General features: G+C 44.2%; 2 protein-coding genes and 1 long non-coding RNA gene across 12 annotated transcripts; 2 read left to right on the top strand and 1 right to left on the bottom strand.

Annotated features, from left to right (window-relative positions):
- The first annotated feature begins 16384 nt into the window (after nt 1–16384).
- Nucleotides 16385–82079, top strand: AMN (amnion associated transmembrane protein). 3 transcript variants are annotated; one of them, XM_006119973.5, is made up of 12 exons: nt 16385–16481; nt 25846–25964; nt 26063–26107; nt 59199–59286; nt 61331–61566; nt 65055–65192; nt 65441–65549; nt 67648–67730; nt 69263–69449; nt 71431–71599; nt 80463–80580; nt 81743–82079. In XM_006119973.5, the coding sequence occupies exons 1-12, from the start codon at nt 16439–16441 to the stop codon at nt 81851–81853; spliced, it is 1446 nt and encodes a 481-aa protein (XP_006120035.3). In that variant the 5' UTR covers nt 16385–16438; the 3' UTR covers nt 81854–82079. The 3 variants fall into 3 exon arrangements, with proteins under 3 accessions (XP_006120035.3, XP_075782633.2, XP_075782634.2); XM_075926518.2 differs by lacking the exon at nt 80463–80580; XM_075926519.2 differs by lacking the exons at nt 67648–67730; nt 69263–69449.
- Nucleotides 82080–94971: 12892 nt separating this feature from the next.
- CDC42BPB (CDC42 binding protein kinase beta) lies at nt 94972–233323 on the bottom strand. 8 transcript variants are annotated; one of them, XM_075926513.2, is made up of 38 exons: nt 232626–233323; nt 196634–196725; nt 181436–181519; nt 177229–177324; nt 172318–172466; nt 157249–157342; nt 155073–155273; nt 148653–148901; nt 147693–147772; nt 143882–144045; nt 143665–143784; nt 142063–142196; nt 139555–139797; nt 137265–137375; nt 136700–136944; nt 136437–136542; nt 135682–135806; nt 134442–134547; nt 131439–131587; nt 130711–130805; nt 130548–130627; nt 127674–127763; nt 127177–127242; nt 126656–126761; nt 125155–125291; nt 124416–124555; nt 122258–122339; nt 113814–114030; nt 113286–113348; nt 103965–104561; nt 101239–101336; nt 101041–101125; nt 100699–100816; nt 100483–100600; nt 100002–100187; nt 99138–99234; nt 98984–99054; nt 94972–96730 (listed from the first exon to the last, which is right to left on the bottom strand). In XM_075926513.2, exons 1-38 carry the CDS (start codon nt 232801–232803, stop codon nt 96599–96601), a joined length of 5304 nt encoding a protein of 1767 aa, XP_075782628.2. In that variant the 5' UTR covers nt 232804–233323; the 3' UTR covers nt 94972–96598. The 8 variants fall into 8 exon arrangements, 6 of the variants coding, with proteins under 6 accessions (XP_075782628.2, XP_075782627.2, XP_075782629.2 ...); XM_075926512.2 differs by having other exon boundaries at nt 100699–100819; nt 232626–233322; XM_075926514.2 differs by lacking the exon at nt 127177–127242 and having other exon boundaries at nt 100699–100819.
- A 44-nt stretch (nt 233324–233367) lies between these two features.
- LOC142829073 (uncharacterized) lies at nt 233368–242047 on the top strand. The gene is made up of 2 exons (XR_012903288.2): nt 233368–233800; nt 241088–242047. It is a non-coding gene; the product is annotated as an uncharacterized LOC142829073 (long non-coding RNA).
- The last annotated feature ends 35016 nt before the right edge of the window (nt 242048–277063 follow it).

Raw genomic sequence — 277063 nt, 5'->3', positions numbered from 1 at the left:
ACAGTCCCAGAGGAAAGCCAGAGTGTCTGAGAGGTGGAGGCAGAACCAGACAGCCCAGAGGGAGAAAGAAATGCATCTCACCCAGGAGCTTGTGGAAGTGGCCAAGAGCAGCATTGCTATGGTCAAGGAGAGGTAACCCATGGATGCTATCCTGAACCAGAATGCTCTCCTCCTCCAATGTCAGGGTTTTTCCTGCTATTTCCGACCTGTTCCATAAGCAGTGCCATCTGTCTTCCAAACACAAGCTTGACTACTAATACTATTGCTCCTAGTAGTTAAAATGTTCCTTCCATCTGTCCAAGAAGCCTGTACATGTCTTCCTTAATCAGCACATCAGAAGATGAGATGGGTCTCCCAGAACAGATGGGCCAGCTTCCACAATGTTAATATTCACTGTGATCCTGAGGCAAAAAGTCCTTTCTCCATTAATTTAAATACAGCTGAGTTCTGAAAGATCCTAGCATAATCGATACCTCCAGACTTCCCTGCACTTATAATGGTAAACCTGCTGCAGTGGACAACCAGTCTTAGAAGCACCAGCAAGAAATACCCCATTTCTGTTAATAAATTCTACACCTTGATAAGGGGGCGCCAATGATAGGCATGTGTATTCCACCAGTTGTATCTCTACTGTTTGGGAACATGTGGTGTGCAAAACCATCAATTACCTCCTGAGCATTCCACAGCGGCAGTATCTGGTTGGCCACAGACTGGTAATGTGCCAGGATGGCCAGCTTCCAGATGGCAATGGTGACCCTTTTCTCCATGGATATGACACTGCATGTTGGTATATTGGGGCCTATTCTCTGGGGTCACTTCTGCACAGATCTCAAAAAAGGTAACCTTCGCCATCCTGAAGTCCTCCTTGCTACAGCAGTCATCCCATATCTGCAGAACAATCCTCTTCCACCAATCCATGCTAGTTTCCCAGGCCTAGAAATGGCCCTGGATGCTATTATACTAATCCAGGAGCTGGTTTTCTAGTTCCAACAGCTTGGCATCATCTTCTGCCTCTGACTGCCACTTCTTCCAAGTGTTCTCCTGTTGCTGAAGTGAGAGCTGCTGTAGACTATTCTTCTGTTCTCACCTTATCTGCTTCGTAGTTCAGTGGGCAAAGTCCAATGCTAAATTCGTCCAGCTTTGATTGTGGTAGAATCATAGAATTGTAGGACCAGAAGAGCCCTTCAGAGGTCTTCTAGTCCAGACTCCTGCACTCATGGCAGGAGTAAGTATTATCTAGACCATCCTCGATAGATGTTTGTCTAACCTGCTCTTAAAAATCTCCAATGACGGAGATGCCACTGCCTCCATAGGCAATTTATTCTAGTGCTTAACCTCCTGACACAAAGCTTTCCCTAATGTCCAACCTAAACCTCCCTTGCTGCAATTTAAGCCCATTGCTTCTTGTCGTATCAGAGGTTAAGGCAAATATTTTTTCTCCTTCTTGTAACAGACCATTTCGATACTTGAAAATGGTTGTGCTGCCTCTCAGGCTTCTCTTCTCCAGACTAAACAAACCCATGTTTTTACTCTTCATAAGTCATGTTTCCTAGACCTTTAATCATTATTGTTGCTCTTTTTTGGCATCCAGAACTGGACACACTACTCCAGTTGAGACCTAATAAGTGCAGAGTAGGAATGAAGAATTACTTCACATCTGTCTTATAACATTCCTGTTAATACATCCCAGAATTATGCTTTTTTTTGCAACAGTGTTACACTGTTGTCTAATATTTAGCTTGTGATCATTATGACCCCCTGTTCATACAATCCAAGCAGCATGGGTGTATTAATGCATGTCACAATAGTAGTGCAGAGTAATGTTGGGTCTATGTTGTCTGACAGCAGTTTGAACATGGCATAGTCCCGCTCAGAAAGAAGAATGCAGTGGAAACATAGGATTTAAAAAAAAATCGAATCAACTTGGCTTCTCATCCTCACAGTGAAAATAATCCCAGGATGATGATAATCAATAGCCAAGCAAAAGACCATAGAATACCCCCAAGAATACTTCTCCATCATATTGCAGCAAACTGGTGCCATGTGTTTACACAATGCAATATGAAAATGGAACAGATGTAACCTATGCATGATATTGGTATGAAGTGCCTCATGCAAGATTCCTGACATGCTTCAAACAGCTTCAGATGCCCCCTTCTTGCCCCCCATGTAAACATACCTTTAGCTTTCAAATCACTAAAGTCTTTCTGAAAAATTCAAGACCGTTCCCTTTACCCCTTGCTTACCTTTATAACTGCACTGAGACTTCATCATAGGTAATCTCTGGTAGTCAAAAGAAAGCAAGAAGCAATACACCAATGTTTCTTCATAAAAAGTTCATTTTCAACTTGACTCAATGGTGCATTTCATTTCTACCCCACTGGGTGGTGCTCTGAAGGCTGTCATTGAAAATCGCTGTGTCCAGTTCATTCTTGATATGTGAAACTTTGTCTGTTTGACTGACTAAACCTAGACAACCAACAGGCTCCCCCACATCCTCAACTTTTTCCCTTTTCCTAACTTCCGCTCTTTGAAAAGTGTGCTTTGATTGCAATATCAGAAATGTATTGACTCCTTTTGTACAATTTTCTGTTTTCCATAATACCCTGCCAGTTACCTTTTTAAAACTGTGCAAGGAAAAAAATCAGAATAAATCTGCACGTGCTGTTCAGTGTGTGGGTGGACAATGGATTTATAAAGAGTCAATATGATATTTTCTGTCTCATTATCTATCCCACTCCTCATGAGTCTCAATATTCTGTTAGCTGTTTTGATTGCCACTAGACATGGAGCAGATGTTTTCAGACAACTATCCACAATGACTGCAAGATTTCTTTATTCGTGGGTTCAGCTAATTTAAACCCCATCATTTTGTATGTATACTTGGAATTACATTTTGCCGTGTGCATTACTTCGGGTTTATCAACATGAAATTTCATGTTGCCCAGTCACCTAGTTTTGTGAAATCCCTTTGTTGCTCTTTGCAGTCAGCTTTGGACATACACAATTGATTCAAGATATTTATCTGCAAATTTTGCCAATCTTACTGTTCATCCTTTTTTCCTGTCTGAGGGGTAGCCATGTTTAGTCTGTAACTTTAAAAAAAAAAAAAACTTAAATAAGTGGTCCTGTAACACCTTGGGGACTAACTAAATATATATAGATATATAGTTACATGAGCTTTTGTGAAGAAGGTGGTTGTGCCCATCTTTTTTCCAGATCATTTATGAATATGCTGAACAGCACTGGTCCTAGTACAGACTGCTGGGGGATACCACCACTATCTACCTCTCTCCATTGTTGCCTGTTATTCCAACCCTTTTATTCCTATCTTTTTACTGGAGTACCTGACAATGCTTTCAGGATCAACGAATGATCCTTAGTTTACTTTATGGACAAGTCTTTTGTTATCGTAATCACCCTGCCTCTGTTTATAAACAAATTTCCTGCCACAAAGGCTACTGCCATCTTCTAAATTCATCACATATCACACTCAGGCAGTGTTGCAGTTGAGAGCTCTGTATGGGGGAAATGTTCCCGCTAATTTTTTCCATCCACATGCAGAATAAATTTTATGTGCATTGAGGCATGTGTGGATGTGCACCTCCAGTGGAAACACACGGCCAACTGTGGGTGCTCTGCTAATCAGCTGGGCACCATTTAAATCTCTCCTGGGTGGTCACCCAAGTGCTCAGCTGACAGGGAACACCTGTCTGTCTGTGAGTAGTAGCTGTTACAGAACTGTGCCCCAGAGTGAGTGGCCAGGGGGGCTGCTGGTGAAGAGGCGTGGCAAGAATAGTGAGCAGGCAGACAGCAGGGCAACAGCAGTGACACATAATGAGGGGCCAGCAGGACTGCTGGTGGAGAAGTGTAGCAAGAGCAGTGAACAGGCAGCTGGCAGGAGCAGTGAGCAGATATGGCCAGCAGGAACAAGCAGCCAGCAGAGTGGTTGATAGAGGGGGGTGGTGAGCAAGTGCCCAACCAGCAGAGTAAGGTGCCTCTTTATGCCCCTCCCCAGCTGCTTAATGTTATTAAAGGAAGCTATGAACACACAAACCCTTCCTTGACATTACTCCCCCACGTACGTGACTGCTGAGTTGCCATAGGCACCTTTTTTAATACAGTTTCCGAGGAAGCAGGTTTATAGAACAGCCTGGAGGAAAACCCCTTCTGCTTGGCTGCTTTTCCCCCTTCGCCTGCCACCTGGCATAGAGCAGCCAATCAGAGCAGGAAGCAGGCAGAGCTCTCTCTGGGAACTAGTACAATTCTAATGGGAAAGAGTAGAAAGTGCCCAGCAGCTCATGGCATCTCTGCTCCCTCTCCTCACCTGTGAGGAAGGGGGCAGCTCCTCTTCCCTCCCTCCCTGCAACTCCAGACTGGGAAAAAGGACCCCACTGCAGGCCCCCATCAGCCTGGGAAAGGGTGAAGAGCCTCTGGAGCTACAAAGAAGCAGAGATGGGGCTGTAGTGTGGGGATGGAGGTAAAATTTGGCTGCCGGGGAGTGACTGTGACTGGTTGGATCACAGTGGTCCCCGTGGGGCTGCTAGCCACTGTGCTGATCATTTCTCAGCCCATCTACCTGCCCTTTGAGACTCCCGATCCTCTTGTCCTGCTGCTCTAAAAACTCTGGTCTCCACCAGCCAATGCACAGAATTGGGGTAACTGCCCCCTCCCCCCACAGAGCAATACAGACACTGAACCACTGTAGGTCTGGGAGGGCTCAGCTATCAAACCATTGACAGCACCCAGGAACACAACCTCGCAAAGGGACCCAAATCCATCTTACTCTGTATAAAAGTTTTACATAGAGAAAGCTCACAAGACACATTCAGCAGATACATTTTAAAATGCCACATGGGCTGTGTCTACACTGGGCCACTTATTCCGGAAAATCAGCCACTTTTCCGGAATAAGCTGCGAGCTGTCTACACTGGCCCTTGAATTTCCGGAAAAGCAACGACGCTCTACTGTACAAAATCAGCCGCTATTCCGGAAAAACTATTCTGCTCCCGCTCGGGCATAAGTCCTTATTCCGGAACACTGTTCTGGAAAAGGGCCAGTGTAGACAGCCCAGTAGTCTTTTCTGGAAAAAAGCCCCGATCGCGAAAATGATGCTCGGGGCTCTTTTCCGGAAAAGCGCGTCTACATTGGCCACAGACGCCTTTCCGGAAAACGGCTTTTCCGGAAAAGCAGCCTGCCAATGTAGACGCTCCTTTTCCAGAAAAACTTAAAACAGAATACTATTCTGTTTTAAGCAGTTCCGGAAATTCATGCCAGTGTAGACGTAGCCATGATGTTTTTTGCCCAAAGCCTCTTTGAATTATGCATATTCATACTGATAAGCCAATTTTCATGAAGCACAGGATGACGTGTAAAATGGTCAGATACAGAGGATACAAAGCCCTCATGCACTTAGGCTATTTTTCAGGTCACTTTAAGCACAGGGGTCCCTTTAGTAGGAGCTGGAGGAGAAGATCTTCGCCGGAGACCGGGAAACCTCCCCTCTTTGTCTCTCCATTAGGTTGGTTATCGATAGTGTGGAATGTGAATCATAGAATACCAGAACTGAAAGGGACCTCGAGAGATCAAGTCCAGTCCCCTGCCCTTACAGCAGGACCAAGCACCATTTAGATCATCCCTGACAGATGTCTGTCTTTCTAACCTGCTCTTCAATATCTTCAGTGATGGAGATTCCGCAACCTCCCTAGGAAATTTATTCCAGTGTTTAACCACCCTGACAGGAAGTTTTCCCTAATGTCCAACTTAAACCTCCCTTGCTGCCGTTTAAGCCCATTGCTTCTTGTCCTATCATCAAAAGCCAAGGAGAACAATTTTCCCCCTCCTTCCTGTGTCACCCTTTTAGATACCTGAAAACCACTATCATGTCCCTTCTAAGTCTACTCTTTTCCAAACTAAACAAGCCCAGTTCCTTCAGCCTTCCCTCATACCTTGTGTTTTCCAGACCCTTAATCATATTTGTTCTTCTTCTCTAGACTTTCTCCAATTTCTCCACATCTTTCTTGAATGTGGTGCCCAGAACTGGATACAATACTCCAATTGAGGCCTAATCAGCACAGAGTAGAGCAGAAGAATGACTTCTCGTGTCTTGCTCACAACACGCCTGTTAATGCAGCCCAGAATCATGTTTGCGCCTTTTTTTTTTTTTTTGCTACAGTGTCACACTGTTGACTCATATTTAGCTTGTGGTCCACTATGACTCCTAGATCCCTTTCTGCAATACTTCTTCCTAGACAGTCACTTCCCATTCTGTATGGGTACGTCTAGACTACATGCCTCTGGCGACAGAGGCATGTAGATTAAACTACCCGACACAGGAAAATGAAGCGGCGATTTAAATAATCGCCGCTTCATTTAAATTTACATGGCTGCCGCGCTGAGCTGATCAGCTGTTTGTCGGCTCAGCGCGGTAGTCTGGACACTCCGCAGTCGACATCAAAGGCATTTGTCAACCACCCAGGTATATCTCCTGGGATGAGGCATACCTGGGTGGTCGACAAATGCCTTTGATGTCGACCCCTGTGCGTCCAGACTACTGCGCTGAGCTGACAAACAGCTGATCGGCTCAGCGCGGCAGCCATGTAAATTTAAATGAAGCGGCGATTATTTAAATCGCTGCTTCATTTTCCTATGCCTGGTAGTCCAATCTACATGCTTCTGTCACCAGAGGCATGTAGTCTAGACGTACCCTATGAGTGGATGGTGTACTTTGCATTTGTCCTTGTTGAACATTATCCTATTTACCTCATCCCATTTCTCCAGATTGTCCAGAACATTTTCAGTTTTGACCCTATCCAAATGAGGCAGAGACTTAATCCAGCTCTATGCTGCAGACCTATAATCGGATAGTTTTATCAGTCAGGGGTGTTAACAATCCACACCCTCAGCATCCACTCCTCACCCCCAATGTAAACAGCACTCTGTGGACGGACAGCATCTCTCACTGATATAGCTACTGCTTCTTAAAGAGGTGAATTAACTCTGCTGTAGCCCCTATACTTTTTTCAGTTTTGGTTGCGTTTGAGAGATCAGGGCTGGAACTCCCCAGTAATACCTGTTATCTATCATTGCTAACCAGGGAAAAAGCAGAATCTTAAATCCCTGAAAGTGCAGGTCAGACTGGTGTTTGCTTCCAAGAAGAATGTAAAGCTTTCAAAACACAACTTTGGGGCAAGCCGGGGGCTTCACAGCAGCCTGAGCTGAACAAATACTTCCCAGAGAATAGTTTACTCAATGAGCTTAGCTGCATTTTTCACATATGGAACCTCAGGGAGCAGAAGGGCGAGTCCTTCAAATGGACTCATTGTTAGATGAGTCTCTTAGAATCTTTTATGCCATAGATCGATGGCAAATGCTTGAAGTGCATGCTGTGTTTCTTAGCTATGATTGGCCAGAGGAATTCCATAGTATTGTCCCTTACTGCATGAGAGCATAGAAGTTTCCATCATCAAGGCTTGAACATGTAAATTAAAATTCGCAATTATACCCAGGGCTTCAAAATTGATTTAAGCATAGAATTTCCCTGCTGGATCACATCAAGGGATTATCCAGTCCAGGATTCTACCATTGTGCTAGTGGCCAGTATCAGCTGTTTCAGAAGAAGGTGCAAGAAACATTGGGCAGGCCTGCCAACAGAGGTGGGAGGGAAGGAAAGTAGGCAATTGTCCCAGGACCTAATGATTCAAAGAGGCTCAGGGCACCAGCCACTGTTGCTGCTGTAGTAACAGCAGCAGTGGCTAGAATTCCAGACTCCTTTGAACTGCCACCGAAGAACTGCTCTGCATGGCTCTGAAGCCGGGGGAAATCCAGCACTGGAGCCCAGGAAGCTCTGAGGGCTGGCTGTCCCCGGTCCTGCCCCTTCTGGGGTGTGGAGCTGGTCACCTTCCCCCTCCCCCACACCTTTCCCCAGTGCCTGCCAACCCTGCTGACTCTGGGGGGAGGCATTTACTGGATATATGCCCCAAAACTTTATCAATTGGGGAATGCGTTCCACAGGTTAATTGTGCATTGTCAGGGAGAGAATAGTTTTACTAACTTTGGACTTGCTATCTATGAATGTTGCTGACTTTTTTGGATTTCTGAGAAAAGCAATCTTGTGTATGCCTTTACTGTGACCCCCTCTGATTTGTCTCTGCTCTTGGGTAAGCTGCCCCAATTTTCGGACCAGCTCAATCTACAAATTTTTCTGTGCCCTTAGCCGCTCTCCACCAATATCCTTCATAGAGAAACTCATTTGCTTGAATGTTCCCTCACCACAAAATGACATGAACATTTCTGAAATGAATTTGAGGTGGTAACCAATAGTCACAGCCTTGTTTTCGTAACTGACCCAGCACTAGTCGGAAGCACTCTGTGCTGTGGGCCAGGAGACCTGGGGTTATTCCCACTCAGGTGATGCCAGGCTGCTAGGAGGGCTGTGGAAGCAGCTTCAAACCTGAGGGCATGATATGGAAAAAGGGACCTTTTGTGCTGCTCAACAGTGATTCTTGGGATGAGCTCTGAAGGGAGCTCCAGGCATGCGCTGAGAGAAGGACCTAGTTTTGATCCTGTAGGGTCTCTGAGAGGGAAACTGAGGAAACCTTTTTGGCAGTTTTGAGATGATTTCCAGCTCTAGTCATCCTACGGCAAATACTTCAATTCAGTCACTTTAATTACCACCTTCCAGGACAATTCTTGCAGTTGCTACATTTCCATGTTGAACATTCCCTCTGCAGAGATGGCCGTCTCTCGCGCAGGTAGAACTTACACTCACCAGAGACAGAAGTGCCTCCATCTGGTAGCATCAAGCTAACAAATTTCTCATCATTATATGTGGCATTTAAATTCATGCTATACCCTCTGATGACCAATGCCAGGTCAGCAAGTAATTTCTGGGTGTGTCGTGTGTGATTGTTTAAAATAGATAGAATAGACACACGTATGGACAGAAGACCAGTCAGACATTGGATTCCCTTGCTGACCTTTCTGAGAGACAGCTGCATCTAATAGCTGAAAGACAATGGTATTTTTGGTTCTGCCACTGATTTTTAACATGCCCTTTAGCATGTCCTGTCTATGTTCCTCCCACCCCAAGTCTATATGCCTGCTCTTAGCCACAGGGCAGTATGGCCTAGAGGACAGAATCCTTTTGTTTGACCTGGTCAGCCAGGCTGCAAGGCCCAATGGCCAGAGTTAGAAAATCTGCCCCTTCTTGCAAGGCTGTAATGCCCAATGGCCAGCGTCAAGAAATGAGGTGGGAGTGGGAGTTGTACCTCAGCAGGGGTTCCAGGCCCTCCCACTCCACTGGACTCCACTCCAGGGTCCTGTTTGGGTGCGCCTACACTGCACCACAACTCAAAACCAGATATGCAATTTAAGCTACGGAAATTGCGTATTTTATTTTGATGTTATATCAAAATAGTCTACACAGTGCCAAATTTTGAAGTAAAGCACTATTCCGAAATGTTCCGTACTTCTTGTAGAATGAGGGTTTCAGAATAGTGAGCCCCCCCCAAAAAAGGACTTGCTGTGAAGACACAGGATAGCTATTTTGGGATACTCCAGTATCCCGAAATAGCACTGCAGTGTAGATGTAGCCTTAATGGCCATAACTCGGGTCACTGAATCAGCAGGGAAAGGCTCTGCCTGAAACATGAGAAAAGTGAATTGGATAGACAGATACATGGGTCAGGCTAGAACACAGCACAGAAAAAGAAATTAAGGAAATGAAAATCAATGCACAGAAATGAAAGCCAGTCACTAGCATGGCGCCTTTCACATCTTCAACACTCAGTATGAATTTTGACTAACTAATTTTCACAATATCCTAGGAAGGCAGCAAAGGGGAGTAATCCCCCTTTTACAGATGGGACACTCTCTCACACACATACACACAGATGTACAATACATATGCTCACTCCTATTCCCCAAGAGAGACAGGTGCTCTAGCTCTGCACTGGATGGGGTTTCCCCCAACCCCAGTCACAGCATCACACACCTGGCCTTCTGTGTTGATCAGATAGGGCTGATAAAACACCACCTGCTTGTGTTGAGTGCTCAAACCTGTCATTGTCTCTGAACCAGGAGGGAAGAAGCCATCCTGAGCTACAGTGTGGATTAGTGAGCACTGGGCTGGTTGTTACATTTGAGATCTCCTGCTTTGTCTGTTCTGCTGCAGAGACTCCCTGAGATCATGAGCACCAGGGACACATGCAGCATAATCACCTCCTCCCCTTTGACAAAGCTGTTGTAATGCATGAAAGTGATTTGAATGACCATGGCACTGAGCAGGCGACACCTTGTGAAATCAGTGGCAGATACCCCACCAGTGATGCAGATGCCAAAACATTGATTTAAAAGTCTAACATGGGACATCTGTTTGAAAATGTTGGCCACAGAGTAGAGAGAACAAAAAAACCCCAGCCATACCAAGTCAGCGCAATAGCTCATTTAGCCCACTGTCCTGACTTTCAGCTATGGCCAGTGCCAGGTGTTTCAGAAAGAATTAATAGAACAGATAATCATCAAGTGATTGGGCCCCTGTTACTCATTCCAGCTTCTGGCAAAGAGAGGCTGGGGACACTTTAGCACATGGTTTTGCATCCCTGCCCATCCTGGCTAATAGCCATTGATGGATCTATCCTCCATGAACTTATCACGTTCTTTCTTGAACCCTGTTAGCCTCTGGAAAAAAAGTTTCACAGGGCTGATGGTGTGTTATATGAAGAAATACTTCCTTTTGTTTGTTTTAAACCTGCTACCAATTAATTTCATTTAGTGACCCCAGTTCTTGTGTTATGAGAGAGTAAATAACACTTCCTTATTTACTTTCTCTATACTAGTCATGATTTTATAGACCTCTATCATATCCTTTCTTGGGCATTTCTTTTCCAAGCTGAAAAGTCCCAGTTTATTAATCGCTCTTCATGTAAAAGCTGTTTCATACCCCCAATCACTTTTGTTGCCCTTTTCTGAACCTTTTCCAATCCCAATTTATTTTTTTTTGAGATGAGGTGACTACATCTGCACACAGTATTCAAGATGTGGGTGTACCATGGATTTATACAGAGACGATAGAAAATATCATATCTTATTATCTATCCCTTTCCTAATGATTCCCAACATTGTTGGCTTTTTGTTCTTTTTTTCTTTTTTTGACTGTTGCTGCACTCTGAACAGATTTTTTTTCAGAGAGTTAGCCGTAATGACATTAAGATGTCTTTCTTGAGTGGTAATAGTTAATTTAGACTCCATCAATTTATTTGTATAGTTGGGATTATGTTTTTCAATTTACATTACTTTGCATTTATCAGCATTGAATTTCATCTGCCATTTGGTTGCCCAGTTATCCAGGTTTGTGAGATCCCTTTGGAACTCTTCCCAGACTGCTTTGGATTTATCTTGAATCCTTTTTACAGATCATTATGAATATGTTGAACAGAACTGGACCAATACAGACTCCTGGGGGAGTTGCGGAGGGAAGGCAACACTACTCGCCTCTCTCAACGTTCTGAAAATTGACCATTTATTTCTACTCCTTGGTTTCTATCTTGCAACCATTTACTGATCCATGTGAGTACTTTCCCTCCTATCCCATTACAGGTTATTTTGCTTAAGAGCCTTTGGTGAGGGACATTGTCAAAGGCTTTCTGAAAATCTAAGTACACTGTATCCACTGGATTCCCCTTGTCCACATGCATGTTGATATACTCAGAAAATTCTAGTAGATAGGTAGGCATGATTTCCCTTTACAGAAGCCATGTTAACTCTTCCCCCAGCAAATCATGTTAATCTGTCTGATAGTTCTGGACTTTATTACAATGTCAACCAATTTACTGGATACTGAAATTAGAACTACAGGCCTATAATTCTTTCTCAGAAAGCCTTCTGTCTGGACTCATCTTGTGTGGATAAAGTAAGTAGAAACCTTGAATATCATACGGACATGTAAGCTCTGAAGTTCCTTTTTCCCCACTCTAGCACTGGGAGGGGCCAGGAAACAAATAGATGAAATGGTCTGTTTGCCTTCCTTAGATCCATTGAGTTCAAGGTCAGAAGAGACCACTGTGATTATCTTGTCTGACCGTCTATATAACGCAGGCCACAGAACTTACTTAGCTTAATTCCAGTTTGAACTAGAGGAGAATTATTAGCAAAATATCCAATCTTGATTTAAAATTCCCAGGGTTAAATCACTTCAATGGTTAATCACTTTCATGGTTAGAAATTAGCACCTAGTTTCTGGTCTGAATTTGTCTAGCTTCACCTTCTTTGGATCACATTATACCTTTCTCTGCTAGGATGAAGAGAACTCTGTTAACACATTTCTGTTCCAGTCTAGGTGCTCCCAGCTGGGCCAAATAAGAGGCATGGGCAACATCAGAGGGCCGTAGAACCTCAATCAGGAGTCAGAGTGGCCTGAATCAAGAGATGAGAACTGCTGCACGCAGAAGGTAGCTCCTGGGAGAGGGCTAAGGTGAGAGAGGTTTGCTGGCTGGAATTTTTGAGCCAGAGCTGGAGAGGGCTGAAGACAGGAGGGGCGGCAAAGGGAGATGTCAGCAGGTTCTAAGTCAAAGGCTAAAACTGAGAGACAGAAAGGGCTGGTGGAAGAAGGAGGCTTACCCGTTGACTTCTACTTGCTGGAGAGCTAGTGAGAGGGCCAGGGGAAGTGAGTATTCCCTTTGGCAAAGCTGCTGCGAGTGCTGAGTCCCAATGGAGAAGCTGTGGGTATTTCCGCTGCAAAGGCAGGGTTGCACCCGAGAAAGGAAGGCTGGGATGGGTGTCCAACAGAGGGCAGAATAGGACAGACAAGGAACTTGTCTGTGATGGAAGACACTAAGGCAGGTGTGGCCAAACAGTGGCCCATGGGCTGAATCTGATGCTCGGTCTCCCACAGATAGAGGTGTTGGCAGCTTGCTTTGCCTCACTCTGCATGGCTCCCAGTAATGAAGGCACCCAGAGGGCTCCACATGCTGCCCCTGCCCCAAGCTCCAGCTCTGCAGCTCCCATTGATCAGGCACTATGGCCAGTGGAAGCTGCAAGTGTGGTGCCTGTGACCATTGAGCCATGTGGCCACACCTCTGCATAGGAGTGAGAGTGAGAACAGGCCACTGCTTCCATGAGATGCTTCAGGTAAGTGCTGCCTGAATCCTGCGTCCCTCCTACCCTCTAAACAATTTGATTCCTGTCCAGAGCACCCTCCTGCACCCTTTACCCCTTGTCCCAGCCAGATCCTCATCTTCCCTGGTGCCCTAACCCCCTGCCTGAATCCTGAGCCCCCTTCTGCCCTCTGAATCCCTCGATCCCAGCCCAGAACATCCTCCCCCACTCTGAACTCCTCATATCTGGCCCCACCCCAGGGCCTACACACCCAGCCTGAGCCCCCATCCCCACAATCCCAGCCTCAACCCCAAATCCCAATTTTGTGAGCACTCCTGGCCCTCCATACAATTTCCATACCAAGATGTGGCCCTCAAGCTAAAAATTTGCCCACCCCTGCACTAAAGTATGGAGAGAACAAGGATGTTTATGCACTGTGGACTACTGGGCTATATTTTGGCACTTTTGTTATGGGATGACTTGCACTATGTTGCAGGAGTAGAGGACAAGCTTGCATGGAGTTATTAGTAGGGATGTAAGCGAGTAGTCAAGTACTTGACTACCCAATAAGGCGAAGCTTATCAGGTAGTTGAATCAAGTACCTGACTACTTGCTTCCCACCCCCAAGGGGGGAAAAGGAGCTGGTGCTGGGCGGAGCCATCTTAAAAGCTGGTTCCCCCCAGCAGTGTATCCATAGTGCCACCTCCCCCGCCTCCTGCTGCCTCTATCAGAGGTGGGAGGGGTAGGAGAGGTTACTGTGAAGCAGCCTCTGCCTATGGCAGGCTGAGGCCCACTGCGGGCATAGGCTGCTCCAGCAGCAGCCCTGTCTGCGTGGGGGTCCCAGCAGGGAGCTGTGTCCCCTTGCAGACGGGCTGCTGCTTTAGATAAGGGCAGCTGCTGCGAAGCAGCCTCTGTCCACAGTGGCCTGGGCTGGCCAAGGGCAGAGGCTGCTCTGGCAGCAGCCCTTGTCCATAGCCAGCCCCAGCCGCCACAAACTGGGACTGCTCGACTACATGATTAGCCGAATAGCCACTCCTTAACATCCTTAGTTACCAGGGCCCCACGAAGGCCACTTGCAGGGCTGCCCCATGGCCACAAGGGGGCACCAGGGAGGAGGCCTCTCCTTTACATCTGCTATGAATCCTGGTGGGTATTTTTTCAGTCACTGTTCCCCAATTTCCTATGTTTTTACTTGGAAAGAGGCATGTGTCATGCGTCACTTTTGAGTGGCTAGGAAAAGGTTTGTCAAGGATCAGGGAGATGCTGTCCAGAACTGCCAGGAAGTAGTACCCATGGATTTGCTTCCCCAATATAGTGGAGCAGGAATGTGTCTCTAATTAGCTGCTCTTAGCTGTCAAAGCTGCAGGCCCACATCCCCTGGGCTGCCAGAGTGGGTGCTTGTGATAGGGATCAGTGAATGCTGCTGTTTGAGCACAGCAGTTAGATGAAGTCCTCAGAAATGTTCCTCGTACTTGTGAGTCTAAATCAGGGATGGGCATAACTTTCACAGGGGGACACTTCATGAATTTTGGTATGTGGTCACGGGGCTGTCTTTGCCCCCTCCCCCACAATGGATGGGGCCTCAGGTGGAAGGATGGGGTTGGGGGGCTACAGAGAGAGAAAGGGTGTATGTGTGTGTGAGAGAGACTCTGTGTCAGAGATAGATGTGACACGGTTTGAGTCTGTGTGGCACAGACTGGGAGAGTGTGTGTGGAAGTGTGTGTTTGACAGTGACTTGTGTGTGGCACAGAGTAGGTATGTGACAGTGACACAAAGTGTGTGTGTGTAACCAACACCAGGCAGATTTTAACCTGGGATCTCTGAAGCGGAGTATAGGAGCCTGTACCCTCTGAGCTAGAAGCCAGCTGGCGCCCAGCCCATGCTGTAGAGGTCTCTTGATCTTAACTGTTGCTGTGGTCTACGTACTACTTGCATTGCTCAGTAACCACACCAGGTGTGTGGGTTACATGTGCTCTCTGCTGCTGGGTAAGTTTCTGAAAGAAGCCACACCATATCTCTTTAAGATAGGGAACACTGTCCTGCCCTTTGTCTCTCTCCTCTCCCCAGCTCTGCAGAGATGAGGTTGAGCGGGGTGTGTGTGTGTGTGTGTGTGTGTGTGTGTGTGAGAGAGAGAGAGAGAATCAGCACTGAAATCTTAGAAACAATACACCTCTTAAGCTATTAAACCATCTTGTTAGTCTTTAAAGTGCTACATAGTTTTTCCTCTTAAGACAAGCATTCCTTTGACCCCTCTATCCATAACCTACTACAGTCCCACAGTCATATGCATATCAACAGTTCAATGCAGACACACAGAGCAGCCAATACAGAGCCAGCCTCCTTGTGCACCCCCTTAACACAGGTACCTAGATATATAGACCCTCCTGAAATTCCACACATACCTCTCTCTTGATGCAAACTCACTGACCCTAAGCAGCAGAGTGTCCTCAAGCCAAAGGCCGTGTGGGTGGAGGTCTGTTGGGAAGTAGCTGGTGAGTGGAAACCTGGGAGTATAGGTGGCGAATAGGTGAAGCAGGCAATGTGCCCAGAATTCTCCTTCTGCCTCTCTGGAACTGTGTGTGCTCTAAGGACATTCGGAGAGTGACAAATTGTTGTGAGGTAACACGTTTGTCTTCCTGCATTTGCTCATATTACTGCCTGTTACTCCCTTTGACCCCTAATTGCCTGCCCAAGACTGTGCTGGGATAGAAAAGGAGCCATAACTGTTCAGATAATGAGAAAATCAGTTGGGGTCCAAAGTACAATTACAAGCCGTGTCTGTGAGCTGCTTTCTTCCCAGAACGCTAATTGAAAACACATTGACACTACTATTAGGAATTATAAGATAAGAGGCATTTTGGAGTGGAGAATGACATACAATAATAGCACTTAGTACTTGTACTGTGCTTTACCTCTTCAAAGTGCTGTACAGACAGTAAATCTAAGAATCTTCAACCACAGTAAGGTGGGCAAGTCCAGGTGGGGAAACTGAGGCATGGAAAGACAACTTGCCAAAGATCCTACAACGAGCATTGCATAGCTGAGACTGGAGCTCTGACTCTCCAACCCCTGCTTTCATTATTACATCACACTCCAGGCAAGACCAAGCAGTGCTCTTAAAAAATTGGTGAGCTCTGAGAAGGTGTTAGCAATAGCCTGGCATCTGAGACTTGACAAATCTCCATGTAAATGAGGTTCATCCTAAAGCTTAATAGTTCACCAGTCTTCTCCCAATGCTTGTGCTCCCCTCCGGACTCCCAAGTGTATAAAGCATCATGTGACCCCGGCTAGTCCAAAGATCATTCGAGGGCTGGGAAGGAATGTGCTAGTAGTGGACTGCAAAATGAAGGGTCTGCTTTTCCTCCTCTGTTTTGTGCAGCTCCTTGGTGAGTAATGTGACAGGAATGGTCTGAGAATGGAGAATGAGGGCACAAAAGCTTTTTCTATTTCAAGCTTTAGGTAATAATGTGCCATGGATTCTGTAGTTGGTGATGTATTTCTAATGCAAGTGGAAAAATTCATTTCCAAATGGACAAAGAGAAAGCGAGTGGGCTGTGATTTGCATCTCTTGTTCACTATACCTCTGCTGCTTGGGGTTTCTCCACTCTTTTATTTTTTTAAGCCTGTAGCTATGCTCTGAAGAGCCATCTTCTGTTGAATATGCATATGTATTTAACATTCAGGAACCATGATTCCTCAGCGAAAGGACTGATTAAACAGTCAAGGAATGTTGATATAGAGGCAAAAGGTGCATTAATGCAATGCTGCGGTGCACAGTTAAAATTAGGAATTGTATCAGCTGAGGCTGCAATAGTTGGATTAACTTGGCTGCATTGCACCACTTGGGGCCAGATCCTCAGATGGTGTAATCCAGCCTTACTTTATTGAAAGCAAGGAAACAATGTCGCTTTACCCCAGCTGATGGTGCAGGGAATTGTACATTTCATAAGGTAAGCTACATATTCCCAGCCAAATCAGGATAGAACTTACTACATATGTGCAATGGAATCAATTTATACATTCAATTGGAACTGTAACCTTTCCTGTCTCTGGGGATTATAATTATGTTGTTGCTACTTTGGTATAACAGGATTTTTGCAGGCCTGCTGATGGGGAAGGAGGCAACTGCCTCAGGGCTTGGTGATTCAAAAGGGCCAGGGCTCCCAGTCACCACTGCTGCTACTTACAGCAGTGGGGTGGCCAGAATCTGGGCCCTTCAAATCACCGCTGGAGCCCCTGCACAGTGCGCTCCAGGCAGCTCTGAGGGCTGCCACGGGGAAGGGAGTCCCATCCTCAGCTCTTTGAGGAGTGCAAAGCCAGCTCCCCACCCCAAAGGCTCAGTGAGGCTGTTGGCCCCATTGGTTTTTTTGTTTGTTTGTTTGTTTGTTTTTTAAATATCTTCTCATAAAGGAAAGGTAAAACCAAAAGTTGCCTACATTTAGGTTTCAGTTCAGTAAGGTTCTCGTGCATGTGTTCACTTTTAAACTTAGAATCTTAGAATCATAGGGTGGGAAGAGACCTCAGGATATCATTGAAACGTGTGGGTTTGTTCTATTGGGTCTGATTCTCATTACATTGCCAGAGCAGGGTAAAGAGGCCTTACATTGGATATACATTTTTGCCTAATTTAAGGCACCTTCATGGCCTTAAATCAGACTCAGGCTTATTGACTTCAGTTAGATTACTCGCGTGCTCTAAGTTAGGAATGTGTGTATGCACCTTGCTGAACCTGGGCCTTCATAACGATAGCCCTGGATGTCCCAGGTTGGCTTTGGAAGTCATACTACATTGACAAGAGTGAATTTTCTGCATTACTGCCACTGTGGTGTGGCTGGGTGACCCCCACACCTACCAGGTGTAGTTCACTGTCCTATGTAATGGCACTTACACCCCTCACAAAGAATGAGTTTTCTCTACCGCCTTGGATGAGAACCTTCTGGCTTTTAGTTCAAGCAATAGAGGCTCATGATCTAAACTCCAGAGGTCCTAGGTTTGGTTCTGCCTGTTGGCCTTACAGCTGCCAACAAACACTTCACTTGAAGGCCGGGTTTGCAGGGCAGCTACATATCTGTTTGTGGTGCAGCCTCACCGTATAAAGAACAGAAACATTTTCATTTTAATGAAGGTGAGACAGTTCTAGGGGTACCTGGGACTATGAGTCACCTTGTTACCCTTTCTCCCTAGCATGAGGGAGTCATGTTTGTGCAAGCTCCTCAACACACCTAGCATGCCAGCCATGAAAGCTCACTCCTTGGGAATGTGCCAGCCCTGTCTTTGTGTTACAGGTTAACAAGAGGTACACCCAGTGCCCGAGTCCCTGTGAAGCATTGCCCAGTGATATTCAGTCCTTGACACTGGCTACTCACAAATCCCAGATTCTTTGCACTCACTCATGAAAAAATTAAAGATTATTTCAGAAAGAATAGAGGTTCCACTAGGAATAAGAGAGAGAGAAAGAAAGATGGAAACAAATGGTTACTCTTAGAGGGTTTATCCCTTCATCCTCCCCCTTCTCTGGTCCTTCTTGCATGAACAGAGAATAGCAATACCCAAAGTTCAGAGATGTAAACAATTCAATGTTTATTGGAGTTAGCTTTCAGCAAGCATGAATCCAGTTTCCTTTCCTTTTTTTCCTTGTTCCTCCTTCCTTCCTGTTTGTCTCCATGTATATAATAACATTTTCAGCTATACTTTAACCAATCATTCTTCTGAAATTTAGCTAAACACTCCTAACATATTGTAACATGATTATCTAACCACTTATATCCCACCACCTTCATTGGTTCACACCCAGCAATTTATTATAAACCAGACAGAAACAATCAAAGAACCAAACAGAAGCCATACAGATAAACAATAAAGAGATGGGGACTATAATGACAAAAAATAAAGAAATGAGGATTTCACAATCCCAAGTATTGATAAGTGGGTCCTTGCCAGACTGAGCACTATCCACCTACATTTTCTTTAAATCTTCTAGGCTCTTCCCTTTATCTGAAGGTGATAGATTGGATCGCCTTTCTAATTGCCCCAAATTGCCTTGTTTCAGTGTCACTGGTTTGGAATATGTCAGGACCTAACTGTACGTTTCCCAGCTAATGGAGGCCCTTGCTGCTTAGCCAAGTGTCTTAGCTTAAGAACAAGGCCTCAGTGTCATGTACAGACAGACTGTGATTTTGATTCTTTGCTTTTATACTCCTGCAATTAGCAAAATGGTAAGAATACAGTTCTTAAGAGTGTAGGCCTTTACAGGCAGTCCTGAATAACTGTATCCTAATAGTTACAATATAAAACATAAAATGTGAAGTAGGGCCTCCATTTGTTACCAGTTACATTCCCTGTCTAATAAAGCAGGTTCCTCCAGAAGTTCAGTCTGTCAGGCAGCTGGCTGGCTTCCTGGGGACCTGAAGCCAAACATTCATGAAACATTCCTGCTCAACAAGATGTCTCCTCAGTGACTGGACACCATTTCTTCCCCCCTCTCTGTGGCTATGTCTACACTGCCCCTCTCTTGCAGAAAAACATATGCAAATGAGGCTAAGCGTAGAATATCACCACACCTCATTTGCATAATTAATGAAGCTCCATTTTTGTGCAAGAGGCATTTGTGTAAAAAACCCCTCTTGTGCAAGAGCCGTCCATATGTGAAAGAACGGCTCTTGCACAAGAGGGGATTTTTGCACAGAAAGGAGCTGTGTAGACAGCTCCTTTTTGCGCAAAAGCCTCTTGTGCAAAAATGGAGCCTCATTAATTATGCAAATAAGGCATAGCGATATTCCACACTTAGCCTCATTTGCATATGTTTTTCCGCAGGAGAGATGCAGTGTAGATATAGCCTCTGATAGGCTGAATCAATCTGTTGTCTCCATTCACAGGCTGAATCAATCTGTTGTCTCCATTCACAGGCTCTTACATTCCTTTTTAATCTGCAAATTCTTTTGATTATTGGCCCCATCTTGAGCAATTGGCTTTCCAGTGGCTGTTGTGGACTGGAGCAAGGGTAGACAACTGAACTTTGCATTATATTACTGGCTGATGAGAGAGGGGTGACAACTCTCTTCTGCTTGAATGGCCCATCACCAAGACACATGATTGCCTGGTGACTCATTTGTATTCCAGAACTATAGAGAAAACATAATTTGCAATATAGTTATGTAATTCCTTTAAAGTTACCCATGCGCATGCACCTCACAATGATTATGAGAATTGGAAGTTACAAGTTGTCAGCAGATCTCTTACATGCTACTACTCTTACTGGATAGAAACTATGAGAGTGAAATATTAGGTGTAGTGAGTTTCTTGGGGCTGAGATAGCAGTAGCTTGTAAAGAACAAGTGAACTTTTTGCCAGTTGGTACTAGTGGACCTCTGGGTCTCCAAAGCATAAGAATGTGCAGAATGTAGTAGATATTTTTGAAAGAGCTTTCTATGGTATTCAGGCATAATGTTAAAAGAGAAATGTGTTGCTTGTTCTCTTGTGCTGTCTGTTTCAGTAAGACCAGCAGAACCTCGTTGGAAGGTCTTGTCTTCATTAGTCAACAGATTGTCTAAACGTACGTAGGTATTGAAGGCACAGTCTAGGACCTCCTCCTCCTCGAGTTTGCCTTTTGAGGTTCCCTGCTAAGATTTCAAACTCTACCAGTTAAACAATGTTAAAACGACAAATGCCCTGTCTACACTATGCTGCTATTTTTATGTGCACATTTTAAAAATGCCCCCCCTGACCCCGCACCTCGAGTTTGTGTATGGCCATATGCAGTGATATTCATAGCATATGCATAGCAGCTCAGTCAGGCCACGCAAATAGAATTTACAATTACAAAGGAATCAGTACGAGCTACTTAAATATCAGCAGATCCCCACTAGCATGCATAGTCTCTTCTCCATCATTCATAACTTTCATTTTAACACTCCTCCATCACCATATAAGAACATAAGACTGGCCATACTGAGTCAGACCAAAGGTCCATCTAGCCTAGTATCCTGTCTTCTGACAGTGGCCAATGCCAGATGCTCCAGAGATCCCTCTCCTGTCATCCATTTCCAGCCTCTGACAAACAGAGGCTAAGGACACCACTCCTACTTGTCCTGGCCAGAGTGGCTAATTGGGCATTGTGGGAAACATGCTAGAGGTCAATAAACTCAACAAAAAACCTTCTGTATACACACTACATGATTGTCAACAGTAAAAGGAGGGGGAGAGACAAAAGTCCCTTGTAGAGGTAAAAGTTTTTTGTCGAAATTGGGCATTTGTCATGATTTTTGTTGTGTTGCAATGTGAACACTCCTGGGGTTTTGTCACCAAAACCTTTTTTAGGCAACAACACTTGCCAGTGTAGACAAGGCCAGAGTGCGACACCCATATTGTTGCACTAGTGACTTTTGCTGGCCAACTGAAGGGTTCATCAGAGCAAATGTTTGTGCCTGTGTCTATAGCAGAGACGGTGTGTTTAAAAATATAGAGTGGGGAGGGTTGAGAAAAGGGTCGTACAAATGTCAGGAATACACTAAGGATGTAAAGACGCGTTTAAACATGCAATCGTGTAACTGCTAAAAATCAGAGCGGTTACCCACGCTGCAGGCTCTGCAGTATAAAGCTTAAATTAGCTTTATACTGCAGAGACCACTGTGAAGCCTCCCTGGGAGCAGGGCCAGCAGAAGTTGCAGGGCCAGCAGAAGTTGCTGCTGGCCCTGCTCCCAGGGAGGTGGCTTCTCCGCAGCAGCAAAGCCACCTTCCTAGGAGCATTCGCTGCAAGCTCTGCAGTTGCCTCCCTGGGAGCGGGGCCGGTAACCCCTGCTGGCCCCACTCCTGGGGAGCTAGTGTATAAGCTGTAGGGGAGGTGGGGGAGCAGCTGGACCCACCATAGACAGGAGCTGCTCCCGCAGGCCCCACGGGTCTGGAGTAGGGTTGCCAGATGTCTAGTATTGACCTGGACAGCCTGGTATTTTCGCCTCCTGTCTGCTTTAAAAAAAATAAATCAGAAAATACTGGACACCTAAAATGTCTGGTATTTTCAATTTTTTTTCCTTGTTAGGAGGCAAAAATACCAGACACCTGGCAACCCTACCACACTTAGCAACCGGGCCCAGCCCCTGGGCACCTCCTGGGACACACCGCCCCGCCCAGCCCTGCCGGACCTCCCTCCACCCCGCTTACTGGTTCCACAGGGGAGCTCTCTTCTGGCACAGAGTAAGAAAACAAGATGGCCACCAGCAAAAAAAGCCCCAAAAGTTTTAAAGGGGCCATGCTGGTTTTTTTTTTTTTTTTTTTTTTGGCGGGGGGCGGGGGAGGGGGTTTTTTTTTTTGGCTTAATAACTGTCGGGGTCCTTTTTTTCCCTCTCAACAACTTTGGTCTCCACCTTTTTTTCCTCAACAGTTTTTTTTTTTGAGGGGGGGAGGCTTCGGTATTTTTGGTTAAACCATCTGGCAACCCTAGTCTGGAGCAACCCCCTGCCCGGAGTGGGCAGAGAACTGCTCCAGCCCTTACTGGTTAACCAGAACTGGTAAGCCTCTCCCTTAATGGGTGAGGTTTACTAGCTAACTGGTTAATCTTTTACATCTCTAGAATTCACATTTTTGGAGGATCAGACAATGTGAGACAACCCACCCACCACAAAGGATGAAATCTGATCTGTACTCTGTGACACAAAGGCTGTATGGTGGGTCAGATAGAATCTGACAGTAGAGATACCAAAGAGCGGGCCCATCTGATTATGTGAACCCCATTTACATACACAGCTGATAAGATAAGCTTCATTTTCAACTGGTGTGCCTGGTGCAGTGGTGGGCAAAAGGGCTTCTGCAGGCTGGATCTAACCCGCTAATCAGGATCTGGGTTCAGGGAATTGGGCAAAGTCTCCTTCCCCACCAGGGGTGTGCGGCGCTTTGCGTCAACCACCTTGGTGGTTGATGCTAAGTGCCCCATGCACCTTGCAGGGCTGGGGAGGAAGCAAAAGAACACAAGAATGGCCATACTGGGTCAGACCAATGGTCCATCTAGGCCATTATCCTGTCTGCCAACAGTGGCCAATACCAGATGCCCCAGAAGGAGGAAACACAACAGGTAATCCTCACATGATCCCCTGTCACCCATTTCCATACAAAAGAGAGACTTTGCATGCTCTCCTCACCCCAGGCCAATCAGGGCCTGGCTGTGGGGGGAAGCACACAAAGTTTCCTCTGACCTTGCCCCCTCCCTGCAAGGGGCACACAGCGCTTAGAGTCAACCGCCATCTCCCTCTTCTGTTTCCCTTAGCCTCAACCGCCCCCCCCCCCTTTGCTTGTCTATTTATTCACTCACCCCTTCTCTGTTGTTTAAATCGCACCTGATGGGACAGGGACTGTCCTTGTGTTTGTACAGTGCTTACTACAATGAGGCCCTAATCCCAAAAGAAAGAAATAATAAGTAATTTTAATACTGGTATTTGGTAATACAACATTCTGGTTTTCCACTTGGAGATCTTGTACATGCACAGACAGTGTTTCTCGCTCAGCCATCGGTGTTCCGCAACTACGTGTTAATCGCAGCGTTGAAAATGTCCCCTGTGCTAACTGCACCCAGGGAGGGGAGCGTTTTGACATTGCTTAATTTAAGATACACACGCAGGCTATAATGCTTTTTTTTTTTTTTTTTTTGCTCCGATGCAGAAAATTCCATCTCTGGCATATAGAGGCAGAATGATGATCTCAGTCTCAGAGAAGTCTCTTTAAATCTACCCACACAGAATGAAGCAGCTGAGTGTAGATCAGTCAGAGCTCAGGAAGGCTGGTTGAATACTGCAGAACTGGGGTTTATAAACATTGGCTCAAAGTCCCAACAGCTGCCCGGTACAACCATAGTGATGCTCTTTTGAATTTGTGATGCACTATCAGTAATGCAAAAAGGTTTGTGTTTGTACGTGTGTTTAGGGACTGGCTAGTCTTCCTACAATTCTCATAATCATTTGCAAGTCTGGGGACTTGTGGAGAGACAAGCCTGTTCGTTTTTCTTGTGTATTAGAAGTTTCATTTATCCAGTCAAGGAGTAAAAACAATATCATGTGACTTAACTGACTACATGTCTTGAGTAATGAACAGGAGTGAAGAGCCCAAATGAGCAGTTTTCAAACAAACCATAAACTGAGGCTGGTTTGGTGGCATTACTTGTCAAATACTTAGAAATCACCACTTCACGCCCCTCTCAGCAAACAGAAGTCAGTCCAATAAAAGCTATTACTTCATGACTCTTGTCTCGCTAATATCTTGGGACCAACCAACTACAACACTGCATCGGATTCACAAAAGCGTCTGCAGAAGAGTCAGTTCATAAAAGAAAGGAAAGAGCTACATTTGTCAGGTAGTTTATCCACAGTGAATAATTGGGCCAACTTCCTCATTTTTTATGATGGCATTTTGACAACCACTCTGGATGGTATTGATTGTTCACAAGTCCTTGAGTCACCGTGAGATCCAGTTGCTAAATTAGGCTTTGACTACAAAGAAAGGTTGTACCGTGTTAGCTATACTACTGCCCCTCCTGCTGGTTTGTATTCTCCAGTCTGTCTGCATCTCTCTGTTGTCTCCAGCCTTATAAATAAAAAATACAGATATAAAGGTGTTCTGATTGTAACACAATAGCATTTTCTGTATGAGGCAAATGGCTTGTCTATACACTGCAGTGGCACTGAAGCAGCTCCGCTGCTGTACTGCTTCAGTGTAGATATTAGCTATGCTGACAGAAAGGATCTCAGTTGGCATAGGCACTCCATCTCCTGAGAAGTGGTAGCTAGGTTGACAGAAGAAGTCTCCTGTTAACCTAACACCATCTACACAGGAACTTAGGTTGGCTTAAAAAACTCTACTCAGTGGTGTGGATTTTTCATAGCCCAAGGCCCTCCTTCTTGTTTAAGGGCATCTGCATTTTTTTTCATGTGCTTTTGCACTTACTCTACACCCAGTTGCAGCCTGTTTAACCGTCACTTAGCCCTGATCCAATTAAACTCCTGTCTCCTTCAGTGAATGGTAATAACACAACTACAGAGATAAAGGAGAGGAATAGGCCTGGTTGACCAGTGAGGTGAAAGGAAATTGTTCAACATGGCAGGTGCCAGTGTGGTCAACTTCCATGATTTCATCACGAGTAGGACATTCTGAGATGTTTCTCTTAAGCTCCTGGAGTCATGTTATTTCTTGAGAATCTCTGCTTTTGTTAATTTTTTTTAAAAAGTGCCCACTCCTCCTGGCTGCGAATGCAAGCTTGCAAAAATGGACTGCAGAGGCTTAGAAACTAGGAGGGATATAAAAAGAATCCAACATATGGTATTATTCAAATCTGATTATTTTATAGCCAAACTCTTGGGGGTTTGAGACAGGAAAGGGCTAGAAGCATGGTGTTTTGAATGCTTTGGGTTGGCAGTCCTGAGGCACTACCCAGATGAAGGCTCTCACACCAGCTCTGAGCAGGTTTCAAATCAATGGCAAAATCAGTAAGTTGTTGAGCATTTTGCCTGGATAAGATCTGAGGAACAGCTTATACAATTGGGTCCTCTGGTTCCAATCTGAGACACTGGCAGTTCATTTCTTTGCAGTTGTTGTTTGTCATTGTGTCGCTGTATTAACTAATTCTGGGAGGATTTGGGGGCTATACAGGGCCAGATCCTCAATTGGTGTCTTGTAGCTCTATTGACTCACCATTTGGCCCCAGAGTGTTTGGAAATGTCTGTGTAGAAATAGAAGTGTATTGCATTCCATTTCTTTCTTTGCTTCTCCTAGCTGCTTCAGTTGCTGTGTACAAACAATGGATCCCAAACACCAATTTTGAAAATGCTTCCAACTGGGATAAAGGCAGAATTCCATGTGCTAACGAGGTGGTGCTTTTCAAGAGTAATGAGGTATTTGATTTTCAAATTAGCATTCATTTTGGCTGGTCTCTACCTGCTCAAGGGAAATGCGCTCAGCCTTCCCCCCTTTTTTTGTCATTTTTTTGCAGGTGATCTCTGTCTTTGTCCAGACAACTCACTCTCTGATGGACATGGTAAGGACACCTATGGCAGCACCAAATATGGTGGGGACAAACACTGTCAAGAATATGGGGCAAAGTCAGCCAAGTGATACAAAGACTGCTGCAATGCAGGCACTTGGGTTCCCGAGCCACTTCTGGTGTCTCATTCGATATCCTGGGTAGTGCAGGTGTGCTTGCACAGGCAATCAGAGTTTTGCTGTGAAGGCAGGGGTGAGCAGAACATTGAAGAACAGTCCTGTAGTGGTGGTTTTATGGAACTCCATTGAAGCTCTCCTCTTAGGGTATGTCTACACTGCCACCCGAATTTGAACTAGGGTGGCTAATGTAGGCATTCAAACTTGCAAATGAAGCCCGGGACTTAAATATCCCGGGCTTCATTTGCATGTTCCCAGGCGCCAGCATTTTTAAATGCCCCATAGTTTGAACTACCTGCCCATGGCTACACGCGGCATGGATTAGGTAGTTCGAATTAAAGCTCCTAATTTAACTACCGTTATTCCTCCTGCAAGGAGGTTTAATGGTAGTTCGAATTAGGAGCTTTAATTTGAACTACCTAGTCCGTGCTGCGTGTAGCTGCGGGCAGTCAGTTTGAACTAAGGGGATTTAAAAATGGCTGCGCCCGGGACCATGCAAATGAAGCCTGAGATATTTAAATCCCGGGCTTCATTTGCAAGTTCGAATGCCTACGTTAGCCACCCTAGTTCGAGCTAGGGTGGTAGTGTAGACATACCCATAGGAAGCCATTTGTTGTCCAGGCTGAGCAAAAGGCAGTCTTGTTTCTAGGGGGAGCAAAGTGGTGGCTCTTGTTCTGTCCCACAGAAAGGAGTGTTACCACAGGATAATCAGACAAATTAGTGTAGGTCATGGGAGGCGGGCGGTATTGGGGCTGATGGGAGGGGAGGGATTTGTAAAGAAATCCCTCCAGAGCAACACTGTGGTGTCATATGTAGGAGAGATCAAGCCAAGGTTCTGGGGCCAAGAGCTCCTTTGGGGTGAGGTCGTACCTTGAAGTTCTAGACAGCCACATCCCAGAGAGAGAGAGAGCGAACTAATTTGGAGGAAGTGCAGAAAAAAGCATAATAAATGGCTCTTGGGGTAAAGGGAGGAACCAGCCCAGAACTAGATATCTGTGCAGCAGTTGGTAAGTGAATACATAAAGTACAGGGTTAAGAGGCGCTGAGCTCCTTCATCTTCCACTCACTGCTCAGCACCATGCAGGATTAAGTCTGATAGGAGGATATTTGAAGGGTAAGAGATTGTAACGGATTGTCACAGGACCAAGTGAAACAAAGGGAAAGTCAAGATGCCCACAAAAGAAAAAATCCTATTGGCCAAATAATATTACCAATAATAAATTAAGGCTCATATGCTGTAGTATTCTAGCTCATAACAAAAGCCACCAACTGAAAACAGCATAAAGTCCTCAAACTGATCGGAGTGTTGCTATCTGGTGCCAAAAGTATCAATTAGCCCGTTGAATAGCCTCCTTGAAGGAAGCCCTATTGTCAATTCAGTCAATGGTCTCTCTGTCTGTCTGGCCACTGAGTTCCATGGGTCTACCTGCGTGCATAGTGCGAAACAGGTTCTGTAGTTCTTGACTGGATCAGGGCCATAGTGAGGACTGGAGTGTGGTATAAGAACTGTATCACCAGTGTGTCTTTCCTGTCCTGGCTCTCTGCCCAATCTATGGTAGTTCCACGTTTCCCCATCATCTCTGAGCACCATTTAAAAACTGACAGAAGAGAGGGAGATGGGACAGAAGCTGCAGGGAGCAATCTAGCATAGACAGAAGCAAGGAATAGGTAGCTGAATGGGTCTTTCTCATTTCTTGTCAATGAGAGGCTCCTCAGGATGTCAGAGGTTCTCCCTGCACAAGGCAGGGTGTAAGCTCTCAGTTGACAATTTCATCATTCAAAAACATTCCACTTCATTCATGTTCCAAGCCACCTTCTCTTACTTCACTAAGCTCTTGTTGAAGAGTGGCCAGTTCTAGAGAGTTTTGAACATTAATCTTTGTGAGGGGAGGAGGAGCAGTTTAAAATAAATTGTGTGATGTGTGCACCACCCTGGCAGGCAGGCAGATGTTCCTGTTAACCTCAATCATGTCACACCAAAGTCAGCCCGTCTTGATTTCTGTGCAAAGAACATTTGCTCATGGAAATGGCAGCTGAGGTTTCCATGGTGACCTGATTTTTCTAGCTATCCTTATATTTATTATAACGGGATCTGGTTTTGGCAATTCTAATGTACCCATCATCTGAAAATCCAGGCTCTAGGATTTTCATCCAGATGTGATCTATTTGTGACACAATTGTCCTGGTCATTTTTAGCTGCTATAAGTTTGTTTGTTTGCTTTTTGTCACTATATCCAAATGGACCTGGCGTTTAAATGTATGGACTATAATTTGCACAAGCTGCTTACTACTGATAGTTTTGGTGCTTTAATAACAGAGTGCCACATGTAATTCTTCTACGTGTGCTTGGAGAAATTATTACCTTTTAATCTAAACTATAAAATATGGAATTTTTAAATAAAGTGAATGTTAGCAGAAAGAAATGTCTATGAAATACGTTGCAAATATAATTGTCAAATGATGTGACATTTACTAAAGAAAAAGTAAGTGCCATATAGTTCAGTAGATTTTATTTTGTTTACCGATTAATGTACTCTGCAGTCTATTGTGAAAGTTCATAACTGCAAAGTATTTATTATTATTCATTATAGGATTAGCCTTTCAAAAACAAGCTAAACAGCTGAGATTAAAAAAAGCTAAGACCATATCTTCTGAAGAAAAAATAGACCTCATAAAAGCTTAATACAAATAAGAACTTCATCTGCAAAAGAACACAAAATTCTGATCTTACCTGAAAGGTTATGGGGTTCACTGACGTATAGGGATTCTACAGCCATGAAGAAAGAGGACAAGTTATTAAAGCAGGCTGAAGAAACTGTTACTTTGCTTGGGTACTGATCTAAAGCACCACATTGAACTGTGGTTTTTAAGCAGAACTTGCCATTTGAAATCAATGCTGTAGTTGTGCTTTAAAATAGGCTGGTGTGGTCCTCAGGAACTAGTTCATGTCAAAGAGACAGGTTTGTGCCTTGCCATACGTAGGTGGTGAGGATTTAGAGTGGTAAATACACCTCATCTCGCCAGCAGAGCAGCTTATCCCTCATGTCTATTACATCTTTATCAATATAAATGATAGAGGGTTTGATCCTGCAAAATGCTGAGCGCTTTCATAGGCCCATGGAAGCTAATGGGAGCTTAGCATACTGCACCCTCAGGCCTTTTACTAGCTGTTAGCTCTGCTGCTGTGATGTCGGAGTCCCAGCCTGACCCTCAAACCTGCCCCTTCCCCTCGGTTGCACACCAGAGGATGTGCCTGCTGTCAGCTGACGGGCGCGCTGATATTAGATTCTCAGCTGAAGATTTCATTCTTGCCATGCTCCAGGGGATTTTATGTCTAATTATTGTGCTGAGCTACCTCAGATTTAGACAATTATTTTGCAGCATATTAGACAGGCTTCTAATGAATGGGAATGTGCTGAAGTCATTTAGCCTCAGAATTTATGTTTTATAGGCTTTTTGTGAGATATGAACCCAAAAGAAATACCCTCAATCTTCGGGCTCCTCAGCTAAATCCAACGTACTCTGCTTAGGGCCTTTTCTGTGAAATGGATCCAAATTGGAACAGCTGGCTCTGAATTCTACCCATTTGGGCCTGATGTCAATAAAGTGGGTCAGACTTGCTACAGCTCAAGCCCCATCAAGACTTAAAATAAGTCATGGAGAATAGGAGTGCCAAATTATTACTTTTTAACATTAACGTGGCATCACAAATGAACGTGGTACTTTACGAGATGAGGAACAAGGCGCCAACCTTGCCCAGAAGAATTTACGGTCAAACACCACTACAAAACAGATGGGGTCAGATCCTGAGCAAGTGTAAATTGTCTCCATGCCTTTGATTTCAACAATTTATAACAGCTAAAGGTTCAGTTCAGGGCTCTTTGCATACTGACCCAACTCCTGCTGCTGTAAAATAGGGTATCTCTAAGGACTGAGACTGGCACCAAGCCCCCAAACAGCCACCATCTATAGTGCAGACCATTCATTTTGTCAAAGTATTACAGACATAAGGATTTATCCTGTATTGACCTGACCGAGGTCTCTAGGGCTCTGATTCAGCTCAGCTCTCTCTATGTACGGGGTGGGGATCTGTTCTCTGGTCTTTGTCACCAGATGATAAAGATGATGCCAAAGTTCAGGATTTTTTTAAAAATCAAAGAATTGATCTGCCCCTCCCTCCGGAGGATGGCATGAAATTTGGTGACTGGCTCATCAGGAAAATGGATTTTCAGGATTGGAGAGAAAAGCAGAAATGCGCCTTTTTAGTCTGCAGCTTCAATATTTCAGTGAAATTGATCACATAAATCAACAAGACTATGTTCAGCTTCTGAGTCTTCATGGAGATGCTACCCAGCCTTTGGCCAAAGAACGGGCCATCACAGCCCATTCCATCAAAGGGCAAAATTCAGATTAGGGACTTCATCTTCTATTGACTTGAGAGATTTCAGTGGGAGCAAGGCACCTAAATACCAGGCTCTAAAAATCTGGATCTTATAGAACTCCTTTCTGCAAGTTTTCCACATCTTCACTTTCCTTTTCTTACTTCCATCCTATCAATTCTACTTGCACCCACCTCAAATAATCTCCCTTTCTCCTTGGCCCTACCCCCTTTTTAGATGTTTTGAATACAGTTATCCTGACATGCCCAGAGTTGCATACAGGGGAAGCTAATTCTTGATATTTAACTCTGTTTCTCTCTCCTCGTAAATCAGCCTCTTCACCCTCCGATCATTTTTGCTGTTCTTCTCTGAATTCCCCTCAGTTTCTCTACGTCATTTTGACATTGGGGCACTCTGAACTGACTGCAGTGTTGCAGATGTGCTGTGGCTATTGGCTACGTACTGTCTATTCACAGCGCGGCAGACCTTAGGTACTGTGTGTGTAGGGTCATGATGAAGGTATAAATGGGATAAGGAGATGGCATTTTTTGTTAGAGAATTCTGGATTTAGTAAGGAATCAATGTAACTCAATATTTTAGCAAGCTCTGCAATGACATTTAGCTGTGATGCAGGGAGAGGAATTGTGCTCTCCATATTCAGCTAGAATCTTTAAAAAACAGGAACTTATTTTATGCTCTTGGGGGGTTAAAAAAGTCAATGCACAAAAGTCTGCTGCATCTCTTTGGAAGTGTCCTCAGTGCTGTCACTCAGAGAAGCTACCTGTCAAAATCTCCTCCACACATTAATCTGCCCTGGATCCAGCCCAGGTTTAACAAACCCCATCAATGGGCTGTGGGTGGCAAACTAACAGGAGCTAAGCAGGAACTGGCTGTTGCAATTTGTCTCAGAGAATACAGGGTTCATTCTCTCTGAGTTGGCAGCCAGTACATCAATATATGCGAAGCGTGGGCTCCTCTGGGCTGTTCTTGCCTTCAGCTTCCAATAGCCAGCTGCTGAGCTGGTCCCCAGAGATCAGGATGGGATTAAGACAGGCTGAAGCCTTAAACTATGTCACGTTTCAGAGGCCCCATGTCATTACCAAACAATCTATATTATTCTAACAGAAAGGACAATGAAAATAGAAATACAAAAGTTTGATATTTGCATATCTATGGGTATATATATATATATAGGCAAGCATGCAAATAAAAACTAGTAATTTCTTTGTATTTAGAGACCCCGCATAATCTCAGACCCTAAATTTAGCTTGTGCCTAAATCTGGCACTGCTGGGAGTTGGAAGCCCTCTCTGCACCTGGCGGAACAGGGCCCTTTCTTTGACAGTTCAATAATTTGAACAAACCCCCAAATTTGGGTTATTAGTGGATCAAAACCTGGCTCTAGGTCACCACTTCAAATCCAGACTAAGGCTATGTCTATACTGCACACCTTTCGCGCAAGAAATATGCAAATGAGGCTAAGCATGGAATATTGCCGAGCCTCATTGCATAATTAATGAGCACCCGCTTTTTGTACAAGAGGCTTTTGAGCAAAAAGGAGCCATCTACACGGCACCTTTTGCACAAAACCCCCCTCTTGCACAAGAGCCATTATTCCTCATTTTTTCCCGAAGAACGGCTCTTGTCCAAGAGGGGGTTTCTGCGCAAAAAGGAGCCATGTAGACGGCTCCTTTTTGCTCAAAAGCCTCTTGCGCAAAAAGTGGGCGCTCATGAATTATGCAAATGAGGCTCAGTGATATTCCACAGTTAGCCCCATTTACATATTTCTTGTGCAAAACGGGTGCAGTATAGACATAGCCTGAGGGTAACATTTTCAAAAGTAGCCAAGTGATTTAGGAGCCATCTTACAAAAGAATGTGAGCACTTAGGACAGATTTTCAAAATTCTTATGGCACCTATACCTGGAGTAAGTACTTGGGGCATTTTCCAGCAGTGCCAAGGTATCCAGCTTCTATGGGAATCAATGGAAATTAGGCACCCACATATTTCTGCATCTCTCACTAGCTACCTATTGCACTGGTAAGGGCCTAAATACCATTGAAAATGTGGCCCTCGGGTGCCTACAACTCACTGAATGTCAATGGGATTTAGTTTTCAAAGTTCACTTAGGTGCTTTCATCTATTTGACCTAGGTTTGTCGTGGCTAGAAGTTGTTTCTATCTGGTGGCTGCCAGTTGCCTGTTGAGCTCTGTAGTCTCTGCTGAATTCCCAGTGGATAGAAAAATCACTGCCTCAGCTGGAGGGAAATGGCTTGGAGGGTGATGCTCCCCACACTGTGACTAAGAACTGGCTTGAGGATGGAGACTAAACTGTGGACTCCCTTCAGCAATAGGCCTTTTAGGAGAGGGCTAAGGAGGCTTTGCAATGCAGCTGCCCACACCAGCCCTGTTCCCTGGGTAGCGAAGTTTGATGTCCAGGGCCAGCAGCTTTCGTGTGCACCACACTCACAATGGAACATGAAATCCAGTGACCTCAGCATTGTAGTTTAAGGCCCACTTTGGGGACAAGTCATGATTCATTCATTCTAATATCAGGCGAACAGGTCCAATATTCCAATATTCAGGACAGTGCTTAGGGCAAGTTGCTTGGCTGCACTCTGCAAAGGGGGAAAGGAGGGAGACAGCCATCCAGATTGGCAAAGCAGCTGTGCAGCCATTCCACTGACATGGCTGGAGTAGCCTGATGTGGCCCTAATTGTAACCCTCCTGTGGGGAGAGGGCACAAGCCATAGGCATGACAGCTCTTCTGGCTCCACACCCGTCCTTAACCATGTTCCACCCCCTGTCCTGCAACAAGCTCCCCATCTGCCTGCTCTGCCCCATGCATCGGGGCAGCTCCTTGGAAAACTTCCCCTTCCTTTGTGTGGTGGCACATGTTGTGCCTGTGGATCCCTTGTGGGTGTGTGACTGTTTTTGTAACCGTCCGCCCCCACAGTGCGTGAAATGGGACAGAGTCTCTCTGCGGCTGGTGGAACGTGAGCTGCTGAACGTGGGTATTGATGAAAGAGCTCTGCAGATGTAAACAAGGGGGTTATTGCAGCACCAGCCAATTTATGCAGGTCGCCTCTCTCCTCGCTCTGTTCTGAAAGGAGAAGAGTGGCCATAGCAACCTCCGCATTGGTAGCTTACTGAGGCAGCTGCTGAGCGCCTGGTTCTCTTCTGTGAAACACACATTCCCTGGTTAATGTGCCTTGCACATATACTCTTCAATAATGTGCTAAAGGACAAGATGTGCATTATGCCCGTGCGGGTGTTCCACTCTTCACTCGCTGATGCGCCTTAGAAGAGCAGGAATGAATGTTGATCCTCATGTGCCGCACAGCCCTGCAGAGAGAGGGGAAAGAAATATGTATAAAAACCAGGGGTGCTGCCGGCATGCATTTGGGAATGAGCATTCTAACCCCAGAATCAATCTCTGACATCTGTCCCGTCGCTGTCTGTCAGATGTCAGTGTTGCAAATGTTTTCTTGCTCTGCCAACCTCAAGCTGCCTCTGCTGTTCAGGCTGGCTGGGTGAAACAAGCACACAAACACACAGAATTGCAGGTGTGCACGGTGCCCTGGGATTCCTTTCCCCAGATTATATTTTTAGCCACCTAATTGTAAGAGCAGAATGTACTAAGCTTTGCAGCATGACACTTCTCCTCTGTTTCTGGTAGAGGTTGATCTTGAAATGCCAATTGCTCTCCTGGGGCCTGGTTCGAATGAATGGCAATGTTTCATGCTAATCCTAAGCACTTTAAGTCCCTGCTTCTGAAACAGCAGAAGTGCTGGCTGAATGTAAAGAGAGGAAAGGAGTGATTTTCCCTGTGATGGAGGTGGAAATCTGTGTTTGTCAAAGGGTATCTTAGGAACCTGTGTATTATATATCTACATGTGCATAAAATTACAGGGATAAATCAAGCACAATGCAAGAAAGGATTGCAATCAAGCAGAGATGAAAAAGGCTGTGAGATCATACAGCCTGACTCCGCCTGGAGTGTGACCGGTCCCTACAAAAGAGTTTTGAGGGTGGAATCTTTTCAGATACCATCATTTGTTTTTATTCCTGGGATCAGCAACAGAGCAGAGCAAAATAAAACTGCTTTTCGATTTCTTACACTGTATTGGAGAAGCCTTCTCAAGGGCAACATAGCATGTTGACGCTACAGCTGTTACAAAGCAGCACCTGTGTCTGTGCAGCAGCTGTCACATCCAGACTTTCTGTTTCCATGGAATGGGGTTTTCTCGTGATGTTGTTAATCCACTTCTGTGATAGGAAAGCCAATAGAAGATTGGGATGGGTTGACCTAATGACAGCACTCAAGATGCAAACTTTTTCACAGCTGTGAGTAACATAGCTAGGGCAATGCGATTTTTAAGTGTCAGTGAATGTTCAATGTGTGTTAATATAACAAAAAAACTTTTAGGGAACAAGGACAGTCTTTCTGTTCTGTGTTTGTTCAGTGCCCAGCTTGACCATGATTCCTAGACCCTCTGATAATGTAAATAATAAAGGGTAAAAATTAATGCTTTTTACCTGCTGATCTTAAAGTGTTTTATGGAAGTGGTTGATCTTAAATAGCCCATTTTACAGATGGGAAGCTACCTGTCCAGTCCCATTGTCTACCTCTTCTGCCCTCACTGACTCCTGGGGCAAGCATGGAACTGTGCTGCTAGCAAACCTTTGCAGCTGCCAGCACAACCACCTCATTGCTTGTCACAGGACTAAAATTATCCATCAGCCCACAGGGGTCTCAGAAAAGAACAGGAGGCTGGCACATAAGAATCATACGGGTGAGGGAAGGCCTGGCAGCCACTAGCAATCAGTATCCTCATTTTTTCAGGGAGAACAGCTCTTGCGCAAGAGGGGGCTTTTGCACAAAAAAGAGTCATCTACACAGCTCCTTTTTGCGCAAAAGCCTCTTGAGCAAAAATGGACCCTAATTAATTATGCAAATCATAGAATCATAGGACTGGAAGGGACCTTGAGAGGTCATTGAGTCCAGCCCCCCACCCTCAAGGCAGGACCAAGCTCCGTCTACACCATCCCTGACAGATGTCTATCTAACCTGTTCTTAAATATCTCCAGAGAGGGAGATTCCACCACCTCCCTTGGCAATTTATTCCAATATTTGACCACCCTGACAGTTAGGAATTTTTTCCTAATGTCCAATCTAAACCTCCCTTGCTGCACTTTAAGCCCATTACTCCTTGTCCTGTCCTCAGAAACCAAGAGGAACAAATCCTCTCCTTCCTCCTTGTGACACCCTTTTAGATATTTGAAAACCGCTATCATGTCCCCCCTTAATCTTCTTTTTTCCAAACTAAACAAGCCCAGTTCATGGAGCCTGGCTTCATAGGTCATGTTCTCTAGACCTTTAATCATTCTTGTCACTCTTCTCTGTACCCTTTCCAATTTCTCCACATCTTTCTTGAAATGTGGCGCCCGGAACTGGACACAGTACTCCAGCTGAGGCCTAACTAGTGCAGAGTAGAGCGGCAGAATAACTTCACGAGTTTTGCTTACAACACACCTGTTGATACAACCTAGAATCATATTTGCTTTTTTTGCAACAGCATCACACTGTTGACTCATATTCAACTTGTGGTCCACTATGACCCCTAGATCCCTTTCCGCCATGCTCCTTCCTAGACAGTCGCTTCCCATCTTGTATGTATGGAACTGATTGTTCCTTCCTAAGTGGAGCACTTTGCATTTCTCTTTATTAAACTTCATCCTGTTTACCTCTGACCATTTCTCTAACTTGCTAAGGTCATTTTGAATTATGTCCCTATCCTCCAAAGAAGTCGCAACCCCACCCAGTTTGGTATCATCTGCAAACTTAATAAGCGTACTCTCTATCCCAATATCTACATCATTGATGAAGATATTGAACAGTATGGGTCCCAAAACAGACCCTTGCGGAACTCCACTTGTTATCCCTTTCCAGCAGGATTTAGCACCGTTAACAACAACTCTCTGACTACGGTTATCCAGCCAATTATGCACAAATGAAGCGCAGTAATATGCTAATCCATGCTTCGTTTGCATAAGCTTTTGCAGAAGACAGGTGCAGTATAGACATAGCCTAGAGGTTATCCTCAGAACTTATTTTGTTCGTATTGGTACACTGGTATAGTTTGGGCCTTTTCAACATCCCCTGGCAAAGAGTTCCACAGGTTGACTGTGAAGAATTAATTACTTTTGTTTGTTTAAAATCTGCTGTCTATACATTTAATTGAGTGACCTTCTTATGGTATGTTAGTGAAGTAGTAAATAAAATTTCCTTATTCAATTTTTCCATACTATTCATGTTTTTTAGATCTTTAATATATCCCCCGCCTGACTCTTTAGTAATTTCTTTTCTGAAAAGGCTGAAAAGTCCCTGTCTTTTTAATCTCTCTTCATATGAAAGCTGTTCCTTACTGCCTAATAATTTCTGTTGTCCTTCTCTCTACGTTTTCCAAAGCCAGTATAACTTTTTTTAATGGTGTGACCAGATATGCATGCAGTATTCAAGATGTGAAAATACCAGGACTTTATTATAGAGGCAATATGGATTTTTCTGTCTTATCTCTTCTTTTTCCTAATATTCCCAATATTCTGCTAGCTTTTTAGATTGCTACTGCACTTTATTGAGCAGATATTTTCAGGGAACTATCCACAATGATTCCAAGATCTCTTTCTTGAGTGGGAATAGCTAATTTTAAACTCCATCATTTTTTGTATGCATAGTTGGAATTATATTTTTTCCATGTGCATTACTTTGCATTTATCAGCACTGAAGTCCATCTGCCATTGTGTTGCCCAAACACCATGTTTTGGGAGATCCTTTGGTAACTCTTTGCAGTCAGCTTTGGACTTAACTATTTTGAGTAATTTTGTATCATCTGCAAATTTTGCCACTTCATTGTTTACCCCTTTATCAAGATAATTTATGAATAAGTTCAACAGCACTGGTCCCTATACAGATCCATGGAGCACACCCTATTTTTAAGTGGAATACTTGGCAGTAATTTCATGATGATCTAATGATCCTTCTGTTACTTGAATGACAAGCCTTTTGTTACCTGGGGTATGTCTACACTACAGAGTTTTGTCGGAAAAATAGCTGTTTTCCCGACAAAACCTGAGTTACATCCACACTGCAATTGCGTTCTTCCAAAAGTAAATCGAAAGAACAGAGGGTTTTTCCAGCATTGGTAATCCTCTTTCTACGAGGAAGAGGCCTTTTTCTGAAAGAGCTCTTTCGGAAAAAAGCGTGTGCGGACAGGGAAGAGGGAGTTCTTTCGAAAGAAGAGGAAAAAGGAAAAAGCACAGGTGCCCTGGTGGCCACTCCGTCCATAGCAATCACAGCTGAAATGTGAGAGAGCTTCCATTCAATGTGGACGCTATCTGTCAAAAAAGCAGATTGCTTTTTCGATGTGCTTTTGTGTGTGGACATTCTTTCGGAAGAAGATTTTTCGGAAGATCTCGTCTGAAAAAAGGTTCTTCCGAAAGACGCCTGCAGGCTAGACATAGCCTTAGTCACTCTGCCTTCCTCTGTGTATAAACAAACTCCCTGCCCCAAACACAAAGCTGGGAGCAGCACAAGCTCAGTCGTAGTTAAAAGCATGCCTCTGAAGTCATGGGCTTTAAACAGACCTCAAGTATGAAATTCAGGGGTTCAGATTTTGGGGGGGAGCTACAGCCCCCAGGCATCCCCCCATGGCACCCCTGAGTGGCAAGAAAAAGAAGAGATTGAGCAGAAAGGGAAAGGAATCAAGTGACAATGGGGGTGGAGAGCACTCACTGGGTTAGATCAGTACAGGACTTTGACTGGTGGGTTGTGATTTTGCCTGTAGCAGCCCACAAAATTGGTGGAGACATTACAAATGTCAGTACAAATGACAGTCTAGAGAGGGATTTCTCGGGGGAACCCTATACATTTGCAGGTGGGCTCCTCCGGGGGCAGGAAAGCTGCACAATCTATTGATACAGCTCAGTGCACTAGGCATCCAGGACAAAGCAGGCAACAGAGACCCTCACATTTACTTATTCTAGGGTCCTTCCATCCACAGTGAACAAGGGGCTCTGGTCTTATGAGAACAAGGGTGCCGCTTCCGCTGACAGGCTCTGGGGCCACTAAGCTTTTCTGTGCCTCATGAAAACCAACAAAGGGCTTAGTTAGGAACCGCTGAATTGATCTTTTTATTTTAACTTAAAATCACTGAGTGAAGTGCTGGCCCTAGTGAGGCCGATGGGGAAATTCCCATTTACCTCTGCGAAGCCAGGATTTCACCCATTTTGCCTGGCTATTTGCACCTTGATTTCTAGCATCCTGAAACAGCCTTTTGCCACTGGGGTGCCTCCTAGTGGCCCATCTGGGGATTTGAATCATAGAATCATAGAACTGGAAGAGACCTCAGAAGGTCATCAAGTCCAGCCCCCTGCTCTAGGCAGGACCAATTCCAACTAAATCAACCCGGCCAGGGCTTTGTCAAGCCGAGACTTAAACACCTCTAGGGATGGAGACTCCACTACTTCTCTAGGTAACCAATTCCAGTGCTTCACCACCCTCCTAGTGAAATAGTTTTTCCTAATATCCAACCTGGACCTCTCCCACCACAACTTAAGACCATTGCTCCTTGTTCTGCCATCTGTCACTACTGAGAACAGCCTCTCTCCATCCTCTTTGGAACCTCCCTTCAGGAAGTTGAAGGCTGCTATCAAATCCCCCCTCACTCTTAGCTTCTGCAGACTAAACAGACCCAAATCCCTCAGCCTCTCCTCATAAGTCATATGCTCCAGCCCCCTAATCATTTTGGTTGCCCTCCGCTGGACCCTCTCCAATGCGTCCACATCCTTTTTGTAGTGGGGGGCCCAGAACTGGACACAATACTCCAGATGCGGCCTCACCAAAGCCGAATAAAGGGGAATGATGACATCTCTGGATCTGCTGGCAATGCTCCTCTTAATGCAACCTAATATGCCATTAGCCTTCTTGGCTACAAGGGCACACTGTTGACTCATATCTAGCTTCTCATCCACTGTAACCCCAGGTCCTTTTCTGCAGAACTACTACTTAACCGGTTGGTCCCCAGCTTGTAACTATGCTTGGGATTCTTCCGTCCCAAGTGCAGGACTCTACACTTGTCCTTGTTGAACCTCATCAGATTTCTTGTGGCCCAATCCTCCAATTTGTCTAAGTCATTCTGTACCCTATCTCTGCCCTTAAGCGTATCTACCTCTCCCCCCAGCTTAGTGTCATCCGCAAACTTGCTGAGGGTGCAATCCATACCCTCATCCAGATCATTAATAAAGATATTGAACAAAACCAGTCCTAGAACCGAACCTTGGGGCACTCCGCTAGAAACCGACCGCCATCCTGACATCGAGCCATTGATCAGTACCCGCTGGGCCTGGCCTTCTAGCCATCTTTCTATCCATCTTACCGTCCATTTATCCAATCCACAATCCCTTAACTTGCTGGCAAGAATATTGTGGGAGACCGTATCAAAAGCCTTGCTAAAGTCAAGGTATATAACATCAACTGACTTCCCCATGTCCACCGAGCCAGTTACCTCATCATAGAAGCTAATCAGACTGGTCAGGCACGACTTGCCCTTTGTGAATCCATGCTGACTATTCCTAATCACTTTCCTCTCATCCAAGTGCCTCAATACACTCATCACATGGTCTGACACCCCTTCCTGTGGTTGTTCAGTCTGTCCTGTCGCCTCTCATGGGGTTGCCACCTTCCTAAAGGCACAAAACTGAACACTGTTTGCCCCACCCCACTCCCCACACTTCTCCTTGCCTAGGGCCCACCCCATTCTGCCCTTTCCCCAAGGCCCTGGCCCCTCTTTTCATTTCCCTCTCCCATTTTTGCTGAGGTGGGGAAAGGGGTTGGGGCCCAGGGAGATGAGGGCTGTGGCTGGGGGTGTGGGCACTAAGATGGGGCCAGGGATGAGGGGATAGGGAGGGCTGGGGGCTAGGGCCAACGAGTTCAGAGAGTGGGAAGGGATGCAGGCTCTGGGAGGGTGTTTGCGTGAGGGAGTGGGCTCAGGGCTGGAGCAGAGTTGATGGGGGAGTATGAGCTGTGGGGTAAGGCTTGGGATGAGGAGTTTGGGGTGCAGGTGGGGCTGGGGCTCCAAGTTGGGGCTGAGGGATTTGGGTGTGGGTTTGGGACAGGGGGTTGGGGCATGGGAGAGGGTACAGAGTCCGGGTGGCACTTACCTAAGACGGCTCCCGAGAAACATCCAGCAAGTCCCTGAAGCTCCTAGCTGAGCGGCCAGGGAGGCTGTGCATGCTATCAGTGCCCAAAGGCACTACCGCAACTCCCACTGATTGCAGTTCCCACCAATGGGAGCTGCAGAGCTGGTGCTCAGGGTGGGGGCAGAGCCTCTCTGGCCCCACCTGCACAAATGTCTGAGCCACAGGGACCTGCCAGCCACTTCCTGGAGATATGCAGAGACAGGAGCCGCACAGAGACTGCCTTAGCCCCACTGTGCCACAGCTCCCGGGGGTATGTCTACACTACAAAGTTAATTTGAACTAACAGACGTTAGTTCGAATTAACTTTGATAGGCGCTACACTAGCGCTCTGCTAGTTCGAACTTAATTCGAACTAGCAGAGCACTTAGTTTGAACTAGGTAAACCTCATTTTACGAGGACTAAGCCTAGTTTGAACTTACGGGTGTGTAGCCCCTTAATTCGAACTAGTGGAAGGCTAGCCCTCCCCAGGTTTCCCTGGTGGCCACTCTGGCCAACACCAGGGAAACTCGTATGCCCCCCTCCCGGCCCTGGACCCCTTAAAAGGGCACGGGCTGGCTATGGTGCCCGTGCCAGGTGCAAGCCTTCCAGCACCCAGCCAGCAGACCCTGCACCTGGCATGGCTCGAGCCAGCCACCCGATGCCCCCCAGCCCTCCCCCTCTTCCCAGGACCAGGCTGGGGGCTCCCGGGAGCTTGCCCAGGACCGCAAGAGGCGGGCATCCGCCTGGTCTAGTGCGGACATCGTGGACCCCGTCCATGACCTCCACACTAGGCACAGGAAAGTGGCCGTCTAGGGCAGGAGAGCTGCCAGCCTGGCCACCCAGGAGCAGGTGTGCATGAAAATCAAGGTGGTCCACTGAGACCCCCGACCCTGAGCCCTGAGCTTAGAATGGCCGTACTGGGTCAGACCAAAGATCCATCTAGCCCAGTAGCCTGTCTGCCGACAGCGGCCAACCCTAGGGACCCTGGAGGGGATGGTCTGAAGACAGTGACCAAGCCATTTGTCTCGTGCCATCCCTCTCCAGCCTTCCACAAACTTTGGGTAGGGACACCACTCCTACCCCCTGGCTAATACCACTCCATGGACCCAACCTCTATCACTTTATCTCACTTCTCTTTAAACTCTGTTCTAGTTGTAGCCTTCACAGCCTCCCGCAGCAAGGAGTTCCACATGTTGACTCTTTGCTTTGTGAAGAACAACTTTCTGTTACTAGTTTGAAGACTGCTACCCATTCCTTTCCTTTGGTGTCCTCTAGTCCTTCTATTATGGGAACTAATGAAGAACTTTTCTGTATGCACCCTCTCCACCCCACTCATGCTTTTATAGACCTCTATCCTATCCCCCCTCAGTCTCCTCTTTTCTAAACTGAAAAGTCCCAGTCTCTTTAGCCTCTCTTCATATGGGACTGCTTTGCAAGCGGGGCACCCCTGAGAACTGTCTGTCCGGGCTGGGGGTCGGGTCCCTTTAAGCACAGCCCTCGGCTAGCCTGAGACAGCAGCTCCACGCTCTAAGTCCTACTCTGATGCCCTGCCAGCACTGCTTCCGGACATTCTTTACCCCAGTTCACGGTCCACTCAATGTGGACATGCTAGTTCGAATTAGCAAAACGCTAATTCGAACTAGTTTTTTAGTCTGGATGTGTTAGTTCGAATTAGCTTAGTTAGTTCGAATTAGCGCTGTAGTGTAGACATACCCAGGGTGTTTTGAGGACCAAGATGGGAGCTGAATGAGTACCACAGAGATCTGAGGCCATGAGCTTTTTGAGGGAAGTTACTACTAGAAGCCTTGCTTCTCGATGGGAGGGGGGGGGGGGGTATCTCAGGCAGAGTCTCAGGGTATTAATTTAGCTGAAGTTTGCACAGGTTGGGCTGAATTGTTGTTGAAAATCTTGGTACAGTAAAACTCCAATAGTCCGGCAGCCAATTGTCCAGCACCCCCAATAGTCTGGTATCAAAATGGCAAGTGTTCCTGATGGAACCAGGACTAAGCCCGGAACCGCTCAGGTCAGCCGCTCTCACGTGGGTTACAGCAGGAAGCGGAAGTGTTTTGCTAAGGGAAGAGGGAGGAGATTGGGTTGGGAGTATGCAGTACCTCCTGCTACTCCGGCATATCCGATAATCCGGCACCACCTAGGTCCCAAAAGTGCCAGATTATCGGAAGTCTACTGTAGTTTCTGTTTCTTGCATCCTGACACAAATGTGATTCCCATCTGAACCCTGTCAAACCGTTCTGACACGGGGTGAGAATCAAAGTGCCTCTGCAGGGCAGAGTGGAGGAGTTTGCATAGCACCTGCTCACTCTTAGTGCTGGCTGCAAACAGCCTGGTCCAGCCCGGCTCTGAAACACGCAGCCTTCCATTGTTAAAGTGCTAACTAGTTAGGCTTGGGAACCCTAGTTCATTGGCTGTCCTGACCATTATTATTTAGGAGCCAGAATGAACGAGTTTAGGCTTGATCCTGCCCAGAGCAGGTGCAGCAGCAGCAGACTGAGCGTATAAACTCAAGGAAAAGAATGATGAGCAAACAGAGCAGGGGAACTGATCCTGCATTAATGAGAGAGCTGCTGCCAAGTTACTCCAGCTTTGCTGCATGAATGAGGCTTACGAGGAAACACGAAGCAGCTAAGCATCTCGATAGTATGTGGAGGATTATGCTTATTCCAAGGTGTCCTTGCCCAATCCTCACCTTTTATATCCTGCTCTCTTGCAAGTTGGGAAGCAAGGACACACGGGTTGTGTTCCTTAGTGTAGCAGACTTGGCCTAGCCTTTACTCTTACTGGTGCCCACTGGGGGCATGCCTAGATTAGGACATTATTTTGAAACAAGTAAAATTGACATCATAACTGCTAATTTAACAAAATTGAAAGAGTGTCTCCACTACAGGGAAGCATCGAAATTAGTCAGAATTATTCCAAAATAGCATGTCCACACCGATTGGAGCCTGCCTGACTTAGAGCTCCTGGAAGACCACTGGGGAGGGCACCAGGAGGGCAGATACTACCTGTGGCTGCTTGGTCAGGCAAGCTGCGACACGTGCTTTCAGGGGCACCTCTCTACAGCCGCGTCTCACACGCCATTCTTCCACTGCCTTCCACCCCGGGACACAAAAGGGACACAGTGCGCTCTGGTTGCCCTTGCAGATGCCACAGCACTTACGACATGGAGCCGGCGCTGCTGAGAAGCGGTGCCAGGCTCACGGGCCTCGTGCTGTGCCTCATGGTGCAGTTTGTCCAGATTGCCCACATGTTGCTCAAGCAGCAGGATTACCAGGACGTGCAGAATGAACCCCAGCCCGGACCGCAGGCCCTGATCACCCAGGTCCTGGCACTCCTGCTGCTGTGCATGCCCCTTCATCCCCTGGATACTGTGGAACAGCGCTTCTGGCGACAGGAGACGAGCTTGGACTGGTGGGACAACATTGTTCTGGAGCTATGGGATGACCAGCAGTGGCTGCAGAGCTTCTGCATACAGGCCGCCTTCCTTGAGCTCTGTGAGTGGCTTGCCCCTATCTTCAGGTAACAGGACACCTGCATGCGACCTGCCATCCCCTTGCAGAAGAGCGTGGCCATCGCCCTGTGGAAGCTCAACACGCCGAACACCGACTGCTCAGCCAGGAACCAGTTCAGTGTGGGGAAATCCACAGTCAGGGCCGTGCACCTACAGGTAGGCAAGGCCATCAACCGGGTGCTGCTATGGCAGGTCATCACTGTGAGGAATGTGGAGAGCATTGTGGATGACTTTGCCACCATGCACTTCCCCAACTGCAGGGGCGGGGCATAGATGGCACTCACGTCTGCACTCTGACCCTCACCCACTGTGCCTTGCACTACATCAACAGGAAAGGGTACTTTTCCATGGTGCTGCAGGTCCTCGTGGATCACAAGAGACACTTCACTGAGATCAGCGTCGGATTGTCGAGGAAGGCACACGATGCCTGCATCTTCAGAAACTCCTGCCTGTGCCAAAAGATGCACACCGGCATTTTTTTCCCTCCCCTTTGCTTCCCTGGCTCGTGAAGCCCTACACAGGCTTCCTGGACCCCACCAAGGAGCACTTCAACGCTAGGCTGAGCAGGTGCCACATGTGCATTCGGCCGTTTAAAGGGGAGGTTCAGGACTCTCGTCCATCTGGACCTCAGCGAGCACAACATCCCCTTCGTGGTGGCGGCCTGTTCTGTGCTCCACAACCTATGTGAGAGCAATGGGGAGACTTTCCTGCCAGAGTGGGGGGCAGAAGCTGAACAGCTGGCCAAGGAATTCAAGCAGCTGGATACCAGTGCCGTCAAGAGAACACATCAAGGGGCTGTGCTCATCGTGAGGTCTTGAGTGCCAGTTGTGAGTATCTCCCCCATGACTCTCTTCAAAGGGCCCCTGCATTCCCTCTGTGTGCCTTCCACCACCCCCACCCTTCCCTTCCGCTGCCCTCCTTTCCCACCTTCCGCCCTCTCTCCTGCAGAGCAAATAATAAAGCCTTCTATTTTGAAACAGGACTCTTTGTTGAGTGGTCATAGAAGGGGAGGGACTGGGTAAAGAACCTGAAATGGAGAGGGTGGGGGCTCAGGTATGGGGCTGGCACTGGCATCTGCCTCCAGGTGATTGGGAGGCTTCGGCTGCCCAAGAGGTCCCACCGCCCCCATGTTCTGGAGCCCTGGTGGCCCCTAGGGGGGCTAGTAGAAGAAGCCATGGGGGGGGGGGGAGGTGAAGAGACGGCTGGTGGCCCACTCCATGCACGACACCATGCGCTCCATCATCAAGGTGAGGGAGGAGCACATGGTGTTGTGCTGGCTTGCCAGCTGGTCTCAGGTGGCCTTCCATTGTTCCTGGTCAGCCCAGCGCTCCTCCCGTTCGGTGGCCCACTCCTGGCACTCCTCCTCGAGCCCCCAGATGAGGGACTGCAGGAAAGGCCATCTGCTCTCTTATCTAATCCTCACGGCTTCTTTTCCTCCTGTGAATCCTGCAGAGTTTTGCAGATGGCAAGGGAGGTGAGGAATGCACCAACCTCTCAGCTGGACCAGCTGCGGAGAAAAGTTACAGGCGCAGTCATCTCAGGAGACACTGTGTATGAAGCCTAGCCCTAATCTCTGAGCCGACATCCCAGGTCTTGGTTCAGACAGTGGCAATGTGCTTTGAGCAAGGCCATCTGTTGCCTAGACAGCAGGCATTTTCCAGCAGGGTCACAGACATCACAACACCCATGACCTGAAGTCAAATAGGCATGGGAAAGTGCCATCCAGGCCAGGAACCTGCGGACAGGCAGGAGAGGAGTGGGGGGGACAGGGCGGGTTGGCTTCCTTCTGTGTCCTGTACACTCCAGGTCTGGCACTGGTGGTGTCCCTCAGTGAGAGAACTTCTATCTGCCAGTTCGAGGAGGGGAGAGGTTGGGGGAGGTGTGTATAAGTGGCAGACACCACTTGCTGGAGACCATGCAACTGGTTTCCCCTCCTCCTCCTTCCACCAGCAGGTTCCCATGCATGGGAACAGTCTCCTGCACACCACCACACTTGACCAGGAGTGGATGCTGACTGAGTGAGGGTGTGACCTCATGCCACGTGCAGCATTGCTGTGTGGTTTCATGACCCCAGACTCATTAGTGGTGGCTTGTCATGGGAAGGTATCTTGCCACAGAGGCCAATGTAAGGCAGGCCTCTCCAGGAACCTTGTGAGAAGGAGTAAGGGGTTCACGTGTGAGAGCATCATGGGGCTGAGTGCTCCGGACTGGTGCTCCCTATGTATGCACGTGCACAGACTGTTGTGTGGCACCCCAGGCCGAGTAGGCCAAGAGAGGAGCACGCAGCACCTTGCAGCCCATCTCCCGCCCCCGCATGTATATAGGGAAAGTTAAAGAACTCACCTGAAGTGCCTTCCCTGAAGCTTGGGAGACATCCTGGGATGGGGGCCTGGCTCCAGGGTGAGGAGCAGCTCCCGGCTGGTGGGCCTGGTTGCCTGGGCAGCCTCCTCCTTTTCCTTTTAATCTTGCGCCTCCTCTTCCACCCCACCTTCCTGGTGGCTGAACTCCATATTTCCTGGCTGGCCTTCACAACAATGGGGAGGGTGACCAGGCCCTCTCTCAGGATGGCATCCAGCTGGTCAAAGTACCAGCGGGTTTGCAGTGCCACCCCAGAGCATCTGCTTCCTGGCCTTGTGATATGCCTGCTGGAGCTATTTGATCTTCATGCAGATCTGGTACAGTATCTGGGTGTGGCCTTTGTCAGCAAGGCAGGTGGTGATCTGACTGTAGACCTCTGCATTCCTCTTTCTGATGCTGTGATCCATACCAGTCCAGGCCGGCGTTTTCCTGCATCTCCGGCGTCCCTGGCTAGTCGCAGCTGAGGGACCAGCAGGAGTGCTGGCAACCGTGGGAGGCTCTGAGGGAACATTGGGGTCTCTTATGGCTCCCTCGCTGACTGCTGTCATGCACAGGGCTTGCAAAGCTGGCCATGTGCAAGAAGCCCTTCTGCTGCTGCCTGGAGTTTTAAGCACAGCAGGAGAAGAGGAGCAGTAGAAATGCCAGGAGTGGCCAGAGCAGAGCTGGAGCTGTGAGAGGCCTCCAGAGGCCAATTAGTTTGAATTAGCAGCACTGGAGCATCTTCACTAATGCTATTTCGAAATAACTATTTTGAAATTAGTGCTATACGCCAAGGAAAGCAGGAGTGCAGATTTTGAAATAACCAGCCTGTTATTTTGAAATAACGGACTTGGTAGTGTGGATGCTCCGCTTATAAATTCAACCTCAGGGAAGTTATTTCAAAATAACTCCCTTGTGTAGACCAGGGCTACTAGACTGGGCTCACTTGGATGGTGGAATCTGCTCCTCTGCCCTCCTCTCCCACGTTGCACCAGAACCAATGACCCAGGTGAACACTTCACCATGCGAGAGCTCAGACTTCCTGCTTAAATCCTTGGGGCCCTGCCCTGCTGGTGTTGTTCTAGGGGTGAATATCCATGCCTCTGGGGTGCTCTCTCTGCACTGAACAGCCCTGAGCAGTGATGCAGTCCAGGGAAGAGGCTTTGTTCCTAGCTTGCCTGTCGATCTGAAACAGGGCACGCAGCTGATCCTCAATGCTGGCAGTTACTGCTGCATCATCTTTACGTGATCTGACAGGCTGTGTCCATTCCTCTCATTCAGTCAAGGTCATTAAGCCTTATTAGCAGGATTTCTGTTCATTCATTATTGCCTTTGGCACGCTTGGCTTAATCTGCCCATTTGGGGCTGGCCTGGGCATGGCATAGTGATGTGATTCTACAGGGAGGTCTCTCCTCTCTGGGGACTAGCCGCTAAAGCCATTATAGCCTCAGAACTGAGCAGTATGCTAGTAACTGTACCGACGTTAGTCTGGGGAGCAGGCAGGGGTATGTTGCAGTGCCAGTCTCTGTGCTGTGGGCATTCAGTAGTTACTAGGCATGATGTCATAGCTCCACTGAAGTCCATGGGAGTTTTGCCATTGACTTCAGTGGGGTCAGTGTGTCACTCTGGGTTCGCACCCTACTATAGTGCCACAGATTCCAGTACTGGCTCAGTACCAGCATTGTTCTGGCAGAATGAATCCTGTCTTTCTGAGGCAGGGAGGCAGTCCCAAAGGCTGGACCAGTCTACAGCCCTCCTGTCCCCTCCCGCCCAACAGAGAGATACATGCACAGATGTCTCCTCATCCATCAGAACAACCTGCCTTCTTCCTCCTTCTAAAGGGCTTCTACAAGCCTTTGGCTCTGGCTGTCCATGCCTAGCCTGAGCATAGGGCAATGATCCATGAGCAAGGGCTGAGGAGAAAGGGGCCAACAGTTTCCTTTCACAACCAGCTCCCTATCCCCATATAACTTGTGCCTGACTGTTCCTGGTCCTTCCTCCTCTCACTCCCCAGATGGTCTTCTTTTATCTCCAGGTGTAACAGTGTAACCCTGCAAAGATTAAAGTTTTCCAGCTTTTCTTCCATAGCTCAGTGATTTATTCATTGCCCTGTGCTGGACCTGAGTTCCAGTCCTGAGTTCCCTCTGCTGGCAGAATGGGGAACCAGCATGGGCCAGATCCAGAGCGGGTGTTAAGCAGAACAGTTCAGCTCTGCTGATTTACAGCATCTGAGACTCAGGCTATGTCTAGACTGCTGCTTTTTGTCTGCAATTTGCATGCATTTTCCAATTGTTTTTTTGGGTTTTTTTGGAAGCGGCTTTTCTGAAATTTGGCCTATCTACATTGGGCCAAATTTTGGAAAAAACCTCCTTTTTCGGAAAAGCCCTTCTTCCTCGTGAAATGAGGAAGACAAGGCTTCTGAAAGAGCACATTTGCTCTTCCGCAAAAAAATGCAAGGTGGGTGAAAGGAGCTAGTGATGGAGTACAGATTTCTGAAGATGAGCCGTGCAATATATTTGCAAAAGTATTATTAGAAAGCAAAGCAAAGAAAAGAAAAAGGAAGGAAAGCCCTAGAGCAGTGTTTCCCAGTTGGTGCTTCGCGGAACCCTGGGGTTCCGCAGAGCAAAACGAGGGGTTCCGCGAGGAGCCAGCACTCCCCCGCCCCCTCTGAAAAAGAGAGAGAGAGAGAGCCGGATAGCCAGCAGAGGCATGGGTGGCGAGTTGTGTGGGCTTGTTGTGCCCACGCTCCAGCAATATTTGGAGCTGGAGCGGGTCCCGACCCCCCCCCCCGCGCGCGCGTCCTCCCACCCGGCGTCTCTCCCCGTCCCTGCCGTGTGCAACCTTCTCTGAGCTCCCCCTTGCTGGCTGCTGCTGCCCTGCACAGCATGCTCAAATCAGTGGGTGGAGAGACGCCCGGAAGTGACGTAACGTCACGACCCGGGATTTTAAACTTGCTGGGTGCTGTGATGCGCCGCATGGCTGAGTTGCGGGTTCGGAGTCCGGGGACAGAGCGCAGACTCCGGTCCCACAAAGTGGAAGGCAGAAGGTACGGTAGAGGGAGAGGGAGGGAAGGGGCTTGTGCCGAGGGAAAGGGGAAGGGCTGGGAGAGGAAGGTGCTTATGCAGAGGCGGAGGGGAAGGCACCAAAGGGACAGGGGTGGAGGAGAGACAAATGGCAGGGGGCCAAGCACAGACAATGAGGAAAAAGGCAGGAGGGAAGAGGTGTCAGTGGGAGGGGGACAGGGTGATGCTGGGAGGGGAGAAGGTAAGGGCATTGGGGGCTGGAGGAGGGAGGGGAGGTGCTGGGAGAAGGCTTGAAAGAAGGGGTGGGCATGAGGAAGGCCGGGATAGAGCAAGTCATGTGAGAGGGCACAGGGGAATGGGGGCAGAGGGTGGTTAGGGGTGGGCATCAGGGAAAAATGAGGGCAGGGGAAGTGAGGGAAGGGGGAGGCACCAGGAGGGGGTAAGAGAAGTTGCAGGTGCCAGGGGATTCTGGGGGTGAAGCAGAAGGGCAGACCCCTGCAGTGGAGGGACCACCATCAGAGGAGAGACGCAGGGCAGGTTTGTAGAGGGAGGCGTTAGAAGAGGGGATGAGGAGGGGTAGCTCACATGATCAGAGTGGGGCTACTGGAGAAGTGGGCACAGGGAGGCAAGAAGGGCTGGTGGAGGGGGGCAGGTTGCAGGAGGACTGAGGACAGTGAAAAGAGCAGGAGTCAGGACAGCAGAGGAGGGTGAGGAGTTGGGGGGCAGCAGGCAGCAGGGGAGCTGACATGGCAGCTGAGGGAAAAGGTAGAGGTTTAAAAATATTTATTAATAACTTGGGTGGCACATCCAAACAAGCCACATGAACTCAATACTGGTGTACAACACAATTCATTTTGCTCATGCGAGGAAACTCTTAGGCTATGTCTACACTGGTTGCTTCTTGCGCAAGAACATCTTGCGCAAGTGTTCTTGTGCAAGAACACATCAATTCTTCCATGTGCGAGCTATGCTTTTGCACAAGAGCATCTATGGCAGTGTGGACACTCTCTTGCCCAAGAAAGTGCCGATGGCCATTTTAGCCATAGGGCTTTCTTGCTCAAGAAATTCATGTTGCCTGTCCACACTGGCCTCTTGTGCAAGAATAGTTGCGCAAAAGGGCTTATTCCTGAGTGGAAGAATCGTAGTTGTTGCGGAAGAAGCCCTGATTTCATACATGAGAACGTTAGTGTACTTGCGCAAGAACACACGGCCAGTGTAGACAGGCAGCAAATTTTTGCACAAGAGCAGCCGCTTTGGCGCAAGATCGTGCCAGTGTAGACACAGCCAAGGGGAGGGAGGAAGGCAGGGGCAGGGAATCAGCACTGGCTCAGCATGTCTACATGGTTTGGGGGAAGGTGCAGGGAAATTGAGCTCAGCTGGGTTGCAGAGTGGGGAGGTCTGGGGAACTGGGGTGGGGTGGGGTGTGTGTGTGTGGAGCTCAGAGCTCAGTTTGACTGCAGGAGGAGGGAGGTGCCGGGAACCAGGGCTAGACTCAAGGGGAGGGAGGGACAGGGAATTGGCTCTTGGCTCAGCAGTTTTGTGGGGCTTGGAGGCGGTGCAGGGAAATGGGGCTCAGCTGTGCTGTGGGGGTGGCATGCAGGGAACCAATGCAGGGCTCAGCTGGGCTGAGGTGGATGGGGGAGGGCATACAGAACAGACGGGCAGCTCAGCTGGGCTGTGAGGGGCTGCAGGGAACTGGTGCTGCACTCCCTTGGATTGTGAGGGATGGTTTTGGGGGAAGTGCAGGGAACCAGCAGGGGTGGGCAGCTTAGATCGGTTGCAGGGGATAGAGGTGCAAAGAAGCCTAGTGGGGAAGGGGGGGGGGGGAACCAGGAGCCCTGAAATGACCTCCCTTGGTCCAAAAATTCCTCACCTGGGACCAGTCAGATCTAGAGGGTGCCAGATCAGGGAGGTCCAACTCTTACCCAAGTCCCTTCCTCGCACCCTCCCTCGTAGCCAGACACCCTACATCCAGCCTGCTTCTGCACCCTACCTACCACCCGGACCTTGTCCCCTTCCAGCCCCCAGCTCCTGCACCCCATCCCTATCCTGCTCCTTAGCAGCCCTGCCACCCACCCTAGCACTGCCCTGGCCCCAGCACCTTGCCTCACACCCCAGGACTCAGCACCACCCTGGCCCTGGCCCCAGCACCCTGCCATCCACCCTAGCACCCAGCAGGACCATGTCCCTGACCCCAGCACCCTGCCACCTGCCTGTCCCAGCACCTTGCCCCAGCACCCTGCCACCTGAGCCAGCATCCTTCCACCCAGCAGCACCCTCTCCCCAGCCCCAGCACCCACTAGCACTCTGTCCCCTACCCCCACCAGCACCACATTTGCGACCACATTAGTGAGGCTTGGGGGTTTTTGGAGGAGCTTTTTTTGGGTTTTTTTTGCATCTCACTTGTGTGGCCCCAACTGACTTTTCTGTGGGTCAGTGACCTTTGACTCAAAACAGGTTCCTCACCCCTCTCATATATAAAGACAATGCTCAAACTCAATGCTCAAACTCAAACCTTTTGAGTTTGACATAATATTTTATTTAAAAATGAAGCCAGGCCAACAAGCCCCCAATTGGGATCAAACCCCCATTTCACTGCAGCATGATAACACTCCTGCACCACCTGACCCCAAATCTGAGCCTATCATACACTGGAACCCCCTGTCTTGAGCCTCTTACATCCCCAAACTCCTGCATCCCCACATCCTCAGTCTTCTGCCACAACTCTCCTGTTCCATCCACACATCACAAATCTGTGTCCTGAGCCCATCATACTCACAAACTTCTTGCCCTGAGTCCCTCAGATATCCAGCCCAAACTCCTGCACCCTCACATCCACAAGCCCTGGCTTGCTCAGCACCCCAACCTTCCCCCTGAACCCAACACTCCCCAGCCTAGAGCCCCCTCCCTGAGTCAACAGCCCCTTCTCCTGCATCCAAATTCCCTCCCAGAGCTTGTACTTCTCACCCCTTCCCACACCCAAATCCCTCATTCCCACCCCACACCTCACTCTCACTAGGTTGAGACTGGAATAAGGGCTGGGGATAGCAAGTGATGGAGAGGAGGGGAACAGAGCGGATGAGGCCTCACAGAAGGGAGATGGGGGGGGGGTCTTGCGGAAGGAATGTGATTTTCATGAATTGGTGGATCCCTCTCTCCCCCCCCCCCCCCCCTTTTTTTTTTTTGCTTGACAAACCTAGGGGTTCCCTGAAATTCTGAAATGGGTTCCTCGGCCAAATAAAATTGGGAAACACTGCCCTAGAGGCATGGTCGGTAAGGATCTGGAGCAGGTCTGAGTGTGACTTTGGACTGACAGAGGACACATGTCCTGGGTGGGCTCCTGAAAGAGAGAGCACCGAGGACCCTGTTTCTAAGAAGTGCTCAGCTCTCATGAGTCCAGCTTTTCCAGAGCTCACTATGCTAGGGTACTGCAGGGGCCAATATCCTTGGTAATCTGGCTCATATTCACATGTCTAAGTGGCAGCTGAACGCTTCTGCAAACCAGATCCCTGTTGCGGGCGCTGAGCACTTAACAAGCTGTCCCATTAGTAGGCAGCAGGCACTAAGCCAGTGGCCCTTATGGGAAAGGTGCCACAGTGTAAGGAAAGTGGCTTAGGGGTAAGTAGCAGGCCCAAGAATGGAGGTACAGACTTCACCCAAGCAGAAAATCTTTTGCAGCAAATGGGGAGCTGGTGGGGGAGAGGGACATAGTATGGATTAGGCCTAAGACAAAGCCCTGAATATTGGGACATCTGGCCATCCCATTCCACTGCCAGCAACCCAATCAGACCTAACTGGCCCTATGACTCCTTTTATATTATCGCTTGTTCTCCGAACACCCTGCACTGCATCAAAAGGATGTTAGCACACTCCCTTGTACTCCTACATTTCCCACCCATCCCCAGTGCAAGAGGGAATGAGCTGCCTCTGGGCCACCCTGGGATGCCTGCCCTGGTGTAAGCTAGTGCTCTGGCACATTGCTGCCACCTGCAGGCAGGAACTGCCAAGCACACAAGGACAGAATTTGTAATAGAGGTGAAGGAATGAGGCGGGTGGGAGTGAAATCCATTTTTTTCAAACTTTAATTACTGTGGTGGCTTAACTTAAACACTCATTCAATGATACCGTAGTGCTGCTTTTCAGACGCAGCCCCAGCAATGTCAACTAAGGACTTGATGCAGGGACGAAGCAATCTAGGCACAGTATATCACAAATCAGCACATACCCTTGACTGCTAACTAGCTGCTTGCAGAGCTCACACGTGCTTGTAGCACTGCAGAGCCCAATGTTCTGGTGCAGTCACTGAGTTACAAACAGGGGAATCAGGCACAAACGAGACAAGGCAAAAAATGATCATAGTTTGGCTCAGTGAATGAAAATAAAGATAATGGAATGGACGACTGTAATTATGAGATTTGCTCTTTTGGGTGAGAAAAGGAAATTTAACATTTTTCCTGCATTGATGATTATGACACATCGGTCATGCTGCCGTTGCTGATCAACATGCTGTAACTCTCGTTAATCAGCTGGATCTTTAAAGTGACTCCATCTGGTTCAAAGTCAGGCATTTTAAAAGATACATTTCCATGTCTGTGCCATTAGTAGAACCTTAGATGACTAAAATGGAGCAAATTCTAAAAGTAGAATTAGCTTCTCATCATTTCAGTTGCTTGTTTCTCAGCCCCTCCCCAAACACCCCCATTCTAATAACAGTGTTGTTTTTGCTTATGAACAATTTCTAGTGGTTTGACTTCCTGGTTCTCAGGCATTAACACTGTGCTGCAATGCTTAGGGTATGTCTACACTGGGAAGTTTTGGTGACAAAAGTGCTATAAACATGCAAAAGTTGCCAAAAGTGAAAATTGGTCAAACCAGTTTTTCTGCCTCCCATTGTCGACATTTCACAGACACACTGCTAGCACCCTGTTGACAGAACAAAGCGATGTAGGTAAGCATCCCACAGAGTGCAGTATTGTAGGAAGGCAGAGCTTCTCTGTGAGCTCTCCCTGCTGAGGAATGTCAAAGTAGCACAGCAGTCTTTCCACCTCTTCCCCTGCAGCAGCAGTCTGCCTGCCACTGTGTTCCTAGCAGGGCAGACAGGGAAGGAACATTCCAATTATTTGTTCTTTGTTTGTTCTCCAAATGCTGTGTTTCTAGTACAGGACAGAACAGGAGCAGTCCTTTTATTTGCTCTTTGTTCCCCAAATGGAGCTATTCACTTAGATGTCAGATAGTTACCGGAGCTTTGAGAGGCGAAGGGTGCATGCTTGCAGGGCAGCAGAGATCACAAAACATTGAGTACAGCAGGCATTGTGGGCAGGCATTGTGGGATACAGGCAGATGCCAGTTCTCTTAACTAAACAAACAGCAGAGTCCACACTGGCTTTTTGTCAACAATAAAGGGAGGGGAAAAGATAAAAGTCTCTTGCGGGGCTAGAAGTTTTTTGTCACCAAAGCTGGGTGTTTTTCCCAACAAAAGTTGTGTTGTAGTGCCAAAAGGCAGATTGTGATGACTACACATGCCAGTGTATTGGCATGATCTTGCGCAAATACTCTTTAACGTAAGAGTTCTTGCATTAAATTATTTGCGCAAGAGAGTGTCTACACTGGCATGTGCCTTTGTTCAAGAGATGTGCTTTTGTGCAAGAGCATCCATGCCAGTGTAGATGCTCTCTTGCACAAGAAAGCTCCGATTGGCATTTTAGCCATCAGGCTTTCTTGCGCTAGAAATTCATGTTGCCTGTCTACACTGGCCTCTTGCGCAAGAACAGTTGCGCAAGAGGGCTTATTCCTGAGCGGGAGCATCATAGTTCTTGCGCAAGAAGCACTGATTTCACACATGAGAACGTCAGTGTTCTTGCGCAAGACCTCCCCATCGGTGTAGACAGGCAGCATGTTTTTGCGCAAAAGCGGCCGTGTTGGTGCAAGATCGCGCCAATGTAGACACAGCTTTGGGTTATGGAGTTGTCCTGAAAACAGGTCAGTGGTCATTACATTTCATAATAGAGACTGAAAAAATAAGTTCTTGGACAAAAGCCGAGGAGAAAAAATGCCAATACTATAAATACTACTGCTCTCTTCATAGTGCTGGCCTCCACACACTCTTTGGCAGGAACAGAGGGCAGCTGACATAACTGATTTATTGGAGCCAGTCCTTTGGCACACATGACATTGCTCAGTTCAAAGTGAATCTTGGAAGTAGCCTGGTCTATATGCAATTTCTGTACCAAATGCCACCATCAGACAAAATAGTTTCCAAATGGAAATGCCAGTTCTGTTCTCTGCAGTAAGCTCTGACATTGTGTCTGACGTGTAGCTGAGCTGCCTTCTGAGTGGCCACGTAAGTGATACCTTGCTTAAGCCCCAGTCCTGAAAACACTTATGCATATGCTTTGTTAAGTCTGTGAGTGGTTCTAGTGACTTCAGCGGGTCACCTTATGATTAACGTTAAACACGTGTGTGTTTTCAGGATCGAGAATAGCTATCATCAGAAATTGCTGCTATCATGCTAATGGGCTGATACGAGGAAGAAAAGATTCCCTTTGTGTTTCCCTCTGGGTTTTGCAGAGCACATGTCTCCTTACACCAGTGCTTCCCTTTCCATGTTACGTCAGGTCTAGGGTTTGTAGAGCTGCCAGCACTGAGCCTGTCCAGACTGTGAGTATCGTAGGGAGGTGGTGAAAGATTGTACACTGCGTCATACTTCTCTGGTTTCCCTATCAGTTTCTGCACAACCCCAACTGCCCTGGATGAGTATGCGTCCCCTGGCTTTGAATATTCCAGCCTTTATTTTTAGCCTGTATGTGCAGGGGTGTTGGTAGAGGTCTATAAAGTGCTACAGTCCCTCTAGGGAGCATGGGACAAGCCACATATGTAACGTCAGCAGGTTCTCCTGCCCAGGTGCTAAAGACCCCCATCTGGAATTCCCCATGCGAAAAAGAGGTTGTGTGGTCCCAATAGGTCTCTAGGCCAAGCTTGGCACACACTCCCCCTCCCCCTCCCCCATGGACAACATACATTTCCCAGTCTATTTATGATAGCCAGGGATCTGAACCCTGATCTTTCCAAACTCTGTTTGCAACATGGATGCAGCTGACTGGTGATTTCAACATGGAGGGGTCACTTCTTGTAGGCCTTCCCTTCAAGGTAATAACTGTGCAAGCTGCTCACATGTTTCAGTGACGTTTCCTGGAGCAGGAGTAATACTACAAAGTCCAAACCTTAGTAAGTGTTTATTTCAATGTTGTGTTAATGCCAGTTTTGCCCTGATCTTATGAACGTTCCGTGGCGCATGAGATTTTGGGCAGGAAAGTTCCGTACAACCATGGATTCTAAGTGAATATTTCAGAATATTCAGGCCCTTCACGTTCCAATTCAGGAGCAGGAGCATGGGAAAGTAACCACTTCTTAGAACATCAGATACACGGGGAAATTCCAGCCTGTTCATGGGCAATTTGTGAATGGAAAATGAGGTGACTTGTTTGAATAAATTATGTTAGGAATGAGTCACTTGGCTATTATTTACTAATCCCTCACACCTTGTTTGCACTAAGGAGTATCCTGGACTCAGCCATTGTGGGCTGGTTGTGAAAGTAGTTGCACCAGTCCTTTGAGGAAGGATTATAGTGGTGCCTAGGCTCCCTAGGTGGTGGTGGGGGGGAGATAGGGATTTAGCAAAGGGATTCTTAAAGTTGGATGGGGAGCTGCCCAAGCTAGGCAGGTGTGAGATGCAAAGGAAAGAGGCAGGGCCATCCTTATCTGTACGCAGAATATGCAGCAACGTAGGGCATCTGAAAATTTGGGGCACCACTGAGTCTTAATGTCTATCCACCCCCTCCCCTTCCTATCCCTGCTCTGTGGCTCTGCTGCCTCCAGGCAGAGAGGACCCAGTTAACTTAAAAATGAAAAAGCCTGCCAGAGCTGTTAGCAGAACACTCAGCCTGTGAAAGAGCCTTTCACGTGATAACGAAGCCATTTGCCAACCCCAGGTATGTAGGGTTACTTTCTGAATTTAGTGTTCGTGTTAGAGTTCTCTGTGTTCATCAATGGGATCTTGGTATAAAATTTGCTTTTAAAATATTTCATTACTGCGTTGGTGAAGGTTATGCAATCACATATTTTAAAAAACCATCCCTCCCAGCTGCCATGAGGCACAGGGACACCGGTTCAATAGTACTGCGCACATAAAGCCTAAGGACGTCCCTGGAGAGGGGTGGGGCTTAGGGCTTTGATTTGTAAAGGAGTTAATGCCTGACTCCCAGTGATATGGACCTTGGTCATCGGACTGACAAGCTGGAGGAAGGTGCCTCATACCTCCGCTTGGTGTCTCTGGGTCTCTTCTCTTGGAACTATTTCACGCTGCATAAAGAGTAAAATAGTCCGGGGGTGAGGAGAAACACACCCACAGTGAGAGCCTGACTCTGTCACCCAGCGCTCAAGACACTCAGCTGGCATGGGGGGAGAGTTGGGGTCAAGTTGCTGCACTAAGGAACTTTTCGTTATTGCTACAAAGGGGAACAGGCTCAATAGAAGTGATTGCAAGAGCCCCAGTCCCAGAGCTTGGTGTTAGATCACTTACATGAGAGTCATGGGGTCTAATCCCTGCTCTGTATGAGGCAAACAGAGATGCAAATGTGTCTCCACATCCTCTGTACGCACCCTCTCCTCTCCCCGCCTTCTAATTCCACTTCCATCCTGGCTACCTTTTGTGGAGCACAGGCATGAGCAGAGCATCGGTGGGGCTGTATCAGGATGCTGATGTGTTTGCACGTTCCCAAGAGCAGCCAGTTGCAACCAGTGCAAGGAGGGGTAAGCCTTGCACAGCTCAGTCAGTGCAAATGCTGCTATTCTAACGACTAGCCAGCGAGGTCTGTGCTAGGGCTCCTTCTGGGGATAGGCAAAGCGTGAGCTGAGGAAGGGAAGGAATGATATACCCTAGTGCCAAATGGGGAGGCATTGTATGGGCTAATGCCAAAGCCAGAATAATAAGCACACAATGGCCCAACCAAGCCCCCTCAAACTCCGTGGTGTCCAGTGAGAGATGAGGCTGCCTAGGCCTTTGGAAGATCAGGCCCAGGGTGGGGCAGTTATTGGCTAGGAATGCTGGTAGGCCAGCCCCTCTCCTCATGAAGGGCTCAGCTGCGGAGTGGCCATACAGCCAAGGGCTGTTCCTGTGAAGTAGCTAACCCAGCATTCTCCATACCCAGAGACAAAGGGGGGAAGGTAGTGGCACCAGGTAGAGGCAATGTATTCAGTTAGGAGGGCTTTTTTGCTTGCTTCACTTCTGAACTCACTGGGACTTCCCAGCGGGGTGCTCAGATGTGGACTGCAACTACTTTATGTTTGTATCACACATTGGCAAGGGCAAGTGGCATAGAGCTTGGAAGGATTGGTGTCATGAATTGGTCATAAGCATGTCTGGCTGAGTGTAGGTCCAAACTGTAACCCTTTGAATCCCTTTGTTTAGTACCTTCCATTGACTGGAGAGTTCATTATGGCACCTGGTGCAGGATTTGCAGCTTTTGACGGCAGCTGGGATCCAGGCTGTGACACAGGTACCATGTGCCCAATCTGTTGTTGATTAGCCATGTAAATTCAACACAAAGATGCCAGTGTGGGCTTTAATTATGGGACATACAATGGAATAAAGAATTCTTGTGTTGCATCTGCCTTCCCCTGGTGCCCTTCTCCATGGGCTAGTCGTCTGCATTAGAAGTGCTATCGGGTGCAGCTGCCCCGCTGTAGTACTCCTAGTGCAAACGCTCTGTGTGGATGGGAGACTCTCCAGTCGGCATAATAATGCCGCTGCCATGAGAAGTGGTAGCTTTGTTGACGGAGAAGCTGTCCTGCTAACATAGCGCTGCTGTCTACACTGGCACTTAGTAGTGTAGCTTATTCACACCCACGTGTGACGTAAGTTATACCAAAGTAAGTGGTCGGGTAGCCAAGGGCCACATCAGAACTTTTTCATTAGATCACCTGCCTTCCATCAAAGGCCCAGAAAAGACATCGAAAGAAAAGCTTTAAATAAGGGAAAAGGGGATGTTGTACTTTCCTCATATTCATTAAACCTGGGACCCAAATCAAAGTCCCCATTCTCAACATGCTCAGACTATTGGAGGAGAAGGGGGAGCTTGGTTGTGAATTTACACCTGATCCTCCTTGTTATATTGAGCTGCACCACACACACTGGGAGGAGATAGCTATCTGGCCCATCTAGTATTTATGCAAGTGCATTTCAATAATAAAGTATCATCTACCTCCTGTTAATCTAAATTTACATTTCAAGTGTCTGTAGGCTTTTGAGCAGGTTTTGTTTTAGGAGTGGCTATTAATATGTGACAGGATCCTAAGAGTCTTTCAGTTTGCACTGAAGCCAAGTCCCATGTGAGTTTTTTTCATACTTAACAGCCAAAAAACCACTTTCAGAATAAAGTGACTTTTAATTTAGAATCAGGAAAACAAGAAAAGAACCAGTGGGCCATCATGATACAGCGCAGTGTGTGTCTCCACTGTGATTGGCTGTAGCTGCCCTGAGACCAAAATAGACAGAGCCTCTGCACACTGGGAAAGTTTCTAATGACTTACAGGTGCAGTGCACAGAGAACAAAGGCAAACAGATTATGCTCATTAACTTCATTGAGATTTTTTTCTATGGAAAAATGAAGGAGGGATTTCAGCTTCTGGCCCATACAGATTCAATACCAGTGGTATCAAGGGCAATCTTAACAGGGCAAGTGCAGCTGCAGTTTTTCAGCTTCTTGCTGCCTAACAGGTATTATGGATTATATCCAAGACCATTTCCATTTTGAGCTCACCCTAAAATTTGCAGCATGGTCTTTGGAGGCTGTGGCATACCATTGAATCCATCTGGCAATTCTGTGGCAGCTTCACTTAAAATAAAATTTGATTTTAATAAAAAATAAATACAAATATCAAAACAAGACAGTAGTAACTCCCGTGTAATTTGCTTGGCTATTAAATTCAGCTAGGGAAATGTGTGAGGAAGTTTGGGATTGTGTGATTAAACACACTTGCCTGATGGTCCCACTAAAATGATCCACCATGCAAAATTTCATTTAATTTCTATTACCATCTTTAGGTTTCAGAAATAACACACTGAACTTAATGGAGCAGGGCGCATCTCTCAGAGCTCTTGTTTCCAGCTGCCTGCAGACTCAGACAGACATTATTGCACTCGTTGCAATCAATTAATCTTGTCAAGGTTTTTGTCATAACCACGAAAGCTGGAAACACAACTTAAAAAGAAAGGTGAGATTCAGAAGCATCTGTCTGATGCCAGAGGGGGATTCCATGCTTCCTTAGCATACTGGCACACAGGCATCCTGACTATAGAAGCCACCTGTCTGGCTCTGCAAAGCATTGGCCAGTGTTCAGGTAGTGACTGCTGCTGTTATCCTGGTGGGGGTGAACAGAGAGTAGCTCTTAGTTCCTCCTACATGCTGTTAATGCTTTCACTCTGGACATTCACACTTTTTAGATCTATGAGAGAACTGAAAGAAATGTCTCAGGGCAGGGAGACTGGCTCCAAGTCTGGCTCTCACCTTACCCTTCCTTACCCTTTGTCTTTCTTCCCAGGTTCAGCTGTCTCCTTCACTGATGCTGAGAGGTATAGGTGGTATGACCCCTCAGTATGGCATGCTGCAACTTCCTTGGAGGACCTAGAACAGGGCAACTACATCTTTGCAGTGGATGAAGAACGTGTGCCATGCCAGTACGACGATGTCATCTTTCAGCCTGAAACCTCCTTCCGAGTAAACGTTGATTCATCTGAGCGAATGATTCATCTCCGAAGCATCTCGATCATGGGACAGGTAAAGTGGAACATCTGAGAAACAATTCAGAATGCTATCACACTTCTCTCCACCCCTCACAGTGCCCACAAAATAGGTCATGAGAACAGAAAGTGAAGCGACATTGGCTGTGTGTGTTAGTTCAGTTCAGTTACAGCCGTTTGCTCAACACTAGGCATGAGCTTGACTGTAGTTTGCACCATGGGGCCAGATTTCCAGAAGGCCTTCAACCGTGGGTACCTCAGTCATAAGAGGCTTGTGCATGTGCAAACAATCTGAATTGCACATGCAAACTGCATAGGACCCAGAGCCAAGGGAGCCCAGCACCGACTGCCCCCATCTGAGGCATGCAAAATCCATTTTCAACCATAGTGAGTTTAATGACAACTAGTAGTCCTAACAGATATAGATATAGATATATTATCATGAGCTTTTGTGGGCACAACCTACTTCTTCAGATGAGATGATCTTGAGTGGAAAAAAAAAGGGGGACCCTAACAATAAGAAGGGAGAAGGGGAGAAAAAAACATTACTTGTCAATTGTAGTCCGGGTGCTAATGAGGCTAATTGAGTAGGCTGGAAGTGTCCCATACTTAGCTTTTGATGTTGATACCATGCTGAATGTGATTATTGACATCAAAAGCTAAGTATAGAACATGTCCAACCCACTCAGGATGTGTCTACACAGCACCCTTACCTCAAAATAAGTTATGCAATTTGCACTACGCAAATTGCGTAACTTGTTTCAAGGTAATTTCAAAATAGCTTATTTTGAAATAAAGCGTTATTCCGAAATGTCCCTTAACCCATGAGCAATGAGGTTTACAAGGATGTTGGAATAGCGAGCCTGTTATATTTCAATATAACAGACTTGCTCTTAAGACATACAATAGCTATTTTGGGATACCAATGGAATCCCAAAATAGCTCCATAGTGTAGACATAGCCTCAGTTAGCCTCATTAACACCAGGACTACAATTGACAGGTAATGTTTTTCTCCCTCTTCCTTCTTATTCTGAGGGTCCTCCTTTTTTCTCCACTCAAGAATGAATATATATATAGTTTGTCTCTAAAGTGCCGCAGGACTACTTGTTGTTTTTAAAGTTACAGAGAAACACGGCAACCTCTCTGAGCCTACTGAATTCAGAGAGACTTTCTTGACTTGACAAGCCATTCAAGCATGGTTGAGGTGTAAATAAGAGACAAACCCTCTCAGGAATCTCTCAAAAGAAAGTAAATGGTCATCCAGGGAAGGGAAGGGAAGGGAAGGAAAGGGAAGGGGGGGGCTTCAGACTATTTAGGGGGTTTGATCACCTCTGTCCATTTGTCTTGTGACAAATTGCTATCACCCCCTACCATCTCCTGCTTATGTCAGAGCTCTTATGTGATTCAAATGTAGGCATGTAAAACTTCACGTCCAATTTTGAGGCCGCTTTGGTAACGTAGCACCTGAGTGTCTAAATCAGGCATGGGGAATCTTTTTTGGGCCAGGGGCCTGAAATTTGCACCTGGCTTCCAACTTGACAGTGGGGTAAACTGAAATCCAGGTGATTCTGATAATTGGGAATGCTTATATTGGGAGCCAGAGTTTGTACCTCTTGGCCCACTCTACTGCAGCTAATCTACATGTCTGGCTCCACAGTAAGCAAGTGTGTCACAACACCCTGGGAATGTGTCTTAGCAGACAGCCTCCTGTGCCTCAGGTCCTCAAATGACATGTCCAGGAAGCCTGTGGCAGAGCAGAGAATTGAACCTGGGTCTCCAGATTTGTGCCTTAATCACTGCCCATCCTTCCTCTGTGTATGAGTTAAATGGATGGAATTTGCATTGCAAATGGATGAACTGGCCTGGGAAATATGATCTGTGTTGCCGTGGCTTGCAGTAGCCTGACTAATGTGACTATGAGGGCCAGGCTATTGGGGGTAGGGAAAGATGTAGCTAGAGGGGCATTCATACTCATTTCCTCTTGGCTGCTGCTGCCTATTGTGTTCTTGCTGCTCTTTCTCTATTGGGTCATTTTCAGCTAGCTCCTCGGGGCTGTGGAGCTCAGGAGGCCCCTTCTTGTGATTTGTAGGAGCCCAGGGAAAGCCATGAATAAATAGTGCCCGGCCCTACGTACGTGGCTGCTCCATTCCGAGCCTCACGTCCTGTCCTTGCTGGGCTCTGTGGCTGTGCTGTGTATTGTGGCTCAGGCAGGCAGGACCTCTAGCTTGGCTGGAAATGAGGATTTTAATAAGACCCTCAGAGGATAATGGTGCTGCCAGAGGGACCCTACGGAGGCTCCATGCAGTAAAGAAACAGCCATGAAGTTCCTTTTTCCTCTTGAGAACCCTCCTCAGCCCTGAGCTGGATATCCTGTGTCATGGCTGTCACCTAGGGGCACTGGCTCAGTGCCCCTCTTGTGTCAGTTGAGGGGAATTGCTGAGACACTCACAACCTGTCCTGTGCCTCTGCCCAGGAACTAATCATATGGCTGCTCCAGGCAGCACTCCTAGACGGCAGCTGCCTGCTGCTCAGGCAGGCAGGGATGAGTTGGAGGAGGCGCGGGGCAGTAGGTGGGGCCGGGGGAGAGACCTGGCCCCAAATATTGGTGAAGCTGGACCTCTGGGCCAGGAATAATCCTGGAGTCTGGACATCACGGGCCCATAGAACTCGCCACCCCTGCTCCTAGCCCGAAGGGTCGGAGGAGTTAACGGCGGTCTCTGGAGCAGTGGGCTCTGCTTTTGAAAGGTGGCATGCAAAGGCTACTCTGTGCACCCACTTCCAAACCCCATTTAGGTATGGTGTCTTAAGAAGGCCTGATTATTTCCCTCTTGCTTTTACCTTAGGGTTTGTCTGCCCTGTTTTTCCAGGGAGTGTCAGGGCGTCATAAATCTTTCTTTGGAGGCCTGAGTGGAGGCATGGGAAACTAACAGGAGTAAAAGCAGAGGAGCACCGTGGGGCACGGATTTTTGTCAGTCAGGCTGTTTACACACTTGTTCACTGCTGACTATGAGTGAACTGAAAGGCCTGGCCGACAAGTTTTGGTTGAAGATTCCACCTCCTTAGCCCTGCTGTTGCAGACTGACAGAGCTTCAGTCTGGTTTTCTGTGCCTCAAAGCAGCAAGACGGAAGAGAAGCCCAGAACCCTGGTAATTCTAAACTTAAAGAAATTCTAAGCTTAAGTCTAAAAAGAAAGCAACAAATAAAACCTACAGCCCATATAAGTTGGGGTTGTGCGGGTTTTTTTTTTTTTTTGTTTGTTTTAAATTTGGAAAAGTCTTTCAGGCCTTCTGTAGGCTCCAGAGAAAAGGGAAGATAGGCATGACCCCATTATTTCTCCTTGCCAGCTCCCATCACGGGGGGAAGGGGTCCCAAGTCCTAGTGCTTCCACCTTTGAGAGCAGGTAGGCGAAATGACCACTCTGTCCACGTTTGCTGCTTGCCTGCTGAGCTGACAGATCTTACACTCCATCTTACGCTGCCAAGAAATGTTGATCCATTTTTTACTCTTTCTGGGTTGGGAACTAGAAGTTCACCAGTGACATGGCCTTAGCTGATTACATGCGGAGCAGCTCAGCCCAGCGGCAGTTCCACGGCAACAGCACCTTCCAGGTGACAAATGCCAGGTGTCCGGACAAATCAGGCTGCGAGTGTGGAAATGCTGGGGTGAGTCCTTCCATTGAAATTTAACAAACCGTTCTCCGGGATGTTTTAGTGCCGATATATCACAACTCTTGGCTGGGCTATCTAGGGCCTCAGGGTGTGGATAGGAAGTCAGGGAACATCCCAGCATTGTGCTCCGACAGAACAGCGCAATCTCAGGGGTGTTTGCGAAACAGAACAGAAAAGCAGAGCAGGAGCAGCTCTGTAGCCAGCCGAGGGTCAGGGGACTTTACCCTGTGTTTTCATTTAAGGAACATGGACAGATCTGCGCTGCCTTGTTTGGGGATCCTGGGACTCAGTGCCCAGCACTTGTGTGCAAGGACCCCTTCCAGCCAATCGGACACTGCTGTGAAATATGTGGTGAGTGCAGAATGGGGATTAATTCCGGTAAGCAGGCATGGACAGCATGCCTGGCCTTCTGGCATTGTATCTATTTCCTTGGCACGGGGCCTTGAATGCACTTCTGGAGCTGAATCTTGCGGCTGCCATCTATACTTCAGGAATGCCAAGAACTGGCTGGCTGCTGTTTTACGGGGTGATGGCAAAGTCAGAGCTTTTGGATGCAACATTGGAGGCTTGAGTTTGTATAAATGCTGGTAACTGCAAGAATTAAGCCATGGACTTAATAATCACCATATCAACATGATGGCATCTAGGGAAAGGGCATCTACACGCTAGTCTGTACTTCTGCCCTGCTCCTCCCCCAGTACTAAAAGTGTTTTATAGTGATACTCTTCAAACATGACAGCTTCCAATAGCACATAGGTTGGGGTAGAATTTGGTTCCTGTGAGGCTTAGACAGTCCAAATTCCTGCCAGAATTTAAGCCATGTATGTTTTTTGCATGGTTCTAGTTTCACCAGCTCTGGGTGGGCTCAAGTGGTGATGTATGATGAACAAATACAAAGGATTCATTGATTGAACAAACCCTGAATTGTCCCTGGTTCTGCAACTTTTTCCTGCTCTAGGGGACGCCCCTACGTCCTTATGAAATGAGATTAAAAGACACAGGGAAAAGATTTTAGCGTTAAAGTTCTGACCCCATCCAGACTGAGCTCCTCGGTGGAGCTTCATATGGGGTTCACCTTGCAGGATGGGGACCCAAGCTCACAGAATGATTATAGGAAACGGTGCTCTATGCTTCCTTTAGTGCCATCAGATCTTAAATGCATGACACCAATATTAACAATTTGTCAAACATCTCCTCTGCAGTTGGCAGCTATTACCCCCATTTTACAGATGGGAAAACTGAGATTCGGGGGCTGACTTCAGAGGGAGCTTCAGGGAGGGGGGTCAGCGCCTCTGAAAATTAGGCTGCTTTTGCTTAGATGCTTAAACATTTGTATTAGGGATTTGTTCAAGTAAGTCAGTGTTACGAACCTCTATCAACTGGTTCGAATCAATCTCACTGCCTCTTCCTACCCCCGTATTATTCCTCCAATGCCTGTCTCCAGAGCCTGAGTTATTCAGAGCACTGAGTTATATTAATTCCTTTCTGCATTGTTGTTATTGCTTTCTGGGGTTATTCTTGGATTGCAGCCCTTTGTCCCTGATTTTTACGAACCCTACCCCTGGGTTAGCCTCTCAGGGTGTCATCCAGCTAGTTCAGTCCATTACTGTTAGCACAGGCCACTAGGATGCATTCAGTGCTGGCATCAGAAATGCCACTAATGAAAAATATCCAAGGAAAAGAGCTTTCTTCTTCCAATAAATGTCTTTATCAGCTACGGTAAATTTCAGTTAAAATGAAATATACCCAACAGATTGGCGGAATTCCCTGTACATATGGGTGCTTGTCTGCTTATCTACATGGAAGGTGAACAGGAATTTTCCATACACAGACATAATTACTACTCTGCCAAACTCATTGGGGCTGTAGCATATGGTTTTCAAACCTGTTCATACCAGCAAAACAATTAATGGAACTTCATATTTCCAGAAACGTTGACTCCTGCTTTTCAAGAAAAATATTTAGCTCAGCTAATGTGGAGCCAATTGCTTCAGTGAATGTAATTGTGCCTTTTTCTGGTGCTTTCTATCAAATGAGCTCACTATGTTTTATGGGCATTGATGAATGCTCATCATTTCCTCTTTAAAAACTAGGTAAGTGTCAGTAGTGGATGTGGCTTTCCCAGGAGTGTTCTGAAAAAAGCTTCCCTGGGTTTTAAACCTGTAAAAAGACCAGCAATAGAGGAGGTGTTTCCTTCCAAAAGCTTTGTTCAGAAAGCACTAGCCGATAGAATTATTCTCCTTTGTGAGCTCTAGAATGAGACCCGATTACACAGTGGGACTGGAGAATTGTTTGTGAATCATGTACTGATTCAGATCTTGATAGACTCTGAAAACGAAATTGATCCACATTGCCAGCCCCACAATAGCCCACTTGCAATGAGAGGTGTGCTTGCAAATGCAAAATCAATGAAGCTGTTTGTGTTCTTTCATGTCTTTCTGCACTACAGGAGCTACGATTTCACTGGAATACACTTCTGGTTTCGACATTAGACAGTATCAGAACAGACTTCAGCACACTTTCCTGAGCCTGGTATGCTAGTCTGTTTGGAAAGACTTATTTAAGACATCACTCAGATAGAAGCCAGGAAACCCCACCAATAAGACACTCAGCATTATTATATAATATAAATATTTTATAATAGACTGATATGTACTTTTTCCCAGTGATGTCATGCTGGGTGATGGCTGTTTGCAGAGCTCTATCTGATACTCTTGTAACTTGGAAGTCAGGGTGGGGAACAGCTGTTTGCAGCCCTGGCAAATGACCTCAAACAGGAACTCGGCTGCTGGAGTGCACAGACACATGTTTTCAAAGTTCAGCTAGTAGGAAGTCTCCATTTAACATTGGACCCATCACCCAGGAGGGTTTCCCTTGTTTCCACCCACATCTGACCTCCCCCTCTCAGGGAAGGCTATGAACTAAATCATTACAAACAGCCAGAGCTTCTAAGGTGTATTCATTCACTGCCCGTGGCCCTTCTCACACCAGTATCCAGGCAGTGCACAATCATTCCTAAGGCAGCATGACCTAGTGAATAGTACACTGGAATGGGACCCAGGAGACCTGGGTTCTATTTCTGCTTCATGGTGACCTTAAGTAAGTCTCTTTCCTGACCAGTGCTTCAGTTTCCCTATTTTACAAAGGGGGCTAACGATACTGACCCCTTCCTGAACCCCCCAGGAGCCAGCTGAAACCTTGGTCCTTGAGCTTTAGGATCTAGGGGCACAAAGGTGGCTGGACCAGAGAACCCGACTCAAAGTTTTCCTTAGCAATGCTGCAGGAGAAGGCAGAGCTTGGGGTCCCTCCCTGCATGACAGGCAGACTGTCTCTGGTGTCACGGCACTCTTCACAGTTGCCATGCCAAACGCCTGGCTCTACTCCTCCGTGCTGCGTTCTCTCACCCAACTGGCCAGTCAAGGATGCCAGGGTCACAGCAGCATCTCGGCCTGGTGCTCGAGAGCTCAGTGCCCTGTGCTGCCCCCTGAGGGAGGTGGTTTCAAAGATTCCCCACAACCGATCTCTTGGGCCAAATTCTGCTCTGGGGCAGGTAGTGCTTCCAGAGAAACTTCTCAGGAGTTATTCTGGATCTGCTCTGCTATAGTCAAGATCAGAATATAGCCCCATATAGCAAGAGAGGTGAATCTGATTTTTCCCTCCTTACAAACCTATTTTATGGGTGTGTTACATTCACTGCCTCTTTATAAGGGGGGTCACATGGAGAACACTGACTGACACTGTCAGAAAGCATTGAAGTTCGGATCCAGCCCCAAAGGGAGCAGGATTCCTACAGGCCAAACCTGCGCTGAGTATTTTCAAGTAACACTGGGCACCAGTGCCTGTTGTTTAGAGCCCTTCATGGAAAGAAGACATAAATGTGTCATTGTGAAAACATCGGGGTGAGGGGATTCACAGCAACCCTAGCTCTCTGGTGGTTTCTACATGGCGAGTTATAGCCAGCACACTTTTATGTTGCTGTGCATCACAGCTCCAGATAAAGACATGCCCTATATTCTCTGCCTGCTGACCTAGTGTGTTTTGTGTGTCTTGCTTTCTTTGAAAAGCCAAAATATGCAGGGGTTCAGATGGCTATATCCAAGGTGCGTAAACCTCAGACTTTCCTGGGAATTGTACCGCGGGCCTCAGTTCCTGTCGTCCAGATCGTGCTACTTGATGATAAGACTGGGTCACAGACAGGGACTCATGCAGAACAGTTGGCTGAGGACATCATGCATGACATAGCAGAGCATGGTAACTGTTCCCATTCCCCTATCAACGCTTCTTTCTCATTCACCAGGAGGTTAATAGGAATCACAGAAAATCAAGTGCCAGTTTATTTGATAAACAATTTACTGAAAACTCTTGTTTGCTTGAACATGGCACTTTGGCCATGTCCTCCCCACAAGGACCACACAGCAGCATATCTTTGGTGGTGTAGCTATGCCGGCACAACCTTGTAGGGTAGACGCAGCCTAGAGCAAAGGAAGGGGGTTTCTGTCATTGTAGAAATTTCACCGCCCCAACCAATAGTACCTACAAGGAAGGGAATTAGGTGCCTGAACTTAGGGACTGGGCCATTCTCCATGCAGCCTGTTCACTCTTCTGTCAGCCTAGCTGGTCTGAATAGCTATCATGCTCTGGGAGCTGGATTTTTCGCACTCCAGAGCACCGTAGCTATGCCCATGCACATGTTAAATGTAGATTAGCACACTTCAGCCTCTAAGGATATGTTTAGACTGCAGAGTTTTAGGTATCCCGGGAAAAACTCTGCTGCATCCAGGGAACTTGTCCGCTTTTTCGGAACAGTTTCTGAAAAAGTGGGCGTGTTCTTTCGGCATCCCTGTATTCCTCATTTTATGAGGAATAAGGTATGTTCCGAAAGAGCAGGTTTTTCCAACATTTGACCATGTGTAGACGCAATTTACGTATCTTTTTCCAAAAAAATCCAGCAGTGTAGACATAGCCTAAGTGTTTCACAGCCTCCCTGAATGAATCAATGCTAGGTCAGCACAACTCTTGCCAATCCCTAAGAGCTTTTCCGCATACAGGTTCAATATTCACTGGTGCAACTTTGTACGTGGACATTTAAAGCTGGTTATATCCATTTACTTTGTGTTCGTGAATTTACATCAGTATCCAGCTACAGCGTGGTACCAGTTTAACCAACTGACTTTTAAAATCGCACCTTTAGTTTTTCATCTTGTCTACACACAAAAGTTGTGCCAGTATATGGCCCAGTGATACTACCCCTAGTGTGGATGCAATTATATTGGTGCTTATACTTGAGCAGCTTATTCCCATATAGAAAGAGGACTATGTTGGTACATGGCAGCTTTACACCAGTATAACTCTGTTTCATCCTAGGGCAGTGGTCTCCAACCTTTTTATACCCAAGATCACTTTTTAAATGACAGACCAAGCCAAGATCTACTGCCCCGCCCCTCCCTTGAAGCTCCGCCCCTTCCTTGAAGCCCTGCCCCTCCCTTGAAGCCCCGCCCTCTCTATTCTCCATCACTTGCTATCCCCAATCCTTATACTGCTGCTTTTTTAAAAGGTTTTTCCACATTTGGAAGTGGTGCTCAGCTAGGGTGCACCACGCTCCACGTGGGCTGGTGCAGTGAAGAAGCTGCCTGGACTGCTGTCTGTGGCCTTCAGCCCGGAGGAGGCTGAACCGCGCTCCAGCTGATCGGGCGGCTTCCCCTCTGCGCCTGCCCACGTGGAGCTTGGTGCAAGTTTTCATATGAAGTATTTCCCTCTTGCAAAATGCATTTTCTATAGGTGGGCTCCTGTTCCCTCAAGATCAGCACCTCTTGCCACCCCTGCTCTAGCACATAAATAAATGACCTGATCTGCAAAAGGGCCCAGCAGCACCTTGGAGGGTCTTGGCCTCTGTGAAAGGTGGAGGTGCTGACCAAGTTTCATTTGGATTTATTTTTTTTAAACTGAATTGCCGAGTGAATCTTGTGCGCACAAGAACTGTGCTCGCCAGATCGCAAGAGCTGCTTCTCACAAACCCCTGGTCACTGAAACCACTGACTGCACACTGCTCCACCCCTGCTAGCTAGCCCAACCTGTGTTTGGGGAAAAGTTAATACCATGGCAAGCTGCAGAGTCTGTTTGACTAGACACCCTACTTTCTATGTTCATTCCAGTTCGGTACAAGGATTGCAGGTGGGTAGGTTTATATTGTATCTGACCCTGTCCTGAAAAAACCTTCTTACTTACTTTGCAGGTGACACCTTTGGCATTGTGACAGGCACGATGCAAGTCGCCACTGGCAGTAATTCTAGTGGACAAAGAGGCACTGCTGCTGGCGGCACCATTGCTGGGCTTATTGGTCTACTTCTCGGTCTGCTGCTGCTTGGCATAATGCTGTTTCTCTATAGGAAGGGAATGTTAAGGTAGGAACAGGGGTGTTCACATCCATTATATTGATAACCATTGAAGTGTCCCATTTGACAGCTGGGACCGAAAAAATGAACTCTTAGGTCTTCTGTCATTCACAGATGCATGAAATAAAGAATCTAGGGATTGGCCCAGGCCTGACCCACCATTAAAGCAATTTCATGCTGCTCCATCATTGCTAAGCTGCACTAACACTGGCAGAGCCACCCCCCCCCCCAAATATCATCACAGCATGGGGAGGTCCTCAGGTGACAAAGAACTGCCAGAGCAGCTTGTATGCCATGCCCCATCGCTGCAGCCAGGGATAGGTCATGGCTAGGCATCCTGGCATTTCACCAATCCATGGCTGTGTGTGTTATTGGATGCTAGAGTAAATGAAGGCAGCTTGAGGTTTGCTCTAACTTGCACCAGGGACTGGTAGGTGCACAGTGGCCCCAAAGTCAAGGAAGGTCTTTGGTGGCTTTATAGGCATGTTAGTGCTTCCTCCAGATGCAGCTCACAAGCCCTCAGCTGCTGTGCTGTTCTCCAGTTTGGGTTCAGTGTGATTTTAATTTTGTGGCTTCATGGAAACTCCCTGTTGCTCCTGTCATTTTGCAGTCCCTCATCTGCATACAGGACTGACATTGCTTGCTGCAGCTCATTCGGAAAGATGAATACAGCAAAACTAGGGTTGTCGACTAATCACATTTAATGCATGTGATTAACTCAAAAAATTAAGCTTGATTAATTGCCATTTTAATTACACTGTTAAACAATAGAATATCAGTTGAAATATATTAAAAATTGTTGGATGTTTTTCTGTATTTTCAGATATGTTGATTTTCAGAGTACAGTGTTCACTTCCTATTATTTTATTAAATATTTAAACTGTAAACACAAATAAAATAAATAGTCTTTTTCGGTTCATCTCATATAAGATCTGCAGTGCATCTCTTTATTGTGAAAGTGCAATTTACAAATGTAGATTTTTGTTACAAAACTGCACTCCAAAACAAAACAGTGTAACATTTTAGACCCTACGAGTTCACTCAGTCCTACTTCTGATTCAGCCAGTTGCTCAGACAAACAAGGTTGTTTATATTTAATACTGCTGCCTGCATCTTGTTTACACTGTCACCTGAAAGTGAAAACAGGTGTTCACGTGGCACTTTTGTAGGCCACATTGCAAGATATTTATGTGCCAGGTATGTTAAACACTCATATGCCATTTCATGCTTCAGCCCCCATTCCAGAGTACATGCTTCCTTGTTGATGATGCTCGTTTTTTTAAAAAGTGTTAGTTAAATTTGTGAATGAACTCCTTGTGTGGGACTTGTAAGTCTCCTGCTTTGTTTTATCCGCATTCTGTCATCTATTTTATGTTATACCAGTTTTTGGATGATGACCAGCATGTATTCATTTTAAGAACACTTTCACAGCAGATTTGACACAAAGAAGGTTCCAATGTGAGATTTCCAAAGATAGCTACAGCACTCAGCCCAAGGTTTAAGAATCTGAAGTGCCTGCCAAAATCTGAGCGGGACGAGGTGTGGAGCTTGCTTTCAAAAGTCTTAAAAGAGCAACACTCCAATGTGGAAACTACAGAACCCAAAGCACCAAAAAAGAAAATCAACCTTCTGCTGGTGGCATCTGATGCAGATAATGAAAATGAGCTTGTATCAGTCCATGCTGCTTTGGACACCAGCTACAGCATTGCCACATGAATGCCCGGTCTCACTTTCAGGTGACATTGTAAACAAGTAGCAGGCAACATTATCTCTTGCAAAAGTAAACAAATGTGTTTGTCTGTATTGCTGGCAGAGCATGAAGTAGGTCTAAGTGACTCACAGGGTCTAAAGTTTTCCATTATTTTATTTTTGAATGCAGTTATTTTTGATAACTACATTTAATTCTATATTTGGAGGTTCAACTTTCATGAGTAAGAGCTGGCTTTATAGTACCTGTATTAGGTGAATTGAAAAATAACATTTATTTTGTTTTCCACAGTACAAATATTCGTAATAAAAATAAATATAAAGTGAGCACTACACACTTTGTATTCTGTGTTGTAATTAAAATCAATATATTTGAAAATGTAGAAAACATCCAAAATATTTAAATTAAATAGTATTCTATTCTTGTTCAACAGTGCAATTAATTGCAATTAATTTTAATGGCTTGACAGCCACAATCAAGACAATTCTAAACATTTGTTCAACAACTTCATGTGTTTCTAAGTGAATTGCACAGTGGAGTTGCCCCATATCAGTCCATTGGATCTTATTACTTTATTTATTAATTATCATGCAATTAGTACAGCCCATGTACTCAGGCAACACAAATGGAGACTAGGCCAGGGCTCCGCCTTGAATTGTTTTTGAATCCCAAATTGGCCTGAGTAAGGTGTATAGGTCACTTCTTTTCGGGCGACAGCAGCTATAGGACCTGTTGCAATACCTTGGGGCTTATCTGACTTATGCATTGACCAGCACTTAATTGAAATCACTCATGTTTTATCAAGGGTTTCAGACTGTCTTGCAAAATAAGCAGAGCCAAACAGTCAAGATTTTATCTTTGAAATGGGAGCAGCGAGTGTGTGTGTGTCTATGTGTGTGCATGAGCACACACTCATCTGCCCAGAGCCCTGGAAGGATATAGAGCATGGGTTCCCAAACTGGGGGCATGAAGAAATTCCAGGGGGGGAGGTGCGATGCAACCCAGCCCCCCCTTTCAAGTTTTGCTGCCCAGTCAGTTCCTCCTCCCCTTTTTTTTTGCTCAATAAGTTTTGCTGTTGAGGAAGGGGGAGGGTGGCGTGAGGGTTTTTCAAAAATCAACAAGGGGGCATGATGCCGAAAAGTTTGGGAACCACTGATATAGAGCCATCAGGGTGTAGCTGTTCTGGGAGGTGTCTGGATTGGTTGTATTTGACACAATAGTGAGATGACAGAAGGATAAATAGTGGGGATAAAAATGTGTGTGGTGGGGGAAGGGCCCATTCCAAGATGCCACTGTAATCAGATGGCTGTACGAGCCCATTCTGCACATATTTATCCCCTGTCGTAGAATCCTAGGGCTGGAAGAGACCTCAAGAGGTCATTGAGTCCAACCTCTTCCCCAAAGTAGGACCAGCCCCAACTAAATCATCCCAGCCAGGGTTTTGTCAAGCCAGGACTTAAAAACCTCTAAGGATGGAGATTCTGTCATCTCCCTACGTAACCTATTCCAGTGCTTCACCACCCTCCTAGTAAAATAGTTTTTCCTAATATCCAACCTAGACCTCCCCCACTGCAAACTTGAGACCATTGCTCCTCGTACTGCCATCCGTCACTACTGAGAACAGCTTTTCTCCATCCCTTTTGGAAAACTCCTTCAGGTAGTGGAAGGCTGCTATCAAATCCCCCCTTCTTCTCTGTTGTAGACTAAAGCTCAAATCCCTCAGCCTCTCCTCATAAGTCAAGTACTCCAGTACCCTAATCATGTTGGTTGCTCTCTGCTGGACTTTCTCCAGTGCGTCCACATCCTTTCTGTAATGAGAGGAGGCCCAGAATTAGACACAATACTCCAGGTGTGGCCTCACCAGTGCCAAACAAAGGGGAATAATAACTTCTCTAGATCTGCTGGCAATGCTCCTCCTAATGCAACCTAACATGCCATTAGCCTTCTTGGCTACAAGGGCACACTGCTGACTGTTACCCAACTTCTCATCCACTGTAATCCCCAGGTTTTTTTCTGCAGAACTGCTGCTTAGCCAGTCACTTCCCAGACAGTATCAATATTGGGATTCTTCTTTCTCAATTGCAGGACTCTGCACTTATCCTTGTTGAACCTCATCAGATTTCTTTTGTCCTGATCCTACAATTTGTTTTGGTCACTCTGGACCCTATCCCTGCCCTCCAGTGTATCTAGTTCTCCCCCTATCTTGGTGTCATCCACAAACTTGCTGAGGGTGCAATCCATCCCCTCATCCAAGTCATTAATAAAGATGTTGGACAAAATTGGCCCCAGAACCAATCCTGTGGCACTCTGCTTGATATCGATCGCCAACCAGACATTGGGTATGTCTACACTACAAAGTTAATTCGAACTAGCGGAGCGCTTAGTTCGAACTAGGTAAACCTCATTCTACGAGGACTAAGCCTAGTTCGAACTTACTAGTTCGAATTAAGGGGTGTGTAGCCCCTTAATTCGAACTAGTGGGAGGCTAGCCCTCCCCAGCTTTCCCTGGTGGCCACTCTGGCCAACGCCAGGGAAACTCTATTGCCCCCCTCCCGGCCCCGGCCCCCTTAAAGGTGCAAGCCTGCCAGCACCCAGCCAGCAGACCCTGCACCTGGCACGGCTCGAGCCAGCCACCCGATTCCCCCCAGCCCTCCCCCTCTTCCCGGGACCAGGCTGGCGGCTCTCGGGAGCTTGCCCAGGACCGCAAGAGGCGGGCACCCGCCTGGTCTAGTGCAGACATGGTGGACCTTGTCCACGACCTCCGCACTAGGCACAGGAAAGTGGCTGTCTAGGGCAGGAGAGCTGCCAGCCTGGCCACCCAGGAGCAGGTTTGCATGAAAATCAAGGTGGTCCAGTGAGACCCCCGACCCTGAGCCCTGAGCTTACAATGGCCGTACTGGGTCAGACCAAAGGTCCATCTAGCCCAGTAGCCTGTCTGCCAACGGCGGCCAACCCTAGGGACCCAGGAGGGGATGGACCAAAGACAGTGACCAAGCCATTTGTCTCGTGCCATCCCTCTCCAGCCTTCCACAAACTTCGGGCAGGGACACCACTCCGACCCCCTGGCTAATACCTCTCCATGGACCCAACCTCCATGAATTGATCTCACTTCTCTTTAAACTGTGTTCTAGTTCTAGCCTTCACAGCCTCCTGCAGCAAGGAGTTCCACAGGTTGACTATTTGCTTTGTGAAGAACAACTTTCTGTTATTAGTTTGAAGCCTGCTACCCATTTCTTTCCTTTGGTGTCCTCTAGTCCTTCTATTATGGGAACTAATGAAGAACTTTTCTATATGCACCCTCTCCACCCCACTCATGCTTTTATAGACCTCTAGCATATCCCCCCTCCATCTCCTCTTTTCTAAGCTGAAAAGTCCCAGTCTCTTTAGCCTCTCTTTATATGGGACCAGTTCCAAACGCCTCATCATTGTAGTTGCCCTCCCCTCTCCCACCCTCTCTCTTCCCCTCTCCCACCTCCTTTTCCCAGTCTCCCCCAGTTTTGTTCAATAAAGAGTGATTCTATTTTTGAACACAATTGTCCTTTATTTTGTACATCAGGAAGGGGGGCTAGGAAGGGGTAAGTGGAAGGAGGTGAGGGAGGAATGGTGTATGAGCCCCCGATGGGGAGGACTGAGGTGGCTCTGCGGGCTTCTGGGTGTGGAAGCTCTCGTGCAGCCCCCCAGTTGCCCCGTCTCCCTAGATGGCAGCCTGCAGCAAGTGCAGCCGGTCTGATGGCCGAGTGCTGTGATGTGCCCAGTGTGGGTACTCCGGGCTATCCAAGCCAGGACTGCTTTGCAAGCGGGGCGCCCCTGAGAACTGTCTGTCCGGGGTGGGGGTCGGGTCCCTTTAAGCACAGCCCTCGGCTATCCTGAGACAGCAGCTCCACGCTCTAAGTCCTCATCTGATGCCCTGCCGGCACTGCTTCCGGCCATCCTTAGGGTCCACTCTGTGTGGACATGCTAGTTCAAATTAGCAAAACGCTAATTCGAACTAGTTTTTTAGTCTGGATGTATTAGTTCAAATTAGCTTAGTTCGAATTAACTAATTTGAACTAAGTTAGTTCGAATTAGCGCTGTAGTGTAGACATACCCCTTGAGCCATTGATCACTACCCATTGAGCCTGACAAGCTAGCCAGCTTTCTAGCCACCTTACAGTCAATGTATCCAATCCATATTTCTTTAACTTGCTGGCAAGAATACTATGGGAGATCATATCAAAAGCTTTGCTAAAATCAAGGTAGATCCTGTTTACCAGCTTCCCCATAGCCATAGAGCCAGTTACCTCATCACAGAAGGCAATCAGGTTGATCAGACATGACTTGCCGTTGGTGAATCCATGTTGACTATTTCTGATCCCTTTCCTCTCTTCCAAGTGCTTTAAAATTGATTATTTGAGGATCCTCTCCATGATTTTTCTGAGGCCTGAGGTGAAGCTGACCAATCTGTAGTTCCCTGGATTGTCCTTCTTCTCTTTTTTAAAGATGGGCTCTACATTTGCCTTTCTCCAATCATCTGGGACCTCACCTGATTGCCACAAGTTTTCAAAGATAATGGCTCTGCAATTACATTGGCCAACTCTGTCAACACCCTTGGATACATTAGATCCGGCCCCATGAATTTGTATATGTCCCACATTTCAAAATAGTTCTTAACCTGTTCTTTCTTCAATGAGGGCTGCCCACCTCCTTCCCTAGTGCAGCAGTCTCAGAGCTGACCTTGTCTGTGAAGACAGGGTAAAAAAAGCATTGAGCACTTCAGCTTTTCCCACATCATCTGTCACTAGGTTACCACCCTCATCTACTAAAGGCCCCACACTTCTCTGGCCACCCTCTTATTGCTAACATGTCTATAGAAACCTTTCTTGTTACCCATCACAGCCCATGCTAGCTGCAATTCCAATTGAGCTTTGGCCTTTCTGATTACACCCCTGCATGCTTGAGCAATATATTCATCATATATTTCCGTTTCTCGTAAGCTTCCTTTTTCTTTTTAAGCTCACCAGGGATTTCACTGTTAAGCCAAGCTGGTCACCTATCATATTTGCTTTTCTTACTGTGGGATGGTTTGTTCCTGTGCCTTCAATAAGGCTTCTTTAAAATACAACCAGCTGTCCTGGATTCCTTTCCCCTTCATGTTAGCATCCCAGAGGATCCTGCCCCTCAATTCCCTGAGGGAGTCAAAGTCTGCTTTTCTAAAGTCCAGAGTGCGTATTTTGCTGCTTGCATTTCCTTTGGTCAGGATCCTGAACTCAGCCATCTCATGATCACCTTGCCCCAGCAAAGGACCACAAAACAGCCTGGTCTGCCTTAAGAGCTTTGCCAGCAGAACTACGTAAAGGGTGCAGCTGCTAAAAGCCCCAGTGCAGACCCAATTAGAATGATACAAAGCACCTTGAATCATTACAACTTGGGCCACATCTACTGTCCAGACCCTGCCAGCATTGCTCCCTGGTCGAGGGGGCAAAGAGGTGTGATTTTTGTCCCAGCAAAAGGCCAAGATGTAGGCTCAGCCAGGTGGGGGGAAGGGCAAAGGAATAACTGCCCAGAGCCTGGTGATTCAAAAGGCTCCCGGTTGCCAGTGACCAGAGCCCCAGGCCCTTTGTGTCACCGAATCCCCTCACAGCATGCTCTGGCACTGCTGAGGGCTGCCTGCGGTGCACCCAGGTAGTGCTGAGGCTACTGGAGGGTGGAGGTGGGTTGGCCCCAGCTGTCCCTTCCACCTGAAACCCCACTCCTTCAAGGGGCATGAGTCAGGCCTCCTCTCATCTTGCCCAGGGGCCTGGTGAGTCTGTCAGCCTCATTGGAGGCAGCTACACTAGCAAAACTGCAGCTTTTACTGGTATAACTTGTTTCAGTCCTGGGGGGGGGTAGGGTAGGGTGTATTTTGACGTCACTGGAACAGTTCACAGCTTTGCTAGCTTCACAGGGTATGTCTAGACTACATTATGAGGTATTCATATCAAATTATGATGTAATCATATCAAATGTATTTATTTGATTTAAATAAATTGCCGCTTCATTTTCCTATGTCTAGTAAACTCATCTACATGGCTCCGTTAACGGAGCCATGTAGTCTAGACATACCCACAGTGTCCACACTAGGCATGCTTTGCTGGTATCGTCTACCCGGGTTCCTAACCCTGATCATGCAAACAATACTCTGGTAAAACACTCCTAAGTGCAGACATAGCCTTATTTTGCCTCGTTGAATCAGCATGAGCTATACCAGTATAGCGGCTTCTGTGCTAGGGGGATGTTCTTGCTCTAAATACAATGGCATGGTTAAAGCAACAAAACTAATAAGTGTAGACAAGGCCAGATTTTCCGGGTGAAATCCCAAATCCAGGCAGGAGGCTGCTCTTGCATACCAAGAGACTCTGTCATAGCTGGCTGGCTGCGGCAGGGTATGAATCCAAGACCTGATAGTCAGGCTGATGCTACTTTTTCCAGTGCATTACTGTTGCGTTTTTCATCACCTCGCACAGTTCTCAGGCATCATTTGTTTTTCTTGCCTCTTGACGAGCACAGAGATGATTAGCGTTTCCTAGCAATAAATAGCAGTTTTCTTTCAGTTCTAAATAAAACTCTGAAGCCCATAATTGTCACTAGATTATTCATTTCCCAGTGACGTTTGTTTGGAAGCTGGACAGTTGTTTGACATCAGTGTTCTCTGCTTTGGGAGGAAAGTTTATGAAACAATTAGGAGTGGAAGGAACCCAAGACCCAAGCCTTTGGCTTGGCTCTTCCTGCCCAGCTGCAGGCTCTGAATTCCAGCACAGGCAGGAATACCATTTTGGCCTTTGCATCACTGCCATTGAGCACCGGTTGTTTTATATAATGGAAGGTGCTGTAGAAAATGGGGGAAGTGATAGGTCCAGCCAGATTGCATGAGAGCCTCCAAACACACCGAAGCACTGAAGCAGAGGATGCCAATCATCCCAAATGCCACTGAAACAGTCCTTCTTTGGAGACGAAGCTTTTTAAATTGAAACTGCAGAATGGTCAAGGTCCCATTTTTTATAGAGGGGTCTGACACTTCCCTGAAATATCCCCACACCTGTAGCATGCCATGAAGGAAAACCATCTCACTGGGGGAGATTGGCTTAGCAGTTGCCTTCAGCTTTGGAAGGATGAACATCGGTGAACCTAAAATGTCTTTCCTCTCAGATTACACCCCGTACACTTGGCAGGCCTGTGGACAAGGATGGAGGACCTGGATGTTGTGTCAGGACCAAGTGACAAAGGGTTTGACAATCCTATATTTGACAAGCCAAGCAATGGAGCTGTAAGTGCCCTCACTTTGTAACCCTGCAAGCGCTTTGCATGTGGAACTGCCATTGCAGGCACTGGGCTGTAGGGATTTGGTTGGAATGTCTACTAAATGGAGCATCTAGTCAATGAGGCTATGCAGACTAGAGCAGATGTAAGTCCTACGTATTTAGTGGTGATTCCTGTTGAGCTCCAGAGAGAGAGCTCTGTGCTCTTGGATTGTCCCCTCGCTCCTGGGTGCTACCTCATTGCTGTAGATGTGCTGTGCAGCTGGTGACTGTGCTGGCCATAGTACGTGGCCGGGGGGCTTTTACAATGTAGGTGTCTAGAAGTTCTCCAGTTTCACACACCCACTATGAGCGAGGCTTTCAATGGAGCAGTAGGCCTGCATCCCGAGTGCTCTGCAAGGATGTGTGGAGGGCCAGTCCTCTGAGCTAGCAGCTGTAGTGAGGTGCCTGACCACTAAGTACAAAGGATAGCCGAGGCGTTTCATTTTCTGGCTGTGGAGTGGCAAAAATGAGCTTTGCTGTTCCTGAATCCATAGTGCCTTAGACTGACATTTGTTCCTTATTCCCACACATGCCCCACTCTCCTCTTCATAAGTCTGTGACCAAAAAAAACCAAACCACTCCCTCTGGTTTAGCAGGGCTGTGACGAGCATGGGCAGCAGGAGGGGAGAATCGCTCCTGGAGGAAGGACACTTGCCCCAGAAAGAGCCATTAATTACCTAGTGTGTGGAATTTGCTGTCATAAGGAACTAGCCAAAAGCTTGGCAGGTTCCACAGGAAGCTTGTCCTTTCTAGGGATGAGAACAACCCATGTTACGTTTTGTAATTACCAAGATCGGAAGCCTCACACCTGGGGGCAGAAGCCAGGGCCTGGCTGGATGGGCTAAGGAGGAATGTCCTGTGTGGGCAGCTCAGTCCATAATGATCAGCTGAGGGATTTCTTGCGCCCTCTCACAAAGGATCTGCTGCCAGTCACTGTTGAAACAGGATATTGAGCTAGATGACTCACTGGTCTGAGCCCGTCTGATTGTTCTCATGTGAACTATGCAACTTGGTGACCTATAGTGCACAGTTCCACAATGCCACATTGGATTTGCTTCCTCTGGTAAGTCTCCGAGCTCCACTTTTTTTCAGCACTCTCCTTACGCATTTTCTCTCTTTCTGTTGTAGGAGTCGCACGGTCCATGCCCAGGAGAGGAGGCACTGAAGGGGATGGCTAGTAAAGACAGTGGGGTTTATTTTATTAACCCATTATATGATGAAACTGAACTTGTTGCTTAACAGCAGAGACCTGAATGGTCCCAGCCAAGTGTACGATTGGAATATAATTTCATGGAGGCTAATAATTTACCAGCTATAGTTATCCCAGGATAAGTCTTTATAAACTATCTGTTTGATCTGTGACATGCTGAGTACCTTTCCTAGACTGAAGAAGAGCTTTTTGTGGCTCTGTAGCATGTCTCATTCACCTGCAGAAGTTTGGCCAATAAAGATATTACCTCTCCCACCTCGTCTCTAATGCAGTGGTTCCCAACATATTTTATACCACGGACCAGCAAACCCATTCACAAACTTTTGGCAGACCGGTAACATTGTATTTGCATATTTGCATATTCATTAAAGATGCAAAAGCCCCAGCCCCCAGAGCCATTGCGAGCAGCCAGAGGCAGCTCTGCCAGCCCCCTGCTCTTTAAGACTTAGAGCACCCCACCAGACCCCCAGTGCCAGCCTCCTTTTTCCAGAGTCCCACTGCACCCCCTCCCAGTGCCAGCCCTCAGTCCCCAACATTACCCCATCCCCAGAACCCCCCAGTGCCAGTTCCTCACCGCAGATGCCCCATTTTCCCCCAGGTCGCCCCCCCCTTAGAGCCCCCTACCCTTTAAGACAACCCACAATTCATCAGTCCCAGGGCTGGGCACAGAGAGCTGGGAGAGGGGAAGGCAGCTGCTTGGAGTGACCCACGCGGGGACTTGGGCGGAAAGTGGCAGGTCCCAGTGCATGGGGGCAGTTGCACAGGGATTAACAGTTCAGAGCTTGCGCACCTGCGGCCCCTGGCAGTGGCACTGTGTGCTGGAATTGTGCCACCAGTCGTAGGCTGCTCCCACCAGCCCGCGCAGACTCCGGGCCTGGATAGAACCCAGCGGCTTTTGTGGCTCCCTGCTGGCCAGGCAGAGCACAGGCGGGGCAGCCAGTGGATGGGGAACCCCTGTAACCCCATCATGGTGCAGCCTGGCAGGGCTGGTATCTGCACTCGGTGTGTGTGGGGCCAGCGATGTGGCTGTGGCCTCCGCCTCAGCACTGGCGGTTTGTCCCGTGGCAGCTTCCCCTGCACATGGGCCTTGGGCTGCCCGCTCTCTACCTGCTATCAACACGAGCCCCTAGCCCCTTACCTCACTTCCCCCCATGCCATGCCTGGCTGCCACATGACCTCTCCCCAAGCTGCTCCACGGGAAGGGCCTTGCCAACCCCTCCCGCCACACTGCGAACCACCTTTGGGAGGAGACCCCAGCGCTGGTTGGCTGAGAGGCAGGGCAGGACATGCCTCTCCCAACCACCATGGCAGGAAAGGAAGCACTGGGCGATGTTCCCCAGCCATGGGCCCCAGAGCAACCACGGCCCAACAGCTAGCGGTTCACAGGCTGGCACCAGTCTGCAGACCGGTGGTTGGGAGCCGCGGCTCTAATATCCTGGGAAAGACACCACGGCACCATTATTACTTTCCACATGACATTTTGGGGCCTAGTTAAGTGCCAAATGAAGAGTCAGACTAAGAGGCACAACTCTTCCACAGCTCCTTTGGACATGGTCTCAGGAACAGTATGGGAAGTTTGTATCTTCATTGATTTTAAGTCCAGAAGAGATCATTATGATCATCTAGTCTAAACCCCTGCATAACACAGGCCAGAGAACGTTCCACCTGCATGGTGACTTCTTATCACTGGATTTTGAGCTCTGGTACCGCTCAAATCCTCTGAGCACTCCATGAAGCAATCCATGTTGTGAAATCATTACAGAATAGCTTAGAAATAGGCCGGTGTTGGATTCTGCATTTACAGATGCATGAAAATGTCTGCACAGTTGCAATCTACTGGGATGGCACTAGGGATGGTTGGCAGGTACTACTGGGATGGCACTAGAGATGGTTGGCAGATGGAAGTCACTTTGCTAAGTTTGTTTTAGGCTTGAGATGGCCTCATCGTGATCCAAAGGCGTTGGAACGTGGTTGTGTGTCTGTCACCGGTGCTGACACAACAGGTGTGTCTAGACTACAGGGTTTTTTCGAAAAACCTTCCCCTGTATCTAGACTGCTGCTGCGTTCTTTCAAAAGTAAATCGAAAGAATGTGGCAGTTTTTTGACTGCGGGAAACCTCATTTTACGAGGAATAACGCCTTTTTTTGAAAGTGCTCTTTCGAAAAAAGCACTATGTAATGCAAATTGTACTTTTTCTAAAGAGAGCATCCAGACTGCCTGGATGCTCACTTTTGAAAAAGTGACTTGCTTTTTCGAAACTACTGGTTGTAGTCTAGACGCTCTTTTTCTAGGTACGTCTATGCTGCAATTAAACACCCATTGACTTGGACTTGGGCCCAGGGGCTGTTTAACTGTGTTGTAGACATTCAGGCTGGAGCTGCAGCCCAAGCTCTGTGATCTTCCCACCTCACAAGATCCTAGCTTGAATGGCTACACGGCAGGTAAACAGCCCCTTATCCTGATCTCCAGTCATCTGGCATGGGCCAGCTGCAGGTGTCTAATTACCATGTAGACACACCCTGAAAGCTCAAGATGACAGAGAGCAAAAAAGCCTGCACCACCTATCTATCTATAGAGGAAATGAAGCATGGTGTATCAGACTCAGGGGTATTCTAGGCCTGACTGTTCCTGGGACAAGTCACTTTCTCTCCTGGCCTAATTCAAATGGTAGGAGCTGCCGAGCAGTGACTCCCTGGACAGGAGAGTTGATTCATCGATTTAAACAAACAAATTACCTTTAAAAAATTTCCAACACGGATAATGTTTGTAACAAATGAGAACTGAAAGATAAAAAATAAAGAGACAGCAGAATGCTTCACCTGCGCTGGGGGCCCCGGCAGGACTGTGTGAGAACACCACTAACAAGCCAACGAGCCTTCTGGGTACCAAAAAGGAAGGAGCTTGGGGGGGGGGGGGGGGGGAAGAGCACGAGACAACGACTGAACACTGCCAAGCATCAGCCTCGTCCCAGCACAGAGTTGGGGGCAGCAAGGCCAGCGATCTGATGGAACCGTTGTTGCCAGTGCTGTATTTCACATAATGCTAGATGCCATGGTAACAGGATGCTGCTGCTTGCCAAGCTATTAATCTACCAGCACAGAATTTCACATTTGTACTGGCCTTCTGCATCAGTGAGCAACAGCTCGTTGTTGGCCAGTGCGCAGCACAACACACACAATAAAACCTGCTCCTATGCAGCTGTGTGGTGCCTAGGTCAGCTGCCACAAGCAAGAAAAGCCCATGTACTCACCTCGCCCCCATCACAGACATGCACACCCATGTGGGCAGAGGGATGGCAAAGGGGGTTAGGCTGCTAGGTGGAGCCTTGAGACACCCCCCCCACCCGGTTCAATTCACTGCTGTGCCACAGGTGGGGGTGGGTAGGGGTGCCTGATGGTTTAACCAAAAATACCAAACCCTCCCCTTCAAAAAACAAAACAAAACACCAAACAAAAACACCGGGGAAAAATTCTGTTGAGGGAAAAAAAGGGGGAGAGTTGTTAAGCAAAACAAAAAGGACCCTGAGAGTTATTAAGCAGAAAAAATTAAAAGAAACATTTTTGAGGCGTTTTGGACCTAACAGGCTGATGGCGTCTGTCTGCCATCTTGCTTCCCTGCGCCGGGCTGGACAGCTCCCTTGCAGCACCTGGTAAGCACCTGGGATTTTTGCCTCCTGGCTGGGAAAAAAATCAGAAAATACCGGACATTTTAGGTGTCTGGTATTTTTTTTTTTTAACCAGACAGGAAGCAAAAATACCAGACTGTGTGGTTCAATACTGGACACCTGGCAACCCTATGAGTGGGAAAACTACAGCTTGGTGATTCACGCCCTTAGATTCTCAAGTTCAAAATACTGTTTGCCTGAGTCAGACCAGGGAATTGAATTTACAGCCGAGGCATGTGCCCAACCCCGCTGTAGAACGGGGTGGGAAAGAGCGCCTCTGCTGGCTGGATGCAGCCATCCAAGCTGGTTGAGCTGGCTTGTGGCCAGCCTGCTGCTCTCCTGCCCCCAGGGCAGTTGAGTCAGTCAGTGAAGTCTCCTGCCCCGTTTTGAACAGTTGGCAGTTCACTCTAGGTACCATGCGCCCCTTGTGGGGGAGGGCAGCACAAAGATTTCATGTACACCCATGCCCCCCCAGGCCCTGACTCTGTTGTGTGCAGCCTGTTGGCCAGCAGGGCCCTGTCCTCTGGCCCATTCCCAGGCAGTTCTGGTTGTCAGTTGCGGTGGCTGTTGAGTGTGGGCAGGTGGCAGCTGGTTATGTGTTGACGCTGCTGTCCACCCATCAGCTTTTTATGTTCCCCCCCCCCCCCCGCCCCCTGTTCCTCCAGATCCCTGCTGGTGGGGAGCATCCCAGTGCTGTGTGAAAAACCAGCCCCTGGTCAGAGTGCTCAGCTGAGCAACAGCCTGTACAGCAGACTCCTCCCCTCCCGTCTGTCTCTGGCTGGGCCAGCTCAAGCCAGAAGGAGCCAAACCCTGCACTGGCCAAAGCCCCACAGAGTCCTGGCACGGGGAAGCCTCTCAGTTCAGCGCTGGCGTGGCGGTGGGGAAGTAGACTTGCAGACTCCATAGCAACCCTCGGGGCAGGGGCTTAGCACCCTCTTCACACCCAATGCCCTGGGTTCTGTTCTCAAGGAGCCCAGCTGGCTAGTCTGGGGGGAGGGGCACGGCACAGTCCTGAAAGGCGCGTTCCAGGCCCAGGGCCTCAGGCGGGCCCGTGAGTCTGTGATGTAGTGGGGCCAGGGTAGTGTGGCCACAGCTGTCAGCTCACAAGCCAGAGTGCTCAGTGGCAGCGTACGGCAGAGGGAACCATCGACCTTGCCACAGGAGCCCCCGACCTGGGCGCACAACTACTGCAAAGCCCCCCCCCCCCATGAGCATTGGGGGCACCCCTGAGCTCTCAGTCCTCACAAGGTGCCCCTGGAGGGCTCAGCAGCTACGGCACCAGGGGGCCCTGAATGTCCCAGGTGTCGGCCTTGGAACGTCTAGTCTCAGCGGGGGGGAGGCAGGCTTGGAGCTGCAAAGGTTGTGGTGGGGCCCTGGGGCTGACAGCTTCCATGCTGGTACTTGCTGGACCCCTACCCCTTACAATGGGCTCAGGTTATCATTCCACACCCCCCCTTCCCGGGCTGTGTCTTCAGTTGCCCCCATCAGGCCTCTCTCTACTGCCATGGGACCCTACCCACATTTGTCTGACCCCACCAACCTCCACCTGCCCCCTGATCCCATCAACCTTCAGCTGCCCACATCACCCCCTGCTTGGTACCATCAACCTCCCCCTTGCCCCAGTAACAGCCAGAGCCTAGCAGCGGGCCCGGCAATGTAGGTGCAAAGAGAGCATGGTGCCCACTTGCACAGAGCCTGGGTTGGGAGAGGCGAAGTGCACTGTGGGGGAGAGCACACATTCCTGTTCTGTAGGCCAACAGCTCCCCACTAGAGACAGCAGTACCATGGATCCATTGGGGTGGGGGGCGTTCTCCATTGCTGCTGGGCAAGCTTGGTGTTGCCTACAGCTGTACTGGCTTATGTGCCAGACATGGGATGAGCAGGCTTTATACTGCACAGCCAGCTTACCCCATGTCAGCTCGAGCAGCCAGGCGACACCTGTAGTGCTCCCCCCAGGGACATGTGGCTGTTAGGTGTATGGCTACCGCCACCTGTGGCCATGGGAACGGCTCATATCAGGCCTGCTGGACCTCGTGCTTGCGCCAGCCCTGCCTGAGTTGTGGATCCATGTCTTCCAAAACAAGAGGCGGACACTTCCCAGCCATTGCTCGCGGCCCCTGCTCCCTACGGCACGAGGCTGTTGCCTGTAGCTGGAACCCTGCACCCCCACCCGCATGTGAGGCTGGTGCCTGTTGCTGGACCCTGGTGAGGCCTCCTCAGGAGGCTGTTGTGCTTGGCTGGACCCTTGCTGCCCTCCCTACCCCCATGTTGGCACATTGTCACCTCAGCCCAGCTCTGCCTCCCCCCGCACATCTCTGCATTGCTCCCCACTTTCTTGGCATACGTGAGCCTTTGTCCTGTTGGCGCTTCCCGAGGGATGGAGTTTGGCAAGTGGAAACGAGACAAATGCAGCCTTTTGAAAAAAACAGCAGGGCCAAGTGAGACAAGCTTAAAAAAGGGCCTGTCAGGGTCAAAGCAGGCCATATGGTCTCCCTATGCCTGAGCAGGGGCAGAGCAGGCTGATAGACTTGCTGAGCTCCAGGTGTGTGTGGGGGCTGCTCCTTGCTCCTGGAAAGGGCAGGGTCTTGGGCAGAAGGGGCAAGCCAGCCCTCAGTGCTCCCAGAGCCCCCTCATGCTGTCCCCTCAACCCCCTGCCCATGGTGCATTGGGCGTGTCATTAAGTGCTTTGATGGCAAGTTAAAGGATCCAGCTGCCATGGCCCCTTTGCCTCCTCCCATCCTGCCCCTGCCCAGTCCTGTTGGCAAGCCTTGCCGGAGCAGATTCTTTGGTGCCCAATGCCTCAGTGTGGATAACTGGCCTCACTTGGTTTGAACCCTTAGCCAATTCTGAGGCAGGAGATACAACCCAGTACCTGAGTGAGTGGGCTTGGGACTAGGCCTGGGTTGACCAAGAGGGGTAGGCCAGTCAGTGATTTTTTTGTAGCCTGGGAGAGGCCTAACACATAGAGGGTGGCAGTCAGGGGCTAGGGGTACAGCCTAGAGGGCCAGAATTAGCTCTAGGGGGATCAAACTGCCACAGGAGAGGTGTGGGGGTTATTGCTCCAGTCAGCCTGCATGTAATGGAAGCACTTCAGTCTCCTTCACACCACAGACACCCTGTTTCCAATTTGACTAGGCATTTTGGAGGGGAGCTGTGGGAGGGTGGAGGAAGAGCCAGGCAGACTTTGCTTTTGTAACCACCTGGATTTGAACCTAGGATCTCTGGAGCTTAGTATAGGAGCCTCTACCCTTTGAGCTAAAAGGCAGCTGGCTCTCAACCCATGCTGTAGAAGTTTCTGGTCTTATCTGGTGCTGTGGTCTAGCTGCCACTGCATGGGACAGTGAACCACACTAGATGTGGGTTACACTTTCATGAGTCCAACTATTGCTTTATGCCTCCTCCCCTTTAAAGGTGCTGCCCTTTGCGGGCTTGCTCTATCATTGGTAACAAGCTCCGTGGCTGCCCACTGTCTGGCACCGAAGGGAGAAACTGCAACCTGTGACCGCGTGCCAGGACAGGCAACCAGTCACCAGAGGTATCTCTGCCGAACCGGCCAGACTGACACTGCTCAGCTGCAGTTGGCTGAAAGCCTCTTGTACATCCTGCCGCCTGCCACTGTGATTTTACTGTGTGCCGGGAAGGACATTGGTCTCCGAGGCATTATGGCTACACAACACACACAGCAGAATGCAAAGCAGGCAAGAGGGGAAGACTTTTCCTCTTGCCACAACTCTGGACTGGTTAACCACTCCGTATTCAGCTGCCTGCCTTTTCTGCTGCGGAGGATTAATAAAAATGCTTTAGAAGCTCTAGGTCACTTGCAGGAGAGGCTTTAATTAAAGCAGAGATCAATTCTGTCAGCATGCTAACAGAGCACAGGCTGTACTCTTCCTGCGGGAGCCATGCTCTCTCGGCCAGGGAGAAAAGTTGCAGGGACTCTAGTTTTCACAGCAATGACCTGAGGGGAAAAAACAGTCTCCGGGTGCCTTGCCAGGCGCAGGTTGTTGCGTTAGTACTCGAGTGCTTCCATGCTTCCATATCCTACTCCCCACTGTACACTCCTAGCCCATGGCACAGCAAGGGTAATGGAAAGGGTGGGGCTCATTAAGCGAGTGGGATTTTGCAGAAGCAGCACAAAAAGGGATGTAATTAGATTTGCAGAGTTGCTTTGATAATCAATTCATTAATTAGGTTCTTGGACAGGGTTTGCTAGGCTTGCTCAGGCAACATTGGAGGATCGGATGGCTTTGCTAAACTCTGGGGCTAGGAGCTGGGATTTCCCACTGTGCTAGACTAATGCAAAATACATTACTGTTAAACAGTAGACATGCTGGAGTCATTGGTTCCCAGGGGTTAACAAAGCAGTTACAATATTAATGGACATCCACTGGCACATCTTCATCTAGCATGAGCAGGGCTGAAATGACTCCTAGAAGCTTTACATAATTCAGATTAAAATCATTTAAATTCAGCTGCTAAGTCAACTTGCACGCAACAGCTCTTCTAGCATTGAAGCACTAGGGTTCTGGCTTTATTTGCAGCTCTAGCAGGAGATGGCAGTAGCTGAAAAGGTTTGCTTCCTCAATGCAGAACAGCACAACGGAGATGAAACAGATGGCCAGGCTGTTTCAAAGTGGTCAGCAGAATAGTGGATGGCTAATCCCATAAGAATTCACCACTCATCTCTGTGGCATCTGACTTCCCTTTCTACAAATCAGTTTGTCTGGTTTTTCCAGCTGCTTTGGAACACGGTCAGAGATGAACTGGAGGCACATGCCCCAGGGAACACATTTGCACTAATTGAAAAGGAGGACGGTGTGATCTGGTAGAAGGGGAGAGAGCTCAGATCCACTCTCAGCCTGTCTTGTTATGGTTCAATAATAAGTTGAATCTGGCAGGGAAGAAATGGTGTCTGCGGTCTGATTTCTGAGTCTGTAGTCCTCCTCTGGCTGAACTGGTGAATTGCAGCTCTGATTGCCTATTATTATTGCCTCTCAGAAAATTATATTCATACCCCAACTAGGGTAACGAAAGAGGTGCTGAGGCTCAAGCAATTTTTTTAGATTCATAATTTATGCAGAGCTATGAACTGCAAAGCCTACAGGCACCAGGCAGTGCTATCCCTAGGGAGGTGCAGGGCCCTGGACAATCCCTCCCCCCCATACCCCAGGCTCCATGCCTGCCACGCACACCCCTGCAGAAATTGGCCCAATAAAAGGTATTACCTCACCCACCTTGTCCCCTTAAAATGGTATTTAGCATTATTCTGGCCTAATGCATCAAAACTCCTCCTTTCACTAAGACCCTCATTTTCAAAGGGATGGCCTAGAAATGCCAATAGGCACCTAAGTCCGTGTAAGTATCAATGACATGTTCAGTGGTATAGCTCAGACGCCACCTCAACTGCTCCTGTGCCAGGTACCTAAATTTGCTTCTGATGCTCAGAGCCCTGTAGGGCCCGAGCCAGGACCAGAAGTCTTCTCACACAAGGCAGGAGAAATGTTTCTCTCAGCAGAGGTGGCTGGTATCTGTCAGGAGAAGGGCCTGAAATAGACCGACAGATGGAGGGGCAGTACAGCATCTGCACAAGAGAAGGCTGGAGGCTTAAGCACAGGGGTGCTGGAATAAGTGAGGTGGGAGACACAGTCCTCCCAGCAATAAGAGCAAGCAATGGAGGCAAAGGGGCTGGAACTAGGGGTGCTGCTGCATGCCTTGGCATAGTTGCCATCAGGTACAAGGGTTACAGTTTGGTTCAATGGCTCTCAGCATCTCCCCATACAAATTGTTGCAGCATCTCTAGGCAGAGTGGAGCCTCTGAGGAGCACAGGGCCATGGCTCAGTTAGGGTGACCAGGTGTCTGGTTTTTACCCAAAAACCCATTCGAAAAGGGATCCTGGATGCTCCAGTCAGCATTGCTGATCGGGCTGTTGCCTGGTTCCCTGCTAGCCTCCATGTTGTGCAGCTCCTGGGAACTTCAAAAGTGACTGGCGATGCTGAGAGCATACATTTAAACATCTCATAGGCTATGTCTACACGTTTTTTCGGCAGAAAATATGCTAATGAGTCACGACATCATTAGCATATTTTCTGCTGTTTCTTTTTGTGCAAGGGGTTTTTGCACAAAAAGAAGCAATGTAGCTGCTTCCGTTTTGCGCAAGATCCTTATGCACAGTTCTTGCAGGCTCATTGTAGTTTATAGCCTAACTGACGAAAAGTGAGTCAAGGTGAACCAGGAGCTGTCATAATCACCTGGTATATAAAACTATTTAAGAAAAGATGTTCGGAGACAGGACTGACTTAATTTATACACAAAGCTTTTTACTGATGCCACTCAAAGAGAGTGTTAAGATAACTAGAAGGTAAGAGGCACAGAAAACCGGAAATAATGGACCAGCATCAGTGCTTTGGAAATGAAGCCTCGTTGGCAAACTAATGAGAAGCGGGACCATTTCATCCATCGCCCTTTGTAGGGAGAAAAATCGAACTTTTAAAATGTCTGCAGCTGAGGTGCAAGGACTGCTGCCATGACAACAGGCTTTGACATTCCACTATGGATGCTTGACCACTATTGCTGCACCAGTGAGGACCAGCCTGATACATGTTAGATTCTGCTCTGTCTTCCCTTCCCCACTTCTCTTCCTTCAGTTGTGCCTTTTACCTGATGCTGACTTGCGCTACAAGTCACCAGCATGCCGAGCGAGAGGAGACAGCCCATCCACCTCTGCCAGAGAAGGACCAGGAAAGAGGGATGTAATCAGACCAACCAGATGATATCCCTGACCAGGGAAGACAAACCAAAGTTCAGAACTACAGCTGTTGTGGCTAGCCCGCCATCTGTCTGTGACTAACCAGTTGTCCTGTATCCTGAGAACAGGAACAGAAACTATATCTCCCCCCCAATACGTACTACTCTCGCTCTTCAGACAAAACATTTTCCTGAAGCAGGAAAATGACTATCAGTTCTGACTCAGAAATGCACAAACCTAACCCTTTCTTCCCTACCAAGGACTGTTAGACAGAATAAGAGACTAACCAAAATTCACATGCTTTAAAGAGAGACTGAAAGTTTTTGAATAATTGTCCAATTCCTTTTGCCTTGCTTTTGATTTTGTTCCCTTGTCTGTGTTTCAATCAATACAATTCTAACCTTTGGCATTAATGTTAATGTTTGCGCCACAGTACTAAGCAGGCTGAAGTCTCTATATGCCCACCTCTTCTCCTCGTTTAATACTGCTTAGTGTTGAACAATGACATGGTCACGTTAATTCTCTGGTCACATATACTCAATCTAAACTAATAGAACAGTGCACAGAGAATTCTCATTCCTTGGAGGGTCAAAGTGCCCACCCAGCCTGTACCTTTTCCTCACCATTAAACACAAGCAGTTTGGGGTGTTGTCAAGCTAACCTTTCATGAGACTGAAGAGGAGACCTCATAGCCACCAGTAAGGTTAGCATGAGATCTCATATTTGTGATGTCCAAGACAGCCAATGTCTCCCTGTAAATCCAGCTGGTGGAGGGGATTCAAATGGAGAGGGCAAATAGTTCTAATTAATCCTTAATAAAATTGATTCCTGACATGATTGGGTACTGATATCAAAAGATTGGTTTGCACATCTGTCATCTTCACATTGATATAATACACCAATGCAACCCAGAGTTTTCTGTGCATGGCTCTCTCCTAGAAGAGTCTCCATCTGCTACTACTAGAGTATTGTAAGACATGACATCAAAAGTAGTTTAAGAAATCAAAAATCCTTTGTCTTGAGGACTTACCCTGAACACCACTGCCTACCACCAGAACCTTCACGTTGTGTACTCCCAATATTGGCAGTTACCAGTCACCTCTGCTTACCCATGTACTAACATTATATCCAAATCCCCATTACTGAGTTTGAGTGCTGCAATTTAGCACTGTTATAATGAAGAGAGCCACTGTTTCTATGCTAAGTCCTTGGAATGCAAAGTACAATCAGCCCAAGAGCAGTACAAGCATTTAACTTTTTTAGAGGATGGATTAGTGGCTGAATACTTTACTGAATTTAGAGTTTTTTGCTCCTTCTTGCCAGCAATCCTACCTGCTGCACCTTTAGAGAGATCCCTGGTACATCCTCCCCAAACTGGAGAGCCAGCACACACTGCTTTCCATTATCACATAAGAGACCTATGGAACCCTTCTGACTGATTAGGGAGCAGCATTCTGAACTCTACTAAGGCTAGGTTAAACTAAAGGGGAAGGTCAATTCAAGATTAGTTATGTAGCTGGAGTTGACATACCTTGATTTGAGTTTCCCTGCTGTCCCCACAGTGGGAGGCTGCCAGGAGTAAATGCTCCCATCGGCTTCCCTTATTCTTCACAGGAGCAGGAGTACTGGCCACCGAGAGGGTTGCCCTTGAGTTCGATTTAGTGAGTCTTAATTAGACCCCGCTAAATCAAACTCTGGAAGATCAATCACAGCAGTGTCAATCCTCCGCTAAGCAAAGATGTGGCTTAAGAGTCCATCCAGGCCTGTATGGTTAGAATGACAGTTAATATACTGCCTGGGAGAATTTCCATCTAGAAGGGATAAAGTAGAAACTAGGTCTCTTCTAAAACTTTATTTGTAACCTGTCCCATTGTGGCCAAGTACTGCAATACATGTTTAATTCTAAACCAAAGCACTGTTCAAAATTCCTCAGTACACTAGGCACAGTAGGATGGACTAAAACAATGGAATTTCAATCTAGGCATGCAAATTCCCGTCCTTTAACATTTTTATAACAGTGTGCTTCAATATCTTTGGAACCACTTCTTCCTGACTTTAATGCATCTGCTACACCATTTAGAGCAGGGGTGGGGGCCAGATGTGGTCCCTAGCTTGCCTGGATCTGGTCCCCAAGGCTCAGGAGCCTGCATTAATGCTCTAGCACCCTCCCTGCCCCCCACCGAGGGGCTGGAGCGCACAAAATCTACTAGCCTTCGCCCTCCAATGCTCTGGTGTGCTAGAGGAGTGTCCTTCTCCTTCTCTGTCAGAGGCCATGTCAGTGAGGGTTGGTTGGTTTGCTTCTCACATATGTGCGATGCCTGACTGATTTTTCCGTAGGCCAGTGGTCCCCGACCCAAAAAAGGTGCCCCACCATTGATTTAAAGGATGCCTGATTAAATACTGAGGTCTCTTCACCTACACCTCAATCCCCAAGAAATAGTGATTCTCAGTTATTTTAAATAAGCTAACATGAATCAGGGACTCCATGAAAATCACAATCTTTTCTCAAAGGAAGAAAAGGTGCTGCAATTCCAATACCACAACTAAGAGGTTTTTTCTTTGTCATTAAACAAGTGCACAGAAATACACTTCTCTTTTGTAATGCTCATGAATGGCATTTCAAAATATCTCTCATTCATTTTATATTTTAAATTTTATCTGAACACAGTGAATTTTTAATGGAACTAAATTAATCACCTTCAGTAAATATTTTCACACAACAAGACAGACCACAATGAACTTTAAAACCTCCCTCTTCTGCTTTATTGACAGGTAAATTGTTCAAAAATGTTCTCACAATTCAATAATTACAAAGACTTAGACTTACATTAAAAAAGTAAAAACCAGAAAACCCCAAAAGCAGTAGTGTCCAGCTCTAACAGAGCCCCCTTTATCAATAATCTGAGAAAAAGAGCAAGTACTGTCAAACACTTAATGTAACTGGATTAAATGTTGACTAGAACACTCAATTTAAACTAAAGATAAGTGCACGTCCTATACAGTGTTTCAGAAAAGAACATTAGCCATTGGTATATCATCATTAGCCCATTGAAACCAAATTTTAAATAAGTGACATCCAACTGTCATAAAATTGGCACAGAAGGCACACTAGTGTGACAATGACAAACTGGATATGCCAGCCACTAAATTAAGTACAAGCTTTTCATGAAACATGGTCACAAATCTTTGATTACTAAATGTAATACATGGAAGCATGAGATTAAATATACACGTAAAACATCACCGCTGCACGTGGGCCATAGCAAAATATACAGGAGTGTGTTGTGCATCATTCTCCATGACCAATACTTGATTAAGAATCATGGGGTGTCCATGCATGTGAGGATACAAGTAATGAAAAAGCAGCACCCTTGCTTACACATCCTTCACATTCCACTTTGGTTACCAATAAAATACACTGATGTTTTAATAGGATACAGTCCATTAGTTCAAGCAGTCTTCAAGGGTAGTGTTCCTGCAAGAATGCTTGTTAACTAAAAAATGTAGTGTATTTTTACACTGAAAAACCAAGAGAAACTACATCTCAGAGAGGATAGCAGGAACAAAGAGTAAAATTCATTTTCACAGCATTATTTACTGATGTCTTAAAAGCCCTGACTAATGATCATGAATGATAAGGACTAAAAAGCAGGGTAAAAGTAAAACCTTACTGGTAATAGTCCTACATACAAGAATAAAAAGTTGGTAGAAAGATAGTTATGCAGCTGAACTGTAATGGCTAAATGAGTTAAAAGGCCACAAAACTATCACCAACTTTCATTTGACTTCCTGATTATTCTGTTGATGCTGGGAACAACCTATAGCTTCCTATCATTCTCCTAAAGACTTAGGAAACAGCTACAGGAAAAAAAGAAAAGAATATTTATCTGAGGATGTAACTCAACCTGCTTGTATTTCCTATTCAGAGGTCCAAATTCTGTCTAAAAGGATTTCCTGCTAACGAGACATTACATCATTCTGTAGAAAAATATTTCTGATACGGTTTAGTTGTCACTATCAGTACCACTTCTCTATTTCTTTTTCAGCATAAGAATAAGACTTTTATTGGTGGCCTTTTATCCTTCTATACAATGAAACTGTCATAGATGTGCAGAAATAAAACAAATGAATCAACTGTAACTTAACAGTAATCATTTTTGCATAAAAAGCTTGATCACTATTGTAGTAAAGGATTTTTTTTTCCATTTCAATATTTTGTATCTACAGTCTGGATATATAATTATTTTTGTGCAACACTAGAGATTTAGCAGTCTTGGCACGAGCATCTGAGACAGCATTGCCTTGCTCTCGAATACTCCATGGAGTAGTGAATGATCAAAGCTGGAATGGTGGGAACTGTAGTGTTACGCGTCACAGGTTGACTGATCCAGTCCATCTAGTGTAAGCTGATTCCTATGTGGAGAATTGGGACTTGGGGGACCACTTGGATTTGAGCTGTTAGAGGGAGTAGAGTGTTTGGTTGAATCTGAATCAGGCTGTTAAAGAGAAACAAAAAGGATTCAACTTCTTATTTAAAATACTTTGCACTCAGTAGCTTTCAAAGCACTTTACAAATACAATTAAAGTGCTACATTCACTTTTACATTCATTTGCATTACATTCACAAAATGAGGCAAAGGTAGAAGTGTAGAGCAAAAGTTCACTGAAGTTAATGTGAATATTTCCATTAGTGCTAATAGGCTTTGGCTCAGTCTTCTAAGTGACTTACCAATACCACACAAGTAGTGGTCAAGTCAGGAAAAGAACTCAGGTGTTCCTACAACTACTTTCCTCTCCTCTAGCCACTATAAAGGTTTTCCTGTTGGAAAGTAAAGTTTATATCTAGTCAATGTAATTTAGGATTTTCAGCAAATTTTTCCCAAGAGATTTAAGCGGGAACAAAATAGGATTTATTTGCACACATGGTAAATAAATAATTTCATTCAAATACTTTATCAACACACTGAAGAATAGAAATTATAAAATAGCATATACGCTGTCTGCCAACAGCTCATGCAACAGCCCTGGCAGTGTGAGAAGTGTTTTGACTGCATGACAAAATCAGGGAGTTGCCAAATATCAGGCTGGAATTGCACTGAAGAAATAACAAGCATTTACAGGAGACTCCATCCAGTCAATAACTCAGTTAAGACCGCTCTCATCCATGGTCATTTTCCAGACACCCTACTGATTGTTGGAACTCCACCTACAAATTTTGGCTCGCCCTCAGCTGGCTGGCTGGCTAGTTTCCACTATTTTAGTGAGTTGTAACCCTTAACGGTATACAAATCTCATGGCTTATGAAACGTTTCATAGAAAACTGCTACCATCATAGTCAGTTACTGCAGAAAAAAGAATTTAAATTTAGCTCATTGTCTGAAAGGTGACATCCAGGAAGACTGCCATTCACAACCACCAATAATGAGATTATTCTAACAAGATACATGATTGAGTTAACACTGTTGTAAGTCAGCAAGCTATGGGTAAACAATGATATAAAAATGAAGGGTAGTGTTAATATCCTGATTTTGCATGTGTAATAACCTATTACATTGTAAATTTAAATTCCAAGTTAGTAACCAATGTAAGATTTAAGTGAAAATTAAACACTTTTAAAAGCTAAATATATTCAGTATATGCATCTACATGTAACAGCAAACAACTAGAATATGGAATGTGAGGAAGCTCTACAAAGACTACTGCAATATTATAATGAAGTCAAGAAATGTAGGTGGTCAGCACCATTGAAAAATCAGGCCACTTATTAGGATGCCTAAAGTTGAGCCGTCCAAATAAGACTTGTTTTAGAGCAAGTCTCCCAAGGCAACACAAATGAGGAAGATTTGGGATTGGAACGCAGAGTCAAGAACTTTAAAAGTGACTGGGGATTCCGAGTGCATACACTGAAACATCTTAGAGTGTGCTGATTTCAGACAGACATGAGCACCTGCACTCTGAAAATCAAGTCTTTAAAGATTTCTTAAATCAGACACCCAAAATCACAAGTAACTTTGGTTCTGGAGTTTATTTTACAGTCACATTTTCTACTTCACTTGCATAGGGAACATGAAAGTATCTGTACAAAGCTTATAAAAAACCACACTGATGACAATAAAGGAGAAAAATCCTCTTTCACTAGCCTGATGAAAGACACTTGAATTTTATGCTGTTTATACTCAGTCTTCATAGCTGTTGTCACCTTTCAGACAATGAGCTAAATTTACATTCTCTTTTCTGAAGTAACTGACTGTGATGATATCCACTTAAAATCTCTTTCACCTGTAGATGAAAATGGTCACAAACTGCAAAACCTGCAAAAGACAGCATTGCATATTTCAATGAGCCAATTTATCACTCATTTAAAAGGCTGTTCGCAACATTCTCCTCGATCAGTGTGGAAAACTTCAGTGAGGGTGAGACCCAATTGTGTTCAACACTGTTAGCGTGATTGAGTGGCTTCAGGAACACTTCAATGATAGGTCAGCTTCTGACTATAAACGAGACTTAACCATAAGCACTCGCACATCCTTGAATTTGTCTGTCAGAAACATCCCTTCAGTCTTCATAGCTGATGCTGGCTTCACCAATCTGTTATTCAAGGCCTGGTGTGCTAGGTAGAATCCTTGCAGAAGGAAATGCAGAATTCAATCTTCATTAGAATGTTTCCTCACAAGTACCTAAACTTGTGTGGTGAGGAAAGAGACTATATAGCAACAGAACAGTGCCAGCATCATTTAACAATACTTTACCTCCTTGTCTAACTCCTGGTCAGTGTCAGACATACTTCTCAGAGGCATGGCTACTCCCAAATCACCACCACCTGCAGAACAAAGGCATTTTACACCTCATGTTAAAGCAATCTAAGCTTTAAGTTAGAATAGATCTCCTTATTTTCAGTCCTACCTGATGAGGGCCATGAAATGTAGGTTTTGCTTCTCTGCTGCTGCCGTGAAGCTGTGGGGGGACATGCTTTTTCATCTTGGGTGGAAGGCAAGACACTCTGCAGCACAAACCAAACATACCCTTATTCAGTAATGAGTTCTTTCCAATTAAAGCTCCTGTCACATGTAAATTCTAGTATAATTCAACACCCATGTGTTTGGAAACAGTACACAGCACGGTTTGACGACACAAACTCACTGCCCCTACTTGATTAAATCCATAAAGTATCAGAAATATACTCCTTTCAAACAACCTCAATAAAACAGAAGGAAAGGACTGAGCCCCAAAGCAGCCAGCAGAAATTCCTTCCACCTGCTGGAGCCAGGAGTCAGTGGAAGTTGGCAGGCAGCAAACCCTTTTACCAAGGTAGTGACATCACCAATTGCTGTTTTCCTGTCTCCTCCTGCTGGAAGAAAGGGTCCGTTATCCTTGTCTGGGCTAGCAGAGAAGGACGAGAGAGGAAAGCTGGGAATTTCAAAACAGAAGGTATGAAAGATAAAGATGTATCTTTACATCTCACTCTCTTACCTTTGTTTTTTTTTTAAGAAGTTGACATCACAGTATATTTGCTTGCCTTAGTACAAAAATGAAGTACAAAAATAAAGCCATGAACACTGATTGACAAATGTTAGAAAGTCTCACAGGGGTAACCCTATTAGTCTGTCACTTGAAAAACAAGGAGTAGTCCTGTGGCACCTTAGAGACCAACAAAAATACCCATGTTAGCAATTATCTTCCAATGGCGTTAGTTTTTGCTCTAGTATTGATAAAGCACCACAGCACACCATTCCAGTTCCTAAAGGTTTATTTGATAGCTACTCCTACCCTTGCTAAGGAGGCAGAGGAGGGACAGGAAGAGGAAGAAAGCAGAGGAGAGCCTTGCAGTGAGGAATGGCCATTCTGAAGAAAGGTTTCTGCAGAGATAGGGCTCATGTGATAGACGTGCTCAAAACTTGTTGGAGGTGATATCAGAGCAGAGTGACGAGAGGATGAGGGGGAAGGAAATTCATTCTGTTATTTTAACAAAACAAACAAGAAAGAGGAAGGGGGGGAGACTGATTATTTACAAAATATTATCAAACTGCTGGCACTGACATTTTCTTTCTTTCTCTCAGCTTCCCATTTTAAAGATAGTTAACACTTCCTTGTATAAGACTCAAACACTATGCATTTCAGGAGCTTGAAAGTGACTAACAGCTCTGAAAGATTTTAAATGTAATGCTAAAACCTTACACAGTCCAGCTGCATAGATTTTTCAGTGCTAAACTGAACACACATGTATCCTTCCTCATTATATTTATTTTACCAGTGGGAGATCCATGAGAACTTGCATTCCATCTCCTGGTCCCATATGAGCCACATGGTTGAAATTTGTTGGGTTAGAAATCATTTTTGATCGTAGTTCAGGGTCTCTCAGCATCTCTCTGAAAGAGGAACACTTCATGATTAGCACTGTTTCACATTCATAGCTTCTCCACTTCAATATGTACAAATCGCTAGGTAGCAATATTAAAACCCTTACCGCCTTTGTTGCAATCTCTCTTCTTCAGGAACCTTGAAGACAAATCTTCTTTTACTTCTGGTTCGAAGCATTTGCTTTTTGCTGTTATCAGATGTTTCTGGCACACTGAGAACGGCTCCTACTGTAACACAAAGCAATTATACTTGTACACACCTTCAAATAGTAAAATTTATTTTCCAAGGCGTGTTGACTTTGTAAAACATGTACTACATTTTTTAAACAAAATGGATTCTTAGAATCTAAAATTTTATCTTGCTCATGACTTAGTTACTATTTAAAGCTGATTGGTCATCCCATCCCAATGTCATTATACCATTCCTACCCTCCTTCATGAAGACTAACCTGAAAATTTGTTCTTGAAATATATAAGTCGTGGAGGTTCACAATTAAGGAGATTCAGTGTGCCCTCCATATTTAATGGTCTGATCTGTTTTGGAGGTAAAGAGGGAGAAAATTAACCTAGCTGTAGTGCACACTGTAAAGGAGCCTCTATTCCAAATCATAGTTAATTCAACTGTGCAACAGAAGTAAATTACTCACCCTTCGTAGGCCAATTGTCTGAACCCATTCCATAGTGTTAACATCAAAGACATCAACGCCATATTCACTGTACACTGTAACATAGGAAGAATTGCAACCTGGTACAGAACAAACAAAAGTCAAGGAGTGTTCAACAAATCTGGAGTTTACATATATTTGAGCATTGCTTTACCAGTGTTTTGTTTCCCAAGTATGTATGTTTAAGAGGAGATTAAAATATCAAGTTTTTCAAGCCACCTCTTAAAAGACACACACACACACACACACACACCCCCCCCCCTATCAAATTGAACTTACTTTTGTGAAAAATAAAGGTCTGTTATGGCACAGAGCCATGAATCTGCAAATTAATTAATTTTGGATACATTTACTAATTTTGACTTCAAGTCTTGGTTTAATATTCTCAAGATGTTGTCTACAGTCTGGACAGCAAGTGTCAAGAATGTAAATAAGTTGTTATATAGGAAATGAACTGCCTTTAACATACTGTTTAAGGCTACCATGTCTGAGGATGCAGCTTAGTGCATTTTGAAAGTGATGCATGATCTATATCTATACACCAAGCACACACAGTAGAGTCCCCCATCTGTGAAATAAGTCATCACATTATGCTTCACATCTAATGTTCATTTCCTTCCTCCATCCAAACAAACGGCTTACATGTGCATGTTGCTCTACCCAGGTAAATGGAACATACTTCAAGAGCTTCAAACTTCACCACTTGTTTTCTCTTTTTTGAGTCATCTAGATTAAGTGTGTCATAGAACTTTAATCGAGCTCAGAAAAGAAAAAAGGGATGATCAGGACATCTTAACAAGCATGTGCCTGCTCCTGACAGAAGTTCCTCAGAAGGAACAACCATTATAATTCACATGGTATTAAGGAGAGGAAAAAGATGTACTCAGCTGTCAGGACTGCCTCAATAAATCAAATGGTAACACTCCTATTAGGGACATAGATTTCAACACACGAGTACATTCCTGCAAGGAAGCAATGTATGCTAACGTAGCTAAAACATGATTTCTCTCAGAGGAAGCCTGGTGTAGCTGGCTATTGTGAATCATGTTTTCAAAAGAAAACCTCATCCAAAATGACTTATTTAGATAAACATCCACTCCACTCAAAGTTAGTGTCCATGTTCCAGTCAATGAACTTGGGATGATAAAGATACTCCAACACAAGACTTATCTTTTTCAGTGAGAAATCCCTTAGGATTGAGCACATTGTTAAGGGAGAAAGAATCTTTTCTAGTTTTATGATCACATGATGGAGTAACTATCAGGAAGGAACAGAAAGACTTCACTAGTAACACACCAAGGCAGGGGTAGTAGGCTAGTAAAAGTAACCAGATTTCCTTAGGTAGTTGAGCTTGAGGTCTTTTCCCCACAACAATCTGTGTCAATGCTAAACAGAATCTAACATGCAAAAGTTATTCTAAAAATGTGTGGAATACTAAACAAACAAAAGGACTCCAACAAAACCAGTGTATCTGTCTGTGAAACAGAATTTTAAAGTAAATTTGCTGATTACATCCCATCCCTGCACTCTGCTCCAAGACCTTAATTGCTAAATCAAGGCAAGCAAATAATTTCTATTCAGAACGATTAAAATAAACAAACTGCTAAGGTCTTGCCATTTGTGGAATTTTACTATCAGCTGTAGCAGCTTGTTGACTGAGTTGTTTAATTCATTATTTAAACAAAAGTTTTTTCTTGGTTTTCAATCCTTTGGAACATACAGTCATTGCTATTGAAGTGCCAAATAATTTTAGGGCTTATAATAAACAATCAATGCTATAAAGAAAGAGTTCTAAGCCACTATGGTAATTCACCAATCATTTGTGCCTCTTTCAAATCAACACACCTCAATATTACAGCTGGCTGGAAAACATGATACAATTTTGCATATTTTTGTAAGCTTCCTTTGGTTTAAAAAACAACTGATACAAGTTTTATTACCAGCTCTGCAAACAAGCAGTGTTCTTTTTTGAACCCTGCCATCTTCTGAGTAGTAGATGAAAAACTTTGACTTATAGCTTTCGATTCCCTGGATGTGAAATATTATAGAAAGTGGCCTGAAGACAAAAGTTCTTTTAAACCCACTAGCAGAGCAAAAGAATTTAGTAAATAATTGTATAGTTTATGTTGTCTTTAGCCCTCTTTTATCCAGGTTACTCTCTACGGATTCATCTACACAGCAACATTATTTGGAAATAACAATCTGCATCTACACAGCAGGCAGTTATTTTGAAATACTGTCAAGCTGGAGGATTTCTTACTCTGACTCCTGTAATTTTCATTGTATGAGGAGTAAGGGAAGTTGGAGGAAGAAATAACTGCTGTGTAGATGCTTCTGATTTCAAAATAAGCTATGCAACTGACGTAACTCAATTTGTGTAGCTTATTTCGAGTTAAGCCCTGCTGTGTAGATGCACCATAAAACATGAACTTATTTAAAAGAAAATCATCAACTTGCTTTATATATTTTTGTTAATTTTTTTGTGTCTCCTGTGACAAGTAAAAGCTGCCTCCCCCTATAGTAGCCAGGAGTTTTCCATACAATGGTTCTTAATGCTATATGTAGAAGAATTATTATTCTGCTAACCCATCAAAACTGAAAGCTATAGAAATTGAAAGACAAACCAAAGCAAAATAGAATACATGCTGATTATTTTTAGACAAGTAAAGCGGAAACAGGGATATGGCAACAGAAAAACATATACATACTACAGGCAACAGGAGTTGCAGGCCACATTAGTTCCTGCATGCGTGACCTTCGACCTTGTGAATCGACGTATACTCCCATATGGCTGAAGCAAAGCAGGTATTCCTCATTACTGAGCTCCACAGCACAAAGGGCATCAAAAGACTGCTGTGAGAGGAACATAAGCGAGGGGTCATTAGGATTTACCAGGTTTATAGATTGTCCATCTCCCTGGATGTTCAACAGAGAGAACCCAGATTGGTAGCCAACACAGAGCTTGTCCTTGAAAACTGCCATCCACTGTACATTTCCTGGAGCCTGAATTTCAGTGAATTTTTTATGAAAAGGCTTAGTTCTATGAACTTCATAACAAAGAACCTGTCTTTTGACTGCCACAAACAAACAAGTCAAAGAGCTTTTCTTCAGTGTTCCTGTTATAATCAACTGGCAGCCTTTAGTTTCTGGAAGTTTCACATCAAAGTTGCTTTCTGATCCATCCAGGGAGGCCATGGGGTACAGGTGAACATGATGGTTCCTGCCACAGATGAGGATAATAATTTTCTCTTTGGGAGCAAGCTCAATCTGGTACACTTTCTTATAGTCAGCAACTCGTACTATCACTGCAATGAGAACACAATGAGTAAATTATAGTAGTATATGTAGACCTGGAAATATTACATGGCAATGTATACATTAAAAATTCAGAATTATGCACACAGAGCAGAAAGACATATGGCCCTGGCTCCAGACTCTACTTGCCAATTCTTAAATACACAATCAAGAAACAATTCACTTGAGTAGTGCTCCCCATTTTTCAACCATGAAGTCACATTACTCCAGCAACACCGAACAGCAAAACACATACATAAATTCTTTATGATCTCCCTTCAGAGCTTTCACACTCCCCCAAAGCTAGGGAAAAAACAAATATGCCTTGTGTGTGACCATGTGGACCCATTAACAACTCCATCTCCAGAGGGGAAAAAATGGCACCATTAATAACCGAGAGAGATAGGAAAGGGGGAGGGAGGCTGGACAAAAAAAAAAAAAAAAAAAAAAGTTACAAAAAATGCCAAAGATGGGAAAAATCAGAGTACTGTGATGTTAGACAGTAGTTCTTTGACCAAAGTGCAGAAGTAGAATGGTGGAGAAAACCAAAGAATATAAGAGTGAAAAATAAGCCCCCACATAGTAGTGACTGGCTTTAGAAAAACAGTAGTATTTCAAGGTTTAAAGTGTCAAGATCAAGCAATTATGAACTATGAAGCATTAATATATTAATATTTCATGTACATGTTATTTTATAAAACTTGGACTTTTACTTTATTACTCATGAGATATTTAGCTAAATAATATTTAGAAATAGTAAATACTGGTTAAAATAAAAAAATTGATAAAGATATTGAACAGAACTGATCCCAAAACACCCCTGCAGAATCCCACTTGTTATGCCTTTCCAGCAGTATTGTGAACTGTTAATAACTACTCTCTGAGAACCGTTATCCAGCCAGTTATGCAGTCACTTTATAGTATTTCCATCTAAGTTGTATTTGCCTAGTTTATTGATAAGATTATGCAAGACTGTATCAAATGCCTTACTAAAGTGTAGATATACAACATCCACCACTTCTCCCTTTTCCACAAGGCTTGATATCCTATCAAAGAAAGCTATCAGATTGGTTTGACATGATTTGTTCTTTACAAATCCATGCTGACTGTTATCTATCAACTTATTATCTTCCAGGTATTTGCAGATGAATTCCTTAATTACCTGCTCCAATATCTTTTCTGGCACAGAAGTGAAACTAACTGGTCTGTAGTTTCCTGGATTGTTCTTATTTCCCTGTTTATGGATGGGCACTAAATTTGCCCTTTTCCAGTCTTCTGGAATCTTTCCCGTCTTCCATGATTTTTCAAAGGTGATAGCTAAAGGCTCAGATACCTCCTCTATCAGCTCCTTGAGTATTCTAATCATAGCTTGCCACATACGAAATAAAAACTTTTGCTTGTTGTCTATATATTTTAATTTTAATGTACATGTAAGCTGTTTACATAGATCCTGGCTAGAGTCATTAGATGTAAGACAATTGTTCTTAAACTTTTTGGCCTGTGGACCACTTGGCTCAATGCAAACCTTTCAAGGGACCACCAGTTGCTAATGGTAACTCACCCTTAATTACATAATTACACCCAAGCCATTTTGCTAGTGCTGTAGCTAGGGAGAATGGCTTAATTTAAATTATTAAACAGATTAAGTGTTTTAACTTTCTTGTGTTAGTTTACCAAACTTCATTTTAAGTAAAGTAAAATATTTAATTTGTGTCCAACAAAATGTTTCAATATTTTCTTTATGGCAGTGGTGGGGAACCTTTATTGAGCTGGGGGCCACTGACCCACAGAAAAATTAGTTGGGGACCACACAAAGCAGCAAAAAAAAAAACTCCTCCAAAAACCTCCAGCCCTCACTGATGTGGCCCCCAACTGAGACACCTCACTCCTCTGGTACTCTAGCCCCATGGGGCGAGGGGAAGGGATAAGGAGGACTTAGGTTCAGAGCTTCCCATACGCCAGATTTACTTTTCTGGGGTTCCAGAGTTAATGGATTTTGTGGACCCTCACAGGCTCTGGGGTTGGGACAAAAACGAGGGTTTCAGTGTGCAGGACAAGGCTGCAAGCAAGTGGATAGGGATGGCTGAGAAGCCTTAATTGCTTGATTTACAATGCCTCTTTGCTCTGCCCGTTGCAGATCTGTGTATCTGCGGAACCTCAAGAATCCTTGTAACTTTGCTTATGTGTGTGTGAAAGGGAATGAATGTATCGAGATAAGGTGCAAAAGTTATATTGCTCAGAACCAGATGGCCAAAGAAAGAGGGTGAGCAAGCGTGGGTGAAGACTAGATGACCTGGCGGCAGAGAAGCCATCTATAACCGTCGATGCGTACTCCTACTCATAAGATGATTGGATACTGGCAGACTGACGAGCCTTGAAGCAAGCGGGCGCCCCCAAAAGACAACTGATTAAGGATGAGCCTTGGAAAATGTTTTGGGAACACTGACATAAAAAAGATAACGTTCCAGTCACAGAATGACACAGAGGAATACATTGATTTCAACAGAGAAAAGGATTATAAAAGCAGGGTGCTCTGCTATGGAACTTTGGGTTTGCCTTGCCACTCCAGGAGCAATGGCTCGATCGACCGACAGAGCCCAGCTCCCCTTTGTGTTCGATCTAGCTGGCCACTAGATTGATACAGACTCTGGACTGGAACTATAACATCGTCTGGCAGGACTGTGTATGAATGGTGTTTGTGTGTGTGACTGACTGAAAAGCATATGGAACTGTTGTATTCTCAATAAATGTGGCGTACTGCCTTTTCCCCTATAAAAGATCTCCTGTGCTTCATTTAAGCAGATAACACAGAAGCAGGATGGGAGCAGGGTGTCTGGCCAGGAGGGAGGGAGCAAGGGCAGGTACAGCGTGTGGCCAAGCAGGGTGCAAGAGAAACGGTGGATGCAGAAGCAGAGTGGGGATAGGAGTCCAACGAGGGGAGAGGTGCAGGAGCAAGAGAGGGTGCAGGAGGGGGTTTGGGGTAGGGTGTCTGGCCAAGGTGGAGGATGCAGGAGCAAGGGAGGGTGCAGGAGAAGGCTGGAGGTAGTATGTCTGGCCAGGAGGGAGGGTGCACAGCAGAGGTGGGCAATAATTTTTGATGGGGGCCTCTCTAAGAATTTGGAAAGTGATCAAGAGCTGCACACTTCCATTATTAATGGAGGAGGTGCGGGTGTCTGGAATAGAGGTTGGGTGCAGAAGGGAACTTGAGAAAGTGACTGGGGTGTGGGATCTGGGAGGGAGTTTGGGTGAAGGAAGGGATTGTGCCCTGCGGAAACAGAGTGCGATCAGAAGGGGGTCCAGGGACTGGGAAGGGAGTGTAACCTGGGGTACGGGTGTAGGAGTTTGGGTTGTGACTTGGGACAGAGGATTAGGGTACAGAGTCTGGGAGAGGTATAGGTGCAGGAGAGGATTCAGGCCTGGGGGAGGGGTGTAGGACAGGTACAGGGTCTGGGAAGAGGTTGTAACCTGGAGCAGGAGTGTAGGAGGGGGTTCAGGGATTTGGGCTATAACCAGGGACAGTGGATTGGGGTGCAAGGTCTGGGAGGGAATTGGGGCATAGAGGAAATGCAGTGTATGGGAAGGTCTATGGCAGCGTTTCCCAAACTATGGAAAAAAATACCAGGCCTCCGTGTGGCTGGTAGCTGCCAGAAGGGGAGCAGAGTGGAGCAGGTTGGGAGGCGGTGGGGGGGAGGGGGGGGGGGGGGAGAGGAACCAGCCACCAGGAAGCAGGGTTGGGGGCAGCAGGGCTGTCCTGTGGAGATCTGGGCAGGCGGGTGGGCAGCGGAAGCAGGGTTAGGAGTAGCGGGGCTGTCCGGTGGAGCTCCGGGCAGGCGGGTGGCGGAAGCAAGGTTAGGGGTAGCAGAGCTGTCCCATGGAGATCTGGGCAGGAGGGTAGGCGGCAGAAGCAGGGCTGGAGGCATCACAGCTGTCCCGCGGAGATCGGGGTGGGTGGCGGAAGCAGGGTTGAAGGCAGCGGGGCTGTCTAGCGGAGATTGGGGAGGGCAGGTGGCGGAACCAGGACTGGACGGGGGGTTGGACAGTGGAGATCAGGAGGAGGACCACGGGAGAACCAGCTGCTGGAAGCAGGGCTGGACAGGGGCAGTGGGGCTGGTCGGGAGGTGGGGGGTCTGTCGGGGGAGCAGGGCTGACCGGGGGAGATTGGTAGGGGTAGGGGGAACCAGCTGCCGGAAGCAGGGCTGGACAGGGGCAGCAGGGCTGGACTGGGGAGATCGGGAGAAGGGGGGGAGCGGGACTGACACAGGCACATGCCCTACAGACGAGTGAGTCTGGCTGGGGATTCCATTTTGCCCCTTGCCGCCCCCCCCCCCCCCCCCACCATATCCTCCCTCGAGTAGTTGCGAACTGTCTCGCAGGTAGACACACTCAGGCAGTGTGAGCACATCTACCAGCCAGGCAGTTCCCAGCTAAGGACTGATACACCTAATTATAATAAAACTTACCTAATTAGAAAATACCAGGCATTTTATATGTGATAATTTCTCAATTTGTTTCCCGGACAAAACCCTCAAATATTAGACTGTACAAAACCGGACACCTGGCAACCCTACCCTTTCTTGCACCCTCCCTCGTAGCCAGGTACCCTACCCCCAATCTACTCCTGCTTCTGCCTCCTGGAGTGCCCATGTGGCGCTGGGTCCCCCAAGCACTGGCCCAGGCTGGGTGGAGGATGCAGCCAGGTGAAACACTGAAAATGTATGATTTTTTCATTCTTTTTTTATATGCGTTTATATTTTTAGGCTGCAAAAGACAGTACTGGAAAAAAAAACGGGTTCCAACTAAAGTAAAAAGTTTGGGAAACCCTGGTCTAGCCAGCTTTCTATCCATCTTACAGTCCATTTATCCAATTCATATTCCCTTAACTTGCTGGCAAGAATATTGTGGGTGACACTGTCAAAAGCTTTGCTAATGCGGCACTGGGGGCTTTGGGAGGACCACAAACAACTTATTTGAATATTCATCATTTGCTTAATGAATATGCAAATATGCAAATATGCAAATGAATGTTACTGGTCCTCCAAAAGATCGTGAATGGATTTACTGGTCCCGTGTCAAAAAGTTTGGGAATCCCCAGTCTATGGGGGCTGGAGCAAGGGTGCAGAAGACTTGGATTACATGAAGTTGGGGGGGAGGGGGGCTTAGAGGTTTGAGGAAGGGAGGGGCTTACTCTGGCTGGGAGACCTTGCCTGGCAGCCCAGCAGGTTCCTTTGCTAGTGTGTCTGCCTTCCAGCCTGTGTATGTGCTCAGGGGAGCTGCAGGAGCCATGTTTACCGCTTTGACTTGAATGCTGTAAAGCGGGGGGGAAATGAGATGAGGGGCACTTTTCACATTGCCTATCCTGCAAACAGGCAGCTGCTATTGGCCAAAACCGATCAATGGAAGATACTGGGGGCGAGGGCAGCATGAGAAGCCTGTCATCCCTCCTTCCAGGCTCTCAGCATTCACAAACACAAACGACTCTGCAGCCAGCTTTCCTGAGTGCTGAGCGAGGGACCACCTGAGGTTCTTGCAGGCTGTACTGCCCACAGAGTATCTTTTGCCCAGCCCTGCTGTAGGAGCAAGCTGGGCGTGTGTGTGTGTGTGTGGGGGGGGGGGGGGGGGAGTAAGAGGGATTGGGGTGCAGGGTCTGGGCATGAGGGGAGCTGCTTACCTGGCTCCACGCCCTCATGGGTCCCAATATGGTCTCCTGCTGAGCCCATTGGCTGCAACTCTAGCCAATGAGCGTGACAGAGAAAGCATGTTATTACGCTGGTGTTCCCCCAGCAATCTGGGTGGGAGGGAGGTGAGAAACACAGTGTAGAGTCGCTTGTTCGGCTCTCTCTTCACACTCCCTCCCCTGCGGAAAAAGCCCTTAATTATATAGCTGTGCTGGGTCTGAGCTTTCTTCACACTCTCCCCCGTAGGGAAAGCCTTTGATTATGCTGCCATTCCCCGAGCTGAGCCAGGCAGGAGGGAGGCAAGGAAGACAGTGTGGCTCTGCTCTGTCTCTTTTGAGCCAGTCTGGTGGGGTTGGGACTTGGCAGACACGAGGCTAGAGTGCCAGCATGCTCCCTGCTGCAGGGATTCTCTCTCGAGCTGTGGACCACCTGGGAGGCGGCTGCAGATCACTAGTGGTCCGCGGACCACACTTTGAGAACCACTCATATAAGCAGATGTCAATCAACTCATATTAAAAGTAACAGCTGCCGGGGGGAGGGGAAAAGATGAGAAGATTACTACTTATGAAAACACTTCAGTAAAATCCAGGAATTTGCCATAGCATGCATACCTAATCTTTTTTTTCCCCCCTCTCTCTATATATAAATAAAAATTTCCTGGGGATGACAGAGTGATATCATCATGTCATCTGTGTTCTCATGCTGCCACCACCGCCCACCTCTGCTGCTTGCTGTGGCCGAGCTTGGCGCTATGCACTCCGAGAATGGGCTGCTCCAGCTCACGCTTCACGCCTTTGGGGGTTGGACCACTGGACAGGAGCTGCTGGGGCTGAGTCCCCTCCACCATCTGAGCCCAATCCCTCCCCCAGCCTGTACTGGGTCCCCACCGCTCCCCTCCGGGCCACGCCGATTCCCCTCCGCCATCTGAGCCTGATCTCCCCCCTCCCTCCCACACACACACAACCTCCATCTGAGCCTGACCTACCTCCACCCCAGGTCCCCTCTGCCTCGGAGCCCAGTTCTGTCATTATGAATATATAAAATTGCAAAGGAACAAAGAATGCTCAGGCATTTCTTTTTACAAGTAGAACCACCATGTTCTGGAGATAGAGCTAGAATAAACAGTATATTTTCCCCTTTTCCTTTTAAAAACAAACATTTTACACAATTCCACAGTTTATGTAGTATGCTGGTACTTCCCTATAATACATCTCTGGCAGTTGATTTTATTCAATGCCTTTCTATTCAATTAGTTTAAGCCAAATAAAAATAAATGAATCAAGAAATAATATACTTTATATTTTGTATTTATCACTATATTTTTTGTTACAGCATAATTTTTCCAATACTCCAAACTGAGTATTAAATAATTTACAGATTATGTTATATTAAAAGGAGGAAATTAGATTATGGATTGCCAGAGGGATTTAAGAAGTTCACTTAATGTATGACATTAACATTGGTGACCTACATCTTGACACTGGAATTAAAGTAGTATAAAATTAAAGACCTTTGTCTCTGGGAGTGTCAGGACACTACTCTGGCAAATCCCAGCATTTACATTTTTCAAAACATATTGTGTGCCCATGAATCTTAAATCCGCCTAACTGCATATTATGGTTTCCAACTTCACTTTATTCCTCCATAGTTTTTAACCAACAGGCTTTAAGAGGTGGTGAGTTACTTTTGTGAAATTACATATAAAGACCTATGATATAGTTAAGGCTGTAAGATTTTACTGGGCTACAAACAACAGATGTTATACTTGCCTACTAGAAAGGTAGGTGATATCAGTCTTGTACCAGATGTAATGCCACAGAAAATAAAAGGGTCTAAAAATTGCTTGGTGTTGTATAAAATGCTAGTGGCAGTAAACTACTTGTTAGCAGGTATCCCTCACCAGAAGCATATTTTGTTTTAAACACATATAATTCAATCAATTAATCTGTTCTGAGCAAAGACATCACTTGCAATGCCTTACAGAATAATGAGGTAAATTAATCCTGCCATGAACTATTTGTGTTTTGCAGTTTTACTGAAAAGGGGTCAGCTATTAGGATTGCTTACCATTGAGAAGTCACCACATTCATTTCCATTAATAACTCTTTCAATTCATTTGCCTTCCTAGCTATACGAAGGTACAGTTTCCCCCTTTACATTTGACTATTGAAAAATCAGGTTGCAGGGAGAAACTCCTCCACTTCCTTGATATACTAGATGTGATAGCTGGTAATTAAGGGCTAAATCCCAACAATGCATGGAGTAAGACTGTGCAGTTTTTCACTGAAGGAGGCAAATGGAGACCAGCCCTTAGAATGAGAAGCAGAAGGAGTAGCAGAGAGGGGCTTGGAGTAGGAATCTTAGGGGAACCTTAGGGCAGGGAAGGAGAGGAAGACAAGAACAGTAGGCAAGGAAGATCCAACAACTATAAATTCAACACCAGCCACCATCATAGACTGGAATGTTAAAATCAATGGCAGCAGCAATCAAATTTCTTTTATTGAGAGTCAGAAAAAAAATGGAAGAAAATGCAAAGGACATTAAGAACAGGAAGCCTTGCAAATATAATAACTGTACTCAAAATGCTAGCAAAAATATAGACAACAGCCTCCTAACATCGTGTTATATGCCAGTCTGAATTATATGACAGTGCAGGTTGGAACAAATCAGTTTCTAGGTTAATTTACTGAACTTACTGTTTTTGTGTCTCAGTTCATTCTAAATAAATCCTGTATTTTTCTTCAATAAGTGCCTGGCTATTCAATGCACAAAGTGCAGGTGCTGTGTGCTCTGAATCCTGGAGCACTGAGATGAGATTTGTGTTACTTGCAACACCCTGTGGGTAGGCCCCTTAATTTCAGGCAGCCAGCTAAGTATAATGGTAATGACTCAATTAATGTTTACACCTCACATCTAAATTTGCAGTTAACTGATGATAAATGTATGTTGGTATAAACTATACATAAATGGCTATTGTTTAATCTATATTAAAACACTACTAAAATGTATGGGGACCATTACTCATTATGCAATTATTGTATGTAGAGAGCTCTAACTTACCATCACGGGTCACCTCTACCACATACAGTCCTTCTTCTGAACCAACTGCTATTCTCTCTCGATCTAGACAAGACAGAAAGGAAAAAGAGAGCTATGAATCCAATTATGTATAATGTTAACTTTAAAACTAGACTTTTTATCTTTTTATACTTTATTTTGGATAAACACAATGTGTTAACTATTTTGCTCAAGGAAATAAGCAAAGTAGTAAGTACAACAAAATGGTTTTAAAACTTTGGTGTAGTGAAATTATATAAGTACTTCTTTCGGCAAACAGTATTTTGAAGGGAAAAGATTTATTAGCATCTTCAATAAAAAGGAGTCATGGGGTACCTTAAAGTTTAACAAATATATTAAGGAATAAGCTTTCGTGAGACACAACTCACTTCCTCAGATTTTTCACACCATCAAACTTCTATGGTAAGAGATTCAGCTGAGGAATTTAAGAAGTTGGCACATTCAGTATTGTAGTTCATCTTAAAGTTGTAATAATGCATACAGTTAAATGTAAGGTTAAAGTGGACATACCTACAATTGCAGCAGCTAAACTTGTTTTAATAAGAGGCAGTGTACTGTCATAGGCTTCTTGTGGAATATGTACAACTTGGTTTTTTAGTCTGTTTTTGTGAAGGATAGATTGCAACCCTTCCAGGATTCCAACCCATTTTCTCTTTTCATTCTCATTTTCTGTCAGGATTAGTAGTGAACAGGTCTTTGAAGGGAAGCCTAGGAGAGAAGCTGTCACCTTAACAGCCAGAGAAAACAAAATTAACACATATGATTCACAGTCTCTACAGAATCATAAAATCCTAGCGCTGGAAGAGACCTCAGGAGATCATAGAGTACAGCCCCCCTGCCCAAAGTGGGGCCAACCCCAACTAAATCATCCCAGCCAGGACCTCTAAGGATGGAGATTCCACCACTTTCCTAAGTAACCCATTCCAGTGCTTCACCACCCTCCTAGTAAAACAGTTTTTCCTTATATCCAACCTAGTTCTCCCCCCCACTGCAAACTTGAGACCATTGTGCCACATTCTATCATCTATCACTACTGAGAACAGCTTTTCACCATACTCTTTGGAACCCTCCCTTCATGTAGTGGAAGGCTGCTATTGAATCCCCCCTCACGCTTCTCTTCTGTAGAATAAAGCCCAAATTCCTCAGCCCCTCCTCATAAGTCAAGTACTCCAGTTCCCTAATAATGTTGGTTGCCCTCTGCTGGACCCTCTCCAATGCATCTATATCCTTTCTGTAATGGGGGGACGGGGAGGCCCAGAACTGGACACAATACTCCAGATGTGGCCTCACCAGTTCCGAATAAAGGGGAATAACTTCTCTAGAACTGTTGGAAATGCTCCTCCTCAAGTACCCTAATATGCAATTAGCCTTCTTGGCTACAAGGGCATACTGTTGACTCATATCTAGGTTCTCATCCACTGTAATCCCCAGGTCCTCTTCCGCTAAACTGCTACTTAGTTGGTCAGTCCCTGCCTGTAACAATGCTTGGGATCAGTGACGGCCCGTCAATACAGGCGAACTAGGTGGTCACCTAAGGAGCCAAGATAAACGGCCGTTGAGGGCTTTGGAGGTGGGGGCGCCGATTGCGCGCTTCCCCTAGGGCCCCAGTTGCCGGCAGCTCGTCTATGGCCCCGCTCCTGCTTGGGATTCTTCCGTCCCAAGTGTAGGACTCTACACTTGTCCTTGTTGAACCTCATCAGATTTCTTTTGCCCAATCCTCCAACTTGTCTAGGTCACTCTGGACCCTATCCCTACCCTCCAACGTATCTACCTCTCCCCCTCACTTAGTGCCATCTGCAAACTTGCTGAGGGCGCAGTCCATCCCCTCATCCAGGTTGTTAATAACAATGTTGAACAAAACTGGCCCTAGAACTAATCTTTGAGGCACTCGGCTTGATAACGACTGTCAGCCAGACATCGAGCCATTGATCACTACCTGTTGGGCCTAACAATCTAGACAGCTTTCTATCCACCTTACAGTCCATTTATCCAATCCATACTTCTTAACTTGCTGGCAAGAATATTGTGGGAGACCAAGCTTTGCTAAAGTCAAGGTATATCACATCCACTGACTTCCCCGTGTCCACAGAGCCAGTTACCTCTGTGGTATATATGGCAGAAGTAGCCAAACAGTAGCTCCTCTACATTTAATGTCAGCTTGCCCCATTGTCTGCCTACCAGACTGGGGGTGAGAGCTCGAGGCTTCTGCCCTCAGGCAAGGTGGTGTTAAGAGCTTCTGCCAGAGATGATTGGTGCTTGCTTCGGGGTAGGGAGAATGGGGACACAATTTAAAGGTCTCCCCAACAGCTCGAGTCACCCCCTCTGGGGCACGTCCTCCTCTTACTCTCAACAGCCTCTCTCTGCAGCTCCCAGGTGTTCCTCAGGTCTGGCAACAGCTGGGAGCTGCAGGGATGGGCGATTGCTTTAGCTTTGTGGGGAGAAGCAGCACAAAACAGTGACTCCTCTCTGCAGTTTCCAGCCATTTACTGGACCCAGTGAGGCAATGGTAATGTAGGCAGGGAGCTCAGCCATACCATGTGACTGAGTAGGGCCAGCAAACTAAGAAAAATCTGGGAGGGTCCATGTGGCCCCTGCCCATTCCAACCAAGACTGATATCCCAAGGTTTGGCGGTTGCACCCCAGCTCTCAAACTACTGAAAATTGTCAATGTGGCTTGGAGGGGAGGTCACGCCTGATATTGTACAAAACAGGACTTGACTTTCAAGAATTATTCAGGCTAAGTTAAATGAATTTTGATTATAGTTATGATTTATGAACAAAAAAAGTCTACATTTTATTCCCCAAATAATCTATTTTAAGGTGTGCTAGTAATGGAAGCTTGTCTTTCTTGTATTGGAATCAGAATATCATACGACAATTCCTCTTGAAACACAAACCTTTAATTCTCAAATGATTTCTATTGAAAATGAATCCTTTTTGTGCGTTGAAAAAGTTGCATTTAAATGGCTATGTACTATATTGAGCTTCCACAATTTAGTTGCTTACTGGTATATTTACAATATATTCAACTGGACTAACAGAATAAGTAATTCATTGCTGTATGAAAAGTTATGGGGAAAAAGAAATTCTTTTGGATTGTTAGTATGTGAAGTATTCCAATATTATATAATTTTTTTAAATTTGCAAATACCTGGAGCATGGATTTATTGTGAACAAAATTATGTCCAAGCAGCTTGATTTCCTTTTTTGGCAATGTAACTGATTTGGTGGATTAGGGAACGCAGTGGACATATATCCAGACTTGAGCAGGGTTTTTGATATAGTCCCGCATAACATTCTGGTAAGTAAGCTGGAGAAACGGAGTTTGACAGAACTAGCATTAAGTGGATACGTAATTAGTTAAACAGCTGAAAAAAAAAAAAAGTAACTATCAAAGGCGAAAGCGCCAAAGCCTGGCGTCAGCTGGGAACTTCCCTGCTGACCTAGGGCTCCATGTGGTGCTGCTACTTTGAAATGCTGTGGTGGCGTTTCAAAGTGGCAGCGCTGCACGGAGCCTGGGATCAGCTGTGGAGATGTCAGCTGATCCCGGGCTCCATGCAGCACTGATGCTTTGAAATGCCGCAAGGAGCCTGAAGCCGAGCTCCTTACAGCATTTGAAGTGGCAGTGCTGCACGGAGCAACTGACCCGGGCTCCATGTGGTGCTGCCACTTTGACGTACCCTCCTCTTCTTCCCCCTTTCCTGTCTCTTATAAAGGCAGCGGAGGAGCAACTAGTCGAGACTGTCCGATAAGCATTTGTTTATCAGATAGTTGACTAGTCGTTCACATCCCTAAGTTGGCCCTCTTCTCATGAGGCCTGCTCTGAGGATTAAGATGAGCTTCCCCCAAAAACCTGCTACTCTGTAATTACAAGGATGCGTCTCACTGCTGCTTTTCTAGGGCATCTGCTTGAAAGGATCATAATGTGTCTTTCAGCCCTGTTAACATTGTGTAGCCTAGTCCACAGCAGAGGGGATGGGAGTCAGGGAGCAGAAAATAAATAGAGACCACACATCTCAAATAACCTCCAGTTACTGGTAAGTAACCGCCTTTCCTTTGAGTCATGATCCCTCTATGTATTCCACATGTGGGCAATTTGCAAACAATGATCAATGTGGAGGTGGATGTAAGGATGAGACAGGAAGTGGTGGGAGGGAAGAAAAGGCATTGAGCACAGCCATGCAGACTACTGTGCTCACGTGGACCACAGTGGAGGGCAAGGCCCAAAATCTTGAGAGCAAGAAGGTAATTGAGGATGATAGGTACAGATGTTGCACTTGGAGCAAAAGACGACTTGGCACTGCCCTGCTTGTTGATGTACACAACTACCCTGATGTTGTCCAAGGACAGACACACAATGGCGGACCATCTGTAATAATGGCTGTGTGTGAGAAGAAGGGCTCTCACCCATGCTGGATTCGAGCTGTGCACCAATAAAGTTGGACCATCTCTGATTTTTCCTCATTGCTGCAAATACCTGGAGATGCCAGGAAAACGTGAAGGGTGAGGATGGTGGGCATGACTTCTTGTTGCAATAGCACCACAGGAAGCCAGTTATTTAGGCAGGAATATACAGAATAGATGAGGAGGTGCATTTGGGCAGCCACAATGTTGAAGACCTTTGTGAACACTCAGAGCTGTTGCTACCTAAAAGAGAGGACTCAGAATTGGCAGTGATGGTGTCCTACCTGAAAATGGAGAAATTTGGGTGGGTGTGGGTGGGGGATATCCACATGGAAGCTGGCATCTTTCAAGAGCTGTATACCAGGCTCTCTAGGAGAGGAATGGCTTTATCAATGCCAGGACCACTATACGGGTTTTTAGCTTTTCAAAAAAGGCTCAGCACCTGAAGATCAAGAACAATTAAGTTCCCTCCTCCTGTCTTTGGGATAGGCAAGTATGAGGGTCTGTGAGAGGCATGGGGGATATTTGTGTCTCTTGACCACCCCGTCAAAACAGGTTTTGGTGGCTGCTGGGAGAGAGCTGAGGAGATTGTTGAGGTGGAGGCAGGCAAGTATGGTCATTGAGAGGGTGGAGGCACTTAAATGGTGTGCCTTGTAGGGATGTAAGTGACTAATATACTATCTAATAAGCAAAAGACTAGTTGCTTCCCCCACCCCTTGGTGCCTCTATCTGAAAGAGGCAACAAGGGGGAGAGGGGAGATAAAGGTGTGCTCCATCTCTGTGGCGGGGGGGGGGGCAGGGGTGCAGCAGCTGCATTGGGGCTGCTGTGCATGGCACTTCCGCTTTTGAAATGTACCAACAGCTGGGCAGGCTCTTGCTATATTTCAAAGTGGAAGTGTCCTAATCAACTAATCAAAGTTGATGGAAATTCCATCAACTATCTGATTAGTTCCTTAATCTAATTTTTACATCCCTAGTGCCTTGCTGGCATTGGCAGTAGGTTGGGTAGGGAGTGTGTGGATCCATATAGAATGAATGGCTCTTCCATCTGTATTGTGAGCAAGGATGTTAAATATCGAGTAATTTACTAGTCGAGTAGTTGATGGAATTTCCACCAACTACTCGACAGGCACTTGTACATTTCAAAGGAGGAATGCGGAACTCCATGTGCAGCCTGGGGCCAGCGGGAAGTCCCATAGACTCCGGGCTGCGCATGGGTGTGCTGGCTTTGAAATGTACTAGAGTCCCCAGTGGGGCTCTTGTGCATTTCAAAGCTGAAGTACCCTTATGGAGCCTAAGGCCAGCAGGTGACTCAAAGTTCCCCGCTGACCCAGGTTCCATGCAGCACTGCTGCTTTGAAATGCCACACAGAGCCCAGGGTCAACTGGTGATTCTCCAGCTGACCCTGGGCTCCGCGTCGCATTTCCCTGGAACCTGGTGTCAGCTGGGGATTCCCCAGGTGATCCTGGGGTTCCGCTGCCCCTGGGCTCCATGCAGTGCTGCCCCTTTGAAGCTCCATGGTGGTTTGAAACCCCCGAGCTCAGCTATGCGATGCTGCTGCTTTGAAACGCTGAGGCGGTGTTTGAAAGGGTCAGCGCCACTCAGCTGAGTCAGGGATCAGTTGTGCAGTGCTGCAACTTTGAAGTACTCCCTCTGCCCCCCCCCCCCATCTCTGATTAATTGTGAGGCTGGTGTATCCATCCCAAAGGACTGCAAAGTTGCCCTGGAATCCTTCAGCAAATGAAGGGATTTGTCCGTTTTGCTGTAGAACAGTGGGCTCACATCAAAGGGGAGTGCCTCAGTTGTATTTTGGACATCCCTGAGGAAGCCGGATGACTGGAGGCATGAATCCAAGTGCCTAACGATCCCAGTCACAAGAGAATGAGAGGGTGCATCTGTCACATCTACAGCCACTTGAAAGCCCACACTGAACAAAAGAACGGCCATACAGGGTCAAACCAATGGTTCATCTAGCCCAGTATCCTGTCTGCCAACAGTGGCCATTAGCAGATACCTCAGAGGGAGGGATCACAACAAGTAAGCCTCACGTGATCTCTCTCCTGTCACCCATCTCCAGAGAAACAGAGGCTAGGGATAACATTCCTACTCATACTGGCTAATAGATTCATGGAGGTTAGGTCCATCAATGGCTAGCTAGCTCACTAGCGACTAGGTGCTGAAACTATTGCCCCTGAATTCTGGTAGCCTAGTGTAGTTATTGAAATAACACTTGGCTAGCAGATCTCGATAGTTCATGATTCTGAACTGTAATGCTGCTGAGGCATGCATTTTGCTGCCCCGTCTGGATGGGTCGACTTAGGAGAGTGCTGGCTTGCCCATTCTGTTGCCATGTGGACAAGAGAGCTGCGGGGGGAAGGGGGGGAGGGGGGTAGGGGGGAGTGGATGAAAAAAAGACACCCCCCAGCAGATACACACTACTTTCTCTCTGCCTGTTAAGGTGTTGGAGGCCCACAAGGCAGGAGTGTGCCACATTGCTGGAGCTGGTTGGAAGATGGCCTTGTTAATAGGTAGAGCTACCCTGAAGAGTCCCTGAGGTTGAAAAACGCTCAAGAGCTAATGTTGTTGGTCCCAAACCTCTTCCAAGCTAATACCCGGATCAGCTGCTGTTCAACATCTGCCTCTTTCTCAGATTCTGATGGTACTGGTGGGGGAATGAGAGAGGCATGATAGGACACCTGGGAGGAATCATGGCTTTGAGTAGTAGGGATCACAGGATGACCAATATGGCCAAAAAGAAGGATCCTGTGTGCCCCACAAGTAGTGGTACCAGACCCTCATTGCCAGACAGTACACCGGAGGAGATAAGATGGTCAGGGATGAAAGTCCGAACTGCAGCACAACATCAGGGAGAATCAAACTTTGGCTCCTGAAACTCTTCAAACTTTGTAAATGGTCTGGTAACATGGGGACTGGTGGCACAGGACAACTGAAATGTAGCAATGGGATGGGCTTGTCTGTCAACAACAGAAAAGGTTTGACTTGCAAACAAGAGAGGTGCTGAGCAGCTGGGAATTCTCAATGTGCCTGTGAAAATGTGCATTAAGAGGAGCATTGCCAGCAGATCAAGAGAAGTGATTATTCCCCTTTTATACATCACTGGTGAGGCCACATCTGGAGTAGTGTGTAATTCTCAGGCCCCCACTACAGAAAGGATGTGGATACATTGGAGAGGGTCCAGCGGAGGGCAATGAAAATTATTAGGGGGCTGGAGCACATGACCTACGAGGAGAGGCTGGGAAATTTGGGCTTGTTTAGTCTAGAGAAGGGGGGGATTTGACAACAGCCTTCAACTCCCTGAAGGGAGGTTGCAAAGACAACGGAGAGGGGCAATTCTCAGTGGTGACAGGTGGCAGAACAAGGAGTAATGGTCTTAAGTTGCAGTGGGGGAGGTCTGGGTTGGATATTAGGCAAAACTATTTCACTAGGAGGATGATAAAGTACTGGAATGGGTTACCTAGGGAGGTGGTGGAATCTCTATCCTTAAAATCCTCTAAGTCCTGGCTTGACAATGGCCTGGTTGGGATGATTTTGTTGGGGTTGGTCCTGTTTTGGGCAGGAGGCTGAACTTGATGACTGGCTGAGGTCTCTTCCAGCCCTAGGATTCTATTATGATGACCTGCTTAGTACAAAGTCCTTAGATGACCAAATAACACATTAAAGCTGAACCAAGAACCAAGGAAAGTTATTTCTTCCCTTTATTGATCTTCTAGGTTAGATGAAAAAATTGTTAAATGTTTTTCAAAAGTATTTCTTATACGGTTTTTACATTAGGTAATCAGAAATAGTGATGACAAAGGGATGCTTTAAGTGAAAACCTGGCAAGCCACTAACTCAGGTTTTAGCCTGCAATGTCATCATCCAAGTCCCTAAGGGTATGTCTACACTAGCCCCCTAGTTCAAACTAGGGAGGCTAATGTAGGCATTCGAAGTTGCAAATGAAGCCCGGGATTTAAATATCCTGGGTTTTATTTGCATCTTCCCGTCCGGGCGCCATTTTTAAATCCCCTAATCTGAACGAACTGCCCGCGGCTACACACAGCAGTCAAACATTAATTCGAACTAAGTCCTTAATTCGAGTTAACTGTTACACCTCATTCCACAAATCCCGGGCTTCATTTGCAACTTCGAATGCCTACATTAGCCTCCCTAGTTCGAACTAGGGGGCTAGTGTAGACATACCTAAGATTGTTGTTAGACTTCTCCATGGCAAAGAAAAGAAAGCCAGGATCTAATCATTCCAAAGGAAAAAGCAAGATTGCTTATTTTTAAAATAAACTAAGAAGCACACACAATAAAAGTCAACTGCATGTCATAGTTTGCCTCTAAGAAGAATACTATAACCCTTTTCACCACCTTAAAAACTCCATTTAATTGGTTATTTAATATACTTCGGCAAACTGATAAAAATGATTCCTTGCATTAATGGTAACTGGTTACTGCTTCAGTATGGATAACAATTAATGATGAACACACAATAGTAATACTAAACATGCTTTTTTTTCTCTAAGAGGAAACTAAAATAGTCATACCCTGAATATACAAGGGATGTCTTTACGGGTTGCATGTATTACATCTGATGCTAGGACAGAGCTCACAGAAAAATCTTCATCTCTGGTTAAAAAAAAAAAAACAACAACAAACAACAACAACATAATTGCTAAAAGGCTAACATACAGAAACCTTTTCAAATGAGTACCCACTATATGTATTATTTGTATTGTGGTAGCACCCACAAGCCACAATCAGGACTGGTGCTCTGTTATGCTAGGAACTGAATGCACATTAAGATGACAATACTTGCCCCCAAAAGATTTCAGTTTTAGGCCCAGATCACGGGTGGTTGGTGAAAGTGGAGCTGGGAGAGAAGCCTCCAACGCCACCCCTTCAAATTAGGCCCCTTCCACTATGGGGAGGGAAGGAGGATGTGCACGCATGCACCCCATCCTCCCCGGCTCTGGAGCACAGGGAGGGCGGGTGGAACCGGAGCATGGGGAGGGCAGAGGGTGGGCAGCCCCAGCCTCCCCTGCCCAGAAGCACAGGGATGAAGGAGGATGCGCGTCCCCAGCCTCCCCGGCCCGGAGCACAGAGAGTGAGGATGACACACATCCCCAGCCCAGAGCAGGGGGAGGTCGGGCGGGTGCATGGCTCCAGCCTCCCTGGCTCCCTGCCCCAGGCTGATGGCTTGGGAAGGCTATTGCCTTCCCCTGCCTATTATACTGGATGCCAATGACCCAGATCCTGCAATTTACAGCATGGCCAACTGCACCTGTAGGGCCCACTGCAGTCAGCAGGTCACCAGGTATATGCAACCTTCTATTGGGATGTCAGTGACTGATCAGGACTATTACCCTAACGATTTGGAGAAAGTTAGCTGCTTTTGGAAGCCAAGATGACATTAGAAATACAAACAATTCACACCTAATATTGTAACAAGATAAGAACATTTGCACAGCATGTATTCAAAGGACTAAGTAACATACCTCACCTATTTGTTGGATTAAATTAAGGGCATATTTAGATTTTCAAAACAGCTTGATTCCCATGTTTTGTGACTGTACAAATGAACACTATAAATCACAATAACTCATGTACTTCAGATGGTGTCTTCCCAATAAGGGATTGTCTTTACTGGGATTTTTAATTGCTTTGTAAATATTCATGTGGATGAACATAATTTGCTCCTGTCATAATTAAACATAAGCCGGAACAAATCTTGGCAGCCTGTCCATACCATAACTTACAATGTATTGTTTAATTTGTGTGGAAACTACTAAAAATCCCAGTATAGACAAGTCCAAAAAGGCAGCTTTTGCTATTGGATAAATCACAAAGCTGCTAGGAGTAATGTCTGACTGAGCTGCCTCAGGCAACCTACTAATGCAAATGCAGTTATTTGCACTGCCTCCACATTTCTCCTCTTGAACATTATGGATCCTCACATGTCCAGGTGAGAGTCAGTGTCAACTGTCAAACAGAATTAGTGAGAGGAAAGAGCTGGGTATATGTCACTGTATGGCACTGGGCCTTATTGAGGGACTTAGTTCATCAAGGTAGTTTTATAAACAGATTCTACATTAAAAAAAGGCATATAGGTGTTTAACATTACAGGACGTTCCACCTTTGTTGCATCAAAGACAATTTTTAGTTTAGTTTGCTGAGTAAGAAACGGAAACAAGTGGCTTGTTATAGGAAAAAAGTCTCCTGGGCTTAAAAGATAAGTTTAATGAAAAAACATGATCCCGGTAACCAAGAAAGTCAGAATGTGCTGGGGTAATCAACATTGTAAACAGGCAAGCTCAAAGCTACCTAGAGACTGCTTTAATTTAATCAGTTTTTCCAAGGTTCCCAAAATTGCTAACTATAGGTTACCTGTGATTTGCTTGTTTGGGATAGCTCTTTCCCTTTTCACAGCCGGCACTTCCCCTGTGCCCTACTTTATCTTGATTAGTTTCCCCAAGACACACATCAAACTCTAGGACGGAACACGCTGACATTATGTGGTTTCAAAGAAGATGAAGTGTCATGCCACTTCTTACTGATTAAATTAACTTTAAGTCCATCTTCAGGAGGTAAAAATTATTTCAGAACAGAACTCTTACATTACAAGAGCTTCTCATGTACTGATTACAGAGGCACTTAATGCAAGCAAAATAATGGAAGTTTTCTGACTACTGTGGCAACACGAACCTGAGATCCAAGACCTGACTTGCAACAACTCCAGGCTGGGTGGATTTTCCTTCAGGCACATCATACAGAAATAGTTTGCAGTCACAGACAACTGCATAGGCCCTCTGCCACCCTTTCTTAACTCCTGTAGGCTTTGGAACCTGCATGTAAATAACGGATTATTCATTATGTGTAAACATGATTATATAGATATATGAGAGGAAGTTTAGAAAGGCATGAATAATCATATTTTAGTCAATGGTACTTGAACTCCAAATTTTGGTTATATTTAAAATTGGCAGAAAAGCATCACTGTATATATATGAAATTTCAACAACAGCAGAAAATCCCTTTATGAAGTTCCCCCATTCTCTATCCAGATTTAATAAATACTTTTAATTTTTCAAATGATAAACCCAGGATGTGTATTTTCAGAGATTCCACAGATGCCATATTGGTGACAGAGTTTATATTTTATCCTACATTTCTCTCTGCCATGGCAAGAATTCTTTTTTCCTTCAAAGAAGGTTCTCCTCTTTTGTATTTGTGGCAATTGCAGCTGGACATTTCTAGTTCTCCCATTAAAACCATCTGTTCCCTCAAGGGTTAACACTAAGGACATTAGTGTGAACTGTATACAACCCCAGGCTTTAGCACATTATAGGGATAGAGTTAAACACAGTTAAGGATTCCAGATACAACAACTGCAATAGTTTGCATTTAGACCAGAGAAAAATGTCACAGGTTCAATGATTCTTACCTTAACATAACCTTTGTATGCCATTCCTATCCCCCTTTGTACATCTACTCCGAGAGGCCGCTTGGCTTGCTCAGGGGGAATAGGACAGACCTGAGGTGCACTATCCTTGCAGGAAACATGGCATGCGAATGAACACACTGAGAACAAAAAAGAAAATCTATAATGAAATCATGTTGTGAAGATGAATTCATCTTAACAGGAGGTGATTATCTGCTGTTCTTGGCATAAGGAAACCAACAAATTCAATTGAAATTGCCCGCAGAACATGCATGTCAGCAGCACACTATATGTTCAATTATTTTGGCAATTATAAGGAGTGACTTGTTTTTTAAATGTCAGAAGAGGTACCTAACAAGTGACAGAGAGGAGGAGGAGTGAGATTAGATTAGAAATAGATACAACCTAGGTGGAACTGCTATAAGGTGGGTGCATAACAGGTTGGATAACCATTCCCACACAGGTGTTATCAATGGTTCAACAGTCATACTGGAAGGGCATAATTAATGGGATTCTACAGGGATCAGTTCTGGGTCTGGTTCTCTTCAATGTCTTCATCGGTGAGTTAGATAATGGCATAGAGAGCACACTTATAAAATGTGCTGATGATACCAAGCTAGGAAGGGGAGCAAGTTCTTTGGAGGATAGAGTCATACTTCAAAATGATCTATACAAACTGGAGAAATGGTCTGAAATAAATACGATGAAAATCAATGAAGATAAATGCAAAGTAATCCACTTAGAAAGGAAGAATCTGTTGCACACATACAAAATGGGAAACAACTGCCTAGGAAGGAGTACTGCAGAAAGGGATTTGGGGAGTCCTAGTGGATCAGAAGCTAAATATGAGTCAACAATGTAACAGTGATGATTTTTTTTTGTTAATTTCAGCATTCTGGATCTTTGGTGTCCAACCAGTTCCAAAGCTGAACTAGTCACACACAATTGGCCAAACAGCTATATGTGGCTAGTAATAATAGTAGCAGTGATATAAGAAGAGTCGGGAAGTAATTCTTCCATTTTCCTCTGTGCTGATTAGGCCTCAACTGGAATACTGTGCCCAGGTGAGTACCACATTTTAGGAAAGATGAGGACGAAATGGAAAATGTCCAAAGAAGAGCAACACAATTAAAGGTCTAGAAAACATGACCTATGAGGGAAGACTGAAAGAACTGAGTCTGTTTAGTCTGAGGATGTGTTTTCAAGTACCGAAATGGTTGTTACAAGAAGGAGGGAGAAAAATTATTCTCCTTAGTCTCTCCATGTTCCAAAAAGAATGTTACTAAAGTATTAATAGTACTAGTAGGAACACATATTGTAGGGAGAACAATCTCTGAGTTTATGTAACTTGAGAATTGTATTGTTTCATTGTTATAAGTCTGAAGATGTAAAAAGGTAAGAGGAAAGACACAAGGACTAGTTTTATTGTTCACTGAGTAACCTATTACTTTAAAATGAATTATTTTAGGTTAGATGACTGAAGATTCCAAATGATTTAACTCACCATCACAGGCATAGCCTTGTCGAACTAATCCCACCATGAGAGATGTGCAGTGACTGCACTGAGTAGGGCTTGAAAAGGACTTGATATTGAATTGGTGAGCTTTAGGCTGAAAGATAAATTCAGGATAAAACAAAGCAATATGATAAATGGGATAAATCAACTCCCATGTCCATGCAATATGTTTTATCTTTTCTTTACATATAATTAGCAGGAGTGAATTATAAAATACAGCTTTCTTGTAACTAATTGCAATTTGTTAGAAGTCCTGCAAGACAGAACTAGACACACCCACATTAGCAGCAGCACTCGACAGGTATTTCTATTACAAATAAAAAAACCAAATCAACAAACTAGTCTGAAATAATTCTCATATCCAACAAACTAACAACATAAACAAGCTTACAAATAAATAGCAAATGACAAACTCAGACAAGATGAACCCAAGCATATGGATGACTAATTTATATAAAGCTTCTCTTTTCTTAATTTCTTACAAATAAGGTGAACAAGGTTTCCCCTACCTTTGGTACAGCTAGAGCAATGGTAGGGGAGGAAACAGCAGGCATCCTCTGAAGCCGTATTGGTTCCTGAATCACAAAAAACTGCAGTTGAGCAAAATGAGGCTTCAATAATTTATTTTACGATTGGGATGTTTATTAAGAATTTGCAAGGATTAGTAAGAGTTTGAATTGCAGAATGTATTGCCATTCCTGATTTACTGTGAATGAATTATAGCTTACAGCACTCATAGGAAAGCCTGCGTAATAACAAACAAGCAGCAATACAAAAATGGGTATGAAAATGGAGAACATCAACATATGTAGAGACTGGGGAGAGATTCCACCTGCAACAGTTCTCAAAGAATGTGTGCTTAAAACAATGACGTGTAATTAAGCAAACAATGCTGGAGTGAACCTCTTTGTGGTGAGTAATGTCTGTGCTATACATTTATAACAAACCAAATGTACTTAAAGACTTATGTAAATTGCTCTGAATAATAAAATACCAGTTGCCTTACTTCTTGCAGCTGTTCTGTAGTCATAACGGAAGTGGATGGTGAGACTTCTGGTTTGGGACCTTGCGTTTCCTGCTCACTAACAGAACTTGTCTGCAAAAAATGTTAGCAAACAAATTAGATTAATACCATAAATCTGAAGTCGCGTTCTTGAATCAACATGTGATAAATCCTAGAATATAGTTATAATTATTAATTCAGAACAAAAATAACAGTTTGTGAAGAACAACTTTATGAGCACCGCTAATGCCTACAAATTCTATGTAAGTCTGTTTCTAAAACAATCAGACCCACTATATCAAAGCAAAACTATAGCAATGAAAATAAATTTAAAGATTCCCAAATGGTAGATGGCAAAACCGCCATAAACATCAATCTCCTTCATCCTGAAATCCAAGGATCCTTCATAACATGCTTGGACTCCACTAATCACATCTTTGAATATTGCTCCTACATTCTTGCACGCTGGTATGGAAGGAAGCTAGGCTTCCTGGAAAACAAACTATTAAATATTTACTGCAGTAGGATTTTTAAAAGTGCAGAACAGCTACTGATTCAAGTATAAGGTTCTTAAAGTGACTTCATCCAATTTATTTTTAGTATTTAAAAATATTCAAGAAAATTGTGTTACCATTTGGAATTCTAAGGATAATTATAACATTTAACTAATACTAGAAACGAGTATAATTACACAGCCTCTATTAATTCAATACATAGTTACAATAAATACTACTAATTGACAGGATGAGGGGGTAGTATGCTATAATTCTAGAGTTAAAACAGCTGGGTAGAGAATTAGGATATTATATTATTGTACTCTGTGGACATAGGGAAGATGATTAGCAAACACCAGAATAAACTTTATAAAATATAATGTAATTAGTAGTGAAGGCTGTTGAGTAAAAGTCATATTCACTCCTCAGCTACTTTAGATTGGAAAATATCCAATGTAACCGTATTGAGTTGTGTATCAACATATTTATTCTATGCTGATTGGTAACGCTAGACTCACAAATATAAAATAAACATGAAATAGTATCTGTGTGTAAAACAACGTATATTGCCATGATAAACAAAATGCATCTTTAGACATGACTATTGTCAAAGTATCAATGTGTCAGCCTGTAAGGAAGTTTTCAAAAATAAACTATTTCTTTTTAGTGGGTTAATCTGTAGTAAAAAGTTATTAAGAAAAAATTCCACTAGTTTTAGGATGCCAGTCTTACAGAGGCAATAAATTAAGGAGGCAAATGTATCAAGAAGAACTTACTTCTTCCCAAAAGGCTAGCAGAGAAGACGTAGATGAGGAAGAAAGAGAATCCTTTGTGGTAACAGATATGAGGGATAAAAATGATCACTTATCACCCGTAAAAAACTTCAGAGGGTTTATTATTAGACTAATTAAAGAAATGCTTATGCATCAAACTGTGATATTTACACAAACCAAAATAACCAGGAAGACCAGAGGAGGGTATGTTTTAAGTGCACCTTCAAAAAGTTAATGACAAAAATATTCAGACTTCTAACAGTAATTCATTAGAAAATGATACAACCTTCTCTACCATTTATTTATTTATGGCAGGATATGTGATGTGGCTTTTTGGTTTATTACACATTTAATTTTTTATGCTCTGAACTTTGCAACATATTTGATTTCAATTCAAAACAGTTATTCAACCCGTCTTCATATAAAGTGCTTTAAAATCTCATGTATTAAGTAATGTCAATTATTTTAAATGAGAGTCTATTAAGGTCAGTAGACCTAAGAACTCACATCCTGGAAGCAGCACATTTCACATGTTTTTCCTCTACACCATTTTAAAGAGATGGCTGGGGAATGGAAGTGGAATGGTATACAGAATGACCTGCTGTGTTGACAGTAAAAAAAGCTAGCACACAGAAGCTATAAAGGAAATAGCACATATTAAAAGTTTACGTATTGCACATCTCACAGTATGTCTCTCTCTCTTCTTGGCAAAAGCAATACAGAAAGAACAATAGTCACAAGATAATACCATCCAGATACAAATATCTATCTAGGTAGATCAGGATTTAATCCCAACAAGTATAACTGCTTCCCTCTATCGTATGCTATCAGATTTCTTATGATTTTTAGTCTTAACTGTTTTAAATGTTATACAAAACATGTCCAGAAACCCGTCAAGGTTCAAGAGTTCAAAAAGCAAGGAAATGTGTGATTCACTGCAGTAAGTAAGGGCTGTTTCCCTCAAGGGATGTGCAAACATTACGCACCAAAGACACACATTGTATGATTAACTAGCTAAAGAAAATGAGCAGGTGTGTCAGGATAGAACTGTGCTACAGGCCAACAAAAACTTTAAAAAGGTCTAATTTGGCCTATACCAACATACTACATCTTCTGCGTCTCTGAAGCTCTTTCCAGTTCCATCTACTATAACCTCCACATTGAAGCCCAAGCTTGGAGGTAACAATTTCACATCATAGATAGATTACCTTTTGGAGCTTATTTCTTCCTTTAATCAACCAGTTTGTCAGTACATGCAAGCACAGAACCAGCAGCTGTATGTGCTGCCCTTGTATATGCTGTTTAATGTGTAGCTTATTCAGAAAAAGTGAATACATTATTTATCCAGTATATGTTCTCAGACATCTTCATATCCTAATTCTTTTAGTTACCTTAAAGTGGGGTTGTGCAGCTATTTTAAAAAAGTTGCTGCTTTCTCTAAGGCTTTGTCATAAGACATCTAGTATACAGACTACATATTTTTAATTCATCTTGCATATTTTGTACTCATTTGTCAGAACCTAATTTACTGCATATTATACATGTATAAACTTTAGTTAATTCAAAATCCTCAAGACACATTTTTGTAATCACTTGATGTAAGAACTCACTCTAAAAGTCAGATCACGAGCAAGAGGTGATGTGTTGAAATATTCAAAGATTGAATCTTGAAAGTCTGGAAGTTTGAGACCTGAAAGAAAATAAATTAACTGGTTTAACTCAAAGAAAATACTAAAGATAAGTAGCTCAAAATTAATTTAATACCAACTTTACCTGTATCTGTTCTGTATTTTTCTTCCAGCTTTTTCGTCAACCCCTCTATTTCTCGCAGCAGTTCCTGATTTTTTGCTTCAGTCTCCTTCAGTTTACTAAAATAACAATATGAAAATCATGAAATACTTGAAAGGCAAGAAATGTACTGAATAATTTTATTTTCTTCTTTTCACTGGCAGTAATCCCTCTTGATTCTCAGCTTTGGCAACATCTATCCTTCTCTTTTTTAAGGCTGACCATTTCCCCTGGCCCACCATTCCTGTAAATTACAATCTTATCACCATGCTAGATAGGCAGTGATGCATATAACCTAAAGAACTCAGTGATGTCGAAGATGGTAGCTAACTGACGATATTTTCTTGGAAGGATGGTCTTCCATCCCGTGATACTATCCTCTCTTCAACTGCTCTAAGAAAGGGGTTTTCTGATACTATTCCTAGAATACATTTCTCTTGTATGGTGCACACTACAATCAATCCATTCTTTAGGGCATGATGCTTTATTTTTAAAATTATTTTAAGAAATCTTTAGATTTTGTTTTAAAAAGTTGGGAAAGGACCCATAGACCACATTATTTTCTCACAAGGTGTAAAATTTCTTGGCATACAAAGGCCTTCATTAAAAAGTGTTTGTTATTTGAACAGGTAGCTATGTTTGGAACATTAAGAACAACACAGCACGTTAGAATATTCAGATGAACAAGATTGCAGGCTTCAGTAATGTATTACCTCTCAAAGGATACATTTGCATCTTTAACCTTTCGTAACTCTTCTTGTATTAGCTGTTTGGCACGTATTTCTGCATCCAGTGCAGACTGCAGTTCAAGCCTTGCGGACATATCCAACTTCTGACTGCGTCGCAGTTTCCAAAGTGGATCCTATTGAAGTAAATGATTGTACATTAACACCAACTCTCAAAAATAATTTTCCTCCTTTGTTCACAAATACAAAGAGAACACAGAACCTTTGATTCTCCCCATATTATCCCCCAGAGAATTTAAATTACACATTAACACTTTCACTGTTATGAGGAAACAGTTTAAACAGACATGCAAAAATTGGCCTAGTATTTAATTTTTATAAAACAAGCTTTTATAAAATGCCGTGACCAATGAGAGTGTTCAGTCAATAGTTTTAAGCCAATTAATGGTCAAAACCCAAGCCCTGCAATATTAAACTTGAAAATGAAAGTGACTGAACAAAGGTGAAAGTGATTTCACTGATTTTCATTGCCCAGGGAGGGAAGGGGAGGGGGGCGGAGTACAGTGAACTTGTAGTTTTAGAATGTACAAGGTGTGTTATTACTGACACTGGGGCCAACAATGCAAGGTATGGGTGGGCCTAGTTCTACACCCCCCCAGAGACACGGCTGAGGGCAGTCAGCCGTTAGCACCACCCAGACTGTGGCACAACAAACCCCCTTCCCCCCCCCCCCCCCGCAACACTGCCTTCTCCCCCCACAGCTCTCCGAGCTGTGCGGAGAGGTGCTCTGAAGGCTCTCAGGGCAATTCAAAGGGGCCCAGGGCTCCAGCTACTGCTGATGTTGCAGTAAAAGTGGCTGGGAGTTCCAGCCCCTTTGAATTGCCTGGCCCCGGGACAACTGCCCCGTTGATGGGCCTGACTACTGACATAGGCACAAACTTCTGTTTGTTTACAGTAAAAGGCTTTTAAGTTGTCATTAGGTTTCTCAAAGAGATGCTGACATTACATATATTTTTAATCTTGTACATTAAAGCTATGGATTACTACTTCTGCATTTTATTACCAAAAAATGGTATTTTTGATTTTCTAAGATAGATAATTTTTCAAGGCTTTCTTATTACAGATGTTCTCAAACATCTTCAGTGTGTGGATTGTATGTTAAGAGAGTGTGTCTCAGACACCTATCCACCCACTCATGATCATAAAACCATGTAACATTCCCATGGCAACTGCAGCAATTTCTTACACAGAAACCAAATATTAAAAAAAGATATATTTTGTTCTCTAATGAAGTTTAGCAGCTGAAATCAAGGAAAGCAACATTATTGTACACACTGATGAACTGAGAAGAGCTGCAAGTGCTCCAAGAACCTCAGTAGACCAGAACCACAATTTGGAATGACTTATTTACGTATATTCCTGAAGTCTGATCCAAATACATGACTATTAATTTAGAATAAATCTACTAAAAATCTATGAAACCTGCTTTATAGTACGTCATCTGCTTTTTATATTTTAACAGTAGGCAAAAAGAGCAAATTTTCTCTGTCTGCCTTAAATTTGCCACTTCGTCCTCTTGCACCTGTCTTCATTAGGGCTAGACTTTACTTCACTCTCAATCCCAAGCAAGAAGTAGTGGTGCACAGATGCACTGGCACTGGACTATATCAGGAAGAAAATTACAAGCCATAATTTGATCTTTTGTATCCCCACTTACGCTGAAGTGGGGAGGGAGAGGAAATGTAATCTGTTACTGTCCTGGGCAGAGAGAGGGGAAGCATGGGAGCACTGCACCAAAAAAAAAAAAAAAAGGGGGGGGGGGGAGTGGGAGTGGAGAGGAGAGGAGAGAGTGTCAAACTATGCCTATGGTCACCAGCATAAATACTTTCCCTTTGTGTACTAGCCAATATGTTGGGCAAGTAAAGGCCCCATGAAGAAGCTCTCCTGAACCATTCTTGGACTTACTAAGTGCTAAGGACCAGAGAAAATGTTTTCCTTAACAGGGACTCCTTTAAGAGTGTCAAGAAATTTACTGTGAAATATAAATTAGTGTAGCTAGCTATGTAACATTTTCCCATAAGGAAAATTTTCTTCTTAATCCCAGATGTTCATCATCTTCTACCATGCAGCCTGAGGAATGAAACCCATTGTATTACGACTATTAGGGCAAATGGTTATTATTTATTTATGCGTCTAAACTTTTAGGGGTATGGTGCATTAAATGTATTTTCTTTTATTTTTTTTAGAAGCATTTATTTTATTGACTCTTCCCTTTAATCTTATTTTAAGTCATAGTTTATAATCAATGGCAGATATTAGCAATGAGCAAAATACCGAATTATCATTAAATTTGGATTGTGAGAGAAAGAGACCACTGGGACCACAGCTCCCTGTTCTTTGCAAACAGCTGTCCCCTCAGACCTAACAAAGTCACTACACTGAACAAATTTCATAGGATATTTATCCATAAAGAACATGTAAGATATCTTCAGAAAGCTTGTAACTTGTCATGAGTCAATCACTGAGAGATGTATGGATGTATATTATTAAAGGAACAATGAGTTAATACTGAATGTATGCTTTATGGAATAGAAATATAATGAATTTTCAAGAATGCAGACTTTGTCAAACTCAGGGAGTTGGTAAGTAAGATCCCATGAGAAATGAATCTAAGGGGGAGGAAAAGTTAAGTTAGTTAAGTCCAAAGCAGACTGTGAAGAACTTCAAAAAGGTCTCACAAAACTATGCGACTGAGCAACAACTACAAGAATGACGTGCTCTCTGTCTAGAGTGGGTTAAACAAGGTGACTCTCAGGCCTGAGTATCCCGAGAACTGTGTAGCGGATTCCCACACAAATGGGAAAATTAGACAGGATAAGCAAAGCGCATAGTCTTTGTTAGAAAATACCTTTGACTGTTTGCATATTATCCTCTTTCTTGATGAATAAGAGGATTTCTAAAAGCATTAAGAAATTATGCATTAATTTTCTAGAATTAGAAAAGCCTTCTGAATGTTTGCTGTTGACCTACCAATGTCCTTGAGCCCAGACTAGAGATTCTCAATGACTCTAGTTCTTCTGTCATCTTGGAAGCTAAAGCTTGAAGATATCCACGTGCGTCCTTCTCATCACTTACCCTAGAGAGCAGTTACAAAGCAGTTACTTAAGCATGACTTTGTATAGAAATAGTAGAAGATATAAAACTGATACTCAGGTGAACGGATCATGAAACAAGTCATATTCCTGCCAAATAACAACAGAGTATTTGTACTGAATTGAGGGTCACAAAAAGGGATCAAGCACTGGGGAAATTACCAGGCCCAGGATGGAGCCTAATTGTGCTTCTTTTAGGACTTTCCTCCTGCTGGTTCTCATTCCCCTGGAAGTTGTGGCATGATATATTTTCCTCTAGAAGTCAACGGGAACCACACAGAGTTTCATTACTACTGCATAGAGCCTGATGTGCTGGTTATATGGACAGCCAGGGACTGATCTCTATTGGCTTCCTCCAGCTCCTTTCTTTCAGTGCCCAGAAAAGCATATAAATATGCCCTGAGGGCCTCCTTTTCAAGGCTAAAGGTCACTCCAGGGACACAAAAAAAACCCTCTTCTTGCCGAGAAGTATTGTTCTTAGGCCTCATCACCATTGAGCCTCAGATGGAGGAAGAATGTGAGCACACCTAGACGAATGTGTGTACACATGCCTACTTTTGTTCTTATACTGAAACACTTGCACATAAGCTGTCAAACCAGTAAGGTCAGAATAAAAAGAAATTTTGTGAGAGGGAAGCTGACAGATAGCAATTGCTTTCTGCATAAGGATGGGAACACTAAACATAGAAGGAGGAAATTCAAGAGGCCCTAGGTTTTCTAGGGGCTGCAGAGGATGGCACTAGAGAGAGAACTACTACAAGGGAACTTCCAGTTCTGATATCTTGTCCCGAACCCTGTATAAGTTTTGGTAATTGTCCCGTATGAATTAGTCAGTTTCTAGAGGAAACCAAGCTTAATGATTTTGCAATTTAATAATTATTTTAAAGTTTGACTTGAACTGACACAGAAATCATTTTCCTGTGCACTTAATATTCCATGGCAGTAATTTGCAGAAAGATGAAAAAAATCCTATTACTTAATCCAGTGATAAACAAAAGACAAAACAGATCATCAACAACCACATCCATGTATGAAAATCCACAGAATACTTAATTATGTTAAAAACGCTCTAAACTTTCAAAAGTCGAAGATGGAGGAGAGGAGGGAATAGTACCTACCACTGAATGATTTCTGCAATCTGAGCTTCCCAATGAGCAACTGATTCCTTTTTTGCTGCCAGATCTTGGAGCTCATCTTCTAGCTGCCTGTTTTGTGCTGTTAGTTTATCCACAAAGGAACAAAGCTGAAACGAAAAGTGATCAGTTATTTTCATGTGCAATTTATGTCACTTTCAGATATTATGCACATAGAATACACACAAACAAGACTACTTGAGGATATTATTGTAAAGCTCTGCAAAATCAATGTAGCACTGCGGAAATGAGGTCCACATGCCACTTCAACAAAGGGAAATGAGAATTGAAGATATGAATAGAAAAATCAATGAGTGTCAAGGACACCGTGCAATCCTTGGGGGATGGTTGTTATCACTCCCTTCTTAATACTCTTGGAATACTCCATGAGGGAGGGGTAATTAACCCCAGTGGACAGTTATTCATAAAAGTCCACTGTTCAACGCCGGAAGCACCAATCCCACAAGTGCGAGTATGCAGAGGCCACTCAAAGAGGAAACTGATTTGTCCAGGTCTGCAGCATACATTTGACAGTTGGATTTACTCCAATCCACAAGAATGAAAAAGATACCATTTTTAAAGCATGTTTATTATTTTTTCCTATGGTCAGTGAGTTTAAGAGAGAACTATCACAATTTTAGAGTAACTTAAAAGGTAACAAGATTTAAGTGAAGACCAGAACCCTAGTTTTCAAGAAGAGTAAATGTACTTCATTTCTAAGCACTGGCTATATTAATTACCCTTTCATTTTCCGTTGTTAACTTTTTGTTATCTTCAAAGAACATGGCTCTCTCTCGCTCATATTTTTCTTTTATTGTTCCTACAGCCTCCTCCATCTCATTGTGTCTGAGGAAAAAATAGAGAACTTATAACTTTACAGATCACTGGGGATGGTGGGGATTTTCAAAAGACACTGGGGGAGATAGGTGCCCAAAAGAGAAGAGGTGGGGAAATGGAGGGAACAAGACTTTCTCCAGCAGAATGGTTTAATACAGACCCTTACCTCTCTCGTTTTGCTTTCTCCAATTTATCTTTTAGCATCATAATTTCTTTCTGCAGTGCTAGCTGATGGCTTTCTGAATCATGCACCTCTTTTTTAATATTTTTTACTTCCAAGACATGGGATGCCTCTCGCCTGACTAACTCCTCTTCATAGAACAAGATTTTCTTTTCCAGCTCAGATTTCATTTTGGAAAGCTCTTGTTGATGTTCTAATGTGGCACCTGCTGCACGCCCTCCTTGCTTTAGCTGCAGAAACAAGAGTGTGTACATTATCAGGGAAAGATGACCCACGATTTTTCTAGTTTGCTTAAAAAGTTAGGATTCAATGTAAATGGGTAAAAGTCAAGAGACTGACATCAATAACACAGCTGAGGGAAACATTCTGATAAGAGGTATATCTAATAGGCTGTCATGTTTCTATGAAAGCCAAATTTAGCTGATGGATACATGAAGGACTAGAAATATACACATTTAGATAAGCCAACTTATTGGAGGCTCGGTCTTGTATCCGTAGTAAAAAAAGGCATCTGTTTCCCCATATCTTTTATTTGAAAAATAATGGTTACCTTTAGTGCTTCAAGTTCACTTTCCAGCTGCTTGGAGAAAATCTCACTGTGTTCACGAAGCTTGCGTTCCTTTGATGCTTCTGCTGTGGCATCCTCCAGTTGAGCTTCCATCTGTGAAAACGAACATCTTAAATTGCGTCAAAGCAGAAAGCAGAAAGACAGTTCTTGTGATCTTGCTCCTTTTTGCTACTTTTGGGTCTTTGGAACCATCATGATTCTTTTTTTTACTCCCCATCCTTACAACTCTTGCAGTCTACACCATGATCACGGTCTTTTTAGACAAGTCTTTCAGGCAAGACTCAATTCCTTTGTAGGCCATACACTACCACTCTGTGATTTTAGCAATCGGTAATAAAACCAATATTAAAGTCAAATATAAATTAAGAACAAACAAGATTTGTATGAGAAAAGCATGTAGTCCTCATTAATGCTAGCAGAAGGGAGTGAGGTAAGTCAGTCCTTGTGACAAAGGCAATGGCACAGGATAAGCCACTTAAGTTTATAGTTCAGTTGCATCTTAAAAAACACAAAACATCTAATCAGCTCTCCTTAAAATGGTCACCCTTTATGACTGTCAATTTGAAAGTATTTTTATACCAATACTATTCTGTCTCAAAATTTCACAGTAGGAAGCGATTACGCTATTTCCATGAATTATCTCTTATGAAGATATGGCCACTTTGAAATGACAGTAGAAGTGGGTTTTGAAGAGAGAGATTAGAAAGAGAAGGCGGCAAAGACTTTACAGCCTGTTAAGTAAGAGCATGGAATATGTAAAGGTAAGGTGGAAGAGACCTATTGCAGAAAGAGATAAATGGGCAATTAACCATGGGAAAAGCAGTGGAGAGAAATAAGAAACAAACACTGATAAATCTATTACAGGAACAGGAGAGGGTGAGGTTCTGTGGCTTGCAATGTGCAAGCCAGCAGATTAGATGATCATGATGATCTCCTCTGGCTTAGAGTCTGAGAGTCTATAATTAGAGGGGCAGAGTTGTAAATAGCCAACATTAGATAAGCTTTAATTGCAAGGGAGCTAATAAAGAAACTTTGAAAGGAATAACATGTTCAGAATTATGGTGATCATTTTAGCTGCCATGTTTTGGATGGCTTTGATGGTGAGGAAGCCAGAGTGAAGGAGTTTTACAAGCACCTACAGAGAACATTCTGAGGGCCTGGATGCAAAAAAAGCAGCAGCATTTGGACACAGCCAAGATGTTTGGAACAAAAGGGAAGGTAGGGTCAATGAGAATAGCAATGTCCTTAGACTTATCACCACCTAATCTTTCATTCACTGCTGAAATATCAACTCCTATGCCCAAATGGCCTACAATGCTCCATACAGCCTTAATTGCTCAATCTTTTAAATTTTCAAACAAGCACCTCTATCTTTGAAAGGACCTTCCACCCCATCTCATTCGCACTCCCAGTATAGGAGGAACTCCTTATGAACATCCACAAAGCTATCTTATTGCCTTTCCTTGAAATCCCTCCTTATAACTTCTTCATTATGCCTACAAAATAGGGACACCGATTTTAACTATTATCCTGACCAAAACTTCCCCACTGTTTCCTTGTACTTTCCCTTCTGTCTGAATCTACCTGTTGTCTCTTGTCTTATATTATAAGCTCTTTGGAGTAGGAACTGTCTTTTTGTTCCATATTTGTATTGCACCTAGCACAACAGGATTCTGGTACACGATTAGTGTTCTTATGTCATATGGTAATATTAATAACAAAATGATGGAGGTTACATAGAGAACTTTAAAATGGACTAAGTGGATTTTTTAACCTACAGTTGCACATACACAGCTATTAAAATAGCTAATTAAAAATGATGAGGGAACTAAGACTTCCAGTTTGGATACTTCCTGAATTTGAGAGCACATTGCTTAGTCTGTTTTACTGTTTCCCCCATCTCACACAGCCATGGAAAAGAAAAAAAACATTTTAATGAGGAAACTGACAGAGGTACTCAGAATAAACTGCTTTGGCCTTTGGTATTTACTAGATCTCAAACTGACACTATTTCTTGACATTTTTAATGAGAATATATTTTCACTGGATTACAAGCAATTAGAATACATGAGCAAAACACTACAATAACTCCTAAATCTTTAAGATGTACTCCACAAATGAAGTAAAATGTGTCAGAAATGCCAGGGGTACTTATAGACCCTATATAAATTATGGTTACCTTGGGGGTCGTTTTTACTTTTATGAAGTATGACTTAATTGAAGTATAAGAAACAGCTGAAAATGGTTAACCTTAAATATTTTGCTAAGTTACCTCCTTTCTGGCTCTCTCAGATTTACGAATTTCCTGTCTCATAGAATCAATTTTCTGCATGATCACTTCCATCTCTTCTTCTTTGTCACGAAGCTGTCGGGAGAACTTCTGTTTCTGAGAGCGCAAGTCTACCATTCTCTCATTGAGCTCTGAGAACTCCTGCATGGCTAGCTTTCTTTGCTGATGGGCATCTTTCAGTTCTTTGGATTGTGCCTTTAATCTTTCTGAAGCTTCCACAAGTTGCTGGTAAAATAAAAAAAGACAACATTAAAAAATCCACATCTCCAAGAAAAAACACAAAAACGGATAAGTCAAACAGACTTTCCTTTAAAGTTAACCATTTTATGTATTTTCAAATTTAAAAAATTCCAGGTTCATGCTGAGTTTAAGTATTGTGCTACTTCTAAACTGGCATTCTTCTCTGTGTAAGCTTTATTACTCCACCTGACTCTCATAATTTGTACACACAAATTAGTCACTTCATGCAACTCCTGATATTCCAACTCCATAATAGTCTCTGGTTGAAGAGAAGACATGAAGTATACCATCAGCCCAAAACAATCCTTATCTTAGTGCCATGTATTTGCATAAGGCATAACACAGAGAGAAGGCGATGGAGCCATCATGGAGCCACTGCGGTACATGCCAGCTGCTTTCAGGAGTGGTGCAGGGCCAGGGCAGGAGTAAACCTGCTTTAACCCCACTGCTCCACCACCCGGAAGCAGTCTCAGTTAAACGATGCCCAGCCAGATCCTGCATCTTGAACCCTAGCCCAAGCCCTGTACCTCCTAGTGCACTAGAAGTGGGTGCCTCTGCACCCAAACTCCTTCACAGAGCTTAGACCCTGAAACCTCTCCTGGACCCCAAGCTGCCACCCTGGGCTAAACCCAGAGCCCCTACCACACACCGAACCCCTTGGCCCAAGACTAGAGCCTGCACCCCAACACCCTACCTCAGCCTGATGGAAGTGAGTGAGGATGGGGGAAAAGTGGGGATGGAGTGAGCCGGATGAGGCCTCAGAGAAGGTGTGGAGCAGGGGTGGGGCCTCAAAGAAGGGGTGGGAAGAAAGTGGGGCAAGGTTATTTGGATTTGAGGTAGATCTTACATTGCACTTAAATTGAAAAAGTGATCTTGTGGTTAATAAGGTTGGAGACCACTGCTCTACAACAAAGGATTAATGGACACAAATCAGATATCTGAAATGGTAACATGCGGAAATCTTTTGGGGCATGTTTCAACTTACCCGGGCACTCATTAAATAGATCTAAAAATGATTATACTTTTACAAAGCAATTTAAAAAACCAGTTGGAGAGAGAATCTGCAGAACTTGCCTCCATTTGCAAGTCTGACACTTTTATTTAAGGTTTGAACAAAGACATGAACTGGATGGGCTATTATATTCAACATCGTAATGATAGCAAAAGCTGAGTATTGGGCACTTACAGTCCACACTCTGACAAGATTTTTTTCCTTCTCTTTCCCTCTCCATCCCCTCTTTTTCTGTTATTTATTTGTACCTCTGGATCCTTTGCGCCTTCCTTTGAAGTGTGTTGTGCCCACAAAAGTTCATACTACTATCTACATTTTTTGTTAGTCTCTAAGGTGCTGCAGGACCACTAGTTGTTTTAAGTTTTTTCAGTTACAGACTAACACAGGTATCCTTCTGTGACCTTTACACGTATTAACAGTTACTTTGTAATAGTTAAACTACTGCAGTGCAACATTGAGAGATAATATACTCTATTATATTAGAAAAAGGACAGCATGAAAGAGTTGAATTGTGCTAGATATATGTAGTATTACCCACTAAAGGAGAACAACAATCTTAAAAATCCTATAGATGCTCTAGCTTTGGCATATTGTTCCTTTATAAAATGGAAGTTAAAATTTCATTTACTATAAAGAGTAGCAGTGGACTCAATGAGGAATAGTTATCCAGCTAAACTTACTGAAATATTTGTATAAAATACATGTCAATAAGTCTGGAATTTCTTATTAGTCATACAATTTCAATTTTAAAACTTCTGTGAATATTTCAACATATTGAGAGTAAAGAAACAGCCAAACTGACCCTTCTTTAAACAATTAGAAAATTAATCTCCACATTCCTGAATACTTAAAGACTTTATAAATTATGTGTTTTGGCCAAGACAAACCAGGTTATTTTCCCTGGCTTTTCAACTTTCCACTATTTCATCAGGGATATCATGAACATACTGAAAAAGAAAGAATAAACTAATGCCTTAAGTACTAATAGAAAGCAGAGCTTTTAAAACTACTTGAATATCTACCAACACGTGATGTAGAATACATGTCTCTTTGAGCAGCTATTATTCATCTTGACATTCTATTACTGATTAAATGAATGGGTGCACTAATATGCTGACACATTGGACATAATGGAAAAGTACCATTTCAAATATTCAGGGAATGCTGTCACTGGGTCACATTTATTTTTGTGTTACCCGACGAGAGTGTTTTTAAAGGTATACACTTAAGAACATTACCTTATGAAGGTCCTCCTTCTCCTGCCTTAGTGTCCTGTATTGCTTTTCAAGTCCTTTCAGCCTGTGTGTGGAATCTTCATGTTCTTGGCGAAGTGAAACCGCATCTGCAAGCTGTCGTTCTAACCTATTTGAATCTGTACAGAAATTCAAAATAAGCATACTTGCCCCAGATTTACACCAAAAGCATAAGTAACAATGATACATGAAGAAACCACTAACTTTTGCTGGGAACTTGTTAAGAGTTTAAATGTTTTTTCTTATTCTTCCCCACTCCGGAGAGCCTTCTAGTCAATCTCTGTGCACAAGGATTCATCCTCATTTTTACTTTTTCACTTGTATATCTACTAAGAGCCCCAATGTCACAGAGACAGACATTTGTCCAGACACAAAAAATTCTGAACAGTGTTTTTTCTTTTTCTTTTTTTTTTTTTGCGGGGGGGGGGGGGGGGGGAGGGGGGAGGAGGGCGGAATGCCATCCTGCAAAATACAAGAATGGGGTGTTTTTTTAGTAGGGCATTATATTCAGATTAGGGTAGGTTTTAGGATGGCTAAAACTAGACAAAGACCTTTAAGGGAATGACTACTGAGAAGGAAGGAAGGAAAATTAGTCATGGCTAGGAAAAGGACTTCCCCATGAATGTGTGTGGGGTGAAGTCAATGAGTAAAGATGACATTAAAAACTGGAGATAAGGAAATTATGTGCTACAATAACATGGAATGCTCATATCTTCAGTGAGAAGATGCCTGAAAAGGAAAAAAATACAATTTGAGCTAAGAAATCTGGAAGGAAGGCAGAATGAAGGCTTTTATGAAGTGGAAAATGACAGATTAAGGGCTGCAGAAATTTAAGGATGATATGCTCACAAACTTAAATCTCTATTCTTTTTTTCTTTATAGTAAAGACAACTGTGAGCCTCTCTACTGTATAGCTTCGTTAAGACTAAAAGCCTGAGAGAGTTTAGCTAGCACTAAGTGAAAAGTAGCTCTAATTCCCTCTTTTTAAGGTTTTCTAAAACTAATCTCATATTTACATGAATGAACAGAACAGAGCAGTCAAAGAGCAGTTTCAATTAATCTATTTGGATCCAACAGTTGTCTTCCTTCTCTTGGGTAAAACCTGAGTACTTGCCTTTGTCAACTTGCCCATTTTAGACATCACTAGATGAAGATGCATTGAGTGGGCTCAAAACAATCAGACAATTTCTTTTTACTGCTTTCCATACCTAACACTAGACAAATGCCCCTTCATCCCATGAAAAAAAAGATTAAAAGCACAGGAAAGATTAAATTCAGAACCTATCTAACTGAATCTAACCAATTCCTTCTCCTCTTGGCTTCCAGTGGAATATGTGCTATCAGGCTCAGGAGGATGAGGTAAAGTTAACAGTTTATTTGAAAATACTGTACTGGTGCTTAATATAAGTATTCTAGTAAGTATCCTTTCTTTCCATTAGCATTCATCAATAACTTTACTTGTACTTACTCTGAACCAAATTCAAATCTAGAGAGCCAAGAATTCATGCTACTAACTGATACTAGAATTAAGTTATTACAGTACATGACATACCAATCAGAATATCGGCCATTAATGCAGACACTTACCTGCTATTTTGTTCTTTAAACGCTCAATTTCTTCATTTAACTTCTTGATTTCTTTATCACGGTTTGTGTTTCCCTTAACACAAGCTGAACCTTGCAGGGACAGCACAATCTGTGTAGATTCTTAAATTGAGTAAGAAAAAAATGTCAGCCAAACTAAAAACATTCTACTGCTTTTCATAATTTGAACGGAAAATCCCAGTAAATGTACACAACTAACCTTGCAGTTTTCCATTCAAATCTCGTTTTTCTTCCTCCAGTTTTTGTATTCTCCTTTCATAAGCCTCTATTTGCAAGCTGTTCTCTAAGTCATGTTGCACATCCATATCTCTTACTGCACCAGACTGCATTAAACTTCTTAAAGAGCCTCTATCAGAAAATAAACTGCAACCAAAACAATACATGGGTGAATATTTATCATAATCCGTAGCAGTTTCATGGCGGAATTCAACAACAGTTACAATTAAATTTCTGAGCACAACACTCAATGTGGTGCTACTATACACACTCGTGCCAAGGTTTTGCAGTTTCTCTCTCTCAAGCCTTTCTATTCCATTCAGAAATACACCTCCACTCCTTCACTATCACCATCTTCCATCTTTGCCAGTCTCCTGCTGAGGTCAGCTATGTCATTTTGATAGTTTTCAATTCTGCTTCTATTATGCTTTTCCATGCTATCCTTGGTCTATTTTGTCACCTCTTGTTCCAGGCATTCCAGTCCAATGCCTGTCTTATGTTATTTAGGTTGTTCCTCCATACATACACTACGCTTTAGAGACGTAATAATACAGTTGATTAACCGATAAGCAAAAGCTTATAGGTTAATGCTATAGACTACACGCATTTCCCTCTCCAATAAATTTTTAGCAGGCTGGCCAGCAACCTAGCTCAGCTCTGGCTTTCAATGGGTCCAGGACCTACCCGTGCTGTGGCTCCCTATTTAAAGTGTATAGGAGCCAAGCGGGCACGCAACCCAGCTCAGTCCTGACCCATGTTGGGGTCTGGGACCTACCATTTCAGCTCTGCATTTCAAGCGTATTAAGAGCTAGGCAGGAAGGTAGCCTAGCTCAGTTCTGGCTTGCGCTGAGTCCAGGCACTCAGGCTGCCCCCAGACAGGCACTGCTGCCACCCTGCACTGCTGCCTCTCACAGAAGCAGCAGCACAAGGCGACAGACAGCCATTCCAGAAGGGGAGTTTTTTAAACTGGCTCCCTTCGCAGACCAGCTCCCACCTAGCACCTCATGCTGCTGCCTCTGATACAGTGGCTGCTGGCCCCATCCAATAAAATTTCATGAGGTTACTCGACTATTCAATTAACCAATATTTAACATCCCTAACCAACCACCATCTCCATTTTTATTCTGTAATTTCCTGTCCTATTTGTTTCTGTTTCATCCTCCTCCAGAGCACTTCATTTGTGATTTTTCTTTCCTGGCCATCTGATACGGGGATGCTGTCTGAGGGAGCTTTTTACAAAAACCCTGAAGTTTATATAAGGTTTCAATAAGTTTCCTAGTTTCAGCACTATCTAATAAGACTAATTTTACAAGGGCTTGAAATATTCAAAGTTTAGTTTGGAGGGCAAGATTCTGTTTTTCCCAATCAGCTTCAGAGTTACAAAAGCATGCTATCTAGCTTTTGCTATTCTAATTTTAATGTCTTGGTCTGTTCCATCCGTGTTACTTACAATGCTGCCAACATACACAAAGTATCAGACCTCTTCTCTTTCTATACCAGATAGTGTTGGTTGTTTCTTGTTTGTTGATTGCCATAGCTTCAGTTTTCCTCAGTGTTGATTTTCAACTGTACTAATTATGCAAATGCCTAGAGATTACTTGTTCGGATTTGTATCTCTATATGTGAGTTGATGTAATCTACAAACTCTAGATCTTCTAAATTGTGTGTGAAAGACCACTGTACACCTCTTGGTTATACTGTGATCTCTCATTACCCAGTACACATTAGAAAAGAGATCCTTAGTGACTTGGGCTATGCCTGGACTGCAGGCTTCTTTCGGAAGAAGCTTTTCCAGAAGAGATCTTCTGGAAATACGTCTTTCAAAAGACAGCGTCTACACAGCAAAAGCACAACAAAAAAGCAATGTGCTTTTTCAGAAGATAGTGTCCACATTCATTGCATTTAAGTTTTGATTGCTGTGGATAGAGTGGCCACCAGGGCACCTGTGCTTTTTCCTGGAGGTCTCTTCTTTCAAAACCCGCCTTCCCCCCTCCCTTTCTCATCCACACACGCCTTTTTCCCAATAAGCTCTTTGGGAAAAAGGCTTCTTCCTCGTACAAAGAGGTTTACCGCTGTCGGAAAAACCCCTGTGTTCTTTCAACTTTCTGGTCATTAAAAACAAAACAAAACAAAAAAAAACCCCAGCAAACATTTTATCATTTTCTTTCATTTTACTGAGGCCTTGTTTCCTTATAATTACTTCCCTTCCAGTGTCTTTGGCTCCCTACTTTAACAGTCATATCTCCAATTATGAGGAGGGCGTATCTTTTCAGGACCTTGTCTATCAAGTTCTGTCTGTGCTAACAAAATTTTTTTGCCCCCTTCAGCTAATCTGATCTGTTGGAATAGTACACTCAATAATAGACTTTTCTGGAATCTTGATGTAAGTTGTACTGTCAATACTTTCTGAAACTCAAGCTTATTGTATCAGATCCAAGCCATCTCAGTATATATCACTGGCACTCAGCAGCCCAGAACCAAGCTAGATGACCAACTGAAAAAGTTATTTGTCCTAATGTGACCCATCTTATTTCTCTTGGGACTAATATATTTAATTTATATCTGTACATTTCTTTTGTTAATTGGATCATTTTACCAGGCTCATGTGCTGTTGATCCATTTTTTGTACCAATTTTGGTAAGGGATTTAGAAGAAATCAAATGTAATCAGCATAGTACTTTGCTTTGAGATTTGGTCACATTTCTCTTCTAGGTCTATCTAACCTGAGATGACTTGGAATGACTGCTGAAATTTACTAGCATGTGCAGATTGTCATTAGGACGTTTATTAAAACACAGAAACAGCTTATTAGTTCATTCCGAACTTGTAGTCAGGTTTCTTCTCTCTGTCATGCAATAGATGTCCTTATTTGACTTTAGTGTGGCATACAAAATAATTAAAAAAAAAAGGCACCCGGGCTCTTAGACTCTAATTCCAATTTGCTTGAAATGGGTCTTAGGAGTCTAAGTGAATCTTGGCTCATCATATTCTTAGAATGAGGAAACTCCAAAACAGCCATTGCAACCAACTTTCTGATGCCACACAGCCACAGTCAGTACCAGAAAAGATGGCCAATTTATAACTGCGCAGTGACCATCTACATTAGAAGCATCAAAATAAATAATAGCAGGATTTGGATACTTTCTACACATGAAAAGTGGTGCTTTGAATCCATTAATAAAAATCAGGTGTACTGAAATTTTGATATTGCTATAGCTTCTCTTTGAAATTAGATATTTTTTAAGTGTGATGACAAGCCAAAAATATCCCTGAAAAATATCGTAAGTCTAGCTGAAAACTAAAATAAAATTTACCAAACAACAAAGTTTAATCCTATGGTTAAGATATATGGGAAGTTACATCAGAAAAAGGAACTTTTTAAAGAAAAGTTCAATGGTGATTATATCAACTGTAACTATTCCATGTGAGATCATTAAAAAAAATCCAGAATACCATCATTTTGGTCCTCCAGAAAGCTATATTTATATTCTGTTTCTCCCAGAGTTAGTGCTGCAGTAGATAACTGCTATTTTAACATATATAACTATAGAAACCACACAAACACCAAAAATAAGAGACACATGCATCATAAGCTATATTTAAAATTAATGAAGAAAGACTACATATAAATAAAAATATTAATTCCTGTGAAGTCAAAGAAAAAATGTTCACGTATAGCCAAAAAAAGTGTATTTTATCTACATACATTCTTCAGTGTGCTTGTGAATGTAAACTGTCTAGGATTAGCCCTATTTGAACTATATATGTAACAAGCAACTGCTTCTTTTGCCTACCTGTCAGTTGTATATGTAAACCCAACAAAAGGTAAATGTAATCCAGAAAAGCCAGTATGAGAACTTGGTGGCACGATTTCCTGCATAAAAAGAACATGAGTGAAAACAAGACAAACATTTAAAAACCTTATGTGTTTTTTTGTTCCTTAATGCTCAGGAGGTCAGACCAGATGATCATATTGGTCCCACCTGGCCTTAGAATATATGAGTATAGTCTTTGAAGTGACCTTTTCGTAGAATGTATCAGTGCACAGCATGTAATTATTCATACTGCAACAATCTCCTACTGTACCAAAAATCTTCTCTCAAATATGGTCATTCACAATACAACACATACTGAAAACCCTCTTAGCTATGCTCCATTTAGAGAGCAATTCTGTTTGACAAATCCAAAATGTAATACATTTACAGATATAATATTCTTGTTCTTGCACCAATCTATCAAAATCAAACCCAGTGCTCCTGTGTACTATAACTTCATATTTCCATAAGATAAGCTCATGTGCACATAGAATACTTTCCCCTCTGCTCTTCTTGCTAAATTCATTCTTGTAAGCTATTAGGAGGCTGAGATGGAGGGGAGGGGGCAGAGGGAGAGGAGGGAAATCCTATTTTCAAGTATCCAAAAAGCAGAAATCTTGTTGACTGCAACCCAAGGATGGTCCAACAGGCAGCGATGAGTGTAACACGATCTCATGTGAACTACATACCTGTGATCATAAACTCAGAGCCTTGGGTGAGGCTTTGATGAGCAATGTGTCATCACACTCAGAGTTATATAATGCACATGCAAATGGACTTAAAAGTTGTAGGAAAAAATGTAACAATGTCATGGCTTTTGTGTGTTTGAAAGCTTAAACTATGTAAGCAGAAACAAGTTGTTCACTTCCGAACTAATAGTTTTTACTATTACTTTACGTACAGGAAGGTAATAATACAATGTTCAAATGAAAGACTCACAGGATTCCTCAATACATCATCATCTACATCAAAGTTTGATGTGTCAGAAGGACTGCTAACATCTGGAATATAAGGTGCTTCTAGGTTACGAATGTTATCCCAATTAAGTCCTTCAAAAAATGGATGTGATTTGAAATCCTCTATTCCATTCTGTCCCAGTCGACGTTCCCTACTACAGATAAGTCGCTGAATAAGGTCTTTTGCTTCTTCAGATACATCTGTCACATGGGATGGAAACTGAAAGCGTTCCTAGAAAAAAAAAATCTCATTTGTGAATTTTATATTGGAAAAGTCCCGTGAAAGAGAAAAAACAATTTTGGTAAAGAAGCTTACTTGATCACAGAAATGGCAATGGAAATGAATAATTAAAGCTACCATTTTCAAATCTATTATGAGTAATGGAAGTCTTCGGCATGATGAACAGAATAAAAAAAAGTAAGGCTGGAAAGAACCTCAAAACCATCAAGTCCAGCTCTCTGCACTGAAGCAAGACCAAGTATACCTAAGAAGGTATTTGTCTAAGCCAGGAGTGGGCAATAATTTTTAACCAGGGGCCACTTCAGAAATTTTTGAAGTGCGACCTCAGGTGGAAGGGGCAGAGCCAGGACACTTCCATATTTTCCCACCCACAGAGCCTGATTGGTCTGAGTGGGGGAGCATGTGAAGTCTTTGCACTCACTCCCCTTGCCAGAGAGAACTGCCATCAGTTCTGAATAGCTGGCAGTTCCCTCTAGGCAGGGGGAGGAGACTACATGAACCCCCCCACCCCCATGTCAATCAGGGCCTAGGGGCAGGGGAGTGGCAGGACCTACGTGGGCCAGATCAACTCGCTTGGCAGGCCAGATCCAGGCCAAGGAGGCCCTTTTGCTCACCCTTGGTCTAAGCTGTTCTTAAAATCCACAACCTCTCTTGGAAGCCAGTTGCATTGCTTAACTACCTTTATAATTAGAAAATTTCTCCTAATATCTAATCTTAATCTCACTTGCTGTAGATGAAGATAGTTACTTTTACTCCTGCCTTCAGTAGACATGGAGAACAATCAATCACTGACCTCTTTATAACAGTTCTCAATGTATTTGAAGACGTATTAGGACCCTCCTTAGCCTTCTTTTCTCTACACTAAAACATGCTCAATTTTTCAACCTTTCCTCACAGGTAAGACTTACTAAATCTTTTACAATTTTTGTTGCTCTACTTTGTTCACATCTTTCTTAAAGTGCGGTATTCAAAACTGAACAGAGTACAACAGCTGAGACCTCTCCAGTAGGGTGGGACAATTCATCATTGAATCTCATCTTTTTTATTTCAGATCAGTTCTCCAATACATCCAGGTCAGTTTTAATTCTAAACCTGTCCTCCAAAGTGCTAGAAACTCCTCGCAGGTTGGTGTCAACCACAAATTTTATAAGCATTCTCCCCATTTCATTAGCCAAGTCAGTAATAAAACTACAGAATTCTGAACACAAGACAGACCTGTGCAGGACTCCTAGTAAGACCTCCCAGAATGAAAGCAAACCACTAGTCTTTCAAACAGTTGTGCAACTAACCTTATAGTAATCACATTTCCCTGGTTTCCCTTACTAACATGAAGATATAAGCACATCTAAAGCTTCCATTCCCAACCCAAAAGACCAGAACCAAGTGAAAGAAGGAAATTAGGTTCTCTTGGCATGATTTGTTCTCAGCAATTTCATGGTGGCTACTATTTATTACATTATTGTCCCTTAGGTGTTTATAAATTACATGATTAACAGTTTTTCTTGTTGATAACTGGAAGGTACATTAGGTTGTATGGTTTAGGATTCCTCAGATCCTCTTTGTTCCTGTGTTTAAAGATAGGTATTAAATTTGTCCTTCTCCAATCATCTGAAATCTCACCTATACTCAATGAATTCTCAAGAACAGTTGTTAAAGATTGCCTCAGTTAGTTCCTTAAGTACTCAAGGATGAATTTCATTAGGCTCTGCTGATTTGAAAAATCTAATTTATCTACTCTTTAATCTGTTCTTTCCCTATTCTATCTTAAATTCCTTCTCCTTTGTTGTTAATGTAATTGCGATAAGCATCTGGTCACCTTTAGCTTTTTTAGTCAAGCCTGAAGCAAAATCTTTGCCCTTCTTGTTGTCAACTTACCTTCATCTTTTTCTTGCTCCTAATGTATTTAAACAACCTCTTATATCCCTTGTTAAGGTGTAATTCATTTCACAATGGAACTTCACTAGTATTTTTTCCAAATCAATTTTTATCCATTCCCGTCTGCTTTAATACATTATCAATTAGTTTTAATACACTGATTGTACACATTAATTGTATGATAAAAACTGAAGCTTTGACCTTTTACTTTAATTTTGATTCTGTATGGCACACTGGAGTAGAGTATGAGACACTAGGAGATCTTCACTGGTACACATTGTTACAAGTTAGCTACTAAGAATCTTTCCATTGCTTGCCAGAAACACGAATACTGTTATAGAATAAGGATGTTAAATTACAAGTAATTTACTAGTTGAGTAGTTGATGGAATTTCCATTGAGTACTTGATAGGCACTTCCACATTCCTCCTTTGAAATGTACAAGAGCCCCAGCTCCGCTCCGTTGTGTATTTCAAAGCAGAAGCACATGGAGCCCGGAGTCAGCAGAACTCTCGCTGGCCCCAGGTTGCAAACAGCGTGCCAGCTTTGAAATGTACAAGAGTCCCCAGTAGGGGCAATTTAGAGCTGAAGCACCCTCACGGAGCCTGGGGTCAGCGGGGAACTCCCCAACTGACTCAGAGTTCCGTGAAATTGCCCCAGGGAGTCCGACGCTGACCCAGGGCTCCATACTGCCCCTTTGAAATGCCACACAGTCCGCAGGCTCCACACGACATTTCCCTGAACCAGGATCAGCTGGGAACTCCCCAGCTGACTCCAGGCTCTGAGTGCTGCACTGGAGCCCAGGATCAGCTGGGGAGTCCCCAGCTGATCCCGGGTTGCGTGGAAACGTCTCTCAGAGCCTGGGGTCAGCTGGGAACTGATCCCAGGCTCCACACAGCATTTCTGCAGAACCTGGAATCAGCTAAGGACTCCCCAGCTGACCCCAGGCTACACGCAGCATTTTCCCATAACCAGTTGGGGACTCACCAGCTGATCCCGGGCTCCAGCATGGCATTCCAAAGTGTGCAGAGCCCAGGGTCAGCTGCGGAAATGCCACATGGAGCCCAGGGTCAGCTGGGGACTGATCTCGGGCCCTGTGCAACATTTCTGTGGAACCCAGGATCAGCTGGATGGCATTTCTCTGGGACCTGGGTCACCTGGGCTCTGCACGCTTTTAAATGAACATAAACATAAGAACGGCCGTACTGGGTCAGACCAAAGGTCCATCTAGCCCAGTATCCTGTCTACCGACAGTGGCCAGCACCAGGTGCCCCAGAGAGGGTGGACCGAAGACAATGATCAAGCGTTTTGTCTCCTGCCATCCCTCTCCAGCCTCTGACAAACAGAGGCCAAGGACACCATTTTATCCCCTGGCTAATAGCCTTTTATGGACCTAACCTCCATGAAATTATCTAGCTTCTCTTTAAACTCTATTATAGTCCTAGCCTTCACAGCCTCCTCTGGCAAGGAGTTCCACAGGTTGACTACACGCTGTGTGAAGAAGAACTTTCTTTTATTAGTTTTAAACCTGCTACCCATTAATTTCATTTGGTGTCCTCTAGTTCTTCTATTATGAGAACTAATAAATAACTTTTCTTTATCGGCCCTCTCCACACCACTCATGATTTTATAGACCTCTATCATATCCCCCCTCAGTCTCCTCTTTTCTAAACTGAAAAGTCCCAGTCGCGTTAACCTCTCCTCATATGGGACCCGTTCGAAACCCATAATCATTTTAGTTGCCCTTTTCTGAACCCTTTCCAAGGCCAAAATATCTTTTTTGAGGTGAGGAGACCACATCTGTACACAGTATTCAATTCAGTTTTATACAGGGGCAGTAAGATATTCTGGGTCTTATTTTCTATCCCTTTCTTAATAATTCCCAGCATCCTATTTGCCTTTTTGACCGCCGCTGCACACTGCGTGGAAGTTTTCAGAGAACTGTCCACGATAACTCCAAGATCCCTTTCCTGATTTGTCATAGCCAAATTAGCCCCCATCATACTGTACGTATAGTTGGGGTTATTTTTCCCAACGTGCATTACTTTACATTTATCCACATTAAATTTCATTTGCCATTTTGTTGCCCAATCACTCAGTTTGGTGAGATCTTCTTGGAGTCCCTCACAGTCTGCTTCTGTCTTGACTATCCTAAACAGTTTTGTAAAATGGATTTGCTTATCAGATAGTCGACTAGTCCTTAACATCCTTATTATAGAACTGTGGTTCTTCAGTTGGCTCTACCCATTTTAAAATGTATTTTTGATATTTTTAGCTATTGCTCTCCATCCCCTTCTAATTTTTAAAACTATATATAATGATAAAAATTAGCCTAATACCGCTGGCATGATTAAAAATTTGTTTTAAAAATTAAGAAATTTTACACAGAAAAAGTTGACTACACAGCACCAATAGCCTCTTTGAAAGTGATATTTACCTTGAAATTTGATAAGCTAATAAAAAATTAGTTCCCAAAATATTAAATTTTGTTTTAGCTATTTTCATTTGTAGTGTTTTGGGAACTTTGTATTTATACTGTTTTCCTTTTAGTAAATTTTGCTACTGAAATGGCTAGGAAAAGTAAAGCCGTATAATAATAAACTATCAAGCTTTTAAATTGTCAGCAACATTAATCCATTTAAAATCAGTTTTTATTTATTTGTATTGTGTTCTTATTGACAAAAAAAATATCAATCCTGTTCTCATATCTGAGATTCTCTACTAAAAATTCAAGTAATACTAGGCCATGTCAATCGGTAGTATGCATGTAAGGAAAAAATGTCAATTCAGTATTTTTAGCATCTGTACTAACTGCATTTTAATCTTTATGAAATATTTTACATTATAAATTATTTATGACTAGATTTTCATCTTTGCCAAATAAAGTCAACTTAAAAATTACACCTGAAGTGTACCTATTCTTAACAAATTCATATTTGAATTACTATAAATGAAAGCATCAGGAGTAGCCAAGTTAGTCTTTAAAGTGCTACCAGACTATTTTTTGTTTTTTAAGTTTATACATGAAAGGTAATATAAAATTGTTTTTCCGTTTTATGTTTATTTACTTTATATACTTGACACTGTCTATGAACAGTAAAGTTTCACTGTTTACCCTGTTCAGTCTGTTAGTTTCCACTTTAGTTTCCGTGGTCTTTTACTGCAACAATGAGAATTTTTTTTTAAAGAAAAGAAATTTAAGTGGGATTGTCAAACCACAAATGTGCAAAGTGTTCTAAGAGAGCAAGACTTAACCTAAATGAAATTCAAAATTGTAAATGAAAATTCAGTATAATCACATCTATGAACAAAACCAAATAGAAACTGCATTATTAAGACAGTAAGACAACAGAAATTACAAAAAGCATTTATAGGTATAAATACCACAAAATATCACAAAACTGACAAATCAGACAATTTGCCAAAAGTAGTTAAGATAGGACCATCCTCCAATTCAGATATATGCAATATAGCAACATTTTAAAAACAGAAATGAAGTAACACTCACTGGCTGAAGCAGCACTAGGTAAATTGGTAGCTGCTTTGCATCAGTACTATCAACACTGTAAGCTCTAGTTTAGATAGAGCACAAGTATCCTTACATCATTTTAATTCTTCTGAGGAAGTTCCATTGTAATAACTGCAGCTATACCTATATTGGAAAAAGCTTTCCTATTATTTAGGCACCCAAAATGCATCACCCTCTCTCTAATGTTTCTCCAAAAACACCAACCACAAGCCGTTTACTGTATTGTTTTGCACTATTTAAAATTCATTCAAAAGATTACAAATGAAAATGTCCCTACCAATTTTGCAACCAACAGTGGGCAAAAATCAATCCCTTGTGTTTATATAGAAACTCAAGCTCAGGTTGCTTAATTTTCTGATTTCCTTATTTGTACTGATTACCAGTGTAACAGAAAATGTGTCAGCTGTGTAAATAACAAGTAATTGCTACTGCAGAGTCTAGTGTAAACATTTTTTAGTAGGGTCCATAAACATGGTGGCTGGTTTAGTTCTTTTTTTATTTTGCAAAGATTAACAAACATTTAAAAATAAAAATCATAATTTGAAGGTAATCTTCAAATTATAGCAGTAGCAGATGGGTTTTTCTATTCTTGCAAACTCAAGAAAGCTAACAGATTCCTTAAAATGAGTGATAAGCCTACAAAATTGCATTATAAGTGTAGAATTATAGTAATAAAAATCAAGTTTTCTTTAAAAGGCATCAACTTCTGCATAGATAGATATTTTAATAAATACATATATGTTTGATTATATTTCTTACTTCATGATTCATAATCTTCCCATAGGTTTCCACTAATGATTCTGCGTAAAAGGGTGTTTCACCATACAGCATTTCGTACATACAGACACCCAAAGACCACCAGTCACATTCAGGTCCATATTTTCCCATCCCATCCTCCATTGCTTGCAATATCTCAGGCGAGATGTAGTCAGGCGTACCCACTGCCACAGAAGATTGTACCTTAAAAATAAACAAGCATCATTCTGGAAGGCTTCCAGGCTTCCTTAAGATAGAATTCTTAATCATATCGTAGTATTTCTGGCAAATGAAGACATAGGAAATCCTTGTTTTTATAAAAGGGAAAAGAATTATCAATCATAACACTAAAATTAACTAATGAATATGTACAGAAAATTCAAAAGAAAAATAGGATAAATTCAAATGGACTCCAATGCAACTTAATTGAATACATCTGGCAAAAAATAAAAGTTATCAAAGGCAAACTTTGATTTCCCAGTGGTCTTAAGGTGAAATATATACTGTATGTGCACTAGGAAATGCAGAACAACCAAGCCTGATTGGTGGTGGAAGGGATGGAAGGGCAGGAGAAGACTGGTATAAATACCATTACGACATGAAGAGAAAATATTTTGCCTCAGTATGTGTGCATGTTTAGAGATGTAAATGGCTGTCAAAGGTTGAGGGAGGAAGCAGGGAGCTACCGAGTTCTCAGTATGTTTCCCATGCCCATTTTTGTGATTTGATTTGGAGATACAAGAGGGAGTGTCCACGCTGAGTGTAGAGCTTGTTTTTGTAGTTGTCACATGTTGGCGTGGATGGAAAACAGCTTATTGTGGTGGTGTTCAGGATAGGTGTACTGGATAGGATAAGGAGATAAGCTACTAAGCTTCAATATAAAGGAAAATCTCGGGGATGGTGGCTGATGCTTAAGTTGTATGCTCTTTTGGCAAATACCATTGAGATACCATGAAACCAGGAAATCAAATTCCTTCTGCATATTATTTTGGATAAGGCCAAGACAGGCACTTTTTGCCAGAAGCTGGGAATGTGAAACAGGGGATGGATCACTTGATGATTACTTATTCTGTTCATTCCCTCTAGGGCACCTGACATCGGTCATGGTGGGAAGACAAAATACTGAGCTAGATGGACCTTTGGTCTGACCCAGTATGTTCTTATGCTCAGTAGTGGGTGATACTACAATCATTTTGCCATTACTTGTCCCACCTGGGTACCCATCACACCACCAGCAAAGTACAAAACACAGAGATGATATATGATTTAAGGATGTTAAGTGAATTTGTATCGACTACATCATTAGTTGATAAGAGGGAGGCGCTCTGTCCCAGCTCACACTGGGTATAGGAGCTACCCCCGCAGTTTAAATGTAGTAGGAGCTGCTGCGCCTCTGCCTCCCTTGCCCCCTGACCCCTGCTTCACAGGGACAGTGCTGGGGGGAACTAGCTTTTAAGTTGGCTCCCCCCAGCACTGGCTCCTGCTTCTCTCTCTACCTCCTGCTGCCTCTGATACAGAGGCAGATGGGGGAAAGGAAGTGAGAAGGCTGATCGGGTAGTTGACTACTCGACTAGACACATACATCCTTCATCCGATTAGCTTTTCCCATGATTTCAAGGTTGTAGCCTGTGACTAATTCATTAAATCAATATATAATCATTTTTACCTTTAGATATTCTATAACATCAATGAGATATTCAACAGCTAGCAATGGAATGGTTGAGGAGCAGATGTGTATAACTAATACATATAAGTGTATATGTGTAGTCTGTAAAAATTCTATCTATACAAAATTCAGGTACAAATGTACATATTTTGATTTGGACTCTTTCCCCTCCTCACTAAGAACTAAAGTGAGGACACCACAGCTTTTACACCAGCTGCACAAGTGAGTATGTTCCTGGGGGAAAGCATGGCAGGGCAGTAGGAGTGTCACATGGGCTTGTGTAACTGGTACTCAAACCTGCAGCACATCATCCTCGCTTCTATTTTTAGCAAGCTAGCTAGAAAGTACAGCTAGCACAGTAATTTCCACACAAGCTGCCATTAATAGTCCCCATTGCAACGCAGATATACCCTTATGGCCAGGCTGCAGGCTCGCAAGCAGACACTGCATCTTCATGGCATCTAAAAAGCCCTACTATGAAGGCCCTGACTAAAGTTTTAACTTCATACATACAGTGCCATCTTCACTCATTTTCAAGCATGATCCAAAGTCTGCCAGGCGTATATGGCCATTCATGTCCAAAAGAACGTTATCTGGCTTTATATCCCTGTTGAATTAAACAAAATAAAGTGATGTCAATACAGTACAAAATGCAAGTCAAAGTGCTCACTGGAGTATTGGCTCTGCTGAGACAACATGAATATAAGTAATTTAGAAGTTAGTAATCTATTAAAAAAACTTTATTACACTGATGGCATTCAGTTTATGTTTAGCTATCAGTTAAGTGCAGGGTATGTTCAGAGAAGCTTACTACTATGTTTGCAGCTGTACCACCCAGGCCTTTAATTCCATCAAACCTGCAATGGTCACTATTTGAACAGAAGAATGGAGGATAAAACGAGTGACAAAGAAAGTATATGAATCACCTCTTCAGACTGTCTTGAAGAGCATCAATGTCTCAGCATAAGTCTTCTATAGGGGAAGTAGAATCTTTAGTTTCTGCCAGATATCCTGACCAAATTCTAATCAGGTTACAGTTTTTCTGCCTCCCTAAACCCTCTGTTTTCAATTCAAGACCATATTCTTCACTCCCTGTCCTAGGCTTGTTTAGTACTGCCATACTCTGTTAAAACAACTGTGCTATGATAGCCCAGAAGGAAAGTATGTTTTAGGATGCTATCAAGTGATTCCTGCACATATATAATGTATGAAGTGCTTTACATGCCTATATGAACAAAGGAGCTATAAACCTGTTAAAGAAATATATTAACAATAAGAGTATTGAAATACATCCAGTTACCAATATCAAGTCTCCTAAATTACACAATACCACAACTTCCTAGACAAAAGTTGCATAGTGAGTATAATATGCCAATGTTATTAAATGAAATTAACTACAAGTTCACTTTTACCTAACCTCATATTCTTTCATACATTAGTCTTGAGGTTAAAAATGTTAATGAATGGGCATAATGTAAAATTAATCATGTTTTCTTTCACCACTTTACACTCACATCCACTTAAAAGTATTGGAAAATAAAATGTCTGTAGCATTGAGGAAAAAGAAGGCAATGCTGAAATTTAGTGTTTAAGGCAGCAGACATTCTCTGCTGATATTTTCTTATAAATTCTGTCAAGGACTCTTAAATTAAGAATTTTCAGATATTATGTAAGGGGGAAAAAAACCTGAACAGTTTTTAAATTATTTGCTCAATTTAGCACTATATAAAACATCCAACAGATGAACAAGTTAAAATGCACCACCTTCTTCCTTGGCCAGGGGATAAGAAGGAAGGTCCTTTCTTGGATTGAGAACTGGTTAAAAGACAGGAAACAAAGGGTAGGAATAAATGGTAAATTTTCAGATCGGAGAAGGGTAACTAGTGGTGTACTCCAAGGGTCAGTCCTGGGACCAATCCTTTTCAACTTATTCATAAATGATCTGGAGAAAGGGGTAAGCAGTGAGGTAGTAAAGTTTGCAGATGATACAAAACTGTTTAGGATAGTCAAGACAGAAGCAGACTGTGAGGGACTCCAAAAAGATCTCACCAAACTGAGTGATTGGGCAACAAAATGGCAAATGAAATTTAATGTGGATAAGTGTAAAGTAATGCACATCGGGAAAAATAACCCCAACTATACGTACAGTATGATGGGGGCTAATTTCGTTACGACAAATCAGGAAAGAGATCTTGGAGTTATCGTGGACAGTTCTCTGAAAACTTCCACACAGTGTGCAGTGGCGGTCAAAAAGGCAAATAGGATGCTAGGAATTATTAGGAAAGGGATAGAAAATAAGACCCAGAAAATCTTACTGTCCCTGTATAAAACTATGGTACGCCCACATCTTGAATACTGTGTACAGATGTGGTCTCCTCACCTCAAAAAAGATATTTTGGCCTTGGAAAGGGTTCAGAAAAGGGCAACTAAAATGATTATGGGTTTCGAATGGGTCCCATATGAGGAGAGGTTAAAGCGACTGGGACTTTTCAGTTTAGAAAAGAGGAGACTGAGGGGGGATATGATAGAGGTATATAAAATCATGAGTGGTGTGGAGAGGGCCGATAAAGAAAAGTTATGTATTAGTTCCCTAAATAGAAGAACTAGAGAACACCAAATGAAATCAATGGGGAGCAGGTTTAAAACTAATAAAAGAAAGTTCTTCTTCATACAGCGTGTAGTCAACCTGTGGAACTCCTTGCCAGAGGAGGCTGTGAAGGCTAGGACTATAATAGAGTTTAAAGAGAAGCTAGATAATTTCATGGAGGTTAGGTCCATAACCAGGGGATAAAATTGCTTGATCGTTGTCTTCGGTCCACCCTCTCTGGGGCACCTGGTGCTGGCCACTGTCGGTAGACAGGATACTGGGCTAGATGGACCTTTGGTCTGACCCAGTACGGCCGTTCTTATGTCAGTGGTATCCATATCAGTTCAGCAACATATCCCAACATACACTCTGCAAATACATCATTGATCATCACTCCTCCATAGGATAGAGCTGAGTATGTGAGCTGTCTTATAAAATTAATTTAACTTTAAAATATGAGGTACAGATTTACTTTAAAAATTCCTTCCTGTTTTGGGATATGTATTTAAAGAAAACTGCACATTATTACTAAAAAAAAGTGCTTTACGGTTGTCAATTAGTCTCAGAAGCATTTCATGGAGGAGCATCACACAGAAAGCGCATGCTGAGATCTCTCATTCAATGGAAACTGCTGAGTTCCATTGCAGATAACATTTACAAAGGAAAAAAGGAAAGTAAACTTCTAAATATGCTTGCTGCTTCCTACTAAGGATCTTAAAGAGTTGTTATCTGGCTAATTGTGTACTGATACAGTTTGTATTGACTACACAATTAGCGGATAAGGGGGCCACTCTGCAGAGCCTCAGTGTGGGTAGCTCCCAAAGCCGGCTCATGACAGGACCAAGCAGTCCCAGCTCGCGCTGGCTCTGAACCACTACGGCTCTACATTTTAAATGTAGTAAGAGCATGGCAGCTCTTACTACACTTAAAACACAGAGTTGCAGTGGTCCTGGTGTTGTGCAGGTCAGGACTGCTCAGTCCCAGCTTGTGCTGGGTCCAGCAGCCCTTGTTCATGGTGGCCCAGGGTGTCAGCAGGCAGGGGCTGCTCTGGCCAAGTAGCCCCAGTGGCCATGAACAGGGGCAGCTTGGCGGTAGTGGTGCAGGGGGTGGAGGAGGGAGGTCCAGCTCACTGAGATCCCTGCAAACAGGGGCTGCTGCCAGAGCAGCCTCAGCTCGCCATCAGCAGATAGTGCTTCACAGCAGCCTCCCTCTCTCTGTCCTTCCCCCCACTGCCTCGAATAGAGGGAGCAGGGGAGAGGTGGCATTGCAGAGACAGTGTTGGAGGAACCAGCTTTTAAGATGGTTCCCCCCAGAACTGCCTCTTGTTCCCCCCTACTTGCTGCCTCTCATACAGAGGCAGGGTGGGGAGGGAGAGTAGTTGAGTACTCCACTTGACTACCCACTTACATCCCTACTTCCTACAGGTTATCTTTGGAGATTAAAGCACATAATTTTGATTTACTCATTTTTTCATGGCTAGAAAATATGCCACTTAAGCATTCACATTTTATCAATTAAAATCCACTACATGACATGCTATATTTAGCACCGTACTATGTTATATGAATTTATGCAATCTGGCTGAGAAAGAAAACAATGGATTTGATGCTGACTGTAATATATATATTACATTCTCCTCATGCGTACACATTTTATAAAAAATAAATTTATCATTTAACTTCCCAGCAAACATGGGATAGTGGTGTGAAAAATTATTGCTGAAACTTCATTATTATAAAAAAAATCACAGTTCAATAGCAGTATTAGTAAAAAAAAAATTAAAATTTAGATAAATCATGTACATTAGTAGAAGATACAAGAAATTTCAATACCTGCTTATTCACAAAATCAGATTATCCACAACAGTCCCCCAGAAAACAGTATGAATCAGTGATTCTCTGCTGTGTCAAATTACACAATCTACAATATGCATTTCAGACTAATGATCTATTTATAAAATTTAATTCTGCGAAATTATTGGATTTAATTACACCAAACCTATACTGCTTTACAGGAGAAGTAGTTTACATTAAGAGAAAAAGCAAGCAAACAAAGAGATTGTGGGTATGGCTATATGTCAATTGACACTGAGATGGACTGGTTTGCGGAGAAGAGTTAATTTGAAAAGAAAATGCATGAGTTTAGTGTCTATGAAAGGTGCCGATAATCACAAGGAGACTGATGTGCGCCATCACACAAACAGCAATAGTGCAGCTTTCCCAAATAGCCCCATAAATGTACCTCAACCAATACCAGAAGGGCAGCACAATTGCCTGCACGCCCTCCAATCCTGACTGCATAAAACACTTAAGTAGAGCTCCGGCCGCAACCAGGAAGCTCTGGCCCTAGTCATGGAGCTCCATCCCCTTTATGGCTCCAAGAGCCAGGGAGATCCAGCCCTAGCGGCAGCCAGGTTGCTCTGGCTCAAGCCCTCCAATTGCAGCGCTTCAGCCCCAGATGTGGAGCCAGGTGGCTGCGGAGCTCTGCCGCAGTTGCTTAGCTATGGCCCCAGCAGTAGTGGGGCCGGCAGCAACTAGAGAATCCCAGGGGACTGGAGCAGTAGCAGGGGCAGGCTGGAGCCCTAGCCTGGTGGCAGCACAGGCCATGAGGGAAAGGACCTTTCATTGTCCGGCAAATCCCCCCATTTGGGACCAGCGAGGTCCAGCTGTACTAGGAACTAGAATGAGATTAGGGATGTTAACTTGTGTGTATTTCTGTAAACATGTAACCACTAGATTTTTTTTTTTTAATGGTTACACATTTACATGCAGGGGAAGCAGGGGGGTGCTGGTACTCATGAGGAATCGTCTTAAAAGCCGATATGTGTGGGGAGCCCGCTTGAAAGTTACTTCCCACGTGTACTGGCTCCCGCCTCCCCTCCTCAGCTGCCTCTGTGGTGCTTAAAAGCCAGCTCCCCCTCACATATTGGCTCCTGCCTGCCCTCGCCTTTGCTGCTGCCTCTGCCTCCACAGGATCCAGCACACTTGGGGAGTCAGCTCACAGGCACCAGTTCCCACTTCTCCTCCCCTTTGCTGCCTCTACTACAGAGGTAGCAACGAGTGTGTGTGCGTGCACGTGAAGTTATTAGGATTAACCAATAAACCCAGGCTTACCAGTTAATTGTGCAAATGACTACACAATCCCTAAATAACATCCCTAAATGAGATTAAACTGATTTATAGAGATTAATGAACAACCATTAAATACTAAGAGTTTTCAGTCACTACCAAGCTGGGCTTGCTTTGAACGAGTGACCTACAGATGAGAGGAAACAGTTATGTACAATGTTCCCACTAATCTTTTCTATCCATGTGTGGAATAAAATATTATGTGCACCACAAGCAGAAACAAAAAAATCTAGCTGCAGGCACTCTGCTAATCAGCTGGGCAGCATCTGAATCTCTCCTGGGTGTCTGTACAAGCACACAGCTTACAGGGAACACCGGTTACGTACCTTACAGTAACTGAAGTTCTTCAAGATGTTTCACCCTATTGATGGCTTCCTATTAGGTGTGAGTGCACCTCTGATCAGAGATTTTTTCAGCAGGGTCTGGTGGTCCACACCTGTGCCCTACACAGAGGGGAAAATAGAAGGTAGTGGAGGATGCACAGGGACAAAACATCTAAAAACCCCCTCAAATTACTGTGCAAGGTGCTCTCATACTTGATGTTACTGTTCGAAAGAAGGTTGCTGAAGAGTGATTCAATAAACAGCCTTACCAAAAGCTGCATCAGACCTGGAGGTGAAATGACAGCATGCGATAAGGTGTGCACAGACTGCAATATCTGTGCACATCTGCAATGGATATGTTTTTAAGCAGGATGTTGAAGTGGACTGAGCTCTGATGGGATTGACCATCACATCAGGAGTAGGGTAGCATCCTAGAATATTCACATCATGCTAAGATGCGTTTGGAGATTCATTTAGATCATCTTTGTGCGGATAGAGAAGCTCCAGTCATCCTCTCTGCAATGGAGACAAGCAGTCTAGGCAAGCATCTGAAAGGTTTGATCCTGCTGAGACAGAAAACAAGGGCTCATCTCATAACTATAAGATGTAGACCTGTCTCTTCCCTTCAAGCTCCCTGGTAGCTGAATGCCTGGCTGGTGTGAAAATTTGGTGACACTTTAGTTAGGAAGCCAGGATGAGAACAAAGAGTTTCCTTCACTGTATAGAGTACATCAGCTACAAGAGCTTTCAACTCACTTATCCTTCTAGCCAATGTAACTGAGGAACACAGTTTTTTTAAGATAAGTGAAGAAGGGAAGAATTCCTCAGAGGCTATACTGAGTGTACACTCTGGGCAGGAGCATTCGGAATATACAGACTGACATATGTCCTAGGAGATGCAGGCAAAACTTGCTACAGTCTGCGGACTCTGCTGTAGAGTAGATGATGAGACAGTACCTAGAGTCTAACCTGTCTTTTTGCCAGGGCCAATTGGGGAGTCTAGCGTGGCTCTGATAAAGTTGCTGTGCTGAACAAGAACCAGACTAGATTTCTCCAAGTTGAACCATCAAGGTGTGGGAGAGAGCTAGAGCTTTCTGGTGGCCTTCTGGAGTCTGTGGAAGGAGCAACTCTTGATGATCCAGTTGTTCCAGGAAAGGGGAAGAGGACTATATCCATCTGAAAAAATGGGCCAGGACACCAAGAGGACATCTGTAAAGCCTCTGAGAGCAATGAAGGCTGATGTGGTTGTGGTAGTGGCTGCTACCACTGGTGAAACATAGGAAATATTTTAAGCAGAACACACAGCTATATGGAAATATGCATCCTGGACATCAAGTAACAAACCAAGCACCCCCTTAAATGCCCCTGTTCCAATGATGGTATTATCACCAAACATCCTGAATGTGGGTATCTGGATGAAAGCATTCAGAGCTCTAAGGTCCAGAATTGGTCTTCATCCACTTTTTTCTTGGGAACCATGAAGAATTTGGAATAGAATCCCCTTCCAATGAATACAGGAAGAACTTGTCTGATCATTCCTAGTAGCAGGATGGACTGGACTTCTTGCCTCAAGAGACCTTCACGGGACAGGTCCCTGAAAAGGGATAGGGAAAGTGGGTGCCAATAGAAAAGGTTGAAAGGAATGGTATTTAGCCTGATGAAATTACTTCCAGTATCCATTTGCATGATGAGTTGCCAGGAAGGTGCAAAACAGGAGAGGGTCCCTCTTGGATCTGATGGAAGAAGGTGCCACCTCCTCAGATCTTAGCTCTGTGGAGCCTGACAGCTTACCTTTCTCACCAACAGCAGGAGATCAAATAAAAGATTACCTCACCCACCTTGACTCAAAGCCTAGGACCAAAACTGCTACAATTACACTGCATATCTTTTAGAAAGATCAATTTCAGCCGAATTCAAACTTCTGAAAACCAGCTCTGCTGGAGCTGGCAATCACCACTGGGAACGATCCATTAACACTTCAACTACATTCACTATGTTAGGTATTGTAATATTGAATAGTAGAATACATTGGAACAGTTTGAAAGAGCTATAATTTGAATATAAATCAATCTGAGAATTAGTCTGTGCTATGACTGATACAAGAAGATTTGGACATGAGTTTCACTGTGTGTTCTTAAAGAGAACAGGAGCCGGTGTACTTGGAGGTTGTAGTCTGCATCATTCAATACAGAATTGTTTAAGCTGACTAGGTAGAAGGACACTGGGGTCTTTTTGCTATGGTTACTGTCAGAAGAAAAATGGAGTCGGAGAGCAGTCTGTGGATTAATGATGGCTAGGGACAAGTGTAGCTTTAAATCAGGGGTCACCAAACAGTAGAGTGGGATCTACCAGTAGATCTTGGCACTTCTGACAGGTGATCCTGACTGGTTTGGCCAGGAAGCTATCAAGTGCTGGCACTTCAGTTGCCCCTCCGCTTACTGTCATGCTGCTCCAGCCTTCTGCCTTGGAGCTGCCCCCCCGGGAGCCTTCTGCTTGCTGTGCAGGGTATGAGAGGGAGAGGAAGGGCACTGATGTCAGGGTGTTCCCTCCTGCCCCCACTCCTGTACCCATTCTCCACACAGACAGAAGGGGATGGAGGGAGCTTAGCAATGCAAATCTGTCACTCTTACACACACAGAGTCCTTTACTCTCATCTCCCGACCCAAATAATATGTAGGCTGTTGTTTTTACTTCTTTTACTGCTTGCAAGGTGTGTTATTTTTGTTTTTTGACTTGTCTGTGCATTTCATAATTTTCATTTCTCTTGCACTTAAATTTAATTCTTTGAGTAGCCATTGCTATACATGCCAGCTGCTTTCAGGAGTGGGGCAGGCCCAGGGCCAGGGCAGGAGTAAACTTGCTTTAACCCCACTGATCCACCACCTAGAAGCAGTCTCAGTTAAACAGTGCCCAGTCAGATCTTGAACCCTTATCCTAGCCCTGAACCTCTTCCTGCACCCAACCTCCTGCCCCAGACAGGAATCCTCCTCCACCCAAACTCCTTCACGGAGTTTGCACTCTGAAACCCTGTCTGGACCCCAAGCTCCAACACTGGGCTAAGCTCGGAGCCCCTCCCACATGCCAAATCCCTTGACCCAAGATCAAAGCCTGCACCCCAACTCCCTACCCCAGCATGGTGAAAGTGAGTGAGGATAGGGAAAGAAGGAGGCTGATTGATCAGGGTGAGGCCTTGGAGCAGAGATGGAGCAGGGGCAAGGCCTCAAAGAAGGGATGGGAAGGAAGTGTGAAAAGGGTATTTGGGTTTGAGGTAGATCTTACATTGCACTTAAACTGAAGAGGTGATCTTGTGGTTAAAAAGGGTGGAGACCATTGCTTTAAATGGCACCCTGTGTGCTAGTGTAACAGGACTGAAAAAATATATGAAGTGGCTGTTATATTTTACAAGATACATTGTTAAATTTTACAAGTGTGATGTACTGTCAGGAGAGTAGGCTCAGTGAATTAACTTTAACTATTTCCCAGTTTTCTAAGTTTCAGTTTTGGTGAACTTGACATTTTGAAAGGCCACAAACTGTCACTAGAACTGCATTAATCAAGTGTTTTTCCATTTAATTTTCTTAGGTTTTTTTTTTTTTTTTTAAACGGAAAGAAATGTTTTTTGTTAGAAGTTAAGTGATCATTTAGACCAGGGGCAGGCAAGATCCAGCCCGCAAACCAGATCCGGCTTGCCAACCCTTTTGATCTTGTCTGCGCTCGCGCTGTGACAGGAAGCAATGCCAAAGTGGCTAGCAGCTCCCTGTGGCTCTCTGCACTGTGGAGAGGGACAGGGAAGGAGAGGCTTCAGCACACCGTCTCCACCCCCAGCAAAATCTCTTACTTCCTACTTTCCAGAAAGTGGCCAATGGGAACCAAGAGATTTTTCTGGAGGTGGGGACAGTATGTGTAGGCTTCCTCCAACAGAGAGAGCCACACATGCATAGCTAGACAATAGTCTAGCTCAGTGTTTCCCAAATGATGCTCCGTGGAACCCTGGGGTTCCGCGAGAACCCGAATGCTCCCCTCCCCCTGTCCATAAAGAGACAGAGGAGCCTGGCGCGCAAAGACGCTGGCTCCTTCCCCACTCCCCTTTCAGACATCTCCCGCGTCCCCTGCTGCCGCTCTGCTTTTACCACGGGAAAAAGCAGAGTGGCAGCGGGGGATGCGGGAGAGGGATCTTGGGTTGATCGGGCAGAAGCGGGACAAGCAGCTGTTGCTGCTGCTAGGTCCCTTGGTAAAAGCAGCATGTGTGTGTGGGGGGGGGGGGGAAGGAGTACTATCAGTGAGTGGAACACCGGAACTCCTACTCACTGTGAGGATCGGAACAAATCCCCATACACACTGTGAGGACACGTGGCTCCTGTGTGTGACTTTAAATTTAAGAATTCAATCTAATATCAAAATTCCCCATGGATCATTGGTTAAAAGAAGGAACTTTAAAGAGAAAAGTGAGTACTTCAAACTCCAATATTTTTACTGAAACCAGCAAGGAAACTACTGAGGCAGCTCAAGTTAATTATGAAAAATTTCAGCTGACTAATAAGAAACACAGGTATTGTCAGGACTATTTGGCATTTGGATTCACAAGCAATGGAAATGAAGATGCTCCAGGTGCCCAGTGTGTAGTGTGCAACAAAATATTATCTAATAGTTGTTTGGTACCTGCTAAATTGCGAAGACATTTTGAAACAAATCATCCAGAATACAAAGATAAAGACATTAGTTTTTTTAAGCAAAAGCTTGAATCGCTTGAAAAAAAAGTAAACTCTTTATGTCAAAAATTGCCAAATCTGATAATGAAAATGCAACAGAGGCATCTTACAAAGTAAGCTATCGTATATCGCTCGCCGAAGAAGCACACACTATTGGGGAATCACTCATAAAACCATGTGCAAAAGATATTGTGATGTGTATGTTGGATCAGGAGTCTAGTAAAAAAGTTGAGGCTGTGCCACTATCAAACAATACTGTCACACGTCGTATTCACGATCTTGCTGCTGGCATCGAGGAGCTTATTTTTCGGCTGCATTTATGTGATGCATATGCATTACAATTAGACGAGTCCACTGACGTTGCAGGTCTTGCAGTTCTGCTTGTATTTGTCCGTTTTGATTTTAATAGTTCTATTGAAGAAGACTTACTTTTACGTGAATTTTTGCAAACCCATACAACTGGTGAGAATATATTCAATTGTATCAATAACTTTATGAAAACACATCAAATAAGCTGGGAAAAATGTGTTGATGTGTGCAGTGATGGTGCCAAAGCAATGGTAGGAACAGTGGCTGGCGCTGTAACACGAATAAAAAATGTAGCACCAAACTGCACCAGCAGTCACTTCATTCTCCATAGACACGCTCTGGTAGTTAAGAATATCTCTCCCTCTCTTAAAAATATGTTGGACGAAGCAGTACAGATTATTAATTATATAAAAACTCGACCATTACAATCAAGACTGTTCAAAATTGTGTGTGAAGATATGGGTAGTCAGCACACAGCCCTGCTTCTACATACAGAAGTCAGGTGGTTATCACGAGGAAAAGTGCTGGTTAGATTATTTGAATTGAGTCATGAGCTCTCCGCAAATCTGATGGATCACAAATTCCAACTGTCTGATCATTTAACAGACTTTTTGTGGTTATCTAGAGTTGCGTATCTTGCAGACATCTTTACAAAACTAAATGAAGTAAATCTGTCACTGCAAGGAAAGAATGTAAATATTTTTAATGCGAAAGACAAAATTTTGTTGTTGTCACGGAAGCTACAGCTTTGGATCTCATCTGTAGGACGAAATGATTTGGATTGTTTACCAACTCTGAATGATTTCCTTGAAGAAAATGGATACAAACTTGATGAAGGTATTTGCAGCGACATTGCAGATCATCTCCGCGATTTATACACGAACATCATTAAGTATTTTCCAAACATCAATGACAACAATAACTGGATTCGAAATCCATTAAGTTTAACAGAAAAGCCAGTCAGTTTTTCTACACAAGATTATGAAAACCTAATTGAAATCGCTTCAGATGGCCAATTAATACAAAAATTTAAAGAAGTTTCTCTGATTACATTTTGGAGTGACTTATGTCAAAGTCAAGAATATTCATCTTTATCAAGACGCGCAATTCGTCAGCTGTTACCCTTTGTCAGAACATACTTGTGTGAAACTGGGTTCTCGAACTATGCAGCAATGAAAACAAAATACAGAAATCGACTGAATGCTGCGCCAGATATGCGAATCCAACTTTCTAGTATTAAACCAAATATAAAAAGAATTTGCCAAGAAAAGAAGAAAAACCACTCTTCGCATTGAAAACTATTAATATAATTAATATTATGTGATAGTTTTATTTTTTGTATATATTTAATATGATTTTTGTTGAATATAAATGAATGGTGTTATATTCAATATGTTGAATTTAAATGAATGGTGATCTCATGACCATATTTAGCATCTTATTACTACCAATTGTGGTGTACTAGCAGTCTGTGTGTTTGGGTGTGTTTTTTTTTTTTTGCTCGACAAACTTAATCCCTAGCTAGGGGGTTCCTTGAAATTTTTCTGAGTTTGAAAGGGTTCCATGGTCAAAAAAAAATTGGGAAACATCTAGCTGCTGGCAGTGAAGCCTGCTGAGTGTGCTGCTGGTCCTAGAGCCTGCCTCTGGCATCCAAGCCCTCCCCCTCCAAACCCAACTCTCTCCTAAACCCTTCCCACTTCTCCCATACTCCCTACCAGATCCTGCATCAGGTCATAACTCCTTTCTGCATCCAAATTCCCTCACCGATCCCGCACCCTTCTCCTGCACCTCAGTCGCCTACCTTCAGCACCTATCTGCACCCAACCTCTGTCCCATACCCACAGCCCCTCCACAGAAAAGTGTGGCCTTTGACCACTTACCAAATCTTGGAGTGGCCCTCCATCAAAAATTATTGTCCACCCCTAATTTAGACAGATGTACTTCTCTCCATTGTTGACACTCAACAGCCAAGACATGCTAAATAATAATCCATAAACCTAGCTATATAGTACTTTTTCCATCAATATATCTCAAAGAATTCTGCATCATTATCCCCATTTTACCCATGGGGAATTGAGGTACGGTAAAGGTAATAGAAAAGTTAAATGACTTGTTCACGGTCACCCAGGAAGGCCAGTGGCAGAGCCAGAAAGGGTCCCAGTGGTTTTGCCACAAGATTGTTAAGTAATTCCTTAATACTCCTTCCCCACTTCTGTATATATTGTTATGGTGGAATGAGAGAAATGGTCATGTTTTTAAATATATGCCATGTGTAGTTACTAACAGGGTCAGAGAAATCTCTTCCATGGTCTATGTTCCAAAACCTTAACAGTTTCATTATATGGCTGTTTCAACTCACATAAAGCTGCTGTGAGAAGACTAGTGTTTCCACTCTTGCCCCACCATTCCCCACAACATGCAACCAGCTCCCTGTGTCCTTCAAATCCCAGTAAGTCATTACTTGACACTGGAAAAGTCATTAATATGTAAGAAGTTGCTCCTTGCTTTTTCCTGCTCTCTTCTGCTGTACACACACCACAGGTAATTGCTTACTGGAAGGCCACCTGCTACCTTGTTTACATAGCCTGAGCTGGGCCCCTTGATCTTATTACCCAGCCACAGCTGGGATTCCTACCTTCTCAATATGCTGCTGTCCTCATAATACATTTACCCAAAATAAAAATCCCCTTTTCATAGGAGGCAGATTGGAGTAATATGCTACTTAATTCAAATTTCTGCCCTGGGTTGGATTTTGGATTTGAACTCAGTGTCCTGGATGATCTTGGATTTGATGACCAATACTCTCAGCCACCCAGATCCGGCAATGGGTAGGTAGTTTTTCAGATACTAAGCCTGCCCTCTGCACATTCTCTGTATAATTCATTAAGTGCAAGATCAGGCATGCAAGCTTTACTGTGCCAAACTGGAGAAGAAATTTATTTTTCAAACTGTACTGAAATTTGAATGCTCCCAAAGGGCTGGTGAGTGCCACACATTCTGCTGGAGTAACTCTCAAATTTTGAGATCCAGATGAAATATATGAGCCTTCATTTGCTTTTCATTTGTGAACAAAAAAATGTTGCTAGAATATATCTACTTCAAGAAAAATCAGTTTTTTCCAAAGACTATCTTGGGAATTATTTGATCAAATGACTCCAAAATTGAATCACTGACTGTACCTGCTCCCCGCCCCCCGCCCTCATGTGGTACACCAAAATTGAACGCAATCTGGTTAACCACACAGCTCTGTAGAGCTCCAAAAGATGGTCTTAACTAAAACAGAGCTGCAGCTCGTCTATAAAAAAAGTTTTGTTTTGTTTTAAAAGAAACATTCTTAACTTTAGAGCCTATAGGATTAAGAAGTTTTAAAACATAATATCTAAACCCTTCCTCTACATTAAAGTAGGACATACTTTACACCTTCATTGGCTTGCTCCAGAGGGGTAAGCAAATTCAAGCAATATTTATGGCTATTACAGATCATACAGTCTCTAGAAATGATACCCATACCAACTCAAACAGCATCTTCCTTTCAAACAGGAACATGATTTTCCACATGCATGGTTTTATTTTCAGCTTTCAATAGTGACAATATGACTGACTGTGGCTAATGGTCTGATGCTGATGCCTACAATATTATAATTACATATACACTGGTGACAGTTCCAACGTGTAGTATTTTCTGTTAGAACTCTTTAGAGCCCTTATGTATACCTGTACACACAGCTAACTGAAAGATATCACTGTCTTACAACACTCCATACTTTATAACTTCAAATTTATCAGAAACAAAGTACAAGGTCAGAATATAAAAACAGTAATGGCAAAGGCTTGCTGTACTAATGTCACTGTTTTTAATTACTAACACTAAATGTTAAGTCTGAAAGCTAGTGTCAAAAAGAGCAATTCTCCCTTGATCAAAATTCTCACTTTGCTGAACACATCATTTATCATGTGTGTCTTCCTAACAGCACTCCTGTTTACCAAAGGCTTTTCTGGAACCTTCATTTCTCAGAGTAACCTAACAATAAAAAAGTGTACAGAATGTTCTTTGCTTTCCTGACTAATTTCCTCCCACAGTCCGAGAAGAAGGAAAATTATTTTCGTAAATGTTTCAGAGACTGAACTGATAACTCAAGCCTTTTACATTTTTAGCATTGCTAAATTTAGACTAGGTTGACTTAGAATATACACTTATATGTAAGACACAGACACACATCAACAACACTATGGATTGAACTGAAGTATTAGGCCATCAAGTGAATTATCCAAGGTAACAAACCAAACGCATGGGTAACTGCTCATTAAAACCCTTATTATTTTAATTCTTTAACTACAAGGCCAACTATTTTTAATAAAAAATTGTTTATTTATAACTTGATTTATTGACCTAAATGATTAAACCCTTATAATTGGCAAACAGCCCTATAAATTTGCCTGATATGACCACTGTATGTGCAGTTAATTCTGCACTGACACTTTCAAAATTGGACTTGTGCCTTTCCTAAAGGAAGTACATATTTTACCTGTGCACATAATGCAGCTGATGAATGGAATGTATAGCAAGCACCATTTCACCAATGTAGAATTTGGCCATGTCTTCAGGAAGCTTGTCTTCAAACTTACTAAGAAGCGTCAGCAAATCACCACCCACATAGTAGTCCATTACTAAATACTAAAAAAAATAAAAATAAAAACAAAGAATAAAAAAAGATTAATACATGTTTGAGTCAAAATGGATAAACATAGTAACTACATGCAAGTAGCTGATCACGGAACAAGGATGCTTTGTAGAAAACATACGTATGTGAAGAGAGGTCAAAATGGCCATTTTTATGAAGTTACTATTAATTGCCTATTTTGCTGCAAATATTTCTGATTTTCTTTAATATAAGCATTGTGAAGACAATACATTCTAAGCACTTTCAAAACTGATCATGATCATAAAAATGAACATAGAGAATATATAGCAGAGTGCACTTAAGTCAATGATTTATGACTATCTAGCTTAGTTATACACAGAAGAGATGGAAACAGGCCCATTTTCTTTAAGGAATTGGCTTTTGTGAAGTTCTACATTCATAACAAAACAAAAATAAACAAAACTCCTGACCAAATCTAGCATACTAGCTTTCAAAGTGTGAGGCTTCTTATGGACAGAAAAGAGGAAACTAGTTAAAATTAATTCTCTATAACAGTTTTTAAAAACCCTTTAGACATCACAACATTAAGTCACTGATTAGTTTGAACAGGAAACATTGAATTCCTCTAGTAGAATAGGAAACATTTGGAATGAGGAACAAATAAGATCTGCAATTAAATTCCTGTTTAGACAAGAAGTGTGTTTGGATTATATGAGTATTTTGTGGTGTTGATAAGCCTGTGAGCAGCAACAAAATATGAGCCTGGAACACTTATTTTATGTTAACAGCATTTGCTTCAGCAAACCAACTTTCTTCACATATACTACATTGCTTGCTAATGGAAGGAACTCGATTTGCACTATGAAATACGTCAGTGGAATAAAAGATGCATTTCTAAACAAATACTTTCAATTAATTTAGTGTTCAAATACATTGACAGTCCACGGTCTTGTGTATGCTACTATTTTTCTTAGCATTGTAGGTAGCTTGAGAAGGAGATTGCTAGAGCAGATAAGTCAGCATTTTAGCCACTATGAGCTAGATGAGTGGTTTTCAAAGTGTGGATAACAACACAATACTGGGTCGTGGAGTGTAAAGCACTGGGTCACCCTGGTCAGTCTTCCAGGGACCCTGGTGGCTCTGGTCAGCACTGCCAACCTGCTCTTTGAAAACCACTGGGCTAGTCCCAGTGTATTCTGACGCCGCACTGCACCCAGGAAGTGACCAGCAGCAGGTTCTGCTCCTAGGCAGAGGGGTCATGGGACTCTGCACACTGCCACGCCAATCACCAGCTCCATAATTCCATTGGACAGGAACCGGACAATGGGAGCTGGGACAGCAGTGCCTGTGGGCAAGAGCTGCATGGAGCTGCTTGTGCATTTCCACTTAATGAGTTAGAAGTGCTATTGGCCGCTTCTGGAATGCAGCATGGTCTGTGATGCCAAGAAAGGCAGGAAGCCTGCATCAGCCCCCCTGCTATGCCACTGACTGGGAGCTGTCAGAGGTAATCTGATGCCCCAATCCCCTGCCTGAGCCCTAAGCTCCACTCAAGCCCAGAGGCCTGCTCCTGCACCCTAAGCCCCTCATCCCTGACTACACCCTAGTGCCCCAACCTCTTCTGTACCTCAATCCCATACCCTAGACCGGGGTTGGCAATCTATGGCTCACTAGGGGACAGATATGGCTCTTCTGGAGCCCTAACTCAGCCCCCCCACCATTTCTCCCCACAGCACTGGTGCTACAGTCTAACAGCCCAACGCAAGATTGGAACACCAGCACCAGCTTCCAGGTCAGGAGGGAGAAAGTCCCGAGTCTCTCTACTGAATCCAGTGAGAGGGGAACAAGTGGAATCAAAAATGGTTCCATGTGCATTGCCATTTTCCTTTCCCCCAGGACACTTCCTGGAGGCTTCCCCTGAGAATTCTTCCTGGAGGCTTCCTTCCGGCAAATGGGAGCAGCAAGAGGCTGTGTTATATAGTGTCTGTGATGCAGCACGAAAACAAGTAAGTGCTTCCCCCCCACCAGGTCCAGACCCCACACCCTGAGCCTGTCACTCACCTCCTCCTGCCCCAACACCTTGCCCCGGTCCGCTCCGGGCCAGACACCCAGCCCCTTCTCCCCAGCCAAACAGCTTGCCCCCAGGCCGCTTCTGCACCCTCCCCTGCTCCTGCCCCCTCCCACCAGCCAGACACTCTACTCTCAGCCTGTTCCTGCCCCCTATTTCTCACCCAGACCTTGCACCCTCACCCCCTCCTATACCTGCTATCCCATGCACTGGCAGCCCTGTCCTACACACTTAACCTTTCATTTTTGGCCCCACCCCAGAGTATGGGGGAGGGGGGAGGGAGCATGCAAAATCCACTAACCCTGGAACTCCAGAAGAGTAAATCTGGCCTGAGGTCTTGAACCTCAGTCCTTCCTGCTCCTCACCCCATCACAGGACTGAAGCACCAGCGGAGTGAGGTATTTCAGTTGGGGGCCACATCAGTGATGGTTGGAGGGTTTTGGAGGAGGGTTTTGTGTGTGTCTGTCCGTCTGACTTGTATGGTCCCTGACTGATTTTTCTGAAGGTCAATGGCCTCTGCCCCTAAAAAGGTTCCCCAGCCCTGCCATAAAGACAGATAAGGCTGAAACCTTTTGTGTTGGACATAATTTTTTACTTTATTTTAAAATGAAGCCTGACCAACAAGCCCGCCAATTGGGGCCCAGCGCCCATCTGGACACAGTGTCTTAACACTCCTGCCTCCCTCCCCCCCACCAACCTCAAGCCCATCATACATCTGAACCCCCTACCCCAAGCTCCTCATTCCCCCACATCCTCAAACTCCTGCATCTCCACATCCCCAGCAACCTGCCATAACACTCCTGCACCTCTCCCACACCCCAACCCCCTGCCCTGATCCCATCATATACCTGAACCCTGCCCTGAGCTCCTCATACATGCTAACCCAGACTCCTGCACCCCCACATCCCCAGTCCCCAACATAAGATTGACAAAAGACAGCCTAAATGCATGTGTGAAGCTGAATTTGACCAGTTATAATGTAAACTTCAAAGAAATATATGAAAAGATGCAGCAGCAGAAGTCCCATTAAATAAGGTCTGTGAGTACGTTTCATTTATGCTATTGATCATGTCAATTATCAATAATATTAAGTTGTATATTTTCAGTCATGCAAATAGGCATTCTTTTATGGCTCTTTGTTGACCACTTGTTCTGAATTTTGAGGCAGTTTGGCTCTTTGGTTTGAAAAGGTTGCCGACCTCTGGTTTCTGCTGATAATGGAGCAGAAGTGTAATTTGGGAATTTCTGAATGTGCACTGGGAACAGTGTGTTGGCCACAAAGATACATTTACATATTAAAGTTCAACCTACTCAATGTATAAAATGTCCAGATTTTTTTTTTTTTTTTTTTGCATCTGAGCTGGTTTAATGGGTCTTATCTAAAATAGAGAAACTGCCAACAATGGAGTAACTGCCTGGTGCCTGCAATAATGTAACAATTAGTTTAGACAGACTCAAACACCCTTAGCACAATGTCATAATAACCTGCTCTGTGTAGGTTTTTTTATGACAGTAGAGAAAGTGTCTGAGCCCCACCGCCACAGCTTCAGCTGAGCCATTACTTGCTGTTGCTGTAATATGTATGCTACTTTTTCTAGTACAGACACACTCTGAGGCAGCACAGTAGAATGTTACCCAGAAGCACCACATTCCCCAAAGCCTTCAGCTGCAATCAAAAGAAAAATACTGTTAAAATGCTTGGGGGATTGAAGGCAGGGTGCAGAATGGTCAAGACTGAACACTGAGCTTCAGCTCAGAGAAAGTGTGCTAGAATGCCATTCATTTTATGAACCTTCCGGGAGTAGCTGAGTTAGTCTGTAAAGGATAAACTTAAACAACAGGTTTTTTAGGTGCTTATAAATTTTTAGGTGCTTATAGATTACCAGTTTTTCCTGTTTGATTTTCCCTTTGATATTTACATACCCTCTGCTTCTTGTTTCCTGCCCTCTCCCTTCTCCCCTATTTATTTTGTGTCTGGACATCCTAAACTCAAAACTCCGGTCATCTGAAGAAGTGGGCTGTGCCCACGAAAGCTCATGATACCATCTACATGTTTTGTTAGTCTATAAAGTGCTACCAGACTATTTGTTGTTTTTTAACTTTATTCATTTTATGGTACATCAGGGTACAAAGTACAGATATCACACACTCACTAGCATAGGTATCATTAGAAGTGTAGAATGAAACTGCTGTATGAACCTGAACCCTAGAGCATAGACCCTACTTGTCCCGCTGCATGGTCACACTGGGTACTCCAGCCCCTGTCCGCAGCCAGCCCCAGCTGCCACGAACAGAGGCTGCTCTGGCAGCAGCCCCTGTTCATGGTGGCCCGGGCTGGCTGTGGCAGAGGCTGCTCTGGCAACAACTTCTGCCTATGGCGAGCCTGGGCCCGATGCAGATAGAGGCTGCTTCGCAGCAGCCTCCCGTGCCCCCTCCCATGCTGCTACCTCTGATAAAGGCAGCAGCGTGTGAGGGTGGGGGAGAGGAAGGAGGCAGGCAGCGAGTGGAGGGGTGGGGTGAGTAGTCGACTCGATAAGTTTATACTTATCGGATAGTCTATTTCTCACTTACATCCCTACTCTACACCCTGCGCTGCTGCCTCTGGGACTGCATGTAAACATGAGGGTTAACCAATGAGCCCAGGCTCATCTGTTAACTGTGTATATGGATACACATTCACATCCCTACTCTAAAATCCTGAGACTTATTTAATGGTGAAGATAACATACCAAATAGTTCTCATCCTGAAAGGCATAGTGCAACGTAGTAATCCACTGACAATCTCCATTCACCAAAACATTTCTCTCTTCTCGGAAACAAGCTGTCTGAAGGAAAGAAGAAAAAAAAAAAACACAGTGTCAAAGGCCACAAGTAGTCTTTGCAGGATTCATAAATATGCATGTTTTATGGGATTATTTAAAATTTCCATACAAAGGTTTCTATTCATTGGAATTTAGTCTGTAAAACTGATAAGTCAAAGAAGCTCTTCTGTCTTCTATAGTTACACATACACTCCTCCTAATCCTGAATGCTTTTTTAAAAACAATTTAGCTTGAACCATTAAAGTTCTTTCTTCTCCTGTATTAAAAATATCTTTGCATCCCACCACAACCTGTAGCAAAAGGATGAATGCAAAGAAGGATAAAACCTGTGTGAAAATATATCTATGAAACCACAGTTTAATGTTTCAGTTTCTAATAGTTCCTCAAGATAATAAAAAACAGTGGAGGGCAACCTGTGCCCCTTCAGAGTAATTTGCTGTTGGGCCATGAAACATTTTGTTGATGTTGACCATCCACAAGTCACAGTCTCCTGCAGTTCCCAATGGCCGCAGTATGCCATTCCCGGTCAACGGAAGTTGCTGGAAGCAATGGCCAGCATATCCCAGTGGCTCACCTCTTCTCACAGCTCCCATTAGCCAGATATTAAGAAGTAAGCTATAGGGACATGCTGGATACTGCTTCCTGCAACTTCTGTTGGCTAGGAATGACGAGCCGCAGCTGCTGGGAGCTGCAGGGGACCATGATGGTCAATATCAAAGTGTTTTGCATCCCACCAGCAGAGTATCCTGATAAGTCATATGTTGCCCACCACAGATATAAACCATGAAGGAAATATATGAAAATCTATATTGTTTCCCACACTAATATTCTGGGGGGGAAAACAACCCTGCACTTTTAGCAGTCTTTCCCAACTTCAGACAATGCACAGAGTAAGTATGATATGTATTCAAGATTACCTAAGCTCAGTTCCATATACATTTACATAAATCAATCTCATTTGATTGTTGGGAAGAAAATTCATCTTAAGTTTATTAATGGTTTTCTAGACCCAAAATACTGGTCAAAACTGAATCCTTGGGGTTTTTTACCACCAAAAGTTTAGGATGCCACTATCAATATATTCTCTTTATTTCCATTCCCCATCATCAAACACTCGCAGTGGATAAGAGTGTTTTTACTGGTATTGATCTATGAATTCTCCAACAAAGTTCATTAAGAGAGCACCCAGGAATCTTATACATCACCACCCTCATCGTAGAGCTTCACTATTACAATGTTTTAATGTGAATTTTCCAAAGAAAAAGTCTCAAGTTTTTTTGGGTTTTGTTTTGTTTTTTAATTGGAAAACCTTTCCAGTGGAAGTGTAATATACTGCAGTCAAGTTGGAATAATTAAGTTCTACAGTGGGTATATAACAGAACCACTCACATACGATGTGTATTATGATATAATTATGCTGTGAATAAGAATTACATTTGTGCTAATACTTTCATGTAACACTTATTTTGTGAAATTTTCTGGCCCATGTAATGCAAGAAGTCAGACTACACAATAGAGTGGTCTCCTCTGCTCTAAGATTTAGGAGTCTATGAGTAAATTGATTTTCTTCCAGTTTTCAGAATTGTATATTTCCATTACTTTAACATTTTTAAAACAATACACTTGAAATACATAACCTAAGTAACTGTAAGACCCACTTAACTGAAACAATTACAATTTATTGACTAAAACTGGATACAAATGGCACACTTTTTCTATTAAGCAGCATTCCTCATCTTGCCTTCAAGCTAGGTTTACAAGTGTTTGCTAACAATTTTTCCCACATTGCCCTTTGTTCACGTCAAACTTCACTTGTTCTTCTTACAGCTGATATAAAAACTGGTATGACCCAAATACATTGTTATGTTTAATGAATTATACAATGCTTTCCACTACAATTCATAAACTAAATCAACATAAAACCAGCACAATGCATTCATGGAGCCTCTAATGACAGCATGAAAAAGTACCTAATATCTTTTTTTCAGTAAGGTGTGTGTACTTAGCCCCTTCATCTTTAAATGAAAACTGTAACAACAGATGAAAATGAAAGCTTGCCACATGTTTTAACAACTTGATATGCAAGTCTTGAGAAACTGACTGATCTGCTTGCCCTTGGTAGAAGGTGCTAACCTGGGGCAAGCTAATGTGCTAAAAAGAAAGAGGTGCTGAGTGGCCCTGCTGCTCCATTTTCTAAGAACAAGTCAGAGAGCACAGAACCTAGCTGTAATGACGGCAGCTTTTCCAGGAGAGAAATAGTGGTTTATAGGAGGAGTTGACAGAATTACTGTTCAAACTCTAGTTCTTATGCAGATTCATCTTTTGCCTATTCCTGAGGTGACTCTACTAAATGCTCCTGACTGGGGAGGAGCTAAGTGACCCAGGCAGCGTGCACAGGTGACATGTTGCTTCCCATAGTTTCCTCCTCTTCCACTTAGGACACATCTATCCCATGACAAAATTACAACAATCTAACTCAACTGGTTCAAAAACTGATTGAAATAGTGCCACCCTGTGCTTGGACACTAATTTTGGATTAAAAATGCCTCTCAGTGACTCTCATGAATTGGGTAAAGTAATCCTAGCATAGCTACCCCTCAGACTTTTCAGAGTGATTTATTTTAAATTCATTCCTTACTACTTACGGAATTAGCACTTCTAAACTAATGTAGTTAGATCTGTACCATTTCACTGTGAAATGCATGATGCTGCAAAGCTGTGACAGAAGTCAGGAAAGCAGCAACAGCCACCTCCCTCTCCAGGAAGTCTGTGAAGAAAAGTCTAAATGGATAGCTAGAAGGAAGTGATTTTATCCGACAACCACTATCATCACAAGGTTGATAAGGTAAAGATGTGTGTAAGAAGAGTAGAGAACTTGTTCACTGAGGGAGGGACAAAACTGATATATTGGAGTGTCTAGTGGTCCATATCTTTTTTTCCTGGGCCAGGGGCGGATGTAGGGCAGGGTGAGCAGGGTAAAGGGGGAGCCCCGCGAAATTGTGCTGCCCTGGGCTCCGCAAAATTGTCATCTGCCCCTGGGCTACGCTTAAATTAGATCACCCTAACTATATTGTTGAGGGCTGTGAAAAATGTCATGCCCAGAGAGCCTTAGTTAGATTAACCTGACCCACATTGCAGATGCAGTAGTTGACAAAGATTCTACCAGTGACTTAGCTATGGCCTCTCAAAGAGATGGATTAACATCTATAGAAAAACCCTTCCATCAATGTAGGAAGCATCTATATTATGGCGTTGCAGTAGCTGTACTATAGACATGGCCTCAGTCCTCAGCAAGGAGGAGTCAGGAAAGCTCTCAAGCTCTCTTGATGCTGTTTTAAATTTATGAATCATTTTACCTCTTTCCTCAACAATAGCCTGCATTGTTCATGGGCCGCATTTTACTTTACAAAGATTTACGTAACAAATTACTAGATCTTGCATTTCACCAATGAAATAGCAATTATTCTAAGTAGACCTGAGAGTATGTTATTTTGGATAATTCCTCTCAGTAGGACCGTTAACCACTATTTATTAATTTGTAAAGTGACTGCTAGATAAGCATATGTATGTGCTTTTTGGAAAAATATGAGTAACTTCGAAAGAAAACACACAACTAACTTCTTTCAGAGGTTTTGTTTACACAACTATCTATGCACCTACTTTTCTTTCTGTGTTTCCAGAATATTCATTAGTATTAGAATATTAGTAATGCAAATCCCATTACGTGTAGGATACACGTCTTGAAGGCTTTGTTTGTCATCAATAGGAACAAATTATTCATTTTCAGCAAAACAATTTTCACATATCCATAACGAAAAAAATCTGAGGCTTCCATGTAGTCTTTAACTTCCCTTTACTGTAAGCAAAAATCTGGCCAATATAATTCAGGGTAAAAACTAGGGCAGACTGTCTGGTAAGTGAATGCACAGTAATGCTGAGAACAACAGATGCCTAGAAGGGACTGTCAGACTTGATTGCATTAAAGCAGCTCACTTTAAAAAAAATGAACCTCCTATACTTATGAAATAATTCTTTCTAATCTGGAAGAGCTTCAGTGTAATTTTCCTTAATGCCATTTTAAAAAATGTTCTGCATTAGAAAACATATTACTTACCTCTGCCCTTTTAAGCATTTCCCATTTATTTAGAATTTTCATTGCATAAATGCGCTCTGTGCACTTCAGTTTAACAACCGCAACCTGGAATAATAATAATTTTATTTAACAAAAATAAGCCAAAAAGAATTCAGTGGTTTCAAGATTTTTTTCAAACAGCTGACGAATGATACACAATATTGTTAATAAAACCATGATTAATGACGCGTAAGTAATTAGTGAACAAGAGTCAGTGAACAACTCCCTGAACATACTGATAAGTTATTTTTTCCCTTTTAAGAAGAGAGTTGTAAAAGCAGATTACTACTCATGTACATGACACAGTAAGCCATGTGTGGTCAACTGTTCATGATTAAATGGATGGGGGGTGGTACAGAAGGAGCATGAAGTCTTTCATATAAAGATATGTCGTAAAGCTACACTATTGGCAAAGAACAAGCAATGTCTGTATACTATGCCTTTAGCCAATGAAACAACATTTAAAATGGCAGCCACACAGAACAGAAAAACTGATCAACCAAAAGGAAAACAAATTATAAGCCAGCCAGAAACACGTTAATGTAACCAGACACCTGAAACTGGAAAGCTTTTATATGCTGCATACTGACTTTAAACACTGAAGCAGTGCTGTTTGGAGTGCACACTATTTTATCCTACAAATTGAAAAAATGCTTATAATGCTCTGTCTTGGACAGCAGTGATGTATATGGCTATACAGCGGAAAGACGGTGGAAGAGAACATTCTCCAGTGATGTACCATACTAATATGAGAAACGTGTTTATACTAGAGACCTTAGAGCAGGACAGCTGTATCAATGAAGCTGCGCCACTGTAAGAACTGCGGTGTAGAGGGAGGAATTCTCACGTTAGTTAACATAGCCCTGTGAACACTAAAACTTATGCCAGTTTATGGCACTTGAGAATGTGTTTGTTTTTCACATCCTCAAGTGGCAAAAGTATTGTCTACATAAGGAGTAGTGTAGACATGGCCTAAGGTAAAGCAGCATGCTGTCCTTAAATTGCAGTGAAGGAGTATAGTTCTATTTGGAAACTGTGAATACTACATTTTAGGCAGAGGTTGAAAAACCCACTTGACCAAGGACAATAAGAATTTTTCCCTGGGTTTCACTTCAGGGAAGAAAGTTTTATTCTTATTGTTGCAAAGAAAATGTGATCTAAATACAGGCAGTCCCCGGGTTACGTACAAGATAGGGACTGTAGGTTTGTTCTTAAGTTGAATCTGTATGTAAGTCGGAACTGGCGTCAGCCGCTGCTGAAACTGATCAGTTTCAACCGCGGCTGAATCTGGATGCCAGTTCTGACTTACATACAGACTCAACTTAAGAAACCCAGGCGTCCCCAAGTCAGCTGCTGCTGAAACTGATCAGCGGCTGATACCAGGAAGCCTGGGGCAGAGCAACTCTGCCTCGGGCTTCCTGTAGTCAGCCACTGGTCAGTTTCAGCAGCGGTTGACTTGGGGACGCCTGGGGCAGAGCAGCTGGGGTGCTGCTGGGTTGCTCCAGTAGCGCAGCTCCTCGGCGCTACTGAAGCAACCCAGCAGCACCCCAGCTGCTCTGCCCCAGGCGTCCTGATTCAGCCGCTGCTGAAACTGACCAGCAGCGGCTCAATCAGGACACCTGGGGCAGAGCAGCTGGGATGCTGCCGGGTTGGTCCAGAGCGGCGCTGCGGGACCAACCCAGCAGCTCTATCCCAGAGGTAGGCAAAAAAGCCTGGTCTGCTGGGGGGGACACTAGCTGCACCCGCCCCCCCAGCAGACCATCGGGACAGGAGCAAAGCCGCGGAGCATGCCCACAGCGGGACAGCCCAAGCGCGCCTGGGCTGTCCCGCTGTGGGCGTGCTCCAAGGCTTTGCTCCCAGTCTCCCTGCAGCCCAGGCGGCGGCTTTGCTCGGGTGTCCCTAGTCTGCTGGGGGGGTCCAGCGGCTTTGCTGGACCCCCCCAGCAGACCAGGGGGACAGGAGCAAAGCTGCCCAGGCGGCGGGGCAAATGAGCAAAGCCGCCCAGGCAGAGGGACTCCCGCCGCCTGGGCAGCTATGCTCGGGTGTCCCTGGTTTGCTCGGGGGGGGGGTCCAGCGGCTTTGCTGGACCCCCCCCAGCAGACCAGGGGGACAGGAGCAAAGCCGCTCAGGCGGCGGGAGTCCCGCTGCCTGGGCGGCTTTGCTCGGGTGTCCATGGTCTGCTGGGGAGGGGGGTCCAGCGGCTTTGCTGGACCACCCCCCCAGTAGACCAGGGAGACCGGGAGAAGCTTCTCTCGCCCCGGAGGACACGGGTGGCGACCCGCCACCCGTGAGCTCCGGAGCGAGAGAAGCCCCGTTCGTAAGTGCAGATCCGATGTAAGTCGGATCCGCATAAGTCGGGGACTGCCTGTATACAGTAATGTAGCCCCATCTTAAGTCTACAGACAAGACTGTTTGAATGACTCTTCTGCTGTTGCTAGCTTTCCTAAATTTCAGCAGCCTAAAGACGGACTTCAGAGGGGTAACCGAGTTAGTCTGTAACTGGAAAAACTTAACAAATAGCCTTAAAGCATCTTAGAGACTAACAAAACATGTAGATGGTATCATGAGCTTTCATAGGCACAACTCACTTCTTCAGATGAATCAAGCTATTAAAAGTCCAGTTTCTAAATAAATAGGCGGTGGTGGTGGAGGAAGGAGAAAAAAGGAAGAAAGAAAAAAAGGGGAAAGAAATAATTTGGATGGTAGGCTACATTCCACATCTTAATGACATAAAAAAACCAAACAATTGGTACTTAAGAACAATTAGTACCTTTTCTATCAACTTCATGTAGCATGGATGCTCTAATTTACTATATCTTTCCCTTTTTTTCCTCCCCCATCCTCTATTTTTTTAGAAACTGGACCTTTAATAACTCCATTCATTTGAAGTGGGTTGTGCCCATGAAAGCTCATACCACCATCTACATGTTTTGTTAGTCTAGAAGGTGCTACAAGACTATTCATTGTTTTTTAAGTTTTTAAAGATTGACTTGTCAGTTTTAACTGTTGCTTTTCAAAACTCTGGAGGCAGCAGTGAAACTGACAAGAATCAGATCAAATCCATTGTTAGTTGAAAAGACTGAGTAGCAGTGGAGGAAGATGAGTGGAAAATGAGACTGGAGAAGAGCAGCCAAGAGATTCCCCCACAAAACAGGAAATTGGAGGAGGGAGATCGAATATCAGAGAATCCTTCTCAGCATTCTAGCCAGGAAGCTGGGGGGTGGGGAGGGAGGGCGCAGAGGAGAGACTGCTCCTCTCATCTAGTAGCCAGAAAGGAGTGGAGTGAGGCCTTCAAGATTATCCGACATCAATTAGTGTACTACGTGTCAGGTAAAATTTCCAAACTTCCTGTGAGTGGCTGGACATTTAAAAAAAGCGGGAAACCAACTGATTTGATCAGGTTGCTGTGAGAAATATGTAACATGAGAAGAGAAAAAATATGGCAGAGAAATTACAGAACACATAAGGAGATGAGGGGAAACAATGAACTGAACAGAGGACAACTCATAAAAAGGTATAACATTATCTATTACAGGCAGGAAAACTGAAGTAAAGCCAGAAAGGTGAAAAAAGGTGTAACAAAACAAAGGTGTAGGTAAAGTTACTGTTTTTTAAACCAAGTTGATTAACATGTTTTAATTAAATATGTGATTAAATACATAATAAGTATTAATAATTCTTTGTATTAATAAGCATACTAATGTTCACTTTAAATTTTAAGATGGATGGTAGCATATATATTTTTCACTCTGGCAGGAAAAATGAATCTGTACACTAGTAGATGTTGGGTAAAAACACTTGTGCTTTAAGCCTTGGTTTTAAGGATGAACAAAGTCACTTTGCCCAATTGTAAAACGACACAAATACATGTTTCAGACTTCAGCTGCAACTTGAAAGCTCGAGCATAAGCTTCCCCAGCTTCCAATTTAGGTCTGGAAGTGCACACAAGTTTCTTTGAGTTTTGCATCATTATTCCATGATCCTAGTATCACACAGGTTGAGTAAACTATGCATATGTGCAAATCTGGATGGATATTTTTCAAATGTGTTTGAACTGGATTTAAAAACTTAAAAGCCTTAGGTGTGAGGAACATGGCCAGGAAAGCAGTTTGGCCTAACTAGAGTCATGGGCATGGCTAGGCCTGCAGATTAGTTTGGTTTAGCACCAAAGTGGAGTCAAGAATCAGTTGACAGGACATCCAGAGGCATACTTGAGAGCAGAGTATTTCTTTTGGGGCTTTAATTCTGCTAAGTCCTAACAGCTTTTCTATAAATGTCCACAAAAACCAGTGGCTTGCCTAAATTCTAATTCTTATGCTACTGAGTATTAAAAAAAAAGCATCTAGGTTTATGCCTCAAATTATCTTGGACTTTTAGTCATCAAATTATGAACTGATTCACCCACCCATTTTGCACTGCTGTGTACACCTTTAGAATCATAGAATGATAGAGCTGGAAGAGACCTCAGAAGGTCATCAAGTCCAGCCCCCTGCCCAAGGCAGGACCAATCCCAACTAAATCAACCCAGACAGGGCTTTGTCAAACCAAGACGTTAAAACCTCTAGGGATGGAGATTCCACCACCTCTGTCGGTAACCCATTCCAGAACTCTCTTCCACTGTCTCATCTTCCCATAAACTGTATGGATATCCTGTACTGAAACGTATCCATTTTAGCACTACTATACAAACAATGAATTAACCGTCACATCACCCCCATGAATACCAAGTAATATTCACATTTTACTGATAAGGAAGCTGAAGCAGAGTATAAGCAAGTTTACCAAGTTCACACAGGAATCACAGCCAGGAACAGAATCTAAACTCTCAAAAGATAGTCCTATAACGTCAATCAGCAAACAATTTTTTAGCTTTTTTAAAAATTTGTGTCTCAAGAATACCCAAAAACAAACTCTTGAGAAATGGATGTAAGCCAGCTATACAGTTGCATTCTGAGCTGGCATTTTGATAGTATTTGTACCAATTTTGTAGTACATGTTCTTTGAAATATTTTTTGCCTGAAATAAAGCTCTGCTCCACTTCTACTGGAATAAAAAGCAAGATAAATCTATACAACAGACAGAATGTTTTCAGACTTCAGTAAAAGCAACACTTTGCTTCCAAAATCCTAGCTCAAAAAGCTTCATCTTGTGACTCCATCTTCAAGAAGCAATTTGAGCTTTGAGGATTTCAGATCTGAAATGAAAATAAGGTAGATATTAAGACAAGTTCCATGCGGTCTTCCACCCTTTTTAATCCCATTTAATTAAATGGGTTATAAATCAAAGCAAAATTTGGTTCTAAGCACATCACAGAACCTTGTCCTTTATTGAAATTTGTCCATTACTGACTAAGGTTGAGCTGTATTGTCATAGCCCCCAGAATGGTCTCAGAATATTGAAGCGGTAAAGTAATATTTAATGTACCAACTTCTGTTGATGAAATAGAAGCTTTCAAGTTAGAGCTTTTCTTCAGATAAAAAAGCATCACAAATAGAAGCTGATCCAATAAAATATATTTTCTCATCTATCTTGTCTCTCTAAGGTTGAGCATATATCAGGTAAAAGAAGGTATGGATTTCCAAGTAATCATCTTGTTAACTGATTTAATAATTTTACAGTTTAGACAAAAGTGTAATGAATGAGCAGAAACTTCATTGACAGAAATGAAAGAGTTAAGCAGCTTGCAGATTTACTGATCCAGATTCAACCTTTTAGAGATGTTAGAAAAGTATGCAAAAGGTAATCAGAGCCATTAGGACCATGTTAGATAGGCTAGAACTTTCAAATACAAAGGCAATATTAATTGTATGTGTTTACTTTTATCTTGTTAGATATTAGCCATGAAAACACACAGTTCCTGTCTATAACTATAGCTATTCATTCAGAGAGCATTTAGATCTGGGTGGGCAGTAATTTTTGATGGTGGGGCCACTCCAAGAATTTGGAAAGTGGTCAAGGGCCACACTCTTCCTTGATGTCAATGGAGGAGGTGTGAGGACTAGGATGGAGGTTGGGTGCAGGAGGGAGCTTTGGGTGTAGGAGGGGGCGTGGATGCTCTCAAAGAGCCAGCATGCACTAGCTCTCACCTGCAGCCCTGCTCCTGGAAGCCCAGCTGTCACCCTGCACTACTGCCTCTGTATCAAAGGCAGCAGAGTGAGACAGCAGCTAGCTTCTAAGGAGCTGGTAGTGCCGGCTCTCTCCTGCAGTCCCGGTCCTGAACTGGCTGCTGCCCCTACGCTGCTGGCTTCGATATAGAGCCAACCCTGTATGGTGGCAGCTGGTTTCCCAGGAGTTGGGGCAGGATTTAAAATTCACAATAAATGCTTTCCACTTTGCACATCATTACTAGCAATAAAGATTCAGCAAACCAGTTTGGCCCTCTACAACATCGAAGTTACCCAATTGTCTTCAGTGGGATTGCACATATACAGATGACTACGTGGAACTACAAAGAATTTTCTATTTAGGTTCTTATAACATGCCTATGACCAGGGCTTGACAAACAGTGGTGAAACCTATTCACCAGCCCTGCACTGTGCATGCGCAAGACCCGCATTGCGCATGCGTGTGCCACCGGTGAACGGGGCAACCGGCTGAAAACTACTTGCCACAGGTGAGTAGATTCAGTGATTTGTCAAGCCCTGCCTATCACCATAGTAACTGCATACTTAGATTCAATAGTAATAGGCATTGAGAAAACCATAAAATAGTATTAAGTTCCATAGAAATATTTTCAAATTGAAACACTCTATTTCTATGTCAAAGTAAATTGCTTGTTTTGATATTTTTGTGAAGAATTTGTTGTGGGAAAGCAAAGTCAATTAAATGTTTTGCATTATATTCTGAATTCAGTTAAGTTAATGACCAATTGTAGCTCTTGACAGTAATCAGCTCCACAGCTTTGATTCAGATCCTGAAGAAATTGTATCCCATGCCCATGACTTTTTCCCCCATTTCTAGAACCTTGCATGGATACAAAATTCACATCTGCATCTGTATCCACAAAGAGCCACAGATATCCATGCTGACATCCAGGAATGCTAATACCCCTGGAGCTACAGATTTGCAGGGCTCTACCTATTACTCTGCAGTCACGAGGGACGGTAGCCCCTGCAGATAGCTAGGTCCAATCTCACAGAAAGTTCTGAATATTATACAGACCTTTTATAGAATCCTGTATTTTTCAGGAAGTATGACTATTTCTAGATACGACACACACACACACAAAACCCCAGAATCTAGCTTACTCTCTTAGCTAGGTTGAACCTCTCTAGTTTAGAAACCTCCACCATCCAGAATGATTTTAGTGGCAGATGACAGAAGCAATGGTCTCTAGTTGCAATGGGGGAGGCCTGCCTTGGATATTCAGAAAAACTATTTCACTACGAAATTGATGAAGCACTGGAATGGGTTACCTAAGGTAGTGAAGGAATCTTCATTCTCAGAGGTTTTTTAGGCCAGGCTTCACAAAGTCCGGGCTGGAATAATTTATTTGGAGTTGCTCTGTTTTGAGCAGAAGTCAAACTAGATAACCTCCTGAGATTTCTTTCAACCCTAATCATCTGTGAAACTTCATTAGTGCCCTGGAAATCTATGTTTAATCATAAAGAGGGCACAGTAGGCTCCTTTTGTTTTCTCTCTTCTAATAGCTTGGTAATAATTCACAAATATGTTCCATTTTGTGGACCATAATGGTATATGTGGGGGGGAGGGCAGGTTAAATGTATCAATTATATTGATTGCCAAGGCACAGTAAGCAGAGGAATAGGTATTACTATCAGTTACTATTAAAAATCTGTCTGTATTGTAATAGTATTTCTATTAAAAGGGTTTCTAATGCATTTATAATATCTAGAGGGGGCACATATTTAAGGATTTTAGCTATTTTTTGTGCAAAGCAGGCTCAAACTGTTCCATCCTTCCATTCTATCCAGTTACTATTTCCCAGAAAAATAGAAGATTGTATTTGCATGCAAAAATACTTAGTAATGAACAAGGAAGGAAATAATAGTTTCTAAAATGTATTTGCCAGTTTTCCATGAGATGTCAACTGCCAAACATGTCCCCTTGAGACAGTTACCCAACATCCATATTTAAAAGTTATTCTTTAAAAATAATGTTAATACTGTTAATCGAGTATACGTTTTGCGCATTGAAACATACCAATACAGTGCAACACGTGCATGGTTATTTACAGCAAATCAGAAATTCACTAAGGGATCCTTAGGGGAACAAAGGAAAGTTGCATAGTTGTGTAAGCAATTTCAAATTTTTAGCACCTAACAAGAATCTGTAAAACTCACATTTATTCAGTTCTCTGAAGAAAATATTTCAAACGTAAAAATTCACAACTGAACTGAAAAAGCTATTATGAGAAAAATTTTCAACAATGCCCAAGTCTAATTAACTTCCAATGAGGTTTACATTTCTACATATTTAGGTCGCTTCTGCTAACGGGCCTGAGGGAGGGGAGACAGCAATACAGCTGGCTCCCAGCCTGGTCACTAAGCAACCCAACAAGCTCAGTTGGGCCCAATGAGCCTTCTGCAAATGGTCATGCTTCCTAATTGGGTGGAGATTCTGTGGCTACTACACAAGTCTTGCAGCAGCAGCACAATAGCTGCTTCATGCATACTCTAACCCTAATTCCAGTCCCATCCTAGCCAGCCTTGAGCCCTTGCTCCAGCCTTGCCCTCTTTCCTCTCTAGTCTGTGCCTCCCAGCTCTGCTCCTCATCTCGACTCCAGTTCCAACCTTCAGCTTGGCTTCTTGACCCTGACTTGGACTTACCCTTCAGTTTAGTGTCCTGATCCTGACCCCAGTACTGATCTTTGGACTGACTCCTCAACCCAGACTTCAGTTTCAACCTCAGCCTGGTACATGCCTCCTGGATTTCTGCTCACCACTACTCTGAACTGACACTGCAACCACCAGACAAGGTCCTGCTCCATCCACTAGTTAGGCCGCCCATGCCCCGGCTGCTTAGTTATATGAGTTTCTCAAAAGATTAGATACAGGAGGGCATTGACTTAGCAACATGGAGGTCCCTTCTGGAATGATCATAGCAGAAGCCCAGCTCAGACTTGTGGACTTAGCTAGGAACTACAGGCTCAGAATGCCGCACCGCCATGAAGATAAATATGCAGTCCTGAAGGTCCAGGTGGGGCCCATGAAATGGAAGCCTAGGCTATCAAACAGAACAGAAATGCTGCCCTCCAAACCCAGGTAAAAAGACTAGGCAGCAACTGTGCCTCTCTCCCCCTTTCTCCCTCCGCAAGCCTCACATCTACAGCCCATGAGCACAAGGTCCCCCTCCTGATAAGTTTACTGCAGACTGTGCCAAATTCCACAGATTCTTGAATAAATGTCACCTGGTCTTTGTACTGCAACCACCATCATATCCCACAGATCAGTCCAGAGGAGAACTCATGCATGGGTCGTTGGTGCAGCTGGGGGAGGCAGGCCCCACCCCCTTCACAGAGAGGAGGTGGGGCAGATCACTGGGCATTGCCCACTCCCCTCCTCAGGAAGGGAAGGAGGTGGGGCAGCACACCAAGCGCACCCCAGAATGTCCAGAGCACAGGGGGGAGAGGGGAGGAGAGGAGGCAGAAAGAGGTCACATGGTGCAGCTCCAAGAGCACCGGGGGAAGGAGGAGGCTGCACTGTTCCAACCTGCCCAGCCAGGAGCACAGGGAAGGGTGGGTACTTGGGGCATCAACACTCCGCCACCAGCGTGCCTACAGCAGGTGTTGTGGAGGTGGAGTGTGGGCATGGCCGTACCTGGCGGTAGGCTACCAGACATCTATGGATTCGTGATTACCTCCACTACTGGGAGGGGTCTAGCCCTCTTTTCAGATGCTTCAAAGAATCAAAGACAACCCTGTGTCAAATAGCAGGGCACACAATTAACATTTCCGAATACACAATTAATATTTCCTTCACTAAGCTCCTGGAAAGACTTCGATTAGCCTGTGTCTTCATGAAATTAGACCTGGAGTCATATTTCATCTTCTAAAAAACAAACAAACAAAAAGAGCTCCAAACCAACCACACACACATTTTTCCAGATCAGCTTCCCCAGAATCAGCTCTGCACCAAGCCTGATGAGTGTGAATTTGACAAGGGTACAATAAAATTCTTGTGTTATGTCATTTCCATGCAGGGCCCATCCTCTTGCAAGGTAGCACACATCACATACTGAAAAGCATTCTTAAGTATGCACAGGGTACAATGATTGTTGGGGTTCTCTGTACTGCTGCCACAACCACCACAGAAATCAGACCTCCCAACAAAGGACTCCATGTGGGTTAGTAGAAGGCCTGACACCATCACTATTATTCTGGCTTTGCTGGGGTGGTAAAGGCAGGCAGTCTTGCACTAAAGAATGCACGAGGCTAAGGTTTCTCTCCTGTGGGACAGACCTCAGACCACTTGAAGACAGAAAGCAGTGCTCTAAAGAGGAGAGCAATTTCAGCCTACACAAAGGGCCTGACATTAACTCCTTAGAGGGCTCTGATACAGAGGCAGAAGCACAGGGTGGCAATCAGCTCCCCAAGAGCAGGGCAGAAGCCTGTGTGTAACCATGAATGTAAGTGATAAGCTGAGGCTTATCGGTTAACCACTTACACAGTGCTTGTTGAACTGTGTCTTAAATTAAGCACCAATTCTGTATCTGTGCAAGCAAACCCACGTGGAGTCTCATTTCGCCTGAATGCGCTCTGAACCAGGGAAACACAGCTTCCTTTGTTTGCATAATATCTAGCAAAATGTCTGACTGAGATCTCCAGGCATTATAATAATAGAAATAAGACTACATATACACTGCATGAAATCATCAGCTTTAAGCAAATGCTCAAAAATTCCCATGTGAAACTGTAAGTGATGGTTTCAAAGTGTTTTGAAAAATTTTAAAAGCAGATACATCCTGTTTGTTAAATATCAAAGTGGAATTTAATTTTCAGCCAAATTTTTTAAATGTAAGTCCAGTTGGTTTATATTTAAAAAGCTGAATAGCTAAACATTTTTTCATTCCTGATTAGCGTCACATCCAGATCTCAGCATGATTTTAATTAGACTCTTCTTACTGATCTTACACAAATATCATTCCACCGTATCTATCTAGGATTTTCTTATTTTTACACAACTAGTTAATTCCTCTGACATCAGAGTAAACAGCTTTGAATCCCATCAACTTGTTTCTAACAAATTTCCCATAGTACGTATGTAGCTTATAGGAGCAACAACATTCATGTGCCATAGTTCAGATGAAATTTACATCTCTAATACCTTGCTTTACATAGAACTTACGTACTATACTACTATGGCATCTGATCGATCTTGGCAAACAGGAATCTACTTATTCTCACATGGAGCTCCAACTTCTCTCTGACTACATTCCTGTTTTATGATGGTCATCATATCTAGCACTCACTTAACAGTATACAAGGATGAAGAATCCATTTGCCAGTGAAAAGCATGAAGTATTCCATAGAAATAAGGGGGCAGGAGGAAAGCTTAACCCTTCCCCCCCTCCCAATATTAAAGTCACTTATTAAAAAAGGTTCTGTGATTGTGTGGACCAATTACAGGACTATAAAACCCTCTGCAGTACTGTTTACCTGAGTTTGTGGATAGATTCCTAATTCCACTGTCTATATGGCTTTTTATAGCTCAGACAAGCAGCTACATAAATAAAGATTGTCACCACTGCTACTCAGGAACTTGTGGGCAGTAACATGAAAAGCTATACAGATGCATACCGTCCAGTTTCACATTCTTATAATTTAGGAAAGCTCTAAGTGATAGCATAGGCAGGCACTGGAGACTACATTCATGAAGACTAGAAACACCTCAAACACTGAGGGGCATGGGGTGATGCTGGGGATTAGGCGGGGGGAGGAGAGAGAGAGACAGAGAATCATGGGGCTGAGCAGCATGAGTCTGGAGCCGAGAGAAGAATCGAGGGGGACACAATTTTACTTTCCAGAAGCTGCACTTTCCTTTACTCTGCTCTTCTTTGCCTTCCTCCCCAACTAGTTATTTGGTTCCATTCTCACACTCACCTTTTCTGCATTACTCCCCCAACCTTCTCCCAGCCCCAAACTCCCCACCCCACGCCTTCTTCTGCTGCTAAAGTCCCTTCCAGACCCTCCTCACCCCGTCCTGCACTGCACCTTCCAACCCACATCCTGCATCCCTACCCCACTTGCTGGCAGTCCTGTCCCAGACACTGCACCCCTCATTTTTATTCCCACCCTAGAGTGTAAGGGAGTCTACAAAATCCACTAACACTGGAACCCCAGAAAAGCAAATGAGCTATGAGAAGCCCTGAGCCTCAGTCCTCCCTGTCCCTTCCCCTCACCCTATGGGGCTGGAATGCCAGAGGAGTGAGGTGTCCCAGTTGGGTGGCCACATCAGTGAGGGCTGGCAGTTTTTGGAGAAGTTTTCTTGCTACTTACTTGTATGGTCCCCAACTGATTTTTCTGTGGGTCAATGGCCCCACAACCCAAAAAAGGTTCCCACACTTGCCATGAAGAAAACATTGAAACCTTTTGTGTTGGACATAATATTTTACTTTATTTTAAATGAAGTTTGATAAACTAACATAAGAAAGTTAAAGCACTTAATCTGTTTAATAATTTAAATTAGAACATCTTCCTTAGCTGCAGCACTAGCAAAATGGCTTGGGCATAATTATGTAATTAATGGTGAGTTTCCATTAGCAATGGGTAGTCAGCAGAAAAGTTTGAAGAGGATGGGACCTCAAGGAAGGGGTGGGGTCCTGGAGAAGGAATGAGGTAGATCCTGGTTTGCCCTGACATTTAAAAAGTCATCTTGGTGTAAAAAGTTTGGAGACCACTGTTATAGGAGAAAGTCTCCATCCTGAACTTGTCCTTTTTGATGCTGGGTTAAGACTTGGGATGCTGAACTAAACTATTTGAACCCATCTTTCAGAGCACATGTACACATGCAAGCTAGGGATATCAGCATGTAGTTGACTATATGATTAACTGTGTGTGTAGCCTGGGCTTATTGGTTAATCTTGTCAACTACAAGCACCCCTTCCCCCTTGCTGCCTATGTATCAAAGGCAGCAAGGGGGGAGGGAGAGCAGGAGCCAGTGCCCATGAAGAGCTCTTTTTAAGCAGGCTCCCCACTAGCACCGCCCCCCCCCCCCATTGCTGCCTCTAATAGAGAGGCAGCAGCATGGAGGGTAAGGGGGGCAGGCTGGAGCTGATATGCGTAGGAAGCCGGCTTTCAAGCAAGCTTCCTGCGCATGCTGGCTCTGCAGACTCATCTGCCCCCCACCTTGTTGCCTCCTACAGCCCCCCCACCTTGTTGCCTTCCATGCAGCCAGTGGCAGGGGCAGAGGGGAGGCAGGAGCTGGGGGAGCCAGCTTAAAAGCCTGTTCCGCCAAGATCCAGATCTCTGGTGCCACCTGTTTCCCTCTCCCCTCCCCCCCCGTGCCAGGGGTGGGGCATGGGAGGGCAGGAGAGGCTGCCACGATGCAGTCTCTGTCCATGGGGGAAGGTGGGGTCTGAGCTCCCCACAGACAGAGGCTGGTCCATAGCACAGCCCCTGTCTGCAGATGGTTTGAGCTCCCTGCAAACAAGGACTTCTGTTGCAGACCAGCCTCTGTCCATGGGGAGCTTGGACCCCCCAGGGACAGGGGCTGCTGTCACCCCAAGCTGTTGCTTCTATATCAGAAGCAGTAGTCAGCCAGTCTACACGAGGAGCTGATTTTTAAACTGGCTCCCCTCATGGACTGGCTCTTGCTTGCCACCCCACACTGATGCCTCTGACAGAGGCACGGCAGCAGCACGAGGTGGCAGGGGGGTTCCCAGGAGTGGGGCCAGAAGCACACTGACTGCCAGCCACACCTCTGGGGACTATCACAGTCGTGTAACTATTAAGATTTCATGAGGTTACACGACTTTTCAGTTACATTATAGCAAACATCCCTAATGCAAGCATGTGCGCAGACACATACATGCTTCAGGATGAGTTATCTTCCACAAACTTGGCATATTTTACAAGCTACCACAATAAAAGACTCTCATTCAATTCTTTCCTTTACAAATAAGTTAACAGATGTTTCAAGTTTCTTCTTTAACAAATACACTGGAAAACCTCTCTTTTTGATTTGTAATCGTGACATGGCCTAAGACTTTTAGATCATATCAAATGTCATTAGGAAAAGGGTCTATCATAGGAGTCATCAGAATTTTAAATGTGAATTGAAAAGTTTCTCGTCGAATGCAGAACAAGAATCTAATTGTTAGACTTATTCCCATCCCTGCTTCCAAAACCCTTCTTTTTGAAAGCATCAGAAGAGCTGGCAACCAATTTATCAGATTAATCTGATATGTTTCCATTTCCCTAAGTCAAACTCTTTGTTGAAATGCCTTCTTAGCCTTCAATAAAGAAACCTTGAGGAGGAAGATGGTCCTTCTAAAACTGTCAAAGGGAAGCACACTTATTTTCCTTCCTAATGTGAAGAACAGCCAATTAATCCACTACGGTACAAACATCACACATGAAAAACATTAGAAGTATTTAAAGCTCCAGGAAACAGATGATTTACTAATGCATTCTCGTCCACAAAAGTATCGTCTCTTTCCCAAAAGTGTTTTTTACTGGAGCACTGGATTCTGTCTGTTCTGACATAGATGTGTTGCCTGACCCTATAATAAAGCAGAGGAAGCTGTCTTTTCCTAAGGCTTACCTTGTGAAACAGATTTGTTTTTTTAATTTTCAGAGACTGAGAGATGCTAAAAGGTATACATTTGGGGAAAGATCTGCAATTTGTTTCAAAATATGAATTAGCATGGCATTTGTTCTCTCCACTAGAGAGAGAATACATCGAACATTGTGGTCAATTTGTCAACCAGCTTCCTTTCCGTTCCTTGATGGGCAGAACTGGTTGTACCTCGGTCTATTCAGATGGCCATAATTCTGAAGCAAAAGCTGACAACTACTTAGCTAATATTCTTCTATTACAGCTTTTTTTTTTTTTTTAAATCATACCTTTTTACATTAACCCTTGTTCCTAATTATAACAGATACTGGCCAGCTGCAGAAAAATCTCTCACTCTCACTCACACCCCCTATATACACAATATATTTTCTCAAAAAATTACATTGTTCAAAGTATCTAAAAATTAACTGCAAAGTTGACTTACCTCCCCAAATGCACCTCTTCCAATTACTTTTATAATTTCAAAGTCATCTCGATGAAGCTGCATTTCCTTCACCAATTGTGTAAATGGTTTTGCTGTTAAAAAAGTAAAAATTAAAATTTTAAAACATGGAAGTATTACAAAACAAAATATTTACAGCTCTATGTCAACGTTATCTTTAAAGGGGAGCCATATGGCTTTTCATCAAGAATATGTTAAATATAAATACAAGCAAACCAAGAAAGCTAGAAAATTAAGACTTACCCCTATATGGTTATGACTATTTTCTTCCACTATTTGATCTGAGGAAGTGGGTCTGGCCCACGAAAGCGCATCATCTAATAAACCATCTTGTTAGTCCCATTTAATCAGTATTTAGAACTACAGAATAATGTCAGACCTTTGTATAGGATTATTTTTGCATTCTCCTATCCCCCAAAAACAATTACGTGTCTTTAGTTCTCTAAAAATTAGATGGAAATATTCAACATTTTTGTTTAGGATGACAGCTGATTATAAAAACAATAATGCAATTTGTTGTGCAACTAATATTCTCATAACACAGTCTATTTGCCCTATTGATACAGAGCAGTCAGCACAAGCACTAGGAAATGCTCTGTACGCTGTTTGAGTATGTAGATACAAAATACATGCATTCGAGATTAGTCCAGAAGATTTTATAATCTGATTAATCCACCAAGGATACGCAAATATATACAGGGCATGGGTTGTTCTTAAAATATTTCAGGAATTAGATATTGTTTCAATGGAGAAGGTTAAGGATAAACCAAGCAGAAAACTGCTAAACCAAGAAGAAAATTCAGTACACTAGTCAGCACACAGAAAAGACGCTTATTTAACATTATCTAATTTTATTTATAAAGACTAATTCAACATCCACAAACTAAATTTTTATTAGCCATTTTCAAAGGATAAGTGCATACTGCACTCAAGAACGATAAAGTCATCTCCCAGAATTTGGCTGCTTTAGAACCTAAGACATTTTTGAACTTTTGTCTCTTTTCTTCTAACAGGTATGGTGACTTGATTGGGGTTCCTGCTGGGATCTATCTTTGAAGTCTTGTAGTTTCGGAGTTAACCTGTGATCACTAGATCAACTCCCTTGATTTTTCTTACTTGTTCTCCATGGATACTGAAACATTCAGTTACACTATATGTAAGAGATTTCACCCATTTCCCTACCCCTTTTGTAATGTAGAATAGGGGATTAATAGGAATTCTTGCATTGTGGATACACAGGAACACTGTTCTAGATAATGGGCTCTTTATTTTCACCATTTAACCTAATTAATACTAAGAAATAAATGAAAAGGGAGAAAAAAGATTTAACTTGGTGGTGACTGAATTGTGGAAGAACTACTTGAGATCCCTTAGAGATTTTATCATGGTTTCAGCTTTAATTCTTTAAAGATAAAAGTTCCCTTCTCTTCACCAACCACCACCCACCCATTTACACTTCATTGGGTTTAAATTTCTAGGTCTAAAAATTACCAAACAAAAATATTTTCAGCTGCAATAACTCTGTATAAAAAATGATGAGAAGTCTTGTGGCACCTTATAGACTAACAGATTTATTAGAGCATAAGCTTTCGTGGGCAAAGACCCACTTTGTCAGATGCATTTGACGAAGTGGGTCTTTGCCCACGAAAGCTTATGCGCCAATAAATCTGTTAGTCTATAAGGTGCCACAGGACTCCTTGTAGCTTTTGCAGATCCAGACTAACACAGCTATCCCTCGGATCCTGTATAAAAAAAAGGTTGGATGTTTTTATCCATAGCCACACCCTCCCTTCAAGTTTGATGGCACTAACCTTCTTCTAAACAAGAAAACTGAGAATCAGAACCCTCAATGCACAATTCTACTGATATGTACCTCCACATGAGACAAATATCTAGCACAACACATACTGATCTCAATTGGGGCTGGCTGACACCACCATAAATACAGTTCAAGGGGCAATTCCTCAGCAAAACTCCACTGTACTCAATGGAACTAAACCACCTCACCAGCAGAGGATCTGAACCAATAAATAGTACTGGTAATTTTAACAACTGCAGCAATCTGGAGATCTAATGCATTATAGTTCTTCTGCAAGAGAGTCTTCACTGATTTGTCTTTCCTACTGAAAAATGAACCTCCACTTATTTAAGAAACACATCCTGGAGCTCTAGTCTAAGGTTATGATTTTGTACCAGCTGAACATAGATCACTGTGGGAAGAAGTTACATTTTTGCTATGGGCACTCTGCAGTTTGAGACCATATTAAAATGGCTGGTAAAGAATCTGGACAAATATACACCAGTAGCAGACTGACCAATGTAAGAAATGCAGCCTGTAAAGCTGGTAAGAATTTTCTTGGAAAGTTATTTATTGATTTATTTTGAACTAAAATGTTGTTTATACTTGAATGTATCTCTGCTTCCATGTTGGACTGTACAACAGGGATTTCTATAATGTTAAATTGAAATATCTTCCAGTTTTCTTTTCTTGGTTCTACTTGTACATATTTTTAGTGCCCCATCTCTCCAGAGACATGAGTTAGTAGTGTGCCTACGCCTGGCAAGATTAAGAGATGAGTAAGAACTTGCTTGGTAATGTACGGTTAGGTTGCCTCCACTGTGCACATCACGATGATTCATAGTGGCGTATCCATCACTGTATTATTTTTATTATTGAACAGCTATTGTCGTTTTTTTCATTCATAGGCCACAAGGCATGTTACAAAGGACAAGTGTCAAACTCTATTCTATAAATAGGGAAACTGACAGTGTTCTCACTAAGCGGCGAGGAGTCCTGTGGCACCTTATAGACTAACTGAAGTCTATGTCATGCATCTGACGAAGTGGGTCTTTGCCCAATGAAAGCTTATGCTCCCACACTTCAGTTAGTCTATAAGGTGCCACAGGACTCCTTGCCGCTTTTGCAGATTCAGACTAACACGGCTACCCCTCTAATACTTAAATGTTCTCACTATCGATCTGATACGAGTTAAGTGCACTATTCTACTCTCTTTTATAGATAATTTTGATTATGTAAATTCAAAATTGGCTCATTTAAAATAAAAGAAATACTTTTTGAAGCACTTCACATTATTAAATAGTAGCATGCATTATGGTGGTGGTTTTGCTTGCAGCATTTACTAACTTGTTACACATGCTGCTGACAGGATTGCATTATCCATAGATAACTCTGGTTAGTTTAGGCATGAAAGATTTTTAAGGCTTTGCAAAGGGTGACCAGAACTTTGTGCACTATGAATGCTATTAAAATTTGAAACTGTCTGAGGTGCTTTACCAACAGAATAAAAAGACCGTCCCCACTCGATGGAGTTCATAAACTAAGAAAAGAAACTGATAGACTGATGGGGGAGTACAAAAGATGTACCTATATTTTTACATCCATTAAGTAACAGGAATCTTTCACGGGGTTTTGTAGGAAAAGGCATTACATTTCAGAAAATAAGGCCTATATGCTTTCAGATCATAACACACTACATATTTTAATAATGGTCCAAAATGTATAATGACTAGGAGAATTCCAACACAACCTACTTTCAAGTTAAACAATTTTTCTATCATACATACCTTTATCCACTTCCCCCTTCTCATAGCAGAGAATTTTATGGAATTTGCCTTCCTCCTTGCTCTATTATACTAAATCTGATATTTCTTGTTTGTGCAAAAAGGAAATACAGCTTGAATAAATAAACTTTACTGTCTGATGGTGTGGACATGTGATTTAAGTTAGAGTTGGCAAATTCCTAAATAGAGTCAAAGTAGGAACTTTTGAGAAGTGTTTTGGCAAGATATACCACATACGTATTAGCAGCAAACTGAAAGGGAAAGCTTTTTTTAAACCATCACACCAAATTTATCTAAAGAATTTTTCAAAATTTTCAACTATAGAAACATGTATTTCCATTTTCTTATTTACACAAAGCATGGTAGAATATTACTTGAAGAGAAAATTCATGTCATAGAAAGTATAGGATTGATACAGAATGTAGATGCGTATCTAAAAGGAGAATCCTGTACCAGTTGCAGATAGGGATGTAAAATCCCAATCGATCAGTTAACCAGTTAAATGTTAGGTCAGCATAATGTTCTACTGGTAAACTAAGCGGGATATGGGCAGGGGCCGGCTCCAACCCAGCTGGCACAGTCCCAAGCCCAGAGGCCTCCCATTCCCTGCCCCATATTGGGGCCGGCTGCCGGCTCCCAGCCCCCTTGTGGGAGCAGGGGCTGCCGCTGGCTCCCAGACGCTGCCCACGGGGGCCCGAGTCATAGACAGAGACTGCTACTGGCGCTGGAGCAGTCCTGTCCGCAATGGGCCTTCTGTGGGGCTGGAGCAGCTCTCTGCTTGCAGCAGGCGGGAAGCTACTTCAGCTCCTACCACTTACCAGATAATTGGAAGTGGTAAGCATCACCTATTAAGGGTGATGCTTACTGGTTAAGTAGTTAATCTTTCACATCCCTGGTTTCAGAAGCAATAAACAACTTACACCACCACCACATAACCTCATCTGCATGCTTCTTCACCACACTTCTTATACCATCAACCTACAGAAATAACCCCAAGTGTGCTTGGCACTGTGACAGACAAGTAGAAAGCTCTTTTACAGCCTAAAGAAATAGGACACATCTGAAAGATAAAACAGGAAATACAAAGGGTGTTTCCATTTTTGTATGGGGGAGGAGAGAGGGAAGCGGGGAAGTGTGTCTGAAGTGAAAGGATGAAGAGGATAAGGAAACATTTTTACTTAAACTCCCTTTTCTTCATTATTGACCTCAACAACATTAAGTTTTGTTTGCCCTCATTACACCCTTGAAAGAAATAACATTCCTGTGATGCTGCTACTAGTGCAGTCCTCAAACATGTTTAACTAGTTGTTCTATGTATACATTTACTCAGGACTTGAAAAATGTATCCACTGCTGGGAGCCCAAGACCTGTTTACTATATAGGGTGAAAAATACCTGCTCCTCCTCATTCCATCTTACCAATCTACTACTCCTTCAATTTAAAGAAATACACCTGTACTGTATTTAATTGTGTAATGTCAATCAGACCTCCAATACATTCTACAAAATGTAACTGACTTTATATTTCTTTCCTGGCTTCACGTTTTCATTATTTTTTCATTCCAGTAATAGATTGTGGTATACCCTTTCTGTGATTTTATTTTGTCCTCTTTCCTTCTCTTCCTCTACTTCATATTTCACTCTTTCCCCACTACTGAGTCCTCTGACCACCCACCCATAATTTCCGGCTGTCCCTCCTTCACCCATCAGTCCACCACTCTCATAAACATCCTATTCTGCTTTTCTAATTGTTCCCACAGTCTGCCATCCACGCCATCATATCTAAGTCATGAAAAATGTATCAAACAACTAGAGCTAAAGCACTAAAGGACTCTACTGTCCAAGACCAATGCTCACTTTATTGCAGAAACCCCAGTCCTATGCATGTTACTAGGCACCATCCAAAGACATAGTTCCTCATGCCCTTTTCTTCAAAGTCGTGGGTAAGATGATTGTAAACTTGGGGGTATGTTTGGATTTCTATTCCAGTCTTACTTCTAAATCCCTGTTTGGAGATTCCAACTTGTATAGCCTTTAGTAAGTGTTAATAAATTTGAAAGCCTTCTCCATGGCTGGCAGAGGAAAATAAGACACTGCTCCTCTCTTCTCACAGAGTTTTTCTCCATTCAGCTACAAAACTTTCAGGCTGCTGCATAGGATCCTTATTAATCTTACCTCTCCCCTGACATTTGTTTTTCACTTCTTACTACTTATCATTTTCCAAAGCTGCAGTAGAGTGAAACTGACATGACTCTCCCTAAAGGCTTCTGAAGAACTACAGTGAAGTAGATCCATTTCTACCCTCTAATTTCCAGAGCCCTAGTAATAGCCAGGGCAGCACTTTGCCACAACTTTCTTATATGAAAAAGTATATGGTAATTCATATCTGAATTGGGGGTTTCGCTGTCTACGTATCTGTCTTAATCAGATCTAGTGAAATTCAAATAAAATGCTCTTTTGGCAACATAAATGATTAAAGTCCTCTGGCTATCAATTACCAGTGCTTCCTACAATCATAACATATTTATTAGATCAGAAGTAATCAACTAACTACATTTATTAAGCCACTGGTTATTACTGTAATAGAATAGTCTGATTGAAATAGTGTGGGCAGGAACTTTAAGTTTCCACCTGAATTTGTTAAGAAAAAATTTGAGTCCTGCCTGGTTTCTGGAAAGTCTTTTGCATGAGATTTACAAAGAAGTCCTTGACCATTAGTGATCAAACTTCCCCCGGCACTTTTCATAACTCCCAATCCCCTGACCAAATCACATTTGTGTTATGATATTCTACTAAATGAAAACAGTATACAGATTCAAATGGATACAGGATCAGTCTTTACTTTTTTTCCTAAACCATGATGTAATTGGTTATGGGCTATTAAACAGCTGCTGTATTTTACCTCAAAAGTGGCTGTGTATCAATGATGAGAGAAACTATTCTGTATTTAAATTCTGTGTACTAGCTTACAGAAGAACTTTGGAATGAAAGATGCTATGTACACAAGATAGTTATAGCCTCGCTGGACCAGAAGGCCACATTACAAAAAGTGTTCCAAAGCAAAGAGTCTGGCAGTCATGGGTGTGATCCCATTAGATTAGGTTTACTGGCAGAATCTCAAAGGTTAACAACAAACAAAGTTTTCTTCCATCTTAGCAATGAACATAGTTGCTATGTCATCTACTGTGTGCACTTCTTTGCACCATAAACCTGTAATATCCATACATTGTGGCACAGGGGTGGGCAAAATACCCCTTGCAGGCTGGATCTGGACTGCCAAGCCACCAGAACCAGTCCACGGACCACCCTGCCAGGACCCTCAGGCATACAAGCAGACGCGTTTTAAGCACAGGACAGCTCCCAGTGCCTCTCTGCTATGGAGGGAGGGAGACGCTTCATGTGTTCTCCCTGCCCCCTAGTCCAATCCTCCACTCCTATTGGCCTAGAACTGAGAGCCCCATGAAGAGAGCAGCTTGCAGTTTTAATCGGTCTGGGGCTGCAGCAGGCAGGGAGACCAGGCTGTCTTGGAGGTGCTGCAGGGCTGCTAGCCGGGAGACGCTTAGGTAAACACCTCCCATCCGAGACTGCAGCTACCATCCCCTGCTCCCTCCCACACTCTAACTCCCTCCCCCAGGTCACTCTCTAAACCCTCTTCACCCGCTGCCCCAGGTCACAACTCCCTCCCAGACCCTGTACCTCCTTCTATACCCCTCCCCCAGACCAGAATCCTCTTCACACCACTCCTTCCCTGAACCTACACCCCAATCCCTGGCCCAGGTCACAACTAAGGATGTTAAGGACTAGTTGACTATCCAATAACCAAATGCTTATCAGATAGTCGAGTCGACTAATCAATTCTACCCACCCCCCACTCTTGCTGCCTTTATCAAATAGAGGCAGCAAAGGGGGGGGGGGGGGAGGGAGCACTTCAAAGTGACAGTGCTGCACAGAGCCCATACCGTGCTCCGAAGCACTACCCCTTTGAAACTCTGTTTCAAAGCGGCAGTGCCATGTGGAGCCCAGGGTCAACTGGGGACTCCCCAGCTGATCCTGGGTTCTGCAGAAATGCAGTCTCCACGGGCTCTGCATGGCATTTCAAAGCAGCAGCGCAGCATGGAGCCCAGAGTCAGCGGAGGACTCAGAGTCCCCTGCTGACCCCAGTCTCCATGTGGGCACTTCCGCTTTGAAAAACACAAGAGCCCCCACTGGGGACTCTCGTACATTTCAAAGCTGGCACACCCACATGCAGCCGGAGTCAGCAGGACTACCTGCTGGCTCTGGGCTGCATGCAGAGTTCCACATTCCTCCTTTGAAATTTACATTTTAAAGGAGGAATGTGAAGGTGCCTATCAACTAGATGAGTAGTCGATGGAAATTCCATTGACTACTCGACTAGTAATTCACTCGATATTTAATAGCCTTAGTCACAACTCCTCCTTCACCCAAACTCTCTCTCAGACCTCACACCATCTCCTGCACCGCAGCCCCTTACCTTGTGCACCTTTCTGCACCGCCCTGGATCCTTCATCTCCTCCACAGAAAAGTGTGGCCCATCAACACTTTCCAAAACCTTGGAGTGGTCCCCCACCAAAAATTATTGCCCACGTCTGCTGTAGCACCATGTAGAAGCAACTCAACTTCAGTATTATACTGGCGTCTGCCAGCTCGCTAATGACCAATACTGCTGAATTCTAATAGTTGACTGGCAGCCTGACGGACCCACACACTGCCCGCCACACCCAAGATGAAAAGAAACCAAGAAAGATCATCATGGGTTATGGAGACAAGAACCAAAGAACTCACAGATGTTTCTAAGCAGTCGATGTAACAATACACTCATTTAAATCCAGCCAAACCAATCTAACACCTTTCGGCAAATTGGACATAGCAGCATCAAAAGCAGGGGGAGGAAACAACAAGGTTTTTCATTTACTGTACATAATGACAAATGCCAATTGATTATTTGCTATATTCTTTTATGCACTAGACAGCAGATTACGTAAGGGAAAAATACTGATTAGGGAACAACAACAAAAATCACATGGAGCAAAACACACACCAGTATGAATAAAAGCCTATGTCAAAATTTTTTTACCTGGGGTTGGCTCAGAGTTTCATTGTTCCATGGTAAAGGTGCTCAATGGTAAAAACGTATAATTTTAAAAGATTTATCTTCTTCTCTGTCAGACCATAGGTTTTTAGATATGTTTAGTAAAAGGGAAGAGTTATAATGGGGTCAAGATGATGCACAATTGTCTGACTATAATATCACATTCCTGGCTGTACTAAACTAGGAAAACCTAAAGGACATAAAGACCCTTCTTGTGAGTCTGAGGCAACCTCACAAAGCTTCTTCAATATGGACATTTTGGACACACCATTCAGAGTGAGCATATAACTTACACAAGAAGACTGAATAAAGTCTGCATAATTATAATTAAGCACAAGCCAGAGAAAAAAATAACTCTTACTAGCTTGAGGTAATTATAGAAGAAAAACTTTCACTCCACCCCGATCAGATTTTAGATATCAGCTCCCTCCACTATGGCTGCTGAAGAATGGTGGCATGATGTCTCTTCTTCACACCTGCTTTTGGCTAGTCAACATCCATTGCCTTTGAATTCATTCATCCTCAGTTGCTGGAGAATAGGGAAGCTCCTTAGTTCTCCAGTCTTCATGCCTCATACAATGAAGAGCCTCCCTCCTGTTCTCTTCAATCCTTGCCTGGTTCTATATTATCCATATTTGGGGGAGAAAGTATGAATTTTAGAAGGATTCTCAGCTGTCTTTTCACAAGACACTGAGCATTAATTATTGGAACAAAAAGGATTTCCTAGTATATCCTGTGGAGCACCTTCAAAGGTGCAGTGACAGTATGAAAATCTATAAGTGTTTTATGTCTACCTGTTCTATTCTGCACAGCATTTGTGAAGGAAAAGTGCTTAAACTGTACTGAGGCAGCTGTAGGTCTTCCTACAAACCACACACAATCACAGAGTGACACTGTGATTGCCGGGAATGCTGCCTGCACCACTTAAGCAAGCCAAATCCAAGATGCTTTGTATTCAGATTTCACAAACACAGAATGGGATAGAAGTTGACAAACCCGAAAGAGGCATTATGAAATATCAACATTTGATGTTTAGTGTTTCTTTTGCTGGTGGTGGAGAATGGGGTGGGCAACATGGATCTGATTTCTTATAAGTGTTTATGTTTATTGTGGTTTTATATATTTGTGATTTTTGGTGCAGACATTACAAACAGAACTATTGTTTTCTTTCTATTAGCTTTTAATAAATGTTTAAATATACAGATAGACAAAATAAACTATGCATCAGGTTCCCATAATTACATAATAGTGACCATTTGATACCTAATGTTAGTGATATTTAAAACATGTATACATTATGAATGGTTAAAACTAAATCAATTTGTATAAGCTGTATTATGCAATTTACAAAAAAACAAAATGTTCTAAAAAATCAAATTATAGTTACTTTAAAATTTTACGACAACACACAATTCTAGGAGCATTCTGCAAGCATATGGAGTAAACCTGCAAAATGACTCAGCAGGTGCAAGCACTAGTCTAAGTTAGTGGCACCTGCTTTGAACAATCAGAAAAGGATCCAATGATTTCCTGCTGGATTCACCTTAAATGGATGCCCAAGGAACAGGACAGCTCTTGAGGGTAAACCCAAGAATGCCCCCCACCCCCCACACACCCCAAATATATAGGCTTGCTGAAATAAGTATTGGTACAAAATCAAGACAGTTTCTGAACTATAGGGTCAGCAAGCAACTGTCCTATGATTTTTTTGGTCTGGCTGTTTGATGGGTAGAGTGGCCATGGGAATATGTAAGAGGAAGCATGTGAGTATCAGGCAGCCCATTAAGGGCTACAACCAACACACCACTATGAGGAAGAGCTGGTAACTGATAAAACAAGTATGGAGGCCTACTGATAGGATAATGTAAGTTGCCTTTAGCTTTGCATGTACTTCCTCAGAAGTTTAAAGTGAACTCTTGTTCTTGTTGCTATGTTCAGCTCCCACAATGGATAGTCAGCAAATGGTGGAGTCTTCTTCACTCAGTCAACAGTCAAAAAATGTTCCGTTTGTTCTTCACAAAGTAACTCTTCCAGCATCCCTTTGCAAGTTCCTCCAAAGGCAGAGACCAGACCTCTTGTTCTTCCAGTTTCAGGCTGGATAAGCATTCTGTTTCTTGTGTTCCAGAACACCTGCTTCCTCTCCTGCTTTGTGATACTACAGTATTTTCTGGTCATAGGCCTCTTGCAGAAGCAGTCACTGAAATGTAAAATACAGAGAAGTTAATAGGGGTTATTTATTGTACAGGCATCCATATCAGAGTATAGTAGAAGTTGTTTAAGTCTAAGTTCCAGTGGTTTATTAGGCACTCTGTCCTTAGGTGTGAAGTAGAAAGGATATACATCTAAACATCTTCCATGTCTTAACCACTTTCACTAACGGTCAGTTTAAGAGGGGACTAGGAGCAAAATGCATTTAGTACAAAGGAGTTGAAGAGTGTAAGATTTGTGCCAAGATTCTAGTCAAAGGAAAGGAAAGACCTAATTAAGTGACCAGGGGCAAAGATAATAAGTCTCCAGTTAAGCAACTCTTACAGATGGTAACAGTGATTTAGAGACTGGAAAAGTATGTGATGTCTACACATGGATAAAAGCCCCATGGCATGGCTGCAGCTGGCTCAGTCAGCTCACCCTGGCTTGTGGAGCTCAAAGTTACTGTGTACAGATATTCAGGCCTGGACTGGAACCTGAACTCTGGGACTCTCCAGTTTCTCAAGATACCAGAAAATGTCTACACAATGATTTTCCAGTCTCCAAGCCTCAGCCCAAGTCAGCTAAACTTGGCCACAGGTTTTTTTATCCCCACAAAGACATGCCCATAGTGAGCTACTGTGGGGAAAAAGGGGGTGTTAGAATTACCCAATAAATGTGACTGCCAATTAGTACACTGGCTTTATCAAAGTTTTTATATCATTACTCAAAAGAACCAAGGAAAAATTATAGCTCAAGTAGTATGCCCTTTGTTAAACTGATGACAGTCTTGTTGGCTGGCAGTGAGGTTGAACAAAGCCATTATTCCATCCCTCTCTTGCTGTGGTTGATTCTGAGCAGTGTGCAATCATGCTTATGCTTGTATTTCAAGCAGAATGATATGTAATTACAACTAGACACAAGCAGACAGCTAAGCAGATGCACTAGTCTGGTGTACAGCCTGACAACTTTAATGTAGTATACGTACCTGGGGGAGGGGAGACATGGCACCTAACATGTATCTTAGTGAACTTAGTGCAATTAAAGAACCATATTTTGACATTTTCTTTACTTAATCATGGATGAGTACTGTCTGTAATGGGGGGAGAGAGAAGATGGGCAAAAGAAAAAGCTGCCAAACCTGAAGTGTCAGGTCAGAGAGAAAAAAAAAGTTGCCATGTGCATTGTTGCAGTGGCACAAATCGGGGGGGGGGGGGGGGGGGGGGAAGTGTGTGAGAGAAGGGAGGATGCTTATGTCCTCTTATGCAGCTGCATCCTCCTGCAATGGTGACATTCATTAGGACCTCCAGCACACAAGCATGAAAGAATAGCCGCGAATCAGTAAGAATGAGCAAAATAATATACCTTGTGTAGCAGTCCTCATCTTCTCCTGAATTTGTACATCAGTAATCTCTAGAGTACAAGATCCTATGAGGCATTCTGGAGATTCTAGAAATGTCAAGAGGCATCTCCACATCTTGGTTCACCTCTGGGTTTCATGTTGTTCCCCAAGGCAAGAGTCTCCTTCCATGATCTTGTTTCACCAGCAACCTGGCCAGATTCCTCCTTGAAGCTGTGACCCTAAGAATCCTTTTATGCCAACCGTCAAAGGGTATTTGTAACAGTCACTCTTGAAATGCCTGACAAACTCACTACTCCTAGCACACCATTTTCACAATATTTATGCATAAAGAAAATAATGTAAAGTTTCTAATAAAAGCTTGCATCATACTGATCCTCACAATCATTGCATGCTATACGTACCCAAAATATGTAAGTTTTGTATGCAGTGAAAATGTGTTTTAAAGTCAGTCCCCCGCCAAAAAGAGAGAAAACAGGTTTATTCCAGACATGGGGTTAGAACGTATCTTGGTTCACAGGCAAAGCAGCACGGTAAATCAACACAATGGGGGCAAGAGAGAGGACAATTTACATATTTAGTGGACAAGGAAATGAGAGGACATCAAAGATTAAACCATGGGGGGGGGGGGGGGGGGTTCTGTCTCAAAGGGGAGAAGTGCTTTGAAGAATATAAGAAGAGTTCAAATAGACATCATCTAGGTATTGGGGAAAACCTCTGATGGAGGGGGGTGTAAGGGATTTCTGGATCCTGAATACCAGGATCCTAGTTTGCCTGAAACCACCTAGTTCTGCAAAAGATCAAACTTTCTACTTTATTATATAGGAAATATATATAGCCATTAATATGTAGATACCCAGGTTTGCATTTTATGATGTTTATTATGCAAACATTTGTACCCATTATTATCCTTACTCTGTATCTCTTCAATCTTCAACTTTGATAAACTAAGGGTTTATCGACACTTGCACCCTCTTTCGAGAGAGGGGTGCAAATGCAGCGGAGCGAAATTGCAAATGAAGCGCAGATTTGAATTTCCCGTGCTTCATTTGCAAAATTGCGGATTGCCGTTATTTCAAAATACCAAACACTGTGTAGACGTGGTTATTTCGGGAGAAAACTTCTTCCAAAATAACCTTTATTCCTCAAACAACAAGGTTTACCGGTTATTTCGGAAGAAAACCCTTCTTCCAAAATAACCGTGTCTACACAGCGTTTGGTATTTCGAAATAGGGTATTTCAAAATAGCGGCGGTCCGCGATAATGCAAATGAAGTGCGGGAAATTCAAATCCGCGCTTCATTTGAAATTTCGCTCAGATGCATTTGCATCCCTCTCTCGAAAGAGGGTGCAAGTGTAGACATACCCTTAGATTGTTTTTGCTATTAACTCATCTCAATGTTGTGATGTTATACAGAAGCAGATTCCCAGATAAATCAAACAAGCTTGTGCATAAACCCTCTCCTTGAGGCTTGTGAACCTGATAATTTCTGAGTGTGTCTAGCAATTTAGGGCTGGACACTACAAGTGAGAAGCTTCTATGAAGGTTGGGGAGCACTTACTGGTTACCTGTAAGGCAAAGTTATAGCTGGCAGAGCCCTGACACTGAATGACCAACAAACTATTTAAACAGCAGCAATGTCTTCCTCTCAGAGAGAAGGCATTACAATTGGCATTCAGTCCTGGACATGCCGAGAAATCATCACAGAAGGATCTTTGTTGATAGCAGTGCTAACAGTGCAGTCTCATTACAACATAAAGGGGCAGATTTTCCTCCCGGTCCAAAAGCAAATGATGACATCCAATAAGTTATTGTATTTCATTGTCAGCCCATTTATTTTCTCATAGCATTTTTTCCCTGATAGAGTAATGCCCACCTGACAATGGCATTTGCAAATCAAGTCAGGGTGTTCTCGATTACATCTCAATTGGGACTAACTATCTGTCACCCAGATATGGGGAAACACTAACATCTGCCTATAACCAACTGGCACCACATTTGAAAAAGTAGCTTCTTCTAGTCGTGTTTCTTTGATCAGAAGCAGCATGCAATACAATCTAAGAAAATATACCATATATGTAGTATAGGTAAGGGATTTCTGGAAAACTTATACCTGTACCAGAAGCATAGATACAATCAAGCTGAAAAACCATTACACTGCAGCAATGCACCGTGGGACAACAGAAAAATTCAGAAGATGTCTATTAAAGTACAACACTCTTACAAAAACTGTTCCATGTTAATGGCCAAGTCAGCAGACTTCCAGGTACCAAAATATCAATGATTCAACCCCTTTCGTTCTATTAAAAAGAAACTGCCAATAGGACTAGAAATCCTCCAATTTCACAATTATGATTATGTTCTAAAAAAAAAGCAAGGTAAATTACAGCTTTCAGTTCAGTAGTATTATGAATTATGAAAGCTTAAAAACATAATTTAGAGTTTTCATTCTTTTTAGGTGGATTTAATTGCATGATTTTCTAAATCTGGCCATTTCTGACTTAGGAAAATTTAATTTTGAAATATCCACAACTTTAAAATTACTGAACTATTTCTCTTTGAACTTGGTTGTTTTGTAGGTCTTACTGCAAACTACAAATGTTGCCTACTATGAGGACTATATGATGTAACAAGATGGACATTTTACTTTATTATTATATAACAAACTGTCAAATGTATATGTAAGCAACTTTATTTCTGGCACACTTACAAAGGGGCAGAGTTACATCTGAGTTCCAATTTGTGCTTGATTTCTCAACCTTAAAACCTACCACTTAGCCTTACTCATTATGGTACAGACAAATGATTACTTTGTTCTTAGGAGATTATGTCTACATTGCACTTTTGCCAGTAAAACTTACCTGTCAGACATGTGGAAAAAACCCACACCCCGACTAACAAAAGTTTTACTGATGAAAAGCATCTGTGTGAACAGCACTGACAAAGCTGCTGCCACTTATAGAGGTAGTTTTAATTTGCCAACAGGACAGCTCTCTCCTGCCAGCAAAGAATGACCCCACAGGAGACCTTATAGCTGCCCTACTTGAGTGGCACAGCTGTGCTGCTTAAGGTACTGTACTCTATTCAGGCATAGCCTTAGTTTTTCCAGATATAGATGAAATCCAGCCTCTGTGCCACAAGTTAAAACAAGCAACAAGCAAAAGGCGGAGGGGTGGTGGTGATAAATAAAATTTGCAATTTATACTTTTCAAAATTGTATCTCCAACTGTCTCTTTACTTATCCATTATTAATTAAAAATAAGCAAGTGTTACGCAGAGTGAGCCTCTAATGAGAGTTCTCTTCCCTAGTGACTTTAATTCAGCTTTAGAGCTCCTTATTGAAGCAAAGCAGAGATGCCCATGATTTGAGAAAATCTAGTTTATCAGGTGTCAAATATTTCTATGGCATCTGTCAGGATCTAAAGTAACTCCGGTCATCCGAAGAAGTAGGCTGTGACCACGAAAGCTCATGATACCATCTACATGTTTTGTTAGTCTATAAAGTGCTACCAGACCATTTGCTTGCTGGTTTTTTGCTTTTGTTTTTTGTAACAGAAACTCGGCTACCCCCCTGAAGCTCCTAATTTCTATCACTAAGTTTGTTCACTACTGCAAGTCAGAGGCATGTAAAACATACATATAACTCCATATGAAAAGGGTCAGACAGCAATGACAACATTAAGTACAGGTGTGGCACATCTTTCTGCTCATCCTACTTCCCCTTAAAAGGCATTTATACAAGGCATAATTTTCTGTGGTGTAACACACCTAGTTTTAGAATTTCCTTATAGCTGGAGCTCAAATTAAAAAGGTTAGTGAAAGTCAAACCTCTGCCCCAGGCAAAAGTCCATGGAGGCATGTGACAGGCAACTATTGCAGTCAGTATCCAGACTACTATTGCAGTCACTCAAGTTATTCAGAGGCTCATAATACAGAACTTTAACTTTATGGAGAACAAAACAGCAAATGGTCTGGTAGCACTTTATAGACTAACAAAACATGTAGATGGTATCAAGAGCTTTTGTGGGCACAGTCCACTTCTTCAGATGACCAGAGTTATGAGTTTAGGATGTGCACACCCAAAATGAAAGTTGGTTGGGACACTACCAACTTAACAGCCATTGAAGGTGCAAACAGCTCTTTGTGTAGACTCCTATGTCAGAAAGGATACTATCTATTGACTTTGGTTCTTATCTGCTTAGTTTTAACTACCCAATCTTCAAATACTTACTGATTCCCTCTAGCTCTGGGTCTCCTACCCCCTACCTTTTTTCCTCTCCCCACTCTCCTTCTCCTCTCCTATTTGTTTTAGACTATAAAGTGCTACCAGACCATTTGTTGTTGTTTTTTCTGTAAGAGACTAACTCGGCTACCCCCTGAAGTTTATGGAGAATATTAGCAAAATCCACTGAAGAACTTTTCAACGTTCACAAGGATTTTTGTGAAATACATATTCCTTCTCCCTGAAATCTATGCAATAGAGCTATTTGCTTTATTTCTACATTTCATCCTATCCTTCCATTCCTCACCCCATGTCAGTAAAAAGAAGTTATTCAAAAAAAACCTGTAAAATAAACTTTTGTTGCCAGACCAGTTATTGCAATAAATGCTCAAAGTCACACTACTGGAAGCAAACACTGTTGCTGGCAACTATTAAAAAGGTATGAGTACAAATGTCAAACTCTGGCTAATCAAAAAGATAACGGCTGCTCCGGTCGAGTTACTACACAGAAACCTAAGTTCTATCCACTGGACTAACCTCCCACTGTGTCTGCCTGGAAACACTGCAGGGAAAGAAGGGTGCTCAAGTTGTGCACAACAATAGGACTCAGTGAAATCATTAGAGAACTATGCTGCTGCAAAGTGTGAATGCAGAACTGCAGACAGTGCAAACAGGGAATAAATATCAATAGATATAGGTCAAGCAGTTATTTAAAGTAAGACAAAACTAAAACTATCTGGTAGTGTTGCTGAATGAGTATATGTGGCAAGAGAAGAAGAAAGTCTTAAAACTGACTTAAAATAATCATTATCAGATAAAATAAATTAAAACTTGTAAGTTCATTCCTTTGGAATATTATTTCTAACGAATACAGCAGCTAGTGACCTAGCATAGTCTGCCTCCTACAGAGCCAGGTAGCCAACAAGAAAATACAATAATTTAATGCTCACAATTAAAGTGTGAAGCTAATATTTTATGAACTATCACTAGAGCATTTCATATCAGAGTTACTTTTTCTGGCTGACTGTCCAAAAAAGCCTTTATATTTCAAAACTATTTCATACCAATACATTCAGGAGACCTTCCCATTCTTAAGGGATAATTTAGTTATTTTAAAAAGGAAGATACAGGTTGAATTTCTCTAGTCCAGCACCTATGGGACCTGACCAGTGCTGAACCAGGGGAGGTCAATATTATCTAGCAGCATTACCAACACTTCCACTCCTTACTGGGCTCTTAGACATTTAGTGGTAAAATCAGAACTAAACACAGATCACTGACAGCCAGGATGGTGGCTGCAAACAAATTTTATGAGACCGCAGGAAACTTGGCCACATCCATGATAAGTGGTCCAGCATGATTTTAGTTAGCCAGATGTCCAAGATGTTGCCAGACCAGAGAGTCCAGCACTAGAGACTCAACCTGTACTGTACATACCAGAAACAGACAAATATGTGCTTTCCCCAACAGATACCATGAGTATAGATTTCTAGAACACTCCTAATTAAAGCTAGTAGTTTGGTAAGAAGCATTGATAGATGTAATTATAATGAAATGGCATGTTAAATGATGTCTTATTCCATAACAACAAAGTGACAAGAAAATATTTTGTTGCAGCAAGAGTCCAACTTTCAGAGTAAATTAAAGCATTCTGTAAAAGAAAGTGTGTGCTTATAACCAACCAGATTTTGAATACCTGATAGCAGCTGAACTGAGTTTATACAATATTTGTAAGTTTCAAGTATGCAGGTGCTTAGCTTTACAGATGCCAGTAGTCCTATTTAAAATATTTGCACTCTGCAGAATTTCAAATTATGCATGCAGGCAAAGTGTTTGCAGGACCAGAACCTGATTTTTTTATTTAACTTTTTTCTTGACAGATTTAAATATTCTGACATTTTGATTTGTTCCCCCTTTGGTTTTTATACACTCTTTTTATTTTTCCTTGAAAAATTTGGTGGCATTAAAAACCCAGTTTGCTTTTTTGTTACCCTAACCATATTGACTAAATTTTTGCTATGAGTTCTCTATTTCCAATTTCTAGTATAGGTTTTTGTTTAACCTTGGTGCAACATATTTCTTGCATAAATTTTCATAAAAAACACTATATAATATATTTTAGGGTTCCTCAGCCTTCTTGCACAATGCTAATGTTCAATTTCTTCCACTGCACTCTGCTTCTGAGAGACATCATACATTTATATTGATGCATTCCCCAATGTCCTAAAGTAATATAATACTGGTTCCAAGCATCCCTATTTCCACCTATTCACAACCAGCAACACAATTAGTAGAAGGAAAGCTTGCTTCCTCTCCTCAAGGACTGTAGTAGATGCCCAATGCCACTACATATTCTTCATATAATTAACAAAATAATTTCATCACTTAATTCTAGTTTTGAGAACTATAAATAGTTGGTACAAGGTGGGGATTGGCAACCTTTGCCTCAGCTCATCAGAGAAACCCACTGATGAGCCACAAAACAGTTTGCTGATGGTGAGCGTCCACAGGTAAGGCCCCCTACAGCTCCCAGCTGCTGTAGTTCAGCTTTCCTAGCCAATGGAAGCTGCAGGAAGTAGAGATGTCAGTGGTTAACTCATAAGTATCACCTTTACTAGCGATGTAAAAGAGTAGTCGATTAGTTGACTACCCAATAAGCCAGTCAACTACTTGCATTTCCCCCTGCCCTTGCTGCCTCTATATCAGGGCCGGGGAAGGGGGAGGAGGGAGAGAGTGCCAATTGGCCCTCATGCTGCTGCCAGAGTATCCTCTGTTCACAGCCACACCTGGTCACTTGCGGAGAGGGGCTGCTGCCAGAACAGCCTCATTTGCAGTTGCCGGTGCTGGCCCCGGACAGAGGCTGCTCCGCACCTGGCTCTGACTACATTTAAACTGCAGAGCCACAGCAGGAATAGTTCCTTCTGAGCACCTTCCCTTATTGACTAATTATGTAGCTGACTACACAATTACCCAATTACTTGCCTCTTAACATCCTTAATCCTTACCAGGTAATGTTTATTGGTTAACCGGCAAACCCAGCTGGAGCAGCCTGCCACACTGTAGACAAGGGGCTGCTTCAGCCTGTCTAGGCCCACTGTCTGGAGGGCCCCTGCCACCTCTGGTTAAATGGTTAACTGGTTAAACGTAATGGTTAACTGATTCAACGGGATTTTATATCCCAAGTGGCAAGCAGCACAGGCTGCAGGGACGTGCTGGCCACTATTTCCTGCAGCTCCCATTGGCCAGAAACAGAGTGTGCCCCCTGGATGCTCAACATCAGCAAATCGTCTCATTGCCCACCAGTGGATTTCCCCTGATGGGCCAAGAATCAAAGGTTGCCAATCTCTGGTATAAAGCCACCCTTTAACTTCCTGCTTCTTCCACTTCAATATTTGCACTTCAATTATAAGAATCATCCCAGGGATGAGAATCATTCCTGCAAGTCTCCTTTACATCTACAATATTACATTCTTCATAACTGAATGAATTCTAGTTTTATAATATTACCTGATTTAATACAAATGCAATAGGCATGAAAGACTGACGATGCAGTACGCTTTTGTGCTTCATTTTTCCTTTCAAAATTCTATACTTTATTTTGGAAAATACATGTCAAATGGCTTAAAGAAAGGGTTCCTTTCTCCTATTTAATTTAAAGCTTAACTACCCATTTTAAACACCAGAAGTCAGAAACCCTTCAGTTTAAGTAGAGCCCCTTATAATCCAAACAAGCTCGTGTCAGACTCGATTGCAAACCTACCTCTACATTGCTGACACTGATCGGCTAGCCACCAGTTTGCTTCCTTTTTATTTGTACAAGAAGCAGAAAAAAAATTAAACAACTTAATTTTGAAATGGTAATACTCTCAGGGTCTGTAAGATCTAGATTCATTCATTGCCTTCCAGTGATCTTCTGCCACAGGGAGACAATATGGCCTTCAAGGAACCTGAAGCTAGGGCATTCCCATCAACCAGAGTCCACAATGGGGCGGGGGGGGAAGAGGGAGAGTGCAGGTAGACAATTCTAAAAGGTCCCTATTAAATTGAAAATAAATCTTGGTATACCTGCTAAAGCCATCTCTATCTGCACAGAGGTAAAAAAACCAAACATTAATTTCCCTATTTATTTATGGTCCATATTTAATTTCCACCCACATTAATATTTCTTTCTTATAGCACTTATAGAAACCTTAGCTATATTTCCCATTTGGTGGTTGTTTTAACTTAGGAACCAATGGCTCATCCAGCCCAGTATTCTGTCTTCTGACAGTGGCCAATGCCAGGTGCTTCAGGGAGAATGAACAGAACAGGTAATCAAGTGATCCATCCTGACACACATTCCTACCTTCGGGTAGAGAGACTAGGGATACTTCAGAGTATGGTTTTGGATTCCTGCATATTCTGACTAATATTAATGAACTTATCCATGAACTTTAGTTCTTTCTTGAATCCTATAGCTACAGTAACTTGTGTTTCCCTCAAACTTCCCTACCCCACAAAGAAAAGGTGTTTTGGAGGGAGGGGGATCCAAATGTTTAATGACAGTTTCAGTTTATTACACAAATTCATGTCCTTTGAAGATCCAAATTCCAAGACAGCTTGTAAATTAACAGCAGATTTCAGTATATTCAAACAAATAGTAGGTAATGGGGTACTTCCGGTACATATTTTATAAATGTTTTTTTTAAATCTTTAACAGCTTTATTTTAAAATCTCAAATCTAATTGTTGGTTAGTACTGTAGCTGCATCCAGTGCGTGCTCTGAAGAGATCCAAATAAACTGCTCTCTTGATAAACAACTCATTTGTCCCTCATTACTTCACAACAGGCCAATTTCCTAGCATAGAACACAAGCTATTATATTGTCTCTAACTGTTTTGAAAGTAGTTTTGCCCTAACTACGCTCTAACCCAGTGGTCACCAACCAGTAGGTCGGGATCTACCGGTAGATCTTGGAGCCTCTGACAGGTGATCCTGACTGGTTTGGCCAGGAAGCTAGCAAGCACTGGCACTTCAGTTACCCCTGTACCCACTGTCATGCTGCTCTTGCCCTCTGCTTTGGAGCTGCCCCCTTGGGAGCTCCTGCTTGCTGTGCAGGGTGTGGGAGGGAGAGAGGGGGGGCACTGATGTCAGGGTGTTCCTCCTCCCCCCACTTCTGTACTCTATCTCCACACAGAGTGAAGAGGATGGAGGGAGCCTGTCAATGCAAATCTCTATTACTCTCTCACACTGTGTGTCTCTGTCATTCTCACAAACACACACTGTCCTTCACTCACATCTCCCAACCCAACACATATGTGAGGGGTTGTTACTTCTTTTACTGCTTGCCCCTGAGAGAGGCAGAGCACATGTTATCCTTGCCTGCAGACACCACTCCTGCAGCTCCCATCCATCAATAACGGGGAACCATGGCCAGTAGAAGTTGTGGACTCAATACCTGTACATGAGGGGGCAGCACATGGCATCATGGAGCCATTGCTTTCAGGAGTGGTGCAGGGCTAGGGCAGAAGTAAGCCTGCCTTAACCCCACCGCTCTCACACCTAGAAGTTGTCTCAGTTAAATGGTGCCCAGCCAGAGCCTGCTTCCTGAACCCCTGTCCCAGACCTGAACCTCCTCCTACACCCAACCTCCTGCCTCAGAAACAAGTCCCCGTGCCCAAACTCCTTCCAAGAGCTTGCACCCTGAACCCCCTCCTGTACCAAGCCCAGAGCCCCTCCCATACTGCAAACCCCTTGGCCCAGGACCACAGCCTGCACCCCTACCCCTTGCCCCAGCCTGGTGAAAGCGAGTGAGGATGACGGAGGTAAAGGGGGATGGAGTGAGTAGGGTGAGGCCTCTGAGAAGGATGGCATGGGGCAGGGCCTCAGAGAAGGGGCAGGAAGGAAGTGAGGCAAGGGTATTTGGGTTTGAGGTAGATCTTACATTGCACTTAAATTGAAAAAGTGATCTTGTGGTTAAAAAGGTTGGAGACCACTGCTCTAACCTAAACTATTTGACATCAGCTGGTGGGTGCATGGAGAACCTATTCCTAATTGTCATTTTCCTGATAATATAAGCAGAAAAGTTGCAGCAGTAATCCAGGTATATTCAGTAAGGGCTTGTTTCACCTGCAAGAAAGACTGATGGGATGCTGAGCTGGCAAGGTCCCATTACAGGGAAGTGTCATCATTCTTAATTCTTTATTGTGTGGTTCCTCGATACAAAGCTGGGACAAGAGAAAAAATTGATTTACAGCAGAAAAATCCAAACATCCTGCTATATTTTAAAAATTGCAAAAGTTGCAATATACAATTTGAGACTAAACTCAAAATCATATAAATGCAAGCATTCTAGACAGGTGTTTGTCTAACTTGATCTTAATATTAAAAACTTCCAATGCTAGGGATTCCACAACCACCTTGGAAGCTTAGTCCAGAACTTAGCTACTCTTAGTTAAAAAGATTTTCATCTCACCTAAATCTCTCGTTGCAGATGAAGCCCATTGATTCTTCTACCTTTGGTAGCCACAAGAGCAACTGATCATAGTCTTCTCTATAAAAGCCTTTAACAACTAACGACTTCCCATATCTCCTATCAGCCTTCTTTTCCCAAGAACTAAACACACCTAGATTTTTTTAAACCTTTCCTCAGTTTTTCTAAACCTTTCATTGTTTTTGTTGCTTTCCTCTGGACTCCATTTTTTCCTCTTTTGTTTTTTAAAATGCTTGTCAGCACAAGTTACTGTACTGTCTACTTTTAAGTTCTGCCTCTGAAATACTTGACTTTTTTTTAAGATGTAGCAAACTCAGTATAGTTGATTTTTTTTTTTTTTACTGTAAATATTATCAGTTGTTAGTCTCCAACTGAGCATTAGGAAACACTACACTTTCTATTACAGTAGACTTCCAATAATCCAGAACCTAAGGGACCTACGTGGTGCCGGATTATCAGATATGCCGGACTATCAGGAGGTACTATAAACTGGTTTTTTATATATATATATATACATACACATACACATACACATACACACACACACACACACACACACACACACACACAGTATATATATACTGTATATAAAGTGTTCTTAACCCTTTTTATTGTACATACTGTATACAGTACAGGCAGTCCCAGACTTACATCGGATCCGCACTTACGAACGGGGCTCTCTCGCCCCGGAGCTCGCAGGCAGCGGTCAGCCACCTCGACCTCCGGGGCGAGAAAAGCTGCTCCCGGTGCCCCTGGTCTGCTGGGGACCGTCCCCAGCAGACCAGGGGCACCGCGAGCAAAGCCGCAGCAGCAAAGCCTCAGAACCCGCCTCTGAGGCTTTGCTCTGGCGCGGGACCTGCCACCGCTGCGGCTTTGCTCCCGGTGCCCCTGGTCTGCTGGGGACCGTCTCCAGCAGACCAGGGGCACCGCGAACAAAGCCGCAGCCTCGGCGGGGTCCCGCGCTTCTGAGGCTTTGCTCTGGCAAAGCCTCAGAAGCGCGGGATGCGGCTGCGGCTTTGCTCTCGGTGTCCCTGGTCTGCTGGGGGGGGGGAGGGGGAAAGGGCGCAGCTAGTGTGCCACCCCCCCCCCCAGCAGACCAGGCTTTTGTTGTGGACCCTGGGGCAGAGCAGCTGGGGCGCTGCCGGTTGGTCCCGCAGCGCCGCTCTGGGCACTACTGGACCAACCCGGCAGCACCCCAGCTGCTCTGCCCCAGGCGTCCTGATTCAGCCACTGCTGGTCAGTTCCAGCAGCGGCTCAATCAGGACGCCTGGGGCAGAGCAGCTGGGGTGCTGCTGGGTTGGTCCAGTAGCGCTGAGGAGCAGCCGCGCTACTGGACCAACCCAGCAGCACCCCAGCTGCTCTGCCCCAGGCTTCCCCAAGTCAGCCGTTGCTGAAACTGACCAGCGCTGACTACAGGAAGCCCGAGGCACAGTTGCTCTGCCCCGGGCTTCCTGGAATCAGCGGCTGATCAGTTTCAGCAGCAACTGACTTGGGGTTCTTAAGTTGAATCTGTATGCAAGTCAGAACTGGCGGTCAGTTTCAGCAGCGGCTGAATCTGGACGCCAGTTCCGACTTACATACAGATTCAACTTAAGAACAAACCTACAGTCACTATCTTGTACGTAACCCGGGGACTGCCTGTATACTGTAATGTTTTCGTTTTTTTAAGACTTTACCTTTTTGCTCAGTTCACCTGCTGCCGCTGTTACCTTGTGACTCATTTTTTGCTGAAGGTCACTCATTAGGTTCTTGCCATTTTGATGCCAGACTATCTGGAGTGCCGGACTATTGGATGCCGGACTATTGGAGTTTTACTGTACTACTAACTGATGAACTTGCAGCCTCTGAATTCATATATTTATACTACAAATCTGGACAAAACCTGTTTCTCGATAACCATTAAAGTAGATGCAGTGAGGATTTTCTCTTCCATAAATTATGATCTCTAGTAAGACTTCTTTAATCAATAATGAAGCTTTAAAAGAAAAAAGTACTTAAAAGAAAAGTACTATCACACATTTCTCAGAGCTCTCTCAGGATTCTGTCCACTAGGTTTTTAAGTACTGGAGAGGGGGAAGTTTGGAGTTAAAAGTAGGCCTTGGCCACTTCTTTCCCCCACAACAAGATAATCCATTATCTTCCACCAGCTGTCACCCATTTTCATTTCCAATAAATATTTTCATAGGATCTCCCACAGAGATCTAAAGATAAATTACTCAAGCACATTTTCCAGTAAAACCTTTGCGGTCATTTATTTTTCAACTACCAAGCACGCATTTGAAGTAACAGCTATTAAATATTATTTGAAGTAATGCATTAGACTTAATAATTTACAAGATATGAAAGTGCTTACAATTTTAATTGTTCTATCAGATGTACAGAGTAGAAGTGACAAAGCCTATCTTTCCTTAAAATGCAACATTGTAGGATATTGGTTTTTTAAACTTTGGATTAAGTACTACTAAACTAATTAAGTGGAGATTAAAGGCCAGAAGAAACTGAGGCAGCAAGAAGGACACTGCCTCGGCAATCCTCAAAGAGCATTCTATGTCTTGAAGAAGAGGGTTCCAAAGAAAGTCCTGCCCTGGGGAGACGGGCACGGACACACACGGCAGCAAGGAGTCACATTTCCCCTCCCCTCCGTAATAGTGTCCACCATACCAGTAAGAAAAGGATTTTATATGCACCACTAATTTTAAGTAATGCTAGCAACACCCATGTTTAAAACTCAACACTAGTATAGCTCTAGTACCTTTTCTCCTGTCCACAATGATTAGAGATTTTGGGGAAGGGGAGAGGCTATTAGACGATTCTATCAGATAGGCCTTTAAGTAATCTATAGCACTGTTTTATCAATATGTTTTTCGGGAATAGACCACTGCCTACATGAGTGCACTTTTCGTAAAATAACAGTGTTTTTATTTGAGATTTTGAGAGGCTTTTTGCTGAAACAGTTTAAGATGCTGAAAATACATTTACAATTGACTGAATAGTTAACAGCACTATTTCAGTTTTAATATATAGTGAGCTCAAATTGTGTGTTTACTCATTTTAAACACTATTAAGAATTACAGTCCTACAATGCAAAGCTACCTGTCCTTGCAAAATATAAAGACTTGCAAACAAAGTGCACTATTAAATACATAATAAACGGGAAAATGAAGGGCTTTATTTTTCCCATTTTATCAGTATTTATTCCAAAATTAAGAAAAACAGGTAAAACAAATGAGTAAACAGCAAACAAAGGGCAGTGGTGAGAGGGAAGCCTCATACTGACAGGGAACAGCAGGCTGGTAGGCACTCACCAGGTAGCATTTAAGGAGCACAGAAGCTCCCTGAAGGTCTGAACTACATTGGTGAAGTTCTCCCAGCTTCCCAAATTTGACTTTACCTGTCTTACCCTCACTCTCACCCTTGTCCTGCATAGAGGAAGTGGACAGGGCTGCACTGAAGGGTCAAAGTCAGGAGAGGGGCACAGAAGATTTAACTCCATGACTTCTGGCACATTTCCAGACAGCCCCCACCTTACCCTGGGCCTTCAACAGAGCAATGTCCCGGGGAAAGTGGACAGGACCATGTTGAAGGGCCAGTCATAAGGAGTACTGTTTAGCAGGGGAAGCAGCCGCAGACTGTGATTATGAGAGGGCTCTGTCCATCAAGGAAACCAGTACTCCTGGGGTGCTGCCTTCTAGTCTCAACCTGACCATGGCCCTTCAGCGCAGCTCCATCCACTTCCAATGTGCAGCGGAGAAGCAAGATGGACAGGGAGCAAAGACCACTCAATCACTGCAGTGACCGACCTACAGGGAGGCCGTGCCCCACAAGGACTGGCCCCATCAAAGGCCCTCTCAGACTACAGTCCTTCAGAGCAGCACCATTTGCTTTCCTGGAAAAAAATTCCTGGGTAAAACCACTGAACCCTGTATTGAACACTGAAAACTGAAAATGAAGGGTGTTAATACACTATTGCAATATTAACCATTTTAATTCTTCCAATAAGATAACTAATTTGTCAGATTTTATTAGTTGTAAATGTGTTCTCAAAGAGTTTAGGAATAAAGAAGTTGAATATATTTCTTCAGAGAGCACGTTATTGAGTTATTTTTATAGTTTACTGTCCAGCTTCAATACTCAGACTCAGGAAGTGTCCCCCATCCCTCCCATTTTGTCCTTTTCCATGTGACAAATACAGTAAAACTCCAATTGTCCGGCACTCCTGGTAGTCCGGCACTAACTGGAACCCGGAAGTGCTCCGGCCAGCCGGACAATTGGAGCTTCTGAGAGCCCCATGGGCGCTTGCGGCTGGGAAAGGGAAGGGGAGAAGAGGGGAAGGGGATTATACCCCTGTGACGGGTCTGCTGGGACCCGCACTGCAACCGGTCAGGGGATCGGGGATGGGCGGGGGAACGGCACAGCGAGGGGCAAACCCCCCACCATTTTACAGGAAGGTAGGGGAAGCCCCGCGCCACCGCCAAGAGTTTCCGGGAGGGGAGCAGGCTCCCCGCCCCACAGACTGCAGTAGTTATCGCCGAGAAGGGGGTGAGGGGCGGTGCTGCGGGACCAATCCAGCAGCACCCCAGCTGCTCTGCAGGTTCCCCAACTCCACCGCTCATCAGTTTCAGCAGCGGTAGTTCCCCTCCCAGAAACTCTCGGAGGTGGCGCGGGGCTTCCCCCGCCTTCCTGCAAAATGACAGAGGGTTTGCTCCTCCCACACCGTTCCCCGCCCACCCGCCGGACGGTGTGCGGGTCCCGGCAGACCCATCACAGCCCCCCCAACAAAGTACCTCCCGATACTCCGGCATATCCAATAATCTGGCACCACCTAGGTCCCAAAGGTGCCAAATTATCGGAAGTCTACTGTACTTAGGTCTGCTCTTCAACTTAAATTTAGGCACACTGCTCAGGGTGTGAAAAACACCTCAAATGCCGGAGTTAAGCTGATCTAACACCCAGTGTAGATGCAACTAGGTTTAGACTGAGGATACGTCCAGACAGCAGTTTTATTTCAGAATAACTGATATTATTCCAAAATAACATCATTTGCAGGGCTCGCCGAGCTGCAGCAAGCCCCGCTCACCAGCCACGCTGTCCGGTGTTCTGTGCATGCGCAGATCGTTCTGTGCATGTGCAGATCGCCCGAAACCAGGTCTTCCGGGATGTAATCTACTCGCCCTGATCATTTGCATCTACACAATGAGCAATTATTTTGACAATGTCAAAATGATGTCAAGCTGGAGGACTTCTTACTCTGATTCCTGTAACCCTCATTTTATTAGAAGTAAGGGAAATTGAAGCAAGAGTGCTCTCTCGGACTTCCAGCTGGGTAGACAGTGCCAAAAGCCAAAATAAGTTATTGCGACGTAAGCTATGCAACTGACACAGCTCCAGTTGCATAGGTTATTTCAGCTTTAGCCCTGCTGTGTAGACGTGCCCTAAGATATTGCCATTTGGAGAAATGGATTACTCACACAGACAGAAAAACTACTTCAGTAGATGTAGGAAGCATCTAAATTACAGTGTTACAACATTGTAGATGCAGTATGATTTATTTCTAATGGAGCTTGAAATTGTCTTGGCAACTTTTGGTTTGTTGCATTAAATGACAGTAGCAGTGCTGGGAGCAGGTTTTAATTTTAACTCCGAACAGTTTGTGCAAGTCTTACATTACGACAACATTAAAATTAGAGACCATTTTCCACTAAATTATAACAATTGCAAAGAAGATTCCATGGTTACCTTTACAGAGATAACTACATTCTCTGGCCTCTAATGTATGACAAACTGTTTTAAAAATTACATATTTCAGATCCTTTTGCCACCCAATTCTTACATTCAATTGACAAACACACTCTATATTTTCCACAAGAAATTGCATGACTGGACTCTCCATTTAAGGCATTTGGGAACTAGGGATGTAAAATTACATGTAATTGGCTAACTCTATAAACGTATTATTTAACCAGTTAACTGATTAAAGGGGGCTACCCGGGCCAGGGCACTCCAACCCAGCTGGAGCAGCTCCCCCATCTGCCACTGGTCTGGGAACCCTCTGCTCCCATCGCAGGCAGGAGCTACTCCAACCCAGCCAGAACAGCCCCAGCCTGAGAACCCCCTGCCACAGGTAGGGATTGCACTGGCCAGGACAAGTAATAGGACAAAAAATAGCCCCTATTCAGGAAATAAGGATTAAACGATCTCCCCTGGTCCAGCAAAATCCCTCATCTGTCACCAGTCAGATCCGGAGGGTGCCAGATCAGGGTGGTCCAACCTGTACTTGCAACTAGTAATGGTAACACAGTCTCCTTGCCAAGAAAACAAGTGCCACTGCTTCTTAACATATGGTTATGGATCACTTATGAAGCAAAAAAAGTTAACTAATTCAATTTCTCCTCATTCAGAAGCATCAAGTTCAAGTCATAAGTTTGTCAATATTTATACTCACCATATAAAAAGGAATACCTATAAAAAACATGATGCCTGAAAAATACATTATATGACTTATACTTACATATATCCAACTCAAAATATTCAATTTCAGAAGTATGGACTACTTTATCTGCAAGGAAAAAAATTGATTTTCTGTTTCATGCACATTTATTCGAAATGTGAGAGATCAGGAGAGCACTCTACTGTAAAAAACACTTTGTTGATAGCTCACATACACAACACTAACATCATAGAACACTAGAACTGGAAGGGACCTCAAGAGGTCATCGAGTCCAGTCCCGTGCCTCAGAGCAGGACCAAGCACTGTCTAGAGATCATCATGCTTTGTACTTAATACACTATCTGAAATGGTATTACAGTGACATACTGCCAGGCTATTCTGGAGTGGCCCTATGAAAAATTTTCAAGAAAAATGACCAAAAGGTCTTGTGTTTTCCTGATGGGGAAATTTTAAAATGTAAAAAACATTTTCAGAATGAGAAAAATATTTCCCACCCAGCAATAGATATGAGTGACATGATATCTTGTCAGTTTCATTGCTAGTTTTGTGTTGCAATACATCTTTTTCACCCTTGCCAGTTGGCACTGGATGCACAAATCAAATGCTACATACAGAGTAACAAACCTCTTGGTTGGGCCTCATCCACACAGAAGTTGGAATTTCCAAATGCAATAGGTGAGTGTGGAGCGAGGAGGGTCAAGAGACATGCAAATAAGGAAGACAGACTGATGTGACGAGTTAGAAGAGAGCACTACAATATAATGGAAGGATGTTAAATTTCAATTAATCAGCTAATGGAATAGTCGATGGAATTTTCTCTATCCTGCTGCCTTTAAAATGTACTAGAGACTCCAGTGGCTCCTGTACATTTCAAAAGGAGAGACCCAGCAGGTTCACTGCCTTTCTCCCTTTGAAAAGTACAGGAGCTCATATATATTTCAAAAGGAGAGATGCAGGGCCCAGGGCATCCAGGAAAGCAGAGCAGGTGTCATGACCTTGAACTGGGCTCTGTATCTTTGGGGCTACCCCATCCAACCAGGGCATGCAGCTCTCAAGAGCTATGGCGGTTTACACCCCTCCCTCCTGCTATAGGTTCTGCTCCCTGCTCTGGGAGAGGGTGGGGCTTGCACTGCTCTGCAGATCTGGGGTGGGGCGGCTGGTTATAGGCTGATGCCGCCTCCATGAGGTGCCAGGGTTTAGAGTTGGACATAAATTAATATTTTACTTAGTTTATCAAATTTCATTTTAAATAAACATGATAAAGTTAAAACACTTAATCTGTTTAATAATTTAAATTAAACAGTTCTCCCTAGCTGCAGCTGGTTCAGAAAACATGGTCACCGTTCCCAGCCTACCACTGTCCCCTCCCCCTCTAGGCAAACATTTCCATAAATAGAAGTGAATAAGTTAAATCTTGGCAAGCCACTTCTGAAAGGTTGCAGCCCCTGACTTATAAATCATGACTGTTAAGGAAAAAGTGAATAAAGAAAAGTTATTTACTTGTTCCCATAACATAAGAACTAGGGGTCACCAAATGAAATTAATAGGTAGCAGGTTTTAAACAAACATAAGGAAGTACTCTTCACACAGCTAACAGTCGGTCTGTGGAACTCCTGGCCAGAGGAGGTTGTGAAGACTAGGACTTTAACAGGGTTCAAGAAAAAACTAGATAAATTCATAGAGATTAGGTCCATCAATGGCCAGGAAGGGTAGGAATGGTGTCCCTCGGTCAGAGGCCAGGAATGGGTGACAAGAGAGGGATTACTTGATGAGTCCCTCTTCTGTTCACTCCCGCTGGGGCACCTGGCATTGGCCGCGGTCAAAAGACAGAATATTGGGCTAGATGGACCTTTGGTCTGACCAAGTATGGCTGTTCTTCTATGCATGTGCATATACAGTTAGCTAAGATGTGCACACAGTTGAGGTGAGGGCGCACAACTTATGAGAATCTTGACCTAGGTCATCCAAGGTAACTAGTGATTTCAGAGACCTGCAGAGGTTCAGCAGGCTCAGCCCAGCTAGAGCAACCCAGCGCATCAGGCTCACCCCAAAGAGCAGGCTGCTCTAGCCCAACGGCAGGCTACTCCAGCCTGTCAGGCCTCCCATCCACAGGATCCTGGTTAAAGGGTTAAGCAGTTCAACATAATGTTTAACTGGTAAACTGATTAAACAGGATTTTACATCTCTACTAAGAAGACTATGTACTCTCCATCACTGAAGACTTTTAAGAGTAGGTTGGACAAACATCTATCAGGGATGGTCTACATCAACAGTGGGCAACCTGTGGTCCAAGTGCTGCAAGTGGCCCATTGGGGTTCTATATGTGGCCGAGGAGACTTTGTTTACTGCTGTCCACTATTCAGCTGGTCTCCATATGCATATTTTCCCCCCCACTTAGTATACTAAACTGGCACACTTAAAATCAGGGCACATAAAGTGAGGGGCATGCTGATTACACACCACACTAACTGAGTGCCATGTGCTCCTTCGGAATTTAAAGCACTACTGGGGTACAGTAGAATCATTCAAATTCTATGTACGTAAGCACAATTAGCAAAACTACCGTATCCCGGGAGACGATTTTCATTACAATCTAGCAGCCCACTCACGCAGACTGTTCACTGGCCTAGGTTGCCTATTGCCAGTCTAGATTAGGGACATGAATGGTTAACTGGTAAGCCTCACTCTTAATGGTGAACCAGTAGGGGCTAGAGAAGTTCCCCGCCTGCATGGGGTCTGCTCCAGCCCTACGGAGCCTGTTGCAGGCAGAAGCTGCTCCAGCCAGCCAGCCAGCTGGAGCAGCCCCTGTTTGGGGCAGGCCCAGCACTGTACTATAAAGTAAGAGGAGACTTGAAATTGCTGATGCTGATGGCTGTTGGAGAAGAGTGTTCCCTATGATCAGAGCAAGGGGACTGGTAATAAGGACTTCTAGATTCTATTCCTGGCTGTGGGAAAGAAGTGTTGTCTAGTGGCACATGGCTTAGGAAATATCAGCAAGAATGCTGACATCTGGCATTCTTTCTAATTGTATGAGACTTGGGTATGTATTATTAAGAACTTGACTTCTATTCCCAGCAAGGACATTCTCAAATAAGATGACATTGTGCAAACTGTGTGATGGATACTTTCCTACCTTCAAAGGGAGCAGGGAAGGAAATTAGGCTTTTTTCAATAAGTGACAAAAGTGAACATCTGAAAGACGAAGAAAAAAAGGTCTGAACTGGAAGCAAGGAACAGAGTTCTGCTCATCTTCCCCTACTAAAAGTCTCTTGATGAAACCTCTAAGCTCTCTCTTCCCTACTGCAGACTAAGAGCTTGAAATACTATTCTTGAGTACTCTGCCACAGGAAAATTAGACTGTCCTGAATCAAGGCAGCAGCCTCTTGGCTCAATTCCAACGGGACTGAAGCCACGAGGAAGATGACCACCCCCTACATTCTAATAGTCAGGAAGCAGTGAGGAGATGGAGCAGAGGCTTTTACCATAACCAGGAAGCAGCAGAGTTCCAAGGAGAGAGAAGCTCTAAGCTCCAGTGTTAGGAGCTCAGCAGTTTCTGTAAAGCACTGCAATTCTGAGATATTCACACACAGAGCCCTGCAAATCCAGGACTCATTTTTGTAGTTACCAATGCAGATGAAGATACAAGTTTTGTATCCGTGCAAGGCTCTACCCATACACTATAAGGAGCTGTGGACAGCTGGATGGTATATACAGTAAGGATGTTAAGTATCGGGTAATTGGTTTTTGCATCAACTATTTGATTAGTTGATAGGGCACCTCTGCCTTTGAAGGGACTCTCCTGCTGACTCCAGGCTCCGTGCAGCGCTGCTGCTTTGAAACGCCATGAGGAGCCCCACGGAGCAGCTCCTCACGGAGTGCCACACGGAGCAGCTGACCCCCGGGCTCCCTGTGGCACTGCTGTTTTGAAGTACCCTCCTTTTCTCCCTCCCCTCTTGCTTCCTCTCCCTCCCCCCTTGCTGCATTTATCTGACAGAGGCAGCGGTGAAGGGGAAGTGACTAGCTGACTAGTCCTTCACATCCCTAGTATACAGGATAATTCACGTTTTTCTACTGCCCCACGAACATGAGATACCTTGTGTTAGGCTTAGGAAAGGTAACTCCCCTCAGCCTCACCTCAAACTTCCTCTGCTTCCTCCATATCCTTACAAACAATAGGAAATATTGAAAAGAATCTTGCCTGTCAGTCCATGTCCAAAGCCTTCTTCACTTGTTAAATCAAGAATCTATGAACATCCATGAACAAATTTCCCTTAGAAGTGGCTAAGTTTAGGTTTTAGGTGATATCCCCCAAAGAAATGACAGCTAGAGGTCCCCTCTTACACCACACATTTCCTTTGACAGTGTAAAACTTCAAGTTGTCAGAAGGAAGTTCCTTCTGCCTCCAACTGACAAGGATACACATTGATCTCTCTCAAAGCATAATAAAAATCCTAACTACAACTTCATGCTTCCTGTACATACATTCAACTTGTGCACATCAGCCTCGAATATTTACTAATACGGAAGTAATTGAGATTTTGCATTCTACCACAAGGAAGATTTGAGTGTTATGCATTTTGTTTCTTTATTAGTTGGCGGCAGAAGCAAACTATTTATGATGAGGAATCCATCAGTGGAAATATGCTGTGAGGGTTTTAGAGTACATATAAAAGGTGTCCCATAGTTGGCATTTCTTTGCTTTTTAGGGTTTGCACTGCTGGGGATGGAGAACACATTAATCAACTTGAATTGCTTTTAAGGGTTTTTTTTATATACACAATATAAATGTACAGGACTACATTTTTAGACCATTTTCCTTTCCATCAAATTATTTTGATTATAAACTTTTATCCGTATCCATAAATCCTGTTATGTTAGATGGTAGCTTGCATGCATTATTAAACAGCTACTTTGCTACATTAAGACGACCTAAAGTTATTGATTTGATAGTACCAGGACAGCAGTATATTTATTGCATTATTGTTGTTATATGTTGCTTCAAGCCAGAAAGCTTTTCATATTTAGTGAATATGTCAAATTGCTTCTCCTATTCTTGCACAAGTAGAAACAGAATAAATATTCTGTCATAAACACACTGGATGACAATGTGGTGGTGGTCCAATAAGGGATGAGACCACCAAAGAACTGTAGAGAAAGTACCTTATCCTCCAGAAATCTGCCCTAATCTTGCCTTCTCAATATCAGGACAAAGCTATAAACATATGATTGTAAGAGACTATATGGTAACTTATGAACAAGTAAATTCTCAAAGTGAAATCATACAGCATTTGTTACAAGGATATGGAAAAAGAATCCACTCTGCAGATGAAATACAAAAAGCTCCACTACAAAACAAATGCACCAATAGCTGTAGACTTACAATGCAGATGTGAGAAATTGTTAATTATTCAGTTGACAATCACATTATTGACATCAATAGATAACTTCAGAAATGGAATCCCCCTTAGGTTGCTAGCATGTAACAAAGAGTGGTGGCCCCCACAGAAATTAAGAACCAGCTATTCTGATATTTTAAAGCACTAATCTAATACTAAGGCATTTGGTATTTATTAAGATAAAGATGTAGACTTCCTTATAGCCCCACCCAAGGAAATCCTTTTAGATAGGGTGTTTCTTTACCAATCTAATTCATATGCGTGTGACACACAGGATAATGCAATGTGCCCAAGATCTTATAAGCCTTACCTCCCCCACAGCTTTTTATGCCACAAAGAAAATTAGTCACCTTCACCAATCATATTTATTTAAACAACCTAAACTGGTCAGCTATCATCACCAATTTAACATAAACCAGGGAGTAGAGCCAATCCAGTCTAATAGTATTACCAAACCACTACCTATAAATAAAATTCATAACAAAGATACACCTTTACAAGAAAAAAAAATTATCCTGTGCCACCACCTGTGCCTTTTCTTGTGGGTTTTCAGCAGTCAGGTTGATTAATACCATGGAACACAAATAATGAAACTTATCACATGGATTATCTGGAATTGCCTCTTTCCTTCAAAGGTACACTCAGATTAAAGCATGCACTCTAAATGTGAAGTACCCTCCTCACAAGCCCCCCTTCCTCTTTTAACCGATTATAACAAATCTGTCACACACAGGACACAAAGCCTTGCTAAAGAAGCAGAATTTCCTGGCCTGTCCCTGCTGCCCCCACCCCATCCGTTCCAGGTAGGCACCGGATTAGCCTGACATTTCAGGCTAAGCCAGGCAGGGTTTCAGGCCAAGGGCACTCTAGGGCCACTCCTTTTACTCGCAGCCAGGCGGCTCTTTTGGAAAGGGAGGCGGCGGTTACCGGGTTTCAAGGGTCACATCCTGGCAGCTAGGGTGTTACCAAGGGATGCGTCATACCCAATGGGCGGCATCTCCCCTTCATGCAAAGCATGGGCTTTAAACCTGGGGGGAGAGGGAGAAATGACGAGCTGGCGCTGCTCCTTTTCCCCAACCCAGCTCTCACTAGCCCAGAGCTGCTCCCAGCTCCAGGGGTATCCTCTCCGTCGTGCCGGGAGATGTCCGAACCGCGACCCCCGGGAATCGCCCGCCCGCCCTCCCCTGACAGGCCTCACCCCACTCGAGGAAGTCGGAGACATATCGGTCCCTGCGGAGCGGCGAGTCGCGGCTGCACTCGGTGTAGAGCCCGACCAGCAGGTCCAGCAGGGTCTCCACGCTCAGCGCGCTCTCGTTGCGCCGCGGCCCGTCCAGCAGCAGCTGCTCCAGCTTCTTCAGCCGCACCTTGGCCGACATGGTGCCGCCGGGCGGAGCCGGGGAACACCGGCCCAAACAGGGGGACGGGGACGCACAGAGGCCCCAGACGACGACGCTTCAGCGTCCCCGCAGCAACGGCAGCACCATCCGCTCCGCGGCGCTCGGCTCGGCAGCCCGGGCCCGGCAGCGGCGGGGTCTCCTCCTCCCCCTCACGCCGACATTTTGGGAGGCCCGCCGGGGGCTGGGCAGCTGTTTCCACGGGCTCTGCCCCAGGCCCGGCTGGTCCATTGACCGGTCCGCCCGGACCCGGCCTCCTGCGCCCGCCTGGCCGCCGCTGCGCTCAGCTTCTCTCAGGGCCGCAGAGTCCGGTACGGGGATCCGCCGCGGTTGCTCCTCCTGATGGGACCGGAGGCTTCAGGTAACCCGGGGCCGCGACTCCTCAGCTGCAGCGAACACGGCTCTGTCCAGAGGAAGCACCGAGCGGCCCCAGCCGGGACCCAGAGCTACGCCCACCACGCTAGCGTACGGACGGACGTGTGAGGCGGGGCGAAGCTGTCCCGAGGAGTATTGGGAAAAGTTGTTTGCCGTAGAGGTAGGGCCGCTCTCAAGTGTCTTTGGAATGACCTCCGCAGATTCGTCATTCCTGGGCAGAGGCGAACCGATTAGTTTCAGTAAATTCGTTCCCTGGTAACGAGGGAAGGAGGAGAAGGCTTTGCTTTCTCCTCAGCAGATTCGCATCGACGCCCTGGCTTCCGTTAGGCAAATGGCGGCAGCTGCTGTCGGGGGTTCAGGCCGTGCCGGCGGCTGAGGTAACCCCAGCGCAGGTGTGGGACCCCGGCCGCCCAGCGAAGACAAGGCTGGCATCAGCCGCACGTGTCCCACCCCCGTCAGACCCCACAGCGATCGTCAGCCCCTCCCCCCCGCAATAGGAGAGTGAGCGGCCGGGGCTGGCGCCTCGGGGTCCCAGGGACGCTCAGCCCGCCCCGCCTGGGCGCGTCCGGCTTCGCCTTCAGCCTGCGCGGAGGCCCGGCTTAGGGTGAGAGCGTGCGCAGCGGGAGCGTGGCTGACAGGCAGTGCAAGAGCCGTGTCCCCACGGACCCTTCCGCCGCAGGGAGCACGCAGGGCAAGTGCCGGCTCCCGGGGCCACCGCGGCTCCAGAGCCGGCTCGCTCTGCTGTCGTTTGCAAGGCATCTGAGGGCACCTCCAAGCACCGACCGATCTTTAGCCATGGCCCGTCATAGCAGTGGAGGGAGGGAGGGATGGGTGTTACACTGTGATGAAAGGTAATTTACTGGTAGCCGAGGTAATACCGCAGGTTGTCAACAACAAAAGAGGATTTTGTTTAACCCAGAACAAATGGAACTGGATTCCATCTACCTACAAAAACATTAAAATAATATAAGGGTTGGACTATTTATATACACCAACACCCTATAGCTTGCTATTAAGTGTACTTAACGACATATCTCTTTCTAAATGAAGAATATCTCTAGCTATCCCAATCTGCCCAAGCAATTTTTGTTCTAGTTCAAAGCTTTCCTTTCCCCAAATATCTCACTGGGCATTTTCTAATAGCCAAGTCAATCTCTGAGCCTCACTAAGATGGGAGGAGCTACCTCCCCTACATAGAAAAATGACAGTGAATACAACATAAATCATGTCCCGAGACAGCAAGGAATGCCTTTGCCATATTTATATTAGTATTCCATACCTACAACTGCCAGCTTTTGCGGGCCTGATGCAACATTGGACATTTGGAACTCAACTCTCTGAGCCACAGCCATTGTGAATAATGCAAGAAGGTCCCTGGTAAGAAGTCATTGTCTCTGGCAACTGTGGCCACTTTTAGCCATGGAACCCAACATAGGGCTAGGATTTGAGTTCAGGGACTGTGGCTCTCAATAGTCAAATAGAATAGAGCACTAAGTGGTGGTGTTGACACGAATTTGGGACTGTAGGGGGCATTGAATAAAGCAGTCAGAGTGTTTACATCATTTTTATTACATTACAGCACATTCTGGGAGTTGTCAGCTCTGAGAATTACAGCTGTTTGGGCCCAGCTGCAGAATTGGGAGCTTTCAATTCCATGGGATGTGGTCACACAGAGCCTGAATTAGATTTGCATGCTAGGTCATGAGCCATGAGGTCACAAGCCCTCCTATCAGGACCAAATGAATCACTGCATGCTGAAAGTTGCCATCCCAGGGAACAAGGCCACTCAGACCCACATGTCTCAGTTTCCAAGCATTGCATACAGGAAGCTGTTATTTCTAGGTTGGGGCTGTACAGAACCAGATCCCCCCCCCGTATGTTAGTGCTGTAGAAGCCAGAGCTGTTCAGGTTCAGAGGTAACAAGTTTGCAGCTGTCTCTGAGGGCTATGCTGCTACATGCTGGATAGAGTTGCATGCTCTGATATGTTAACCATATGGATCCAGGCAGTTGGAGCTGACCAGATGTAGGAAGGCTACAGATAAGGATGATGTCATGGTAGATGTCTACAAAAGATCTAACCAAGAAGAAGAAGTGAATGAGGCTTTTTTTAAGCAATTAACAAAGTCATCCAAAACACAGGGGCTACGTCTACACTGGCCCCTCTTCCGTAAGGGGCATGTAAATTTCAGCAGTCGTCGTAGGGAAATCCGCGGGGGATTTAAATATCCCCCGCGGCATTTAAATAAACATGGCCGCCGCTTTTTTCCGGCTTTTAAAAAAGCCGGAAAAGAGCGTCTAGACTGGCCCCGATCCTCCGGAAAAAGCGCCCTTTTCCGGAGGGTCTTATTCCTACTTCAAAGTAAGAATAAGAGCCTCCGGAAAAGGGCACTTTTTCCGGTGGATCGGGGCCAGTCTAGACGCTCTTTTCCGGCTTTTTTAAAAGCCGGAAAAAAGCGGCGGACATTTTTATTTAAATGCCGCGGGGGATATTTAAATCCCCCGCGGATTTCCCTACGACGACTGCTGAAATTTACATGCCCCTTCCGGAAGAGGGGCCAGTGTAGACGTAGCCAGGGTGTGGTGTTGATGGAGGACTTTACCTAGTCAGACACCTGTTAGGAAAATAATACAGTAGGGCACATATCATCCAAATAGGTCTTGGAATCCATTGGCAATCATTTTATTACAGAAAGTGGAGAAAGCAAGTAGGGGAAAGGCTACTTTAGATTTGATTCTGACAGATAGGAAGGACCTATTTGAGAATTTAATAAGAGGTAAAAGTGATCATAACTGGCATAACTGAGGTGCATATCTGGCTGGATAACCGTACTCAGAGAGTAGTTATTAATGGTTCACAATCCTGCTGGAAAGGTATAACAAGTGGGGTTCTGCAGGGATCTGTTTTGGGACCGGCTCTGTTCAACATCTTCATCAACTATTTAAATATTGGCATAGAAAATACGCTTATTAAGTTTGCAGATGATACCAAGCTGGGAGGGGTTGCGACTGCTCTGGAGGATAGGGTCATAATTCAAAATGATCTGGACAAATTGGAGAAATGGTCTGAGGTAAACAGGATGAAGTTTAATAAAGACAAATGTAAAGTGCTCCACTTAGGAAGGAACAATCAGTTTCACACATACAAAATGGGAAGCGACTGTCTAGGAAGGAATATGGCAGAAAAGGATCTAGGGGTTATAGTGGACCACAAGCTGAATATTAGTCAGCAGTATGATGCTGTTGCAAAAAAAGCAAACATGATTCTGAGATGCATTAACAGGTGTGTTGTGAGCAAGACAAGAAAAGTCATTCTTCCTCTCTGCTCTGCGCTGGTTAGGCCTCAATTGGAGTATTGTGTCCAGTTCTGGGCACCTGTTAGCCGATGGTCAGGGCAGTGCATGTGTGTGTGTTACATCTGAGTCTTCAACTGCTGAGACACAAGGCCCTGTCGCAGTGGGCAGTCTAGGTGAGACTGACGGGAGCCCCGAGGAGTTTAATGTCCGGGTCTTTACCGCTAGGATCGGGATCCCTTCATGACGGGCAGCCAACAAACGCCCCAGAGTTTACAGGGAGAGCCTATTACACCTCAGATTTTGACTGCTAGGATACACGATCCCTTCGCAGCAGGCAACCTGGGGAGGCTGAGAGATGCCCCAATGGATCTGTCCCCTGGAAGCGACATAATCCAATGCTCAAGCTCTCCCTATATCTGTCCCTTATGACTGGCTGGAGTTCTTTTTAAAATTGTGCTTGGTTCTGTTACAGCAACTGAAGGAGTCAGGTCACAGCTTAAACAGTTACTATTTTATTGTTACAGGGTAAACTTAGCTGTTAAATACTACTACTGTGTTACAGATAACACAGCCACTACAAAGGACAGGACAGAAATTACACTAATAAGTCACTTACAGGTACCATGAAGCCCTTTTGGTTCTCTGAGCTCTTATTAAATGCATGCAAAATAGACACCCAGCAGGTATATATTTTCACCCCTGCGTTCCAGACTTGGCGTGGCCAGCGTCTTTCTCTCAATCCCTAGGGAAGAAGTAGGGCGAGGTTGGGCGGCCCACAGACCTCGGGAGTCAATCAATACCTGCCAGCAGATGTAGATGATTGGAGCTCAAATGGGGTGGGCTACTAAACCCCTCTTTATACCCCTTGGGTCACGTAGGCTTCTTCCTGGTCTCAAGTGGCCAATTAGGAAAAATGGCTTTGAACGTCAAGTTTCCCACGAAGGGTGCAAAGCATAATTCACACCTGGGAAAATGCAGACAATGGGCACCTCTGGTATGTGATGGGCGAAGATTCCTCTCCTGGGACAGTGCAGGCGTGTCAATTACTGGTACTAGCCATCAGGGCGGCGGGAGGCCCTGGGTCGTCAGCTAGCCCATTTACTGTCTAGTTTCTGTTTATGGTAGAGTCAGGGACAGGCAGCACACCTGCGTTCCCAGGGCATCAAAGGCTAACTGCCTTTCTCTTGCTCTCTGGCGTGGGGGGGGGGGGGAAATAAGATGGGGTTCATGTCTAGCTACAGCACCGCATTTCAAGAAAGGTGGAGAAATTGGAGTGGGTCCAGAGAAGAGCAATAAGAATGATTAAAGGTCTAGAGAACATGACCTATGAAGGAAGGCTGGAAGAATTGGGTTTGTTTAGTTTAGAAAAGAGAAGACTGAGAGGGGACATGATAGCTGTTTTCAGGTATCTAAAAGGGTGCCATAAGGAGGAGGGAGAAAACTTGTTCATCTTGGCCTCTGAGGATAGAACAAGAAGCAATGGGCTTAAACTGCAGCAAGGGAGGTTTAGGTTGGACATTAGGAAAAAGTTCCTAACTGTCAGGGTAGTTAAACACTGGAATAAATTGCCCAGGGAGGTTGTGGAATCCCCATCTCTGGAGATATTTAAGAGTAGGTTAGAGAAATGTCTATGAGGGATGGTCTAGACAGTATTTGGTCCTGCCATGGGGGTAGGGGACTGGACTTGATGACCTCTTGAGGTCCCTTCCAGTCCTAGTATTCTATGATTCTATAAAATGCTAGAGCTCATGATACAAGGAATGGTAGAAGAGAAAACATCAATGGACTTCAAGAAGGCAAACCATAGCATATCCTGAGAACTGGAGGTAAAATTCTGTGGGAAGCTAGTCTAAATATGAAAAAAAAGCTCAGGAGAGTTGGCAGTTTTTTAAAAGAACATTAAGGGCCTAACAGCAATCTATCCCATACATAGGAAAGATAGGAGGTATGGTAAGAGACTACCTGGATTAGTCAGAAGATCTGCAATGACCTCAAACTCAAAAGAAACATACAAAAAATGGAAACTAGGTCAAACTGCAAAAGATGAATCTAAAAATACCCACAAACATGTAGGGACAAAATAAGAAAGACCACATCAAAAAGGACAAATACATTAGAAGCAAGAGGAAGACCAAGTACAAGGTAGACCCATTACTTAATGAGGAAGGAACACTGCAATGGCAAATGCCTTTCTTCTTTTCAGCAAAAACATTGGCAGTGATTGGGTAACTAACATAGTAAATATCAACATAAACTAGGTAGAACTGAAGGCTAAGAACAAGTTAAAAATTAGGGATGTAAAAACTGCCCAGAATAGTTAACTGGTTAAATGCTTTGTTTAACTGGTTAACCACTGGCTGCAGGCTGTAAGGGCTGCTCTGTCCCAAGCTCTCCACAGCTCTGTCAGCTGGGCATCGTGGGGGGACTCCAGTTAGTCAGTAAGCATGCCAGTAAGGCATATGCTTACTGGTTAGCTTTTAACATCCCTACTAAAAACTACTTAGACAAGTGACATGTTTTCAGGTCATCAGAGCTTGATGAAATATGTCCTAGAATATGCAAGGAACTAGCTGAAAGTGGTCTCTGAGAACTTGTGGCAGACAGGAGAGATACCTGAGAGAGGACTGGAAAAGGACAAATATAGTACCTATATGTAAAAAGGGAAAACTAGTCAGCTTAACTTCGGTATCTGGAACGATAATGAAGCAAATAATGAATTTGTAAACACCTAGAAGAAAATAAGCTGATGGGTAACAGTCAGCATGGATTTGTCAAGAACAAATCATATCAACCCAATCTAATATTCTTATTTGACAAAGTAACTAGTAGGGATGTTAAATTTAGATTAATCAACTAATCAAATAGGAATTTCCATCAATTACTCAATTTAGTCAATAAGGGCGCCTCTGCCTTTGAAATGTAGCAAGAGTCCCACCGGCAGCAAGGGGAGAGAGGAAGTGACTAGTCAAGTCACTAGTCAACTATCTGATAAGCATATGCTTATTAGATAATCGATTAGTCACTTACATCCCTAGTAATTAGTCATATGGCTGGGGGTAGGGGAAAAGCAGCAGACGTGATATATCTTGACTTTAGTAAGGCTTTTGGTATGATCTCACTCAACCTTCTTGTAAACAAACTACCAAAATACAACTTAATGGAACTACTGTAAGGAGGTGCATAACTGGCTGGAAAAACACCCTTTTGTTAAAAAGAAAAGGGTGAAACTGTTTTCCTTAACCATTGAGAATAGGACAAATAATGTGCTTAATTTGGAGCAAGGTAGATTTTGGTTAGACATTAAGAAAAAGTCCTAACAATAAGGGTAGTTAAGCAGTGGAACAGTTTATCTAGTTTGAAATGTCTGTGTCTGGAGATTTTAAAGAACAGATTGGACAAAACACCAGTCAAGGAGAGTCTAGATAATAGTCATGTCTCAGTATAGGGGAGTGGACTAGATAACCTACTGAGATCCATTACAGTCCTACAGTTCTATGGTTTCATGACTCAAGAGCTAGAATCATAGCCACTCAGACCAAATGAAGTATTAGATGCTGGAGGCCTTTATCTCCAGGGATCATGGCCATTGGGGGTACATCTAAACTACACGCCTTTTTCGACAGAGGCTTTTTTGAAAGTATCTTTTGAAAAAGCCTATGTCAAAAAAGAGCGTCTAGATTGCATTACGCAGATCAAAAAAGTGATCCGCTTTTTTTGAAAAAGAGCATCCAAACTGCCGGACGCTCTTTCAAAAAAAGAAGGCACCCAGAAGTGCTTCTGGCAGGGCATGGGGGCAGCCTTTATTTACAGGTGCTGCTGCATGCTCTTTGCAGAGACACTTGCTTAAAGGGATCACTCTGGACTGCCGTTGCTCTGCTCCTGCTTCTGGCTTGCCTACCTCCTATAGGGAAAGCAAAGCTGCTGCAGTTCTTGCTCTGGTTGCCCTGCTTCCTCAGACACCACAGCAGTTTGTTTTCAGATTTGTTTTTGTGCTTTTCACTGTGTTTTTGGCCATAGAGCCTGAGCTGCCTTTGGGTAGGCGATGGCCCCACAGTGTGATGCTGGAAGTTCTGCTGCATCTTCATGAAACCATCATGATGTTTGTGGCAGAGCTGGATTCAGAGCCCAGCTTTGAGCCCCTCACTCAGGCTGCAGCCCCACTGCCCTTGCTACCGAACTTATTCCTGGAGAGGTGAGTTTGGAGGCTGGACACCAGTTCAGACTGGTGGGACCGGTTTGTTATGGAGCTGTGGGACAATGACCAGTGGCTCCGAAACTTCTGGCTGCAGAAGTCCACCTTCCAGGAGCTCTGTGCCTGGCTTGCCCCTGCCCTGCAATGCCAGGACACCCACTTGCGGCCCGCCATCCCCCTGGAGAAGTGCATTGCTATTGCTCTGGGGAAGCTGGCCACCCCCGACAGCTACCGCTCCATGGGACATCAGTTTGGCGTGGGGAGGTCTGCTGTCGGTGGGTATGCCGGGAGGTTGTCTGGGAGGGCTCTTAGGGTTTGGGAGAGGAGGGATGGGGGAGCACCTCTCAGCTCACACAACTCCTCTAATGTCCTGTTATGTGTGTTTGTATTTGTCCCTTTCTGCAGGTAGTGATGGCCATCAGCTCAGAGCTGCTTCACAGGACTGTCCACCTCAGAGACCTGGATCCCATCTTGGCCAGATTTGCGGGGCTGGGTTTTCCAAACTGCGGTGGAGCACTCAATGGGACTCACATCCCGATCTGTGCACCACCCCGTCGAGCAGCATAGTATATTAACAGAAAGGGCTACTTTTCGATGATGCTGCAAGCCCTGGTCGACCACCAGGGACAATTCACAGATATTTGTGTTGGGTGGTCAGGCCAGGCACACGATGCCCGCATATTCTGGAACTCATACCTGTACCGCAGGCAGCAGGCTGGGACATTCTTCCCGCAGCAAAACTATGCAGTCAGGGATGTGCAGATGCCTACGTGCATCATGGCCGATGCAGCGTACCCCCTTATGCTCTGGCTCATGAAGCCATTCATGGGACACCTGGATGCGAGCAGGAAACTGTTTAACTCCCAACTGAATCGGGCTCACTTCCAGATGGAGTGAGCCTTTGGCTGTCTGATGGGCAGATTTATATGCCCACTCACTCGGCTGGACATGGGGGAACACAACATCCCCGATGTGGTTGCTTCATGCTGTGTGCTGCACAGCCTAGTGGAGGGGAAAAGGGAGGCCTTCCTCCCAGCGTGGGGAACACAGGCTGATGTGGAGGGGAGGTACTTTGAGCAGCCCTGGACAGCTGCCATCCGGCAAACCCACCAGATGGCATTGTGCATTCGGGAAGCCCTGAGGGAGCAATTCTCCCAAGGAGACCGACGAGTTTTCCCAGGGCCTTCCAAATGTGGGATTTCCCCATGCCCCCAGTGCCTTCCTCCCCAAAACCCCTGCTGGCCCCACATTCACACACTGTATGCATTCACACTGAGAACAGAGACAGGTGTTTATTTCACTGTTGATTGTTTCAAAAACTATAAAACTCTTTTGTTCAGAAAAATAAATTGTCATCAAAGTTAAGTGCTTCCCTTACTGACTCTCACAGCTGGGAAGGGGGATGTCAACCTGGAATGGGGGAGGGTGGCTCAGGTCTGAGGGTGCTGCCTGGATGAAGAGCCCCTGGCACGTTGGCTGTGGAGGCCTTCTCAGAGACAGCCGCTCATGTGGGCTGGGACAGTAGGGGGCTGGGCAGGAAGTGGGGCTGTACCTGGGTCTGGGATGGCAGGGGGTGAGGGGGCAGCAGGGGATGAGGAGGGAGCAGGGGTTGGGGGGGTGGGAGTGAGGGGGGAGTAGCTGGTGAGGGGGGGCAGGCTGATCAGGAGGAGCAGGACCAGGCACAGGACCGGGGAAGGCCATGGCCTCCCGCATAGCAGTGCAAATATCAGTGCACTGCTGGACTAACTTGTCCAGCAAGTGCCTGCGCCACTTTGCCTCTGCCTGCATCCTTTGGTTAAATGTGTCCTGCATCCCTTGCAGGACTGAGATGTGCTGGGACACCAGGTCCAAATATGTGTGCCAGTGCTGATGGGTTCCCTGCAGCCATCTGGGTGGCGCTCCCCTTTTGGTCAGCTGGTCTGGCTGTGGAAGACAAGAGGGACAAGTCATCAGTCTTGCATGCTCATGCTTTCCCTCAGATGGCATGCCCTCCTTCTCAGCAGTCAGTGCCTGTCCTAGGGTCAGGGGATGCTCATGTGGGTCTCAGTAAGGCATGCTGTGGCCTGGCCAGCAGCCACGGCCTCCCTGGAGCCAAGAAGGTGTGCAGGCCACCATCCTGCCCACCCTCACACACACCTCATGGCCAAGCAGCACAGATAGGGTTCCCACAGGTTGCTGAGGCCTGAAGCTATGGAAATCCCAGCGTCCCCAACTCATGTCTGCCCCTGGCATCACTGTCTGCAGGAGCAGGTGGTGCCTCACAGCCATGCAGGTGCAGGGGGGTAGGATGGCCCTCCCTGAGGTAGGCCATGTGTGTGCCCACCCCCAGGCTGTGATCAACATGACATGTCACAGCACTGCACCATCTATTTTGCTCCTGCCTCCCCTGCCCTGTGTGTGTTGGACCTTCACAGCACTCACCTGATGTTCCTTCCCCGGTGTCCGAATTGTCTGGGAGGCCTCCTGTGTCTGGGTGTCTGGCCCTGGGTCAGGGTCACTGTGCTCCTGCTGGTATCCTCCTCCTCCTCCTCTTGGAACTGCTGGTCTTCTGGGGTCTCACTGTGGAGTTGCAGCTGCTGCTGCACAGGGGTCTCCAACCCAGACTTCACAACCCTCTCAGGAGGCAGGGGTTCTCCTGCCTCCAGGATCTGGTCCAGATCCTCATAATAGGCACAATAGTGTGCTGTTTCCCCAGAGCAGGAGCTGCGCTCACAGGCCCTAACATACCCCTGCCGCAGCTCCTTCACCTTGGCTTTGACCTGGTCTAATGTGCGGGGGTGGTGGCCTTTCTTAGGAAGGCCATCAGCCATTCTAACAGAAATGACCACGTTTCTCCTCCTGGACTGTGGGGCCTGAAAAGACTCCTCCTCAGACCAGAGCTCCAAGAGGGCTTTGATCTTAGGCCCGGACTGGGAGGATGCCCGGCGTTTGGTGCCCCTGGCTTGCTGCAGGGATGAGTCCCTGGAGGGGCCAGAGGGGTCTTGGGGGGCTTGTCCCTGGGACATGGCTCTGAGTGGCCCTACCAGGAAAAGCTGAGCAGTCAGGGTCCTGGTTGGAGCTGGCTTGCTGCCACAATGCTACTCCTGGGTGCTTATGCCTTTTAAAGATGGCTACAGGCAGGAACAACAGAGTTGAAAGCTCTGGCAGGAGTGTCCACCAGGGCTTCTTCCTGGAGGCCTTTATTTTCAAAATAAATTCTTCCCCGCGTCTACACATACCTTTTTTCATCAGAACTCTGTTGAAAATAGCATTATTCCTCATAAAACAAGGTTTACCGCTGTTGACAAAACCACCATGTTCTGTCGACTTACTTACTGTCGACAGAACATGGCAGTAATATAGATGCAGGTATAGTTTTTTTTGGAAAAAGGCCACTTTTTTCGAAAAAACCCTGTAGTTTAGACACACCCTTGAAGTCCAATTGAGCATTAGAATCTTAGAAATGGAAGGGACCTCAAGAGACATCAAGGCCAGTTCTCCGCCCTCATGGCAGTACCAAGCACTGTCTAGATAATCCCGGATAGATGTCTATACAATCTGCTCTTAAATATCTCCAGTGATGGAAATTTCACAAACTCCCTAGGCAATTTATTCTAGTGTTTAATCACTCTGAGAATTAGGAAGTTTTTCCTAATGTCCAACCTAAACCTCCTTTTCTGCAATTTAAGCCTGTAGCTTCTTGTCCTATCAACAGAAGCCAAGGAGAACAATTTTTTTCTCCCTCCTCCTTGAAACACCCTTTTAGATACTTGAAAACTGCTATCATGTCCACCCTCAGCCTTCTCTTTTCTAAACCAACCAAGACCAATTATTTCAGTCTTCCCTCATAGCTCATGTTTTCCATACCTTTGCTCATTTTTGTTGCTCTTCTCTGGATCTCCTCCAATTTCTCCACATCTTTCTTGAAATCTGGTACCCAGAACTGGACACAGTACTCCAAAAGGGGCCTAATCAGTGAAGAGTAGAGCAGAAGAATGAATTCTCATGTCTTGCCCACAACATTCTTGTTAATGCATCCCAGAAGCATGTTTGTTTTTTTGCAACAGTGTCACACTGTTGACTCATGTTTAACTTGTGGTCCAGTATGATCCTTATATCCCTTTCAGTAGTACCCCTTCGTAGACAGTCGCTTCCCATTCTGTATGTGTGAAACTGATTGTTCCTTCCTAAGTGGAGCATTTTGCATTTGTCCTTATTAAACTTCATCCTGTTTACCTCAGACCATTTCTCTAGTTTGTCCAGATCATTTTGAATTTTGAATTCTCCAAGGCACTTGCAATCCCTCCCAGCTTGGTATCATCTGCAAACTTAATAATAAGTTGTATTTGCCTAATTTATTGATAAGAATATCAGGCAAGACCATATCAAATGCCTTACTAAAGTCTAGGTATACCACATCCATCACTTCTCCCTCATCCACAAGACTCGTTATCCTATCAAGAAAGCTATCAGATTGGCTTAACATGATTTGTTCTTTACAAACCCATGCTGGCTGTACCCTATCACCTTATTATCTTCCAAGTGTTTGCAGATGATTTCCTTAATTACTTGCTCCATTATCTTTCATGGCACAGAAGTTAAACTGACTGATCTGTAGTTTCCTGGGTTGTTCTTATTTCCCTTTTTATACATGGGCACAATATTTGCCCTCATCCAGTCTTCTGGAATCTCTCCTTACTTCCATGCAAAACAAAGAAGTCATTAAGCATCTCTGCCATTTCCAAGTTTCCTATTATTGTTTCCCCCTCCTCACTGATCAATGGACCTACCATGTCCTTGGTCTTCCTCTTGCTTCTAATATATTTATAGAATGTCTTCTTGTTTCCCTTTATGCCTGTAGCTAATTTGGGTTCATCTTGTGCCTTTGCCTTTCTAATCTTGCCCCTTCATTCCTGTATTGTTTGCCTATATTCATCCTTTGTAATTTGTCCTAGTTTCCATGTTTTATATGACTCCTTTTCAAATTTTAGATCATATATGATCTCCTGGCATACTTTCTATCTTTCCTATGCAGTGGAATAGTTTTCTTTTGGGCCCTTAATAATGTCCATTTTAAAATCTTCCAATTCTTTTCAGTTGTTTTTCCTCCTAGTCTTACTTCCCATGAGACCTTACCTACCAGTTCTCTGTGTTAACTAAAATCTGCCTTCCTGAAATCCATTGTCTCTATTTTGCTCTTCTTCCTTCTACCATTCCTTAGAATGGTATTATTACATGGTGGAAGCTCCTGTTTTTATGGGGCATTTCCTCTCAGTCATGATGTCTTTTCTAGAACATGTAATCATCATGGGCCATGGATTATAACAACATGCTGAGGACATTAGTTGTTTTCATGGATTGTGACCACGTAGAGACAATGTCTGATATGTTGGGACCTGTTATCTCCATGGCTTACTCATTTCCAGATGTATAAATGTATTCTGGAACTGGTCAGCTGCATGCACTGTTAACACTTAGACTGAGACTTGACATGTTGAGGCCACAACTAGTCTAGTGGTGAAACTGATCATTATAAAACATCTGCACTTCTAAAATGTAAGAAGCTACTGGGGAGTTTCTCTACCTTCATTCTCCCATTCCCTTGCAAAAAAGTTGTTTTACACATAATTCATATGTATTTTTATAATTTTAACTCTCCTCTACTTCCTGGTTATGGAGGGATCACTCTTTCTTAAGCTGCTAACTCTGTTGTCACATCTATACTTCCCTAGCATTGTAACTGTCTGAATTGGCTTACTACAGTAAAACTCCAGTTGTCCAGCATCCAGTGGTCCGGCTCTCCCAATAGTCTGGCACCAACTGGAACCCCGAAGTGTTCCGGCCAGCCGGACAATTGGAGCTGCTGGCGGGGAACGGCACAGCGAGGGGTGAACCCTCCGCCATTGTGCAGGAAGGTGGGGGAAGCCCCGCGCTGCTGCTGAGAGTTTCCAAGAGAGGAGCAGGCTCCCCACTCCCCAGACTGCAGTCGTTATTGCTGAGCAGGGGGGTGAGGGGCGGCGCTGAGGGACCAATCCGGTAGCACCCCAGCTGCTCTGCTCCGCCACTTGTCCGCCGCTCGTCCGTTTCAGCAGTGGCAGCGGTGGACTTGGGGAAGCGACGGGGCAGAGCAGCTGGGATGCTTCCTAGATGATCCTGCAGCACCACCTCTTACCCCCCTGCTCAGCACCCAGTAGCACCCCAGCTGCTCTTCTCCGCTGCTTGTCTGCCGCTCATCAGTTTCAGGAGTGGCAGTGGCGGACTTGGGGAAAAGGCGGAGCAGAGCAGCTGGGGTGCTGCTGGGCACTGAGCAGGGGGGTGCGGGGCGGCGCTGCAAGACCAATCTGGCAGCACCCCAGCTGCTCTGCTCCGCCACTTCCTCAAATCCACTGCTGCTGCTGCTGCTGAAACTGACGAGTGGCAGACAAGTGGCAGAGCAGAGCAGCTGAGGTGTTGCCGGGTTGGTCCCGCAGCACCGCCCCTCACCCCCCTGCTCGGCAATAATTACTGCAGTCTGGGGGGTGGGGAGCCCACTCCCCTCCTGGAAACTCTCAGTGGCGGCGTGGGGTTTCCCCCGCCTTCCTGAAAAATGGCGGAGGGTTTGCCCCTCGCCGCACCATTCCCCGCCCACCCCGCAGACGCAGTGCGGGTCCCAGCAGACCCATCACAGTCCCTCACCGGAGTACCTCCCGATACTCCGGCATATCCGATAATCCGGCACCATCTAGGTCCCAAAGGTGCCAGATTATCGGAAGTCGTGAAGGGGAGCGACCTTCCAAATGGATCCGAACCCCTTCCTTCTCCTCCTTTGCATATCGCCAAACCTTGGTCTGCCGGGAAGTTGCCGTGGCTGCCCAGCAGGCTATTACCCCGAGTGGCGTGTGAGGGGGTTCTGGGCCCTCCCTCTCTCCAGGCCCCAGCCCTGGGCCCTAAGGAGGGGGAGTCCTCTTCATCCACCCCTTACCTAGCTGACAGGACTAAGCACTGAAACTCATCAGCTTGCAAGCGAAACTCCAGCCGCCCACCCGAGGCCACTTCCTCACCCCACTCTCCTTGGCTTCCCCTCGAATATCCTTCACCTGACTTAGTCCCCTCTCACCTGTCTCCACCTCCTTCCTCCCCCTTTCAGTGCTGTCCATCCCCCCTTTTAGGGTCCACCCTGCCCCTTCCTGCCAGTCTCACCCTGCCTGCGCTGGCGTTTTCTGCACTCCCACTTCCCCCACCCCCACAGTCATTTCCCGACTGGCTTCCTGAAGCGCATGCACCAGTGTCCCCCAGGCTCCCTCCCAGGGCGCATGCACTAGCATCTGCCAGGCTGCCGTCTGCCTGGCATGTTTCAGCCGCTGCCGTTCCTTCTCCTGCCACTGGGGGGGGCAGAAGGGGGTCTTGGCCAGCCGCCATCCTCCTCCAGGGTCCGATCTGGGGCCATGTGGAGTTTCATCACACCGTCACAGAAGTCTACTGTACATTGTTGCTTAACTTGAATGGCACTCTTGGCATTTTCTACTTGTTACTTCAGTTGTAGATCTTTCTTGGAATGAATTGATCAGAACAAAGGGTTATGAAGGATAGAGACTAAAAGACATTGAAATAGGTTCCATCCTTTTCCTTGTTGTCTGCTGCTGCAGGTAATGGTATTCCTCAATATACCCTGACTTTAGCAAAGCTTCCAGTATAGTCTCCCATAGTAGTCTTCCAGCAAGTTCAAGAAGTATGGCTTGGATGAATAGACTATAAGGTAGATAGAAAGCTGTCTAGATTGTTGGACTCAGTGGGTAGTGATCAACAACTCAGTGTCTAGTTGGCAGCTAGCATCAAGCAGAGTGTCCCATGGGTCAGTTCTGGGGTCAGTTTTGTTCAAGATCTTCATTAGTGATCTGGATGATGGGATGGATTGCACCCCCAGCAAGTTGGTGGATGACTGTGATGACTGTAGCTGCTCCATGAGACATTAGATTTAGATTTAAACACACACACACACACACACACACACACACACGGATAAGAGTTTTGTATTTTTTAAATAGTATTGAGTTTTGACACAAAGGATTGTAGGTAAACAAACTATCTAGTTTACAAATTATATTATTGTACATATTCAAATACATTTTTAAGCTTAACTGTGTAGCTTAAGGAATTCTGATTCTATTACTCATGTGCCAAGTCCACATACTAAAAATAGATGTGTTTTGGCTAAAATAAATGAAATGATGCATCTTACCCATTATTTTTCCTGTTCCCTATTTCAGTGACAGTACTAAATTAGCTTCTACTGCCCAAGAAGGATCATGGATAATTATCTGAAAACTTCAGCTTATTGCACAACAGCAGTCAAAATGGCTAACAGTAGGTTAGGAACCTTTAGGACAGGGATAGAAAATAAAACAAAATGCCATTATATAAATGCATGGTATAACTATACCTTGAATACTGGGCATGATTTTGCTCATTCTATCTCCAAAAGGATACAGGCAGTCCCCGACTTACGCGGATCCGACTTATGTCGGATCCACACTTACGAACGGGGCTTTTCTCGCCCCGGAGCTCACGGGCGGCGGGTCGCCACCCGTGTCCTCCAGGGCGAGAAAAACTTCTCCCGGTCTCCCTGGTCTGCTGGGGGGGTCCAGCAAAGCCGCTGGACCCCCCAGCAGACCAGGGACACCCGAGCAAAGCCGCCCAGGAGGCGGCTTTGCTTGGGTGTCCCTGGTCTGCTGGGGGGGGTCCAGCGGCTTTGCTGGACCCCCCCAGCAGACCAGGGAGACAGGAGCAAAGCCGCACAGGCAGCATCCCGCCGCCTGTGAGGCTTTGCTCGGGGGCAAAGGAGCAAAGCCACACGGGCAGCGGGGTCCCTCCGCCCGTGCGGCTTTGCTCGGGAACTCCCCCCAGCACCCCAGGGAGACAGGAGCAAAGCCGCATGGGCAGCGGGGTCCCTCCGCCTGTGAGGCTTTGCTCGGGTCTCCATGGTCTGCTGGGGGGCGAGGGGGCGCAGCTAGTGCGCCCACCCCCCAGCAGACCAGGCTTTTGTTGCAGGATGCCTCGGGTAGAGCAGCTGGGGTGCTGCCGGGTTGGTCCTGTGGGAACCTACCGGGTAGCGCCCCAGCTGTTCTGTCCCAGTCTCCAGATTCAGCAGCTGTTGAAACTGATCAGGCTGATTCCAAGAAGCTGGTCAGTTTCAGTGGCAGCAGCTGAATCTGGAGCCAGTTCCGACTTACATACAAATTCAACTTAAGAACAAACCTATAGTCCCTATTTTGTATGTAACCCGGGGACTGCCTGTATAGTGAAATTGGAAAAAGTTCAGAGAAGGACAAGAGAGATTGATTGTAGAATGACTTTTGTCTGAGAAGAGACTAATAGAGATTAGGGTTATTCAATTTAGAAGGATGACTAAGGAGAGGTGTTGATAGCAGTCTATAAAACAATGAATTGTGTGGAAAAAAGTGTTATGTAGCCTTTCACACAATAAAAAAACAAACAAACCAGGATCTTTCAACAACATTAATAGGCATAGGCAGTAGGTTTAATATGAACAGGAGAAAGTACTTTTTCCACCCAATACTCAATTAATCTGTGGAATTTGCCATGGGAAATTGTGATGGCCAAAAGTATAATTGGGTTCAAAAAAGAAATGGGTAAGTTCATATAGGTTCATCAATGGCTGTTAGCCAAGATGGTCAGGGATGCAGCCTCGTGCTTGGGGTGACCTTAAGCGTCTTACTACCAGAAGGTAGGAGTAGAAGACAGGTGGATTGCTCCACAATTGCTTTGTTGTGTATACTCCTCCTGGTATGGGGCCATTGGGCAAGATGGACAGTGCTCTGACCCCGTATGGCAGCTCAGTATGTTGTAACCCCCTTTTTACTGTTTTCTCTTACTCTAATCTTTAAAATTCTCTTATTTCAAATATAATGCAAGTAGGGGGGTTCTGGTTCATGTTTTCGTTAATTTGCAAAACTGTCAACATACATTCTAACTGTAAAGATCTTTCTAATCCAGTTCAACTCAGGTCTCTGCTTTTTGTTCTTGGCTGTACTCCATGTAACTTGGTAACCAGTAAAGAGAGAAATTCTGATGGCAACAGGAAATAGCTGTGTCACCACTTTGTGACTTTAGGAAAATCCACCCACAGATCAGTTTTGGATTGAGGAGAACACAGAAATGGGAGGTTACACATGTATTTTTTATTCTCTCTACCCTAGCCTTTGATACTAAAAAGAGAGAAGACGGGTTCTACAGCCTTCTCCTCAGTGACAGAGTCCAGCCATATAAAGGAAATTCTTAAAAGTGACCTGTGAAGCAGAGGAAATATGGTTTGTGCCATATTATGCTTCTTTATAGGGTTGCCAGGTGTTCGGTTTGAACTGGACAATCCGGTATTTGAGCTTTCTGTCCAGAAAACAAATTGAGAAAATACCGGACAGATAAATGTCTGGTATTTTCTAATTAAGTAAGTTTTATTATTATCAGGACTATCTGTAGATAGTTGCATACTGGCTGGCTGGTAGATGTGCTCACACTGTGTGAGTGTGTCTACCAGCCAAGCAGTATGCAACTACACAGTGGGGGGGGGGGGGGCGGAGCCAGGGTGGGATGGAATCCCCGGGGCTGGACTCACCCGTGTGCCCCACCAGGACCATGTGCGGGATGGACAGCACCCTGGGATCTGCGTGCGCCTGGGTCAGCCCCGCTCCCCAACCCCCGCCAGCCGGTTCCCCCCCCCCCCCCGGCCAGCCCTGCTTCCCCCAACCCCCTCCCGGCCAGCCCTACTTCCCGCAGGCTGGTTCCTTCCCCCGATCTCCCCCAGCCAGTCCTGCTCCTCCGACCCCCTCCCAGCCAGCCCTGCTTCCCACTAGCCAGTCCCCCAACATCTCCCCCGGCCAGTCCTGCTCCCCCCCAAACCCCTTCCAGCCAGCTCTGCTTCCTGCCGGTCGGTTCCCCCCTAGCCCCTCGATCTCCCCCAGTCAGTTCCGCTCCCCACGACCTCCCCCCCCTGCTCCATTCTGAGGTCACGTGTGTCCAGTATTTTTTTGATAGCCATCTGGTAACCCTATTTCTTTATAATGTATACAGAGACACAGATGTTGGTTTATTTTTTACTCTGCTTGTTTTTAAATTAAAGAATTGATAGAAGACTGAACTGGAGAACATAACAGATGTATTATGTTAAAAAAAAACATAGCAAGTGAAAATTTTAATGGAGGGGAGAACTGACTGACAAAATGAAAGCTCTTTAAGATCCAAATTCTTCTCCCTTTTTGAATTACGGTCTGAGAAAATTCTCTCTCTGAATCCAAGTTCTCTTCTAAAGCAGGGAAGACTAGACTTCACCTCTCTGAGATTTTTGAAGCAAAATAAAAATAAAGACTGTTGAATTTAAGATAATTAAAAACGGACATTCAGGCCTTCTTTATATATAAAGTAAACACAACTAAAGTCATAACCCGTATATTTCCTTGCAGATCATCTTGAAAAGATTACTGTAAAAATATGCATTGCTTCCATCCAGCCTTTAAGTTCCGCTCCTTAAAATGCACACACACTTTTTCAGGCATATTTAACTTGGGGATAGTACTGGTGGGAAATTCTTGGAAAATTTCCCTAGTGTAAACAAGCCCTCCTTTTCTTCAGTAGGGACGGCGAATGCAAGAACTCTGCTTCTCTGTCCAAGAAACTGTTTGTTCCAGCTTCCCAGTGATGTGCTGTTTTAGGAAGGGGATCTCCCAAGTGTTTTTGCCTTTGTGCATGATAAATCAAACTGCTTCTGAGGAAGGAAAGTTTTTCATAGAAAGGAAGTGGGAGAGGCTAAGGAATCTGTACACATGTTTTCCAGTTTTAAATAAATGCTTCCTTGTAACCACAAGGACACTGGCAAAAATCACTTGGAAAACTAACTCCTATTAAAAGTCTCACATGGGTAGCTGTGTTAGTCTGTAATTTAAAACAACAAGTAGTTCTGTGGCACCTTATAGACGATTTAAAATATATACAGTATCATGAACTTTTGTGGGAAAAACCCACTTCACTCAAGCTCATCTGAGGAAGTGGGTTTTCTCCACAAAAGCTCATGATACTATATATATTTGATAGTGTCTAAGGTGTCACAGGACTACTCTTTATTTTTAACTCCTATTAAGTGCATTTGCTAGCAGTATTTATACTTCTTCCAGTAAATAACTAGAATGTACATCTCACAAAGATTTAAAATAGAAAGTTTGAAGTTCCAGTTAAAACAAATACCTGGTAGAGCAGTCCAGGGATATCCTTCCCTGGGAAATATTTTGAATATTTGTGATTACATACAAGATTTTAGTTTTTATAAGTATCTATATTAAGTTCCAGGGGTCTGTCAACTCTGGCATGTTTGTTAGAAGAATAGAGAAGTGGTGACCTCCATCAGAGGCAGAGAAATCATCCAACCTTTCCTTTGATTGTTGTGACAGAACTTCAACAATGGCTTGAGAGTCCCTCTAGCACAACACAGTGGTTCCACCAAACCTCTTCTCAAACTATATATTCTCCAAATTATTTATGTTAATTTAAAATCCCTCATGAAATGTTAGAGCCTAATTATCTCAGCAACCCTCCAATGTCATTGATCCAAATGTTCTATGGTTGCATGTGGCTCTAACATAAGGACCACAAGATTGATCACTTCAATGTTAACTTGTTTCCCATTTCATTAACATTTGAAGAACAACTTTAACCACGAAGGACAGTTGCTGCCATGAAATCCATTATGAAACTATCAGAGCGACCCTGCCTCATTTTTCCCTTTCAGAGTCCCCAGGAAATCCACTTCAGGCTTTCTTGCTTAAAAATGCCCCTCCTTGGGGCCAATTTATTATCAAAACACTGTTTATTGAAATCCCTTACAAATGTCTCACCAATAGTCCATTTCCCAAACCAAGTGCAGGAAAATCCTACTCTTCCCAGCAGGCATTTGCATTAGGAATGTGAACGACTAATCAACTATCCAATAAGCAAATGCTTATTGGATAGTCGACACACTAGTTAACTAGTCGCTTCTCCCCCTTGCTGCCTCTATCAGAAAGCAGCAGCAGAGGGGTGGGGAAGAGAGGGTTCTTCAAAATAGTAACTCCACGTGAAGCCCGGTACTACAACTTTGAAACATTGGCAGGGCTTCATGCGGCATTTCAAAGCGGCAGCACCACATGGAGCCCAGGATCTGCCGCTTTGAAATACCACATGCAGCCTGGGGCCAGCTGGGGGTCTACCACTTTGAAATGCCGCATAGCCCCGGGCTGCATGCAGCGTTTCAAAGCAGCAGCACCGCATGGAGCCCAGGGTCAGCTGAGGATTCAGAGTGGCTGTTGTTACAGTTGTGGCTGTTACTACACTTTAAAGGCAAAGGCGCCCTTTTCGACTAATTGAATAACATCGACTATTCAATTAGCCCATTAATCTAAATTTAATATCCCTAATTTGCATCAGCCTGTCTGATGAGAGTCCTTCCATACCATGCTCAAGTACCATCTGCCACACCCAGACTCTTTGGTCCTTTCTGTCTCTGCCAGGACAGCCTCTCCCAGCCCTATCAGCTGAGATGCAACCTTTCGTCTTCCCAACAGGAATCCTGCTGAGGGGTTCATCTTTATCAGGGGAGCAACTCTCAGTCCCCCAGCACTATTACTGTTCCTTGGGGCCCAGCTCTCCAGCTGGATGTCAGCAGGTAAACCCTTCTAGTGCTTCCCATTTTTTCAGCCAGCCCTCTCTGTCCCTCAGTTCTGATTCCCTGGAGCCAGCAGGCACCTCACTTTGCTTCTGCTGCTACCGCCACTACCACCACAGCCTCCTTTAGTCCTCTCAAACTCTCTAGCCCTAGCTTTATGGCTTGGAGGAATCAGCTAGAAACCCTTTCTTATTGCTCTCTGCTTTCAGCCTTTCCCCAGGAACACTTTCTGACCCTGGCCTTTCTCACTTGCCCTTCCTGACTGACCAGAGAGTTTTGATTCACCGGCTCTCACTCCGGAGATTCTCCCTGGACCTGGATAGCCCCCCCGGTGCTGCCCAGACCTTTTAATGGGCCAAAAGGGAGTGCATGTCTTGGCCCAAGTGAGATGAACCTACCTCATCTACTGTGACTGCCCCCTGTGACAAAATCCATTTGGCTTTTCTTGAATTTTTCTTAAAATTAACTTTTATGCGATGGGAGAAACGGTAACACATATTTAAGCCATTTCTTTTAAGATGAGATTGTGATGTTTAGATCAAACAGCTGCTTAACTTACCCCATTTCTAGTTCTGTTCATTCCTACAAATGCATCATGTGTTGAAAAAACCCAGTGTATTCAGATGGGTGCAATTGGTGAAATGCTGCTTCTTGGCAAAGCAAAAAGGATCTCTATATATACTACTTGGTGGATTATCAGGTGGGGTGGCAGGTGTGACTGAGACAGAGCTATGGAAGAGACACAAAAAAGAGACAGATATTTGTTAATAATTACAGATATCAAGGGCTGATGGTATCTTTGCAGTGTATGGCTGTGTCTAGACTGGCCACTTTTTCCGGAAAAGCAGTTGCTTTTCCGGAAAAACTTGCCAGCTGTCTACACTGGCCTCTTGAATTTCTGCAAAAGCACTGACGATCTCATGTAAGATTGTCAGTGCTTTTGTGGAAATACTATGCTGCTCCCGTTCAGGCAAAAGTCTTTTTCCGAAAAACTTTTGCGCAAAAGGGCTAGTATAGACAGCAGAAATTTGTTTTCCGCAAAAAAAACCCAATCGCGAAAATGGGGCTTTTTTGAGGAAAACCGCGTCTAGATTGGCCACGGACGCTTTTCTGCAAAAAGTGCTTTTGCGGAAAAGCGTCCTGCCAATCTAGACGCGCTTTTCCGGAAAACTTTTCCGCTAAAAGCATTTCCGGAAAATCATGCCAGTATAGACATAGCCTATCTGTGAAAGATTTGATGTTCACTCAGATAATAATACCTCTTTGTTATCTGACTGCATTATTATTACTGAGTGCCGCTTGACTCAGTAAAATCATAGAATCATAGAATAGTAGGACTGGAAGGGACCTCAAGAGCTCATCAAGTCCAGTCTCCTGCCCTCATGGCAGGACCCAGTACTGTCTAGACCATCCCTGATAGACATTTATCTAACCTACTCTTAAATATCTCCAGACATGGAGATTCCACAACCACTGTAGGCAATTTATTCCATTGTTTAACCACCCTGACAGTTAGGAACTTTTTCCTAATGTCCAACCTAAAGATCCCTTGCTACAGTTTAAGCCCATTGCTTCTTGTTCTATCTTCAGAGACCAGGAAGAACAAGTTTTCTCCCTCCTCCTTGTGACACCCTTTTAGATACTTGAAAACAGCGATCATGTCCCGTTTCAATCTTCTCTTTTCCAAACTAAACAAGCCCAAATCTTTCAGTCTTCCTTCATAGGTCATGTTCTCTAGACCTTTAATCATTCTTGTTGCTCTTCTCTGGACCTTCTCCAATTTCTCCTCATCTTTCTTGAAATGTGGCACCCAGAACTAGACACAATACTCCAACGGAGGCCTAATCAGCGCAGAGTAGAGTGGAAGAATGATTTCTCATATCTTGCTCACAACACACCTGTTAATGCATCCTAGAATTACGTTGGCTTTTTCTGCAACAGCGTCACACCGTTGACTCATATTTAGCTTGTGGTCCACTATAACCCCTAGATCCCTTTCTGCAGTACTTCTTCCCAGACAGTCACTTCCCATTCTGTATGTGTGAAACTGATTGTTCCTTCCTAAGTGGAGCACTTTGCATTTGTCCTTATTAAACTTCATCCTGTTTACCTCAGACCATTTCTCCAATTTGTCCAGATCATTTTGAATTATGATCCTATCCTCCAAAGCAGTTGCAACCCCTCCAAGCTTGGTATCATCTGCAAACTTAATAAGCCTACTCAGTATGCCGATATCTAAATCGTTGATGAAGATATTGAACAGAACCAGTCCCAAAACAGACCCCTGTTACTTAATACTCCTTTCCAGCAGGATTGTGAACCATTAATAACTATATTCTCTGGGAATGGTTATCCAGCCAGTTATGCACCATCTTATAGGAGCCCCATCTAAGTTGTATTTGCCTAATTTATTGACAAGAATATCATGCAAAACAATATCAAACGCCTTACTAAAGTCTAGGTATACCACGTCCACCGCTTCTCCCTTATCCACAAGACTCATTATCCTATCAAAGAAAGCTATCAGATTAGTTTGACATGATTTGTTCTTTACAAATCCATGCTGGCTGTTCCCTATCACCTTATTATCTTCCAGGTGTTTGCAGATGATTTCCTTAATTACTTGCTTCATTACCTTTCCTGGCACAGAAGTTAAACTGACTGATTTGTAGTTTCCTGCGTTGTTTTTATTTCCCCTTTTATAGATGGGCACTATATTTCTCCTTTTCCAATCTTCTGGAATCTCTTCTGTCTTCCATGATTTTCTAAAGATGATAGCTAAAGGTTCAGATACCTCCTCTATCAGCTCCTTGAGTATTCTAGGATACATTTAATCAGGCCCTGGTGGCTTGCAGACATCTAACTTTTCTAAGTGATTTTAATTTTTTTTTTTTTATTTTATCTTCTAAACCTACCCTATTTCCACTAGCATTCACTATGTCAGGCATTCCTTCATCAGACTTCTTGGTAAAGACCGAAACAAAGAAGTCATTAAGCATCTCTTCCATTTCCAAGTTTCCTGTTATTGTTCCCCCCGCCCTCCCTCACTAATCAATGGACCTACCCTGTCCTTGGTCTTCCTCTTGCTTCTAATATATTTATAGAATGTCTTCTTGTTTCCCTTTATGCCTGTAGCTAGTTTGAGTTCGTTTTGTGCTTTTGCCTTTCTAATCTTGCTCCTGCTTTCCTGTATTGTTTGCCTATATTCATCCTTTATAATTTGTCCTAGTTTTCATTTTTTATGACTCCTTTTTTATTTTTAGATCATGCAAGATCTCCTGGTTGATCCAAGTTGGTCTTTTGCCATATTTTCTATCTGTCCTATGCAACGGAATAGCTTGCTTTTGAGCCCTCAACAATGTCCCTTTGAAAAACTGCCAACTCTCTGCAGTTGTTTTCCCCCTCAGTCTTGCTTCCCATGGGACCTTACCTACCAGCTCTCTGAGCTTACCAATATCTTCCTTCCTGAAGTCCATTGTCTCTAATTTTCCGTTCTTCCTTCTACCATACTTTAGAATCATGAACTCTATGATTTAATGATCACTTTCACCCAAGCTGCCTTCCACTTTCAAATTCTCAACCAGTTCCTCCCTATTTGTTAAAATCAAGTCTAGAACAGCTTTCCCTCAGTAGCTTTTTCAACCTTCTGAAATAAAAAGTTATCCTCAGTTCAGTCCAAGAACTTATTGGATAGTCTGTGACCCGCTGTGTTAGTTTCCCAACATATATCTGGATAGTTGAAGTTCCCCATCACCACCAAATCCTGCACTTTGGATGATTTTGTTAGTTGTTTAAAAAAAGTCTCGTCCACCCCTTCCGCCTGGGTAGGTGGCCTGTAGTAGATCCCTAGCATGACATCACCCTTGATTTTTACCCCTTTTAGCCTAACCCAGAGACTCTCAACACATCCGTCTCCTATATCCATCTCCACCTCAGTCCAAGTGTGTACATTTTAAGTATATAAGGCAACACTTCCTCCCTTTTTTCCCCACCCGTCCTTCCTGAGTAAGCTGTACCCTTCTATACTCATGAATCTATAAATTAGTTACCTATAAATCAATCCTAGGATGAAGTGTGAGAAGTGCCATATTGCAACAGGAGATTTTTTTGCATGATTTGGTTCAGTACAAAACTTTATAATTTTTTTTTCTAAATTTCTCGGTGTGGTGCTTTGGCTTCTCAGAATTAAAGCAGTAATGTGTGTGTGTGTGTGTGTGTGTGTGTGTGTGTGTGTGTGTGTGTGTGTGTAGCAAAAAAATTTAAAGGAGAGAAATCTCAGAGGGGTAGTCATGTTAGTCTGTATCTGCAAAAACAACAAGGCGTCCTGTGGCACCTTAAAGACTAACAGATTTATTTGGGCATAAGTTTTCATGAGTAAAAGTCACTTGATTGGAGGCATCTAACAAAATGGTTTTTACCCATTAAAGTTTATGCACAAATAAATCTGTTAGTCTTTAAGGTGCCACAGGACTCCTTGTTGTTTTCAAAAGAAGAGAGTTATCAGACAGTTTTGAAAAAACAGGTTTGAACTTTCTTCATTTCTGTTCTTCAATCTGCAGCAGTAATAGTTGTTGGGATGTTGAGAATAGTTGTTAATATATTCGGAAAGCGTTGTGCTTTGGGGAGAGTGGGAAGGGAGATTAGAGAGGGAAGCATTATATGCTCAATCCTTCTACTGAGTCACTGAAAAAAAACTACCACTGACGTCAGTGAGAGAGTAGTCCCAAGGAGTTTAATGCAACAAGATCTAACTCAGCTGCAGGAAGAAAAAAAAAGTTTTCTTTAAATAAAGGTATCTTTGTACTAGGAGTCATGCTACTTTATTAACAAAAATATTCCTCTCTATGGTAAAGTATTCTGGCATTTTGCAAGATATTTGTTTAGGATAAGATGTTCTGCAATTTTTATTCTTTTTTCTCCTCACAACAGAGAACACAAACAAACATTTAACTCAGATGATAAGCTTAAATTAGAAATGGTTCCAGTCTATTACTAGGGTACTATTAAGTTCCATCAGCATCTTAGAAAATTTAATTGTATTTTGGCAAAAACACAGTGGGGGAGACTGTGAAAAATCACTATTAGTTGTTCAATAGTGAACCTCTCTTGTTGCTTAAGTTACTTAACTACATTACAAAGTTACAGGAAATATTCAGAAATGCAGTAGTGGGTTCCTTTTGCAGTGTTGTTGTAAACCTGTTGGTCCCAGAATATTAGAGAAACAAGGGGCCTGAGGTAGTATCTTTTCGTGGGCCAACTTCTATAGATGAAAGACATGCTGTCAGGCTCCATCAAGCTCTTTTCTTCAGGTGTAGGAAAGTAATCAGAGTTTTACAGCTAAATACAAGGCAGAACAGACTATTAATAAGCATAAGGAGTAAATACATTGCAAGAAGCCATTCAAAAGAGTCGGTAATTAACATCTCAGCATTCATAGGACAAAAGAGTTTATTGGATACACATTACTGTAATGAGACATAATACTAATGCCCATGATTTTTTATGACTAGCAGAGTTATTCAAAACGTACATGGATAATAGAATAACTGAATTGAGTTAATCTTAAAATATCCCACGCAAGGCTGTTCATCATACTGTCTGTTTTTCAGGAACACTTTTAGGTAGATCAGTGTTTCTTCCAGAAATAATATGATTTATTCCACATAATGTACAAAGACAGCTTTTTGCTTTTCACATACTTATTAAATGAAGTTTTCACATAAGGATGGATTCAGGTCTCAGATGCCAAAGTGTAAAATAGTGGAATACCATTGGGTTCAGCCTGGGTTTACATTGAAGCTACTGAGATCAGAATCTGGCATATACAGTCTATTATGAGTTCCATCAAGGTATTATGTTCCAGTGTATCATGTCACTAATTGCATATAATATTGACAATTTTTCATATCTTAAGTACCATTGACAACAAAATTCATGCTCCTTTCTGTATTTGGCACAGTTTATTTTTTATTCCTTTTTGCACAGCAGTTGGCTCTGTTTATTAAATAAAGAATTGTATTAATGTTTTTTACATTTTTACAGGGGCTACAGGTTAGGAAATTAAAAGAGACATTTGCTATTTTTCATTTGAGCTTCTTAGATAAAACCAAATGAAATGTTGGAACAAACTAATCCTTTATGTAAATCACTGCAACTTCTTATGCTGGGGATGATTTTGTCCCATTATGATTGGTTTTTCACATCTTTTCATCGGTGTTACACTTCCAATAGAAAAGATGTAGTGGTGAGTAGGCTATAAAGCACCACTCAATCTAGCAAAAGTCAGTCCCAGGCTATTTGCGTACCTGGGAGAACTGAGTCAAAAAAATCAAAAAAGTCCCAAGCAAGATCAGCTCACAAGCAGGAATGAGCTGTAAAAAGTCACAAGACAAGAATAAGTTGATACAGTACACTCTTTCCCTAATGCACAAGAGTTTATATAATAAACATATAATTTGAGATGAGGCAGTTGACATTGTTTATCATATGGTTCTGTGAACTATTTATTGTATTGCAGCAAGGCACGGGGACATCTCTTTCTGAGCAAAAATGACAACATTTAAAATGCTATTGATGCAAAACTAAATGCACAGTGACACAGTTGGACAACCCAGGAAAGCACAACAAAAGCTTGTGTGGGTGAATAGTACCTGAGAAGAAGATTAAGGATTCATGATTCTGCTTCTTCTGCCTTGAAATTAATCAAGAGCAGATCTGAAGCTGGTGTAAAAGGTCACAGTTTACCATGGGGCAAGCACATCCTGTCATAGGGTGTCTGGTCACATGTAGTCAGAAGCAAGGAAAGGATCCTGTGCTAAGGACCTTCAACCATTATTCCTCCCAGGTCTTTTGGAGCAGGTCTAGGATGTTCCTTGGCTGTCTTCTGTAAAGGAGCTCAAATGGGAAGAATCCTGTCGAAGCTTGAAGGAATCTCATCCAACACAAATAGCAGTGAAGGGAGCAGCTTGTTCCAATGTCACGGCTCATTATCCACAAACTTCCTGAGTATGGTCTTTAGGGTTCTGTTAAATCTTTCTGCTAGGCTGTGGATGGTATACCAGCATCTTGAGGATATGGAGTTTCAGATACACCACAATTCACCCATCAATTTGGAAGACATTAATTCCCCAGTTTGGCAGTATTTCTGTTGGATCCCAACCTTGGGAGAAGTTTTGAGAAGCTCTGTAGCTATGTGGTAACCCTTGGCAGGATGGCCTCTGGGTAATGGGTTGTGTAGTTGACTACCAGTAGGATATGCTGAAACCCAGATGCTCTTTTCTGGGTCCTATTAGGTGCAGGCCTATCAATGCTAAGAGTGGTCCTACTGCCAGAAACGGTATCAGAGGTGCCTGCTGTACTCTCTTTAGGTGAGTTCACTGGCATTCCAGGCATGTAGAACAGAAGTCCCTCATGTGGTGTATGCCAGGCCAGAAGAATCTCAATGCTACCGGTTACAGAGTCTTCTCTTGGCTCATGTGGCCAGCAGGGGGCATAACATGGGCCAACCGTAACAGCTCCTAACAGAACCTCTTGGGAACTAGCAGTTTGCAGAGCTCCTCTCTGATCTGCAACAACTGGATCACCTGCTAGAAATGATCATTGTGGATTTCAAAGCATGAAACCTGAGATTGCCTTGGTCCGATACCATCCTGGTCTCCCACATTCTGAATTTGTTCTCAGGCTCATCTCAACATTGAGTCTTCTGTCTGTTCCTAGGGGAAAACCACATCTTGTGCCAGCCATTCTTATCTGACTTGCTCTACTGTCTTGGGCCCATGAGGCATGGGGTTTCTACTGTGGCTGGAGGGATCCTCCTCTGGGTCATCCTGCCACCATTGACCAAGGAAATATTTTACTGATCTTGACTTCTCCCACTCCAAGACCAGCCAAGCTATACCTGGGCCCTGCCCTTGGAGAGACAGGCCTTGCTGGTTCTGCTAGCTCTAACAGCATTGCCACCTATTGGGCAAGGTGTTCCTGCTGTATCTGGTGCTTGGCTACCAACTCATAACAGTTGAGTCCTGTGGAGCTGTTGCATCAGCTGTGCCTTCTGCTGAACCATTTGCTGTTCATGACTTTCCAGCACCCACTTAAGGAGATTCAATGTCTGATAGATGCTGGGATCTCATTGTCTGATTCTCCTCTCTTCTGGACCTCTCAGGCAAGTTCCAGTCACTGTCCACCTACTCCACCAAGTTGCTGTGGGGTAGGTATTCCCTATTACAGGGTGTCTGGTGACATGGTCAGAAGCAAGGAAATAGGCTGCAGTACAGCCGGTTAAGTCATGTGCTAAGGACATTGTTCAACATCTTTATTAATGACCTGGATGAGGGGATTGCACCCTCTGCAAGTTTGCAGATGACACTAAACTAGGGGGAGAGGTAGATACGCTGGAGGGCAGGGATAGGGTCCAGAGTGACTTGGACAGATTAGAGGATTGGCCCACAAGAAATCTGAGGGGGTTCAATAAGGACAAGTGTAGAGTCCTGCACTTGGGATGGAAGAATCCCAAGCATTGTTACAGGCTGGGGACTGACTGGCTAAGTAGCAGTTCTGCAGAAAAGGACCTGGGGATTACAGTGGATGAGAAGCTGGATATGAGTCTACAGTGTGCCTTTGTAGCCAAGAGGGCTAATGGCATATTAGGGTGCATTAGGAGGAGCATTGGCAGCAGATCCAGAGAAGTGATTATTTCCCTTTATTCGGCTCTGATGAGGCCACATCTGGAGTATTGTGTCCAGTTCTGGACCCTCCGCTATAGAAAGGATGTGGACACATTGAAGAGGGTCCAGCAGAGGGCGACCAAAATTATAAGGGGTCTGGAGCGCATGACCTATGAGGAAAGACTGAGGGATTTGGGTTTGTTTAGTCTGCAGAAGAGAAGAGTGAGGGGGGAGTTGATAGCAGCCTTCAACTTCCTGAAGGGAGGTTTCAAAGAGGATGGAGAGAGAGGCTGTTCTCAGTAGTGACAGATGGCAGAACGAGGAGCAATGGTCTCAAGTTACAGTGGGGGAGGTCTAGGTTGGATATTAGGAAAAACTATTTCACTAGGAGGGTAGTGAAGCACTAGAATTGGTTACCTACGGAGGTGGTGGAATCTCCATCCCTAGAGGTTTTTAAGTCTCGGCTTGAGAAAGCCCTGCTGGGTTAATTTAGTTGGGATTGGTCCTACCTTGGTCAGGGGTCTGGACTTGATGACCTCCTGAGGTCTCTTCCAGCCCTATGATTCTATGATCCTTACTATGAAACAGGGCAGTATGACTTAGCTTCCCCCAAGATGCACCCCCCTGGGGGATGGTATGGCCAGTTGCTCCATTGGAGAAGAGGGCACTACTCAGAAATGTGTGGTACCTAGGCTAGGGGGACTCAGACCCTCCCTACTCCTCTGAGCTGCAGCCCAGGGTCCTGACACTGACAGGACCACAAGATTATTGTAACCTAGGATAGGGTAGTTTTGCTAACTGAGCTTACATATCTAGAATTTGTGGTATGCTCCCTCTGCATCCAATCAAAGCGCTGCTACAGTTTAGTTGGTGCACCCCATAAATTCTAGGTACATAAGCGCAGTTAGCAAAACTACCCAATCCTAGGTCACTGTATTGGTTACAACAATCTTGCAGCCCACTGAGATGAGGGAGAGCCACTCATGTGACCCACTCACTAGCCTAGGTTGCCCATCACTGCCATGGGGACCCTTCCAAAACACACTGATTGGCTCCTCTGCTCACCCCCTGGAGCAAAGCCCAAGTCCCCTGAGTTGCTGCCTTTCCTGCCCTCACGAGGACTGGTCCATGATTCCCACAAGTCTCTAGGGTCCTCTAGCAATATAGCTTCTGATGGCATGGCCTCCTCTCGTCATTTGTTGGGCAGCTTGGAATTCCCTGGGGCCTCTGTTTGCCTTCCTTCTGGGGTCAGGACCTATGGCTACTCCCTGCTGAGAGCCTGCAGTCTGCATCCTCTCCCTTCAACAGCCTGTCCAGACTGAACTGGGCTGCTTTCTTTTATATTCTGCCTCCAGGCTGAGCATGCCCAGTACGAACAAATGGGTGTGACTTCCTTAGCCTACTATGCACAGTTACCCCTTGCAGAAGCAGGGCAGGGTAGGTATACCCCAATCACACAGTTCCATTGACATTAATAGCAAGTAGCACATTCCCTTGATGCCAACAGCCAAACTCCCAGAAGCAGATCTTCAGCTGATTTAAATTATGATATCACCAGTGAAGTCTACCTACCCTTGGGAGTTTTGCTGTTTGGGTCAAAGGGAGCATGGTAAGGTCTAAAGCTTAACTTTATGATGCCCAGTTGACACAAAGATAGGTTGTTGTAAAGCAGCCGTATGTATTACAATGTTTATATATGTGCTTTGGATGAGGCATCTCTTGTCCATTAAATGTAACATACCTCTGAGTAATTTGCCCTTTGGCTGTAAAAGGAATACCTCTCAGAGGTGCAGCAAGGTGTGAGCTTGCTTTTCCTGCACAGAAAAGCCACATTGGTCTGCTGCCTGTATTTGTCACGACAGCATGTGGGAGTAGGAGGTGGCAGACCAGGATTTGGGTCAGAAGAAGACAAATGAACTGGTGCAACAGAGGAATTTTATCCTTACAGCAACAGAGGGCAGCCTGCAGCCTAAGGGTTGCTAGTGGCCCACTGACGTTCTATTTGTGACCCGTGAGACATTTTATTTACAGATGCCCATACAAAGGGTTGCCAGGTTCTGCTGGTTTCCATCTATGTAGGTTTTTTTCCCTACCAGTATTACTAAAGTGACATGCACGTAAAGCAAGGGCACGCACAGTGATGTGCATGCCGATTGCACAGAACATTGACTGTGAGAGCCATCTGAGCTCTCTGCATCCAATCTCTGCAGAGCCCTCTGCATCCAATCCAAGGGCTGCTATGATTCAGTCAGCATACCCCGCAATTCTAGGTATGCAAGCACAGTTAGCAAAACTACCCTGTCCCAGGGCACTGTATTGGTTACAATAATCTTGCAAACCACTAAGATGAAGGAGGATCACTCACTAGCCTAGGTTACCCATTGCTGCAGTAAAGTTTGCCATGGGGACAGCCCATTGCGCTGAATCTGCTTTATGAGCATCTTCCCAGAGATCCTCTCCCATTCTGCCTGGTTCTCCTCTCACTTCCAGCAGTTTTCCATCTGTGCAACTCCAGGATCTCCAGTGGAAATCTCTCTCATTTTCACAAGAGTAAGAGAGAAAAGAATCGCTTCCTATTTTGCAGGAAGTTTGTGGTGATTTGTTACATATCTTATGTAGCTGATAGTAGTCATTGCAAAATATGAATTAGGAATGTCAATGTGTAGTTGACTACATGCACTCCCACCCCCCTTGCTGCCTCTGAAGCAAGGGGGAGGGGGAGAGCAGGAGTCAGTGCCCGTGAGGAGCTGGCTTTAAGCAGGCTCCCCACAAGCACTGGATCCACCTGCCTCCCCACCACACTGATACAAAGGCAGCAGTGCAGGGTGGCAGGAGCTCCTGGGGAGTGGAGCTCTAGGGGACTAACAAATTGTTGTGTAACCACTAAGATTTCATGCAGTTACATAACTATTCAATTACACAATATCTAACATCCCTAATAATTATGTTTCAGGCAGTTTGTATCCTGCCTGTATTTATGAAAATATAGCATTCTGGTCACACAGTAATATTACCATTATGCATAGGTCCCTTTGCTCAGCTGGTAGTGTACGCATTTTCCGGCTGAGTTCTATAGTGATCATATATTTTTTCCCTGTTTTTCATAGCCACACCCTAGGCTGGACGAGCTCAGTGATTATGTGACTAGGTCTTCCAAATGCTTGGCCATACATCACATGACTGTGCCATTCTTGGTTTGGTGTCATGAAATGATTTACATTAGTCATCTACATTAAAGCACATTTCCCATATCCTGACTTAGTCATGCTGAGAAGTACCTTACTCCATAAGATTCCCACTGATTTTCTAGAACCCCAGGTTAACTTTAGAGAGCAGACAGTTACCAAACCATCTGTTTGCTTTTACACTAAATAAATTTGACATGACAGCAAACACGGAACATCACAATGCAATTTTTTCCAGCTGCTTTTCAGAGTATAGCTGTCTTCTTAAAACAGTCTGACTCCCTCTAAACATGGTTACGTTTTTTCTTATTTTCTATCGCAACAGTTTTGGTATTATCAGCAAACTCCACATGACACTCTTCTCCTAATCATTTAAATATTATAAAAGTCTTAATAGTGTTCCACCAAGTTTCCATGATGCCTATTATATACTCTTTCACATAACACAAGAACAAGAGGGCACCCAATGAAATTAATAGGCAGCAGTTTAAAAACAAACAAAAGGAACTTCTTTACACAACGTACAATTGTGCTGAAATTATAACTGGGTTCAAAAAAGAATTAGATAAGTTAATGGAGAATAGGTCCAATGGCTGTTTATTAGTCAAGATAATCAGGAAAACAACTCTATGTCCTGGGTGTCTGAAAGCTGGAACTGGACCACAGGGGAATAGATCACTCAATAATTGTCCTGTTCTGTTCGTTTCCTCTGTAGCCTCTGATATTGGCCATGGCCAGGTGATAAGATGCTGGGCTAGATGGACCATTGGTCTGACCAAGCATAGCCATTCTTATGGTCTCAAAAACTCTGACTACTGCATACTTTAGATATAACTAACTTCAGTCCATTTATGTTGTGTTCTTTATACTTAGACATTTCTTTAGGAAACATTCTATCACCAAATTCTACATGACTGCTTCAAATATTTTCATCTCTACTAATTCTACATTGAATTTCCTCTACTTGCAATGGTCTTGTGTTTTTCAGGGTTGGCTAGCAAGCTAAACCAGATTATGGACCAAGGACTAGAAAAGTCAAGACAAGTGTTGCTTTTGTAATTATGTCCTTAGTCCAACTCCCTGCCCCCCACTCCAGATGCCTAAGTGCTGATGTACCCCAGTCTGTACACTAGGTAGGTTGCACTAGGTAGTTTGCAAAAAGGTGCTCTGGCAAATTGCCTCCAATTGCTATATTTCTGCCAGTGTGCCAAGACAACTTGCCTTTGTGATCTAGATGGTACCTTCAAACCCCCAACTACTATGGACCCTTCTTCTGGATATTTAGATCCCTGCCTGAGCAGACGAAAGAGGGAAGCAGCAGATTCACCATAGTATATTCACCACTTTTCAATAAAAAGGAATTTTAAAATGTTTTTTACTTCCCTCATGCTGCATGCCTGTCATACCAGTCAATTTTGAAATCAACAAGAAAGAAATGCAGAATAAGTGTTGAAGAGCAATTTTAACAATAGAATATATTCTTCAGTGAAATGAGTTTACTACTGTAAAAGACAAGATTCTCTCGTGCCCGTAAACCATTTTATAGTTAACTGCTGTAAAAGACAAGTTAAAAAATGAGGAGGAATGCAATGTAGACATATCCAAGATAGGTAGGGGACTCCCTATCTTGTTTAGAGCCAATGAAATGGCTCTGAGGTGTTCCCACCACTTCAAGCTCCTCGACTAGGGGCATTCTAGAGGGAAACTAGAGCAGTGCTGAAGTGTACTTATTCCTGGTCTCCTATGACTTCTATGGAACTGTGGACAGTGTAAATTTAGAGCAGCCTTGAGGTTAATCTAACATACTGAAAACTTCAGTATTAATTTTCTTTTTATTTGACTTCATATTAAATATACATTTGAAGTCATGCACCTTGCTAATTATCCCTTGTTTTAGTATTCTTTCTTCCGTAACATTTTAAAATATATATACAAGATATTTGTTAATAACTCGGGTGCCATGGTGGCACACATCCAGACAAAGGCACATGACCTCAATATTGGTGCACAAGACAAAACTCACTCCGTTCATGGATGGAAAATCTTAGAGGGAACACTGGTAGCCATAATCAGCTCCCTGATAGCCCTCCCTTCCTACCCCTCCCTTGCTACCCCATCTACTTTCCTAGGGGCCCTTCTACTTTAACCCCAGTTGGCATACTGTTCCCCATGCAACGAGCTAAGCTCCCTGTAAGCTGTGTGGCCATGCAGCAATCTATTAAGTGCTGTGCAAGTGCTCGGGAAATGCATCTGGCCTGGACCTGCCATGGCCGAGGGGAGGGGCCAACCCAAACCCAGTCCCAGCCCAGACTGGCCACAGCTGAGGGAGAGGCACCCGGCCCATGGTCCAGATCTGCCACAGCTAGGGGTGAGGAACCCCATCTCTGAGCCTGAACTCAGCCCTAGATAAGATTACCAACTATCTAATCACAGAAACCTTCCTCTGAGGCCCCACACCTGCTCACTCCATCGCCCTCTAACTCTCCCCCTCCTTCCATCCCTTTGACGAGGATGGGGTAGAGGTTGGGGTGCAGGCATTGGGCTGGGGTTGTGGGGTTTGGAGTGTGAGAAGGGTCTGGGGTTAGAGTGTAGGAGAGGGTGTGGGCTCTGGGAAGGAGTTGGGTGCAAGAGGGGGCTCAGAGGGATTCAGGATGCAGTTGAGTAGCACTTACCTCAGGAAGCTCCAAGTTCTAACTGATGGCACAGTTGGGCTAAGGTAGGCTCCCTGCCTGCCCTGGCCTCACACCACTCCCAGAAGGAAGCCACAAGTCCCTGTGGCCCCTAGGCTGGAGGGCCTGGCAGCTCCATGCACTGCCCCTTCCTGAAGGCACCACCCCTCCAGGCTGTGGTTCCCAGGCAATGGGAGCTGCAGACTCATTGCTCAAGACAGGGCCAGTGCACAGAGACTTCCTGTCACCGGTCTACCAAGGGCCACAGAGAGGGACATGCTGGCAGTTCTGGCAATGGCATAGGGGCAGGAGCAGGGCCAGGGCAGGAGACTGCTTTAGCCTTGCTGTTCTGCTGGATTGGCTGCTAGAGAAATTTCCCAGTTTGATGTGAGAAGCCTCCCAGAGTTAGAGCCCGATTCCAGGAGGGTTGGCACTCTTCCCTGGGCTCTGCCACAGTAGGGAGAAACGCCCCTCCCCCTCAGCCCAGGTGCTTCTGTGGGAGAGAGCTGGAGGGGAGTCCAATCTCTGCACTGTAGCCCTGGGCAGCCCAAGCTCCCTCAACTCCAGCTCCACCTCCAGATGGAACCCTCGCACACCTGCACCCCAACCCACTGCCTCAGCCCTGAGCCTCTTTCCACATGCCAACCCCTTGGTCCCACTCCTACCACATTAATTTTGTTATGTGCATCAATATGGATGTGGTGTGTGAAACCGCCTTCATATCGGTGCACATAAAATTCATTCTTCATGTGTGGGAAAAGAATAGTCCACACTCTGGCCACACCCTCTATGCTGGGAAATGTGGGGAGTGAGGAAGAGGGTGGAAAAACACAGGGCCAGGAAAAAAAAGAAGTGGAGTTAAACAGGAGAATGTGGCCCAGAGCAACTCCACTGAAGTCATGCAGTTGATCCAGATTGACCGTGGTTAGTCCTGGGGGAATTCTGCAATTGTTGCATTTGGAGCCATACCAAAACTGCAATTCCCCCAAGAACTAAGCGGTATAAAACAGAACTTGGCTTCTAGCCTTAATGTATGGGCTATTTAATGGAAAAGCAGATTCCACCCTTAACTCCCAGCCATCTTTCACAGAGCTAAATGAGGACCAAAGGGAGGACAGGACAACAAGCTAGTGAACAATTAGCTTTAAAGCTATTTCAACAATAGAAAAATATGCTCTCTGCAATATATTGCACCTTTTCCATCAGCTTAATTGAAATGCAATACATCTGGCTTTTACTGTTTAAACAGAATTATTTAGTGGCTAACATGGATTGTATTTTAAAAGTTGGATTTGCTGTTAAGTGACTGAATTAACATCCATATTTCTGGTCAGTCTAAATTTAATACAGGGCTGCTCATCTCTATTTGATTCAAAGACCTATAGATGAGAATTAGGTCTCAGGCTAAGATTCTGTTTCATTTACCATCTTTTGGGGAAGTCCTATGGCAGAGTGGATGAAAGCTAATGGTGCCTTCTCACCTTGGAATTGCTGAGCCGTACTTAGACTATAAGCTCTACAGGGGCCGGGCTGTCTTTTGGGCTGGGTCTGTATGGGACTTCTAGACTCTACTGCAACACAAATACTACATCAGTTTCAATCTGGATCTTATTTTTTTAAAGTAGATATAAACCCTTCTCACCTCTCCCCCTTCTAAATGTGTGTCTTTACGACCAAATCTGTTCCCAACAGCTCTAAAAACAGCCTGGTAGCTATGGAGTAACATCCAATTAACTAAAAAACAAATGGCACATTTTGAATACTATATTGTACACTTACTTTGAAGAAATAATTGGAGTGCCCTCTAGTGACAGACAATCAAAAAGCAGGTCTGAGCCATAATGGAATCAATCCTATGAAGCACCATCATCTGCCTATCCTCCCTTCATGTAGCTCCCATTCCTAGTGGAAGTGAGGACAACATGTCTAATAGGCTGCCTAGGGTACTGGAGGAGCACTCATCTCTGTAGCATCTCATTAGAATAGTGTTCCATCCACATGCACTCGCTAATCTACATAGTTGCCACCAGAATCTGCACTGGTGGCAGAAAGTGGCCACAAACTTTGTTCTGAGGACCTTGCAGGGGACAACTCATACCTACAAAATGCCTGGTGTTGAGTCTATACCAGATTTTTTTAAAACAGAATTTGGACATAATTTTGGAAGCTGTTCTACTAGGATAGTAAAGCAGTACTAGCTCTCTAGATACCATAGATAGGCAGTTGGCAGTCCATACACAAGCGTTAACAAACAGTGCTTTCTGGCTGCCACTTTATTATTAGGGTTATTTGCTCAACACCAGGATCTTTGGCTTTTTCGGTTGTTCCAATTCTGCTGCTCATTCCTGACATAGTTCCATGGGCCCATAAAACTGGTTTCCCTAGCAGAGAATAAGGTCACTAAGTTCTTCTCTCCCTGAGGCATCCACTACTCAAATCAAGTCGGGTGCCAGGAGGACAGGCTGGGCTGTGTTTATTCAGTGCATTTCCGGAGCAGGGCTCCTGCGGAGATTCTGGCAGAACGGAAAGCTGTTTCACTAGAGCCCTAGAGGGAGGCACAATGGCAGAAACGCATTCCAGCCCCCTGCACAAACAGAAGCAGACTGAAGAACTTCCACCCCTCTCAAATAGGATCTTTTCTGCCCTGAACCGTCTCTGAGTCTTGCATGTTATATGTCTCTAGCCTAGAGAGGAAATTGCACTAACCCTGTGGCTTAGGTACTCATATTTCAAACTCTGAATTAGGGCCAAAGTACTGGTAATATAATATTTCGCCTGGTGACGTGCTGGTTAGAGATTAGCAGCCCTTTTTACTTCACAGCCAGCCTAGATTAAGCACCAGCATCTGCATCATAAGTTTCTCTCTGTTCAGACGCTGTCTGCTGCAGATCTTCATAACTACATATATATTTAAATTCAGGGCTAACAGTTAACATTGAATGCACATCCTTAAAACGGGGTCTTAAAAAGGGCTCTGAGTAACCGCTTAGTAAGAGTAGGGTTGCCAGGTGTCCGGTTTTGAACTGGACAATCCACTATTTGAGCTTTCTGTTCGGGAAACAAATTGAGAAACTATAAATGAGAAAATAGAAATGTCCGGTATTTTCTAACTAGGATGTAATGTAGATTGTGATGTACTGTCAAGTGTGTCCGGTATTTTTGTGGAAACCATTTGGCAACCCTAAGTAAGAGGACAGAAGCTTGAAAGCATGAAGGAAATAGTATTAACATCAGCCCAATCTCCTTATGCATTTAGATCCATATGCTGCTACATGTAGGTCAATGGGAGCTTTACCACTGCCTTCAAAAGAATCACAATTTGCCCTTTTCTGCATTTCACCAAGAACATTCCTAATGCATGGTTTTAGGAGTCTCTGCAGCCATATCTACACTAGGGCCCGAATTCACAAAGGTATATAGGCTTCTAATTTCTAGTATTTGAATAAAGTGTGGAGAGAGCCACACAAAGGTGTGGATCCAGGCCTAACCATTTTCCCTTCAACTTTCCCACCTTGCTACTGCTTGGGCAGCACTACCAGATTTAGCAACAGTAGTGGGCTAAGGTACAGACAGATACCCATGTTGTTAGGCTAACTCTGCTCAGAAAAAGCCTAGATGATACAGCAGTCAAAACGTCAGCAATGGATGGTCTGTTATCCACACCTCCTATGCTGATAATAGCAATGGCGAGGAAATTTTAGGGGAAAGAGAATAGTACAAACAAAGCTGTGATCACTTCTAGCCTTGTCAATACCAAAGGATTATTATGTTTCTATAATTCCAAGACAGACTTGTGTGGCTTGATCATTTTTCTAGGACAGTTATGAATGAGAAAGAATTTTAGCAATAGAATGACAGATTATGGACAATGAGCAAAGTTTTCAAACCTGATTGCCTGTGTCTGTGCTGATATATTTTCCCTCTGAAAATTACTAATAAAAACACAGGAGTAAAAGGAAGTACTAATTTGGGGCTGGACATTACTACTGCCATTTTCCTTTAGATACCATAAAATGTTATGTAACAGTTGGTTCCATTTGTTAATCTGTACTTCTCACTTCTAAAGTCCTTCCCAAAACTCTGCCCCTTAGCCTATTGCTTTTTTCCGGTGTCTCCATTCAACTTCTCCAGTGCTATTATAATGCCAGTCTTGATGCCCATTTGTGTCTTTTCCCTCCTTCAGTCTCCTATGCACAGAAACACCCTTCCCAAGCCAGTTTGCCAAGCCAACATCCACTTTATTTGAATGTAGAAGGGATTTGTACAACAGAGATATGTGCATCCTGGGGGAAGTCCTGGCCCTGATGAAATCAGTGGGAGTTTTGCCACCAACTACAATGGGATCAGGATTTCACATCCCCCCCCATATTTTAGCTATTTTTTTCCTCCCTCTGCCCTTGCTTGTGGGTCTCATTCACCTGACATATCTTGTCTGAAACTGCAAATTCTTTGGAGGTGGAGACTGTCATTAACTATGTTTATACAGCATCAAGCACAGTAGGATCCAACCTGATCGAGGATTGTAAGTGTTACTACAACATAAATGTTAAATACAATAGAAAAAATACTTATTTTGCAATGACCACAAAATACGAGTTTTCTAGAAGGGAAAAAAATCCACCATCATCCCTCAACTCCTCTCCCTACTATAAAATTTATTGGAAACATCAAGGAAATTACATGCCTTCTTGAAGAACATTGTTGTTACAATTGCTCTGCCTGGCTCCTTTCCTCTCTTGATGACATGTATCTGTTTAAATAGCATGCTTTTCAGGGCAAGGCCTCAGCCTGTCTCTTGCTGTGAAGCACCCAATATGCTTGTGGCTGCTCAAAAAGAAACAAATACAAAGAAAAAGAGTCAAGTTGTAATACCTGCCCCCAAGAGTGACTATACTGAATACTAAGCAATGGACATTAAATTGTTCACTGGTAGTAATTTCCACTAAAGACAAAAACCCAAAGTGGGATAACACATGACATTTCTTTGAACAGCACATTCTGAACTCAAAGTCGTACAGAGTGGCCAAGCCACAAGCTGGCATTCATGCCCTGATGAAAGAATTCAGTTGAAGGTTGATTCCAAGCTGTCTAGTCTCTGAAATATTAGCGAGGTGAATTTGGCTCTTTCCGGCAAGCACAGGGCTACTGACATTTAAGAGCCATTCACTGACTGGTGGATAGCACGAGTCTCACTCTTTCTATGTGGCAGCCCCACAGCATTCCGAATCAGGGATGTCTTAGCTGCAGGAGTTATTGCAAGAAGGAGGTTCAGTGGCTGAAGGATTTGCAATTTGCCATGGCTCAGCAGCCAGAAAACCTTGCCATTATTCATAGTTAGATCCTGTGCCCATTGAAGTCAGTGTGGAATTTAGTCATTAATTTCAATGGGAGCAAAGCTGATCTCTTAAGGTATTAAACTATGCCATTCCCCCAGCTGGCATAAAACTGCCAAATCCTGGGATCAATCCAATGCCTGTTGAAGTCAATAGAAAGACTCATTAACACCACATCGACTGAACTTGGTCAGATGAAAAGTCCATCTAGCCCAGTATCTTATCTCCCAACAGTGGCCAATGTCAGGTGTCCCAGAGGGAAGGAAGAGAACAGGTAATCATCAGTTGTTCCATCCCTTGTCACCTTTTCCCAGTCTCTGACAAACAGAGGCTAAGGACACCATTCCTACCTATCCTGTCTCTCAGCCATTGATGGATCTTTCCTCCATTAATTTATCTTTTTTTAACCCTATTATAGTTTTGGCTTTCACAACATCCACTGGCAAGGAGTTCCACAAGTTCACTATGCATTGGAGGAAGAAATACTTCATTTTGTTTGTTTTAAACCTGCCACCTATTCATTTTGGGAACCCCTTAGTTCTTGTGTTATGATAAGGAGTAACTAACACTTCCTTATCTCCTTTCTCTACAAGGAGATCAGTGAACTAAATCAGGCCCCCTTTCCAATTGCCCTACATCAAACGTGCTTCATCATTGCTTAAAGATTCAGATGAATTCAGTCTAATCTGTATAGTCATTTGTGGGCTGGGCTATACATTGTAGCTGTGTTCTGCAGGTTGTTTTAGAGCTGTTTATGGTTCTGGGGAGAGGCTATAGCAAAATGGAGATGCAAAGCCAATTCTTCGTTTCTGACCTTGGTTTATCTCCTTTGCTTCTCCATTTCTGTTTGTTGGGGTAGCCTCTGCCATCCTCTCCTACACTGATCCCTGCACTCTCAGCCCAAGTCCTCTTCTCCTTTTGCCCTGCTGGACAGAGTAGGAGACCGTGATTGGACTCCAAATCTATTGCCAGAGAAAGTGAGGAATGGCATTCCTTAAGAGGGAAAAGAGAGGATGAAAGAGTCCAAGAACAAGAAAAGGAGAGAAGGCCCAGGAAGGATTAAGAGTTATTGGTGGATTGAGACAGAACAAAGGAAATAGCTGGAGGAAAAAAGCTGGATAGATATTTATATTTATATCTATTTGACGGCAATGGGACTCCAGAAGTGGATTCCTGAACACAGATCACAAGGCGGGACGGGGTCTTAGTAACTCCCTGATTCCTGTTCCACATCGTCTGATGCTCTCACTTGTTGCCTCTGCTCACTAGCTCATCTGCTCTGTGGGAAAGGGAAGGGGAGATTGTTTAAAATGCTTCTCTCAAGTGCCTCATGCATTTTGTGGGCAGAAATGAAATAAAATAATCAAAACAGGCTGCATTAAACTACAAAGACATTTGCAAATAGATGCATCTGTCCTAGGTGTGGTGCATCCCCAGAGGTTTATTGCTGGCATAGTCCATGAAGACACAAAGGATGGTGTTCATTTCCAGTCACTTAAACCATCCATAGCTGTGCATTCAGCCTCTTTTCTCACAAGTGTCATAGCCAAGTTTGGCCACAAGTAGGCACAAATGTTGCCCTGCTCAAGTGATGATAAATGAGAGGTTTCCCGTGCATTATGGAAGCGTTAATTTGTATCACTGCTGAAGTTGCTTTCTGTGTTTTAAGATGTCAGCGACACTTTGCTCATCAGGTCACTGCCCTGCAAGGCCATCCCCCGAATGTGCAGAACACCCTCTCACATAGGTTACCATGAACTCTGGGGCACCAAATTACATCACATTTTGTGGTGTCTTAGGCAGCTGCATGCTGTGGTATGCAGCATTGCAGGCTCTGGCAGCCATCCCCAGCCCCCAGCCAGCCTCTTCCCCACCCGCCTCCCCATGGGCTGCACCCAACAGGGTCATCCCTAGAGAGGTGCAGGTCCCAGGACAACCCCTCCACACACACCTCTGGCCCTGCTCCACCACCACTGTGCCCACACTCCACCTCTTCCCCAAGCCCCCACGTCTATTTCACCCTTCTCCTAAGCAACTAGCAGGAAGCCTGGTACCAGCAGCAGCAGTCAGGCCCAATGTTCCCTCTATTTTTTTTCCATCCATATGCTGAATAAATGTTATGTGCACCAAGGCATGTGCAGATGTGCACCACCAACAGAAAAACAAACTGCCTGTCGTGGTGTGTTCTGCTAATCAGCTGGGTGTCATTGGAATGTTTCGTGGGTGGCTGCCCAACCACTCCGCTTACAGGAAACACTGGACTTGGGCTGCCCCTGCACTCACCAGCAGCAAGAAGTGGAGTGACCAGGACCCAGCCCACTCCACTCTGCCCCATCGGCTCCCAGATATCCTGCTCTCTTTCCTACCACTGGTGAGTGTGGGTGAAGTCCCACCACTTCCCCCAAGCCTGCTCCCCTGAGGACATGGGAGGGACAAGAGTCAATTTCTGCAGGAGCCTGCTAGAAACACACCTGTTTGATGATGATTCTGCATTTACAGATAAATTTTGATACCAATCAGTTAGCCAGTTTTAAAATCTTGCAACTTGTGCCATGTTCATTTTATGTCAGTCGCGGGTTTTTAAACAAAATGTCATGTGGTACCCAATTAAATGCCTTACAGAAGTCTAAGAATATAGATCACATCAACACTATTATCTTTAATAGCCAAACTTGTAATTTCATCCAGAAAAAAAAATCCCAATAGAGAATTACATAGCTGCCGAGGTTTTTTTTTTTGAGCTCCATGTGACTTTATGCAAATTATATAATGAACCAATTTGAATAATCCCAGATAATTTTCAGATAAATGCCATTTCTAAAGCTGCGTGGGTGTGCTGCTGCTAAAACGCATCTGCCTTCTTGA

The sequence above is a fragment of the Pelodiscus sinensis genome, chromosome 5, assembly GCF_052426305.1.
Source record: "Pelodiscus sinensis isolate ZL-2025 chromosome 5, ASM5242630v1, whole genome shotgun sequence".
Taxonomy (NCBI): Eukaryota; Metazoa; Chordata; order Testudines; family Trionychidae; genus Pelodiscus; species Pelodiscus sinensis.
This window is presented reverse-complemented; position numbering and strand designations above follow the sequence as displayed.

Coding starts and splice junctions, on each gene's coding strand:
- AMN (XM_006119973.5), top strand. CDS start 16,439: ATGAAGGGTCTGCTTTTCCTCCTCTGTTTTGTGCAGCTCCTTG. Junction 69,450..71,430: donor GCATGACATAGCAGAGCATG/GTAACTGTTCCC, acceptor CTTACTTTGCAG/GTGACACCTTTGGCATTGTG. Junction 80,581..81,742: donor ACAAGCCAAGCAATGGAGCT/GTAAGTGCCCTC, acceptor TTTCTGTTGTAG/GAGTCGCACGGTCCATGCCC.
- CDC42BPB (XM_075926512.2), bottom strand. CDS start 232,803: ATGTCGGCCAAGGTGCGGCTGAAGAAGCTGGAGCAGCTGCTGCTGGAC. Junction 136,945..137,264: donor GTGAACTTGAAGCACTAAAG/GTAACCATTATT, acceptor TTGTTTCTGCAG/CTAAAGCAAGGAGGGCGTGC. Junction 113,349..113,813: donor TTTAGCTGCTGCAATTGTAG/GTATGTCCACTT, acceptor TGTCTTGTCTAG/ATCGAGAGAGAATAGCAGTT.